This window comes from Peromyscus maniculatus, chromosome 11 (assembly GCF_049852395.1).
Source record: "Peromyscus maniculatus bairdii isolate BWxNUB_F1_BW_parent chromosome 11, HU_Pman_BW_mat_3.1, whole genome shotgun sequence".
NCBI classification, from domain to species: domain Eukaryota; kingdom Metazoa; phylum Chordata; class Mammalia; order Rodentia; family Cricetidae; genus Peromyscus; species Peromyscus maniculatus.
Genome location: NC_134862.1, coordinates 89,962,801 through 90,206,593, shown reverse-complemented (window position 1 = coordinate 90,206,593; position 243,793 = coordinate 89,962,801). Strand labels below are relative to the sequence as shown.

The following is a 243,793-nucleotide window of genomic DNA, read 5'->3' as shown; positions in this document are numbered from 1 at the left end:
AGTCTGGCATGGGTTGGCCCCCCTTACCTGTGGAACTGAAAGTCAATGTTGGGGTTCCCAGTGACAAACCCAGAGCAAGATGACACATGTCTTAAATGCAGAATACAACCTGTGCTCTTTTTCTTATAGTCAGACAGGGCTGCTGCTGAGTTTTATCAGTAATTTTTGCACAGGACTTAACACCACAGTCAAGTCCTGGTGCTTGGGGTTTGGTTGTTTTAACACAGTTCTGAAATATTCCTTAAGGGCAAATGCTGGTCACTTCAGGTACAGGGTTCCACACATGACCTAACCCACCTGCTGATACCTCCACTCTTGGAGAGGGCTTGATCGGTTTTATGGCGCTTAGAAAGTTAGCTCAACTTTGAGGGTCATTTCCCACTTAGCTCTAGGAAAGCAGATTAGCACCCTAAGACTTTCCCGTAAGGGCAGTTGATGGGCAGAATCCCTCGCCCAGAGCCTTTTGACTATCAGGCTGTCTTCACTGCAGGATCCAAACCCACCATCCTGGGTGGGGGCCAATGGCTGTCTCATTATGGTTCACTATGGGCCTGGCATTTAACTGGACTCTTCTCTTTCCTCCTCTTGCTCTGGAATAAACACACATCATCTTGCCACAAAGGTGACGATGCTTTTGTGATGTGACAAGCATTTCTGAAAAGGACAAGGATTTACTGTTCACACTTCTGGTGACATTTGAACAGAGACTTGGGGCTGGCATTTAAGTCTTTCTTGCTGACTTCTCAGGTAGTCAAATTCCAGAGAACATAATCGTGTCTGAGACCATTGTGTCTCCCAATCACAAGGCAGGTGTCTTCCTTGAGGCACCTGGGGGTACAGTGTGGAGCCTGCAAGAAAGGGACTGTGCAAGGAGAGAGAGCAACACCCAGAATCAGTTGAGAAAGAGGAAAGAGAAGTGGTAATGGGGCTTGTTTTATGCACCAAGCACAAGACGGGGTACCTCACAAAGCTCTCTTTCCTCTAGTTTGGACCATCCAGTGAGGTGGGTGGATGCCTATTATGAGTAACTACTGTCCTCCCAGCCAAGGAACTGCCATCTTGGGGAGTTCAGCTGAGCACCCTTGCAAAAGGATTATCCCAGCTGGGCTAGTTGGCTGTTTATATCCCTTCATGGACATTGAGGAGGGTCACGAGACTCTCACCTGCGTATCCAGCTGCTCTCTAACCCCTAACGTATGCAATGCTGCCTTGGGCAGGAACTAGAGTAGAGAGGCTAGTGTAACTGAGATGGGGTGGGGTGGTAGGGGTGGTGTCGGGGGAGGTAAGGTGTGGTGATATTTTATTTGTGCTGGAACAAATACAACTTATCTGGGGATCAGAGAACAGAACAGCCACTAAATTAAACATAGCGGCCAGGCAGTGGTGGCACACACCTTTAATCCTATCACTCGGGAGGCAGAGATCTGTCTGGATCTCTGTGAGTTCAAGGCCACACTGGAAACAGAGCCAGGCATGGTGACATACACCTTTAATCCCAGGAAGTGATGTCAGGAAGCAGAAAGGTATATAAGGCGCCAGGACCAGGAACTAGAGGCTTTTAAGCTTTTAGGCTTAGCAGCAGTTCAGCTGAGATCCATTCAGGTGAGGACTCAGAAGCTTTCAGTCTGAGGATTCATGGAAACAGGATCAGCTGAGGAGTTGGCGAGGTGAGGTTGGCTGTGGCTTGCTCTGCTTCTCTGATCTTTCAGAATTTACCCCAATATCTGGCTCTGGGTTTATTATTATTATTATTATTATTATTATTATTATTATTATTACTATTATTACTATTATTACCATTTAGCAATTTGACTACAGTAAGGGGGGTCCCATTTATGGCTATGGGGAAGCCTTCATCCATGAGGGCTAAAGGCTTTCCAGGTGTGGCATTTTGGGGATGGAGCATCCATACTCCTGAAAGTAACCCCTCACCTATGCTCTGTAAGGAAGCCCAATAAATTCATTGGTTCCCCAGAGTAAACTCTGGTTGGCTCCTAGGAGGAGGGTGGATGCAGTTTACATCTCCCCCTGGGGAGGAACATTACCTAGCAGAATATGAATTCTGTTCACCCCAGGAGGTTCATTCAGGAGTGAATTCTGTTCACTCCGGGAGGAGACATGGGCCCCACCTGCATGGGGACCCTGAAGTGACCTGCCTCCAAAGAAAAACAAAGGCCCCAAGTTGGCAGAGAAAAGTGGAACTAGGGTCTGCGGATTGAAGCACCTTCACGCTTCGCAGGTGGGTGTGGCTGCTCCTAGCTCCGCCCCCGGCCCCCACTCCCTGCAGCGCTGGGCATGCTAAATGGCTGCCCTTCCTGTTACTGAACTTCATTTCTTTTTAAAGGCAGGGTCTCACTGTGTAGCCCAGGTGGTCTCGAACTCATGATTCTCCTACTCCTGCCTCAGAGGGCTAGGATTCTAAGCATGTGCCATCACACCTGATTTGTAGCTTGGGCATTTAGCATCTCCTAAAGGTCCCCAAGGTGACACCACTGGGAAGCGGTAGAACCTTTAGGAAGAGGCTCCGAGACCCCAGCCTCTTCCTGTCTCGGACTTTCCACCACGATGTGCTGCCACAAGCCCAAAGGCATGGATGGGGCTGAATAACCACGGAGCCAAATAAACCCAGGAGACAAAAATAACTTTCTCTTTATAAGCTGTCAAATTCACGGAAAGCTGGGCAATAACCCCCGACAGGATTTCAAGTGGACAACAGTAGCAGTATCACTGGTGTCCCAGCCAGAGTGGATGACAGGCACGGTCATGAAGGTCATGCCACCAGGGGCCCAGACCCCAGACCCACCAGCCACTGCATACCCACTGCTGCATTAAAGATGCAGCAACCGTCGCCTTGGTTACTGGCTCCCGTGATGTGGTCACACAACTGTGCCAGAGTGAAGACCAGGGTGCACTAATAGGAAGTGCTTAATCCGCACTCAGATGGGGCGGGGGGGGGGGGGGGGGGGGGGAGAGAGCAGGACATCTAATATGTGCATTTCCCAAGTTCTGTGGTGTCAACGCTTTCATCATGGGCAATGTCCAGGTACTAATGACGTCAGTGAACTTGAGGCTGGGAAGGCTGAACAGGAGCACACAATCACATGACATCCATATTTCTACCACAAAATTGACAGCCAGCACTTACGGAGCACACGGAATACTAAATGTATGTTAGGAAGTGGGCTTGTAACTACACATCTTTGTCTTCTGCGTAAGTAATCACAGCTTACATAACTTTGGTTTTAACAGTGGCTGCATTTAACAACTGCCAGCAAATTCCCTATAAAACAGAACAGTTGGTTCCTGTAAGCCCTGATGAGCCACATCAAATACACAGCTCCCTGGAAAAGGAGAAAACATGGTTGCCACACAGTAGCCAAGGGCCCAAGTTCAAGACATAGAAAAGCCTCTCTGGGGCACCCAGGAATGTTGGGGAAGAACTGCATGGGGTGTGGGAGGTGTCAGGAATGGCCACATAGCGGTCAATGTCTGGAGGTTGTCTTTTGGTTGTGGCCGTTTCTGGATCATAAGCAGCAACTGAGACCCAACCCCCTAGGTCTGACTCAGGTCTTCCTGTACTAACAGAGCTGTGAGGAATGTGCTGGACATTCTCATCCCATCATATGCAGTTCTCTGTGAGGAAAGAACATCCCTCTTCCCAAACAGGGACCCTACCTTTCCTCGGAAATGCCCACCAGCTTCCTGAAGAAGCTCTGCCTTGCTTAGCTCCATCTCCCAGGAAGAGTCCTGTCATAAGAGCAGTCTGGAATCCCTCCCTCCCTCCTTACCTCCCATGCTTTGCTTTGGGGCTCAAGCTTGGAGCGGACGCAGTGGGGAAGATGGCCGGTTTGGGTCTAAGGACCAGGGGAGGGGAAGGCTCTACAGAGTCACATGCCAGAGCACAATGTGGAACGAAGCAGCCCAAGTCCCCCCCCCCCCAAAAGAAAGGGCTATAAAACGGATCTGCGTGATAACACAGTGTGAGTGCAATTAATTGTTGTCAAAGCATTTTGCTGGCTGCATTCATCTCTTACGTGGGAGAATAAAACTGTCATAATGATGACAATTTTATTCAACATTGGTGCAATTACCAAGCCTAAAAATAGGGCGCAGAGGGGGTATTTTTCTTGAGGCTGAGCTGTTACCCCTGTTGCGTGGCTGGGACTGTCACCACCACCCCCTACCCCCAGCCCCAGGAAGGAGAGAGGACAGGAAGAAAACAGACTCGCTGAGAATTGCTACTATGAGACACATCTAGTTTTGTTTGCTGTTGTTTTTTTTTTTCCCCTATATAATCACAGGCACATCAGAGGGAGGGGCAGTGCAGGGAGGACCAGGAAATGAGATTTTCTGGGACAAGATTGTAGAGACAGGCTCTCTGCTATGAGCTCTCTAGACACAGTTGACTTATCACACCCATGGAGGCGGTATGCACCTTCTGTGACAGACGAGAAAGCAGCGTCTCACAAAAGTTAAGCATCACAAATTCGCCAACTGTCTTTCCGATTGCAGTCCGGCACCCCAGGTTGCTTGCCGTGAGACACGTGAGGCTTACTGCTCAGCTCCTGTCCTGTCCATCATCACTCTCGCTCTATCTTTCACATCCCATCACCCCCCTCCTATACCGTGTCACTCTTTTGAGAATGCAAAAATATCACGGCCCTAGAGGCAAAAAGACGCTGGCTGGCAACTTGGCAAGTATGACTGGCCAGGGTCCTTGACCTCTGTAAGTTTTGTACCAAAGCTTTCAACTATGACTGTGAAGACATTCACAGTTCCTCCTTCATAACATCATTGTGGGGACGGAACGAGATATAGATAGAATGGTTGGCAGGAAGGTGGGGCATTGGGTAGCACGTAGATGCCAGGGCAGAACTTCCCGTATAGAGTACTCACCATTACCAGGCACACCGGACGTGAAGTCACACCATCTTTACAGTAAGCCAGGAGGGAGCCTGGCATTCTTCTCTCCCCTTAGCAAAGGTTGACCTTAAGTGACTCACCACCATCCAGGTCACACAGCACAGCCACACAGGGCTACCGCAGAGAAACGGGGCCCATACTCCAGGCTAGCTCAGGCACAGGCTAAGCCCCTGAAACACCCTGACCTGTGCTTGGTACATGGGTTCTATCTTGCTCAACAAAAACATTTCCTTTGGATTCTTGAGGCTCCGGGAAATTTGAGGCATTTCTCCTGCCTTGTTCTCGCCTTTCTTTCATGGGGCATACAATGAGAGACAAAGTTAGCCGCCCAAGCAAAACTCCGTGGGAAGAAGCCTGCGTGGTTAAAGCCACGCCCCTGACCAGCTGTGCATGTCTGTAAGCAGCTCTTCTCCTTTATGGAGGCACCTGGCACACACCTGCACTCCGTCAATAGCCCATCCACCTTACTTCTACCATCAGGAAAATGAGCTTCTCCTGGGGGACTGGAAATTAGTTGTAACTCCCGTGAGATCACTGGACTTATTTCCCAATCACAACTGACGGCAGGGGAGTTTCCAACGTGTTTCTTTCAGAAAGGTAAGAACTACCATGTTAAAGGCCTAAGGGAAGAATCGCTCACATCCCTGAAAGAGAGCCGTGCCCCCGAGCACTCCTACCAAAGCTCTATGCTTTCAAATCCTTCCCCACAAAAGTCAATGCTAGCCATTGAACTCTGGCAGGACCCCAAGCTAAAGGGACAGAAGGGGCACGTTCTCTTAACCTCAGACTTCAGGTTCAAAAGCAGGTCTTCAAAGTTTCCTCTCTTTAAAACCGAGAAAACAACCGGATTTTGTGGAGGATTCAATGTGCCAGAAAAGTATAAAATGTAAAGCCTTGGCGTGTGAATGTCCTGATTCCACATTAACAATCTTTGATATTGGTGTCTCCTGTCAAAAGCTACTACTTCAGGCCCTTTTGGAAGAAAGTGAACTTTGAAACAGACTCACCCTGAGAGGCACACAGATCCCTTCTTTACCTTCTCCATGTCAGTTGCTTTTTTTTTTTTTTTTTTTTTTGCAAGATGGTGATGGAGTTTGCTTTGCACCTGCCACCCAGACTTCACTGCTTGCTGGCCGTAACTAGCCATCCTGCGAATGGTACCCAGGGGAGGCCATGCAGCCTCAACAGTAGCAAGGGCTCTGGCCAAGGGAAAACCTCCTCCCCCCACCTCCCTGTAAAGGCTATGGTTTTATACTGCTGCTGGGCCCCAGGGAATCTGCATTTTGTAAAGGCTATGGTTTTATACTGCTGCTGGGCCCCAGGGAATCTGCATTTTGTTTTTGTTCTTCCTCGTGAGTTTTATTTTTTCTTTCTCCCTGTTTTGTTTTCTGCAGCATTTTTAGAAACACGGTGTCGTTTTGAAACTGCTTTTTCTACCTGCTAGTTTGCCAACCATCTGGAGACACATCCAGCCCGGGATGGATTGAAAAGAGAGAGCCGGTGAGGTGACTTGCTGAAGTTGTTGCTGCATTTTAAACATAGCACACAATGTGTTACACAAACACCATTCAAAAACCTGAGTCACAGGATTCAGATGGGAGCGTATATAAATAGCGCGCGCGTGTGTGTGTGTGTGTGTGTGTGTGTGTGTGTGTGTGTGTGTGTGTGTGTGTGTGTAACAGTAGAAAAGCAAGGAAGTTTGGGGAATCAGGTCAAAATCATTGTGCCCAATTTAAACATCATAAAAATCTCAGCCTTGTCACTGTTTACACCCCCTCGTACAACTCCCACCCCCCAAAAAGGAGCAAAAGCCAAGTGGAAAATTCAAATCGGCGGATGTCCCCACGTTGAACCGGGCAGCACAAAGGCTGTGCAGCATCGACTGAAGTGATAATTACGGTGTCTCACTTCCCGGCTGCCCATACCCTTGTACACAGCAGCTCTCTGCATCTGGACTTCAAACTGCTTTGAGGTTTGCTTGTTATTTTAGGCTTTGGCTCATGCCAGGCAGATGATTTGGCATGTCACGACTCTGATGGATTTTTGGTGCCGTGGCAGGACACATCTTGGGATGGTGAAGAACTCACACCTGGGACATGTTGCAAACATTTAAAAAAAAATCCATTTTCTCACACTCCCCTCCCCAGTTCGCATTGGGCATAACTTGCTGCCAACAAAATAGAACAAGACTCTTGGGTAGCCCATGGTATCCTTGAGAGTCTCAATCATCTCTGAAGACGTGGCCTTGGCCCCGAGTCTTTCTGTCCCTTGGCTGGTACCTTCTAGCTTCCGGCCTCATTCCCGCCATGCAGGCAGGCACTCCATGTGAACTTGCAAGTTACTGATGCTCAGAGAAGTGGAGGAAAAAAGCAACAACCTCATCTCCAGAGGTTGAGTGTTTCATCAGCTACAAGCTGGCACCCCCGACACTCAGAGGGACTCTGCAATCCATGTGGGATGTGAACAGCAAAGGCAGCAACACACACAGCAACAACAGACACACACGGGTCACATGACCCTGTCTGCTGTGTGACTCCAGCTCCTTCCAATCAGTCTCTGCCAAGCTGGGTGTCTCCATCATCCCCATCTGGCCCTTCCCCAGCCACAGCCGCAGTGGTTCCCAGCCGCAGCCTCTCCATCAGCAGGAGTTAGGAGCTCACCAAGGTGTAGATCATGCTGGATGCAAACAGAAATGGGAAAACAGATGTCAGCAAGAGCCTGCGGCCCTCAACAGTCCCCTTCCAAGGCCGGAGCCCATGCATTCACCTCATTCCTGTCTCTATGGTCTCCGACTCACCTACGGAGGCTTTGCTACACCCCACAATGCAGAAATGTTTGTCTGTTAGGACGGCATCCCGTGACCCCCGTGAAAGGTGTGTTGTCTCCGGATGCCTGTGAGCACACATCACTGGAACGATCACTGTGGCTCATCGCTTTTCTTGCACTTATGAGCCAGGTGCCTGTGGGGTCAGGGCACAGCAGATTCTTCATGCCACCAGCTGCTGTCACATGCTCACATGATGGCTATGTCCAAGGGTCCCCAGGTGATGCTACATAATGTGTCAGTTCCAAGGGTCAGGATGAAGACTGTTGTCACCGATGCAGGTGTGGGTGCATGAACACAGTCCTCGGGGCAAGTAAGTGAATCTTAACTTGGTATAGGTCCCCAAACCTCCTGCTTTAGGGGATGAGTAGTGACCAAGTAGGGGGACCTGCATTCCTGTGGTCGGGCAAGGGCTTCAGGCTGATTCTGCAAGGCGGATGGGTTGACCAGAACTACAGGCTACTACTTTTGTCTATTTAGAGGAGGAAGAAACACAGCTTTTTTTTTTTTAACATTATAGACCCCTCCCCTAACTCTAAGAAGGTGTCTAAGAAGCAAAACCAAATAAAAAGCACCTGAACTATTTTCGTTCTAACCTGCACAGCTAGGGCACCACTGGGCGCCTCTGGAGTCTCGCATCTAGAGCCAGACATGGTTGGGCCTGGAGTTAGACAGATGGCTTCTCACAGCTCATGACAGATCAACCACATTCTAACTCCAAAGCTAGTCCTCTGTCCGTTGTGGACTGAGCCTAATTGTGGATAACCCTGTTTAACTTACCGTGATTCTTTTATCTGGGATTCATGGAACACCTACTACGTACCAAGCACCATTCTCGGCGCAGGGAAATAATAGTGAGCCTGTGGCCTGAACCCTGACCATGAAGGAATATGCAGCCAAGCCATGACAACAAACATCATGGATTTAGTGAATGCCTACTATGTGCTGTGTGCACTGGGCGGCTCTGCATGGACCCCCATCCCTTAACATGGCCCAGGTGAGGGCTCTTGCTCTCTCTGCCCGTTCTGGGTCTGGGGTTGGGAACTCCCCAGGTGGAAGAAACGGGGCCTTCGAGAAAACACGAGAGGCACTTTGATGTCGGGTGCAGTGAGGAATGCAGGCACAGGAGCTGGTGCATGGGCTGCAGGAAGGCAGATGAGTGGCGTGTACAACTGTGCCTGGAAGACAAAGCCGTGGGTGTGCTACAAATGCCATGGCAAACCTCCGCTGAGACTAGAGACAGAAAGTTCAATGGCCTACGAAGGACTTAGTCATAGAATTAGCACTCCCAGCTAAGGGCCCGGAGCCACCAACCTTGTCCACGGAGCCCCATGGCCCAGCAGGCAACAGACAGACAGGAATTCTGGGAATTCCTCTACCTTTGGCTCCAACAGCTCAAACCCCAAATGAAGGGCCCTGCTTCAGTCTCCCAAACTAAGATGGATCTCAGGATAGTGGGCCAGGAGCCAGGGAAGGCCTAGCCACGTTCTCCTTTAAAGAGGGTTGCTGCGATCTGGGGACACGCCGCTCAGCCCATGACTGAAGGTAGCCTGTAGCCTCATGAAGAAAATGAGGCCGAGTTCACACCAGAGAAGAAACTCCACCTGTAAGTGGCCTCTGCCTTCAGACAAGCTTTGTCTACCCTCTGTAGCCTCCCGGAATAGCAGCCAGCTGGAGCTGCTAAAGCCTTTGGCCAAAAGGACTTGGGTGAGCTGCTGGTCACCTCAGCTTCTCCAAGTAGGCTCCTGGGGCCCTCAGGCCTCTATGGTTTGGAGCAGGAAGCATCCAGACTCTTCATGAAGGATAAAACTCTGAGGCTGGAGTAACCCTTGACTTCATGGAGAAAGCACTAGAATAACTCTGTGACCCCCCGCCCCAACTCCTCATAGCTGATGTGAACCATAAGGCTACACCTCCTGGGCCTCTCTATCTGCTGACTCTGGAGACCGAGGGGGGAAGTAGGAACAAGCTAGCCTTCCAGAGTGCCAGGTTCCACTGCAGGCACATGTAGCAGAGTCAAAGTGTAGGAGTCTGGACAGTAGTTCTATTCCTACTGTAAGGCCTGGGAGTCACCAGCTGTGGGATGCCTCATCCCTAACCAGCTTGAGGGTCAGAAGGCCCAAACCAGTAAAAAAGATACTTTCTGAGAGCCAGCCTGGGTCTGCCTGATGGTCTTAGCAACAGCAGCTGAAACATGATCTGGAGATGACCTGGACCATGTCACACCAGCAGATGCATATTCATCAGACCTCCCCCAGGGTGGGGTGGAGGGTATATAAGGCTTGCCTCTTCCTGAATAAACTGAGCTTGTTGTTTTGACATTCTCCCGGTGTCTGTGTGGTTTGACTCTGCGCCTACTTGGCCCCGCCCCCAAAGGGAACAACAGCGAGGACCCTGCTACAACCAGCCAACCACATTGTAATCAGCTTCATGTCTCTATCCCCTGGCCCTCACTTTAATAAAGACTTGTCCAGAGGTTCTGTACTCAGTTTGAAGTTAGCCTTTGAATCATAATTGGTGTGACCATTATCTGTGACCTTGGGAAATGTTTCTACCTTCACAGATCCAGGTTCCTCCTTTTAAATGTGTGGGTAAGAACAGAATGTATCTTATAAATTTGGCAATGCATACAGTGTGGGGTGCCACAGAGGCTCTCTAATAAGGCCTTACTCAAGATCAGAAAGTCTGGGCTTGCTTTGCCCCACAGGGCTGCATAATAGGATGATTTGGCCAACGGCATGGCTACCAGGTGTTTTGAAGGGACTACACTTGTTGATACTTCATACCTCGACCTTGACAGGGGGAGGTCTTTTGCTTCTTCCCTTGCTGATGTATAAAAAGCCCATCATGAATAAACTCGAGGCAACTGGGTATTGACCCAGGGCCCTCCCGAAGCTATCCTGTGTCTCCTTTTTTCTTCATCTACTTTTATATATCTTCCTATTATTTCCCAATTCCTCACTCCCCGTCTCAGGGACCCTTCGATAGGTGGGGGTTGAAACCCATCATTGATCCCCTGACAATACAGGGGACCAATGTTTCTGAATGTTGGGCCGTGTAACTCCCCAGCCTGCTACATCCCATCTGAACCCAGGGGTGGCTGTGAAATTAGCACCCCCACCTTCCTCTGCCTCTGCAGAGACAGCACAGGAGTATTCAGAGACAACTGCAAAGGCAGGGACAAGACAGCAAGGTGGTCAGGAAAAGTCCCCAGAAATGAGTACAAAAGGGAGCGGGAGACGTTTCCAGAACGGGGAGCCTCCGGAGAACAGACCACAGGATGACGGCTCCCGGCGCTCTGCTGAGCCAGGGCGTTCAAGTGATGAGGTGAAGAGAGGGGACCCGGAAGCGGAGCTGCAAAGTCGGCAGGATTTGCTCAATTAGGACGGAGTTATGAAACATAGAAGAATTGCAGCATAAGCACTTAATGACCCAATGTGCCACTCTGCGGGGTGTGACCGCCACTAGAGGGAGGGAGGCCGCTGTTCCAGCACCCGAGAGTCTTCGCAAACAAGCTGAGGGCAAAGGGTAATGAGGCTGGGCCCCTCGGTTCACTGATCCCCCCATGGGCTGAGCTGCTGGGCTCTGAAGGGCAGGAAGCCCTGCTGGGAAGAAGCCCTTGACAGTCCTTCAGTTGCCTGCTAAGGGATGTTATCAGATGTCTCCCTGAGCGGCTAAGGATGTGCACAGAGGCCTCTCCCTTCCCCAGAAACCCTTGCTCCTGAGTCAGGGCTAGACAGCTGGGATCAGATTCAACCGGCCGAGATCTCCTGTCATCATCGGCCACCTCCCGAGAAGCTAGCTCTCCCAGGCCAGCCGGAAGCCCCCTCCTTCCCTCTGCTGCGGAGGCAGAAGCAGCCAGGAGGGCGGGACTCACCAGTACAGGTAGTAGAAGAAGGAGAGGAGGTAGAAGGCTAGTTTACACCAGGCCTCCTTCTGACAGTAGCTCAAGGTGTCGGCGTTCATGACGACTGGTGGGTCGTAGGCCAGTTCCGAGCTGTCTGCCGGACAGTGGAAATACCTGCAGGAAAGAGGACGTGGCAGTGATGTCTCCGAGGCTCAGGGCTCCCCACACTGTCAGGCCAAGGCCCCCTAGCTTCGGACTTTTCCTTGAAAATCTGCCTCCTGCCAAAGTCAGATTCCAAGGATTGCTATAGTGCAACTCGGCCAGAACCTTCTGGCGGGTGTTTAAGTCCTCCAGCAGATCTCTGGTGTCATATAAAAGCGCTCTGGCAGGAGAAAACATGTCGCCCAGTATTATGGTCTGAATGTGAACTCTCCCCCAGGGGCTCATGTGTGGGTACACTTGGTACCAAGCTAAATAGCGCTGTGTGTATGTATGTGGGGAGGGGATATGGAACCTGTAGGAGGTAGGGCTTCACGGGAGGAAGTGGAGAACGTTATAGAACAGTCCCACTTCCGGTCCCAGCTCTCTGATTCATCTTCCAAGATGTAACAAAGAACAGGACAAGTTCCTGCTGTCACAGACGCAGCCCCAGCCACCATGCCTTCTCCACCACGGCAGGCTGTATTCCCTTAAGTTATGAGCCCAAATAATGCCTTCCTGCTTCAGGTTGATTCTGATAACCTGGTATCCCTGGGAAGTACCAAGAGCTCCCTCTGGGTACAGACGGTGTGGAAGAATTGTATCCCCCACCTCCTCAGCATCTATATTCTGCCTTGAGTACTAAGTGTCTTGGGCTTGCCCCTTTCTCAAGCTCTCATCTAAACTCCTAAATACCTTGGAGAGACATTATAGAGTTATCATTAAGGGTATGGGTTCTTTTGTTGTTGTTGTTGTTTGTTTGAAAGAGGGGCCTAGAGGAGCAAATAGAGGATTGACCATCTTTGGGGAAGCTGGGAAAGAGAACTGTAGGTCTAAGAGTCATCATCAAAGGCCACAGCTGCTGACCAAGGCCAGGGGTCATGTAACATCTGGGTCCCTCATCAGTGTCTATGGCTCTTAATTCATGTCCCACCAACATCTTCAGGGCAGATCTTCCCTGTGGAGCCCAAGATCCTAGTGCAGTTGGAATGGCCAAGTGCTGCTCTTTGGCCACTGTGGGAAAGGATCCTGGGAGACAGAGGTCCAGACTGCCTCTCCTGTCAGGCCTGGAATAGCAGCGGTTGGTTCTCCGCCCTGAAGAAGCACCAGGCATGGGCCTGACCTGAATACTGCCATGTGAGCAGACACCTGCAGAGCTGGCGTCTCAAGTCACCTCATCCTCCCCCTTCAGAGAATTGCATCGGCATGATCTGTCACCGACACTATGCTAAGAGGACATCAGAAGCCAGATTCGATGACAGCTGCCAGCTCACAGCCCTTGGGCCACTCACCTCTCCTCTCCTCCAGAGCAGATTTCAAACCTATTTGCTGTCACTGTGGCTTTGTTCCCAGGTGACCTCATTAAGCCGAGGCAGAGCAACAGGGTGACCAAAATGACTTGGTGGAAAGGCCTAAGACTGACTCTTTTGCTTGCTGCTCACCAGGCTGTCCTTCCCTGGGTCAGTCATCAACCCAGCCTGGGCTCAGCCATAAAACGGGGATGAAAATTGTGATGCTGATGTAAGGTGATGTATGCAAGTAGCCTCCCCCAAACAGCCACTGAAAAGTGGTGGCCAGGCAGGTTTGACTGAAGCAGAGTGTGAGGGTAGACTTGTCTGCAAGAGAGACATGGCATTAAAACCTGACAGAAGGGAGGCAGACAGGTCAAGGCTATTAGTTCAGTCTATTACACGCTGCAAGCAGAGGACCTCGGTCCAGGACCCAGAACTCATGGTAATGCTGGGCATGGTGACGTGAGGTTGTAATTTCAGGGCTGGAGATGTCAAGACATATGCTCCTTGGGGCTCACAGGCCAGCCAGCCTAGCCTACTTAAGTGAGTTTCAGGCCACCAAGAGGTTTTGTTCCACTACCCACCACCACCATCCACAGGTAGATGGTACTACATGAGGAACTACATGGGAAGTTGTCATCTGAACTCCATACATGCACATGTACATGTGCCTGTATATACATAAACACATGGGATTGGGGGAGGGGCAGACAGAGAAAAGGAAAAGAGAGGAGGGGGGGTATTCTAGGACTCTAGGTATTTCAGGACTGTGTCTTCAGTCTGTCTGTCTTTTGTGATCTGATAACTTCCTAAGAGTAAGCAGGCTAGGCCACCAGAGATCCAAGAACCAAGACAAGGTCTTTACAGGCAATGAGACCAGGGCTGCTCCTGACCTCCATGTGCGGAGACATTCCAGGTGTGGGGACAATGGCCAGCTCTCCTTTTCCTCCCTTGGGACAAGCGCTAGATCTCAGAATAGAGCACAAATCCAGCGTTCACCAGCTGATTGCCTTTTCTGTATTTTTGTGGGGTTGGAGGTAGAGCCCATGGCTGCATGTACAGTAAGCACATGATTTCCCCCCAGCCACCTCCCCAGCCACGGACCACATTTTGCTAGGCTTCATCGACAGACCATGACTGAAAGACCCTCGGGAGAAATTTCTTTTGGAGGGAGAACATCCAGCCTGGGGCTGGTGTGAGGTGGAGAGGGCACAGATGGGCTCTCACAGGCGAGGTGAACCATCACCATCATGGCCATCTACTTCAGAGGCTTCCTCTCCCTCACCCACAGCCAACCATTGGCCAAAGCCTGTTCAGTTTACTTCCGAAGTTCTGTTCTCTCTCCATGCCAGGACCCATCTCCATTATCTCGTCTCCTTTATTTCTTCACCTGGAGTTTTGTCGTGTTCTTAATTAGATTTTGACTTCAGCACATCTCTGCTGGCCCATCCTTCACACTCTGCCAGAATCACCTTCTAAAGCTCTAAAGCAATTCCATTTTCCTCTAGAACTTCTCATGGCTTTCCAGTCCTCCAGTCCCAAGCTCCCCATCAAATCTTCTTGGACTCTCCATATGAGATTCCCAGCTGCTCATCAACTGCACCCTCCAAGAGCCCCTTCCCAACCATGCAGAAAGATAAAAATTGTTCCCCAAAGATGCCAAGTGTTCTCTCACTTATGGGCATTTGCACATGCTTTTCTGGATTTTTCTACACTCTTCAGACTAACTTAAGTGTTTCTTTCTCTACATTCCTACACATCGTCTTCAGATGTCTGTTAAGAACATAATTCCTTCTGCTTCTAGGATGTACCTAGGATAAAGATTCAGACATATTTTCATCTAGAAATTCCCCCTCAGTGCCTAGAAAGTAGTATATGCTCCATACATTTGCTAGTGACATAGTGGAATGTTCTAGGTGTGGATAATTCAAAGCTATACTTTATGGGAAAGTGGCAAAGATGGACCAACTGGCTTGGGGGCCCAGAGCTCTGGGATTACAGGGTTCGAGGAAGGCAATTGAGCCACACAGTTTCAATCTCCACTTCTCTGGTATTTCCCACATCTGCTCTATATCCGTCCTACATAAAACCCACACCATGTAATCCAAAGCTCAGTCTTAGAGGCGAATAGTTAATATCATAACTGCCCCTAGGGAATTTGTGCAACTGGTAGGTGCTTTTTTTTTTAAAAAGGAAACAATTTAAACATCATAAAGTTTGCCATTTCAAAGTGTATACACAATTCAGTGAGTTTTGGTGTATTTATAAAGTTGTGCATCTATTACCACTATCTAACTTCAGAGCATTTTCATTACTCTTATCCTCAAAAAAAAAAAAATTGCCCCCTGGCAGTCATTTCCTGTTTCCCCTCAGCCTTTAGAATGTACTAGTTTACTTTAAGTCTCTATAGATTTGACTGTTCTGGAACTTTCATATCAATAGACTCATATAATGTGTGACCATTGGGTGTGATATCTTTAACTTCTATTTTCTTTGTGGCGATCCACACTGTAGCACATTTAAGTACTTTCTGTCTTTGTGTCTTTTTAACTCCCTTTACCCATTCATCAGCTAATCGGCATCAATGTTGTTTTCATGTTTTGAATACAGTGAATAATGTTAGAGCTGCTTTTCATATTAACCCTTATGACTGGGGTTGATTAACAGAGTCAAGAGGACTTACTTCCATCTCTGGAGAATAAATTTGTTCTAGGTAGCTTTGTTTGTCAATTTGACACAACTTATAGTCATCTCCCAGGAGACCTTAACTGAGGAACTGCCTAGATCATACTGACCTTTGGGCATGTCTAGGGATTGTCTTGACTGTTGACCGATGTATGAGGGCCCAGCCTATTGTAGGTAAGTGGTACCATTTCCTGGTCAGGTGGTCCTGAGTTATGTAAGAAAGCTAGCTAAACATGAGTCTGTCAGCGAGCCAGCAAGATACAGTCTTCCGTTGTTTCTGCCTTCAAGCTTCTACTTGAATTCCTGCCCCTCAATAATGGGCTGTCACTGATAGCCTGTTCCTTCCCTAAAGTCCCTTGCTCAGAGTTTTGATCACAACAGAATTGTATCTCTAACAAGGTCTCTAAAAGAAAAGAATGAAAGGAAGGCACCTAGTGGCTGATCTATCTGGGCACACTGTCATTGGGTGGGAAACTGAAGGAGGATGGCCCAATCCCAGACAGACAGACAGACAGATAGACAGACAGACAGACAGACAGACAGGCCTACCTCCAGAAGTGATAGAAAAGCAGCGGAACGTTCAGCCCCAGGGTGAGCCACTCCTGAGCACACAGGAACATGATGCAGAAGAGGCTGTGGATAGAGTACTCCGGCAGCACCAGCTGGAGAGGGAGCAGAGACACACACAGGCCTGGTGAGAGGGAGGAAGCACCCCACCCACTCACGGGCTCCCATGCAAAGGTCTACCCTGCAGCATAGCCATTTCCCTGTGACTGAACACTTCAGGAAGATGCTCCGTGTTTCAGACCCAATCCCAAGTAGACACAGGCCCTCTGCACTTGCCTAGGAAAAAGGGAGGTTACCCAGCCTAGGGGCTGCCTGGAAAAACTAGCAGTGTTCTCTGTCACCTGCCACCTGCCTTGCTCTGTGTTTCTGGCTCCTCTGTGCCCTCCTCTAGCTAATAGGTGTGTTTATTCCCAATACAGGAAGGTCTCGGGAGTTCCTAATACAGAAAGGCAATGGCTGGTGATGGGAAGGTCGAGAAGAACCAGAGAGGAATGTCAAGTAGCAATGGTGAAGACAGGCAGCCTCTATGTGAAGGGAGAGAGAGAAGCTCAGGGTCAGGGGGCCAGCTGGAAGAGGGGCACCTCTCCTGGGTGGGCACTTGTGGCATAAATGAACTGTAAGCTAAAGATAACTAGGAGGTGGGAATTCAACCCCTTCCAGTAAGGAAAGCTACAGGTGTGCAAACACACTCACGTAGGCAGAACACACATACACAAGCATGCGTGTTCACGGCCTGTGGAGCTCACTTAGACCTTCACGGATGCTCTGGTCTTCCAACACACTCTCTCTTTCAAGGGCCATCTCAAACTTGTTTCTAAGGGAATCCCTGCCCATCCTCTCCTCTCATCCACATACCTGATCCCTTTTATAAACTTCTATAAAAAAGAAATACTTAAGTTTTAATTCACTGACTAAAAAGAATATTACGTGTGTGTGTGTGTGTGTGTGTGCGTGTGTGTGTGTGCATGCGCGCACGCGCACCCACGTTCTCACATCTGTGCTATAGTACATGTGTGGAGGACAGAAGACAATTTGTGGGAAACAGTTCTCTCCCTCCACCATGTGGGTCCTGGGGAAAGGACTCAGATAATCAGGCTTTGTGGCAAGTATTTTTTTTTTTTACCTGCTGAGCCAACTCACCAAACCTGCCATAGCCATGTTTGCTGACCCACCCATAGAGACCATCCCACAACCTGTCTATATGGGGTTCTTGCCCACGCCTGACACACATGTATATACTCAAGCACTCCATAATCTGACTCAGCCAAGGTCTATCTTATTCCAGTCTCCTTTTGCAATGTGCTTTGCATGTTTCCCAATACATGTGACCAAATGTACTGGGCTGACTAGTCACACATGTCTACAGCATGGGTAGTTGCGGTCTGTGGTCACAGCCCTGGATTTCTATGGATGGGAACAACTGCTTCAGATCAATCTGCTTGGGTACAGAACATAGCTTTAGCCTCTCACTGTAGGCAGATGAGCTGCCTGACCAGTTGGCCCCTGTAGAAGATAATCACACATTAAAAACAAATGCATGGGTTGAGGATTTAGCTCAGTGGTAGAGCACTTGCCTATCAAGCACAAGGCCCTGGGTTCCGTCCTCAGCTCCAGAAAAAAAAAAAAAAAAAAAAAAAAGCACATACAGGCACACATGGGAGAAATGTATTTTGTAACTGGGGGCCATCTTTGTTATCACCATCTGGTGGAAAGCGAACTGCATTAACCTTAAGTTACTCAGTCAGTGAGTAACTTGGACTCAGAGTACAAGTATCATTCCTCCAGGGTCATGAATTCAGGGGTGAACCAGGCACTGTCTGCGTCTATGAATCTCAATTGTGTGGTAGGAGAGGGGGGCATCTGCCACCATTTCTCCTTAGAGGACCTCAAAGCTGTCCTGGCCGGTGTCACCTGTACCCAGCAGGTTATCATTCAGCTGCCTCCCATGCAGGGAGAAAGCCCACATTATTGGAGCTAGCATGCCAGCCTTGCTCTGCCACGTACATCTCTACATTTTGTAACCATCGCTTCCAAGCACTTATGCCAAGTAATTAACATGTTTAGAGACAGCTACTTGGGGCCTGAATCATCCATTACAGCTCTATTCCCGTCTCCAATGCCAATGGCAAACCTCTGAATGATGACAGTTCAGAATTCATGTCCCCCTGTCAATCACACTGCTCCTCTTTCTTTGGGACTTGATTGATAGTGGAAGCTGTGACAAGTGGGGAGAATCTGTCACTATCCCCTGTGTGGAGGAAGCTGCTTAATAGAGGCCAGCTCGCCTTTTAGGGGTGAGAAGAAAAGCTAACAAATCCTTCTGCTATTCTGCATGGCTCTTCCAACTGCCTCTGAGTATCTAAAACACTGAGCAGGCTCCTCCCCTTAGCCCTAGGAGACTTCACGTAGCAGCAATGCCCTTGTGGTATACTTATTGTCCCCCATGTTCCTCTGGGCATCCCTTGTCACACTGATATGGACAACATAAGGACCTTATTCCTCCCAGACCAGATGGAGCTTAGCCAGGCCACCTGCACTGGTCTTGTACCATGGCTCCTCTACACCATCCCCTCCTTTCCACTTCTTGGCCTTTGGAGCGTAAGATATTGTGTCCCAGATCCCAGCAGTTGGGAGGGGCCCCATGGGCTGTGAGTGGAAACTCTATGAGACGCCCGGAACACTTAACAGCCAATGAAAAATGCCCCAAAGTCTTATTTTGTTCTCTCTGACATTGCAAAGCACAGTTACAACAATGGGTATACTCCATCATCCTGACACCATAGGAAGGAGAGAGGCCCCCAGGCAGCCTGTGACGGGGGGGTGAGAACAAGACAGAAACTCTTGTTGTTCTGAGCCACCGAGAGCCCTGCGTTGCTTTTCGCTACGACGCACTTTGCTCCATCTGATGTAGTCAGAGCCCCAGAATGAGAAATCAATGAGAAAAGCAAAGCTGTGTGTGCCTTCCCTCTTCATCCTCCCTGAGCGTCCTCCCAGACCTTTGTTTAACAAGCCACTGAGGATGCTGTGACATGCTCCTGTCACTGGGCATGTTGAGCGCTAGGCGAAAGGCCACCAGGCAGGCATAATGCTTATTCATTCTGGTGGGCGACCAGCTGGGTGGCTCCCTCCCAGCTCAAAGAGAATAATTGCTAGATATGCAATTATTTCCCTGGTAGGTTCAAGATGCCCTACCCTTGAACCTACCAGAGAAAGTACAGAAGAGTTGATTGAAACTCTGACCATAACCCTGGCCGGTGTCATCCCTTAGCACTGGCAGGTAGATACTGTTTTCTATAACAGAGCTGTTGAATAGCACCAATACCCCTGGCCAGTATCATCCCTTAGCATTGGCAGATAGATACTGTTTTCTGTAACAAAGCTGTTGAATGCCACTGATACCTGCGATTCACTGAATGAATTATAAATAGAAACCACTTCATGCAGGCCACAGTCTGCTGAGACCCCAGGTCCTGCTTTCTGTAGTTATAAATAGTGAAAGTGGTCTCACTATAGACATCGTAGGGTTGTTGAAAAGGTGGCAGTTGAAGCCAGGCAGGCTTGCCTGCACACACCTATGATCCCAGGCTAAGGGGGCAGCTATGTAGTGAGATCTGGTCTCAAAAAAAAAAAAATCTAACAAGCAAAAGACAGCAATGAATGCCAACTCAGGAAGGCCAAGGCTTTATGATCAAGGCAGGACCCAACACTGTTGGAAAGGCAGAACAGACCTAACTAGGCATGGAAACCAGACGTCTGCATTCTAGAAGATAGGGCTAGAAAAACCAAAGACAGGGGCTGAGGAGATGGCTCAGACTAGAGCTTGGATCCACAGAAACCCACATGATGTCAGGCGGGCATGGTGGCCCACCTGTAATCCAGCCTCAGAAGGAGGTAAAAAGGGATCTTCAGAGCAAGCTAGCTAACAAGACCAGCCATAAGGGACAAGCTCTGGGCTTGACTGAAAAATCCTGCCTCAATGTCGAAGAAAGAAAAGTGACTGAAGATGATACCCACCATCAACCTTGTATCTCTACATACTCGTGCATACGTGGGCATGTGTACCCACACACACATGTGCCCATACATATGCAAAAACATGTACACATGCATATATACACATATATTCTCTCTCTCTCTCTCTCTCTCTCTCTCTCTCCTCTCTCTCTCTCTCTCTCTTTCTCTCTCTCTCTCTCTCTCTCTCTCTCTCTCTCTCTCTCTCTCTCTCTCTCTCTCTCTCTCTCTCTCACACACACACACACACACACAGAGCATAGGTCAGGCCTGATGCCAGGTTAAGACTGGAGTAGCTGCCCAGCCCGTCCCACTGCTGACTTCCTGTCCAGATTCCAGTAGTAGGTTTCCATTTGCTGGCAAACACTCCCATCTGGATGTTCCTTGGCCACTTTGGACTGAATCCTTACATTGTCCCTGCAAATAGTCTCTCCTGGGCCTCTAGTTTGTCCTCTTTCCCACCCGCCCTCATGGGGACTCTTTCCGAATCTGACATCATCATTTTCTACAGGGGCACTTTGATCTGCCCTTGTTTCTTTCTTTCTTTTTTCTTTTTCTTTTTCTTTCTTTCTTTTCTTTTCTTTCTTTCTTTTTTTTTTTTTTTTAAATTTCTACTGCTCCCTGCATGCCTGGGCATCTGTACCTCCCCCAAAGCTACCACAAGAACCTGGCAGAGTTCTGTCCCAGGGGACTGTGGTGATATATTGTGTACCCTAATAAAGCTTGCCTGGGGATCAGAGGACAGAGCCAGCCACTATATTAAACATAAAGGTCAAGCAATGGTAGCACACGCCTATAATCCTAGCATTCAGGAGGCAGAGATCCATCTGGATCTCTGAGTTCAAGGCCACACTGGGAACAGAGCCAGGTGTGGTGGCACATGCCTTTAATCCCAGCACTAGGAAGGTGGTAAGATGGCAGGGCAGAGAAAGGGATATAAGGTGAGTAAACAGGAACTCACTCTCTTGAGGCTGAGGATTTCACAGAGGTGAGAACTACTGGCTGACTTGTTCTGCTTCTCGTTCAGCTTTCACCTCAATATCTGGCTCCAAGTTTTTTTATTATAAGGCCTTTTAAGATTCGTGTTACAGGGGACAGGATCCCTCTGCCCAGAAAAGCATCCTCAATGTACGGCTTGGCTATAAGCCTTCACATCTTGCTTTCCCAGGAATTTTTTTTTAATTAAATTCATTTTTTGTATGCCAAAATATGTGTAATTTTATTAGTAACTAAAACAAAATATTAAATACTTGGTTTTAGCAATCTCAGATATTTAAAATATATTGTATCAAAATCAATACCAAAACATACTAGAATTGTAATCTGGAATTTAAAATTCTTTGTTGTCTGGGTTGGTTTTTGTTTTTTGTTTGTTTTTCTTGATTAAATTTGTTCTTAGATAATTCATGCATGTACACAGTCTAGATTCTGGAAGGGAAGGAATCATTGTCTCCAGTTAAATTCTTTTAAAAACAAGGTTTATATTTATTTTCATTTGTGATCTAAGTATTTTCTCTCTGTTGCTCCAGCTCTCACTCATTCATTCATCCACCCATTTGTTGCCATGATACAGGTCGTAGGTAACCTCATGTATCTTGGGAGAATAATGCCATGTGACAATTTTGGGGTTCTCTTCCACATCTGGTAGAGAAGGGCAGTGGGTATGGGAGGAGAGACTTGTCTTAGCCTCACAGGAAGAGGAAGTAGAGAGTCCATGGCTGTCTATATCCTATATTGGAATTGCAGGAATGATGTGTTTGCTGTTGGGGGGGCGGTCCCTAAAGCTGGGGAATGGAGCAAATGGTAAGAGGTAGCAATCAACCATGAGTCCCAAGAGGGTAGGATTTCCGGAAGGTGGTGTGTGTGTGTGTGTGTGTGTGTGTGTGTGTGTGTGTGTGTGTGTGTGCAGGTGCATGCACCTGTGTATATGCATGCATGTAGAGGCCAGATGGGGACATTGGTGTCCTCTATCACTCTCCCCTGATGCCTGGAGACAAAGTCTCTCACTGAACCTTCAGCTCACCTCTCTCTTCTTCTTCCAGCGAGGCTGGCAGGCAGTAACCCCCAGCAATCCTCCTGTCTCTGCTCTTACCAGTGCTGGGGTTACAGTTGTGCGCAGCCACCTCCAACTTTTTCTGAAGGCAGGTCCTCATGCTTGCCCAGGAACTCTCATCCACTGAGCCATTTCCCCAGCCTCGAGGACCAGATCTCTAACAGGAACAAACACAGCCCACGGCCATGGAAGGCCCATGGCCACAGACAGTCCACGGCCATAGAGATCTGGGTCTGAGTTTAGTTCAAAGACTGTGGAGGCTGCAAGGCTCATCTCCCCCAGCTCTGAATGCGTCCTGTCAGCTCAGACAACAAGCTTTCCAGCTATAATCACATTGGGCTGAAATGATGAGCATTATGTAAATTCCTCCCGGTTACATAAGGATCAACCACGTGAGATGGAGAACAGCCACTAACCACATCAGGCCCTATTTCCCTTATCTCTAAGGCACCACACCTGCTGGTGAGGGATGCAGGCTGGACTATAAAGGACGGTGCTCTCAGAGGTGAGCCAGCATCGAGCAAAGGAAGATCTTGCTACGGCAACAAGCGTGATCTTCACTTTGTGGCACATTGCCTACTCGGGAAGTAACTTGCCCTTCTTTTCTGAAAGTCGGTGAAACAGCCCACAGCCAGAGTTGGCTTCCCAGTTCTCCATCCAGACGCGTCAGTCCTCTCCGACTGACGCCACCTTCCAACCTCCCCAGCTGCGAAGTCAAACCAACCACGGGCTGCTTAGTGCCCTGCCTCTCAAGCCACACCGAGCTGGCCCTGTCTGCGTCCCCGGCAATCAGTTCCTGTGTCTCCCAGTGCATGGGACCCTAGCCAAACAGAACCAGGTGACAGTCTCTCGCACCTGCAGCGGAGTCCATCCCTCTGTGTCCTCAAATGAGCAACCGTTTGCGGCAGCCCGGGCCTCTTGTTGACTTACCTGAGCAGGGGGACAGCAGGACGATGCTACAGCTTGAATGACCCCCAGAGGACTGTGTGTTAAAGGCCTGATCCCCAGGGCGGCACTATTGGGAGAGGTGGAGCCTAGAGAAAGGTCTTTATACGATTGGAGGCGTGCTCTTGAAGGGATCGTGGAACCTCCACCCTACTCCTTCTGTGATCTCTCTTTTGCTTCCTGGCTATAACACACACACCTGCTGTGACATGCTGCCTCATCCCAGACCCAAACTCAACAGGGACGACCAGTGAAGGACCAGAATCTCTTCGAGCCTGTGGGACAAAATAAACCTCCCTTCCTCATAAACTGACCATTGAAAGTGTTTTGTTACAGGGATGGGAGTACAGCAAGAATGGCTGGCATGGTTAGGAAACTAGAATTTTGCTGACCTGGGATAAAAGTTATCTCTGAGCGTTGTCGGGAAGCTTCACACTGAAGCTGTCTCATCTGCAGAGGCCACTTCTATGTGGTTCCTCTGAGTGACAACGGCCTTCGGGAAGGCGTTTGACCCAGGGAGGGCAGTCCAGCCTTAAGCCCTGTCACCTCAGGGACTAGGATCCCAGCCTCAGACGGCGGCGTGGGGGAATCGGTTGCAGAGACCTGTGCTTGAGTTGACTTGAGTTTTGTCTATTAGAGGCCGCTGCTGACTTGTTGGATGCTTTGACCCCCTGCAATCTGCATGAAGGTTTGCCAACTATTTCTAATGGTAAGCCAGTGTCTCTAAGCAACCCAGCACAGTGCTGCAGTCTAGAATGATAATCGCCAATTTTATCTGCACCCATAGCTTCAGGTGCGGTTCCGGGCCCATCACTTCCAGGAGCTCTCCCGAATGCCCACAACGAGTATTGCTTTGATGCTGACCACCCACAGCCACAGCCAGACCCGCATGGCTGGCCTCTGAAGATGGGAGTCTTCAAGGAAAACAAATAGGTCATACCCCCCCCCCCCCGTCCCTCTGAACCAGGAACATGGCGGGAAATGGGACACAAAGGCAAGGCAAGATGTTGCCGGCCTGAGTGACTCAGGACAGGAAGACAAGAATATTCCTTCTTCTCTGTGGATGCCCAGTGGTCATCACAGGCCTGAAGATTCGGGATGCTCTTTACAGCCTAGAGGGACTTCTTTTCCTGACAGGCTATCTGGGCCTCTATTCCTCCACCACCCAGAGCCCTGGGTGTGGCCCGACCCTTCGGGTGTCCCCTGCTCCTTGACTTCTGCTTCCAGGCTTAGTGGCTCTGACTGACTTGGGCACCTCCAGTCCCACTGCTGTCTCCCTCGGGCCCCTCACCACCTGCTGCTGCCATGCACCGAGCACTGGCCAACTGTCTGCATAAAATGCTCCCCAGGCTGCCCACTGCGGAAGTTCCTCTGTTCTGACCCACGAGAAGAAGCTCACACACCGCCAGGAGGAAGACATTTCCTCCCAGGGGAAGTGGGGGTGGCTTTGTTGCTGGTGGAAGGTAGCCGGGATGAGGGTTGCCTCAGTGTCAGGCATGCCTGATCCTCCCCTGACAAAACGGGTCACATTTCTCTAAGCTTCAGCAGCACTCAATAGTTGCCAGGTTTTACATGTTTCAGAATCATCTGGAGGTTTTGCTAAATGGGGTGGGGGTGGGGGTGGGGGAGTTGCTGGGCTGCCTCCTTCCCCACACACACCTGAGCTTCAGATTCCATAGTTCTGGGGTGGGGTGGGGGGGCGGGGCTGAGCAGATTCCGTAGTTCTGGGGTGGGGTGGGGGACAGGGCTGAGCTCTGATTGACAAGTTCCCACTGCGCCCTGAGGATGCTGCGCCTTCCGTGTATGTTCTCTGGACCAGCACACCCCCCCTGGCACTTGGCAGCTTGTTAGGAACGTAGAATTTGGGTCCTATCCCAGATCTGCTGGAGCAGAACCTGCCTTGGAAGGGCCCCAGGTGGTTTATATGCACATCAAGGTTTGAAAAACATTTCTCGACACTGATTCTCAAAATAGGGTTGAGCCGCGCCGGAATCGCATGCAGACTTGTTAGAAGAGCAGCTCTCTGGGTCCCACCCTAGACCCCAAAACGAGCAGATACCGGACAGGACCTGTAGTTTCAGACACTTCCCACCTGATTCTGTCAGAATATTTAGGCTAAGGTTACACCTCAAAGGTCTTTCTTGCCAGAACCCAAGTCCTCCAGTGGGGTCAAAGGTTCCTCCAGTACTTCACGGGGACAGACTGAGCACCCAGAACCCTCTGGGGTCTGCTGCAGAGGATGTGCAGTCAGGAGCAAGGGAGTGTAGCCCCGAGAGGATCCCAAGGCCCCCCCAGACCAATGTTCCCCCAATCCAAGGCTCCCCCAGCCCCAGGCTCCCCCAGCCCCAGGCTCCCCGAGTCCAAGGCTTCCCCAGCCCAAGGTTGGTGGCATCTGCTTGGTATAGAAGTGCTCTGGGCTTCCTCCTGCCTCCAGAGTTCCCCCCTCAGATTCCCATTGTATTCTTTCTGTGCACTGTTCCCACTCTCTCAAGCAACGTTCATCTGTCTCGGTGTTTCACTGGATTCTTTCTAGGCAAGACAGGTGACTGGTTCCTTTCAGGACCAAACTTTGGACTCCGGCCAGGCTTTGCCCCTCCTTCATGCCTACTGGGTCTGACTTTTTGCATGCAGCGATGAGACACACTTGAAATTCAGTAGTCCTCCTGTCAGGTTCCTCACACACTTGCTGAGGAGACTGGCCCACCTAAGAGCCATGCAGGGGAGGTGAGAGCTGGAACAGTCCCTCACACAGTGCTACATTTCCACAGGAACAGAATTCTCCTACAACTTGCTGGCAATTCCGACAGCTGAAGTTAGCACTTGTAGCTAGCTACCCACTCTTTTTTTTTTCTAAGCTAGGGATGAGGGAAGAGGAATTGTGCCCATACTAGAGCAAACCGCTAGGAAATGATTCTGACTGTGTGAAGGGGAAGGGCAGGAACCAGAGGGAATGATCCAGAATGCAGGGGAGCCAAGGGCTTGACTAGTTCAGTTCTGATGTGGAAGAGTCCAAGCCTGACCTGCTCACACTATGGCATGCCATCAGGGACAGGGCAATATGAAAACAGTATTGTCTACAAATAAGAAAAGTGGAAACCCAGAGACAAACAGGTCGCCCAGAAACAGCATGATGGGAAAGAAAGGCAAAAAACCACTCATCATAGCTGAGAAAGGGAGCAGGACACTGGAGGAGACAGCCTAAGTCAGGGTTACAGGGCTGGCTTGCTTATGGAAGCGAAGGATGCCCTTCCACTGGGATGGGAGAATTACTGGGTCCCCGAGAGGAACTGCCCCATCACACAGGCTGTCACCCACAAATCCTCCATGGTAGAAACTGAAAACCCTTCAGCTGACCTATTTCCAAACACAGAAGACTTCCAGGAAATCATTACAATATTGCATCTGGCCAGGAGGACCCTTGGGGGCAGGACAGAACCACAGGCAGGAAGACACCTCTTCACCTCTGCTTTTCCATCTTCATTTATAAATTATTCCACCGTGTGGACGTGGAGGTCAGAGAACACCTTTGTGGGGTTGCTTCTCCTTTTCCGCCTTTATGTGGACTCTGGGATTGAATTTAGGCTGCCAGGCCTGGACGGCAATAAGCTTTACCCACTGAGCCATCTTGCCAGGCCCCTCTTCCACCTACGTTTACACCACATGGTAGATGGTGGTGAGACTCCCTGGGCTCACCCGCCTGCAGCTTACTAGTGAACTGAGTCACACCCACCACCCACCCCCTTCCTTCCCCTCTTCCCAGATGCCCCTAAGACCCTATCACCACACCCTCCCTGTCCAGCGGTTCCCAGGCTTCCTCCAAATGAGGTTTCTGAAAGAGAGCAATCATCCATCCACGCATGCTTCAAGTATGTGCCTTAACAAAGCCCGCCTTCCATAGCATCATTGCCTTCTAAAGGAGAGCCCTTCCAGGATAAAAGCAGCTGATGATTTCACTTAACAGCTATTAAATGGTGCTAATTACCTGTTAGATTCAGCAGGTTGGTAGGATTTTGCTCAACACACACCAAAGAGGGTGAATCGTATGAAACAGTGAGAAGTGGCATCTGGGAGAGGAGACACATGCAGCTGTCATCCATCAATGAGTGCTTGCTTTGTTTGTCTCGTTGTTTGTTTTCTGCAGTGCCAAAAATCGAGCCCAGGACCTTGATCATGCCAGGTGTCATCTACCATGGAGCCAGCCCCCAGTCCTTCAGTCTTGTTTTTGATACAAGGTTATCACCCAGGCTGTAGCCCAGACTGGCCTCAGACACTCCTGGCTCTAGCTCCCAGGCACTAGAATTTCAGGTAGTGCCAAGATACCCAAGACAACGAATAGTTATGGACTGGCCTAATGGTGCGTGTCCAGGAAAGTGTCCTTACCCCGCCCCCCAAAGTGCAAAGACAAGGTAGATGAGCCCAGTGCCCTCCAGGGCCTGGGTAGAGCAGGTGGTCCAAGCCTGAGCACCTTCCTATGTGTTGACTCAAAACCTGGCCTTGTGCATATAGGTTGGGAGACCCAGCTTTACCAGGAGTCTGACTTGGTAAATTCACATTTTGAGGAAAAGACATAATAAGATTGTAACCGTTGCTTCTGGAATGAGCAGGAGTGGCAGCCTCTTGGTGAAAATGGCAGGGTCCATTTCATAAGAGCATGATGAGTATTTAGAACAAGTGTGTGTGAAACTCTTAAAGCTTCATGTGGCATGCGGACCCTCCAGAAACAACAGCTACTGCCTAGAAGATGAGGCATTTGACCTACACAATCTCCACAGAACTTGTCAGCTGAAGTATTCTAGCCGCTTTGTAAAACATAGCAATTGAACTCCCTTAAAAATTAAACCAATGAATCTTCCCTCGCTAACCTATTTCCGGGGCTTGCAAGTTGGCTACGTGCTCCCCTCCACCACTTCCTGTCCTTAAAAATGCCATGAATTTGGGGGGATCTGGTCGTCTGGGTGTCAGCAATGGCTAGGCTGCTTTGGTCTGAAGACAATTTGTCCCCTTGAATTTCTGCAAGAATTTCATCCCTGGAGTCTTGTTAATGGCGCTCGGAGGGTGGAGCCAAGTCAACCCACTTGACTATTTAGAGTCTTTGGGCATTGATCAGGTCAGAAGGTGATCTGTCTTAGCTACTTTTCTATTGCTGTGACCAAACACTATGACCAAGGAAACTTATAAAAGAAAGTATTTAATTTGGGGCTCACGGTTCCAGAGGGTGAGAGTCCATGACAATCATTACAGGGAGCAGGGGTCTGGCAGGCGGGCAGGCAGGCACCGGAACAGTAGCTGAGAGCCTTTCTTGATCCACAAGCGGAAAACAGAGAGTTATTTAGGCCATTTCCCTAACATACCTCTCATTGTCAAGCCTATTTTTAAGTGTGAAAAATCCTACCAGCCCTTTCAGTAGCCTGAAAACTGAGGCCAACCCAAGACTAAGTTGGTGACTCTTGGGTCCAGTAGGCCTGGTCCTGCTTTAGTGTCTGTCTGTCTGTCCCATGTCCACAGCCTGTTATAGCCTTAGCCTGGCTGGACCTCTACAGGTATGTGCCATTGGGCAAGGAAGAATACAAGTAGATTCAATGAGCTTTGGCTCAAGACTCCAAGCTCTGGGCACCTAAAGCACTGGCTTGGATATAGCAGGAGGCCAGGAACACATGACCCAAGTCCTTACAATAGAGCAGAAGTTTAGCTGAGCACGTGAGTAACATGTCATCCAAAGAAGAATGTGATTGAAGTACAAGACAATAAGTAGAAGAGTAGTCGCTTTGAAGAAGAAAGGCCTAATACCAGCGTTGTCCAGGAAACACATCGTGATGGAGTTAAGTGTGTCCATCCCCAAATCCATGCACTGAAATCCTAACTGCCAGTGGGATAGTATTCAGAGGGGAAGCTCTGGGAAGTAACCACGTCCTGACAATGGAACGAGTGCCCCCAAAGCCTGCATCGCTCCTATGGTATAAACAGCCTCTCCAAAGGGAGTCAGCGGGGACTGTGTTGAGGTATTTCAAGAATGACCTACTCTCCTCCTCTCCCATCCCCTCTTCTCATCCTTCTCACTGGGGCAACAACGGCAAGAGCAGCGGAGGCCTCCCTGGAGACTTCCCCCCGGCTCCACAGCTCATTATGATAGACTCACGCTTAAACTTGACTCTCAGAATCCCCTTCTCCAGTCCTCAGGAAGCTCTTTGAATCCCAAAAGTCATTCGACTGCCCCCACGCCCCTGCAGGCACCTACCCCTGAGAGTTCTCATGCAGCCCTGTCCTCCCCGGTCACCCTGCTGCTAACTCCGAGAAGCCTGTCCTCTCTCTGTCCACCTCGGTCACCAACGACCCTCCATTCTTGGAGCTTGCGACCGTCCTGTCTGTGTGTGGCATATGTCCCAATGTGGAGAGCATGCCTGAAGTGGTGCTATGGGGAAGAAATAGAAGGCTGGGAGGCTGGGGGGCTGGAGGGCTGGGAGGCTGGGGAACTGGGAGGCTGGGGAACTGGGAGGCTGGGAGACTGAAGATCTGGGGAGCTGGGAGACTGTGGATCTGAGAGGCTGGGGGGAGGGCTAGGAGGTTGGCATTCTCTGGAAATGCTGCCCCCCAAATCAAAGCTTAGGAAGATGAATGCTCCGACCTCACTTGTCCTTCACAGCAGTTCAGGCAAGAGATGGCAATGGTCAGGACAGTTAGCCAGACACACACTGTGGAGTTGAAAAACACTTGAGAAGTCTTCTTTGATTATCTGAGAGAAGGAGGAGAGGGAAGGGTGGGAGGAACAGACTGGCACTGAGAGTTGAAATACACTTAAGAAGTCTTCATTGATTATGTGAGAGGAAGAGGCAGGGAGAAGCAGGGAGGAACATTCGGGACCTCACTCAGCATCCTGAAGCCTGCCAGGCTGGAGTAGGTGCCTGGTTGGCTCACTGAAGCTTGGGCAACGTTAGAAGTAAAAGCCCTTTCACAGAAATATGTGCGCTCAGCACAGGCCAGGGTCTGAGGTACATGGAAGACACACAGGGCAGTCGGGTCCTAGACATGCAGAAGCCAGTCCTAGGAGAGAGCTTTGGAGGCTGTGGAGGAGTCATAAAAATGAAGTCTTAGATCTTGGGCTTAGAGCTGATGTCTTGGGGGGGGGGAGCAAGGAGGCTGAGAACAAGCCCAGGGCTATGTCCTCAGTGTGACCAGTACTCGAAAACTAAGGAAGGAAGAAAAGCAGACCGGATGTCAGGAAAAGACCAGCCACACAGACAGCAGGAAAACACAAGTCATGTGTCAGGCCCTGTGCTTAAGACGAAGAAGATATGGCCAGCCAGATCCTGCAGAGGAGGCACAGACCACAGGGAACAAAAATGCCATGTTTTCTGTGACACCAAAGTTGCTGCCACTTCCCACACTGTCTAGAGCAGCGCCGTGACCAAGGCTGGCGGAAGGCAGTAGCTAGAAAGGCACATAGAAATTAGGGATCCCCTCGTTGGCTGCATGCAAGAAGAGCCAGCTGCGTGTGTGAAGGCATTGTATGGGAATACCTGGTCCAATGTCACTGTCTAGGTGACATCGTACTGGGGTGAACATTAGGTCTTCACCTGAAGTGATCCACTTACAGGCAAAATGCTAACAGTGTATTCAGAAGCTAGAGACAGTCTGCGAGTCTCCCATGGCACCCACAGCACTCAGGGTCAATGCTTTCACAGTCAGAGAGCAGGTGTTCAATACATAATCAGTGAAGTGATTCATGGGGTGACCGGGGGTCCGGGTAATCACTTCTCCATGGAATAGCAATCATGCCCAGATCATACTGTCATCTACAAACTCCCCCAAATGTTTTTCAGTTACCAACGGATGTCAGAGTCCTGGGTCAGATGGAATGTATGCTACCTGAGACCACAGCCCTGTAATGTATACAATAAACAGGTAAGTCCTTTGGCACGTATCCCCCATACATACCAGGGCATGAGAAGCAGGCAGCACCCCAGCTCACCCTGGCTTGGGAAGTGTGTGAAGAGAAGCTGCCAGTCCCTGTCCTTGGTTATTTTACCCCCATGATCTCTCATCATGCCTCATATCTTCCCTGGTACCCAAGGAAACCTTTGTCCTAATAAGTTGATTCTCAGGAGTGTAAGGAGTCCAGGTAAGGTATGTGTTTGTGATACTCTTCTGATAAAAAAAAAAAACAAAAAAAACAAAAACAAAAACAAAAAAACTCCAGAAATAGTAAAGATATTGGTTATTAGAGCAGCTTGTGTGATTTCTAAACCAATTTCTAGAGCTTTCACTTCAGGAAGACCAGGTCAGGCTGAGACTTCTTAGATGAGACGTTTCATACAGTCTATATGTTATAGACCAATTTTTTTAAAATTGCATTTAAATTAGAGGAACAAAACTCAGTGAGACCAAAGCAAAAAAACAGACAGATTTCATACTGGTCAGGAAATAGCTAATGCTTGGGCTTTTTGGAGCTCAGTGCCTATGGTGGGACACCTAATGCAGACTTGGTGCAGTGGGGAGGGGCTTGGACCTGCCTCAACTGAATGCACCAGGCTCTGCTGACTCCCCATGGGAGACCTTGCCTTGGAGAAGGTGGGAATGGGGCGGGGGGTGAATTGTGAGGGAAGGCTGGGGGGCAGGAGGAGGGAGGAGAGGGGGATCTGTGGTTGGTGTGTAAAATGAATAGAAAAATTCTTAATAATAAAAACGAAAATTGTTTTAAAAACTTGAAGAAAAAAAAAGGAAATAGCTAACGCTATCAGAAGGCAAATATGAGGCCTGTATAGAGTAAATTCAAGGCCAGCCCAGGGAGGAGATCCAGCTCGTGGTAGAGTATTTGCTTAGCATATGCCAGGCCCTGGGTTCAGTACCCAGGACCGATAAAAAATGCTAAAGTTCTTCTCCTTCCTTTCAATAAAACTGGGTTAAATGCCTATTATGCTGATAACAATAATAGTAATTATATTCGGTGCCTTTCACTGCTGAGTGTTCTTCTGTGTTGTCTCTTCTGTTCCTTGCAATAATTAAGCAGATGCTTTTATACCCCCTTGTCACGTTCTAGGAGAAAGTCGAATGTTGGTTCCCAAGGTCGCATAGCCCACTGACTTGGCCAGGACTGGCTGCTGGGCCTAGAGCCTATGTAGACTGATAGAAATCAACTCTTGGCCTGGCACTTGTCACAGGTACATGGGCAGGGCACCCAACAATCAAGGCAAGGCCAGAGGTGTGACGTCAGCAACAAAAATAGGAACTGTGCGACGATTCGTCTGTGACAATCCAAACTAGACACACTTCCCAAAAGACATGTCTTATTTCCTCTGTTCGGCTTTTCAATAAACCCAGAGACACTTCCTAGAAGTCGTGTGTGTGTGTGTGTGTGTGTGTGTGTGTGTGTGTGTGTGTGTGTGTGACTACAGTTTAAATCAATGACCAGAACAGGGAAGGTCTCCCAGGCAATGTGTATATGATTCCTGGTCCCTCAAAAGATGGTATTTCCCTGAATCTGGATCTCAAACCAGAATGGTCAAGGAAAGCATATGTAACCAGGAAGGCAAAGCATGCTGGGGCTTTTCAGAAAGCATTGTAGGTGTCTTTGCGAGGTGATTAACGTGACTTAACAATGGCAGCCTTTCAATCAGAGCGCAGTTGACAAACAGCACAGCAGTTGGAACCTGAGAAGTTGGGGAACTTGGGCTAAAACTCCAGAGTTTTCAAGGTGGTTGCCAGAGCAACCTCAGGGACCAGTCTCGGGGAAAACTGAAGTGTTCTATTTTAGAAACACCCAGTTGATCACAGGAGCCAGAAGGAAACAACCAAATAATAAGGTACTGAAAATTCTTATAATACCTTATATAAAGATGAGCATTTCCCCAAACTGGAAACAGTTCACTCTAGGAGGAATATTTTGACCCTGGGAGCAAAATGATTTCAGAATGACCCCAGAGAGGTCTGATTATCGCCTGTGTCTTACACAAAAAAGAATTAAAAGCTTCTCTTTCCACATGAACTTCCCCTCAATCTTGGCTATGTTACAGGCTCCTATGATCTTTGGAGCCTCGTCTCCTGAAAAGCCTCCCCTGCATGAATGCATATGTGCGTTCATCTAGTCTACAAACACTTGCTAAATAATTTACCTTATTACTGTATAAGATGTCCTGCTAGTTGAACCCCAATGAAGATGAGCTAATGATACAGCTCTGCCTTTAGGAAAAGTACAAACTAGAGGATGGAGACAGACCATAACCACACAGCATCATGAGACTGCAGCATATGACTGTAGAGTCTCCCAGAGCCATGATCTGTTATGGATGAGGGTCCTGTGGTAGATCATTATCAAAGTGCAGATTTCCAAGCATTACCTCCGTGTCCAGAGAGCGGGGTGCCTGGGGCTATATTTTCAATGCTGAGCCTATGGAGCATGTTAGGAGAGAGAGTTGAAATGGTGGTTAACGATTTCATGCAAGGAGTTGGGATGGGGGCTTTAGAAGAAGCTTTCTCGCCTAGAGAAAGGACAGCCCCTCAAGGGTCTAGCTGGCCTGGATTTATGCTGAGGAGAGGCGGGACCATGCACCACCTGGGAGAGGCTGCTGGAGAAGGCCATGAAGGTCATTGGAGGACCAGAGAGAGACTCCATGCAGTCGTCAGAGCTCCACGAGCCTGGGAATAACACATAAGCAGTCTTTACAAAGGTAATTCAGTAGGACTACGATGGACGCTTGGGCCAAAGTGGGCATCAGAACAAAAAGTCTGTTGTGTACCTGCTGGTTGCAGTTAAAATGGGCAAGCTCATGAAACCCAGAAAAGTGATGATGGTTCTGGTTGATTGCCACTCTGGATACAAAGTTATCTTCATGATGGTGGCACCTCACACCAGCCCTATAGCCATGCTCTGGTGGCTGGAGTTGACCGCTGTCCCTGCAGAATGACCGTCACTACGGACCTCACCGCCGAGAAGTCCAAGACCAAGCCTCCTGTGAAAGTTTGTAACCCCAATCACCTCATGCCCACAAGGTGCTCTGTGGACATCCCCTTCGACAAACGAGGTTGTCTTTAGAGACTCAGCTCTGAAGTGCAAGGTTAGCTGAGATGCCAAGGTCAAGTGTGAGAAGCAATCTAAGTGGGCAAGAACAAAAGGTTCTTCCAGAAGCTCTGGCTTTGGGTGTTTTCTCCCCGTCAATATAAATAAGAAAGAGAAAAAAGAAAAGAAAATTCAATAAGAAAACAACTTGTTCCTAAGAGTAGCATAACTGAAGAAGGAAGATATGAAGAAATATTATCTTAAAAATCTCAAATAGTGCTTTGTTTTAGAGCAGATTTTAGGAGGCTCACAATGTGCAGTTAATTAATTGTGACATATTTGTCCCTGTACAGCTATATTTAGCAAGACCGGGGATCATACTTTATTTATTTGTGCTTTAAAGCATTTGTCTCTGGATTTTCTCAATTCCTACTTCAGAGAAGATGCAGGTTTATGGACAGGCATCTACAAAGCACCTCGTTTGAGCCAGGAATTCACAGCACCGTGGGGAAGCAAGAAGCTGCAGCCTTGGACTTCAAGGAGAATATAGCCAGACACAGGAGATCAAACAGGTAAACAAGACATCATCTTACAGGAAGACTGCTTTAAAAAACCCAGCAGAAGAGAGAGGGCCAGAAGCATTTCTTCAGTGATGGAAGAGAGAAGGTTTGCGCAAGAAGAGACAAACAGCTAAACTCAAATGCAAAGGCTGGCGTGCAGGTCAGTGACACCGCACAGTGACAATATGCACAAGCCTCTGCATCCAAACCCCAGAAGAACTGAACAGTAACGGTTTAGACAAGAACATTCCAGATAATAAAACAGAGTAAGAAGCAAAGAACAGGAATCATAGAGCAGAGACTGCATCCTGTGTGTCTTTCTTGTGCGGCTGGCACACAGCCAGTACTCAATAAATGCGGTGTGAGGAAGTTGAGTGTCTAAAAGCGAGCAAACACCAGCAAGGTTTAAAGATAGATGAGAAGGGAGTCTCAGAAGGCCGCAGAAGTGATGCAGGTCCTTTACCGATGGTCTGTTCTCCAAAGCTGGAATCCAGGGCTCTAGGTAAGATAATCACACACACAAGGTTTGCATGCATCACTCTGACACCACTGAGAGGGAGAATGGAGCAGAAGACAAAGGGGCAGGACCCAAACCCGGGACAAACAAAAAAAACACAGGCAATTACTACAAAAGTCCAGATTTTAAAAAAGGAGAGCCTGAGCCCTTTGGGCAATGGCTTGGAGGGGGGGGGGGGGCTGTCATACACAGAGCACACAGAATCCAGAAGGTTTGGAACTCAACTCGGGCAACATGGAAGATGCCCTCACCCAACCAGTGAGCAAAAGAGCACAGTCTTAAAGCCATGGGGGGAGTTCTGACGTCAGAGCGAAGGGAGAACCCAGGGTCCTCCTTGTCCTCTCTTCACTCTGGTTTCAACCCTCAAAGAAGCAACGGCCACCAACTTTCCCACATCCTGGGGAAATGATAAGGAGGAAGCGTGTGGTCTGGCCTCTCTGGCTTTGGGACCTGCCCTTACTATATACATACATTCTCCTCCACCCCACGGGCAGGTGGTGCATGGGTTTATACAAGAGACAGATATGTCCTTCAGCACGTATCCTCCATACACACCAGGCATGCGAAGCAAGCAGCACCCCACTGCCCCACCCAGCCAGTAGGTGAGCGTGAGGTAAGGGTCCAGAGCCTGCCTCTCTGGCAACACCAGCCTAGAGCGAGTCCTTGACACTCTTCCTCTTGTACTCAGAGATGCCAGGACCCCGCCATCCCCTCCAGGCGGTGAAGTGGATGGGATGCCATATTCCAAACTCTGTCTCTCCTTAATTGGGCTAAAACTCAAGCACGTGGAGTAGTATGATTCACTGGCACCCCTTGCCCTGAGACTGAGTTTGAAGGACAGGAAATAGGGAGGTTAAGATTCTCCATTAACGGTTAAAAACTGAATGCCTGGAGTTGCAGAGAGAACAGAACAGGCAGCAGAGACTTGGGGTACAACCTGGAGATGGTTGTGACTGAAGATCCACAAGTGGATTAATGAGGTCTGGAGCCCAGTGTCATGTAGTTTATTGCACGTCTGCTGAGCAGAGAGTGATATGACAGAGGTGATCGGAAGGACAAATGTCCCATCTCAAGAAGTCGCCCTTTAAGCAACCCCAGATGATTGCTGTCATGGGGAATATGAATCGACTACTGTAAAATCAGCGCTTTTTTTTTTCTCAAAAGAATCTTGAAATTCAAATTTTTCTGTAAAGTTTTCAGTTTTAAAAATATTAAAAGGGTCAAGGAAACAAATTCTCAGGTCACACCTGACTCCAAAGGAAGGAGGAAGGGAGGGAGGGAGGGAGGGAGGGAGGGAGGGAGGGAGGGAGGGAGGGAGGGAGAAAACAAAGTGAAGGAAAATGCACATGAACTATATCTGGGGAGTGAGGCAAAGGACAGAGATGAACGCTAAAAGAACACAAGTCAGAGAGAAAACCAAATTCCCTCACACCTGGGAAGCCAAAATCAACAAGGTGACTAGAGTCATGTCCCAGGAACTCAGAAAAGCATTAAACAAAGACAATGGTCAACTGGATTTGGTGATCAGAACACAGTGGGTGACCTTCAAAGCATCACTTTCAACAGAATGAGAGGGACACCCACTCAGCTGCCGGAGATCCCGAGACGAGTAGGAGAATGAGCAGTGAGGATCGCAAATGACTCTTTCCAGAACTCAGAAGCCCACAACAGAAGGAATGTGGGGGAAGGTAGCATGGGGGTTACCAGGTCAACGAGTTCTCTCTTGTTGAACAGAAAGGTAAGTGGTGTTTGAAGATGAGGGGAAATGTGCTAGGTGCTAGCAAGAAAGAGGAGATGCTCTAGACAGAGGGGGTCGCTTGGCTAGGTCCCTAGGAGAATCAGAATGGCAGTCACTAGAAGGGGATCAAAGGGGCCCTGAGTGTTAATATTCTGATCGGTCCCTTCAAATCCCGCCCCTTGGTGCCACCTTGCGTAAAACCTCATTCTAAGGGAAAACTCCTCACTTCATTTCTTCCACTTTTCCTCCCACGAGGTGTGCACCCTTGATCTCTCTCACACTATCTCTGTTTCTTCTTCTTCTTCTTCTTCTTCTTCTTCTTCTTCTTCTTCTCCTCCTCCTCCTCCTCCTCCTCCTCCTCCTCCTCCTCCTCCTCCTCCTCCTCCTCTTCTTTTGCCTCCTCCTTCTTCTCTCTTTCTCTTTGTCTCTCTCTCTCCTATCTTTCTCTTCATCTCTCTATTATAATAAACTCCCCACATGGATGCAGCATCTGGGGTGTGAATTACTGGCTGCTGCTACCATGACTACATGCATGCATCTGCCCAGCATGTTTCCCTGCACACACAGGATATCCTTGGGGGGGGGGTCCCACCACACCCTCACCCCACACACAATAATTCATAACATTGGTGCCCAACATCACCAGGCAATCCCGCGGCTTTCTCCTGCCCACCGGCAGTCTGAGGAGCTCTGGGATCCTGTACCACCTGCCATTTTTCAGGCTGGAGCACCGCTTGAAGACTCTTCACCCTACCAGACCAGTGAGATTCCTCCCTTCCCTTCTGGATAGTTTCCCACAAGTGAGGATTTGCCTGGTTTCACTCGCTGGTACCACGTGTCTTTCAGGCTCCTAGCCCCTCAGCCCCCGTCCCTATGCAAAGGCCTATGGAGACGGCCTGTGCCCTCTCAAGTCCACGGTCCATAGCCTTTGTGACCACAGTCCATTGGCTATTTTGTGCCGTTATCGTTGAACCTCTGGGATGCAGGAGGTCAGTCCATCCGCTGGGCCTTATATCTCGTTGTGGAAAAATGCGCCTATGGCCCCCTCTGCCCCCACCACTGCCACTGACCCACAGCTTGGGTTTGTTCCCCTGCAGCTGCTCACACCATGTGGCAGCCCGCCCGGGGTGGGGGGGGGGGTTCTCTCCCCCACCCCAGGGCATTGCTACTCCTCTGTCTTTATTTCACAGTCTATTTCCTATGTGTAAATGGAAATGTATGACTGATTTGGCCATCTATATTCCTTTCTGAGTGACTTTTAAATGCTTCAATTTATCTGCTCCTTATCTGCTCAGTTTATTTTGGGGAAAAAAAAAACATGAACACATGGTCAGGTGCCATATTTGATAGAGGCGATCACGTGATCAAGGCGCCATCTTAAATAAGGGCAACCACATGGTTTAGCTGCCATCTTGGCTAAAGTCAAAACAGGCAGGCCATATGACCTCACCACCATTTTTACTAAGGGCAGCATGGGCGGGGCACCTCACACTCAGGCCATCAGTATAGAGGGAGGTTAGGGAATCGCCTCCTGCTGTACATTGTTTGACCATTGTCTTCTGGGCAGAGGAAAAAGTTCTCTGGCCTTGGCCTCTCTCAGGCTCCAGCCGTCTGGGTGGGGCAGAAGTCCAATGATGGCCTGGCATTTGTTCCTAGGCAGCCACTCATGTGGACAGGGCCTGGAAACATATGCACTCCCCTCCGGGGCATCAGCAGAACCACATGCAGGCAGTATCATTATATTAAGATTTTAAATTTCAGATTTTAACGTTAATACAATTCTGATACACTTTGGGTCACAAGCTCAAGATCTGAAATTTTCCTTGGCTACTCAACTCCTGCTTTTCCACAATTTGGATTTCAGTACTGATTGATAACACTAATTTATCTACAACTTTTATTTTCCTCACTTGTCTATTCCTAAGGATGGTATTTTTATTTTTCTCTCTCCTGGTCTTGGGACTCCTGCTCTTCTCAATTACTAAGACCATGGGCCAAAAGGCTCCAAATAAATTCATACATTTTTAACTCCTGTCTCTAGTCTATATTTCAGCAGTCTGGCAGAAACATCAGAGCAGCAGTGTGGACCACAACCTGCAGCGCTTTCCCTGCTACGGATGTCAGCAGAGATTCTTGTCCATGTGATGTGAACCAGCCCAGACAATCCTAATTGTTCCCTGCATCTACAGCCAGGTCAGATGACCACATGCCTGGGTTCCCTCCTTACCTTTAACTAGCCAGCATCCTCCTGACCACCTGCGCCCTGTTTCAGCTTGAAGCAGCTGTGGAGAATACGTCATCCTGTGCTCCCTGTTCCCAGGACAAGCTGGAGGGTTATCTTAGGGATGGAAACCCTGACATAGAGTCCACCAAGAGGGTCCTTTTCCTTTTCTCAGAGGGTCCTTTTCTCAGAGTTGGGCTGCACCCAGACTCACAAGCCCCTTTTCTCCTGTTCCCATTTCACCTTGGGATCTTTCCCGTCACTCTTCTTTGCCTTCTCAGGAGACACCTTAAGAAATAATTATTTCTATATAAGTCATTCAGGATTATAATCTGGCGGTACTCAAAGATCAGAACTACAGCTACGGGAGCTTAAAAATAGTAATAGATTCAGATATCCCTGCCAACAGCTTAAAGAATGTCTCTCCTTACTCAAGGTCTATTCAGGCTTAAGAATGTAAAACCCCTTGTCCTAGTTAACTAACTGGGAAACCTGTATATTCAGATTTAAGTCATGTATATGCTCTCAAAGTTATAAATACATCTAACAAATTTTGTTGTCCCCCCCTTCCCCAGGCCTCAAACACCTGTAGAGACCTGAGAATATGGCATTTAATACAAAAACTTTTTATGATAGAGAGGCACGTCAGCCCCTGGCAGCATCCTGTGTCTCCTCCAAGAAGACAGATGGCTGAGGAAGAGCCTCCACCCGGAAGCTCATGGCAAGGCCGGCCACGCAGAGAGAAGCTGAGATCCTGTCCAGACTGAATAAGTGGAACAACGGAGGACCAATTGTAAAGTCAAGGTGGGTCAGGCTCCCCAAATTTCTACTTCACAGAAAAAAATCTGTCAGCTCTTCTGGGCCTATCAGCTGAACAAGTGCTGCCTCTGGGGCTTGTGTCCCCCCCCCATCGATGACCACAGAGAGACTTGGGATTGCTGTCTAGGTAGTTGGAAAGCTGTCTCACTTCTTCTTAAATTTATCCTTCTCAGATCTGATGATGTTTGATGACTAGGGTATCAGTTTAATAGCCCCAATCCCAAGATCATATATATATGCTCTCCAATTACAGACAGATATGCCTTATTCACAGACTTCATGATATAGGATAGACTGGTTTCAGATATAACTCCAGAGGTTCAAAGTTTTAATACTGATAAATGTAGCTTTGATAAGCTGATAGAGCATTGACTACAAAGAGTTCTCAAGAGTTCTTAAATGGATTTTTAGTCCTTTTGCCATGATGTGAATCCATTCCAGCTCTCTCACAGATACCTACAGGCTCCTGGGAAAAGTTTTGCTACCACATCAATAAATCTGGTCTGATGAAAACTAACAATCTCCAGAATCCATTTCTGACCTCACCTATTTTTCAAGCATATTTTGCAGATTCATTTTTCCCACCTGACCTCCAGAGAAATGGCAATACCATGGCTTCTATACTCCTGATTTGGCATGCCATTCCCCCCCAAGTTCCTGGAACACCACTGCTGTAACTTTCCTCCTCGAGGAATGTTCCTGAGATCTTCCATCATGCGTGACTCCTAGTTCCCCCTCCCCACTTCGCCCCTTGTCGGCTTGAAGTAGCCTCAGGAATTCAGTGCCCCTGTTCCCCCACTTTCTCCCATAACTCACCTCTTTTTATAATAATCAAAATGGAAGAATGTTAATACTCTGATCTGCCCCTTGAAATCCCACGCACCCCTTGGTTCCACCCTGAGTCATGATGTAAAAGCCTCATTCTAAGGAAAAACTCCACCCCATCATTTCTCTCTCTCTCTCTCTCTCTCTCTCTCTCTCTCTCTCTCTCTCTCTTCCACTTTTTCTCCCAACAAGGTGCACACCCTCTCTCTCTCCTTCTCTCTCTTTCTCTCTGTCTCTTTCCCATCTTTCTCTTCATCTCTCTGTTATAATAAACTCACCATGTGGATGCAGTGTCTGGGTTGTGAATTACTGGCTGCAGCCTCCATGACCACGTGGTGTGCATCTGCCCAGCATGTTTCCCTGCACATTCGGGATATCCTCGGGCGTCCCTCCCCGACACAATAATTCATAACACACTGAGAAGGTTTGGAGAGGAGGAACATGCAGTGGCAGGGAAGGAGACAGAGGACTTAGCACCACACCACTTACCAAGCACTCTAGTACCGAGACACCAGGTGGTGGGGAAGGCAGAACCGCTGTGAAGCCTCAGAAGGCAGAGGAAGTCAGCACTGGGAGGTACCGGGACAGCAGTGGCCTGGGGTGGGTCAGAGGACAGCTACATGAAGACCCTGCTCCAGTCAGAGGGTGGAAGCTGGGTGGACTGAGGCACTCTCCTGCAGAGCCTGTGAGCTGGGGTCAACAGGCTGGGCAGCGTGTCAGGAAGGCCAGCTTAACCAGGGCAGCTTGTGCCCTTCGGTGCCGTGGGGGCTCCAGCAAAGGCTGAGGGGCAGGTACAGCCCACAGGCTCCATAACTGACACCACAGTTTGTGGTGGACAGCCATGATGCTCCTACTGTGTCTCACACTATGTACACAGGAAGACCTTAGGAAAGTGACGGCTATGACGCCCTCAGTCTGAGTGAAGCATAAGGGCTGACGTTTCTTTTTGTTGTTGTTGTTTTATTTAAGAATTGTTTTTATTCATTTTTACATACCAACCACAGATCCCCCTCTCATCCCTCCTCCTGCTCTCCCTTATCCTTCCCCCCTCAACCCACCCCTCATCCCCTCCTCCAAAAGGGTAGGGGCTCCTATGGGGAGTCAGCAAAGCCTGGTACATTCAGTTGAGGCAGGACCAAGCCCCTCCCCCCTGCATCAAGGCTGAGCAAGGCATTAGGTAATGGGCTCCAGAAAGCCAGCTCATGCACCAAAGATAGATCCTGATCCCACTGCCAGGGGCCCCTCAAACAGACCATGCTACACAACTGTCTTCAAAAGGGTTGACATTTCTAATAAGCTGTTGGGTGATGGCAAAGTTGCTGGCCATGGACCACTCTAATAAGAGTATTTCCAGGACTCACACTGCTCACCAGCCACAATGCTCACACTAACATGCTTATGAGATCTAGCAAAAGCTGATTATACTTGGGGGGCTATAGTCACTTGAATATGGGTGGTGCTCCCCAAATGTTGGTATCAAAGGTTTACACCCCCAAGCTGGCACTATTAGGAGGTGGTGGAATCTTTTGAGGGTTAGGGGGTGGATTGTGGATGGCCTTTGGATCATTGACGTGCTTTCAAATGGGCCTCTCTTCCTGCTTCCTCCTCATGAGGTAAGCAGTTTGCTCCACAAGTTCCTGTCATGAAGTCCTGGTTTGTCACAGGCCTGAAGCCACAGGAGCACTTGGTCTTAAACTGCCATCTTCAAAACTGTGAGCTAAAATAACCCTGCTCTCTCTGTAAGTGGGTTGCTGTAGGAACAGAGATCTGACTGATACAGGAATCCACGGAGGGATAAAGCCCAAATGAGGGAAGAGGCAAAAGGCATCCCCAACATGATATGCGCTGAGTTTAAAAGAACGAGAAGGTCCAGCCCCAAGTAAAAGTCAGGGAGGAATGACTAAAAAGAGCAAAGAGAAATGATGCACCGTGACTGGAGGAAGTCTCACAGCCTCAAGAAGGGTCACCCTCCTCTGCAGAACCTTCCCGGCACCCACTGCTGCCGCCAAGGGAAATTCAGTTACCACCCTTCCCCCTCCTTCGCTACAGTGAGAGTGTGGGGCTCAATACCTCGCATATCCAGCACAGAACACGCAGGCAGGAACCAGAGATCTCGAGAGAGACAGGGGGATGGGAGGCAAAGGTGCTGAGCCACCGGAAACAAGTATTGATCAGGGTGATTTGAGATTTAACACAACCAGTCATACATGCTACAGAGCTTGGCTGTGTGTGTAAGATGCGTGCAAAGTACGGCTACCCCAAAGTGGCCAGTGACAGGGGATTGAAAGGGCAGGGCTTAGCCCTGTAGCCTGCACCTCTGTCCATGTAAATGTTTACACGGGGAAAACTCAGCATGCCGGCGGCTGCCACCATGTTCCTCAGCCCCGCTGTGCACGGGAATGTCCCTCATTCAGTGACTCTCTAAAGGGGTTAATGCCATTAAAGCAAAGAGTGCACGTACTGCTCTAGATTAAAGGAGACCGTGGAAACATGACAGCTTGATGCCATGTGTGATTCTTGATTGAACCATGGATTAAACAAACTATAAAGAAAATTATTGGGAAAATAGTAGACTTTGAATAAGAGGCGTAATTCAATGACATCTTAACTTCTTCAGTGTGATCATAATACTTCTGTTATCCTGGAGAATGTATGTAGGGATGAAAAACCATCACGAGTACAATGAAATGATCCAACAAAAATAAAAAATAAAAAAAAATGTGTGCTAAACACACAGGATGTCGGGGCAGGGAAGAGCCCACGAAGCAGGTGTGGCTGTTGCTAAGGAACTGTGACTCCTGGTGAGACAGTATCACACTTCATCATTACACGCTTTCAACACTCCCCGATATTGTTCAAAATCAAAAGTTAAGAGAGGCTCTCTGGGGTTCGAGTGCAGACGCTCCTATTGTGCACTGCAGACCTCAGCTCCTGGAGGAAGCCTCTGTCCGCTTTCAGAGTCTTTGCTTTGCCGGGGAGATTGAAAGGAGAATGCTCAGCTCTGTAGCTATACTGTCCTTGACAGAGCGACCCTTCTCCTCCAAGCTGCCACTTCTAGGTAAGATGAGGCTCTTCATTTGCTCCTCTTCGAGGACTCGGAGGAGTGCCAGCTGCATCTTGTGGGTGAATCCAGCTGACTCACCTGTCGTGACTATCAACTGGATTTTGTATCATCTAGAAAACACATTTCTTGATGTGTTTGTGAAGGCATTTCCAGAGGGAATTAATTGAGGGATGACCACCTGTCCTCCACGAGGGTGTCACACTTCCCATGGGTGGCTCAGATTATAAAGAGGTCCACAGTAAAAGTGTGGGCTCCTGTCTTCCCCTCCCTTTTTCTTTCTGAATGAATCCATCTATCACTACTGCCGCCCCCATGCTGACATCAAACTTCAGCCTCTTCCATTGTCTGAATATTGACATATTACCATACCAGAGACTGTCCAAGGAGAATACGGGCTTTCTGCACTGGATCAGGGTTGCTGAGGTGTCCAGCTTCTTGGCCTGAGCAGTGATTAGGTTCTCTGCTTTTCTATCAGGTAGATGGCCATTGTTGAACCACCCAGCACCTATTATCATAAAGCAATCTAATAGAGTGCATGTGCGCGTGCGTGCGCGTGCGTGTGCGTGCGTGTGCGTGTGTGCGCGTGCGCGTGTTTGGTTCAGTTCTAGAGAACTCTAATACACCACCCCAGGCAGCACTGACCATCTACCCTTCCACCTACCACCTTGTCCCTTTTCTACCCTGTGAGTACTCTAGGTGTGGCCCATCCGACTGCCCTCTGAACAGCAGTCCAAGCCCTCAGCCCACTTCAGGTGCACCCTGGAAAGCACAGGAATTGTGGGCATTGGCCAATCCGTTGAAGGTGGCCTCCTCCATGACCTGAGTGGCACTCTTGTCCACCGCCATTCTTTCTTCGCTCTGAGTATGCTGGGGGCTGATGTGGGGAACCCCAGAGCAGCACTCAGGTGAGCTGAGGAGAGCACTCTGCAGGGGCTCCCTCTGTTCTGCTTAAACACTTACTGTGGATGGGGCTGGCTGGTCACAGAGTACTAGGGTCCTACAGAACCAGGGAACGAGTCTATGTATAAAATAATGAGGCTATTTTTTGCCTCCTGAAAAAAAAAAAAAAAAAAAAAAAAAAAAAAAAAAAAAAAAAAAGACAGTAATTTCCGTCTTTCAGGACACAAATTGCTCCAGAAGTGATTCTAAGCTCAAAAACTGGGTAGGAAGAATGAAAATTGGGGAAGGACTGGGTGTGGCTATTGCCAGGCCCACATAGTTACCAACCGTGGTGAGAAACATGAGAGCCAAGGGTTCTCTGGGGTGCTGTTTCGCAAACACTGCTGCACACAGCAATCATTTGGGCAGCTTTAAAAGGACCCATGCTGGGTCCCATCCTCAAAGACTCTGCCTTCGTGGGTTTGGGTAAAATTCTGGCCATCAGGATTTGTTATGCTCCCCCAGGGGACTCTAATACACTACAAGGTTTGAGGCTCTCTGCTAAGCCAGACTCATAATTCACATTCATTAACACCCTTGCTGCCCTGTGGGGTTCATTTGGGCCGCTAGCATGCTTAACCTTGGCTAGTATTTCTCCCCTCCCAAGGGCAGTGCCAAATGGGGTGTGTGGACACCAGACCATTGTCTCATAAAAATCTCCTGCCCCTCTAACAGGCAGAGGCACTGAGCTGGTGCAGTAGGGAGCCCTCAGGTCAGGGGCAGGCTGGGGAGGTGTGTGTATGGGGGGGGCGGGTTCTTCAATTTTGCTATCAGGTTCCTCGGAGCCAGCTGGCTGCTTCACAAAATGCTGTGTTCAGACCTCAGTTTCCAGTTCTGCAAAGGGGTTTGGGAGTGGGAATTAAAAGTCAACCCTGATGGGGTTGTTTCTACAGGCCTAGGACAGTGTGGGAAAAGGCTGCTTCCTGAGAGGAAGTCAAGTTTTCACTGATTTCCAGGGGAGGGAGGGAGTGAGGGAGGGAGGGAGTGAGTGAGTGAGGGAGGGAGGGAGGGAGGGAGGGAGGGAGGGAGGGAGGGAGGGAGGGAGGGAGAAGGACTCAGGTTTGGTGCTGGCACAGTTCCCACCCAGGCAGGCCAAGGAACCCCCTGGGAGGCTTTAGAAAACACTGTTGTCTGAGCTCAGCCTGGACAAATTAATTGCAACTTTTTGGATTTGAGTCATTTGGAGAGGCGGATTTTAAACCCCCGGGGGTTTCCAGTGGGTTGCTGGGGTTGAGAAATGCTGGCCTGCTAGGATACGTTCCTGACTGCTAAACTGTGCATCATCTTCCTGGGAAGTGAATGATGGGTCCCATTGTGACAGGTTGGCCTGAGGGTTGCCAAAGGCCACTGAGTCATAGCAATACTGGCCTGGAGAAACAGATACCCTTCTTGAGGGGGGTGGGTGAGCAGAGTATTGAGACAGGGTATCACTATGTCTCCTGGCTGTCCCAGAACTCACTCTGTAGACCAGGCTGGCCTCAGACTCATAGAGATCCACCTGCCTCTGCCTCCCGAGTGCTGGGGTTAGAGCACTTGCTCAGTTCGGATGGGATTAAATGCCCCCATGTTCAGCTCACAGAGGCCCCATTGCACTGCCAAGTAGGATGCAGAGGGCTTCAACCTTTGGGGGAAAGTAACCTGGCGGATTTATTTTACAAGTACACATCCATATTACCTAGCCTTCCAGGCTCCCTCCTGATAGAGGGAGCACACAAATTATTGTTGAGTTATTCACAAGGGGCCAAATAAAACCAGGAAGAGAATATTCATAAATATGGACATGACTAAAGAGTGTTTACTGTGGGGTATGGTGTGGACTTGGGTGATCCTTTCCTCTTTAGTGAAGAGGAGCCCACACTGACGTCAGAATTGTTGCCTCAGGTTAGACCGTCTAGCTGCACATTGTAGACAATGCCTGCAGACCGGATAACTCCGCGGATGCCACCATAAGAAAAGCTTTAGTTGGGCCACTGTGGCGTGGTGACGGCTTGTCCCCCTTCTCCCCCGGTTCACGTGCTGAAACCACTGCCCCTAAGGCGGTGGTATTAGAAGGTGGGGCTTGGAGAAACATCAGGATTAGCTGATGATGATGAAAGCGGAGGCTTCAGGGCTGGACCAAGAGAGGAGTAACGAACCAGAGCCAGCACGCGTCCTCCACAATGAAGACATGTCAAGATGACAGCTACCCGTGGGCCGTGAAGCCTGCTCCCATCAGGCCGTCAATCTACTGACCCCTTGATCTTGGACTCCCCACCCCCAGAACTGTGAAGGTAAACACCACCCAGGCTGTGGTGTTTTATTAGGGCAGAACCCAGAGGCCAAGACAGCCAGTATGGACTCGTCTTCCACATCTGGGTAACCTCACTTCCTCCAGCAAAAGAAACAACCTTTGCATCCATCATCCCCTGTACTCTAGCCAGAGAACAAGGAGCTCACGCTGGCCTCCCCAGAGCTGGTGCTTGTAACTACCTCTTGGCACAGCCTGCAGAGGACCGTAAGTGGTCTGTCATCCTTATTATCTCCTTCAGCTCCAGAATGGCTCAAGCTGGCTTCCTACCAAGTGGCAGCTTCTGGCCAGGAACATGCCTCGAAGATCTCCTGGGAAGGAATGTTCTATAAACAAAAATGGGGGTAATTACACAACCACAGCCCCCCCCTCAGCAATCTGCCCTTCTGTAGGATGTGAGCGTCATTTATATAGATTTGATGCGGACCCATATCTTCTGGGGAGACAGGAGCGAGAGCTAATTAGAATGATAAATGGCCCATGCTTTACATGACGAGCACTATATTAATAGTTGAGGCTTTGGTGACAGATCTGAACGCTGCTTCCTGTGGGAAGCATGGCTTCTTGAAGGGATGGGGCCAGGTCTCTTTGAGGCATCTCCTTTTGGTCACAAGTTTTCCGCACAATAAATTGACTTTTCATTCAGACAAACATAAGACTACTTCTTTTACCAAATGTCCCCTGTGATTATAGGGAAATGCTAGAAAAGCAAAGCCCAGACACTGGCTGTTCACTTTATCTGCTAGTCACCAAGGGACAGAGTCAACAGTATCCGAATTGTTTTCTCTCTCATCAAGGGTTGGTTGTTTTCATAAGCTCTCTTCCCGGGCATGTGTTATGGGTTGACTATTCACTATCCCTCCCAAACTCATGTTGAGGTCCTAGCTCCCAGGACCTCAGAATGTGACAAGCATTTGGAGACAGGATCTTTAAAGAGGTAATTAAAGTTATGGCATCACTAGCATGGGCCTTAACCCAGTGTGACTGTCATCTTTATAAGAAGAGGGAATAGGACACAGAGCACACAAAGGAGAAGCCATGAGAGGATACAGGAAGTGGGTGCCATCTGCAGGCCCAGGAGAGGGCCCTCGGCAGGAACCAACTTTCAGTTACCTTGGCCTCATGTTTATTGGCTCCAGTACTGAGAGACAGTGTTGTGTGATATTTTGTTTGTGTTCTGACAAATAAAGCTTGTTTGGAGTCAGAGGGCGGAGCTAGTCACTTAGTTAACCATAGAGGTCCAGAGGGCAGTACAGAGAGGAACAGGAAGTAATAAGGTGGGGCGGAGACAGGATCTCGGCCCTTTTGGACTGGAGGAAGGGAAGAGGAAGGAAGCGACTGTGGCTGCTCTCCTGCTTCTCTGATCTTTCAGGTTTTACCCCGACCTCTGACTCCTGGCTTTTATGGATAAGATTAATTAGATTTACGACTCAAGACAGTAAGTGTCTAATGTGTCATGGTAGCCCTGGCTGACTACACTAGTTCCTGAGGGGGCAGCTAATGGTCACGGCACCCTCTGAAGGCTTTCTCCCAAGCCACCAATTTCTCAACAGTCCCTTAGAACTGAAAAGATTCCTTAGTTCCAAATCCCATAACCTACTTTTGACGTTGAGGGCAGGAGTCATGAGGGGAATGGTCTTACCTGGGAGAAACTGAGGCACACAGGCCTGTGGCTAATGGTGTATCCCATGGACACAGAAATGTGAAGAGCTCCAGGCATGCTTTGCAACACTTGAAGGTGTGGAAGTGTCTCCAAATGTAGCGTAATGTCTTTAATGTGTGCGTGTAAATGTAGGGTCTGCTGAGAAGGGCAGGGGTTTGGGAGGCAGTGGCAGATCTAACCAGAGATCCAGAGCTGACTCACAAAAGAGCCCAGAGACGCCTGGGAGGCCTCTGATCCGCATTTCTCAATCTCCACCTCATCCAGCAAAGAGGAAAGGAAACGCTCTCCTGAGGGTCTGGCATTGTCCCCCCGAGTTCATTTCACTCACTCATTCGTGTCACTTGCCGGTCACGTGCTGTATCAGGCAGTGAACACCATACATCTATTTTTCTCACTGACTGTGATGGTTACTTTTGATTTTCATCTCGATTGGACCGAAAGATACCTAAAGGGGTAGTAAAGGAGACTGCTGGGTATGTCTACACGGATGATTCCAGAAGCCGGCGTGTCATGAGGACTCGCATCTAATCACCTAACTATCGATGGATCCAGAATGAGAGGAGACGGTTGGGAGATGAGAGGGCTGTGGAAAGCAAGGCTGGTTAGAGAAAGTGGAGCCACTAAGGGTGTGTCCTTAGAGGTTACACATTACTCTGACCTTTTTCTGTTGGGACTCCCCTCGACTTCTTAGCTACCATGATGAGCTGCTTTCCCATGTCCTCCCTGCCATGAGGGACTGAAGCCTCTGGAGCCATGAACAAGGTAAGTCTTTCCTATGTCGTTTCCGTCAGGTGGTTTCGTCACGACACAACTTCTAACTACAACACTGACACTTCCAGGCGGCTGATGGAAATTTTACGTCTTCTGACCTCCTTCCACACCAAGGCCTGGAATATCCCATTTGAAATCCTCTATCAGCCACTGAAAACAACTTAATGTCCCTTAATTCACTTGGCATTCAGTTAGCAGCATTCTGTGAAGTACCACAAAGGCAGGTATTACAGGATTCCGCAGAGTCTCTCAGATGCCATCTCATCGTGCATCCCACCCTGCTGAGAGGGTTGGAACTGTGTGCCACCCTCAGCAGGAACCTTCCTGACAGGCTCTTTGATTTGGCTCCCACCAGGGCACTGTGGTGCTGGCACTACCTTCTGCTGGGGCGCTGAATCCTAATGGCAGAGATATCACTGCTAAAAGGCTATCACAGTGAAGCTGTTCTTGCTGTGTGTTCCCCGCCGACCTCCCTCCGGTAATCCTGCACATTGTCCAGAATTCCATCGTTGCTTTGACCGCTTGGCAGGTACAGAAAGGAGACGACAGAGTGGGCCTTCTGTCCCCTCATAGTAATGGCATTTGCGTTGGTGTTTCACATTTAACTTATTCGGGGCATTTTCCTAGCCCATTACAGAGTCTTATCCCAATGCAACAAAACTCCTGGGTTGTATAATTGTACTGTGCCATAGAGACAGCTTAGGGACGAGAGCCAGTGAAACTGGGGGCTGGAGGAGGACCAAGGATCCAAATTGCTTCAAGAACCCCAAGCCCCATAGAAGTTGCAAAGGGAGCCAGCAAGGCAGCTCAGAGATGTGGCTTCCCCCGTAGGGAAAGGACACATCTGGAGCAAACCAGTCCGCTTCCTCAAGCTGGGAGCCCATGGGAATTTCCATCTGTAGCCAAGGGCCCTCTGGGGCTCCTGCCCAGGTCTAAACGCTGCTGGGTTTAACTCTGGAGAGAGGCAGAGGATGGACAGTGCTGTCGAGAACAAGAGGCCATTAGATTTGGTAACACTGGCCCACTTTGTGACCTAGAAACATAGCTCATAAATGTTTCCTGCTCCTTCAGCAATTTGGAAAAGGGCTGGAATGAGGGCCTAGAAGGGTGAGCATTTCAGGAGTCGCAAAGCAGACTTTTTAACTCTCGCCACCTCTTGGAAAAGGGGACATCTGCAAACAAAGTTTGTACCAAGAAAAAAAAAAAAAAAACAAGTTGTCCATGGGCTGCTCGAGATGAGTCAACCCTGCAGGGCTGCCATCACTTTGGAAGTGGGGAGCCCAACGCCTCCTAGCTACTTGGGCACCCGTTGGCAAATTATTGCTTTTATTCCAGTGCCATTTAGAAAATTATGGCTCTCTGAATCATGCCCTGGGGACGTGGAGAGTGGAAATGCCTCCCCACCTGCATTACCGAAGTGTGGCTTCCCTCCCAATTCAGCGGCTCACAGCCTGACTGCCCATTAGAGTCACCCAGGGAGCTGCTAACAACCCAAGGTCTGAGCTGGGCTCCGGACCAGCTAAACCAGAAACCATGGGGTGGGACCAGGCAGCCTATTTTTTAAGCTTCCTGGTCGATTTGAATACATAAGCGAGGCTGGAAGCCAGAGTGCTAGCACATCCATTACAATGCTCGCCCACTGGGCAGTGAGAGCCGCTCTCCTGACAAAGCACGGGTCTAACCTGCCCCAGGATCCTTTGGTCTCCTCCACGTGTCTCAATCTCATGCACCGTGGCGAGCTTTTTGCCTCATGAATTATGGAAACCATCATCCACGGCTGTATGTGGTAGCTGCTCAGGGCCACTAATCCATTCACTAATCCATTTAACTAATTAACATAAACAGAATCCCTGCTGGCACTACAGGAGGGACAGAGGAGACCGTGATCCTTGCCTTCAAGAACATGAGTGTGTAAAATACATGTGCAAGGCACCACAATATAAGGTTTTGTGTGGTCAATGCTTGGAGGGACTCTGGGAAGGGACGAAGAGAAAAAGTGAGCTCTCATTTAGCTAGCTTAAACAGGTCTTCACAACAGCACCCCTCCCTTACACACACACACACACACACACACACACACACACACACACACACACACACTTGTGAGGCTCCACATGCACTTATCGACCTCGGTGTACAATTCAGGACCACAAATTGAGTAGACTCTGAATGGATTCCAAGTGGATGGATTAACCCAGCTTGGTGCTCGCTCACTAGCTCCATCAAGACCATGACTGAGCCTCCTTGGCTCCCCCCTCCCACTCCCACCAGGCCCAGATTCCACCTGGCACCATCCAACTGCACTCAACCTGTGGTGCTTCGCTCACCCCACTCATCAGCAGCTGTGGGGGGAAGCCCCCTGAGACTGAGGCCAAAGCTGTCTCCCAATACCCACTCCCCATTTCTGCGGAGAACAGTCTCCCCAAATAAAGACAGATGTGGCCCTTGCATAAAATCTGGCCAACGAGTCAAGGAGAAGCAGAGCGCTGACTTCTGGGTTGTGTCCTTCAAGGAAATAGCCCACACGCTTCTTCCCTCCATCCTGCTGCTTGAACAAGGTTATGGAGTGACACCCCCCCCTCCTGGGCCACGTGGGCAAGTAAACACTGTTGCAGAACCCAAGAGATGGGAGGAATCCGGGTCTCTAGATCCTCTTGAGAGGCAGAGGACTCTGCGGGCCTGAATGGGTTCCCTCCAGAGTGAGCTCCACTATGTCCCAGCCTTGGTTCTATTGGGCCCCATGCAGCCAACCCATGTCTCCATATCCCACATGTCCTGCAATAAATACCCGGAGTTCCTTTCTACACTAATGGAGATGGTAAGAGATTACAAAAACCCAAATTATTTCTAGCAGACTGGCCAGTGATTTAGCGCCCTCACAGCACTAAGAGCGAGTGTCTGTAAATCTTCATGTGGGGCGGGCCAGGCTGTGGGGACCCGTTTCCTCACAAAGGCGACACAGGGCCGGCTGGCTGCCTTCCTGATTATGGCACTTGATTGAGCATCATTATTGCCATTGGTCCCCAAAGCCTGGAACTAGGGTAGCAGCAGGAAGGACCTACAAAGGTTTGGAAAACAACAGTTCCCGTGGATGGACACTCATGAAACAGCAGGTGTGGGGAAGAGCAGGGACTCTGGAGGCCAATGTGCCAACCAGGTGGCTTCGGTGACCTGAGACTTAGCCAACTAATCAGCCCCTCTGAAGATTCGGCATAGATCAAAGCCCTTCAACAAACCTACTGGACCTGACTTGTCAGGATTAGGGAGAGTGCTAGAATTTTCCATGGAAACCTGTGAGGATGTGTGTGTGTGTGTGTGTGTGTGTGTGTGTGTGTGTGTGTGTGTGTGTGTGTGTGTGCTTGTCAGCCTTATTCATAGGTCTGGGATGTTTAAAGAATATTTGGGTCATGGGCTTCAGTCCTCATGAACTGGTACAGAACCTCCAGGCCTGGATTAGTGACCTGGAGAGTAGGTTATAATAAAGCAAGACTGCCCTCTCTCTTCTACGCATGTCTGCTGAGTGCTTGGTTTTCACAGCCTCTAGAACCATGAGCTCAAACACTCCTGTTCTCTATAAAGTATCCAGTCTCCGGCACTCTGTGGTAGCAACAGAAAATAAACTAAGACCCAAAGGAATCAGCTTTTCTCAAGTTTTCCCATTTAAAGGTAAATCCCATCCAAAATCTGGCCTCACAGAAACATCCAGAATCATGTCTGACCACCAACTGGGCACCATGATCTAGTCAAGTTGATACATACAATTAACCATCATGGGTGGAGGGGCAACCTCTCTGTTTAGTAATGTACTCACATTGTTGTAAGACACAGTCAGGGGTTGTGACCACTCTTAATGAGGCAGCCTAAGGTCACTGACCCCAAACCCAGTCCTTGGGGGCTGCTAGACTCCCTCCCTGAGTGAAGCTTACAGTGCAGTCCCATATCTACCTCAAATCCAACTGTCTGTTGAGCCTTGGGTGAGGAAGACATTCTGTCCAGATACAGTCAAGACAGAGCAGGCTTGGAGATGTCTGACCCCAGCTGAGCCCAGGACTCTGTCTCATCCTGGACTGTTTCCACTGGAGGCTGCAGTGAGCCACATCTGCCTGTTGACTATCAGCTTCTCTGGGCTGCTGATGTTCTCTCTTTCCCTTATCCTTCAACTAACTTCACCCCACATGCCTCAAGTACCATGTGGGTGACTGCTTATGAATGACCGGCATCCTCCATTCTAATCACCAGGCATCCCCACCATGCTTCTCTACCCCGGATACCCAGCGGGCCTCTGAAGAGAACGCAGACAGCTGGACCCTCTCAGGACTGAATTAAAACTTTCTGGATACAGTTCATCCAGAAAGATGTGTATCAAAATGTCTCCATGGGGGACATTAGAAACTTCCAGTTCCACTAACAGTGACAACAGATTGGCATTTGTTACTTTCAGATACAATGCCAGCATATGATTTCCACAAAAGGGCACCAAGGGCTCACTGAAGAACACTAACCCTTTGCCCTGTGATTTTGTCCCGCCCAGTCTGTCCCTGACTTGGTCCCAAGATCAGTTCCAGGAACTAGAATGCTCATAGATTTTTATGCAGACCAAACTTTGAAAAAGCACTAAGGCATTGCCATTTCCATCTGACATTATGAGGCTGAACTCCGGTAGGTGTGGGAAGAGATGCGGAACAGAGCCAACCACTCCAGGGTTGCTCCGGTGATGAGGAGCAAATGGCCTGTGGGCTGCCAGAGAGTTAAAGGAGCCTCATGAAGACAAAAATGTTCCCTCCCTGCCATGCCCCACCAAGACCACAGAGCACGGCACATGTCCCACGGATTCAAGAGAGATGCAAATGGCGGGTACAGTATACTGATGTGGTTCTTTATTATGACGGCCGTAGAAAACTGACGGTGTCGGGCAGCTGCCTAGATCCCACTGAAAAGCCAGGGTCTACGCGTTTGTCATGGATATGGGTATCGGGCCCTGGTGTGACCCTGCAGCTCTCTGGGAGAAGTGAGGTAAGGACAGGCCCAGTCCTTGTGCCTCCAGCTTCTGGTTCAGGGACCTCATGACAGCATCACTTACGCGGTGAGTAAAATGTTCTGTCTCTCCTCTGACTCACCAGGAGCTTGCCACGGAGAGTCCTTGAAGATAAATTATTCATGAGACACGATGTCGGCACTACTTGCAAGTTTTGTTCCAGGATATTTTTACTTTTCTTCAAGCGTTCCCTTCAGGGGAAACTATCCCACCACGAAGTTAAATGGTATTAGGTAAGATCCCCCGGGCCCTGTGTGGCTCTCAGGATTCAGGTCTTCCTTTTAAAACAGATGAGCAGTATGACTGTAGAGGTGGCCCTTAGGGGTTACATTTTAAAACAAACTAATGACTTGCCCTACAGTATAGAGATTCAGACTGTGGACTCTGTTCAGATGGACGTGCCTACTGATATCACTTAGGGACTATGAGACCCACGGGCCTCGATTTCTCTATCTGTCCAGTGGGCCCAATAGCACCTAATTCATGGGGTTTGCTCTGGGGACTCAATGAGTTAGTAACTACTGCCATTGGTCCACCTCAGACGTCCCCAAGCAATGGCTATTTCTGGTTGGAAATCTTATTTACATTACAGATGGCCTCTCCGAGGCATTCCACATGATAGCCTCTGAGTTTATGAGTCCCCATTCACCACATTATGTCCTGCAATTAAAATATCTCACCCCCGCCCTGGTGCCCTGCAGGAAAGCAGTGTAGACAGCTAAAAAGACTTGAAGCCAAGTCAGCTCCTGTGGCAGAGAGAGCCTGTGATCGGAAGGGAGGGGTATCCTCACCATTCTCCCAACTAGTCAGGGCACAGCAAATATTATGCACCAAAACAATGTGGATCTTACTCAAGGTTCTGTCTTGTAATTACACCAATTAGGCACTGTCTTTAGTCAGAGAAACTGGACGGACTTTGAAGCCATCTATCTGAAAATTTGTGGAATTAGCAAATGGGGTGAACTCCGGTACAGAAAAGTACTACTTTCAAAAGAAAGGTATTTTTTTAAAAAAGAAATTGGGGAGGGTAAGGTTGCTCAGAGGGTAAAGGACCTTGTCACACAAACCTGATGACCCGAGATCAGCCCCCAGAACAGCATGAAGGAAAGGAAAGGATGAACCTACAACGTTGTCCTCTGGTTGCCATCCATATACATCCGGTGTCCGGATGCTCTCATGGGGACCTTCACTATCCCCCAAGGGCCTGTGTGTCATCTGAGTGGTGCTGTTGGAGGTGGTAGAGCTCTTGGTCACTGTGGATGCTTCCTCAGAGAGAGCTGAGGGACCCCGGCCTCTTCTTCTTCCCCTTTGTTTTGTAGCTCCTGAGGTGAGTGGTTCTCCCTGCCATGTACTCCTGCCATGATGCGCTAACCATGATGCCAGAGGTTACACGAGGCCACCTGACTGGGACCTCCAGAGAGTGTGAACCAAAATAACCCTCACCTCTTTATACGTGAATTGCCTCAGGTATTTTATTAAAGTGACGGAAAGCTGACTAATACAGCTATTGCCGTAACAGTATTATATAATAAATCATTCTAAAATTCGGTGTCTCAAAACAAGAGTAATTTATATTTGGTCGTGCATCTAATGGGTAGGTAGGTGTGTGGGATCTAGTGGGCTTGGCTGAGTGACAGATGGCTCAGGTGACTTCCTTGGGGGTCTCATTCTCCTCACACCACTGGGCAGGCCTTGGAGGCCTCAGAACTACAGAGGGAGTGGGTATTTCCCAGTGATTCTCAAGGCCTCAACACGTGCAGCCATCTAGCCATATCGCCGTGGACAAACCTGGTCCTGTGGAGAAGCCCATCTTCAGTAGAGAGAAGAGAGAGCATGGAGCGAGAGCAGGGACACAGGTGGAACCCACTGCAGGGACATGTGGCCCATGTGATGGCACAGGATGCTGGGCTCAGAAAAGAACCTCTTTGTTTGACTGCTCTGCTATCTGATTCTTGGAATTCTCTCTCTCTCTCTCTCTCTCTCTCTCTCTCTCTCTCTCTCTCTCTCTCTCTCTGTCTCTGTATCTCTCTGTGTCTCTGTATATCTCTCTCTCTGTATCTCTCTGTGTCTCTGTATCTCTCTCTCTCTCTCTCTCTCTCTCTCTCTCTCTCTCTCTCTCTCTCTCTCTCTCTCTCTCTCTCTCCCTAAGCCTCATATTGTCATTTTCCCCTGGACCCCAAAAACCATGAAGCCAGCCCTGGATACAGTGTACAAGGGTTTGTGTACCCGTGTGTGGCAAATTGAGACTACAGAGCCTTCTTGTTTAACAGAAATGACTTCCACTGGGAAAGTGGCTGCTTTTGGAACCACATCATGGAGTTTCTACAATAGATTCAACTGGTACTGGCAGCTTTATCTCATACGTTCAGACTCCTCCCTGTGACAGAGGGAAGCTTGGGCCACGGAGCATGTGGGGGATACCTGTAGTGTTACTGCCTCTGTGGTTGGTCCAGTGTGGAACAAGAGAGCATCCGCCCCCTCCAATCATCCCACTGAGACCAGCTCCACTACCTCCACAAACCTCACCCATTCCTCCACATCTCCATGAGAAGTCTCAAGAGAGTGGAAGCTGTTTGTGCACCGAGCTGATTCCATCCGCTAACACCAGAAAACCTGCCGAGGAACCAGACATACTCTGGGAGAAACTAGGACATGAAGAAAGATCCCAGAGTTGTCAAGCAAGAGAGATGTTCCAAACTAAGCAGTCAAGTCCCCCACCTTGGGCAAGATCAGCCAAACTCTGCAATCATCGTGGCCATAGCTGGTCTAATAGCCAACGGAACCCCAGGACTACCAAATCCGAGGCCTGAGGATGGCTGCCAATAAAGCAGGCCCCTCTTTACACTCTTCCCAATTCTTTGGGCTCCACTTGAGCCCTTCCCTGAGACTGCTTTGAACTCACAGACGCAGCAGGCTGCCCTTCCCCAGTCTGCCTGCCATGAGAAGCCGACGTGTGCCTAGGAGCAGCCGCCAAATCTCCCATGACACGACTCCCAAACAGAGTGTGCTCCCAAACAGAGTAGCCCACGAAGCCTGCTACACACCGGGTGGAGAAAGCTGTGCAAGAAGCCACAAGGCATGAATCATGAGTCCAAGTCGACACTACCACCCTGCCGCTCCGACAATTACCCGAAGAACACACTTTCTGATAATTATAGAGCTAAAAATGGATCCACATTGCAACCCTTTCCTCTTCTCAAGAAGGCCGAGGAGGTGGCTTAGCAGCAATCAGCTGCTGAGACGTATCACATTCTGGGCTGTTTGGGAGGCTGGTTCCAAGAAATTTCTTGGAAGGTACAATTCCCAGAAGGTGGGGATGCTAACTAGATCCACAGGGCTTTCACGCTATCCCTAATGGGAACTCCTAGCTTGGGAATCTGAATGGAGCCCATTTGAAACATAAACAACAGGAGGGAGGGGCCCAGGCTGTGTACCACGTCTGTTTACAACCTTGTCTCCAGAACATCCAATGGTTCTTACCTAAGATGAGGGAAGGATGTCACCAGCCAAAGAATCATCTCAACCTGTGTGCCCATGGGAATGCCATACAGGATTTTAGGAGGAGTGAGGGGCAGGTCACTAACAACGACATTTAGCAGGTGTTAAGTACTTGTGAACTGCATGTGTATATTATCTAATTTTATTCCCAGGATAACACCATGAGGATGAATTGTTTTGTTCTCTCACTTAAGAGTTACCCTGAGGCCTGGGGAAGTGGCTCAATGGTAGATCACTTGCCTTGTATGCGTGAACCCAGTGTTCGATACCCAGTATTACCCTCCTGAGAAAAGGAGGGCCATCCTGAGCCATACTCCACAGGTCACAGAAATGCTAAGGGTAGAAGCAGGATTGGAAGTTGGACTCCTCACCACTGTGGTAGTTTGAATAGAAATCTCCCCACCCCTTAGGCTCATATATTTGAATGCCAGTTACCAGGAAGTGGCACTGTTTGAAAGGATTAGGAGGTGTGCCCCTGTTAGAGGGAGTGTGTTACTGGGGGTTAGCTTTGTGTCTCTCTCTCTGCCTGTGGATCAGGATGTAGCTCTCCGCTACTGCCCCAGCATCTGCCTGCATGCCGCCATGCTCCCTGCCATGATGATAAGGGACTAACCCCCAAGACTGTAAGCCAGCCCCCAGTTAAACGTTTTATTTCATAAGAGTTGCCTTGGTCATGGTGTCTCTTCACAGCAATAGAACAGTGACTAAGATAACCACCATCCTTTAATCCTAAAAAAAAAAAAAAACTGGGATTGGCTGGAAGCAGACATTGAGGGGTGGAGCTAAATACTGATTGCAGAAAGGGCAGAAAATATGAACACAGAGCGAACAAATAGGACCAGAGAAGCTACAAGTTAAAAGTCTTCTGAGTTGAAAATGAGTATGACATGGAGTTGGCTTTTATTTTAAAATGCAAGCAGTCTGGGCACGGAGGCACACACCTGTAGTCCCAGCACTAGCAAAGTGGAAGCAGGAGGATGAGGAGTTCAAGGCCAGCCTTTACTCCATAAGACCCTACCACATACACAGAAAAAAAGACAGATTAAATAAATAAATAAATAAATAAATAAATAAATAAATAAATAAATAAATAAATGCCATCTCTAAGGGGCAAGGTCAGTGCATTGTAGATATTTGGTACTGTCCTGGCAACCCCAAAATGAAGACTACAGCATTGCTTCTAACAAGAGGGACCAAAATAGCTATTATTTACTCACTTAATAACCACAGAGTGAGCATCTTTAATAGGCCACACACTGCTTTCCATTCACTGTCACTGTATCTGATGATCCGCTCAACATCACTGACCTTCCTGAGCCTTCTAGTCGCAGAGACAGGCCTCATGCAGAGCACACTGAAGCATATCTGTAGGAATAGCCTATAGAGTTACCAAGTTAAGCTAAAGAAGATGTGAACTGTAGCAGGTTCCCAATGGCCAGATGCAGAAGTTGTTGACTCAAAATTACACTCAGAAAGAAATGGTGCTCTGCTGACATCAGTGGAAACCGTCTTGGGTACCCAGGATGGCAGACACAAAGGCAAAGAATACATAGCATCTTAAGCCAAAAGCCAGGCTTGGGGCAAGCGCTTGGAGCAGAAGGGAGACTCCTGGGAGGAATAAAGTGGCAGGCACTTGCCTTGTTAGCCCCCCAGTGCTGGCCACTCCATGGAGCCAGAGAACCATGAGGCTGCAGGGGAATGATCTCACACAGCTACTGTGCCTGAGTCAGTCAGCTCAGGGTTCCTGCTCTCTGATGTCTATCTTGGACTGTCTTCCTTGATGTTGCCCACCGCAGTGAGCAGCAACTGTGTCTAACTATCATCGGAGGTAGCAGCCAGAAAGGAAGGGGTAAGGAAAAGGCCCTTGGAACACAACATTTCCTGAGTAAAGCGTTTCTGTCTACTGCTCAGAGGGGCAGATGCAAACCACATGCAGATTTGCATATTGTCAAAGCGAATTCCTGCACAGCTTACTCCACATCCTTGCTCTGACCTTGGAAAAGCCTAGGGCACAAGACTGAAGGCAGCAGGACCTTGAAGGGGCAACCTCCAGCCATCGCCTCCTGTGGCCGGTCTGCGGTCAGGTAACAGAAGGCTAGGTAAGGCTAAGGGGTGTGAATATGGGTGATCACCTGCCCGAGAACACAGGGTGACGCACTCAGGATGGGAAGGCAGCGACTTGGAGGCTGAGAGACAACAGTTTGATTTTGTCTTCCTCGGGCTTATATCACCTAGGCATTATCTTAAAGAACAAACCAGAGAATATGGAATTGATGACCGGAGTGGATTGCCGGTGTCTGTGATATTATCTAGGAAGCATTTTACACATTTTTAATGCAAATGATATGCTATTTTCTTAGTCATTCTTTATTCCTTGGATCACTAATATTATCAAATGCGTGTTCTTATCTGAGCATGCATTCCTGCTGAGACAAATAACATGCGGAATTCTAACAGACCATGTTTCTTAGAAAATATCAAAGGCTAAGTTATTAGCTAGAGAAATGATGGGCTTCTAGATTGGGCTCCCTCCAGTGAAATACAGAAAAGAATTTTAAAACTTTGTAAAAACTCTTTCCCATGTCAGTGTTGATGGGGCCCTTGGTTTTGCAAAAGGCTGTATTTGGGCAATGGTGGTTTTCCTGTGGCCAGTACCCTCCACTCTGTACTGAGGCCAGGAACAGCCTTTGGCTCAAGGCCATGGCCCTTGCTCATTTCACCCGTGAGTCCCTCTTCTCTAGGCTTTGCTGACTTACTTTGCTGGCTGGAGAAGGGCAGAGTCTGAACAGACAACGCCAAACGCCCAGCCTGGGTGGCATGCATGCACACGTACTTCCAGAAGAAACTTGGGGTGGCTGTGGTCTACTGCCCCTCTGTGACAGCACTTTCCTGTCCCACGGCTCCAACACACCCAGTGGTCTTGCCGAAAGGCCAAATTGCAAAGCCGAGTGCCAGGTTCGAACCTCAAGACACCCGGCATCTAGTCAAAAACTTCCTTACATCAGGAGGTGTCATTAAAATCCCGAGCCCAGCACAGACAGGAAGAAAAGCCTGGGAGACGGCAGGAGATGTAAATGCTAACCATCATCGCACAGAAAAGGGACACCCTGCAACTCCAGACAGAGAGCCCGTGGACATAGCCAGTGTCTTGCTGACACCTGACTGGAGGCCGCCTCCTGTAATCAGTCCCTCTTGCCTCTGAAGATTTTCAAAGAACGGAGGCCTGCTCCTACCGTGCCCTCCCTGCTGCCCCTCACCCGATGACCCCTTTCCCTATGACCCTCCCTCCCTCCACCTGCGGGACCCCTCTGACCTTTCTCAGAAGGAAGCAGATGCGTTCGATGTTCCTCAGCCGCTCCCTCTGAGGATGCGCAGGGAAGAAAGGAAACAGGAGGTTAAGGGTGGGCTGGGAGTATGAGACGTGCATAATCACCCCAGCAGAGGAAGCAGAACCCACCAGAGACTCAGTCTAGGCACATGCCGGTGGCTCTTCCCAGTACAGTCTGAGCTTGCTTTCACCTCATCAGAACCACTTGCTTTCTGTTCTTTCATTGTTTTGTTGGGTTTTATTTTTAGAGACAAGGTCTTACTGTGTAGCACAGGCTATCATGGAGTTCATGTGTAACCTAGGTTGGCCTCAGACTCATGAAACTCCTCCTGTGTCAGCCTCCCAAGCGCTGGTTTTACAGGCATGAGCCACCATACCTGGTGGAAATTCACCCTTAAAGGAACTCCGGGGCAGATGGCTCAGGGGGTAAAGTGTTTGCCACTGCAGGCATGAGGACCTGAGTTCAGATCCCAGAACCCATGTAATGAGCCAGCTGCTGTGGCATGCATCCTTCATCTCAGTGCTGGGGAGGCAGAGACTGGAGGATCCCTGGGGCTTGCTCACCAGCTGGTCTAGCCAAATCCAAGACTTCCAGATTCATTGAGAGACCCTGTCTTTTATTATGATGGTGATTTAATTGTGGTGTGTGTGTATGTGTGTGTATGTGTGTGTGTGTGTGTGTGTAAAAGTGTGGGTATGTGCACATGAACATAGGTACCCACAGAGCCTAGAAGAGGGCATCAGATCCCCTGTAGCTAGAGTTACAACTTACGGGGGTGCTAGGAACCAAATTCAGGTCCTCTGTGAGAGCAGTACAGAATGTTAACCACTGAGCCATCTTTCCAGCCCTATAACAGAGCCCACCTTAAAAAGCAGAAACAAAACAAACAAATGAATAAAACTGTGCAGAGAAACTAAGGAAGACATGTAACATCAACCTCTAGCCTCAGCACACATGCGCACACACACATGAGCATGCACACAGATAATGTATCTATTTTTACAAAAGAACACTCCTGGCAAAAGAATGCATTCTTCTTTCACCACCCAGCATTCATTTTCCTATAGTCAAAGTCTCCATGCATTCACAGCAGATGGGCTGGATGCAGCGTGGCCACCATATGCTCACTGCGTATCTCAGGCACAGGACACCTTGCTGGATCCCTAAGAGCAAGAAGCTTGTATCCTTATTAGTGGATACTATGTTGTGTTGCCTTCTCTGTGTGAGTGTACTTGGAGGAAACATGTCCTCCCTGGAGTCAGGCTACCAACTGTGCCCTGGGCTATGGCTTTTCTAGAAGTCAAGTCCATCTGTCTCCAAGGACTGGCTCAGTTCCACGGAAAGATGCTATGAAGCTGAGCAGAGGATGCTGCCCGCAGCAGACGTAAAATGCCCCAGCTTCCTTTCTCTGCTATAACTGTCAAGATTTCTGAGCCACGCTGAACACAGCTGTGGCATCTCTGGTGCTTCATTACCGAAGCAATTTGGTCACTGTAGACATAATGGTGATGAGTTTCCTTGTGGATCAGAAGAGGACAGGTGGGTGGGACACTTCAGTTTCCCTAATTGGATCATAAATACAGTGATCTCTGTGCCGCCCATAAACACAGAGGAAGGAGCCACATCAGGATGAGTTATTGCCCACGCGGCAGGGAAGACAAGTTATACATGTGAGAGAATTCATACAGATGCATACACAAGCAAGAGACACACGTACTCCAGAGAGCCAGAGCCCTGCAGGAAAACACTGTCCCTCCCTGTGACAGAGACTTCCCAGTGGGGGTGGAGAATGGGAAGGGAACCTTCCTGCCCTGGAAGAGGTCCACCAAAACTTCCACCAATACTCAAAGCTTTAGGGCATCTTTAATCTACGGAGCATGGGTCATAGCTCAGTAGCAGAGGGCTTCCCTAGCTTGTCCAAAGATCTGAGTTCTATGCCTACCCTAAGAAAAGGAGGGAAAAAAGAAAAAAAAAATCAAATGGATTTCATGCCCTCATTAAGAAATGCATTGCACAGTCAGCAAGTTCTTGGGACCCAAGTTCCTCTAGAGCCAGAACTGTCAACCAGTGAGGCAAGTGTGTAAGTCTCAGAGCCTGAACGCTGCTCTCTCTGGAGGTTTCAGGAGGCCAGAGGACTGGAGATAGTTACAAGCAGTGGCTGATGCATTTCGTTCCCTGCTGGGACATAATGTCCCCACAACAGGGAAAATCATAACATGTCGACATGCTCGCCTAATTATAGCTTTCAGGATGTTTCAGCTTTGTTTTTAATCCCTCTTCTCCAGGGGCACCTCAGGCTTCGGTCTGTCTGCGTCTGGGCTTCACAGAACTCAGCTCCTTAATTAATCTGATAACTAATTAGAAATGTTGCTGTAATAGGAGTTTACAAAAAAATTAGAGCTGGGACGTAGTTCAGTGGTAAAGCACGTATGTGTGTCCAAAGGCTTGGACTCTACCCCAGCAGCTTAGGAAGAGTAAGGTGTAGAGGTCCACACCTTCATATTTCAGTTTCCATTTCTGTCTCTGGCAAATAGTTCTGGATGCTACCTAGTGACTGCTCTTTCTGCACTATCTTTTTTCCAGAAGAATCTACCTCTATGCTAAAGGGTTGGGGGTATGCAATTCCTAACTTAATGCCTAAATAAAGGACTTGTCCTGATAAGCCAAAAAAAAAAAAAAAAAAAAAAACAGACTCCAGGTTTCACCAGGTGCCTACAAGCTGGCAGGGAACTGGCATGCTAGAAACAAGGGGCCGGACAAACTTCCCCACTTATTCTGCTCAGGAATCCTACCAGTTCATTTGGAAATGAACACGCTTGGCTTCAAGCCACCGTGAGCACCTATGGGTACTGATGAGCAGGTGTGTGCTGTGGGTGCCAAATTCAGTGTCCAGAAAGACATGAGCCCCTGGGCAAACACCATTCAGGCCTGGCAGAGCCAAGCTATCACAGGTGGAGGGTACGACTGGTAGAGGAGAATAAAATTACAACTTTTATGAAATACACTAAGCTTTCAAGTGGTTCTTGGGGGTACTTTGAACTAACGCAGTTTGCTTTTTATAGCTGACTTTGAAATAGTTTGGCTCTACTGTACAGAATCAAAGACTGTCACCCTGAAGCGGGGCTTAGATAGTATAAAGCCAAGTCTTTTCAAGAGCCAGCTTGAACTGATGGTCATAAGATGGGCTTTGGAGATGGGCAGCGCTGGGTTCCAGACCTTACATCCAGAAACGGAACCCAGAGCTCATCAACTAGACCGCACCAGATTCCCTGGTGCACAACAAGCTGACGCCAAGCCACAGGCACCAGAGACGAAAGCCTACCAGATAATGGGGCTGTACCTGGTGCTGCATCCATCTGTCTACCCTCAGAAACGCAGGCATTGACCGCCTCCCGCAGAGCAAGCAGTCCATACACGGTCCTCGCTCACCCTACAGACATGCTGGACAACACAGAGCCTTTGTCTATGGCCACAGATACGGAACCAAACATCACAGGCACCAGGCTTGAGGACTCAGCACCACAATACAGCAGATCCCCGGCCCCTGGGCTACAGGAAATGCCACACTTGACTGGTACCGTATTGCAAGAGCTTAGCCGACCTCAGCAAGGAGGCTCTGTAACAACTACCAGCAAGGAGTAGAGGCAGGACCAGGACAGTGTGTTCTCCTTTATTCTGCTCTTTAAAACCCCCACTGTCCTTCACAAGCCCGGTGACCCATGGGGACACTCCCTGCCCACCACCAGCACCACCACTTACCGCGTGGACAGGGTTGCACTGGTCTATGGGACTCTTAAAGTCCGTCCTTAACTCATCGAAGGCGATTATCTGAAAGAGAACACATACAGTCAGTACTGTGCACATGTGATCTGTGCCGCTACCCAAAACTCCCTGCGGCTCTGTCCCCAGACACCATAGGAGGAGAGGACAAGGTGGAGGCCACACAAAACTGGCCGGGAGCTAGCCACTGCTCAAAATGGCAATGGGCACACGGGTCTGTTGTCTTCTGCCTATGACGTTTGCTTTGAAACTTCCCAAGTAGCATTTTTTTTTTAAAACGTTTTCTGTTCCTTATGCAGCCTGTACAAAGATGTAGGAAAAACTAGTCTAAAGGAGCTAAGCGTGGAAAAGGCATAAAAATGTAACACTTCTAGCATGTTCCCTGACAGGCACTGCAGTTTATTGATTATCTGTTTTGTTTGTTTGTTTGGCAGAAATGCCGACTGTAAGTATAAAGAAGTCAGGGGGAAATGAGGAAAGAAAGGGAAGCTACGTTGTCACAATGAGAAACAATGACAACTCTAAATGTCCCAAGACTAGGTCAGCAGCCCGGGCAGGCCATGCCCACCACTGCATACTCCGAGGCTCAGCTGGAGCTGTGGCTCCCCATTTGTCAGAGGAGGAGGATAGGAAGTGGGAGGGGGGACCTTCTGCCGTCACAGGATGAGGCATGTCCCATCCACATGAGGGCAAAGGCTCTCAAGACCCAGCCACCTGTCTGCTACAGGGGCCTAAATGGCAGAACACAGAGGTGTTTGACCCAGGGACTTTCCTTTCTTGGGCAGGGTGGGGCAGAGGGTGGAGGCTTTAGATATTCTCAGCAAAGTCTCCTCACTGCTATAGTTGGGATCTTGAACGAATCTGAAGGCCCATCCATGTGTTAAGGGGTTGCTGCCCAGCCCGTGACACTCTTGGTTTGGTTTTTGTTAGAGTGTTTGGTTGGGTGGGTGGGTGGATGGGTGGTTTGGTCAGGTGGATTTTTTTTTTTTTTTTTTTTTTTTGAGACAGGGGTCCACGTATCCTGGGCTGGCTTCCAACTTACTATAGATCTGAGGATGACCTTGAACTTCTTATTCTGCTGCCCCCACTTCGTAAATGCTGAGATTACATGTGTGTGCTTCCACATTCGATTCATGCAGTGCTGGGGATGTAACTCAGAGCTCCACCACTCCACGCTAAGTAAGCACTCGGCCCACGGAGCTACATCCCAGCCCATTGCTGTGTTGGGTCGTAAAAACCTTTAGGAATGGGGGCATAGTGAAGCGAAGACCTTTTTAGTCTTACTGGGTTGTCTTTGTTTTGTTTTCCTTCCTGACCACTTGACAGTGCAGAGGTGAATAGGCCTCCTCTACCATGTGGCTCCCTTTCCATGATGTTCTGCCTACCACAGGCCCAAAATCCCAATGCCAATCAACCATGAGCTGAAGCGTTGGATGACATCAGGAGTTAACCCAAACCTTTCTTCCTTATGAGTTATCTCAAGTATTTAGTCACAGTAAGGGAAAGATGTCTACCACACCTACTGAGCATAACCTCCACTAAGGTACATTTAAGGGAGCCCTGAATATGTGGTAAAAAATAATAATAATAATAATAATAATAATAATAATAATAATAATAATAATAATAATGGAGCAAGGAAGCCAGCTTAGCACCCAGAGAGCTCCTAACCCAGCCCCATGTGGCTGAGACGAAGAGCCAAGTGAGCGTGGGCGACTTTACTCTGCAAAGCAGTGTATTTACAGCATCCCCAAGTCTCCTCACTTCAACATGGCTACAGAACTAGAGGAACACACCGCCATAGCTTGTGCCCAGAGGACATTCCCCGTACCACCTTTGATGGACAGTTGGTTATTTAGCCAGGACTGCTCAGGATGCTGCATCTCCCGCTGGCTCTATCAAGCTGAGCATCCTCTTCACTGGACTGACCTATGATTCTCCCTAAAGCATCCACCCACAGCCAAGGCCAGAGCAGTGAGCCACCGCCTGCAGGCCAGGCCAGCCTGACACCCGCTCTCTCATGACCTGTGGGCTAAGAGTGACTCTCACATTTTTTTAAAGAGTTGAAAAATAGCATCAAAAGAAAAATACTGTTTTTGTAACATGTAAAAAAATATGCTAAATTAAAACCTTGGTGTCCATGGATAGAGTTTTGCTGGTGCGTGGTCATGCTCATTTCTCTTTCTGTATATTGCTTTTGAAGACTCTGAGGCAGGGTGAGACAAATATGTCTGCTAACATGTGTTTTAGAGGAAATAGTTGGTCCCTGATCTATTCTTGTATTTGTCCTCCAGAGCCGTGGCTCTCAACCTCCCTAATGCTGCAGCCCTTTAATACAGGTCCTCATGTTGAAGTGACCCCCAGCCATAAAATTATTGTCATTGCTACTTTGTAACATAATTTTGTTACTGTGATGAATTGTAATGTAAATATTTTTGGTGATAGAGGTTTGCCAAAGGGGCGCACCCCACAGGTTAAGAACCACTGCTCTAGAGGGTTGGTATCCCACACAGTGGCACTGACCATGTGGGCTAATACTTCAGTTTAAAATTGTATTGTCTAAAGTTCAATCTGCAATCATTGTTAACTGTAAAAAAAAAAGGGGGGGTGGTCTGGGGAGATGGCTCAGGTGGTAAAGCCACACAAACATGGGGGCCCTGATTTTAATCCCAGAATCCCTGTAGCAGCTGTGGAACATGGTAATACCAGAATGGGGAAGTCAGAAACAGGGGGATTCCTGGGACTGGCTAGCCAACCAGACTGTACAAATCTGTGAGCTCCAAGTTCAGTGAAGGATCTTATCTCATAAACTGAGGTGGAGAGCAGCCAAAAAGATACCTGTACACATGCAGACACAAATGTATATACACATATGATCATGCACCTACACTATACACACACACACACACACACACACACACACACACACACACACACACGCACACACACATCCATGTACACACAGCCACATATGTCTGTTATCTATCACACAGCTCATGTATAACAACAGTTCAATCCCTGCAGGAATTTCTAAAGGGCAGTGCTACATTAGCTATACACAGAATGGGTCCAATCCCCCCCACACACACACAGAGCTTTTAGGGATTGCCTCTATTGTGACCTCAGCACATCTCTACTCCCTAAGCAAAGTCTCTCCAGCCACTGCTTACACAAACCAGTCTAGGTCACCCCATCATCCTAATCATCCGCTGACATGACTGGCTGGACACGTCCACCCGAAAACGTGCCTGTCGGAACTGAACACTAGACCCAAGGTGAGGCTGGCTGCCACAGAACAAGAGCATTGGCTGCCATCTCTGCTCTGCACCACAAGCCTCTGTACATGCATCTTGGCTGTACCAGCCCTGGATCTTCTCCATGTGCTCCAGCTAACCCCAGTCCACCTCATTCTACATGAGTATTGTTGGCTTTGGGCGTCTGAGAGCAGGAAGTGACCTTTATCCCTATTCACTCTTCCTTAATCACCCAGTCCAATCTTTTGAGACATAACCCGTCTCCTAAATGTATGTCCTGATGAATGCAATGTCCTCAGCATCCTCGTCAGTATCCCCCACGAACCATGGGCTCAAAGCAGGACCATGGACAGAGACTTCCAGCTGCCATTCTCCAGCGCCAGGGAGGCTAACTTTAGTGCCTTCTGTGCCCGGTATTTATCTATCAGACAAGATAGATTTTTTTTCTATCAGCTAGAAAGACAGACAAGTCCCCACATTCTGATCCTGTTCCCACCCCAGCCCCATGCCTGAATCTCTGTCCCTGTACAAGAGAGCGCAGGCAGGTGAACCCGGGCTGACTGGGGTAGTGGTGGCTGGTTGTAAAGCAGGACAGAGGAGCTGCTGGGGATCTTGAGACACTCAGTTCCATGCCTGGGCCCCACCCTGGAGGAGGGTAGAGACCGGAAAGCTGTGGGGGCAGCTCGTGCCAGTGAGCTCCACCCCAGTAAGCTATGACCTGGTTGCTTTCTGTGGTGGCCAGGGTCATCAGCATCCCCACTACCCCAATGTCACAGCTGAACTCTGTCCACTTGGTTGACAACTTCAGGAGGCATCTTTTATACTCAGGTCCTGTGCTAGCCACTTGGAGACACTAAACTCCAGAAGACACAGCTCCTGGCCTCATGATGTACCCTGCCTGTGGCAATGGGGGACATGCTCACAAACAGTTCATTGTATTACCAATGTAATAAGGACCAGAACCAAGAAAATCACTATATTCCTCACAGGGTCACTATGTCATGCTGTGGGATGTTAATGTATGTCCTGTGGGAGCCCTTCTTGGGTTCCTTGTGGCGTTACCCAGCAGGTTTGCATAGAGGATGATTAGGACCATGGGCCTGAGTGCAGGTGTCTGAGATGGTCTGCACTTGGCTGTACTGGGGGATGGTCTGTATGTCAAGTTGCTCTGATTGGTCAATAAATAAAACCTGATTGGTCGTGGCTAGGCAGGAAGTATAGGCGGGACTAACAGAGGAGAAATAAAAGAACAGGAAGGCAGAAGGAGACGCTGCCAGCCACTGCCAGGACAAGCAGCATGTGAAGATGCTGGTAAGCCACGAGCCACGTGGCAAGGTATAGATTTGTAGAAATGCGTTACTTTAAGATATAAGAACAGTTAACAAGAAGCCTGCCACGGCCATACAGTTTGTAAGCAATATAAGTCTCTGTGTTTACTTGGTTGGGTCTGAGCGGCTGTGGGACTGGCAGGTGACAGAGATTTGTCCTGACTGTGGGCAAGGCCGGAAAACTCTAGCTACAATGTCAGGTGCTGGGCCATGTACTACACAAACTTGCATCATTTAATCCTTGATTCCCCATGAAAGAGGTTTATTATTGCCCCATTTTAGAGATGGAGAATGATGCTGATGAGGTTGATGACTCTAGTGGCAGATTAGACTCCACGACACTAATCCAGGCAGTACCCACAGGGCTGCTCCACAGAGTATATATGGAGGAGGAAGGGAGGACTCTAAGACACAGTGAAGGATGAGCAATTCCCTGGGGAAACAGCACAGTGTCCCGGGAGAGAGATTTGGGTCATCCTCTGCCTGTCCAGATCGTCCACAGACTCCTCAGCCCTGCCTCCTGCTTGTCTCTGGGAACGGGGCAGCAGGGCAGAGGGCAATCCTCAGGCTCCGAAACCTATGAGTGTGAGAGGCACAAGGACGATGCTGTGATTGAAGGTGGCTAGAAAAATGGCTGTGACTCAGTTGTGCACACTTGAGCCTCCTGTGTGTCCCAATAATCCACTGGACCACATAGCCCAGCACCAAACAGTACTAGGTGAACTTGAACTCCTGACCCAGTGATATAGTCACATCAAACATCACACTCATTTTTTCAAAATCGAATACAGTAAGATCCACCCTTTTAGTGAAAACTCCTTAAATCTCAACAAGCTCGCAATCCTGTGAACACACTGTGATGGTGATACATTGTTTTTATTGCTCCCCCATCCTGTCCTCTTGACTCTGAGAGTCAGCTGCTCTCCTATCCTGCTTCCTGCCTGGCAATCACCGATGTCTGCTTCATCTCTGAAGCTCTACCTTTGTTCAAATATCACAGAAATGGAACCATGAAGCATGTGGGCTTTTCGGGCGGCTGCCTTTCACATGACAATGTGTTCGACATTAGTCACATTGTTGCTTATGTCAACAGCCTGCTCCTTTTTGCTACTAAGCTGTACTCGGGTCTAAAGATACACTAAAGCTCACTTATCCAATTCACCTGCTGGAAGATGCTTGGGCTGTTCCTAAATTTTGATGATTTGTAACCAGAGCCAGTACAAACATTTGCAGAGAGGCATCTGTTTTCCCTGGATGATTTTCCCTGGGAAAAATTGCTAGATGATTCGATAAATGTATGTCTAGGTTTGTCAGGAACTGATAAACTTTTCCAAAGTATCTGTAACATTGTGTCAAACACCATGTGAGATTCCAGACACATCACATCCAGGTCCAAAATTATTAGGGTTGATTTTGCTTAGCTGTTTCAATAGGTGTGGGGATGGAGCCACTGCGGTTTCCATTTGCATTTCTCCAGTGAGTAAGGACACTGGGAATCTTTTCATGGGCTTAGTCGCCATCTGTGTGCCTTCTTTGGGGAAGCATATGTTTGAATCATTGGCCCCTTTTGCACAAATAAAAATAAGAATCTGTTTTCATATTGATGGTTTCTTTTCAACAGCAGGGACTGAGCCCAGGGCCTCTCACATGCCAAGCAGGCACTCTACTACACTAAGGTCCATTCCTAGCCCGCTTTTTCCCTTTCCTTTTTTAAAACATTTGAGATAGGGTTTTTGCTGTGTTCCCCAGGCTGACCTTGAATGACCAGAGCAAAAGCTTTTATTGTGACACTTGACAACTATTCTTTTACGCACCCCACTTTTGGTCCTGGACTTAAGACTTGCATGGCTCTAAAAACCCTTGCCTCTGGGGGAGTTTAAACCTCAAGTTTAATTTCAAAAATATATTTTTGAATTTTTCTGAAATCTCACTCCTATTACGTGAGCTCTGTGCACTTAGTGCTTCAAGGAACTGGCCTGTTCCATCCAAGTTGTTAAATTTAGTCTGTTGAAGCCAACTTCCATTGTTACTACCCAGCCGCCAGCCACCAGCCACCAGCCGCCAGCCACCCCCACTTCTTTCCTCTCCAGACATTTGAGATGGGGATTGGAGTGAGTACAAGAGAAGGCAGGACGGGACCAGAGCAAAGCAGTAGAGAGAGAGGAGGAGGAACAAGTCCCCAAGATCCAAGATGGCCAAGGTGTGCAGGAAACTCTGAGACTGGACCCTGCCTGAGAGCTCAAGACTAAGCAAGGCCCTGGAGTAGGACATCAGAGGCCTCTCGAGAGCTACTGATGAGGGTGGGAGAGAGAAGTAAGTGTTGGGACCTGGTACAGTGCTGAGACAGACACTCTGAAAGAGTCATAGCTGTGGTCCAGGGCAACCACAGAGAAGGAACGGGGGAGGGTACAGCACTGATAAGGAGCTCTTTCTGCAGTGCTGGACCCAGCCCCCACCACCCCTGGCCAGGCTCCCTCTCCTCCTAGTGACCCTAACACACCCATGACAATGGAACAGAGATGGCCGCCAGCCGAAGCCCATGTGAGGAGTCTCCCCCAAACCACAGCGGTATCAGTCCCTGCTTGTGTCCACCCTAAGCTCAGCCGTCCTCTATCCAGTCCAGCCCGAGCATCAGGAGGTAGGCGTCTCAGAATCAGCTTGTGAGGTAGGGAAACACAATCCTTCTTGAATATGCCTCATGAAACAGGCAACCTGCTAAAAATAGTAACTGTGTACTCCCCCAAAACCTTGGAAGGTGAAGAAGTGACCGACATCTCATCCTCCATCAGCTGATGAGTTCCCATGCTGCCCATCAGAGGTTAGCATTAGGAGGATGAGTCTGGAATTGTCTCTTGCCCGTGTTTGTTGTGGTGTCTTATTCTGGCTGAAGCTGCCCTGCTTTGCATTCATACTGTGTTATCTTACTGATATAATTTAATCTGAAGGAAAACTCTGTGGATGTGACAGGGACTTCCTCTGGGACATAGTACAGGAAATATAGGCCCAGTGAGAGTTTTAATGACATTCTTGATGCTACAGGATGAGTGAGGCACAGTTAGCACATGCCTAGACATGAGCTCTGAGCCAGCCAGTACTCTATCCAGCACGCTGTGCCCACTCTGTGACTTGAAAGGGTAAAAGAAAGTGTGGAGTTACTAAAGATGAAAAAAAAAAAAATTCTTGACTGGATGCCCAGGATTCTCTGGCACCATTCTTTAGCTCTGAAAAACAGCCGTGATGAAGAGGATGAGACCCTCTGTCACCACAGAGCTTGTAATCTGGGGCAGGGAGATAATTAAAAAATAGATAAGAAGATATCAGAAAATGGTAGGTTAGGTGACCACAATGAAAGAGTTGATATGAAGAAATCAGAGTGGGGTGGGCGGTCAAGGAGGGTTTCTCTGAGGAAGCATCACTTATGCCAAGAAAGAGAACTGAGCAACCAGGAGGCCAGGCATGGGAAGGGTGTGTCTTCCAGCAGAAGGTAACACAAGCAAGGAAGTGTTTGTTTGGTTCACTGTTACAGCTCGTAATCCATTGTTGTAGGGAAGTCAAGGCAGGAACTCAAAGTCCCACACCCACGGTCAAGAGTAGAGTCTTGTCTGCTCACTGCTTACACAGCTTTCTCCTCTCTAAAGTAGTTCTGGACTCCTGCCTAGGGAATGGCACCACCCACAGTGTTATGGGTCTTCCCACATCAACTAACAATCAAGACTACCCTGAAGACATGACCATAGGCCAACCTGATCTAGATAATCCCTCATAAAGAACCTAGGGTCTAGGTTGTGGGCTGAAGAGATAGCTCTGCCGTGGGATGGTCTGTATGTCAAATTGCTCTGATCAATAAATAAAACACTGATTGGCCAGTGGCCAGGCAGGAAGTAGGCGGGACAAGGAGAGAAGAGAATTCTGGGAAGTGGAAGGCTAAGTGAGGGAGACCTGCCAGCCGCCACCATGACAAGCAGCATGTAAAGATGCCGGTAAGCTATGAGCCACGTGGCAAGGTATAGATTTATGGAAATGGATTAATTTAAGCTATAAGAACAGTTAGCAAGAAGCCTGCCATGGCCATACAGTTTGTAAGCAATATAAGTCTCTGTGTTTACTTGGTTGGGTCTGAGCGACTATGGGACTGGTGGGTGACAAAGATTTGTCCTGACTGTGGGCAAGGCAGGAAAACTCTAGCTACATAGCTCAGCCAGCAAGAGCACTCATGGCTCTTCCAGAGGACCCGGGCTTGAGTCTCAGCACCCATGTGGTGGCTCACAATCATCTGTAACTCCAGTTCCAGGGTATCCAATGCCCTCTTCTGGCCTCTACAAGCACCGGCACACGTGGTATACAGACATACATGCAGGCAAAACATCCATACACATAAAATAAAAATAAATAAATATTTTTTAAAAAACAGCTAAATTTTAAAGACTCTGGGTTGTGTCAAGTCAACAATGAAAACTGACCTGCACAGTTGAGGAAGAATGTTTCAGAGAAGTAAGCTTTGATGTAAGGAGGATAAAGCTTGGCAGTGGGAGACGAAGAAGGGCCAGCACAGAACAAGATGGGCTGTGATAGAGAAATCAAAAACACAGCCTGGTACAGAAACAAACCAGGAAGGGGCTCATTGCAGCCCTCTCATGGACCACTGTGGGATGTGACCCTCGGGTGACTTGCAGGGCTGGTTTACATTGGCTGCTCACACTGCCTCATTCTAACAAGAGCTGCTCAAACAGAGCCTGGGGGAGGGGGCGGGAGGAGCACGTAGGACAGGTCAACAAGAACGAAACCAGGATGGGTAAAAAAATTCATGTCCTCCTGGAGCCTCAGTGTAGGACATTACTTAGTGTCCTTACAGATTTAGGAAAGATGAAGTCATATTCGAGCAGAAGCCCTAAGTCCAATAAGAATATCCTCATAAGAGACAGAAATGGACACACAGAGGCCATATAATCAAAGTGGTACAGATGTCAGCCCAGAGACACCAAGGATGGCTAGGAGTCGCCACTAGCCAAGAAGGGCTCTTCTACAGTGCTATGGCTCTGCACCACCTTGTCTGCATAGATTAAGCTTTCAGAGCCAGGAAGATGCTCTAGTGTCTTAATCTACCCAGTGTGTAAGGAAGTAGTACTTGGTTAGGCAGTGCCAAGGAACTGATGCACCTGTTTTCAAAGTACCAAAAGCTTTGTTCCATAATCTGCTTCTGTGTCCGGGAAAAATGGCTGTGAGTACCACCTGAAAATGTGGGAAGGGAACAAGCCAGGACATCCCTGACCCAAAACACTTCCCCTGGGAAGCGGCTTTCCTCCCGTAAGTCCCCAGACCTGTGCACGGACAGTTCAGACACAGAACACAGTGTCTCGTTTCCTCTCCATGTCTTATTCCTGTAAAAGCATGCTTTCAATAAAATCCTAAACTTTCTGGTCGGTTGGCTACATAGGACCTATGTTTAGTCCTAGTTTTCTGTCTGAAATGAGTGCAGCCTGTGGGCTGTCATCTCTTCCTTCGCTGACTCTAAACTGCTCTGGGGAAGTGTCTCATGCACTCCTGGGTAGAGTGGAGCAGCAGCTGCAGACTCAGACAGCTGTTGGAGGCTGTACGCGGTGCCGAGCATTTTTCCAGGTCCTTGCTCAGCCATCGAGGACCGTGAAGCATCTCAAAGCAGCTGTCTCTCATCCTCGACCGCTGCTCACGCCTTTCCCACTGTCACGGGAAGCTGGTGCCTCGGATCAGCAGGTGGCATCCCCAACAGATGTGGTAGCTTCCTTCCCCCCAACAGATGTGGTACCTTTCCCCCAAATGAAGCACAGAGAAGAGTGAAAGGTCAGTCAGAATTGCCCAGGGCCACCCGATGAAGGGCAGATCTGGAGTCCAGGACTCACCCTCTCCTTCTGTCATCCTTGGCCTTTGCTAGTGGGTCTCACTTTCCATTATAGAGGGGATAAGGAACACTTCATAATACATCCATGAGTACCACCACCAGGCATGACCCAGCAGGATGGGCACCAGCACTCTGCCATCTAAGGATTGCCAATGTGCCTGCTTATCCCTGCATGACGAAAAGCTAATAAGACCAAGGCAGGCAGCTTAAAGCCAACACAGGGAGCTGAGTCTTGTCCTAACTCCACTGGCTCTCATCTAGCGGGGGCCCTTTGGAGAAGCAGAATCAGGAGTTGTGTCTCCTGGGCAGCACACACCCGACAGCTTGTTACTGTCACTGTGCCCAGCACACACCGGACAGCTTGTTACTGTCACCGTGCCCCCATGCACTCTCGTCATGACCAGGGATCCCCGTGCTGTGGCCTGCCAAGAAGATGGGACCCGGCCAATTCCATCGCTGAGTCTAAAGGGGCGGGGCCACTTGGATATGGGAGGAGTGACCCGATGATTAGGAAGGAAATGGAACCCCACCCTTCTATCTGTTGTTCCTCCACATCTGACCCCCTACCAACACCCCACATTCAGCCTCTGGTCCCCTGACCTCCTTATGCTACCATAACAGTATAGATCGTAAATGGCCCCAAAGGGCCCAGTGTTAAAGGCTTGGTCACCAGCCTGTGGTGCTACTGGAAGGTGGTAGATCTTGAGACGTGAGGCCTAGTGGGAGGAAGTTAAGTCATCACGGACATTTTGGTTGGGACTCCAGCCCTTCCTAGTCTCCCTTCCCCCCTCTCTTGCCCTATCCCTCTTCTGTTTCCTGTCTCTCCCACTAGGAGAGCAGTGTTGCTTGAGCACACCCTACAAAGGCCTCCTGCCTCACCACGGGACCCAAAACAATGGAGCCACTGACCACGGACCGAAACTTCCAAACCGCGAGTCAAAACCTCCCTTCCATTAAGCCAATCTTGCCAGGCATTTCACCACAGCAAAAGAAAGCTGCGACAGCCACTGTGGTCCCCTCATCTACCCTTCTCACAGACACCCCCCCCAAATAACCCTCCTGTCATTACAAGCCAAGCCCCCCCTTAGCCCCTGTCTCCATTTTCACAGGCACTGCCGGGATGAAGAAGAGTCCTCCTTCAGTCTCCACCTGCCCATCACTAGCTCCGTGACCTTGAACATACCCTTCACCTCCCCAGACTGTGACTTCTCTGTTTATAAGATAGGAAGACTGATGTTCCTCCCTCAGCTGGCTGTGGGGAGGGTGATGAGGTGGCATAGCCTGAGGCACAGAGGAGAGAAATGAGGACTTGGACTGGGAGCGCAGACTCCCACTGGGTCCACACTGAGGGACAGCTCTGCAGGGAGCTGAGGCACACTGTGTGAGTCACAAGGTCCCTGCTGGGATTCGGTCTCTGCCTCACTGCTTTGTGTGACCGCAGGCAAGTTTTATTAACCTTTCCAAACCTCAGTTACCTCCAATATAAAGAAAGGACAATAACAGTTCCTACTTCAGGACCGTTGTAAGGAGTAAAAGAAACAATGGAGGCCTACAGAGGTGTCTGGGTCAATGACGTGCTTGCCATACTGAAGTGCTCGCCCTGCAAGCCTGAGAGTGCACTTAAAATGTTTCCGCGTGTACCCATGCCCACCCACATATGCACACATATACACATGAACACACACACATGCACACGCGCGCGCGCACACACACACACACACACACACACACACACACACACACACACACACACGGGGAACAAAAGAATTACATAAAGCAAGCGACCCAGGGCCAGTGCTGAGCAGGTAATGATGCCACTCTCTTAACCAGTTACTGTCCCTCAGGTCTTTGTCCCATGCCTCTGACCATGGCTCTTCCCTCTCTGGTCTAGGGCAGAGTCATCAGCTCTGGAATCTGAGTCCAGTAGAAGCTGTCACTGTGGCAAAGGCACAGATGGGACCCAGGGAAAAGCAAGTGACGGAGAGAGACCACAGGGCCCACCCTGTCACGGGGGCAGGGGCGGGGTGCTGGGATCAGCAGACAGACTAGCAAAGGAGGCCTCAGCTGCCCTGTCCTGGATCTCCATGGCGAACATAAACTGAACACAGAACACATAGGCATTTTCATCCATTGTATGGGCCAGAATCTGCAGATGCAGCTAGTTCTAATGCTGTGCACTGGGCTTCTGCTGGTCATCCAGTGACCAGCAGACAATGACAGCTCAGAGCCCTGCATGTCCAGGATGGATGCCAAGGAAGCAGGACCGTGGCCTGTGCCCAGACTGGCTGATTTGCTGACGCTCTGCAGAGCCATCCTGCCTCCAGCCAGTAGCTACCAGGTCAGAGAAAGTCCAGAGAGATGCCAATTATGAGGATGGCTATGCACACTGACTTGTTAATAGAGGTGATGCTGCCACTGAGCCACAGGGGTGGGGTAGAGGGCAGCAGCCTGTAGCACTCTGAGCCTCTCTGTCATGCTACCAGGCTAAGGAGTCCCTCTCCACCCAACCCCAGCACCACAGCCAGAAGTTGGGCTCTGGGTAACTGTCCCCAGCCCAGATGACCCTCTGTCTAATCAGGCTCATGCATTGGCTGGTACCTTGAGCTCTCTCCATGGGACCAGGGTGAAGGATCTGCTCCTCTCCTGGTTCCAGTGGACTCTGCTCTTTGGCTAAGCAAGTCCTTCTCCAACACCCAGGCCTGACATCCATAAAGAACCAGCATTGTTTACTCCTGCAGGTACTTGCTGAGTGGTGACCATGTGCCAAGGCTAGTGCTGGAAGCAAGCAGGTACTTGCTGGGTGGTGACCATGTGCCAAGGCTAGTGTTGGAAGCAAGGTGGACAGAAGCCAGCCTTTACCGATCTTCACTAATCTTTCTGCGGTGACCTGGAGCCACAGTGACCCACTGCTCCAGGCTTCGGTTCATCGCCTGAAGAGGAGTCTTCCATCAACCCTGAAGATGAAGGTGTGATGGAGAGTGATAATGCCTGCTGCGGCCAGGGCTGCCGTCTTCAAGCCTTGGGTGCTGGATTGCTTTGCGCTGGTCTGAGACCCTTGGCGACATGGCATCACTATTGTCCTCTGTGTACGACACATTATCATCATTGATCTGAGCAAGGCTCTCTTACATTCTTTATTCCCTTATGTGGGAACCCATTCACTGCTTTTCATGCCGCTAGCTCTCCCTGACAACCCAGGAAAGCGGTGATTAGCATTCAGCGAGTATCTTTCCGCTCATGGTGTTCTTACAAGCTGTGTGTTTGCGTACATGTCTATTCCTTGCTTGCTTCTCACCCTTTCTTAGCCACTGTACTCAGCAGCAGAGCCACAAAGTACCACAGGAGTGAGTGTTACACTATCCATGCTCCCAACAAGAAAAATACTCAACATTCATCACCCCAAATGCCACCTGAGGGATATGCTGGCAATCTCTTTGGGACTTATACCTAGGAAGGGAACTGTTGGTCTCTGAATCCAAGAACTCCTTAGCTGCCACACGGGGTGGCCAGCTGACTTCTCCACAGGACCCTGTGTTCAAGCCTCTACTGACATGTACCAGTACACACACACACACACACACACACACACACACACACACACACACACACACACACACCCCGCAGTACCTCAGGCCTAGAGTAACCCATCTGCTGCTTTTGTCTATCGCTCCCTGGGGCAGCAGCTAGCCTTTGGGGCTCCTCTCTATGAACTTCCCACTCAGACACTCTGTATCTTTCCAACAGCAAGGCTGTGGTTGCACGAACTCCCTGGGAGTTGTGAACCAATACTTACTTCCCCCAGACAGAGCATCACCAACAGACCACATACCATCCCACCCAGGTTCAACTTGGTGAGCCTATGAGATTACTGGACTTACGGAACACAGGTGAGGGATCACTTACAGGAGTGTGGGATCCCCAAAGCACCTTCACCACTGGAAAGTCTCACCTATGACACCTTTCCCAAAGCTGAACAGATGGTGCGCCCCCCTTCAGTTCACGTACACTACAGCTACACATACTCCAGCATCTCTGGGGACCACAAGACCACACACTTATTACAAAATTATGTAGAACTTGGGGAGGGGATGTGGGAGAGAGTGGTGAGATCTTGGGTGAGGGTCTGATGACCTTCCTATGCCTTCCTTTTGTGAAGGGACATCAACAGGCCCAACCTCAGGGGTCTCTTGGGAGTGGTCACAGCATCTCTGGCAAAGACAGTGCTGGCAGTTACACTAGGAAAACATTCCACAATGGCGCCCTTTTCTTTGTGTTTCAGAGCTGTGTGTTGGGGGTGTGGGTCCACTTTCAGTGTCGGACATTTTAAATGCCTTTCCTCACCTGTCTCCTGTGGCGTCTTTCGCAGAACCAAAGTCAGTCTCATCCACTTGGCCTCATGCTCTATACATGCTGGTTTAGTCTTCCTCTGCCCTGGGTCACGAAGAGACCCTCTTACACACAAGTTTCTCCTTCGCTTTGAGGTTTTAGGACATGACTTAGTCCTCCCTGTCCTCAAGCACAGCAGTCATGCTGTGTGCCACCTCCAGACATCACTTGATCCTCTGCGTGGTTCATGAGCACTTACGATGGGCTGGCTCTATGCTCAGGGTGGCAGGTAAATGATATGACAAGGCTCCTGGGTGATGACGGGAATGGGGCAAGGATTCTGTGTCTGGAGGTAACAGAATTGGGAAGAAGGAGTTGGGAAGGGGCGGCCTGGAGTAGAGGGAATGAAGTTCTCCCTGGGAAGTATCTCAGTAGGCACCAATGATGGTGTAAGCTTTAGGGCAACCCAAGGGCCCAGATATCATCTGGAGGATAAAAAATCCCCCTCCAGTCTAGAATTTGTACAAGGGCTTTGATTTTTGGCTGTAGCATTGAGATCATCGAATCCAAATGTGGAGTAAACACTCAATGCAAAAATCCTTCAGATGTGAAAAGTCTCCCCTCTGGGAGCTCAAGGTCACTGTTCACCACAGCTGAGAATGCACCAGCAGCCTTCCTGACCCTCATGCTTCTCATCATGTTAGGTCAGCAGACAGGAGGGTCTCCTGAGGTTGCCTGCTCCTGGTTTCAGTGCTACTGGGCTGTGGCTTCCAGTATCTGCCCCTCAGAATGAGGCTATGGAGATGACTTCAGGAGATGACTCTCCTCCATACACACACACACACACACACACACACACACACACACACACACACACACCATTTAGTTCTGATAACAGCTCCTTCACCCCGTCACACCTATGAGTGTACATCCGCTAACCCTGATTGTCAGGATGATAGAGTTCAGACGCTGTGATGACTAATATTGTCACTTTGAATCTGAAGTCACCTAGGAGACAAATCTCTAGGCATGCCCATGAAGGAGTTTCTAGATTGGGTTAATCAAGGTGAGAAGATCCATTCTAAGTGAGCAGCACCATCCCACCAGCTAGGATACAGAGCTGAAGAAAAAGGAGAAAGCGAACTAACATCATCTCTCTCTCTGCTTCCTGAATGAATGCAACGTGACAGCTGCCTCAAGCTACTGTGACCTTGACTTCCTCCCACATGGCAGACTGCACACTCAAACTGTGAGCCAAAACAAACCCTCCCTTCCTTAGGTTGCATTTATTGGGCATTTTGTCATAGCAACAAGACAAGTAATGAAAACAGATGCCTAGGGGATTAGAAAGCACACCTCTAGGTGTGTCTATGGCCACCTTTCCAGAGAAGATTAGCTAAGATCCATCCTGAATGTGGGGGGCACCATCCCCTAGGCTTGAGTCCAGAAAGTGCCCAAGGCATGGGCATCCTTTCTCTCTGCTTCCTGGACACTATGATGTGAGATACTCTGTGCCACCATGGTCTCCTTGTGACAATGGATGAAACTCTCTAAAGCTGTGAACAAAAATCCTTCCTCCTTGAGATTATCAGGCATTGTCACAAGAGGAAGGCAAACAGGATGATAACAGCTTCCTCACTCATCTCTAGGCAGTTCATCACTACACAATCCCCAGGTACTCCTTTGTGTGTGGATCCCATTTTCTCCTGGGTCCCTAACTCATACCCAAGCCCATAAGGGACTGAAGACCAGGCTCTAGTTGCCTTCCCTAAGTACTCTGGACACAACCTAGCCCATAAAGAGATGGCTGGTGGATCAAGTCTCAGTGTTTGACTGATCCCAAGAATGCAATTAGCTTGGCCTAGAAAACTTCCAAACAATGTTTTTGTTGCAGCATGGTTGTTTGGCAGAGGTATTAACAATAACAAAATAATCTCAGCAATGCACCTGCAGAATATCTAGGTTTGAACAACACCACTTCCTAATGAATTCTGCAAAATGAATTATCTACCAAGCGTCCCCAAGTGTAACTACAGGAAGTGGCCTGCTGTGCCGTAGAGAATTATTGGATTTAACCAATTAAATTTTGCAGGACATTGGCGGATTCTTGTTTTAGAACCAGGTTTCACACAGTCTAAAATAAGTATCTCTTGAGGCCCCTCTTCATTTAAGATTTTTTTAAAAAGGAGCCCTGTATAGTCAGCATATAGAAAAACCAGCTTATTCAAATCAGACAAAACCAAAATAAACTCTCCCGCAAGGAGGTGTGAGTAGGCATCATCCAAAAGTAATCTGGATTCTGAAAGCTTAGGTTTGAAAGGCAACACCATGGCCTGTCTTCGGTCAAGCAGTGCAGCTGACCCACTAGGGCCAGACTGGCTCTAGGAGGATGGATGGAGAGCATCAGAGAGAGCTGGGTACAGCTCATCAGTGTGAGCCAGGTCCTCGGCAGCAGTCACCGGGAATCCCCACAGCTTATCGAGATCATAGAGCGAAAATGAGAGACTGCAAAGACGTGTGTTTCCTCAATAGATGAGTTCATGACAGGCGTGTAAAGGTGGTCCGCAGATAAAGAGAACGGACTGCAAAGACGTGTGTTTCCTCAAAAGATGTGTTCATGACAGAGGTGTAAAGGTGATCCACAGATACAGAGAACAGCCTGGGAGATGTCTCGGTCACTGGAGCACTAACTACACAAGCATGGTGACCTGAGTTGGATCCCCGGGTACCTACACAAAAACCCAGGAGTGGTGGCAAATGCTCATTATCCCAGCACTGAAGAGGCAGAGGCAGGAAGACCCAGGGGTGTGGGGGTCCAGCCTAGCCTGATCCACGAAACCCAGGTCCTAGTGAGAGACTCAGTATCAAAAAACTATACAGGTGGATCCTGAGGAATGACCCCTAAGGTTGACCTCTAGCAGGTGCACACAGATTCACATAAGAACTTACACACACACACACACATACACACACACACACACACACACACTATACGTGTGTATGTGTGTATACATATGTATGCGTGAGATTTATTGGAGGAATATGGAAACTTCAGGGGAATCCAATTTCTGCCTCATTCCCACTGTCTTGGCCTTCTTAATACCCATATAACAAGGCTGCTGAGACCCTGCCATGCCCACACTGCCTTAGGCACAGTAGAGAAGAGAAGGCTGGACATGCTGGGCAAACCTTCATGTGGACAGGAAGTCTGGTAATAGCCCAACCTCCCTGAGCTTAGACAGAAGACCCTGGGCATGAGGAGGCCCCTCTCTCAGCCACCACACAGTATAGGGCTTGCTTGCTGAAACAAGAGCCTACCTACCAGGGCCAAGCTCCACTCAGCACCTGCCTACCTCTCTCGCACGGGCCTGGCCAAGCTTCTTCCTGCCCCACCTCCCTCCTGCCTACATCAGCTGGCTGGCATTCTCAAGATGCAAAGTGATTGGCTATCTGGAGTGGGGCAACCACGCCCTCAGCAGCTCTACCCTCTGCTGTATCTGCCTCACTCTCATCAGAACTGTTAGATTTGGTGCACAGAACATCCAGGCTGCGGCCAATACCCCCTCTGGTTGATCTGAGTCCAGTGTCTACATCTTCTACTGACTTCCATCTGGTCAGAGTAGCACACAGAGAAGAAGGGTCTGAGAGAGGCCACAGGCCAATTATCTGCTCCCTCACAAAACCCAAGTCACAGGTCAGACTCACAGGCCAATTCTTGCTTTGCAAAAATATTCAATAATGTATGCTAACCTTGCCGATAGGCTAAGGAATGCTAATGAGCTAGCTTTGAGACTTAACACACAGGAGGACAGATTTGATTACAGTAAGTGGCTCTCAGGAAAGCGGGAGAAAAAGAAACCCACTCTGTCGGTGATGGAAATGGGAGGTGATAGAGCCAACAGAGAGCAATCTGATAATGCTCGTTGTTGATGGAAAAAGTCTATGTCCTTAAGCAAGAATTCCCTGCTGAGCATCTGTCCCATTGGGATAAAGACAATGCTAGGTAAGGCTGTATGCTCCAGGCCCGTTTGAGATGAAAAAAAAAAAAAAAAAAAAAAAAAAACCAACAACAACAACAGGAATGTCCACCAATCAGCATACACATGATTGGATAGACAATGATGATCCAAACTGTGGAATATTATGCAGCCCCAAGTCAGATTTATTCAGTTAACTGAGCTATGATTCTACAGGAAAAACAAGGTGTGGAGACACACAAGTCCTGTTTGCATATGATACATGAACTTGAGAAGCATGTGACTGGTACATAACAGACTGCTTTCATGCCCCCTGCCCTGCCCATGAGAGGAACAGTGGTTGGAAGGAGGGCAAGGGTAAGTAACAAAACCACAAACATAGTTTTAAGGTAGTGCTTACAAATAAATATGACCCCTTCTAAGTCTCCTGGTGTGCGCATGTGCACATACATAGGGGCCCCAGCCAGTCCTGTACTGCCTGCAGTTTATTCACACAATCAAGGAAACACGCCCAAAGCTGTCTTACTGTTTTTATAATTCTTATTATTCCACTCATTCCTAAGGCTGTTACCACTCCGAACGCAAGTCCTCAACCGCATTAGCCACAGTAGAGGCGGCTGCCCATGACTCTGGGCTTAATGTTGCTCCCTCCCTTGGATCTGTGTGCACATCCCTCCTTCTCCCCCCCGCCCCAGTCTCCTCCCCATCCTTCTCCTCTCTTTCCCCTTCTCCCCTCCCCCTCCCCGCCTTTTACTCCAGCCCATCTTCTATGGGGAAAGGAGTCTCCTCTACACAGCCACACAGAGCCCTGCAGCTTGCTCTAGAGGACACACCAAGCACCCAATAATGTGTGTGTGTGTGTGTGTGTGTGTGTGTGTGTGTGTGTGTGTGTATGTGTGTGTGTGTGTTGGGGAAGTATGTGTAAGTGTTGTGTTCTGTGCATGATTTAGGTGTGCATGTTGTGTATGTGTTGTATTGTGTGTTTAGTGTGTTACGTGTTATCTATGTGCATTGTGTGTATGTTGTGTATGGTATGGCATGTACATTATTGTGTGTGCATGTTGTATATGGTGTGTTGTGTGTATGTTATGTGTGTTGTGTGTGCCTTTTGTGGGTATTGTGCATGTATATGTTTTGTTTGTTTTGTGTGTTGTTCTGTGTATGTTGTGCTACTTGTGTGTCATTTTGTGTATATTGTGTTATATGTGTGTTATATGTGTTGTGGGTATGTTTTTGTGTTGTTTGTTTGTATGTGTGTGTTTGTTGTATGCTATATACATGTCTGTTTTGTGTGTTTGTGTTGTGGTATATGTTTGTTGTGTGTGATGCTTATTTATATGTGTGTTATGTGTATTTGTTGTGGTGTGTTGTATATATGTTGTGTGTTGTGTATGTGTTGTATGTGTGGTGCATGTGTATTATGTGTTGTATTGTGTGTATGTTGTGTTGTATTATGTGTATACATGCAGAGAACATGCAGGCTCCTTTCCATAACCCAAGGATTCCAGCCTGACCCTGTGCCTCGAGGTGTCGGAACTGCAGCAGCAGCAGTGGGTCCCCAGGGGACCCCAGGGTCATCTCCGTCACCTGCTCTGGAGCTGGGCTCTGATGAACTCGTAACCAATGTCGACCTTTCAGAGACTTTGGAAAGCAGCAGTCCAGTTTGCTAGAACTAGTCAAACTGGAGCAGAACCCCCTTCCTTCCAATGCCCTCCCCACCTCTGTCAACCTGAGTTAACACAACAGTCCAGGGCCCCAGAGTCCCAGAGCCCAGTGCAGGCCAGCAGGGCCAAGGCTGCTGCCCTTCGGCGGGAACAGAGCCAGGTTATTTGGTTATTTCGTTTTCACATTCTTTTACATAAATTTACATGTTGGCCTCAAGAGGACAAACTTAAAGAATTTAAAACCAAATTAGTTTATGCAAAGTCCTGGTGTTATGAACCCCGTTGGCTTGGTCTGAGCACAGGAAGACTGTCTCCTTGTATGACCAGGATCCTCAGCTGGGTTATGAAAACCTAAGGGTTCTCCAAGCTATCCAGTCACACAGGCTCTGGTCTAATAAAAGGATGGATCCGTGATAGATTCCGGACATGGCATTAACAGGAGACTGTGAACGGTAGTGGTGGGGCCTAGATGGAGGAAGTAGGTTATGGGGAAGTGACCCATACCTGAGGCCCGTACCTGGGCCCTGAACTTTCTGCATGCCTTTCTCTCTGCTCTCTGCTCTCTGCCTGCCAGGAAGTGGAGAAGCTCCTCCACCACACACCCCCCACCCTGACGACATGATTGCCTGCCCAAGCACACGAGGCCAAGCAACCATGGACTGAACACTATAAAACTGACAAAAAATAAATAACTCCCAACACATTGTTCTCAGGGGCTTCAGTCTTAGTGAAATGAAAATAACTACTACACCCCGAACAGTACTGGCATGCCCAGTCACACAGTGAGAGTCTTCCTAGTTACCTGGTAACTGGAAGCTGCTCCCCAGCCTAGGAGGTGAGCAGAGGATGTGAGCATACAGCATGAGCAATGTGGCCACATGCCTGGTGGGGGAATTTATCACTTGTAGGACACTCAGGTGGCATGCAAAGCTGAGCTTTGGCTACTGAGCCTGGCACACACCCTGTGCCCAAACAAGGTCTCTTCCATAAATAACTGTGCCTAAGATCTGCCACCAGAGTAAAACCACGGTCTAAATGAAGTCAAGTAGACCAGGTAGACCAGGTAGACCAGATAGACCAGGCAGACCAGACAGACCAGGTAGACCAGATAGACCAGGTAGACCAGGTAGACCAGGTAGACCAGGTAGACCAGGCAGACCAGGCTGACCTCTAGCAGCATTTCAGGGCTTCCCACCTCCGAGGTCAGAGTCAATCAAGCCCTAGACCCATCACTTACCCAGCAAATTATACTGAGCACTTAAACTGGAGCAACCTTTGTGCTTGGAAATAAGGATACACAGTAGCATTCTTTTCCTATTGCTGCTATAATCAATCATTGTGAATTTAATGCCTGAGAGCAATACAGACTGTTCCTACAGTTCTAGATGCCAGAAGTCCAAATAAGTCTCACTTCACTGAAATAGGGTATTACAGGTGTGTTATTTTGCAGAAGAAAGCCTATTTCCTTGTCCTTTTGAGCTCACAGAGACTGCCTGCCTCCCTTGACTTGTGGTCCCCAACAATCTTGTCACCATAACCTCGACTTCAGGTATCATATCTCCTCGACCTCTCCTGTGCCTCCTCCCACTACCACAGACTCCTGGGATTACATTAGCTCTGTCCAGGTAGCCCAGGATCGTTTTTCATCTTAATCTCCTTAAGTTCCTCACGTCTTCCAAGTCTGTTTTGCCATCTGTGTAAGGTAAGACACTCACTGGTCACAGAACTAGGGGGTGGACACCTTGGGGGGAGGCACTATTAAGCCTCTTGTAGATGGTGAGCCTCACAAATATGGAGAGAGCCACCAGTTGTAGGCTGGCTGCAGAGGCTAGGGAATCGGGAAGATGTACCGGGTGTGCGGGGCAGCAACCATTCACAACCCAGGGTAGATCAAGACTTCTGCCCCTCTCGATTCTTTCTGCATCTCGTAGAGGTCACCGTAATTTGTACTGGTGGGATTCGAAGCCTCTCTTTCCTCCCCCACCAAAAAGGAAGGTTCCTAACTGGCCTGCAGAATCTGGGGGCCTTGCTTGCTTACTGAAGGCAGCATCGATGTGCACTAGAATATAAATATGCCCTTGCAGGGGGCGGGGCCTTCCATCTAGATTCCTTCAAGACTGTGTATGGCAGGTGACTGCCCCCCACACCTCTAACTCCAACACCATCTCAGTGTGCCAGCTTCTCCCTGAGCCCCGACACTGCCCTGTATATGTAACTGGCATCTGCTTACCACAGACCCTGGCACCAAGCAGACCTGTCGTGAGAAGAGATTGATGAGAGATGCTCCCTTGGCCCCACGCTCGTTCCTGAACTCATCCCTTCCCACGGATTCAACGCTACCTCTAGCTGATGAGCTCCCAGTGGGCCCCACCTGCTGCCACGTCTAACTCACTGCGTCCACAGCCTCTTCCCAGGTCCTGCGGAGGCTCAATCTCAGACACCCAAGAGCAGAACCCATCAGCAGACTTCCACAAACACCCCCCCACCTGCAGGTACCCAAAGCCTGTTGGCTGTAACCCCATCTCACCCCCATGCGGCTGACCTGTGAAGCCACGTGACCCACCCAGCTCTGGTGTGCCGCTTATTACACAAACATGGAGGCACCAGCAGAAGTTCTGGCACACCGGTGACATGTCCTCTTGTCCCTAGCACCCCGTCTGCTCCCAACCCACTTCCATTTCCACCTCTGTGACACCCAGAACCCAATTCTTGTCCCTGCATCCCTTGCCCCACTCCAGCTCTGTCCTTTGAGTCGGGTCAAACATATTTATGCAAGTCTGTGTTCACTTTCTCAGGCTCAGGCCCAGACAGTTCGCTGTCTTGGCTCTTATCATCATCCCTGGTCTTGGGTAAGAATTTCCTGCCACTGCCTGGGACACGAAGACCCCAGTCCCTACCAGCAACAGCTTTCTCGGTATTCACCCGAGACTGAGTCCCCACGCAGCCCAAGCAGGGGGCTAGCCAGGCACTCAGCAAACCTCCACATTTCCCAAAGTTCCTACTCCACAGACAAGCCTGAGAACCCTGATGGGTGGGACTAAACTTCCCATGCTTTTTCATTTCATTGTACTAAAATGCCCACATCAATGCACCATCTGTAATACCCCAGTCAAATGGGTCCTTGGGGCTGGACATGCAGCTCATTAGTGGTGTGCTTGTATCCCCATCAATGAAAAAAACAAAGGGACCTTGCTTTGAACTTGCACTGCTGGACCCTGCTGTCTTAAGTGTAAGTAGCATCTTCTACTGTAAGACCCCTCAAGATCAGGCCTTCATCTCAGTCTTTATATGCCCTGCAATCCCCGACACAGTGGCTGACAAATGGGTGCTCAGGAAATATAATGCGATTAACCACAGCTTGTTTTCCCAAAAGGGCTGCCTAGCACGGGGTGAGAAGTATCCTGTTCACTGCCGAGGGCGACAGATTATTTGATTTATGAATTAAACATGGACGTGCTTCCTTTCTCATTCTCCCTGGCGCTTCCTGCCCTTTGGCCATTTCGGTCCTGATTCATTCCTTCAGGGAAAGAAGCCACAGAGAGAACTTTCTACAGCCTAGCCTCTTCCACTGGGGCAGGGAAACATGGTGTGGGGGAGTGGGGAAAGTGACTGGATTGGGGACGTGCTTGTCTTCAGACTTCTAGACTACAACAGATGGAAATCCGCACTAACCACAGTGAGAGCTGTGCCTGCCATGCCGCACGCCTTCAAGCCTGTGCCTGCTTCACACGTTACGGCTGGAGTTGGGATCCGGGTGAGTCTCCAAGCCCATCTGTTAGACATTTGGCCCTAGTCTGTGACGTGATGGAAGACACTCGAACCTTTAGGAGGGGGTGTGGCGATCAGGTTGTGGCCTGCTCCAACTGACTCCACATGGTGTAGAACGGCAGTTTGGGGGACGTGCCTGGCTGAAGTGACTCCGTTTCACCCTGCTCCACTCTGCATGCAAACGCTGATGATGACCCACTTTACGTCATGTGTATGGGAGGAAGCGGCCATCCCCCTGTCCATGAGACACAGACTGATCAACAACTTATTTGCATAACAGAAGTTAAATTGGGAACACATGGGCATATCTAAGCTGTATTAGGAAAACCTGACTCATGGACTGATCAAACACACCAGGCTAAGGAAAGAGGCAACGCCCTCACCTGAATTAGGTGTGAGGAGGAACACTCGCATGGGAGCACATCCACCCAGCTGTCATCAGTCCATTGGGTACCAGTGTCATGGGATCAACAGGCCATAAACTCCTGACTGACCCCAGGGGCTCAGCTCAGCAAAGTCCCCTGTTTGACACAGCCTGCTGGAACCGCCATTCACCCAGTCCTGCATTCGACAACTTGGCCCCTGAACAGCTCCCCACCTATGGTTCATAAAACTATCAAATCCCTGTGGAGATCCTTCCCTGTCTAAACCAGATCTCTGCCTGTGCCTTCACGGTAGCCCCTTTGAGTCTGCCTGACCCTTTTAACTCTTCACTGGCTACCCTGTAACCCATACTTATATGTCATTATGTGAAGCTAATGTATGACCTGAGAATAATTAACACTGGGGTAAAAGAACCTGTGACTGACACGGGCCGGGATTACTAAGTAAAATTGGTAGTACTTAGTGAGTTGAAAAGCTTGTGAGTTTATTTTTATTCCATAAAACTGTACCCACACCCACTCCACCCATGTTTCTGTACATCTCACAACAGTGGACTTGGAGAAAGGAAGGTAGGTCAGTGGGGACATACCCTTAGAGGGGATACTGAGACCCCCAGTCCCTTCCCTGTGCCCACCTTTGCTTCTTGTTCCATGAGACACATAGGTGTTGCTGGAGGGCTTCTCTCCAGGTTCCACCAAGCCCCGCAGTCCCACAATCCACGTATAAAATAATCACTCAGACGCTTATATCACTTACAAACTGTGTGGCCGTGGCAGGCTTCTTGCTAACTGTTCTTTTATCTTAAATTAACCCATTTTTATAAATCTATACCTTGCCACGTGGCTGGTGGCTTACTGGCGTCTTTACATGCTGCTTGTCCTGGCAGTGGCTGCAGTGTCTCTCCCCCTTCTTCCTGTTCCCCCAATTCTCCTCTCTCCTTGTCCCACCTATACTTCCTGTCTGGTCACTGGCCATCAGTGTTTTATTTATATAGAGTGATAGCCACAGCACATAGGAACTTCCTCTGCCACATGCCCCCACCATAATGTCCTCAGCCACCCCAAGCCCAAAGGCATGAGGGCCAAGTGGCCATGGACTAAAAGTTCTGAAACCGTGACCCAATAAACCCTCCCTCCTTCAAGCCAGCTGTCCTAGGTACTTTGTCACAGTGAAGGAGAGCCAGCTAAGACACACCCTAAGCTGGAACAGAGCCAAAATCTCATCAGCACCCACACACTGAGGGACACTAAGACCACACCACCCACATCACAGGGGAGCCACACGCCCAGGATGGAGCAGCGGGAAATGCTCGGCACTTCCGGCTTTGAATCTGTCACAGCAGGCTCTGCGGCAGGACTGAGGAGGAGAACGAGCCTCTCTGTCACCTCCCTTTGGGTTGGCCTTCTAGAACTGGGCTGTCTACCTCGGGAGCCCAAGAACCCACTGCGACATCCAGAAATGACCAGATGCCGACCAAGACCCCAACGAACAGCCCAAGAGGAAGCTGGGGGTGAGGGCAAAAGACAGACGGAGTGGGAAAAGAGAAACCAATTTTCTCTGGTGGAGACCTCTCTCCCTCTAACATGTCTGCATTTAAAACTAAAGATTAAACAGGCCCTTCACTGAAAAGAGTAAACGAATGCACGTTTATACGGCCAGCTGCTCCACCAACACCCACAGCCACCCTGCCAAGATCTAACGGGGCTTCCATTGCCCCCATCATCCACTCAGACCTCAGCCACTGTCCACACGGGGTGTGGAAGCAATAGAAACCGTCTTCCTCCCACGCTCCCACTGACACGCACCGATACCATATATATATTGCTTAAGTCAGTTTTCAGAGTCTTCCTTGCTCGGCCTCTTCAGTTCCTGGGAAGACCCATGAACTTGAAGGTGTCCTGTCATTATGCAAAACCTCAGCCCTCTAGTGGCGATGGATGAGCATTACAGCGTGTGAGAGGGGAAAACCGGGTCTCAAAGAGGAAGACGGCTGCCCCAAGAGTACTGTTTGGCAGGATAAAGGACACTCATCACTCACAGCAGTCAGGAGAAACTTAGGAAGAGGCATGAGGGCAAAGCTAGGTGGGCGTTCCTGGCATGTGCTTTTCCTGAAAACAGAAAGGCCCCTCACATACCACATTCTCTGACATTCTGCCGTCCATCTCCATAGCGACCACCTTAAGTGTTAACTCATCCACCAGCGACACTTCAAGTCTCTCCAACATTATTGAATGCCTGCTTCGTGAGCCCTTCAGTCTGAAGGGACACCAGCTCCACTCAGCCTGGACCGTTATTCAGACACCCCAGGAACTTCACCAGAGCCTCCTTCCTGCCTGCGCTGGTCTCTCTCCTAGATTCCAGGGCCACCGTAGGGAGATGCCAGCCTTCACTGTGACAAGCTGTCACTCACCAAGCCACCCTATGTGCTCTACCCACCAGGTCATTCCAGCTAAGCTAACTGGCCTTCAGGGTCCACAGAGGACCAGTGTGGTTCTAGTCAGGTTTGCAATGGGTCTCCTTCAGTTTTCTCAAGTACAACAGACTCCCACAATACTATACTTCATTGAAGAGCTTTAGGGAGCACCCAAATCAGCTATCACCAGGTCACAGTGGTCCACCTTTTCCTTGTGTCTAGATAACTAGTCTATTACATCAGGATGGTGGGGCTTTCCACCCCCAAATAGTGGACCCAGTCATCACAGGCTTCCTTCTGTTGTCAGAGCTACTCTGATATACGTGGCCCAAGACTCCAAGAGATGGAGTCTTGACTACCAAATAGATCCCGGAAAAAGTTCTGTGGATTCTGCACCCATAGAAGGCAGAGCCTGGCAGAGTACGGTAGCCCTGTGGCCGGGGGCCACGCTCTGGTCCACTGCCAGGCATGGGGTCTGGTTCGGCCATGCCCTGCCTGTGCTTCCATTTCCTCATCTGGAAGGTGGGCACACTACTGGAATTGGCATTAGCAGATCAGGCTAAGGTTTGCTGAGTTGCCCTCATTAGAACACAGCTTGCTGGAGTCTGCGATCAGCCGATACCAGCCGTCACTGTGAGGGTGCCAGTCCTCCGTGCCTCCAAAAAGAGCAGCAGTGTGAGCGAAACAGTATTAGCTAGCAACAATCTCCTCATCAAGGCTGTGCCTGCCCAGCCCTTCTAAGCAAGAGATCCAAGCAAGACAGGCCCAGCAATCCCAATGTTGTAAACATCTCTTGGTCATTCTCCACGTGTGCTGAAGTGAGCAAGCATCCAGTCAATGAACGTCCTGTGTGGAGCTTTAAGATACATAAGGAAGAAAACTTCAGCTTTTGCCAGTTTGATGAAGACAACCCAAGCATCTGTTGCTCACCATGGATACCAGCACCAGAAAAGAGGAAACGAATGGAGAGGAGGAGGTCACAGTCTTATCATATGTGATACACAAGGCACTCAGACGTCACACCTTATTTATCCTTCTTGACAAATCAAGCAGTACACCCAAGGGCTGGTCTTTTCATGAACAACCCATTTCTTTCGCTATTAACAGACAATGGAAAAGTTGAGGGGATTTGAGAAGATTCGAGAATGCAGCTTTCATTCCTGTCCAATGACAAGAGATGATAAGGAGCTGGACCTTGATAAAGAACACGAAGAAAAGGATGTGTCATGGGGAAAGCCAGGGAGGGAGGGAGGGGGAGAGTTAGCTGCTTTTCTGTGATGGAAGGCACTTGGTGCTCCACATGGACCCTGGGATGTGCTCAAGCTGTGTGAGCAGAGTCCCTGCCTGTGGAACTTGTGTTCTCAGTAACATGCCCTGCTATGCATCCTGACACTGGTAATGACAGCAGAGGTTGATCCCGGCTTCCTTCAGAGCCTGGGCTGATGGCAAGACTGGGAAGCAAAGGTAGGAAAGAAGACTAGACCTGAGAGCTCACCAGTAGACTAGACCTGAGAGCTCACTGGTAGACTAGACCTGACTCTCTACCGGTGAGCTCTCAGGAGATGCCCAGAATATCGCACCAGGGGGTAGGGGACAGGGGGGCAGTGAGGAAAGCCAGTGGAGAGTCCAGAGGGCCCAGCTGGGGAGATGGGAAGGGCTCCACGCTCTATTAGGCACAGCCAGGTCTAGTCACTACTGCAGGAAACTAACTAGTGGGTCAAGGGATGCACCTCTCATCAGAGTACCCTGCTCTGGGCTCCTGCTTCCTGTGGAGGGGCTGGACCACTTGTCATCCAATGGGCGCACTGCCTGGGGCGCTCAATCCAGCCACCTTCCCTTTATATCTCTGCAATGCACCCCTGGAAGACTAACCACGGCATCTTCACATGCCAATCACACAGAAAACAAGCCTCGGTGTCCTGGAGGATGCCATGGGACCCATTTAGGGAAGCAAATACAGTGCACATGATGTATTTTTAAATAGTCATCTTTGCTGAATGTCAGTTCTCCCCTGGAATTGCAAACACCTTCACTCTTGCTCCTGGTCAAGTGTTCTTTCTCCCCTGGAATTGCAAACACCTTCACTCTTGCTCCTGGTCAAGTGCTCCTTCCTGGTCACCTTCAGATCTGCTGCTTAGGAAAGGACCAGAGACTGCAGTCAGCCAGCTCGAACTGCCCCTGACCCACATCATCCAACTAGTCAGCCACCTGCAGGGTGGCGACACACACAAAGCAATCTCAGCAGATGGTGGCCGAGTGCCCCCCCCCCACCAGCACCACCCAGATCCTTGTGCGGCAGTTCGGCCTTGACCCCAGCCACCAGGTCTCAAGACGGTGGGGTGCCAGAGAATCAACCAGCAAAGGGCTTTTCATTTCCTCCCCTCTTCCTCCCCAGCCCACTCTGGGCACAGCACTAATGAGCAGAGAATAGCTAGAAAGGCAAGTGGGGGGTGCTGAGGGGTAAATAAATTATTCAGTGATCACAGGATCCGAGAGACACAAAGCGTCTAGGAAGCTCTGAGTCACCCTGGAGCGCACGTGGCTTCTCCCGACAAATGACACCAACATCCTTTGAAAAGAAAGGGCTTCTCTCAGCAGCACTCTTCCACCCAGAGCCCCGGGGAAGTCTGGGCTTCTCAGCCCTGCCTTCTGGAAGAGGATGGCCTGGTCTAGACAAGTGCAGGAAGCTGGGCAGGGAGCACACAACTGCTGCAAGTCTAGGGTACGCTCACTCAAGTGCAGCAAGTGCAGATGGAAGGTCCTGGACAGGCCCTGGGCATTGCTGCAGAGGGAAGATGGGGATCCCAGACAGGCCTGAATCTCCACCTCATCATCATCATCCTCTTCCTCCTCTTCCTCCTCTTCCTCATCATCATCATGGAGGAGGCTTAAATGGAACCATCAGGGCAGCAGTTGCCATGTTCCCAAGGAGGACTACTGGAAGGGTCACCCTCAGGAGCCCCCAGCCCCCAGCACTTCTGCTGGGAGAGGGATGCAAAGAGCAATGTAGAAGTCCTCTCCTTAAAGAAGAAAGAATTCACCCATCAGCCAGGGGACTCCATTTCCTAGACAACACAGGAGGGCTCCCTGCCTGCTGAGAGGGGTACACAGCACCTTCAGGGAACCCCAAGACAAACAGGAATCCCAGATGCAAGCAGCAGCAGCAGCATCAGAAACTTCCTGGAGGAAGAAGAGTGGAAATGGAGATTGATTGGTAGTAAAGGAAATAATGGCACGTTGGAGGGCCAGGTGTGGGGGCAAACCGAGAAAGAAGTGACGTGGTGAACTTTACTGGATGTGGGGGTCTTGGAAGGAGAATGGCAAAACAAGACTCAAAGAGACATGGGATGGTAGGGGCTCGTGCTTCCAGAAGCTTCCTAAGTGCTGCATGTCCAACTTTCCTGGGAGCCAGACAGAGTCCTGAACACACCAAAGCCTTCTGAGAAATGACGTCAGGGGCAGGATGATGGTAAGCCACTACTCGCTCCCTCACAGAGCAGGAAACTGAGAGCCAGTGAGATGGGGAAGATGTCGCGAAGTCAGAAAAGACAAATCAGGGGAGGACCAAAACTGGGGACAGGGTTTGTGCCAAAGTCTAACCATGACTTCTGAGCCTGGGAATCTCTGACTGCTCTTAACTCTTGACCAAAATCCTGTGCCTACGCTCTGCAGCATCCCACCTGGGACGTCTCTCAGGGGCCATGTGTCACCTAGACAGACTGTTATGACCCCCAAAGGCTGCTCTGACACTCAGAAGTGTAGACTATCCTTGCCCTCCGCAGGCTGCCCGCATCTTCCCGTGGGCATGTTTCTGCATCTCACACTGTGAGCCTTTTCTCTCCAGTATTGTTACACTGGAAACAAGCTAAGCAGGGTTTCTATCCTGGAGACTGTAAACAGGAAATGCTACTGGCTTAACTTTTTATTTCTTTCTTACTCATCCATCTGAAAAGCAAATCTGAGAGTTCTCTGCAGGCAGCTGCCACTGGCAACGTGGGGAGAGCTGGAGGAACATGGAGGGCAGATGTCAGAATGGCAGAGAGGTGAGGAGGGCCTCAGAGACCACCACACAGCACCACAGTGCTTTGTCCCTATTGGCTGAGACAGTAGTGATGGTAAGCTGACAATGTGAGCAATAAGACCTCAGTTGCCACTTGAGAACACTCTGTCATAACCTGGCTCAGCCTCGTGACCTGTAAGACTATATGGAATCAAATGATACTGCCAAAGACAGAAAAGGTGTGGCTTCTATGATGGTTTATGGGCCAGGGATGACCCACTCCTGAAAACACACAGCCTCCACACCAGGGATGACCCACTCCTGAAACACACAGCCTCCACACCAGGGATGACCCACTCCTGAAACACACAGCCTCCACACCAGGGATGACCCACTCCTGAAACACACAGCCTTCACACCAGGGATGACCCACTCCTGAAACACAGTCTTCACACCAAGAATGACCCACTCTTGAAACAGTCTTCACACCAGGGATGACCCACTCCTGAAACACACAGCCTTCACACCAGGGATGACCCACTCCTGAAAACACACAGCCTTCACACCAGGAATGACCCACTCCTGAAACACACAGCCTCCACACCAGGGATGACCCACTCCTGAAACACACAGTCTTCACACCAGGGATGACTCCTGAAAACACACAGTCTTCACACCAGAGATGACTCCTGAAAACACACAGTCTTCACACCAGGGATGACCCACTCCTGAAACACACAGCCTTCACACCTTACACAAGGACTGTCAAAGCAGAGGAGCAGGTGACAACCAACTCAGAACTTGGGGAACAGAGGCAAGCATCTTGTCTTTGTTGATAATAAAGATACAACGTGCCAGGGAGGAACAGGCTGCTCCTCAGGAGTGGTTCGGAGCTAGGCCCCCAGGTGTGTGCAGCATGACTGGGTTAGGGTTGGTGACCACATGCCTGCCTTTTGAATGGAAGCCTGCTCCTAGGGGGAGAAGATAGCTCTTAAGGACAGATGATAAGTTAGTAGGTGTCTAGGCAGATAGAGAGTGGATAGACAGGTAGACTGATAAAGATAAATGGATGATAGAAAGATGGATAGGTGATATAGTATATAATATAGATTATTAACTGACTGGTTGATAGGTCAAGAGTTGATAGAGGGAGATGATAGATAACATATAAATGAAATATTCAAAACCCTCTAACACCTTCCTTGGGCTATGTGATACCTTAAATATTAGCTTAATATTATATTAGTTATATAATATCTCTTTGTGTGGTTTTTTTTTTGTGTGTGTGTGTCTGTGTCTATGTCTGTGTCTATGTCTGTGTCTGTGTGTGTGTGTCTGTTTAGACTAGAAGTCAGTGTCAGGTGTCATTATCGCTCTCCACCATATTTTTTGACATAGGATCTCTCACTAAATCTGGAGCTCACTGGCTGGCCTGGTAGACTGGCTGCCCAGGAAGCCCTCAGGATCCATCTGTCTCCACCACCAGCCCTGGGATTACAGATGTGCACCACCATACCCGGATTTTCAAATGGATTCTCAGGATCTAAACTCAGTTCCCAATGTCTACACAGCAAGCATTTACCCACAGAGCCGTCTCTCCAGCCTCTCTTGGCTCTGTTTTTCCTTTTTTTGGTTCTGTTTTTGTTTTGGGACAGGGTCTTGCTATGTAGCTCAGGCTAGCCTTGAATTTACCATAATCTCAAGTTCTGGGGTTACAGGCACACACCACTATGTACGTCTTAATTTAATTAACACATTTCTCTTTATCCCATATAGAAAACAACCTAACTCACCAAATCCAGTTGTGAGTTGTGGAGAAGGTATGACTACTTGGCACACACAGCTGAAAGGACCAAAGACACACATCCATATTCTTGATTCAGGTAGTTATAAAGCATGTATGTGTAGCTGGAAGGTTTCTCCAGTCCTGCCTGGCCCTGCGGTCCCACGGCCCACTTATAAAATAATCACTCAGAAGCCTATATTAATTATAACTGCTCGGCCCTTAGCTCAGGCTTATTACTGACTAGCTCTTACACTTAAATTAACCCATAATTCTTATTTATGTTTAGCCACGTGGCTTGGTACCTTTTCTCAGTTCTGCCTTGTCATCTTGCTTCCTCTGTATCTGGCTGGTGACTCCTGACTCAGCACTCCTCTTCCCAGAATTCTCCTCATCTGCTTGCCCCAACTACACTTCCTGCCTGGGTATTGGCCAATCAACGTTTTATTTACCAACCAATCAGAGCAACACATATTCACAGCATACAGAACGATAACCCACAGCATTTATGAAGAAGGAGTATGATTGGTACATAGGGGACTAAGAGCTCCCTGTGGGCTGTTTCTGAATTGGGCTTCGGCCATGCCACCTTGCCACTCTTGTTAAAGGGCTTTCAGTTTCAAATGAGAAGACAAATCCAGATGGTTCTAGGAGTCTAGATTCAGAGCAGCAGAGGAGAAACCCAAGCCACGCAACAGTGCCCGACACAGGACAGGATGATCAGCCAGATGGAGCGCCCTGCAGAGCAGTGTGCACACCCGGTAACAGGGCGGTCACACTGCTCCTGGCTCAGCCCCAACCCCAAGCCTCTCACTACCCTGAGGTTTGGAGGACTGCATGGCTGGTTGTGTTTTTTTTTTTCTCCTTTTGCACAGAGGTGCCGATTAGTGTGTTCATAGACAAAAGGAAAATTTAAATGAGGAAATGGATCAAGAAGCGTCACTCAGCAGCTCAGCTTTTCGGTGGCTTGGGTGGGGCACTCGTGAGTGTGAACAGGCTTGGGTGGGGCACTCATGGGTGTGAATAGGCTTGGGTGGGGCACCCGTGGGTGTGAATAGGCTTGGGTGGGGCACTCCCTGGGTGTGAACAATAGCCAGCTGGCCTGCCCCGTGGCGTCTGGATCAACGTGCATCCCAGCCCCCTACACTCGCTGTCTCCCTTGTGGAACTGACTTCTAATCGGCAGGCTACAGCCAGAGCCATTTCTCTGTGGCTTTAACTTCCTCTGGCTTCTGTGTAACCATCCCAGAATAGTGAGCAGAACTGGTTTTATCAGGAGAGCCAGGCAATGCACAGCTCTGAGACATAATATCACAGCTCCCCTTAAGAGGAAAATGCTGCTGCCTCCCTCCCGTTCACAGAGCAAAGTCACTGGACAATGACAAAAGTTGCTGACTCTGCAATTCTGCAAGCGAGTGGCCTGGCGGAGATGTGGGGGCAGGGGGTCATGGTAAGTGGCACAGCTGGGCCGAGGAAGTCCTTCCTGCCTGGCTGTGTGGAGCAGGGTACTTCTCAGCACATTTCCATGCAGTCATGGCGGACAGGTCAGCAGCAGAGCAAAGGGAAGAGCCCTTCAGGTGTGTGCACAGGAATGTGGAGGACAGAGATCCACCTCAGGGCTCACTGCGCAGGCGCCATCCATGTTTTATTTGAGACAGGGTCTCTCGATAGCCTGAGGCTCACCAAGTAGGCTAGGCTGGCTGACCAGCGAGCCCCAAGGATCTGCCTGCCTCTGCCACCACTGCTCTGGGGTTACAAGCACGTGCCTAACTTTTTTATGTGGGTTGTGGGGATCAATTTCGGGTCCTTATGCTTGAACAGATCTCCCTAAGCCCAGGGACTCCTCTTTCTTACTCTAGATTCACACAGCGGCTGTCCCTTCCATCTAGGTAGCCGCTGCCTCCAAGGCCTCAGAAGTGCTGCTGATGAGAAGCCCTTTGCTAAGGGCTGGCGACCAGTCATCCTGGGGGAGGAACACACCCAGGACTGTCAGCCCAGTGAATCAGTCCTGCTGGCCAGACCACGGCCTCATCAAGCTGAGAATGCAGCTAAATGCTCTTTGCCCCCAGCTCACAGGAAGGCAACACACTCAGGGATCTGTGGAAACAAGACAGCAACCCTTCATTTAGAGAGATGCTTGCTTTTCTCGAGGATGGGCAAGATGGCAGGCTAAAAGACCAACCCTAGGTGAGCAGGCAGAGAATGTTGGCATTTTCTGGTCACTCACGCTTATACCACTTTCCTACAGTCTGAACTCTGCAGAATTCTGGTTCTGCCCCCTTAGCACAGTCCTGGTGGAACAGTGACCCAGGTCCTTCCACTGTGCCAGAGACCCTGTCATACTTACCTAAAGGTAACCATGTTCACAGTGTCCTAGAGAGAGAGTGTGTGTGACTGTGGAGCAGAGAGCAAAAGCTGGTTTTCCAGATTCTTCCTGCATTCAGTGAGCACCAGTTCCTTTCCAGAAATCCCTCTTTAGACTGATTTCCAAGAACTTTAATGATACACACCCTACACAGAACCTGAGGCTGTAAGAGGGACAAGAAAAACTGAACAAGAGAAAAGAAAGGAAGCAGGCAGCCGAGGTGGAAGATCCAGAACTGGATAGGGCTCGGGCTGCTTCCTCTGGGACCTGCACCCCACATACAAGGAAACAGAGACTCGGGATGCGGGGCCTGCCTAAGGTCGGGAGGAGGTTTGCTGAGTGTGCAAGCCTGTCAGCTGCTGGCCCTTTTCTAGGCCACGACTTTGTATGTCTAAAACTGCCAACCAATGGCAGAGAACCGTGTCAAGACCAAACACCAGACTTCTCTCTAGTCGGCACTTACGTGGCGCTGGCCTCTGCTCAATTCCCAACGGGTCTCCAGAACCTCCAAGAAAAAGGAGTCCAGGATCGACCTCAGCCCAGCAATGATGGAGTGGCTTCAAGGGACGCTACATCTGCTTCAAGTCCTGTCCTGTCTTCAGATAATGACTCCATACTCTCTAAGAGACCATCTCTCCCCATCGACCACTCAACACACTCCATCCCAGCAGAGAATTTGTGCCCAAACTGCCAGTGGTGGCCCATGCCATTAATCCTAGGACTTGGGAGGCAGAAGCAGGCAGTTCTCTATGGGTATGAGGCCAGGCTGATCTACATAGCAAGTTCCAGGACAGTCAGTGCTACAATAGAAGGACCTTCTCTAAAAACAAGGAAAGAAAGAGAGACAGAAAGAAAGTAGAAAGATATTGCTCCCAGCCTTACCTCCCACTCCATCTTTGTGAGCCCCAGGCACCAGTTGGTCGCCCTGGCAATCCTGAATCTCCATCAAATGAAGGTCCCCTGCTCCACCCAGTGGCCTACCAATGACCCATGACAATAAGGACAACGAAAGTCCGGTCCAGATTTCAGGCAGCCCAGAGTCACTGTAATAGGATGTGGCCATCGTGATTGTTTCCCAGTGGCCATAGAGCTGGGAAACGGGACCATCTACACATCAGTTCCGAAACTGGTCCTTTTGGGTCCTGGTCTGTCTGTGAACAGTGTGAAGCAGTTTGCAAAGCAGACACAACAACCAGACATGTAGCACAGAGTCCACACACGGGTTCCCATTGGACCTCTCTCCTGCTATCTACAGCTCCCCATGAAATAGAGTAGCGCCCTCAGAACCCACCCCCATATCCTGGCTCTAGACTTCCCAAGTCCCATTTCATCTTACCATTCCAAGGCTCATCACTTAACCCCTTCCCTACCCACACTCCTTCAGAGAAGTTACTAATTCCTTTTCCTGATAAGGTTTGCAGAACACATTTAAATGGTTTTTACCCCAGATACAAATGTCTCTATTACATAGGGGGCCATCTGGGCTGCCACCGCTAGCCAGCCATGTTGCTATCGACTCTTTTTTTAGAGTTCATGAATCAGTTGCCAATAAGGAGGGGGAAAAGGAGCCGATGCCAAGACTCCGTCTCCTCCCCTGCACTTTTCCCCAGCAGGAGAAATGGATCCCAGAGTCCAAATGGACCATGTGAACACAGAAACAGAAAAGATGCCGAAGACTGATGCTCTGGAAATGTCAGCCCACGGTTCTAGACATCATGGAGGTGGGAGGTGGTGGCAGCTTACTTCCCAGCCCTGGAACCCACCAGCTGGGCTAAGTGGCACTGTGCAGCCTCCAGTGGATCTGAGACGCATGCAGAGAAGAAATAAAAGGAGCCCAGGAGCAGTGGAGAAAGGAGCAAGGGGGGGGGGGCAGACAACAAAGAGGAGGGGAGGGGAGGAGGGGAGGAGGGGAGGAGAGGAGGAGGGGAGAAGGGGAGGGAACCAGAGTCCCTAACTCTAGGACCATACAACCACAGACTTCAGCGGTGGGCAGCTGAGTTCTGCCTCATCTGCTGCTGGATACAATGTAAACATTAGAAGTGGGAGCTATACCTGAAAGGAATAGGAATGGAGAGAGGAAGGCATATATAGTGCCTGCCATGGCTTTTCCCTTGGGGTGGGGGGTGGGGAGACAGAGAATGGGAACCAATGGTTCAGTCAAAGCCTGTCTTAAGCACACTACCTAGAGTTTGTTGTTGTTGTTGTTGTTGTTGTTGTTGTTGTTGCTGCTGTTGTTTTTCAGACCTTCAAAGGATAACCAGATGCTCTGGGTCCCTCTGGCCAGACAGTCTTGGGGAAGTGCAGCTCTGGGCTGCTGGCACTCTGGAAGAGAGTGGGTATACAAGGGTGGGAGCCCTTAGCCACAGCCTCAGGATGCTGTTGTTCATACTGGGGCACTCAACCCATACTCTACCAACTACACCAACTAGAGGGTACCCAACCCTCCCCACCTGCTCACCTCACCTCACTCTGCTACAGGAGGAAAGAGAGAACAAACTATCCACACAAGACAGGTGTCTGGGTAAGCATGACCTATGACATTTGTTAGTGGTGGTCAGCAACTAATTTTACCTTTTGCTTTTTTTTTTTCCTTTTTTAATATGAATGGATGTTTTGCCTGAATGTATGTCTGTGCAACACATGAACTCCTGATGCCTACAGGAGCTCAAAGACGGTGTCAGATCCCTGGGAACTGGAATGACAGATGCTGTGAGCAGCCATGTAGGTGCCTACAATTAAACCCAGGTCCCCTGAAAAAGCAGCAAGCGCTCTTACCACTGAGCCATCTCTCCAGGCCCTAATTTTTATCTTTTAATGAATCTGGCAGAAAACACACACACACACACACACACACACACACACACACACACACACACACACACACACACTTTTGTGACTCAAGGTAGGATTCAAACAAACAAACAAAACAAAAGAAAACTAGAAAATAAAGTTAGCCTCCTGATTATCTCCCAATGAGCTGACAGATGTTCCATTTCCACGCCGGCAGCAGTGCCCGACATACAGGCAACCCTGAAGGTTGAATCTTCAGCTCCTTTCCAGGCCAGGTAAGGCTGCCTGACTGGTCCAGCCCTCCCCACCACCCAGCACCACCCAAGGGCATGCTGCACCTCTGCACTGACCTGAGATCAGAATCGCAAATCAGGTTTTAATGAAGTACAATTTTTTTTTTACAAGATACCCTTTTTATCTCGTAATAGCAGATGCTTTTGTCAGTTCACACACAGCCCTGAGCTTTCTCAGCCCTAAAATTATGGGAAACACTGCTAATCTCTTCTGATGGGATCCTCTGGAATAAATGGCTGTGGTCACAGGCAGACTCCTGGAAGAGTGGTCATTGGTTTAGAATTTTAAAACATCTCTGCTTAAGGGCCTTTCATAATTCCTGGTAACTAAAGCTTAATGATAAGATTTAAATAAGGATCTTACAATGGTTTGTAGAATATTGTAGAATAGAAATAATGCAATAAACCTGGCCAGGTTTTTTGTTTTTGTTTTTGGTTTTTTTTTTCTGAGACAGGGTTTCTTGGTGTAGTCCTGGCTGTCTTGGAACATGCTTTGTAGCTGGCCTCGAACTCAGAGATCTGCCTGCCTCTGCCTCTGACTGCTGGCATGTGCCACCACCACCACCAATCACCCCAGGTGTTTCAGTGCACATATCTGGGATATCCCAGAAGTCTGCTATTAGAAGCCTCATCTCCAGTGGTGTTATTCTGGAAAGTTCTGGAAACTCTGGGGCCTCGCTGAAGGAAGTAGGTTATCGGAAACCTCTTCTTATGGGATACGCTCATCTTGGGCCCCTCTCTCTTCTTTTGGTTTCCTGGCTGCCATGATGAAGCAGGACAGAACTAGAGGAAACGTGGGGAGCCAGCCTGAGTCCAGCCATGCACGAGACCAATGAGCTGACAGCTGGACAGAAGACAGCCCAGTTCAGCACACGCTTGATTGGCACCTGCACAAGTTCTGGAGACAGAGGGAGCAGCCAGCCCTGCCCTTCATGTGCCTGTGGGCATCGAGGCCAGGGCCAATCCTTCAGCCACAGCGGCATAGTTGTGTTTTGTTTGCAATTGTTTTCTAGTGCCAAGAGTTGAACTCAGGGCCTGGAAAATGCCGCAGAGACCCTCTACTAAGGCCATACTTTCACGGGTCACTTTATGGTTCAGACGCTCTATCTCCATCCTCAGTCCGACTTACTGTTCTAAGACTCTGGCCTCGGGGCCAGGTGGTTATAAGGTTCTGGCCTGAGAGGCCTGCCATGGCAGACTGTGCCGCACAGCCCACGTTTCAAGGACCCTCAGAGGTGGTCCTGGCTGCCAGAACTGTGGGAGAGAGATTAGAGTTAAGGAAAGAGCCAGGTCAAGAAAGCAGGCAAAGAAGGCCTCACTCGCAGGGCTGTGCCTGACCAGCAGCTACCCTGCACCTCTCCCCTGGAATCCAGCTGCTTTCCCCCTCTTTTACTGCCCTGCTGAGCTGCATGCATGCATGATCTCCTGAGCATGATCTCCACTCTGAGCAGCCGGGAGAATAGGAGTAATTCACCTACAGGCAACGAGCTATAGGGGCAAGCCCGCCGGGCACCTTCCTACCCACCCACGCCTCTTTCACAGGAACATACTTCCTGCCTGGGTTTGTGAAGTAACAAGGCCCTCCTCACCCTGGGCCAAGCCTCCGCCCCTCCCCAGCCTGCGAGGGAGATTATACACTAACTACTGTAAAGAGAGCAACAGTGATGTTGGGAATGTGAACCCTCAGAGCATCCGTAACGCTTATGAGAAGAATAAATGAAATGCCTTTGTAATAGGAGGCGAAAACAAAAACAACTCCAATGGGTGGTGGTGGTGCACACCTTTAATCCCAGCACTCTGGAAGCAGAGGCAGGTGGATCTCTGAGCTTGACATCAGGCTAGCCTGGTCTACATAGCAAGTTCTAGGACAGCCAGGGCTACACAGAGAAACTGTGTCTCAAAACAAAAAACAAAACTCCAAAAGTGCCAAGTCCCGAGGCAGCAAGTATAGCCCCCCCCCCCCCGCATCCCCCCCAGCCTTGGAGAAGCCATTCCCTCAGGCAATGTTATCTAGGCTCCTGAATCTTGTACCAAACAGGCCTTTATACCACACTGGTCCCTCTTTCAGTCACAAAGAAGATGCTGGAACACCCCAGTGTGTGCTGTGCTCAGCACCTGCAGCATGCCACCCAGCAGGGCCAATTGCTAAGGCACTACTTGTCACCACTATCACCAAAGCTACAGACTCCCCCTTCTTCAAATGATGAAATACATAAACTTCTGGTTTCACAGACCAAATGAAGCTGCCAGAGATGACTTATTCCTGTCAACTGTCTGAGAGCCACTACCCACCAGCCATGTGCTCAACCTGCAGTCACCATGTCCCTCAAAAGTCTATGAGTGCTTAAGTAAGACTGTAATCACTCTTACAACCAGCTTTGACATCATTTGAGAAGCCAAGGCACATGTTCACATGCGAAAGTGTGTGAGAACACAGACACATAGGCAATTTTCTGTTCCTCCAACAACTCCCAAATAACCAGCAGCTGCTTCCCAAATTATTGACTCAGAGGCTTAATAGTATTTATAAATGCTCGGCCAGTAGCTCAGGCCTATTACTAACTAGCTCTTACACTTAAATTAACCCATAATTCTTATCTATGTTTTGCCATGTGATTGGTACCTTTTCTCAGTCCAACATTCTCATCTTACTTCCTCTGCATCTGGCTGGTGACTCCTGACTCCATCCTTCCTCTTCCCAGAATTCTCTTGGTCTGGTTGCCCCACCCATACTTCCTGTCTGGCTACTAGCCAATCAGCATTTTATTAAACCAATTCGAGTCACAAATCTTTACAGTGTACAAGAGCATTATCCCACAGCATTCCCCCTTTTATTGTCTAATTAAAAAGGAAGGTTTTAACCTTAATATAGTAAAACTATATACAACAAAAACAGTTAAGTAAGAATTACAGTAACGCTATCAACAATTGTCTATCTTATCTTAGTGAGTCTAAAGTTTTATATCTAATTTACTTTCTATTATAACTAAGGAAAACTAAAAAATTATAACTATTTAGTCTTCAATTCCATCAAAGACCCCAGAAGGGTGAAATGTTATCAGGCCAGATAACCCAAGGTCATGGGCAAAGCGAATTCCCACTACACTGGCACACATATAGAGGTCCAAATGAGCCAGATAGCCCAAGGTCATGGGCAGAGCAAATTCCCACTACACTGGCACACACACACACAGAGGTCCAAATGAGCCAGATAGCCCAAGGTCATGGGCGGAGCAAATTGCCACTACACTGGCACACACATAGAGGTCCACCAAGTTTGTCATGCCATGGGAGCTGGTGACAGGCTGAAGTGAAGAATGACTAAAAATGAGAACAGAGGCACACAGGGGAAAAGAAGATGGAGAATTAAGATTCAGGAGAGATGCTTTTTCCTTGTGGCAAGAGCAATAAACAAACATATCCAGAGGCCAATACAGTCTAACTGTGGTGCTGGGGTCCTGAGATGGTGAGCATGGGAGACTAGATGCAAAGGTAAGCAGATGCCTCCAATGCCCACCACAGGAATCTGAACAACTTCCTACAGCAACTTCATCCACCCTGAGATCCTAAGCTGAGTCTTCAACCCCATGCTCTGCTGCAGGATCATCTAACCAAGCCTGTCAGTTTTTTTTTTGTTTTGTTTTTTTTTTAATGTCTAGGATGCTGTTCTGACTTTCATTTCTGTTGCTGTGATAAAACATCCTGACATAAAGCAACTTGGGGTGGGGGGTGGGGTTGTGTCAGCTTAAAATTCCAGGTGACCATTCATCCTTGTGGGGAAATCAAGGCAGGAATTTCAAACAGCTAGTCACATACTTCCACAGTTGTGAGAAACTGTGTATGTAATGTATGCATGCTCACTTGCTTGCTTACTTACGTGTACTCAGCTCTTAAACAGTTCAGGAAGTTTGCCTAAGGAATAGTGCTGCCCACAATGGGCTGGATCTTCCCACGTTGATTAAGGCATAATTAAGACAATACCTCATAGACATGCCCACAGGCCAACCTGATGTTGACAATGCTTCATTTTAGACTCTCCTCCCAGGTGATTCTGGTTCTGACCAAGTTGACATTTAAAGCTACCCATCCCAGGTACCACACTGTGCACAGAAATGCCAGTGGCCCTATTTCAGTCTGTCGACCTACCCTCGACTTAGATACCTTTTTCATGCATTGTTTTGGCTTTATTTTAGCATATGTAAGAAAGTCTCATGTTTGCGTCTCTTTCTATGCTAAATTAACAATATTTGCCGGCCTCATCATTAAGTTCTACATTGGTATTCAGAGACCAACTCAGGATTTAATTGTGCACTTGGGAGTTTCCATGACCTTTATGGGATTTAATCAGATTCCCAGTGTTATTAAGCATACAAAATCTCGGTCACCCATGAAGATTCAGACATTGGACATAAATGACCCCCCAGCAGCAGCTACCCTAGGCCTCAGATTGGAGGTTGGAACACATAGGCACAGCTTCCCTGTCTGCAGCAGGATTCACTCAGTGCCTCTCCTCTATTCAGCACAATTCAGTTTCCTTTCTGAGGTCCCTTCAGCTACCATAAGTGACCTGAATTGCAAAGACATCAGCTGGAATTTAATATTTGCCTCTTCTGAGCCATAAGGAGACTATCTACATCTGGTCGCCAAGTGGTGAGAGAACAGTGTATTTCACAATTATGACCAAAAATGGGTCTCACTGGGACTGGGGAGATGGCTCAGCAGAAAAAGGCACTTGCCACCAAGCCTGACAGCCTGAGTGTGATCTCCAGGACCCACATGGCAGAAAGAGAGAACAGTGACCCCCACAAGTTGTCCTCTGACCTCCACACATGTACCATAGCTGTGTATATACACACACATATACACACATAATAAGTGTAATAAATTTTTCATGGGTATCACATGGGCTGGTAAGATGTCTCAATGAGTAAGAATGCTTGCTGTGCCCGTATAAGGACCTGAGTTTGAATCCACAGCATGGGCATGCCTAGAACCCCATCATTGTGAAGTAGAAACTGGCAGATCCCAAGAGCTCGCTGACCACCCAGCCTAGCCAAAAATGCAAGCTTTTCATTTACTAAGAGACCCTGTCTCGGGCAGTAAGGTAGAGGACAGTAGAGGAAGACACTTGACCTCCTGCTCTGGGCTCTGCATGCATGCTCAAGGGAACACACAGTCTCACACTCTCATGCACATACCACATGACAGTTCTCATCATACGCATCATATAAACACACACATGGGTGTTGCAGCTACCCAGGGGAACAACTGTCTAACAGCATAAAATCAACCCCTGTGGTGGTACAAAGTTCACTATACAACCCTCCTAGCAGCAACAACACTCTCCTCTGTTATCAGACATGCATATGGGTTGAAGTCACCGTCTCAAAGACCTTTCAAGCAGAGCTTTCTTGCTGAGATCTGTCACTGAACCTCCATCCCTCAGGGTTGCCTCACCTTCCCCCTCCTGGCTTGTCCCTTTGAGAATCTCCCCTCTGCCTAGAGATGCTGGACTAAAGTTCACCACTGTGGTGGTTCGAATAAGAATGGGGCGGGGGGAACCTGGAGAGATGGCTCAGTGGTTAAGAGCACTGGCTGTTCTTGCAGAGGTCCTGAGTTCAATTCCCAGCAACCACATGGTGGCTTCCAACCATCTGTAATGAGATCTGGCACCCTCTTCTGGCATGCAGGTAGAACACTGTATACATGATAAATAAATCTTAAAAAAAAAAATGGGTCCTATAGTGCATATATTTGAATATTTAGTTCCCAGTTGGTAGACTGTTCAGGAAGGATTATGAAGTGTGGCCTTGCTGGAGGAGGTGTGTCCCTAGGGGTGAGGCTTCAAAAGCTCGTGTCAGGCCCAGTCTCATTCTGCCTATGTGTTGTGGATCAGATGTCAGCTCTCAGCTATTGCTCCAGCACCATGCCTGCCTGCTGCCCTTCTTCCTGACATGATGAATATGCACTGAGCCCTGAAACTGTAAGCAAGCCCCCAATTAAATGCCTTCTTTTATGAGTTGCCTTGGTCATGGTGTCTCTTCACAGCAATAGAACAGTAGACAACTTTCCCTCATAGACACAGTCACCAGGTCTGGGATGCTGCAGGCCTCCTGTGGGTCCAGAAATATATAATTTTAGAATTATACATTATAATAGCCCATATGCCTATTGGAAGTCTAGGAAACTATTCATCAAGGAAGAGTTCATCAAGCTTGTCCAGTAAATTAGCTGGATGCTGAATTTACTTATTCTGCAGTAACTGATCTATTCATCATGCCACCATCACTGGCTATTGAAACCACAACAGAGAGTAACAATTCCAGTCCCCAAGAACCAGTAGCCCAGGGCTGTGTGACCAGTGGAACAGTGGGATGTAAGGCAGGAGGCAGGAGCAATGGATAGGATGGGTGGAGGCTTCACAGAGAATGCAAGCCAGCCCAATAAGAAATGGGATGCGTAGACAGCATTCCAGGGAAATGGAAGAGCCCATCTGGGAACTGGCTGGAACACAGAAGATGTCAAATGAGGGGAAATCGTTAACTGGACCAAGTCTTGGAAGCCCTTTAAGCTATGCAGGTAAAAGCCAGAAGGGGTTTGAGTGTGCAGATGACATGCAGAGATCCTTTCCCATGTTGGAACTACCATTCTGGGGAGGGGTTGCAGCAGGTAGATTCACCCAAGTGAGATGAAAAAACCAAGAGGCCAATAATATGGAAGGGATATGATACTCTGAGGAAGAACAAATCAAGCCTGGGCCAAAGAAGGGTTGTGAGGCAGAGAAGAGGGTACAGGTGTGTGTCGTTGTGTTTGGATGGTGCATGTCCCCGGAGGGCACATACTAAAGGCTTAGTCTTGGAGCAACACAAGTGGAGGGAGACAGTGCCTTCAGGAGATGGAGTCTACTAGGAGGTCATTCCGTCACTGGGGGTGTGCCCTTACAGGAGATTACGGGACCCCAATCTCTTCATCCTCTTCTTTTGGCTTTCTGGCTAATGTGATTTATGGCTTTGCTCCACTTCATACTCATGATGGACTACCTCAATAGAGACCCAAAGCCCTCAGGCCACGGGATTATGGACTAGAACCTTCAGATCTATGAGCCCAAGCAAATCTTTTGTGAGTTTATTCTCCCAGTGACAGAAAGATAATACCTAACGGTAACTGAGAAAGGAAGAGTAGAGAGGACCCTAGGACCAGGGTCCATTGAGGCCTTGGGTGACAAAGGCACACAGGTTCAGTGTGGAGCCAAATGGGCACGGGGCAGGTGGTCCACGGAGGGGCAGGTGGTCCACGGAGGGGCAGGTGGTCCACGGAGGCAGATGCAGGCCTGTTCTAAGGGCAGGTCGAAGAGGCAGAAAGAGAACAACCAGAGAGAACTCTGAGAAAGCATCCAGAGGTGCTTAGAGAGAGGAACCCGGGGCAGGGTGCTAGAAACACTTGGGAACAGGGCCACAAGGAGGAGAGGAGCAGCAATGTCAAGACCACAGAGAGGCCTCCGTGAGCACTAACTGAGACCCAGAGATGGCCCAGCAGAGGTCTGCCAGCGTCCTTGGCAAGCACTGAGTGAAGAAGCATGGTGGGCATAGGGCAGGGGTCAGAGACATTGCAGGAATATCATTTAAAACAGGGAAGAAGCACATCTATCTAGTAAAATGCTGATCTTGTCCAGGCCTGGATGACGGATGCAGAGGGCGTGGCTTTATCCATCCCCAGTACACTATGTGTCTGACAGAAGAAGATAAAGAGAAAGGGGGCAGGATTTGGGGATGCAGAGCCTGTCTGCAAAGAGAAGAGACCTGGCCTGTCAGGAGGTCTGGACATGGTTGTGGGGTGAGGCACTGAGGATACAGGGAAACATGTCGAATCAATGTTCACAGGAGAAATCAGCTTCAACAAAAGGGAAGCCATGGCTTGAGTCAGGGAAGAAATGGAGTTATCAGAGCATACATGGAGAAGTTCATGGAGGGCGGGTACTACGGTACCTGATTGTTTCATCAAAAAGCATGTTGAAATTTAATTACAATTGTGATGGTATGAAGACCTTTAAGAGGCAATGAGGTCATGGTATCCCACCTTCATGAATGGATTAAGGCTGTTATCGTAGGAAGATTTAGTTCTAAAAGTGTGGTGTGGGCCCCCCCCCTTCTTCTCCTGAACACATGCTCTCATGCCATGTGATGACTTCCATCATGTTGTGATGCAATAAGAAAGCCCTTGCCAGGTGTAGCCCTTAGATCTGGGACCTGTGAGCACTCAGAACTGTGAGCCAAATAAATTTCTCTTGTTTCTACTACCTGATCCACTATGTTCTGTTATAGCAGCAGAAAAGACCAAGACAGCAGGGTAGTGAGTGCTCCCGATGACGCCCTCTGTCGTATCAGTGTAGGGAGTGAGTGCTCCCGATGACGGCCTCTGTCATATCAGTGCAGAGAGTAAGTGCTCCCGATGACGGCCTCTGTCATATCAGTGTAGGGAGTGAGTGCTCCCGATGACACCCTCTGTCGTATCAGTGCAGGGAGTGAGTGCTCCCGATGACACCCTCTGTCATATCAGTGCAGGGAGTGAGTGCTCCCGATGATGGCCTCTGTCGTATCAGTGAACCTGATGTAAAGACATGAGGGTGGGAGCTCCTGGGACTCTGAGAATGTGACAAGTATGGTGTAAGGTGAAGACTCAGACCCAGACCATGCTAACGGGCTATGGGACTATAAGGGTCAGCCAAGGTCATACTGTGCATTCACCTGAACGACAGAAGCTCTTGGGGATCCTTGGTGAGAGCAGAGGGGTATCGGAGTAGGTTCCTGGCTTGGAGAGCTCCTACCATAAAGGTGACATGGGACATGCACTGATGAGCCAAGGGGCGGATGACGAGCTTGAAGGGATCCACGCCCTGACAGAAAAGGGGCACATCACAAACAAAACAGGGACCATGACAGGGTGCAGGTAAGAGGGCCAGGGCTGCCTGGAATGGCAGGCGTAGATGAGGTCAGGAGGCCACAGATATACATAGGTAGTCTCCAGCATGAGGTCAGCTCAGTGCCTAACACAACACAGGTCAGCGAGAATGTGACCATGACCAGGTCCAAATCCTCAGTGGATCCTACAGGGAGTGGCCCACAGAGGCAACGGACAGTGACGGCAAAGGATGGAGCGGACGCCATCCGGACAGCACGTTGATGGGAAAATTAGGCACCGTCTAGGAAGGAAGTCAGTAGGAGAAAACTGGTCCAGAGAATAAGGTGCAGAGCCACATGAACACAAAGGAGACAGCAGATAGCAGTGGCTGGAGGGGACAGGCGGGAAGGGAAGTCAAGGGTGGTCTCAGGGTGGAAACAGGGTACAGGTAGAAACACCCCCGACAAGGCCACACAGCTTCACCGGCCTTCGTCCAGAGACTGGAGAGTCAGAGGAAAACTGCCTTGGTGCCTCTGCCACATCCCACCTGAGGAAGCCTAGAAACGTCAGCGACCGGTGAGGCTCTGCCAGCCAGCCCTGGCTCGTTTCCAGAGCGTCTGGGTTCCATTCCTCACTCTGTTCTTACAACATGATCGATGGAGAGTCAGTGAAGACAAGACTGGCTTGGGAGACGGCCAGTCAACACTCGACACAAGCTGAGACGAGAAACACGAATCACACCTGACAGGGGGGGCCCTCCGGGTCACCATGCTCCCTACCCTGAGCAGGAGGACTCCTCGCTAGCATCAAGGTCCCTGAGCCTCCTGGAATGGTGGGTCTTCTTTGCATGAGTTGTGGTTCTCCAGGTCCCAAAGCACCATGAAAGTCCAGAAAAGGATGCACATTCCTTGCTACCTAGGGTGTGGTTCCCAGGGGCAGCCAGAAATGGGCCAGGCAGAAGGGCAGGAGAATCTGTCATAAAGTTGATTAAGCTCCTCTGTGCCCCAGGGTCATCCTCAGCTTCGGAGAACAAAGATGGGCAGTAAAGGCCCTTCTCTCCCTGCATGGATGGAGAGAGACCGGGGAGGAGGGGGGGCCGGGGACAGAGTGGACAAGTAGCCGCTGCCGGTGGCTGACCCTGGATGCTGGAGGATGGCTTGATCCAAACAGACCAGCAGTGGAGGCCAGGGAAGGGCTGGCAGGGGCTCATGCCGCCCCTGGCTCAGGCCAAAGAGGGTCTCTGAGAAAAAGGTTACAAGGAGCCCCAAGCATCCTGTTTCACAAAAAAAAAAAAATTGCCCCCTTTCTTTTTATAGATGGATAACTGAAGAAAATGAGATGTGTTCCTAGTGGCTGGGTCTGTGACAGGCTAGAACTGGCTGAAAGGTCTTCAGCCATGAAGACATTCTGTCTAGTAAAACTTGCCCTCAGCAGACTAGTTCTCATTATCACCTGTGAGGTCCACTCAGACTCCAAAGATGAATGCAGCCAAGAGCCCAAAGCCATTTCAAGATGGGGAGATACATCAAGCCTTTCTGGAGAGCAGCACTGAGAACTAATTTTATTTGTTAATTGCCAAAGTTCAGAGGGACTCTAGCTATTAAAAAACCTGGAAAACTGAAAGCCTGAAATCAGCGGTAATGCATCTTTGATCTTTTCAAAAAACAGTTTCATCTGTGTTTATATAACAAGACCGTCTGCAAACAGGCTCGGCCAAGCTGGAGCAGAGGAGATTCTGAATTGTGAGTAAACACCGTTCATCTCAAACTGGCTGGAAACAGACATCGCTCCACATAGCAAACCTTTCAGGACACTTGTGGGATTTTTCCCTTCTAAACATCCACATGCAGTTTTTTTAATGAGCGCGTGCACACACACACACACACACACACACACACACACACACACACACACACACACACAAACTGCCTGATCTTTTCTTGATGGAAAAGTGGGTGGTGACTTTTGTTTAATGGCATATTGTATTTTCAAACTTTTTGGAAATGAGCCTGTATCCTTGTATAAGCAAAAGTCTAATTTTTAAGATGAAATAGAATTTCTTCTTTTAAAGAGGAATCCACAGAGCTGGGTGTAGCCATAAATGCCTATAGTCCTAGCACTTCAGAGGCAGAGGCAGGATGAACATGAGTTCCAGGCCAGCCTGGACTATAAATCAATAATCTGACCAAAAAAAACCCAAATGAAACGAAACAAGGTGGAAGGGAGAGGGAAGAGGAGTCCTGTTTCCAGCCTCGTTCTGCTCCAGCCAGAAAGTCTACTCTAAATATCTTACCGACATAGAAGCTAATGTTTGGGATAGAAACTATTGTTAAATCAATAATTCAGCACCAGTGATCACAGTTGGGGAAAGGCTTGGCCATAAGAGTCGCACAGACTCAGATCAAATCCCAGGCCCAACATACACTAGCTGTACAAGCTTGAGCAAGTTTCAGAACCTTTGAGAACCTCTCGGAGTTACAGTTTCTTCCTGTGTAAAAAAGTCATCTGTGGGGACTAAAGGACGCCCTGGTGTGTAAGAGACAATATCCATGAAGAGCACAAAGCCAGGGTTTAAAACAAACAAAAAACGCATCTCACTTTGCTTCTGCAAAGCACGACAAATGTACTCAGATGCAGTGGCTGATGGGAAATAATCTCATGTGAAAACAATGCAGATAGATTTTCAAGGCAAAAATCAATATTTAAATATGCTTATGCCTAGCCACACCTATCTTTGCTTCTAGACGTGCAGGGGAGGGTGGGGGAGGGAAGATGGGCTAACTGGAGGTACACCTGAGAGGTCTTCTCCAAACTACACAGGACCGAGCGTGGATAAATACATACTGGATAAATAGTAACTTCCATTATTTCTCTTAATTAGGTATGTACATATACAAATAAATAGAAGAAAAAAAACATACTACCTGCATGTCTTTTAGCCCAGGGGGTGCAGGCATTTTAACCGCTGTGTATTAAATGCGGATTCATTGCTTGGGATGCCAATACATACTAAGCAATCAATATGACTCATCAGATCAGGAAATGTATAGAAATATAAGGTGCCGGAAAGAAGGCAAATGCACCATCTACTAACTCTCCTAAGTATTAGGTTGAAGTGATTACCACCATTCAACCAATATCCACAAATGCACAGTGTGCGTATCGGGAAATCAGAGAATATCTGAGCTCCCCTTGAGTGTTCAGGAATCGGATCCCTGGGGTGGGGATCGGATTGCTTGATTCAGAGAGGGAACGGAAAGACTGGGAAACGAGCTGTGCCTGTTGCCACTGTGCCCCTTCCACTCACTGTACCAACAGAACCTGACTTGGGATGCGACCACACTGTACTCCCTCAGACTGGAAGATGAGGGTTGCGGGCAGAAACCAGTGCAGGATCACCAGGACGTGCAACCGTCATTCAGATGTCTCTTGGTCAACTTAGCTGCACAAACCATCCACTTAATCAGCTTGTTCTTGAATTATTTATTGCCCTTCCTATCCCCATCCACATGCACCCTGAGGGAGAGAAGAGAATTCTTCCTGGTGACCCACCCTGCCTCAGGAACCAGTGCAGTGAACAGCAAGTCTGAAGGAGTTTGGGGTGCTGCCACCCTCCAGACAAAGCAAGACCAGGAAGAAACAGCAAATTAAGTATTAGGCTTCGAGGATGTGGCTCCCTCTCCAAATCCGAAGAAGCCACTAAAGTTCCTTTAGAACATGGGAGCAGATCTCTGCTGCATATTTGGGCACTGTCTACCCTGAATCCCTCTTTATCCTAAACCTGGTTTGGTTTCATTTTTTTTCTTAGCAATTGCCAACAGCCTCAAATCCCACTGTCTGTAGTAGAAAAGACCCAGCATTCCAGGGCAGAGAGGACAAAATCCCATCACATCTAACTAGCAGGGCTTTTTATATGAGCCCCCCAAATTCCTACATCAGAATCCATTCCTACTGATAAGTGATTACACAATCTTAGAAAGAGGTTGAAGCTTAGATGTGATCTACAGGGTCTTTTTGGGGTCCAGTGGTTAGAAGCCCCTTCCCCCTCCCCAGACGCTCTCCCTCTGCTCCTTGCCACAGCCCTTAGGAGACGCCGGGTTCTATTTTAAGACAGACCCTCTCACACTAGAAACCACTCAGACAAAACACCGGCATCTCAACTACTCCCCAATCTTCTTCCTTTTGGGTCATCTCCTGTTGTACTCAGGCTCTCCAAAGCTCCCCCAGAGCCTCTGGGAGCTGGTCTCGGGGTCCCTTCCATCACCCCCCACCTCTGCTGGAGGGGTAAGGTTGTTAACAGTGGGTGTCAGGCACTGGGACCTTGGCCTTTCTGACTATTCACCCCGGGGTGAGAATGGGTACCTTAACCAGCCTCAGAAGGAAGCTAAGGGGTTGGTGAAATGTGACACAGTGGATCTGCTCCTCCTGTATCTTCTTCCTTACTCCTCTTCAAGATTCCTCGGCTTAGGGAGTGGGGGGTGTGTGGGGAGGCTGGGGGGCGGGAGGAGGTAAGAGGGGGATCTTTGATTGGTGTGTAAAATGAATGAAAAAAATCTTAATAAAAAAAAAAGAGTCCTCGGCTCCACACCATACCACACCACACTTGACCTAGGACCCATCTGCTCTCCACGCTGGGAGGAAGCTTGTGTCCTGGGGATGATGGGACCTGACCAGGTCTACACCACCTGGAACCTTATTTATCCTGGTCCTCCTCCCCCTCTCTCCTTCACTCCCATCTCCTGGATTTGCCTCCCCTCCTGCCTGGCCTCTCCCTACTTCCTCTCACAAGGCGCCCTGGTTGTGTTTCCACTTAGTCTCCAATTATGTCTAAACGCAACCCACCACAGATGCTGACATTTTAAATGTTTAGTTGTTATAGTTACTTGACTAATTGCCTGGGCCACCGGCAGAGCGTCTTCTCTCCTGCAGGCAGGAGGGGGGCGGGGGGTAGTCAGGCAGATGGGGTTTAAGCCGCTACTCCACTTGGAGCCGGCCCGGGACATCTTGCCACGCCCAGGAGAATGCCCCGCGCGGTAGAGACTCCGCGCGGGCCATAGGCTCCAGCCAGGGCAAGAAGGTGCGCATGGCACCTGTACCGCCCGGTCTCGGGATGCCAAGAACTGTGTCTCCTGCTCCGGGACAAGGGAGATGGACAAGGTCTGCCCAGCAAATGCTTCTATCTGGCCTCACAGTCCGCCTACGCCTGCAATGTATATAAGGCAGGTAAAATGAGGAGAGGGGGTGGGCATGGGGGGCAGAGGGGCTTGGGGGGCAAATGAGAGTTAGAAGCCGGCTGCAGGTTACTCACGTGCCAGATAGCGAAGAAGATGAGCGCAGCGCAGAGCACCAGGGACAGCATGTAGCAAAAAGCAGCGAAGGTGAAGGCCATGGTTGAGGACCCCGATCCCACCACACACAAAACCGCTCCCTGGAGATATGAGTGCCCTCCCAAACGGGGGCCGAAAAGACGGCTTGTCCGCACGATCCCGGAAAAACCAAAGGCTAGGAGCACGCACAACAAGCAGAGACAGAGTTTGAGGGTCAGCGAAGCCGGCAAGACTCGGGCAGCACAGGAGACCCAGGACGTGGAGCGCCCACGGGCACGGAATGTCACTGGCGGCAACTGTTCCCCTAGCCGAGGAAAAAAATCTAACCAGTAGAGAACACCTGCAGACCTGTGTCAACTAGAGAGGTTCTTGAGACCAACAGGCATTGGGGGCTAGGACTCCACAGAGGACCGGACGAGGAGGTCCGTCCCCTGGAAAAGAGCCTTCTCTGTCCGCTCCGGAGTAGAGGAGGTGAGGCGAGCGCGCCACCCAGATACCAGGTGCCCGGACTCCGAGGTCCCCAATCCCACAGCCGCTCTGCCCGGGAGCACAAGTCTTTAGGTGGCGGCCGAGGCGAGCCAGGTCCCGTTAGCCCTGCGCCCTGGGCTGGGGTCTTCCAACGCAGCTGTGCTCACAGAGATGCATCCGGCCCCGGCCCCAACCGCGTCCCCCGGCCGCCGGCTTCCGTAACCCGGTGCCTGGGAAACTGGGTCGGACCGGGGCGGCGTGGGCTCCAGCCTAGCGGGCCAGCTCCCGGCCGGGCGGCTGCGGCGCGGCTTTCCGGCCAAGCGCTGCTCGCTACTGAGCCGGGCTCCACCTGCTGCTGCTGCTGTCGCCCGCGCTCGCCGCGAAGACTGCGGCGCTGGGACCCCTCCCTCGAGACGCCCCACCCTCGCCGGCTCCCGAGCGCGCCCTCCCCTCGGGCGGAGACTGCGGCGATGGGGGCCGGGGAGGCGGTGGCGAGGAGACGCGGTGCGCGCCCGCCTCCCGGAGGAAACTTGCCGCGGCCCCGCGCGCGCGGAGGCGGGAGGGGCAGGGACTCTTTAAGCACGTGCGCCCGGAGCGAGTGGGGAGGCGGAAGGCTATGGCGATGACGCGTCCGCCGCCCCTAGGCTTCCAGCAGTTTCGTGCACATCAGAGCGGGAAGTGAGGGGACTTGGTCGAGGGAGTGGATGGGCTCCTGTTGGTTGGGTCCTGCTTAGGCCGATTTCCCAGACTGTAAGGTACCCCTCATCTGGGAGTGCCTTTTCGGCTTTACCCTGAGCCTTCCCCTGCCCTCCCTGTCTCGCTCCCCCACCCCACCCCACCCCACCCGACCCGCCGCAGAATCCTGCATTAGAGCCCACCCCTGGCATCCTGCATGATTGGGGGTTGAAGGAACCTGGTGCCATGGATAAGGCAGCAGCAAGTGTTTCTGTGTTGCTCTGTGGCATTGTTTAGAGCAGGTGAGGTTGGAGGCAGACTCCCTCCTCCAACTTTCTTAGCCTCAAATAAAACCTGTTTTCTTTATCAGAAAAGTAGCAATGAGTATCTTCAAACCAAACGGGACCTAGCGGGGAGCATTTAGTACCAAGTCAATCCTTAAATGGTAGGAATTGTTTCCTGCACACTCTGCCACAGTGTGTTAGCATCTTAGAAAGTTTGTGTCATAGTCACTCCATGAAAAAGGTTCCAGTCCTGCAGATAGAACTGGGATTTCAGATGAGCCAGTCCAGAAAGCAGGAAGAAATGTCCTGAAGGATGACTTGCAAGTCACTTGGGAGTCTAGATACACACCATAGTTTGGAGTGAATCTCAGAGCATCGGGTTATGTCCAGAAGACAATGTTTCACTCCCATCGACCAACCTCTGGATCTTACAGTTTTTGTCCCCTCTTCTGCCTCCTCTCCAGGATGGCCCCTGAGCCTCAGGGAGAAGGGGTGTGATGTAGCTGTCCCATTTGTGGCTGGCTGAGCATTCCACTGCACATCGACAGCTTGAGTGTTTCTGCATTAGCTGTCCTCTACTGCACAAAGGAACTTTTCTCTTGAGATCTGAGAACTGCCCTTGTCTAGGTATAGAGATACAAAGTTCGAGGGCAATTCGATACTATTTCCAATTAGCAAACTAACTGTAGTACGTTGTCCTCTAGGCATTAACAATTCCCCAACCGTGGATCCGTGGATTCTCAGCCAGATTTACCGTAGCAGGCATGAGTTTCCTCCTGTGGCAGCCCTTAAAACAAAGGAGAAAGCCCCTGGTTATCCCCACCCCTAACATTCACACCACTGTTGCATCCATGGGCATATCTCCACGTATCAGTCATTATTGTAGCTCATTGGGTTCACAGCTGAATAAGACTGTTGATGAGCGACACACACACACACACACAGAGAGAGAGAGAGAGAGAGAGAGAGAGAGAGAGAGAGAGAGAGAGAGAGAGAGAGAGAGAGAGAGAGAGAAGCCTGCATAGCAACTTCTGGTACTATGAAGGACAGACATCAGGGAGGAAGCTCCCTAGTCAGGGCCAACTTGATTTCTCCATGTTCTGTGAACAAAGTTTCTTCAGCAAGAGTCTTATCATCAAGTTCTAGTTGCAATCAGGAGCAAATGACAATATCCTATGTTCTCTGGGATTCTCTGAGACACACCTAAATTCTACAGGCCCTCCAGGTTAGACACATAAATCTGAAGATGCTAGGACCCACTATGAGTGAGAACACGCAATGTTTGTCTTTCTGTGGATGGAAACCCCTTACTTTTAACACTTAATGTACACTAATAAAAAAAGCATTCCCAGATGTTTCTGAAATCTTGGTTACAATGCCAGACTTTTTTTCTAGTAGATGTGAGCACAGTCTCATTGATGTCATTTTTCTGAAGTATGAATAATAAAGTTTAGTCTATTGCCTAAGGTGTTATTCTCAAGTGCACAAGATCAAAAAGGTTTAGATTTTTCATTTTAAATAAATTATTAAAATGCTGTATGTGAAAATTTCCTAGTAAATAAATATTTTAATGTCTTGATTTATAACTTGTCAAATAAGCTGCTTTCTCACTTAAGTAGGTATGTTTTCCAACAAGTGGAACAATGAATTTAGAATGAATGTTTGCTTATATAGACGCTATTACTTTTTAATGTCTATTGAATACTTCATGTTTTAAAATGCTTGATTATGCTTAAGTACATGTTGAGCAGTTTTAACATTTGAAGTCTATTTTCCTAGAATTTTAAATTGTTTTTATCAGCATCATGCTTAATTCAGAAGATTTTTTTCAAATGTATTATTGTATAAAAATGATTTTCTGATTAGTATTCTACCTTTTGACTGATAATTATAATTTAAGAAATTAAACCCTAAGATTTGATATAATGTGATTGACATGTTAATGAATGTGTGTGTGTGAATTATAAGGATTAATAACATTTTTTCAACCGTTGTACATTCTTAGTTTGCAAGAGACCCTTATGACAAGAGAGATTTATAATCAAAGACAAATAGAAGTTTACTAACATGTATATTTCATATACTCGTGGGAGACACACAGAGAATGAGGAGTTCTCGAAAGGGTGGCTTTGAATTCCAGCTTATGTAACATCTTCAAATGACAGTACATTCCTTGAGAAGTCACTAGGCAAAGGAACAGGACTTTGAGTATCCAGGCATGGTGACTTGGGAAGAGCAAATAACAGGCGGAGTGAGGTGAAGGCGGAGCTTGTTTGGGTAGATTGGCTGATAAGGTCCAAAGTTGTAATGTGTGGTCAGCCTAGTCTCCAGGGTAGGAGAACGTGAATTTGTTGGCGTTGCTTGGAGGGAAGTCCTCTTTCTGAGTGTGTCCTGTCTTCAGGCAGGTAGAGGGAGGGCAGAGTTCACCTGCACACGCCCTGTCCTCACTGCTTTCAACCCAGCAATCATTCCTGTGTGGGGGTGATATATTCAGGTCTCCCACACAGCCTTTTAGGAATTAGTTCCAAGTGTCATACATTTATGTCAGTAGCAATGGCGGGAAACCCATGTTTTTGTTAAAATCATGAAATTACTTTCTGTTGAAGACATGAAAAGGGTGTTTTTCATGCCCCGTTCTCTCAGTGTGAAGGGCAGCCCCTCCCAGATGCAGCTAATTAGAAACATCCCTGTGTCCTCCATGGATGCAGATGACTGAGGTGAGTGACTGTTCATAGAACGCTAATAAGTGTATCCACAGTTGGCTGTCTCTCTATTCTGAGATAGTTTTTAATATTTTATTGACGAATTCTTAAACTTGTAAATATTGAAACGCTGCATTTACAATGTATGCAAGAATTGCAATGTGCAAACAATACATCTAAAGTAGCAATTATTAGAATCAGGGGACAATTGTGATTTCAAAACAGTGATAAAACTGAGAGGCACACAGCAGGGGGGTGCTTTGTAATAAATAAGTACATGGGAGGCCCATTTATCAATGGCCCTTGTGACATCCTGTCATGGTTAGCCTGAATTAATGGGTTTAATTTAGAATTTAATTATTAATTGATTTTTTTCTACCGTGGTCTGCAAGGGCCACCATACTGTTTACCAATCAGAACAGAAATCTTTCACTAGTGTAAGGGTTGAGGCAGTTACACTAATGAATGTTGGCTGAATAATGTATAAGGTGGGAAGCCAAGTGGCTTTAAAGACAAAGGCTTTTTCCACCTTGGGAAAAGGCTTGTGTCTCAGAAGACATCTGGGGCATGCCCGAAGTTGGGAGAGGAGACAGAATGCTTCTGCCAACATCCAGAGGGAAGCAAGAAGTGACCAGAGAAGCTGAGGCCAAGGTTTTAGAGAAAAGAGGACGTACATATTACATCATGCCCATGCTGGAGAAGACACGAGAGTGGCTGTGTGATGCCAGGGAGGGGGAGGCCAGGCCCTGAGCCTCCAAGGACCTCCAGCTGGCAAAAAGAAGAAGGCCAGAAGTAAAAAGGACCAAGACAAGGGAAGACCCTGTGTGGACCTGTGACCCTTGGCAGGGGTAGAAGCTTCTGGTTTTGGGGGGTTGTACCACCCCCCTCAGAATCTCTGCCCAAAGTTGTGAGGGTCTTCCAGCACCCCTAATAACAAAGTTCCTTCTAGTCAGGCATCAAAGAGGCTTGGCATTAGTTTTAAACTATTTTAAAGAGAGTTAGGAGGTTATGTGTGCAGTTCATGTGAACCTGCACTTTGTAGACTTTCCACGTGTGAATGGGGACCTGGACAGGTTGAAGAAACAGTATCCAAACCCAGCCAGCACCAGTCTGGCATACGAGGGCAAGCAGAGTTACAGGGGGGTTAGTGGGCTAAAGGTACCAGCTCTGCATGGAGCTGGCGATGGCTGGCTCCCAACTTTAGAAAAGTTATTATTAAATCAACTATATGCAAGGGGAAAAAAGGGTAAAGTGTCCTGCGGAGCATCAAGGGATGAAGGGAAAACCTTTAGATCCTGGTTTTTGGAAAGCAGCTATAAAATGCAATTTGGGGACAACCCGAAAGCAGTCATGGCGAGACGTTACCTGCTGTTGAATCTGATAAGGGTCAGAGGAATGTTTGCAAAACTCTTCGCTGCTGTTTTGCATTGCTTGAGTTTTTATGAACAGTCACTGTAAAAGGGTTCAGTTCTTAAGACACTCCAAACATCTGAATTCACCAGGAGAAAGAAACAGACTTCGGGAAAGTGTCTTACCTAGACAGAGTCTGTGGTTGGGACTCAGGGAATGGTTGGATGGTTGCTGAGAACCAGGAATGGTGGGTGTGGAGAATGTAGTGAGTGGATTTAAGCTGAAGGCTAGAGAGTTCCTTGCCAAGGAAGCAAGGGAAGAACTGAAGGTATCCCAGTCACACCAAAAAGCCTGAGCTAATGCTAGAGAGGACATGCTTGAGTTCTAAAGGAAGTACTAAAGGAAGTATCTGGTCAGGTTTTCCTATGGATGGAATGGGGTTACTAATGGGATGGAAGAAGACTTACACCCCACTGAACTAAGCTGCCCATGAATTCAAAATACTTCCCTTCATGCACTGGTCATTTCCCTGGTGTGTGTGAGCATGGATTGGAAGCAGGAGTGAACTAGAGGCAGGCAGGGGACAGGGTTGGGGTGAGCATGATGATTAGTCACGTCTTAGCTATGTAGGGACAGTCATCACCTTGACCTTTCTCTGCCATCACCTTCGGTGAGGCAGGGAGTTATGACACACGTGGTTAGAAAAGCCAGCAGCCAGGTGTGCTGACACCCACCTCTGATCCCGGCACTTGATGATGGAGACAGGAGGAATTCCAGGCCAGTCTGGGCTACAAAAGGAAACCTTGTCTCAAATCAAAAGGGCAAAACAACTGAGAAGGAGCAGGAACAGGCTGATGTGTCAGAACAGCGTGGATCTACCTGCAGAGAAAGAATTGGAAGTAACTTGCCTGATGTTGCCAGCTTGACTGTGATGCCTTCCTGAGCACCTGCCCCCAGCATCCTCCCCTTTATTTTACATCACTGTTAGCTGGACCAGGGCGCTTGGACAACAGAAAACCAGACCTCGGCAATATAGCAGAAGTGTGGATGGCCGATCAAAAGCCATTCAAAACCCCTCTGCTTTTCTTTCCTATCTTATAAAAGCCAGAATGAGGAAACTCATTTTCTCAGACTGTTTGACTAGGTAGATAGAGGTAGCCATAGATCAGAGTTCCAGCCAGCAAGGTAGGAGATCTTGAGGAAGCCTCCCTTTCCTCCCGCACAAAAATACATGTTTACAAGATGCAAACTTTTGGCTCTTTTCTGTCCTCACACCTGCAATGTGGATATGATGGCTGGAGAAGCCACCTTTTCGTGACCATGAAAATCAAATCACATGCTAAGGGTGGAGAGTAAACGGGAAAGGGTCCAAGACACTAATGGTGTCAGGGAGTTGCCACATTAGGTCTAAGCTGGTGATTCTGATTTTATGTCCTCTCAGAACCCTTCTCCATGCTATCAGTGAAGAACTATGTTCACCTGTCAGCAGCAGAATATTTTATTTCTGTAGGTTCATAAAAAGGAAAGGTTTTGGCCTTGGAGATGGTTCAGTCCATAAAGTGCTCACTGTGTATCCATGAGGACCTGAGTCTGGATTCCCCAGGACCCGTGTAAAAGCTGGGTGTGGTGGCACAAGTTTGTAATCCAGTGGTGGGGAGGTGGAGATAGGTGGATCCCTGGGGCTTGCTGGCCACCCAGTTTAGCCTAATTAATGAGCCCCAAATCCCAGAGAGCGATCCAGTCTCAAAAACAAGATGGACAGCTTCTGAAGAATGACACCCAACACTGACCTCTGACCTACACACACACACACACATGCACCAGCATGCACAAGAACACCAACACACACAAGCTCACTCACATGCACATGTAACACACACACACACACACACACACACACACACATACACAAGAAAGTAAGAAGTTCCATTCTTATTCTACAAGAATTCACAGGATACATATTTAAGAATGAGCAGGGTGGATCACTTATGTGGCCAGTGGTTGTGGGTCCCAAACTCAGTTTTCCCATTCTGGATTATTTATTTATTTGTTCATTTGTTTGTTTACATTGATGTATTTGTGTGTGTGTGTGTGTGTGTGTGTGTGTGTGTGTGTGCGCGCGTGCATGAGAGAGCACAAGCATGTGCATGTGCCACAATATGTATGTTAAGGTCAGAGAACTATTTGTGGGAGTCATTTCTCTTCTTCCACTATGTGAGTCCCAGGGATTGGACTCGGGTCGTCAGGCTTGACAGCAAGGCCCTTTCCTTGGGGAGCTCTCTCCTGCCTGTGAATATCTTTCTCCTTCTAGGCATCATTGCTGTGGGGTATGTGTACACTGCATGAGGCTATGTCATTGTGATTGGTTTACTAAAACGCTGAACAGCCAATAGCTAGGCAGGAGAGGGTGGTGGGACTTCCAGGCACAGAGAGAAACTGAGGGGAATCTAAGCATGTGGATTTCACCAGAGAGAGAGAGTTAGACATACAGAGTTGGATGTATGTCTTTCTGTATGCTGCGAATGTGTTGCACTGATTGATTGATTGATAAGTAAAATGCTGATTAGCTGGTAGCCAGGCAGGAAGTATAGTATAGGAGGGACAAGCAGAGAGGAGAATTCTAGGAAGTGGAAGACTAAGTGAGGAGATGCTGCCAGATGCTGCCATGAGAAGCAAGATGTAAAGTACTGGTAAGCCATGAGCCACGTAGCAACTTATAGATGAATAGAAATGCGTTAAATTTAAGATATAAGAACTAGATAGCAAGAAGCCTGAGCCATTAGGTCAAACAGTTTAAATAACATAAGCATCTGTGTGTTTATTTGGGTCTGAGTGGCTGCGGGCCCAGGCAGAACTGGAGATAACTCCAACTACACAGAGTAGAGGAGAGGTAAAGAGCCACATGGCAGAACATAGATTAATAGAAACAGGTTAATCTATGTTAGAAGAGCTAGTATAACAAGGCTAAGATAAGGCCGAGCTTTCTTAATTAATAAGAAGTCTCCATGTCATTATTTGGAGGCTGGCGATCCAAAGAAAGTCCAACAAGAAAGTCCTACTACACATCATGCTTGCCTTCCAGACAGAGAGCAGTTTGAATCACCAGCTCCACCATGGCACATGGCCAGTCTTGGCAGAGCGGTGGTGAGGGAGAAAATCACACAACCGGGTTTTCATCATTTATGACGGGGAAGGCAAGACAGTTTGGATACTCGATATTCATTCCCAGCCACCTCCCCTGCTTTCCCTCACCATGCCACGGGGTTCTCTCTTTCATCTCTTTTTGGGGAGGAAATGCTCACTTACCACAGAGACTGGAAACTGTGTGGACCCTGGACAATGCCTAGCTAGCATGTATGGATAATAAATACTCCTTTGAATTCAATAAGCAGGAAATGCCTGGGGTTCTAACTTCCTGTGTTTCTATAGTCCCCTTTACGGGCATCATTCTGTCATTGGTAAAACTGGCAAAGCAGGGTCAGGGAAAAGACAAAGAAAACCAAGGCTGTTTTACAGATGGAGGTTTGCAACTGAGAGGTAGAATGATGGGGCCGTTTTACTGTTTAACGTTTTCTTTTGATAACATTTTCTTGTGGTGTAGAGCATCCTAGTTCTGTAGTGCTCAGCTGGAGATTTCAAACTAAGCCCCTCACCAAACATAACTTAGAACACTTGGAAGAAATACAAAAACATATGGAAAATACTGAAGTTCTAAGAAGAAAGTAAGGCATTTCTGAGGCCACATCCCAAGGGACTGGGAAGTCAGAGGAGTTAGCCTGGCACTCGGGGCATTTGCTGTTCAGAGGAGGGTAGCTGAGGGGCTGCATTCCACTGCCAGTCGGTGCCTTGTAGGGTTGAAGGCAAAAGTCTGAACCCCAGAATCACCAGGCTTAGTGCCTGGGAAGTCCCTTCTTTGGCATAAGCTTGACAAGACTGCTCTGAATGAGTCACAGTGAGCCAGAAATAAGCCGGCTCTTAGACCAATGCCATCTGGTCAACCAGAAATCCACTGCTACAGTGTGAGAGAAAAATCCCCCACAGGCTCGTGGTCTAGAATTCACTGTGCTGGTTTTGGAGACTGTGGAACCCTTGAGGTATGGGTCCTAGTTGGAGAAAGTGGGTCGCTATAATTTATAGATACATATATAAATTTAAACTATAACTCTATATCATATACGTATATTTTATATGGAATATAAAATACATTATATGTATGTATAATCATCCATGGGCGTATCTTGTTCATTTTGTAGCTCATCAGGCTCACTGCTGGGTAGGACTATTGATAACTTCCCCCCTGCTACCGTCTATACTACGAAAGCGAGCCAGAAGGCAGAAAGCTTTCTGGTTAGGACCAATTAGATTTCTCCATGTCCTATGACCAAATTGTGTGGTGTCTTCAGCAATAAGGTCTTACCACTATGTTCTGGAGGGCAGCCAGGTGCGACGACAATTGCCTGCATTGGTTAGGGGGTCTCCAGGACACCCTGACCAAAAAGTCAAGGGGAGATATACCACATTTGGCACTGGGCTTTTTATTTAGCAACCTATAGTGTCTGGGAGGAGTATTACCCCCTGCATAAGGTAATCCCAAATAAACTATTTATATAAATATATGGGAGGTTTATAAAGCAGTAGGTATCCCTACAACTTTTCCAAACATGCTTAGGATTAGTTATCCTTCCCTTTCCTCCCATCATTCTTCCTACTTAAACCCCCTTCCCATTGTTAACCCCCGCTCAATGTCACCTCTGTTCTATCCCCTTTCCTTAAAGTCTTTCTTCCATCTCCCTACCAATGGCCCCTTTCTAGTTCCCTAGATTCTACAGTCACTCCAAGTTAAACACACAAATCCAGAGATTCGATGCTAGGATCAACATGTGAGTGAGAACATGTAACACTTGTCTTTCTGGGTCTGGGTCATCTCACTCAGTGTTCTAATTTTCTTTCTGTTGCTATGATGTAAACAGCATGACGGAAAACAACTTGGGGAGGAAAGGGTTTATTTTCTCTTACACTTCCAAGCCGCAATCCGTCACTGAGGGAAGTCGGAGCGGGAACTCAAGCGTGAACTGAAGTAGAAACTATGGAAGAAGGCTGCTCCCTGGTTTGCTCTCCGGCTCATGGTCATCTGTCTTACACAGCCCAGACCCACCTACTCAGGCTGGTGCCACCCACACTGGACTGGACCCTCCCCCATCAATCATCAATCAAGAAGCGATGTGACCACAGGCCAATCAGGAACCAACCAAAGCCCCATTTATCATTCAGACTAACCCGTCCCCTAAATGGTCAAGGCTGCTCTGTCTTGCTTTTCCCCTGCAAACTCCAATAAATGCAGACTGCCCTCCCTCCCGCTCCTTCTGCCCCTGATCTTGGCGTCTTGCCCTATGGCCCTCTGTGACAGGCCTACTGTGTCTAGAGCCCCAGAGTATGATAGCTCATGTCTCAAACCCACTGCCCTGAACTAGGCTGCCCCTGAACTACGATGACTCATCTTCAGTGTGAACTTGATTAGATTTGGAGTCACTTAGGAGACACACCTCCATGTGTGTGTGAGAGGGCATTTATTTCCAGAGAGGGTTAACAGGGGTGGGAATACCCCCCCTAAGTGTAGACAGCACCTGACTGAATAAAAAGGGGAAAGGGTGGAAAGAAAGTCCCTCATTGCTCATACCCTGCAGATGTGCTTCAGTTTTTTTTCCCTTCTCAACTTGTAAAACTTTCTCTCCGTATCTGCTAACTCTTCCTGCTATGGTTTGGATCCAAAATGTGGCCCCAAAGGCCATTGCTAAAGACTTGATTGTCAGCCTGTGGCACTGTTTCCACGGGTGGCAGATATGAGCCAGCTTGGCCTGTGCGGTCAGGATGCCAGGAGGCTGCAAATGAAGAAGACACAGCATTGCCAAGAAATTATGGGGAGACAGCCTCACCACAGAACGGATGATTTCAGAGTCCTCCAGCCTGAGAGTCAGGCAGCGGGAGGGAGCCTGGAGCTGACATTCCCTGCTCATCTGAACGTCGTCTCCTACGAACACCGCTTTCTAAGGAAGCTAGGTGATTTTCCTATGACTGGCACACTAAACAGGCCCTGTACACAGACAGCACACAATAATAAGCCTTTGTCAAAAGCACCCTATTTAGTTCTGAACCCCGGCTCCTTCCATACCTGGCAATGTATAATTTTTTCTTAATGCTGCCTGAGAGGCAACCATTATGCCACTTAGAAATGGGGGCACTTGAGCGGAGGAACTCAATGGCTCATGCTAGAGATGGGAGGCCCCACTCCCTCCCAGCTTCATGCCTGACTCCTAGGTTCTCGACACAACCCTTAGTCCTCTAAAGCACAGGGGGGTCAGGAGCAGTGTTGGCCATGATTATTATCGTGATGATTTTGCATCTTTTGCTAATTGCAATAAGCCTGGAGTCCTGAACTTTTCTATGGGAGATGAAGTATCTTCCTACTCTTCCCAGAGGGGAGCAGTTGGGATCTTCTTCACCAGGCCGAGTGTCCTGTAGAAAACCTGAGGCTACATCCTGTTTAACTACTCAGGTAATGACTGTGACTCACAAGAACCATGTTGAATCTAGTCTTATGCAGTCCAAATGTTACCGCCATGACTGTACCCCAACCACATACTGACTTCAGTGTGTCCTCTCTGAGCTCTGCCCTCCTGGCCCCCCACTCTCCAAGCTCTGCAGAATCTCAGCTTTTCAAAGCTCTGCAGCACACCATTCCACTATCCCAATAGAAGCAAAGCATGCCTGCAACTGTCATGGAGGTCAGAGCACATGTACATGCACACAAACATGCACATTTGAAGTGTCACACAGAAGACAAAGAGTCCTGGAGTCTCCTCTAAGAGAGCAGAGGGTGTCCCTCCAGATGATTACAGCTCACATAGTTATGTGTCCATGAAAATGATTTATAAATAGCTGCTATTAATAGTCAACGCAACAACTTTCTCAGGCTCCAGATGTTGTGACATTTGCTCTGCATCATCTCCACAGATGCTCATAACACATTGTGCCTATTGACAACCACATTTTACCATAAGGAGACAGACTCAGAGAGGCTAGGCACAGCCAGACATCACAGCATGCCTCATAGGCAGCTGGGATTCCTGCCTGATCTGTGGGTTGGATCCTGAGCTCTAACTCTCCCTATCTGGACCTGAAGTTGGCCTCTCAGAGAAGTGGATGGATGCTGAGTCTCTAAGAACAAAACAAGCTACTCCCTAGAATAGTGTCTGCTACCTCCAAAACCAGTATCTCTGAGGCCAGGCTCCACCCCTCATATCCTGATGTGGAGAACAAGGAACAGCTGTCACTGTCAAGATGCCAGGCCTGGTGAGTCTGGTTCTCCTGGTCTTTGACAACGGGCCTCCAAGAAAGCTTCTATGCCCTTCATGCTCACATGACATTTTTAAGGCCCAGAGCTAACCAGAAAATATAGATAACTTTGCCATGAACACCTAGTCAGGAATGAAGGGATCAAGATACAAACCTGAACAGTCCTAAGTCAGAGCTGGACCCAAAGTTTTCCCATTCCAGTATGAAATGTAAATGATTCACAGGGACAAGTGGGGCAGAGGAGAAACGTGACAAAGGAGCTTCCTGGACAACTTAGAAAAGCAGGGGAGGTAATGTCGGTGAACGGGGTGCAGGGCCAGCATGCAGGCTGTTCTCACTGACCACGGAGGCAGCCTGGGCAGGCAGGTTACTCAGCTCTGAGGATGGCCAGGGTTTAATACAAACAAGACCAAGGGAAATTTTCATCTGCCTTCCCAGCTTCCTGACACATCCAGCTCCTGTTTGTGTGACTTTGGAATCTGAGCTGTTTTCTGTGGTATCAGCCTTACGATTCTTTACCGCTTCTATTGCCACGTCCAGGTCTCGAGCTGTTTCCTTCACCTGTTCGTTTTTCTTGGCTTTCTCAGCATTCTTTAAAGGATTACTGATTTCCTCCAATTTTTTGTTTGTCTTTTCCTCAATTTCTTCAAGGGATTTTTTTATTTCCTCTCTGAGGACCTCTGTCATCTTCATAATGTTATTTTTAAGGTTGTTTTCTTGGGCTTCAGCTGTGTTGGAATGTTCAGGTCTTGCTGTCATAGGATAGCTGGGTTCTGATGATGCCATATTGCCCTTTCTGATATTGTTTGTGTTCTTACACTTGTTTAGGCATCTGGATTTGGGGTGATTGTAGGTCTAGATGTTAATTACTGTATTTGTCTTTGTTGGGTGGGTGTTTTGTTCCTTGCTTTCTGTTTCCTTTCTGGTCTTCTGGCCTAAGTGGCCAAGGGTTCTGGTGACTAGCTAGTCTTCAGGCCCAGGGTGTCTCCTTTGGGGTTTGGGGGGCCTGCAAGACCTCTGGGGTGGCAACATTGCCCCTGCAGTTCCAAGTACCTGCATGGCCTCTGGGACTCCTAGTACGGCATGGCCTCCAGTAAAGCCAAAATCTTCTTCCTCTCCAAAATGCATGCTGGAAACCTAGTCATCAGTACAGCAGGGGTGAGAGATGAGGCCCAAAGATCAGAATGTCTGCCTTCAAGAGTGAGCTAATAATACCAATCACAAAGGGGGCTTGAGGATTTGAGTTTCATCTCCTGGCTTTAGTCTTTCTACCTCTGCCGTGTGATGACACACAAGGCCCTTGCCAGAAACCAGTGCTCTTGGATTTCCCAGCCTGCAGTACTGTTCAAACATCAATCTCCATCCTTGAAAAAATTATCCGGGCTCAGGACTCCATCCTGTGTACTGCCATTCTAATTAGAGAGTTGTTCCCCATGCCTGCATCCTAAAGCGTTTCCCCTTAGCAGTTTCAGCATTTCAGACTTTAAATTGAAGTCCTTGGTCCAGTTGGAATTTATTTTCGGTGCAGGGTGAGAGATATGAACCTAATTTCATTCTTCTGTGGGTAGATAACCAGTTTTGCCAGCACCGCGTACTGAACAGGCTATCTTTTCCCCAATGCATGTTTTTGATACTGAAGGGTTCACAACATGCCCCCCCCCCACGGTCGCATTTACCAGGCGGACACTTCCGCCTAGCCAATTCCGGTCAGGCCGGACACCTCCGCCTAGCAAGTTCCGGCCAAGGCATCTCGAGTGGCCAGGTCACGTCACTACTCCACGCATGTGCGTAGATCACATGGTCACGTTGCGCGCTTACATAGCCATGTAACGTCACGGATTCTGGTCACGCGAGATGCCCAGTCAGAATGGCCGCCGTCAAGGAAACAAACAACAACAAAGGCTGGGGAGGATGTGAGGGAAGAGGAACTGTGTCCACTGTTGGTAGAAGAACCAGTGCAGCCACTACGGGCATCAGTATGGAGGCATCTTGTAGGGAGCCGCCATTCTAAGATGGCGCTGGCTTCCTGGTAACCTAGCTGTAAACAACTCCATATTTGGCTATGCTCTCGGGACTACATGTCCTGTGACCTGTGCATGCACGGGTATGGTAATCGACCTTATGTCCTCAGCCTATCCCATGGCTCCCCGTGCTTGCATTCTGGCGGGACCCAATCACAGTACGGCACATTTGCCTGAGTCCTCATATAAGCAGCTGCAATTTAGTTCTCGGGGCCCCTCACCTCCTGCTCTCCCTTAACCAAGAGGCGCTCCAATAAAGTGTGATCTGAGAAGAATCCTCGAGTGGTGGTCGTTCTTCCTCACTGGTCGAGGAGCTCGCCGCAGCATCTCAAGAAGCTGGAACCAGAACCACGTACGACTCCACTGTACCACTCCTGGGCACACCCTAAGGGCTCCGTCTCTTGCCACCGAGATACTAGCACATCCATGTTTACTGATGCTCTTCAGGTAGGAAGGAAACAGAGTCAACATATAATGGAATTATGGTACATGTACATACTGGGATTTTATTCAGCCATAAAGAAAAATGAAATTGTCTTGAGTGAGTAGCCCAGGCTCAGAATAACAAATGCTGCATGTTCTCATCTGTAGACGCTAGATTCTAACTGTCCCATTTGTGTCTGTTGGAGGGTGTGAGTACAGGGCAAAAGACTAGAAAGGGGCTCACAGTGGGGATTCTAGGAAAGAAGTGGAGAGGGTAAAAGAATACAAATGACGTGAAATGGGAAGGAGAGGTATTGGGATGGAAGTGTACAGAAGGATCAGGAAGGCAGGGAGGTGTGAAAGAGATGGGGAGAACCAACCAAACCATGAGCAATAAGGAAAATTAAAACTAAAATTTCAATTCTAATTTTAAAATACACAAATAAATTTCATCACATTTTGTTTGTTTTGTATGTGTACATGCACACATGTACATGTGCCATGGCATACATGTGTGTAGGCCAGAAGACAATGCGTCAGCTCTCTCCTCCTACCAAGGATGGGTTCCAGGGACCCAACATCATCTAGCTTGGTAACAAGTGCCTTTACTGCTGAGCCATCTTGCTGGCCACCAGCAATAAAATTTAAAAATAAAAAATAAATTACCTACTCTCAGGCATTCAGTTACAACAACAACAACAAAAAAAAAAGGATAGCACAAAGCACACAGCAGTGATTAGTGAGAAACAAAAATGTCCAAATGTCATCAAATGACCCAGCAAGCAGCCCTGACCAAAGACCCCAGAAGCTGGCCCTGAAAAGAGGCTGCAGCCTGCAGTTCACGCAGAACAAAACTGATGTTTCCCTGAAGAAAGGTGTGTGGCTTTCCTTCATTTAAGCCCAGATAGTCTAACATCATCCAAGAGATTCAAGTGTTGTTTCAGATCAGACACTTACAATAACGATACCTGTGTTTCTATAAGGGCTTACATCTTCAGCATCATCCCCAAGGAGTTATGGCTTGAATCTGAAATGTCTCCCACAGGCTTATGCTTTGAAGGCCCATTTCCTACTTGGTGCACAACTTGGGGAAGCTGAGGAACTTAAGGGGATGGGGCTGAGCTGGTGGAAGGAAGTCATTCAGTGGGAAGCTTTTGAAGATTAGAATCCAGATCCTTGTCCTGGCCTCACTCTTTCCTCTTCTTGGTCCACTATGATGTGAACAGCCTCCACACACGTTCCTGCTGCCACAGACTGAACCTTCCCTGCCATGGTGGGCTGAAAGTGTGAGCCGAAATAAATATCTCCTTCTTCAAATCGATGGCGTCACCCACTCTGTCACAGCATGCAAATGGAAACTGAGCATGGAGGTACTGGGGTACAGTGAGCTCTCCGTCAGACTGAAGGCAGACTCAAGCTCAGAAAACCAACTCGTACATCTTGGATCTTCTTGACAGCAATAACTACCTAAACTTGGCTCTTAAAATCAGTTCCCCGTGGATTGGGAAGTTATTAGATATTATGGTCCCTAGTAAAATGGATCTAATTATTTAACAAGTCAGGGGCTTACCTTGTGTCTTGGCCCAAGGCTGGATGCTAAGTCACCTTGGAAACTGAGAGCAGGGGTCTCTAGGACTATCCTTCCTCCGGTTATAGGTGTCAAAAGCTCAAGACCTTGGCCATCCAAATCCAGTCATTTTTCAACTCCACAACTCAGCACCATCAAGTCAGAGAAAAGAAGTAAGTGCATGTTGCCTAGTGTTACCACAAACTTAAAACTGCAAAAAACCTGGCTAATTACTCAGGACATGCTGTCAGACACCTCTGTGTCAGATTCCTGGGTGTCTGGATGGTTATTTACAACTGAATTAATTTACACTGTGGGTGTTTGAATTTTTTTTTTTTTTTTTTTTTGTCTTAAAGAGAAGAAAAGATCCCAGCATAAGTTACATTGTTTCCTAAGCATCCTCTCCTCAGTCTCTCCTATCTTCCCAGGCTCAGGAGAATCTGCTGTGGACCCAGAAGACTTGGACTTAGAAAGTTCTTACCTGGGAATTTGCACCAGACTCCTACCTGGGGCCACTGCCATCTCCCAGCTCCCTACAATGAACCTGCTTTTTGCCTACATTTTCACGGTGTGCTAGTCTGAGACAAAAGCCTAAAAAAAAAAAATCCAAGTACTCTATAAAACTTGAAATAAAGATACCCAAGGAAAAAAACAAAAGGTTGCCAGTAGCTCTTTGTCTAGGAGTGGGATCCCAAGAAATTTCTCCCATCCACATCATTGATCTTGCTGTTGTTCAGATCTTCAGCCATTTCTAAGACTTCCTGGCTCGTCAACCTCTCCACCCCCCTTCTGCCATGTTCCCGGAGCCCCGTGTTAACTTGGAAGGAGGAAAACTGCATGAGGTCCTACCCGTAGACAAAGCACCGTAGGCAACTCCTGACCGCCAGGAGAAGGAAAATCAGCCCCTCCGAGGGATGAGTCCTCTTATGGTTGTCCGGTGCAGTGGTCATCCTGGAGACCATATACACAAACAACAACCATGGACTGAGCAGATTCTATTTGTATAGATTTGTGCTAACCCATACACACATATATGTATGTAGACAACAAATACAATTAGAGCAGAAGAGTCTATCAACTTGAGAAGGGGAGCAGGGGAGGGATTCAAGGGAGAGTAACTGGGGGGACTGGAGAGAGGAAAGTAATGTAACTCTATTTCAGCAAAAAATATTTTTAAAATTCATTTATTTTTAGTTCGTGTGCATTTGTGTTTTGCCTGCATAGACATCTGTGTGTGTGAAGGTGTCAGATTCTCTGACGCTGGAGTTACAGACAGCTATGAGCTGCCATGTAGGTACTGAGACTTGAACCCAGCTCCTCTGGAAGAGTAGCCAATGCTCCCAACTACTGAACCATCTCTCCAGCCCACTAAAAAAAAAAACAAAACACAACAACAACAAAAACCACTTTTACAAAAAGAAAAAAACAAAAAATATTAGCTAAACATTTTAGGACTTTCATTCTCCCAGAAAATACTCAGTGAGACCACAGACTGGGTCAGGATCAGCCCCTCAGGTCTTGAGGACACTGGTATCCAAAGAGGTGCTCAAGGTGGATATGGCATCATCCCCATCTTCAGGAAGCCCCCCAGCTGAGCATGGGAAACACTGGGGAGACACACAAAATACGGTAATATTTATGAATGGCATGGAATTTACATAGAACCAAAACAGGCAAAGACTATCGATACTTTTCCGTAACTGTTCTTATCTTGGAAACACACACACACACACGCATACACAAACACACACAGAGCTTACATAGTTTTATTTTTAAAAAACAGGCTCTCCTAGCTGAGACCCACTATTTTCTTCATGTAAATCTCTTACTTTCTCCTTTTTTTTTCAGGCCTTCTTCTTTCTTCAGAGCTGTTGTGGCCACCCCTCTTCCTTCTCAAGATGGTGCCTGCAGCAGGGACCTCCCTATGCTGCTGGCACTAAGCACAAGCCTTGGGAGCCACACGCCATCTTTCTGAGATATTCCTGGTCACATCTGGACCCTGGTGTGTGCTCCCCTTAGTGTCTGCGATGCCGTGTTGGCCCCTAGGGCTGGAGCCCGGGTCTCTGGCCCACCTTCATGGCTTCCCCCGGTTCTGTCCAGTCCCAGACTCTTCTCTGGCACTCATCCCTTCAACATGTACATTCCTGGAAGGGCTGAGTAAACTCTACACACAGTGCCAGGCCTGGGCCACCAAAAGCATGGCCTCTGCTCCCACACCACTTTCCCACGGCAGTGCTGGTAAGCACAGTGCCACTGGACAGATGCCTATTCTCTCGTTGTTCTGGTAGCTAGAAATCCAAAGCCACGGTTAGCAGAGGCACGCTTTCTCCAGGGACTGTAGTGGTGGCCCTTTCCGGGCCTCTTCCTGTTCTCAAAGCTCTTAGCTCTCCTCAGCAGCATCGAGCCAATCTCTGCCACCATCTGCATACGGCCCCTTTCCAGCGTCTCTGTTTCTCTTCCTTTCAAATGAGTCCACTAGTCATTGGGTTTAGGTCTACCCAAAATCCAGGGTGAATGCATCTCAAGATCCTTAACCAGTTGGTAACTGTTCCCAGATAAGACCACACTCAGCGCTCCAGGTGAAGGTGCACTGGGGGTCACTATTTAACCCACGGTACACGCTTGCTGTCACTTGCTTCCAGGGAAGCAGAGAGTACACCCTAACGTTTCCAGCGTCCCCAGCATCTCATTGCCACTGGGCCTTGTGGAGGGTTCAGATGCCACTGAAAAGACAGATCACCCCCGTGAAAGTGCCCCTTCCTGCCTCTTTTCTCCCCCAGCTCTGGGAGAAGGTGGCTCCCCTTCTCCTGTGTCGTTCCAGAGTCAGCTCTGGTACACACGGTAAAAATTCTATAAACTGCGCGGACCCAGCTTTGCTCTAGTTATGTAAGATGCACGTCTCTGGAAAGACTTTGGGTCTTTCCGCGAGCTGGCTTTCAAGACTAAGCTCGCCTGGTTTTTAAAATCTAATCTAGCTCGAATGACCCCTCTGTCCCAGGCCACCTCCGCCTTCCCTATGCAGCTACACAGCTGCAGAGCAACCGAGACCTGGGGCTTCAGAGTGAAGGAATGGGTTGCAGTTAAACACTGCCTGGAACCCTGGTTATGCATGGGCTGTGGAAGGGCATATGTGACCCCTCAGGCCCTGTGTTCTGTCTGTCTGGAGCCACGGCATCAACACGACAGAGTAGCTGTTCATTAATGTGGTCAAATGGCTGGGGGTCTGACAACCTTCATGACAAATCCTTGAAAAATAAATGTCTGGGATTTTGTAAAGGGGCGTGATGGTTTGAATGAGAATGCATTTGCATGTTTAGTCCCCAGATGATATTCTATTTGGAGGAATTAGGAGGCGCATCCTTGTTGGACAAGGTGATAGCTGGGGATGTGCTTTGAGATTTCAAAAACCCAGTGTCTGTCTGTCTGTCTCTCCTCTCCTCTTGTCTTCTCTCTCTCTCTCTCTCTCTCTCTCTCTCTCTCTCTCTCTCTCTCTCTCTCTGCCTGAGGATCGGGATATAAAGCTCTCAGCTACTGCTCCAGCGCCATGCCTGTCTGCCTGATTGCCATACTTCCTATCATGATGATCATGGACTAACCTCTAAAATTATAATCGAGCCCCCAGTTAAATGTTTTCTTTTATGAGTGTTGTCTTTGTCATGGTGTCTCTTCACAGCCACAGAACAGTAACTTAGGGAAGCGGGCAGAACAAGTGTGATTTAAAGTGGGGGAGGTATGGCAGAATGCCAGTCATCCCAGCTCCAGAGCCGTGGGAGCCTGAAGATATAGAGTTTGAGGCCCTCCTGAGCTACATCGTAGGAAGGGGGGGGGGGGAGATGCAAATTTCAAGAACACTAAAGAGTTAAGTGACTGGCAGCAGTGGGAGCAGGGACTGAGGGATCCATCCCTAAAGGGTGTGAGAGATCCTCCACAGAGGCTCTCCATGGAAGAGAAACGGAGCATTGCAATCCAGACTAAAACAAGAAATGCTTCAAGAGTGCTTCACATAAATTCACGCTTCATTGATCTGTCACAACAGAGAAGACAGCATGTCTGGGACTCATGCCTGCCCTCTGGAGGCTAGTGGCAGACTTTGCTGTGCCAGATAAGGAAGCCCCGTCTCTCCCTGAGACAAGGGGGAACCCACCTCTCCCTAAGGCCCTGAGCAGAGAGATGCTAGCATTGTTAGCACACTGTTAAAATCACTCCTGGTGACAAGAATAAGTTCTTTAAATTCTTATCATAAATGTGCCTCTGGTGTTTGTCTGTAAGTAAACATAGAGGGATGGAGGAATTTGACCCCTGTCCGCTGTAGGATTCTCCCTTGGTACTCTGGCTGCCTTGAACAAAAGGATTGTCAGTCGGTGAGCCAATTGGAACCATTCTGAACATTCCATGAGTGTCTTAAGGAAGCTACACAACACTCACAGCTGCTTGCTCTAGCAGCTGAAGATGTAGCCCTAGCCAAGACTGGCAGTTTGTATCAGACCCTTTTCCAAGCTCTAGATGACCACACCGCCATTTCCCCCTAAGCCGGATGAGGAAGGAGTTCTTCTGACAGAGAGGCAGCTGTGGCTCATGCAAAAGGGACAATAGTATGACTGACAGAAACACAAACTTTCCTTTGCATGGGTGTTTTCTAGGATGGGTCCAAAGGCCCCCCCTCCCCTTCTCTGGCTCTATAAGCAGGCTCTTCAGACTGGGACGCACCCTCCTGTGTGGCATTCCTTAGCATTGCAATAATGGACTAAAGCAATGGTTTCTCTGATGAGTTAACAGCAGTTGTGTATGAGAGCTGTAACACCAGAGAGCCACACATGAAAAAAACCCGCAGACGCGGTGGTGCGGCAGCAATACCAGAGCAGTCAGCATGCCTGTGGCGTGGAGCAACCCACGGCTTGACATCTGAAGAAGAGGGAGCATTGAGTGGACAGCGAGCCAAGCCGCCAAAGTGGTACGACAGCCGACTTCATCGCCAGACATAAAAGAGAGCAAGCCACAAGGCCAGCCGCTCAGAAGAGCAGAAACCGCAGCAGCAAAGGAGAGTTGGTAGCAGCTTCCTGACCAAGAGGATAGCCATAGCAACAAGAGACAAGAGGACATTCAGAGAGTGTGCCACGCCAGAACTCGCCGAAGCAGACAGAGGCTGGAGAACTGAGGCTTAGGAGGGCTAGGAAGCCAGAAGGAGCTCAAGGGTCATGGACACCCCACCCGCAAAAGCTGTAACACTGGTGGCCATCAAGTGCTCACCTGGAAGCTGGAACACCATCCTCTGCTGACAGCGGGCGAATCCCCGCTTTCTAGGCCTGGACCTGCGCAGTAGCGTTTGGCGAGTTCAGGGTCCCAGGGCCCTAGGCCAGCCTGTGAGCTGTAACACTAGAGGGCGCCACCTGCTGCGGCTCTTGCCTGCCGGCTGCCACTGCTCTCTGGCATCAAAAGCCAAAGAACACAAACACTTCCAAAGCCGGTCAGTCCCTGAAGAGCTTCCCCTTGTTTACTGATGAGTCTTAGCCTGGTGGAAAATAAGGACACCAGCCATCTGATTGGTAACACTCCCGTTCCTAAACACACCTGTGAGGAACATACTTAAACATCACTTGGTGTAACTCAAAAGCCATCTTATGTGACTTGAAATTACCACCAGGTAGCTCTGATAAGAGCTGGGCCTCAGAAGCAAGCCCCTGGCAGGCCACCTGGCAGCTCAGATAGGCGCCCAGCCAGGACAGGCCTTGATATGCTAATGAGCTAACCCAAAAGCGATACTGATCAGTGAGCCAGCACCAAGCTGTGAAGCCTGATAAGCAAGGCTGCTGCCCTGTGAAATGATACGGAAAAATTGAAACTTTGGGAATGGTCTCTGGGATCACCCTGCGGTGTTCCCAAGACAGGCTTCTCCGGCCTCTGTGTTGATACCCATCTGCAAGAGGACTTGAGGCTCTGTGTGTGGCCCTGGCTTCAGTGACCACTGCACTTCCGGCACAGTGGCTGAGCCCACACAGACCCGCCTGTCAGCACTAGACTAGCTGCTGGTCTAGCACTCAAGGGTCCCCTAGGACCTCCATCAGTACCACCCTCCCAACCAGCCACAGCTCAAGGATTTCACAGTGGATGTTGTTTGAGTCTGAAAACTTCCAAAGTCCTTGCTGGAGAAGACCCCCCCCCCCCCCAGTGGAACCGTGCAGCAGCATTTCTGCCCAGATAACTGTTTCCCCACTTGGTAAGACGGCTGCTTAACTTGTATATTAACACGATATTGTAAGGAATGCTTGTGTGAACAAACCAAGAATAGTCGAAAGACATGTCTTGTGTGGACATCCTAATTGCTGCATACCTTACAGTCCTCAAACTATGTTCTCTGATCTATTCCTTGACCCAATGCAGAGCCAGGCTACATGGCATGTCTGGTCTTACACCGAGTAGGGAAAATGTCCTAGAGTTAATTACGCCATGTGGTGGTTTGAATAAGAATGGTTCCCATGGGCTCATATCTTTGAACGCTTGGTCCCCAGCTGGTGGAACTGTTTGGGAAGGATTAGGAGGTGTGGCCTTGTTGAAGGTGTGTCACTGAGGGTGGGCTTTGAGGTTTCAAAAGCCCAAGCCATTACCAGTTACCCCCCTCCCCTGCTCCCTGCCTTGTGTTTGTGGATCGGATGTAATCCCTCAGACACTTCTCCAGCTCCATGCTTGCCTGCCTGCTGCCATGCTCCCCACCATGATGATCAGGGACTCTAGCCCTGTGAAACTCTAAGTGAGAGGGCCGAGCAGACACCATAACAGGCTGCTCATTCTTCTCTCAAAGATCAGGCCTCAATTTCAGTTTCCTGAGACTGAGCAAGCAGTTTCTGAAAGAACCACCAACAAAAGACAATCAATCTCCAACACCCCCGACAGCAAGGACAAGGAGGCCTGGTACATGCAGTACCAGGCCTGAGCCAGCCCCCACAGTCAGCAGGTACTAGGCTAGCCAGCCTTCACAGTCAATAAGCTCAAGGTAACAACCAAAAAAGGATAAAGCCTGGGATTTGCCAGCCTCTGACCTGCCCTAGCCAATTAGAATATACTAATACGATTGCCACTTGCTTACGTCAATCATATCAGAGATGACCTAACTGCCTTAGGAACTCCCCTTTAGCTATGCTTAAAAGGAGCCCATACATCCCACTCAGGATTACTGACATTTTGCCTTTGTGTAGCATGCTGAAATCTTTCTTGAGATAATAAACATTCTCGTTGATTGCATATGTGGATGGTGGTCTTTAGTGGGACTTCTCTAGGACCCTAACATAAGCAAATCCCCAATTAAATGCTCTGTTTTATAAGTTGTTTTGCTCAAGGTGTTTTGTCACACCACATACTAGGACTATTCTAAAGAAACAACATATTTCACAAGGAAGAAAACTGTTTTCAATTTTTTAAAGAAAATTAGAAATGCTGAGTAATGGGAGTAAAATAAAATACAGCAAATGATAAATATGTTTGTTCATCAAATTTAAGTTTTGTTATCCTGATGACTGCATGTGTGAATATTTCTACAAGTCAGTCTTTGTTCCATGGCAAAAAGAATCAGCTCCCAGGAAAGGAAGGCTTTACATCAGCTCTTTTCTCTGCCTTTAATGAAACATTGTGCTCTGACATAAAGGATCTATGATGGAACCCATTATCTTTTTTCTAGTCTCCAAACAAGACTTAAATGCACTTAAGAAGTACCTAGCTGTCTTAAATATAATCGAGCATAATAATATCGCCGAGTCCCCCATTACTCTAAAGATATTCAAGGACAAGTTAGAGCTGTATTGTTTATAAGTATTGTCTACCTCTACACAACAGAAACTTGAAGATTTTTTTTCCTAATGTCTTTGCTTTGTGTGTTATAACTCTCTCTTAAAGGGGGTAATTCAATACAAATAAAGAGAAGAAATTATAATAGCTTTTATAGCATTACAAATAAATGCAACATCAGCAATAATAATGTGCAGAAAACATCTCTTTTTAAAAACTATTACAAGTTTCTCAAAGAACCATGTAGTGAATGTAATTATTTCCCGGGGTGGAGTGAGAAGTGAAGCCCATGCAGCTGTGAACGAGCTGGACACCCAGCGTGTCCTAATCTGAAGGACACACTAGAGTAGAGAGAGTCCTCTACTGCCTGCTCTTGCTTTACATAATCTCTCTCTCACTTTAACCCTTCTTATCCCAATTCCATTACTTTGAAAGTGAACTATTGCGATGGTCTCCCACTTCTGGGGTGTTTAAGCAATGAAATTAGCTGAAGATTTTTTTTTCCTAAATACAGATCCCTTAGACTCCACACCAGACTCTTGGGCCAGAATCTCCAGGGGTGGAGTCCCAACAAGGGTAGCTTAAAAACGCTCTGATGAGGCATCCCTGGACCAAACGGCCCAGTCTCTAAGCTCAGCCTCCACTGGAGCACAGCATCCTTGGCTCATTCTGTAGTCGCCCTTAGTCCTCTAGTGTGCTTGCTAGTCCACCCTCCAGCCAGGCTTGGGGTCACCCCCTCCCCCGGGACCTCCCCAAACACATCTTCCTCTGCGACGTACACTTGAGATCTTCTAAAATTCAATCCTGTCTCCATAAAGCCTTCTCTGGTCTGTTGTGACTCTGTTCACTCCCAGTAATGTTTCCCAACCTCTGAGTCACCACAGCACTCTGGGTACCTGGGATGGTGTGGTGGTTTGAATGAGAAATGTCCGCTAGAGTCTGCGTGGGATGTTTGGATGGGATAGCCTCTCTGGAGGAAGTACTGTCCCTGGCAGCAGGCTGTGGTAAGATGCCTTGTACCACTTCCAGTCCACCCTCTCTGCCTCACGTTTACCGTTGAGGACGTGAGCTCACAGCTTCCTGCTCCTGCGGCCATGCCTGCAGCTCACCATGATGGACTCTCATCCTCCAGAACCATAAGCCAAAATAAATTCTCTTTTCCATATGTTTCTGGTCAAGGTGTTTTATCACAGCCAAAAAACAATACTGATGGTAAATGTATGACGTGAAGATACAGAGAATGCCTAGATGGACTCACTCAAGTAATTTATGTAACTTTTATAGAGTGTGAAGCTTTTAACACATGGGTTTTGATGCTCTGTAATCTGTTCATAGAGCCCACAAATGCTCCAGGATGTGTCATGTGTGTTCTGAATTCTGTCACCTTTAACACCTCTGAACCCCAGAAACACATCAGCTGAAGTCACACGGCTGTGTGACATCAAGAGAAGACCCACTAGAGATGGATTAAAAACAAGTTGGTAGCTATACTAGGGAGGGAAAAGTGTGTGTGTGTGTGTGTGTGTGTGTGTGTGTGTGTGTGTGTGTATGCATGTGTGTATGTGCATGTATGTGTGTGTATGTGTATGTGCATGTGTGTACATATGTGTGTGCATGTGTGTGTATATGTGTGTGCATATGTGTGTGCACGTGTGTGTGCATATGTGTGTGTGCATATGTGTGTGTGTGCATGTGTGTGCGCATGTGTGTGTCCATGTGTGTGTGTTGTGGTGTTGCTGCTGCTGCCATCATTCTCCATCTTTATACAATGTCTTTGTCATTGACAAACCCTGTGAAAGAAAATCCCAACCATCTGTCTACACATCCTAAGAAAATGTTCGCCGTCAACCCCATTAATACACTGATAGACGTGAAGGCCTGGCCTCCTGCGGCTACCTGTGAACTGTGAACAGCAGTTAAAAGAAGTCATTAAACTCAGGCACAGACAGGAGAGGCACAAAGACAGGACAGAGAGTTCCTCAAGGCTTCAGAATACCAAAGGCAAGCGGCCAAACCGCACTGGCTGTTGGGTGATAAAGAAAAATGCCTGGAAGAAGAGCCACCTTCTCTGGCCTTCCCACAGCTGCTCTGATTTTTTATTTAATGTTTTTGATCACCAATCCTATGGTGCATGTCCGTCCACCAGTTATAGAGGTAAATATCTGATACTGCGGGCACACACCATAGCTGAGTCCAGCCGTGTGAAAAAGGACCCAGGGAAAGCGCCTTCAGCTGTCTGCTTTCAGCTTCCCAGAGTCCTCCTCAACCTATTCAAAACTGGATATAAACATTCTCTGCCGCAAAGTCTACACTTACGGGAGAGCTAAATGTCATCCCTAAAAGCTCTTAGCAAAGCAAATGAACTAACCATGGCCTTACCAAATCATCTCCCAAGAAAAATGGTGTCGCCACCTCTACAAAGCCAGGCAGGCAGTGACAAATACTGAAGACACAAAATGACAGCTCTGCATGACCCAAGCCATGGGCACCACTTTCAAAAGAGCAGTCCAGTTTTCTTCCCTTAGAGGGGGCGCGTGAGTGGGGCTCTTCATAGTCCCTGCTCGAGAGCACTGAGGAGTAGTGTTTGAGTAGTTTGTGGACCAGCCAATTAGTTTAAATATATAGTCAGGCTAATTAGCAGAGCAAGAGACCCGTGGAAGCAGAGAAAAAAGTGGGGGTCGAAGGGAGTGATGATCTGTAGTGTTTTCCCCACAACGAAAAATTTTTTAAGTTTTTTTTTTTTTTTTCAAAAAATCTGGATATGACATGGAAGTAGGAGAGAAGGGAAAGGTATCAAGGGAGCTGGGGGGACAGGAGGGGGTTGGCTAACGGGAGTCAGAGAGGCCAAATATCACATTTTCCCTCACAGGCATGGAGGCAGAAGGAGGACTATTCGGGGCAGAGGGGATCATCAGAAGGGGGAGGAGGGATGAGGAAGAGAGTGGAGGGTAGACATGAGCAAAGTAAAATATATGTATGAAAAATATCATGGGGCTGGAGAGATGGCTCAGAGGTTAAGAACACTGGCTGTTCTTCCAGAGGTCCTGAGTTCAATTCCCAGCACCCATATGGTGGCTCACAACCATCTGTAATGAAATCTGGTGCCCTCTTCTGGCCTGCAGGAATGCATGCAAACAGAACACTGTATACATAATAAAAAATAAATCTTTAAAAAAAAAGAAGAAAGAAAGAAAATGTCACAATGAAACCTATTATTTCATAAGCTACCTTCATTTTTAAAAGGAGAACGAAGGAAATTTGGGGGTACGGTTGAAGGTGACATACTAGTGGTGGTTTATATGTAACCCCAGCGCTGAAGCAGGAGGATTGTGAGCCCCAAACCACCTTTGGATTCACGGAAAGGCCTTGCTTCAAATAATAAACCAACAACAAATAGAACAACAAAAGAGCTCCTTCTATCTCCGTAAGTCCCACAAACCCATAAAAACGACACAGAACGAACAGGACAGAGACCAGAGCAACGTGGAGAGGAAACCGGGAAGCAGGTGGTGACCTAGGAAAGCTGAACCTGAGCACAGGGGCTCAGGGGGAAGCCCGAGCTACAGCCGGATCCCAGTCCTTCCTTCCCTCAGGACCACCCTCCCGCCAGCTCTGCTGAGGGCTGGAGGCTGAGTCTGGGAGGTGGGATGGAGGTGATAGCATATTAAAACATGCATAGCAGGTGTGCTAGGGGGTAATGGGCTAACCTCGAGAACCCATCGCCTTTACTTCCCGGGCCTGCTTCCACTCATTTTGACACACTGTTAGACATTACTCTGTAGACAGGACATGGGGAGCATCTTCCCTGGAGAAGCTTGTCAAAGGGGGCAAATATGATCTAAAAATGCCAACAACAAGAAGGTCCCCCACAGAACTGCTGCCACCAGATCACCTCAGTGAGGCCACCTTCAACAAGCTTTCCCCAACACACATGAATCCCCACTCACTGTAAGGAAACCCCTCCTTGTACATATAAAAAGAGGCCTCGGACCACTGGGTCATGTCAGGGAAAGAAGGGTTAGAACGAACAAGCAGAAAACTGCAACCAAGAAGGAACAGAACTTACGGGAAGATACATTCTAAAACAATCCCATGTGCTTAGGAATTTAAAATGAGATGGCAGACTGGAAATCCCAATAGTAACAAGTTAACACTTAAAAAAAAAAAATCTCTCAGAAATACAGCCAAAGACTTTACAGAAAGCTGGAGAGAGAGAGAACTAAAAAAAAAAAAAAAAAAAAAAAAAAAGACAAGAAAACAAAAACAAGACTGTTCACAAGCTCCACCATCTGAACAGGAAGGCTGAGACTAGTGGGTTGCTCCCTACTCATTTTGTGAAGAAACGAGATCCCTGAGATTTCCCAGGACAGTAGATGTGGGGTTGAGCATTGGGCAAGCCCTGTGAGAACCCAATACAACGGATGAAAATGGAAACATACACTGTGAAATTTTACTCCACTGGGAATAAGGGAGAATTCTACAGACTTTCAGAGAAAAGGGGGGCCTGAAAAGTTTCAACAGAAGTGTGAAAACTCAAGCCGGGTGCTGGTGGCACACGCCTTTAATCCCAGCACTCGGGAGGAAGAGCCAGGTGGATCTCTGTGAGTTCGAGGCCAGCCTGGACTATCAAGTGAGTTCCAGGAAAGGCGCAAAGCTACACAGAGAAACCCTGTCTCGAAAAACCAAAAAAAAAAAAAAAACTCAGAGAAAAGGCAACGTGTGGTGACACCGACCTGTGGCCCCAGAATCTTGAGAGGGTGGGGCTAAAGGACCCCTGGAGTCCAGAAGTCTGGGCTAACCTGGACAACATACAAAACCCTCCCTCTAAACAAACAGAAAGGCATTGGATTTCTCAATTGTGGCACTGGGAACTAGAAAATAATGGAGCACGGAAAATGTTTTGTAATCCAAACTTTATATAGTCAAGCTAAAATAAAGTGTGTGGGTAGAACAAAGACATTTATAGACATGTAAGATCTCAAAACACTTCCTGTGCAACCTCTCTGAAGGCGGTGCTAAGTATTAAAGGATGTGGCCCACCAAAATAAGAGAGCTGGCAGAGAGAACGATTCTGAATCCAGGAGACAGGGAGCCAAGCAAAGAGGGAGGGAGGGACTTGCTGAGGGAGGGTGGGGGAAGCTTACTGGAGTTTAGGTCTAGAATGTTCTTAAAGGCCCACATACATGCCAACGTTTTGCTCCCTGGGTCAGTGCTGTTGGGAGATGGTAGAAGCTCTAAAGAGGTGGGGCCCAGAGAGAGGTCTGCAGGTCATTGGGGGCACGCCCTCATGGTGGGTAACAGGACCCCCTTCCTCCTTCTGTGTTTCACACGTTGACCACGGTGTGAGCTCTGTTGCTCTAGCATGCACTCTCACCAGGGGTCTAGAAACAACGGGTTCACACAAGCATGAACCGGAACCATAAAGACAGGGAGCCCAAGTAAACCTCTTCCCACTAGTGGTTGATTGTCTGGAGTACATGTTAGTGTGATGGAAAGTTGACTAATTCAGTGCCGTGTCTCTTGCCCAGGCTAGAGCTGGTCAGGGCTCCCGGATCATTAAGATAATAAAATTGATAGAAATGTGCAATGTGTTTAGGCACTAAAAGCAGATCAGACAATGTCCTGGTTGACTTTGATCACCTTTGACACAAGCCTAGACGAGTCTGGGAAGAGGGAATCTTAACTGAGAAATAGCTTCTATAAGACTGGCCTGTAGGCAGGTCTATGGGACATTTTCTTGATTAATAATTGATATGGGAGGGCCCAGCTCACTGGTAATGGTGGTGCCACCTCTGGGCAGGTGATTTTTAGATGGTATAAGAAAGAAAGCTGAATAAGCCATGAGGAGCAAGCCGGGAAGCAGTGTCTTCCATAGCTCTGCTTCAGTTCCTGAACCTAGGTTCCTGTCTTGAGTTTTTGTCCTCCCTCAGTAACGGACTAGAACATGTAAACTGAAATAAGCCCTTTCCTCCTCAAATCGTGTTTGGTCAGCGTATTATTACAACAATGAAAACCCAAACCACGACAGGCATTTGAATTAGTAGAAGGCATAACAAAAGCTAATCATAGGGCTGGAGAGATAAGTTCAGTTCCCAGCACCCACATCAGCGGCTCACAGCTGCCTGTAACTCCAGCTCCAGGCAATCTGACGCCCTCTTCTGGATCCTACAAGCACCTACACTCATGAGCCCATACCTACACAGAGACACACATGAATACCTATAATTAATAATAAAAATAAATAAAAGAATAATGTGTTAAAAAGGAAGGAAGGAGCCAGGCGGTGGTGGCGCACACCTTTAATCCCAGCACTCGGGAGGCAGAGCCAGGTGGATCTCTGTGAGTTCGAGGCCAGCCTGGGCTACCAAGTGAGCTCCAGGAAAGGTGCAAAGCTACACAGAGAAACCCTGTCTCAGGAAAAAAAAAAAAAAAGGAAAAAAGGAAGGAAGGAAGGAAGGAAGGAAGGAAGGGAGGGAGGGAGGGAGGGAGGGAGGGAGGGAGGGAGGGAGGGAGGGAGGGAGGGAGGGAAAGCCAGCCAACCAAACAGAATAGGCAAACATTAACTTCAAAGGAAAAAAATTGTGACTAAACTAGGGATCATAATGTCTAATAACCTCCCAGTCAAGTTAGCATAGTTATTGCTGTTAAGAAAGCCCAGGATATGTGAGTTGATTTTCTGAGTTAGCTCCATTCCCAGTTAGCGCTCTCTCTCTCCCCCTCTCCCTCTCCCTCTCCCTCTCCCTCTCCCTCTCTCCTACTTGCAGATAAGTATGTCAGTTCTCAGCTACTGCTCCAGCACCGTGCCTGCCTGCTGCCATGCTCCCTGCCGTGATGACCATGAACACTAACCCTTTGGAACTGCACGCCCCATTAAACTCTTTCTTCTATATGTTGTCTTGGTCATGGTGTCTCTTCACACCAGTAGAAAAGTAACTAAGATTCTCTCTTGATTAGGTGCCTTTTGTATGCACTACTTTAACTAACAAACATGTGCATTCCACAAAGTCACATACCTGCACACTTGTAAAATGATAGAGACAAGACTGGTGGCCGGCTCCACTGTCCCATGTGCTACACAATTATAGAGAGACCCCATAATTTTGCCTCAGTAACTCCTCATACAACTTTATGATATTAAACAGTTTTGTCTTCAAGATACCATTCCAATGAAAAGAACTCCTACCTGATTTGGATTTGAAAAGCCAGGAGATCAGAGATCACTTATTTTCTAAAGAACAAAACAGTGATTCCTTTTGCCATGGTCAGGAACACATAGGCTAGCTGTTCCCAATTTTGAATCCTAGAGAGACTAATAATATAGTCAAATATGCTATTAAAATGTCCCCCCCTCAAGAAAACCCACATAACTTCAGTACATGTCGAGGAGAGGGCACATATAAAATCAGCTACAAAAAGTCCTGTCTGTAATTATTTTTTCGATGGAAACAATCCAGAAATCCACCCACATCAGAATGAATAAATGCACTGAAGTATATTCACATGCTTAAGACCACATCAAGATGAACAGGAATGTTTAACGGTGACACCAATAACTGGATGAATCTCAAGGTCAAATATCTGAGTGGAAAATGCAAGTTACAGACAACATAGACCTTATGATTCTACTTTGCACAGTCCAAAGACACACAAAACCAAGCCACAGATTATTTTGGGAACATAGCCAAAAAAATGATGTTTGGAAAGAGAGTGGACAGTAAACTCAAAATTCAGGAGACTGGCAGCATCTGAGGAAGAAGATGGAGTCCTGAAGGACACAGGGACAGGAAGTAACGCCCAAGGCAGGTCTCCCCTATTTGAAATCTACACCTATTGCATCTTATGACTGTTCTTTATAAATATCTAATCAAAGCAATTAAATGGGATGGTGACTAAGGAAAACACACACGGCGACTGGCAGGCCTCAGCTGCCCATTCTTCTTCTAATTCTTGTTTCACTATAAATATTTTAAAATAAAGTTGAGCAAAAGCGAGTCGTGGTTTTCTTGCAAATCAAATGATAGCTGATAGGCTGGAGAATGTCGCAGGATAGGACTCAAGGTCTATTCAAAGTCAAGGGGAGGCAAGGCCCCACTCCTGGTTCCCACCAGGTTCATTAGATCAAACGCATCTAAAAAGAGACTTCTGGACGTCCTTCCCTTCCTCCAACAGATCACTCCTGGGGTTCTGTCTCTCGCTAGAAAGTTTTGTGAAAACCTTGAGACAAATGGAAGGAAGCCTAAGCAGAAAGGACTAGTGTTGGGGGCGGGGTGACAGGTTTTACAATGTAGCATAGTCTGCCTAGTTCAGGGTTGTGCGTGTAACTCATAAGAGGCTGTGTGACATATAGGCAGGAAAGGAGTGAGAGGACTCTTCTCAGTGTCAGCTCTTAGAGGATGCTCTGGGCCCTATAATACGCAACCCCAACCCAGTTTGAAAGCATCTGTCACGAAAAAGAGCCACAAACCAAAGAGTATCGTGGTAGTGCTGACACCATGGCCATGAGGGTCTGGCTCTGGTCTGTCTGCAGTCTCTCTCTCCCTCTCCCTCTCTCTCTCCCTCTCTCTCTCTCCCTCTCTCTCTCTCCCTCTCTCTTTCCATAACCTTGAAGCTTCTTGGAAGACAGAAGGATAAACGAAACATCCAGAGTTACATTATTTCACCTGAGAAGACTTCAGAAAGTGGCATCCAGTCAAATTTCTAAGTTAATTAAAATTACTTTTTTTTTAAAGGCAGAAGGTTAGGCAAAGACGGAGTCTTCGCTGGCATTCTGGGAAGCTAGTGATCGACAAGAGAAAGGAAAGGTGTCGGCTTGGCCTCAGTGACAGTGGCAGGGGACGGTGAGACACAGCTCAGTCAATGAGCACCTGCTGTGTGCCAGGCATGGGGACATGCATCTTAATGAGGAAAAGCAAAATGCACGGTGCTGCTGCTTGATGTGAGGAAGAAGCAGGAGCTGCCACGAGGGCTCAGGAAAACCTTCCCAGGGAAGCATCGTCTACCCCGGACTCTGAAGGGTTGGCAGCAGGGGAGCAAGTCTAGTCTTAACAAGAGCAGATTCAGAGGATCAGTGCTCACAGTCCTAGGAAGACAGCTAGAACAGAAGGCCTGGCACACAGAATGCAAGGAGAGTCGGTTCTGGGTTCGTATGCTGCCGGACTTAAGGCCCAGTGGACAAACCCAATAAATGTACCCCTTCCTTCCTTTGAAACAAAATTTGAGATGGACCCACCTCGCTCATTTCCATAGAGCATCGCGCCCTTCCAATGACGTTCAGACTGTGAGGTCTGGCACCAATAGGGCAGTGGCCCTGGACGCACAATCAGCCAGTGAAATTTTAAACCCCCATTACAAGATTCTTTACAAGAAGAAATACACCAGGGCAAGATACCCTTCGCATCTCAGCTTTCTACCCCTGGAAACCCACTATTACATATTAAGAAGTACCCCCAGGCATTGCAAACGCTATTTTGGGGAATAGTGACCTGTTTTATTGCCTGTCCATTATGGAGAAAACCTCTGATGAGATGAATCAGCTGGACTTTTTGATTTCCAAACCTGCTCACACAGGGTCTCAGGGTGACATGAGACTAAAGGGACGGGGACCGGGCTGGTGGGGGATGACGGCTGCTGCTCTGGTTCTCTTAAACAGACTCTGTCAGGAGCCAGCTGAGCCGTCTCTATCTAGGTATCGTTATACATTCATTTCAACTATAATTATTCCTTCATACACTCAGAACCCAGTCTGGTGTCAAGCAAAGTGGGACAATCCCACCTAGGCACATGAGCTAAGCAGCTAGTGGGGGTAGAGTGAGGTAACCCCGCCATCTGGCGCTTGAGGCTCACAAAATACCCTCCAACCTTGAATCTGACTTTACCGAGGCAAACCAAATGGTAACGCCTACACAACTCTGTTCAGTGCCTCTGGTCACGTGGGTCCATTGTGTGACTTCTTATTCTCTTCAAGTCGGCCTTAAAGTTCTCCTTCGAACCTGATCTCACCAGGATAAAAATGCTGGGTTGTCGAAGGGAAGCCAAGAGTGGGAAGCCAAGAAAGTGTACAGTGTGATTTGCCTCAAGGTCTGCGCAAGCCCTGGGAGACGGCCTCAGCCTCTCCTATCTGGCCGGGGGCAGTGCTGCAGAAACAATAATGGATTCTCTTCCTCAAAAGACTAGTATCAAAGCTGAAGCTAACTCATTCTCCAATTTTGTCATCTTTAGAAAAGGAAAAAGAGGTCTAGAGAAATGCTCAGGGGATAAGACTCTTCCCATCCAAGCATGAGGACTCGAGCAGAGCTGGACGTCATAGCACAGTCTGCAGTCCCAGCATTCCTGCAGCGATGGGAGGCAGGCAGCGATGGGAGAATCCCTGGAAGGGCATGAGTCAGCCAGTCAGCCAGGCATACTCAGTGGCAAGCAATAAGAGGCCTTGTGTCAGGGTGGAAAACGGGAACTCATATTCATGGTGGTCCTCCGCCCTCCATAAGCTTGCTATGGTATGTGCACACCTACACTCTCACATACAACTATGCATACATGCATGCACATGCACAGAGAGAGAGAGAGAGAGACAGACAGACAGACAGACAGACAGAGACAGAGACAGAGAGAGGAGATTTTTTTAAGATAATAGATGTCATGGGGTACATACTTGTAATTCAAGCACTTGAAAAGCTGAGGCAGGAGGATGGTGACTCTGAGGCCAATCTAGACAATGTGACACTATATCTCAAAAGCAAAAACAATAAAAGATATTGCTATGATTTGGGACCTGGAATGTCCCTTAAAGACCCATGTACTAAGGTTTGATCCCCAGAGTGTCAAGGGGTGGAGTCTTTAAGAGGGAGGGCCCAGTGGGAGGCCTTCAGGTCATTAAGGGCATGCCCTTGAAGAGGATCATGGGAGGGGCCCTAGCCCTTTATCTTCCTCTTTTTTTTTTTTTGTTTTTTTTGGTTTTTTTGTTTTTTTTTGGTACCCTGGCTATGCGGTGAGCAGCTTTGCTCTAAAAAGCATTCTTGGCCACAACATGCTTTATCACCACAGGCCTAAGAGCAAACATGGGTTGAGCCCTCTAAAGCTGTAAGCCAAAATTAACCTTTGCTCTTCATAAACTGGATATTTGTTACAGTCGCAGAAAGACGACTAGCAAAAACATATCCCTAAATGGTTAAACTGTTTCTTCTACCGCACTCTGCCAATTGTACCGGGACACAGAGAGCCTTTGGAAGCCTTGATTGATGGTCAAGCGGAGATGACCATCATCAGAGTTTGCTTATTTAGGAGAGAGAGTTCTGAGAAGTCAAACCCTTAGATGCATAGATCTGGACTGTCCAGTACAAGGCACAGTTCAACACATGAGTGATTGGGGGTCCCATTCTATCAAGTCAAGGGTAAATATGACTACTTTTCTCACACTGGAGCCCACCTGGGAGCCCCCTGCCAGAAGGCACGCAATCACGCCGTAGGCTTCGTTAAAGACTTCGTCCTGTCTGCGGGAAGACACTGGAGATGCCACTCATAGCAGAGATGTGAAGGGAGCAGATGGCTGGTGAAGTGGAGGCTATTCTCAACCCAGGGCAACAGGAAGGCTGGAAGGCAGAGCCCAAATTTAGTTTGAAACCTGGTGCCCGATGGTGCAAATTTAGAAATTCTCTTGAACCATCTGGTTTTTTTTAAAATAAATACCTGTCTGTCCAATCCTAGAATGGGAGGGACTTAAAGTCTTACTCCCCCTCCCCACCAAGTGGGGAGCATCGGGGCCATCCTTGGTGCCTTGCGGCTGAGGAGGGGCTTAGCAAAGGTAAGAACCCACATTAATGACTCCCCAAGATCCCAAAGGCCTTTGCAGCCCGTTTATTCTGACTCCTCTTTTGCTGCCCTCCTTTTCCTCGCCCTGTTTGAGGTCTGAGGACACCCCACGTGTGTGAGTGAGCATGTGCACACGCCATGCACTCCCTCTAAAATGTTCTGCATCTCTTCACTTCCCAGCATCCTCCCTTCTCTTTCTCCGACACTGATAGAATCCATCTGTGATCAATTGTGAAATATCAGCCCTTTGCCCTCTGTAAAGTCACCTCTCTAAGTATTAGGAAATATGGTGTTCCTGTCAAATATATGTGCACCTCAGATTCACAGAAATAATGTCCCCAGTGGTTCTGCCAAATGGGCGCTCCCTCACTGGCACAGCCATTAAGTATAGTCTTGGAGTCACCTCCTGACCCCACCATGCTCAATACAAATGTCTGCTCCTCTCCTTTTAGGACGGCCTCAGTCATTCTCTTCATGGGGTCCCTTATGCCATGTAGTCAGGACAACCCTTTCTCTCTCTCTTATCATAAGACCTGCCCACTCTGTCACTCTGGGTGCCAGATGGCATCAGACATGACCGATGCTCCTTGGGGGCGATGTCATGAAGATATGTGGAAGAGAAGGCAGGGAGAGTCCTCACACCTCACCTGTGTGGCCCCGTGAAAGCAAAGAAGGAATGCTGGGTGGAATGAGCCTGGGGTCGCTCTCCATTCTGGGGCAGTCAGTGGGATGATGGGAAGTGTCCAAACCTGGCTTCACTCTTAGAGAGTCCCACAGCCTGCAGAAATGCATGGCTTTAACGCTCTTGCCACACTCAGTCGGGGACAGGGACAGCCCAGGGGAAGCACAGCCTCCAGAGTATGGAGGAACAGACTTTGCAACATGGACACAGGTCAAAGAGACAGAGGAAGAAATCAAAACTTGGCTCCTGCCCACGTCATTCCCCAAAACCAGTTCCAGCCAGACCAGAGCCTAAAATATGAAAGCCAAAAACTAAAAGTCTTCCAAAAACCCAGGAAAGTTTATGATGGAAAAAGAAACCCTATATTCCATAGAGGAAGACAGGAACACATTGGAATATATTAAAATGAAATTTTATTCAACAATAATAAAGAACCTCTGTTTGGGGACTGGAGAGATGACTGAGTGATTGAGAGTACTTGCTGCTCTTCCAGAGGACCTGAGTTCAGTTCCCTGCACCCACGAGTGGTTTACAGCTGCCTGAAACTCCAGGTTCAGGAGATCTGATGCTCTCTCCTGGACTCTTTGGGAACCAGCATATACAAGACATAGACACACACATACACATAAAGAAAAGTAAAAATAAATATTTTCTTTTAGAAAAACCTGTTTTAATCAGCATAAGAGAGAAAAAAGATAATTAAAAGTTCAAGAGCCAGTTTTAACACATAACTCAGAAGAGGCTCACTACAAGCCCATGTTTGAAAACCCACTGAACACAAATTAAAACTTTGAAACAGCAGAAAATCCAATATCAAAAAAGACAAGAGATCTGAAGAGGGGGTCTGCAGGAGAGTGTACACAAGCGACCACTAAAGATAACTAGGTGCTGAGCATCATCTGTGGCCGGGAGACACACACTCACACTACAGGGAGAGTCCACTGCACACTCCCTGCATGGCTGACATCAAACACCCACGCCACAAAACGTCTCAAGAGTGCAACGGTACTTCCATGTGCAAACGAGGAGTGTGCAAAGAGTCAGGAAACTGCTCACAGTATCAGCTACTAAGCTGAATACCTCCTCCCCACTTGTGAGCCAGAAATCCTCCTCCTAGGTGTAGAAGTACCGAGATACGTACGACATAACCTATCAAGTGCTGTGGATAATTGATTGATAAATAAACACTGATTGGCCAGTAGCCAGGCAGGAAGTATAGGCGGGACAAGAAGAGAGGAGAATTGGGGAAACAGGAAGGTGGAGTCTAGTAGACCCTGCCAGCCACCACTATGAGGAGCAGGATGTAAAGTACCAGTAAGCCACGAGCCACGTGGTAAGGTATAGATTAATAGATATGGGTTAATTTAAGATAGAAGAACTAGATAACAAAAAGCCTGCCACGGCCATACAGTTTGTAAGCAATATAAGTCTCTGTGTGTTTATTTGGTTGGGTCTGAGTGGCTGTGGGACTGGCGGGTGAGAGACATTTGTCCTGATCATGGGCCAGGCAGGACTGGAGAAAACTCCAGCAACAGTCAAGTGCCCAGGAAGGCATCATGCAGGAATGCTGCAGCCCCATTACCCGGCATTGAGAAGTGTCCACCAAGAGGACAGCGAAGAAATACACTGGTACGTTCCTTCCCTGGCACACAAGAGTGACAGTGAGTGAACCAAGGCTGACCTGACAGTGTGGTTGAATTTCACAATACCAAAAAGTACTGTGACCAAAGTTCAAAACCAGATGAAAGCAAAACGTGATGTTTAGGGAGGTGCACTTCAGTGGTGGAGCTCCTAGGGAAAGATCATTAGGATATGATGATCATCTAAGACAGGATGCTTGTGACTTTTAGGGAGGTGGGGTGTCCAGGGGCTCCCGGGATGCTGGCAGAGTCTGGGTGTCTGTGGTGCTAGGGACTGAAGTCAGGGTCTCAGGCACTCCAGGCGTGTGCTCTACCGCTGAGTCCAAGAGTCTGTTTTTCCATCTGGGTGTTTCTCTTATAATAATGTCAAAACCCTTTGTACATTTTTTTTTCAACTGTGATACACTGTACACCTTTAAGTGGGAAAAGGAAGAAAGGAGGGAGAGAGAGAGATGGAGGAAGGGAGGAAAGGAGAGGAGGAAGGAGGGGAGCAAGACAGACAGACTTTTGGCTCCTGGCCCTAAGAGTTCACAAGTTCCAACATAGGAAATAGATGGTCGGTCATAAGCAGGTTATTTTCATGACATGATAAGCCTTGTTTGTCTTTTAAAAAATGAACTAGGCAACAAAATGGATTGTTAGTGGATAGGCTTTGAGGCAGAATTGTCTACCTAGAACTCCAACTTTACCTAAGGGTGACATTGCTGCCCCATTAGGAGAGGTGAAGGCCGCCCCACCCCCACCCCCTGCCTCCTCACCTGCCGGGCGCTGGGGATTGCAAAGAAAGACATCACTGGCACTCCCCCAGGCAGAGGTGACTGATGCCTGATTGTGCGGGGTTCTTAGAGTCTGCCTTCTAAAGGGTGCTTTTAGTATGTTGATAATTACCGGGTAAGCCAGCAGGCACTTTTTCATTCAAAGACATTTATTTCTTAATTAAAACATGCAAATGTTAACACTTATTAATTATTTTACTAGTTCACAGCAATATAATTAACTGACTTTTAACAGCTGAAAACAACACCACCATCCTCGAGAAACGGCAGCCATCAGTGAGTTGTTATAGAAGTCAGAAGAACTGTCGGCATTTCAGTCTGTCTCCCCACATGCCACTGCCATCCCCATGGTGTAGGGTCCCCAGCCCACGTGATAAGAAAAACAAAAACAGAGTTTTCAGCTAACTGTGGAGCTGTGTCCCGTTGCCCCCTTTGAATGCCACTGTTCCCCACTTCTTAAATCGGAGTGGGCCTGTAGGTCACACCAACCAAATCAATGTAAAAGGACAACTGGGGACTTCCAGCCCTAGACGTCGGGGGACTTTGCCCTGGTGCTCTCAGAACCTGAGACCATCACACTGAGAAGCTCGCCCAGCCTCCCGGGAGATAGGAGAGCACACAGAGAGAGCGCCACTGACGGTCAGCAGTCACTATCAGATATGGGTCACCACCAGATGACCTCAGCCATGTGGGTGGCTCTCATTCTAACCCTGCTTCCTTGCAGTGAGGCCATCAACAAATCCTGAGTTCCTTCCCTAAGATACAGAGTCGGGGTCATGGCAGTACATTTCCACGCTGGCTACGGTAACGACTGAGTAGGATTATGGCCACCAATGTCCTGGGGTACAACTGCTCAGATGGAAAGATACCATTGACGGTGGATGCATCCCACTAGAGGACTCCAGGAGACAGCTGAGATTTGGCTGAGAACCCCTAAAAGGGTGAGAAGAGGTTCTGTGGGGAGATTTCCTCAGGGTAAGCACTGCCTGAACCTCGATGGGGCCGAGGGCTGAGGGTGCTCCCTCTCACCTCACATCTTCTGAGCACCAGTGTGTATGCTCCAGGTTGCCCCACACCTCACGGTACCTAAGAAAGCTAGCGCCGCAGCAGGCAGGGATGTGCTGGGACATAAAGCCTCTAAATGAAGCAGAAAGGTGTGAAGATGATGACCGCTGGCCTGGAACTGTTTCAGCTTCTGTCCAGGAAGATCGCCCGGAAGGTGACATCGCTCCCAGGTGGAGAGGGTACTGGAGAGCTGAGGATGGGGGCCTGTGGCAGCTGGAGGTCTGGACAGCTGCTCCACGCCCGGAGATGCTGTCTCTCAAGGCATATCCGAGGGAATTCATAAGAAACAGGTTTAAGTAGCGGTCAGCTCCACGGAGCACAAAGCCAGCTAGCCCAGGCTAGTGCCTGCGAGGTGGATGCTGCTATTATCATTTACAAACCAGAGATGGACCCTTGGGGAGCTTAACTGGTTTGCCTAAAGTCAACATGCAGTAAGTGCCAGAGCTGGGATGAGAATCCCAGCATGTAGAACTCCCAGACGATCCTTCACCCCCAGGCTCTTTCGGAGTGCAGCCTGCATGGTAAAAGACACACATGACTGCATAAGGCAGAGGCCCAATGCCACAGAAGCCAAAATGCCAAAGTATAAACCAGGCAACATAGCTCACACCTGTTACCCCAGCACCCAGGAGGTGGAGGCAGGAGGATTCAGGTTTAAGGTCAGTCTTGGGTATATAACAAGGTACTGTCTAAGGGATAAAAAGAAAGAAAAAATCAAAAACAAACAACAGTGACTAGACATGTCAGAGTCTCCCTCATCCCAGGAAGGAAAGTGACAGGCTGTGAGGACAGGCAATAAACTGAAGCCTCTGAATGGGGGGCGGGGGGCCCTCACCATAGCACCAACACACCCTGCCTACTCCAGCTGATTCCAGTTAAAACCCATAGGAGCCGATGAGTAAAGCCATCTGAGGCAACAGGAGTCTCTCAACCTCCTATCTAGTCAGAGAGTCAATATTCTGCCTGTAAAGAGTCAACTGTAGCGCCATACAGCTCTGGTAATGGCTGGGAACATGGCCTTTTCAGGAAGTCCCAAACAAAGCACAGCCATGGACCACACGTCATACAAGAGGAGGAGAAGGGCTTGAGACTAGGAGAAAGAGAGAGAGACTGTGTGTGCGTCTGTGTGTCTCTGTGTGCATGTCTGGATCAAAACTATAAAAAGAATATGGCAAGTTCATAATCAATAAATGTTTAATTAAATGTCTACAAAGTAGCATGACAACTTCATTTGTTAAATTATTATTCACAGGAATTTCATTACATTTGGAAACAATCTGTATTTTAGGTTTTTGTAATTACTTCACAAGAATTCCAAGTGTGAATGAGAAATCACAGTAAATTGTGAATTAAATAAGTTGTTCGTAGCTAGATCACTGCGAAGGCAAAATTATTTTTAAAAAGTCTCCCAAAATATTTACAGTAAAGAAAGTTATATTTAATGTGGAATTTTTTTTTTACCAGATAGGGTGGAGGCCTTCAAAAAGAACAGTTCCTAGAATCTTGGAACAGGCCGCTAATATTGACTAAGCAAAGGGGAAGGGGTGAAAATCACTGATGTAGCCAAGGTCATGAACAATCCTTTTTAAACATGCTAGAGATGTGGCGTAGGGGTAGAGTACTTGACTAGTATGCTCAAGGCCCTGAGTTTGATCCCTAGGGTACACACACACACACACACACACACACACACACACACACACACACACACACACACATACTCACACTGGAATTTTGGTCATTAACTCTTAACAGCCTGGAGAAGGAAGTGTTTTGTGCCTATGAGCAGGGAACACGGGGTAGAACTAACTCCATTCAAGGCCTATCCTATGCTTAACTGTGTGCTTCTGAAGCAAGTGTCTCAACTTTTCTGAACCTTGTTTTCAGCATCTGTAACAAGAAGACACTAACCGAAGCCACATAAGAAGCTTGAGAGAATTAATCAAGCGGATACATCTAAGGAACATATACTGTGCCTGGCATGGAGTAAGGATTACATTAGCTGTGGAAACAGATCTGCTGAGTGGACATCATCCCACAGCCTCACTATTGGGCCAAGATTACTAACTCCATCTTTCTAAAGTGAGTGTGTGCAAAAGCCGTTCTCTCTGGATCACAGCCAAGGTTCATCTGCTGGGCGGAAAACTCACGAGAAGGGTGTAAAGTGAAAGACAGGCAGGAGTAGGTAGAGAGCTAGACATCCTGGGCATGGGCAAAATGCACAGCCAGAGTGGAGTTCTTATCTGTGTGAATCCTAAAACAGCACTCCAGCACAACTGTCTGTAGACCAGTGGATCTCAACCTGTGGGTCGTGACCCCATTGGGGGTCAAAGGACCCTTTCCTAAGAGTCATATATATCAGATAGCCTGAATATCAGATATTTACATTATGATTCACAACTAGCAAAATTACAGTTATGAAGTAGCAATGAAATAACTTATGGCTGGAGATCCCCACAACATGAGGAACTGTGTCGAAGGGCCGCAGCATTAGGAAGGTTGAGACAGATGACTGATGCCTATAGACACAGACATAGAGAACATTTGTCAAACTGGATGATTAATTCCTCAGCGAACTGAATTGTTAATCTGCGGCGAGTGTACACTTCCTATGAATGAACAAAGTATTTGAATGGAAATCTAGTGTTTCACAGCCTCACTGAGGATGAAGGTCTCTTTATAAAGATCTGTTGGCTGGAGTGTGAGGAGTAAAGGAAGGAAGTGAGTGATGAAAGAAAGAAATTAGACACAAAAAATCTGTAGTAAAAACTCATTTGAATAAAAAAAGTAAGGCAATCCCACCTCTGCTATTACATGTGTAAATATATAAGAAAGTTTAGAAGGTGTGAGTCAAGAGATTGGCACCTGCCTCTGATGGGACAGCAGGTTTTTGTAGGGAGTCAGAGCAGGGCAGTAAAAGGCTGAGGGTGCTAATAGCCTGGAGCAATGCTACAACCAGGGACTGCTCCCCTGGAGGACTCCAAAAGACTCTTCCTCGAGAGTGAGCAGCAAGGAATTCTCACCGGGAAGAAGAAGATGATGGGTCTGCGTCTTACATACTCAGCAGCATCACTAGGCAAAGAGGTCCAGAAACAAGCCAGCTGCTAGAGGCCAAGCCAGCTCCTGAGAGTTCCTGGGCAGCAAACACATGCTTCTCTCCACCTAAGTGGCTGAGGTGACAGAAATGTCAGCCAAGTCTGCACGCCAACCACCTGTGACCTACTGCGTCCCATCTGAGGGCTGGAGAAAGCCCTAGCACCCTGCTACCAAGATAGAGTCCGCTCTGTGCTGTTAGGCAATGAGTCACACCCCACTCCCTGGCCTGGTCATCTGCATATATATATATATATATATATATATATATATATATATATATATGCCATGAGCATTCAGTACATCATGTTTTGTTTGGAGATGCATAGTATCTGCCCTGAGGGGCTCACAGATCCTGGGGGGTGGGGGGCAAAGATGGAAAGACAGTCACTGTTCCAGAGGTTCCAGCCTCCAGCTGAAGGAAGCAGAGCAATACACCACCTGGAGCAGGGGGAATCAAGAGGCGGTCGCTCTCAGCGGAGCTGTGACGCTGAAAAGGATTGAGGAGAGGAACAGCTGAGGCCAGGAGGAGCCCAGATAAACATCCACACACTCAAGGGCCCTGCAGCCAGTGCTCCCGAGGACCATTCTCCGCCATGCATGATGATGGATATTACCTCACAATGCTGTGGTGGCGCAGAATTCTGTGAACAAGCAGGGACTCCGGTGGAAAAGATTCATCTCTGATAGTGGCCTGCCACCCAACTCCCCCAAGAAGCTATAGACAGCCAAATTAACAGGGTTCTGCTGTCTGTGAATCTTCATTTTTTTAGGAAAAATAGTGCTCAGACAGGCTCTAAAACAGCCATCATGTTTAATCCACTCATTAAGCTTGTCCTGATAATGGATTTCTCTCCTTTGGCATCATTCCTTTCCCACTGACCCCCCTTGCTGTGGCTTGAGCCATTCATACTTCCCAATGCTGAGTGGACTCAAAATTCATTCTTCAGTTCATAGATGGCGAAGCGGAGACAGGGCTTTTACTTCTATTTTTTAATTGTTTATTTTCGTGTGTGCACATGTGTATGTGTGTGTGTTGTGTAGACACTGTATGGGCGCTAGGAATCAAAGCCAGGTCCTCAATGAAAGCAACTAGTGTTCTTAACATCGAGCCATCTCTCCAGTGCCAAAACATTGGGACTTTATAAGAAGGCTAGTGGCCTTCAGCTTCCTGATTCTCTCTCTCTCTTTTTTTTTTTAAGAGAGATTTATTTATTTAGAAGAGGGCATCAGATCTCATTACAGATGGTTGTGAACCACCATATGGGTACTGGGAATTGAACCCAAGGCCTCCAAAAGAGCAGCCAGTGCTCTTAACCTCTGAGCCATCTCTCCAGCCCCCCTGATTCTCTGTATGACCTGAACCAAATGTCTCTAGAGATAGTATATTCCTTTAACCATCTCCACATCCCCCTAAGCATCAGGTTTCCATGGGTACCACTCTGACTTTCTCTCTCATTATATTAATAATTATGTTCCATCTGGCTTCTGTTGAGTGCCAGCATCTGGCCCCTACTACTTTGGGGTCCCATCATCTCTTGGCTATAAGAAAACCTAATTCTAAGATAGCACCTACTAACCTCAGCCCAACCTGTGAAGTCACACTGAGCTTCTCGATGACTCCAATGCCCAACTCTCTCGCATACTCTATATTACTTTGTTAAACAGATGTACTGAAGATCTGCCCACCAAACATAATAAGGAGAAAATAGTCATGGATTTGATTACCAAATATATTCACAGACTTGCCACCAAACACAGCCACAGACCTGCCACCAAATATAGCTATGGACCTGCTACCAAATATGACCACAGACCTGCCACCAAATATAGCCCAGACTTGCTACCAAATACGGCCACAGACCTACCACTAACTATAACCACAGACTTGCCACAGATGTAGTCCTTGGTGAGCGTCCCAGCACTGGACAGTGTTCTCACCCTTGCATGCCCAACTTCTCTGGGTGTTTCGATCACTTCTTCCACTGTTAGCTACAGCATTTCTGACATTTCTACCTCACCTAAAATGAGCCACTCTATTTCCACACCTCCAAGAACCATGCACACTGATCCACTTCCCAGCGTCTTTGCCAAGTTGTTAATCCTGTATTGTGAGAAAGTAGTCCCTACTAATAAACTTCAGTTATCCAACTTTATATGTTCTCTTGATCTGGACCCCTCGGAATGCGGGTGTGTGTTCTCTCCCAGCTCCTGTGGCGCAATGTTGATTCTGGCCCCCATATCCCTTTCCTCCTAGAACATCCCCAGCCAGATCACAGTATTACAGCTCAATCCCACTTGCTGGCCCAGTGGCCTTGTCTGAAAGCAAGAGAGGCTACTAGCCTCTATTAGGGAATCTCCAACAGGCCTTTGAGGACTTGGACTGGGAAATTCAAGGCTATTTACTCAAATGATGCCAGCAGTCCAGGAATCTCAGGATTCAATTCTGCCCAGCTCAAGGCCTTGACCCCAAAATAGCAAAGCTTGCCCAAACAGAGAATCAGCCTCCTCTGGGACACAGCTATTCTTGTAATTAAGTTCTGGGTCTGATGCTCCGATCTTCCTGCCATCTGGCTGCAGCTAGACACTTAGCCTTCAATTGGTGATTAATCACCTCTAGCCTTCATCAGCTCCCATCAATGCATTCATTGTCCTTGTCTTAGTTTAAGTTTTTATCACTGTGAAGAGACACCATGGCCACAGCAACTCTTATAAAGAAAACATTTAATTGGGGTGGCTCCCAGTATTACACTTGAAGAGGTCCAGTCCATTATCATCATGATAGGGAGCATGTCGGCATGCAGGCAGACATGGTACTGGAGCTGAGAGGGCTACATTTTGCAGACAACAGAAAGTCAACTGACTCACTGGGCGGTATCCTGAATATAGGAAATCTCAAAGCCCACCCCCACAGTGACACACTTCCTCCAACAAGGCCATACCCACTCCAACAAAGCCACACCTCCTAATAGTGCCACTCCCTATGAGATTATGGGCCCAGTTGCATTCCAACTACCATAGCCCTATCTACAAACATCCGATCTGTTTTCTTTTAAATAACTACCTTCCCCTACACTGGCACAGTGCCCCCCACAGTTCTCTGTACAGATTAGATGAATGGACAGATCTTAGGATAGGTGGGTGGATGGATGGATGGATGGATGGATGGATGGATGGATGGATGGATGGATGGATAGATGATGGATGGATGGATGGATGGATGGATGGATGGATGGATGGATGGATGGACAAACGGATGGATGAAGTTCCACTGAACCCTGCTAAATTATTCTGAGAAAGAACTAAAGGACATCTGGACACCAGTGGCATGTGTTAACGAAGGGGTTTTGCTAGTACAAGAGTGCTAACAATATACACAGGGTGACTGGGGGCTCTAAATAATCAGTAATTAATAAGAGATCAATAGGATCAAAACTGAAAATGACCACGAACAACTAATCTAAATCCTAAAAAGCTTCAGTAGGAATATTCAGCCTAAGGGACCCTCCCTGCCCACTATGCCTGGAACCCTCTGGACTACAGACCTGTTTCACTCTCAGCATCCATTCCTTTAGAATATTTTGCCAAGTTGGATTTATGATAAAGCTAACAGGCGAGGCCAGGGCAAGAGAAGGGAGAGAGCAGAGTTTCTTAACATCAGAAAACGCTGCCATTGCTTCTTGACAAGCCCAGGGTGATGAGGCCCTTTCTGGTCCCCCACCCCCAGTCATTTATCAAACTTCTCCAGGCAGTAGGAAATCTTTCAACCTCAAGACCAATGTCCTTTTGTTCACTTGGAGTCCAGTATGGAGACAACGTGGCAGGCCTGAATGCAGGTGTACCCACTGGGTAGTCCCTGGTCTTCCTGCCACTGCTTCAGACGTTCTCATTAAGTGCTTGAATGTCTCATTTCTCAAATCTGATTGTCACAGGCTTTTTGCTAAAAATACGTTCTCTATCCAGAACCCTGCTGTGCCCTGTACCAGATTTACCTCATCTGTGAGACCCACTGGAGGACAGTGGGCGTTACAGACTCAGACACACGTTATCAGAGTCCAGGCTTCTGCTGATGTGACCTCAGGGAAGATAAATTTCACCTTCCCTGAGGTCAGTCCGCCCCAGCCTTCCAATCACAAGATTGGTCTCTTGGGATTCAAGGGCTTAGTCATCTCATTAGCATAAACTGCAGGGTTGAGGATCACTCGGGAAATTGCAGTAGTTTTACAAACTTCATGCCAGGACCCCAAAACAACAACAACAAAAACCCCAGATTTCTTTATAACGTAGCAGCAAGAGGATTGTTGTAGCTGCTCTATGGAGAGGTGGGCCACAGGAGGACACATGGACGCCACCTGAGGGGCTCCTAGGAAGACACCTTGATTGCCTTCTTGCCTCTTCTCCTCTGGTCCATTTCCCAGATCTGGTCTTCTGCCTTCCCTGAGTCTGGTTTATCTGTTTGATTGTTGTTGTTATTTTGTTTTGTTTTCTTTCTTCTTTCATACAATACATCCTGATCACAGCCTCCCCTCCCTCCACTCTTCCCAGGCCCCCACCATCTCCCCTCTCCCCCAAATCCACTGCTCCTCCATCTCAGAAGAGAGCAGGCCTCCCAGGGATAGCAACCGAACATGGCAGAATAAGATGCAATAAAACTAGACACAAACCCTCATATCAAGGCCGGACCACGTTATTTTGGGTTTTGTTGTTGTTTTGGGTTTTGTTTTATGTTTAAGTTATCTAGAATTGGTTTCTACTGTTTTCTACCAAGAACCCTAACTGGCCTGCTCTCTCATTTCCTTTGTATCCCTTGGTTTCCATAGATTTCCATAAAATGGATTGTGGCTGGACCTGAGTTCCTAAGTGATGTGTTCCTATTCCGGATGCCCACACTGGTTCTCAGTTCCATTTCTGAATTCCTAAGAAAGAAAAATCTCATCTTCCCACTGGGTGCTGCACACCCTCACTCAGACCAACAACATGGATCTGGGACAATGATACTGCACAGTGCAGCGTGGCGGCCAGGACTGCACGTATCTATAATACCTTAAAAATAGAATCCGCACAAGTTTCTCCCCACAAGTGAACAGGGTTGAACAAGCAGGAAGGAAAAACACCAGGATTGCCAAGAAGGTAAACATTAGCTAAGGCGGCACAGAACCTGGGGTGGCTGTGGCGCTTTAGACCCACAGGAAGGGTTCTACCAGCCCCTGGGGAAAAGGTGACGGATTGGCAGGAAGCAGGGGAATGGACTAGGAAGTCCTCAACACAGGAAGGAAGCATCAATGTGTGAAGAAAACTGGGATCCACTGAGCTTTCATTGGTGGGAAGGTCCGACGATCTTTCATTAAACCAAGGCATCAAGTCAGAACAAAGGTGCCGAGCATTTGAGTACATTGGGTGTGAGGTTGGTGATGAAGAGCGAAGGATAGGAAAAACCTAAAAACATTTTCAGAATAGGATGAGCAGTTAGTATGAACATGAAAGAGAGAAAAAAAGTCAAAATTACACTCACAAAATTCAGACTTCTTGATGAGGATGCAGTGAGTCACGAAACCAGAAAGGCCCGGCGGCGGCTTGTGAATCTGTTCTGTGCCACCTGGGGGGGGGGGGGGGCTGTCCGTGTTGGTTGCTCTGCTGCCCCTGCAGTCCGGGCAACTGTGTGGGCTGTGGCCGCAGGGGCCTCTGGGATCTAACCCAGAGCTGTTTCTTCTTTGCAGGCATCGCATTTTTGATGACACAGCGCAGTTTCCAGCCAGTTGTGGCATCTTCGTATGCTGCCTGACCCTTTTAAGGCTTCTTTCCTCTCTTCTCACCTTTGCTCATTTTTTTCCGTCCCTCCTTTGTATCCCTGGTCTCTTCCACGTATAAGCCAAAGCGAAAATGGCCTTAATCATGAATGATAACCACAAAGTAGTTTCAATGACACATCCGTATTAGGAAAGGGATACTACATATTTGGAAATATGATTTAATACTGGTTGTTAAAAAAAAAAAAAAGGAACATATAACAACAAATTAGCAAGCCTTGGAAAGGGCCCAAATTTTTCTTTAAAATCCCTACCACAGCATCCATGTGTGTTTCAGCCTTTAATTCAATCTACTTTTCCATAGACACCATCATTTAGTAAAAATTAAAGCCTTTGTCAATATATTTCAGCAACAGGAGATTAAATTACTTATGTAAATACAAATATGGCATTGGAAATGTTCTCTTGCTATATTTTCTTGCAAATACACAATATGGAATCAATATTATGATGATAATGAATGGCTGTAGTGGGCCAACTCGGGAACCTGGCTACATGACTTTAAAAAAAAAAACACCTTATTTATTTATCTATTTATTGGGGTGGGCTTATGCATGGAGATCAGAGGACAACTTACAGGGATGGGACTCAGGTCATTAGAAAGGCAGGTAACTTTACCTACAAAGGCATCTCTCTAGCCCAATGACACTTTTATGAAAAGCAGCATTATATCTTCAAACAAACAGACTTTGAAGCTGATTTCTGGTAATCTAGTTTTTAAAACCTGAACACTGCTTAACTTGGTGCAATGGCTATTCTTGATTATCAACTTGACTACTTCTGGAACTAAAACCCAAACATAGAGGCCACACCTGTGAGGGATATTTGCTTAATTTGGAATAGGAAGATCTGCTTCTATTCCAGATTTCTGAGGTAGGAAGACACACCTTTAATCCAGATCTTTTGAACTGGGAAAAGACACGCCTTTAATCTAGATCTTGAGGCAAGAAAACACACCTCTAATCTGGGCCAGACCTTATGCTGGAAGCCTACTTAAGGACATGGAAGAAGAAAGCTTTTGCTCTTTGCCTGCTTACCCTCACCTTGCTAGCAAGTCCATTCCTTCACTGGCATTAGAGCCAACTTCTTCAGGATTCCAGTGTGTACTGAAAGCCAGCGGAGACATCCAGCCTTGTAATCTGAGAAACTACTGGATTCTTGAACTTCCCATTCAGAGCCAGCCATTGTTGGACTAGCTGGACCACAGTCTGTAAGCCATTCTAATAAATCCCCTTTCTATATACAGAGAGAGATTTGTTCTATAAGTTCTGCTCCTCTAGAGAACCCTGACTAATACACTTAATAAGAGGATTCCAATAAGAAACTCGAGCATAGTGATGGAGAATTGGAATGCACAAGTTTGATATATATGAATTTCCTTTTACCATTAATCCGTTGGTTTTGGTAAGCAGTCAGTTCTTTGTTTTTCTTAAGCAGTCGTTATGAATTCCGCTAGCTCCCACTGTGGAAAAAAAGACGAGCTAGAGGTACGAGCTTTACCACATGAGTTTTCTGGATGTATTTGTTAACGCTCCCTACCTCTCCTCAGAGCGGGGTGCTTCTGTCAGGGTCCAGCCCTTCTTGCTTAGCTTAGCACTGCTGTCTCCCTCTCATTGTCCACACAGCCAGATGCAGCTGCGTTTATTTACATTTTTTTAAATGAATGAAACTCTTAGCTTGTTGACATATTGGAAAGGCTAAAAATGTCCCATTTAAACTCCTGCTCACAACTGCATCCGCATGGGTGGCAGCTGAATTAGCCCCACTTGGTAGCAGAGTTGATTTTCAAGGGAGATGTTTGCAGGAAAATGAAGGGTTTGGAAAGCCTTATTACTGGGTGACACAGAAGAGGCTATTTCGGTTGTGTTTCAAGTTTCCAAGAGAAATTTCAACTCAAGGCCATGAGACAAAAATCACAGGCACAAAAGGGGAAGGAGAGACACTGTGTTTCTGTTCAGACTTCCCACAGACTGCTTCCCCGGTCACCGGATCACCTTGGTTTGAACTTGTGGCAGTGAAAAAGATCAGACATTCTGGAACTCTTACCACAGACTTCACAGCCAACCTCCAATTACCCACACTGTGGGATCTGAATAGCCTCCACTCATTTGCAGACATCTACCAAGAGGCGACGATGAATGAAAGAAAGTCTGTGTGATGGAGACTGCAAGGCAGGGACATGGGAGTGGACAGAAGCCACTAGTTGCCCCTGTGGAACTTACAGTGTGGAAGGCAATTGACTGGTGTGCTGAGCAGGACGGGAGAACCATTGTAGTAGAGAAGTAAGTAGCGTGGCTGAAGTGGGGGATGAACCAAAGAAGCCGCAAGAGGAGGTGGGTTGAACTGTCCGGGAATTATATTCCTCAGATGGCATCAGCAAAACAGGGAAGTAGAAATGGTGTGGTCAGAGGAGGATGCAGCAAGTGTGTGAGCATGAGAAAGGTGCTTAGGGCTAAGTCCTAGAGAGCCTTAACATCATAACAAGCAAGTGAACCAGATAGGCTGGGCAGAGGCAGGTTTTTGAGAAGGCAAAACTGTCTTGCCCATATCAGATGGGAAGACAGGTCATGTGACAAAGAAAAGACAGTTGGAAATCTGGTATGTCGCCAAGGTGCTGAGATAACCCTGAAGAGCTCATGGGAGCCGCAGCAGCAAAGCACTGAGTGAGAAAGCTCCAAGGAAGAGAGGACACAGTCTGGGGGAGGGAAGCCAGCTGGGTGGCCCCTGGGCTCCCTCCCTCTCTCTCTGCAAGCGAAGGGCCATCTGCCCCCACAGAAGGCACAGGTCCTGGTAGGCAGATGCTGTAGAACGAGGTCCTCTGAACAAAACGGCCACCATCTTCAGCAAATCAGCTGTGCCTGCTTGCAAGAGACTATCAGACCAGGCCTGTGGATTGTTGCTATCACCTTAGAGTAGAACGGGGTGCGGGCCTTCACTGGACCCTTGCCTAGGATTCCAGGGGCCCCCCAGCCATTTGTACGTACCCCAGCCCTAACTGTGCCTGGCCTCTGGAGGCGCTAGGGTGCATAGGCTGGGGAAGATAACCAGAGGGAACGGGGAGACAGATCCCTCCATCCTCGCACTATGAGAAGCCATCATTTCACTCTGGGTGAGACTTCCTAGTGCAGCTGCTTTGGAGTCTGCAGGGAAAAAAAAAAAAAAGTCTGAGCTCACTTCCAGATTTTGAAAACCCACCAGTCCCTGAGCTCAAAATCCCACCAATCCCTGAGTTTACCCCAAGCTCAGGACTTGAAATCCCACCCTGAAAAATGCCACCACCACCCCCCAAAAAAACCCCATATAAGCCTGTCTCCCACTCAGTTCTCTGCTGCTTCTCACCCAAGCAGAGGCAGCCACCTCTGTATCGTTCCCAACAAATCTCTTGTGTGAGGTTTGTTGTACGATGTGACTTTGTGGTATCCCTTGGCTCTCATCTGCCAGGATACCTTTCCCCTCAGCACTTACAGGGTCAACCACACCCACACACTCAACCAAAGTCACTGGTTCGCTATATAAAGCTTTGGTGGAACCACACCTTGGTTTGCCATTGGGGCCTATGAGGGGGGGGGCGGAATAAATGTCTTTTACACATCTGCAGGGAAGGAATTCTGGCAACAGCAGCCACCTCCTGAAGTTACCATAGGCTCTCCAAGCTCTGGGACCCACCACCTGCCTGCTCGGCCTAAAAAGGTAATGGTACCCGAGTGAGTAGTAATGACCTGGTTAGCAGTAGCCACCCCTCTCCTGCCCTTGTCCACGACTGTAGACAAAATACAGAGTTAAGAGCCCAAGAGGTCAGAGCACTAGTGAATAGCCTTTAGCTTACCACTCGCTCCTGTCCTTCCCCAAAGAGCCCTCCTGTGTGACCCGTCTTTTTATTGCCTTTCTGTTCTGCCTTCTCATTGGCTCTAAACCCAACCACATGACTTCCTCGTCACTGCCTGTCTATACAGACCTCCAGGTCTCTATGGTTGGTCCTGGGATTAAAGGTATGGGTCACCGCTTGGCTGTGTCCTTGACCACACAGAGACTCTGTCTGCCATGTGATCGGATTAAGGGTGGGTGCTACCAACTGCCAGACTTCTGCTTAATGCCTTGCTTTTACCTTTGATCTCCAGGCAACTTTATTTATTAAAATACAAATAAAATCACATTTCAGCACAAAAAAAAAATCACCATACACAACTTTGTGGTGTCCCTTCATCAAACTCTCCTCAGATACTGTTGAGTGGCCTCTGGTCCCTCCCCAGCCCATGCAGCTCCCAACAGTCTCATTGTGCCATCATCAGCTATCAGAGCTTGGGGACAGCAGGTCACTAAGGTCACTCAGTGGGGTGCACTAATACAAAAAAATGAAACTTTAAGACAAGTAAACATCCATGAAAGGGACCCTGCCATTGTTTCCAAGAGTAACAAAGTACCACCTAGTAAATAGCTTCCAGCAAAAGAAATTGATTGGCTCACAATTCTGGTGGCCAGAGTCTGAAATCCAAGTGTCAGCAGAGCCGTGTCCCTCGAGAACCTGTAAGGATACGCTCATTTCTAGGTCTGTTGGTAACCTTGAACACTCCTGACTATGGCCAGACTTTACTTTCAGGCTCTGTGATCAAACAGCACTCTCCTGGACATTTCTGCATCACATGGACCCCTCTCTTCTGAGTATATACCCAAGTCTGCCTCTAATGAGAATATCACTCCTATTATGAATTAGGGGGTACCCAATGACTTTATCTTAATTTGATTATATCTGCAAAAACTCTACTTGCCATAAGGCCCTAATCTGACCTGCTGTATGTTAGGAAGGCAATACCTTTTGGAGAAATACAACTTAGCTCGTAACAGGATGCCATATCCATGCTGGAGCTGACAAGGGTTTCTCCGTGCTCCTGAGCCCATGGTCACCACTTCCATAGATTTCAATACAAAACCCAACCATCTCAGCTCTGAGACCTCTGAGACCATAGGCCTTGCCGCTGGGACATATCAGGCTGGCAATAGAACTTTAATAAGACAGAAATTCTAGAGGCATGGATAGACACTGCTTTCTTCTGTATCCAAGCTCTGTCTGGATCACTACATTCTCCTATTTGGAATGCCCTCCTCTGTCCCTTCTATTTGTATGAATCAGCCAAATCTAGCCATTTCCAATGGGCTAAATCTGGCTTCTCTGTTCCTTCACATTCCCTGAATGATTCCAGCCCACATAAACCTCTCCTGAATAGACCAATATATTTATTAGAATGTTCATTCTACAAATGACATCATTTAGCTCCTTTTTCAATTGACTTTTTTTTTTTTTACTCTTAGACTAAAGATAGAAACCCTCATGTCCCCTGAATCACCTAGCCCCAACCATTTCATCAGCACGGTTTCCTCTTTCATTCTTGCTGGGTATCCGGGCCTTTCAGCTCTTCAGAAGTACATGTTCCGTGGGACCTAAAGCTCGCTCGGCTTATTCTCTCACTCCTAACATGGCTCTCTCCAGAAAACAATTCCAGAATCCCCTAGTTTGAATCTGTCCTCTTTAGATGCTCGTGTTGTCTAAAAGTGCACACCGAACCTCATCACTGACGTCAGTAGAGTGAGTCATGTCTCACTGAACACCTATGTGTCTCCCTCCCTTCTGGGCATTGTGACAGCAGGGTCCACTCTATCTCACGGCCCACTGGACCCCAGTGCCTGGCTCCACACTTGACATGCCGCGGGTGTTTGGTAAGCATCTATTAAAAGAGTGAGGAGATCAGTGTGGCTGCAGACAAGGAACACGTGCTCATTTCTCTATCCACACAACCCTGGATCTTGCCCCTTCATGTCTACAAGAAACAATGATAAGAAGGATGTAGAATCTGCGGAGATACTATAAACTCTGTGCTGACTCCATCACTAGAAAGTCTGCCCTATCCGGCTCCCCAGGAAGAAATCATTTCATCCCAAGGAGTAAAAGAAGTGAATTAAAAAAAAAAAAGTAGGGTTAAAATTCCAGATCTAGGGCAGTGTGTTAGTTACTACTCTATTGCTCTGAGGAAATATCATGTCCAAGGAAATTTATAAGAGGGAGCATTTAATTGGGGGCTTGCTTACAGTTTCAGAGGGTTAGTCTATTATCATCATGGCAGGGAGCATGGCAGCATGCAGACAGGCAAGCATGGTGCTAGAGAAGTAGATGAGAGCTCACATTTGATCTGTAAGTTGCAGAGAGAGGAGAGAGAGAGAGAGAGAGAGACTAGGCCTGGTATGGGCTTTTGAAACCTCAAATCTTACCTCCAATGACACAACTCCGCCATCAAGGCCACACCTACTTCAATAAGGCCGTACCTCCTAATCCTTCCCAAACAGTTCCACTAACAAGGGACCAAGCATTCAAACATAGGAGCCTATAGGGCCCATTCTCATTTAAACCACCCCAGGGAAAAAAAGATGGTTCCAGAGGTTAAGAACACTTACTGCTTTTACAGAAGACCTGAGTTTGGCTCTTGGCATCCCCACAACAGCCCACAACTACCCGTAACTCCAGATCTAGGAGATCTGATAACCTCTTCCAGCCTCCAAGGGCCCCTGCATACACATGGGGCACATAGACTCACACAAACATACACATTAAATAAATAAATTGCTATTAATGAAATAAACATTTTTAGAAGTCTAATTCCACAAGAAACAAAATATCTTGTTTTTCTTCTTCCATGGGCAGACTCCAGATTTAGAAAGCACATGTGATGAGAAAGCAAAGGGTGGGGGAAGCAGTAAGGGAGGGACACCAGCCCAGAGCAAGGAGGTACAGGTGAGGACAGTGGGGTGTAAACAGGACAGACATGCTATCACGATGCATGTGTGTAAAAGTGCCCTAATCAACCCCATTGTTTTGTAGGCTGCTGTGGAGTAATCCTCTTAGACACTATAAAGATTTGTCATTCAAATAGGTTTAATAAAACGCTGATTGGCCAGTAGCCAGGCAGGAAGTGTATGCGGGGCAACCAAACAAAGAATGATGGGAAGGAGAAGGGCAGAGTCAGAGGGTCGCCTGCCAGATGCAGGAGATGAACGTGCCACGCTAATACAGGTACCACCATGTGGCAGAGTGTAAATAAGGACTATGGATTAACTTAAAATGTAAGAGCTAGTTAGTAACAAGCCTGAACTATGGGCCAACCATTTATAAGTAATAATCAGCCTCTGTGTGATTATTGGGGACCAGGTGGTCAGGACAGGAAATGTCTTTTAATAGTATACTAAGAAAATTAATTTTAAAATAGAATAAAACCCCAGTTCTGCATCTTGGTGGCTATGTAGCTTTGGATGTGTCTCACCTCATTTTTGTCGCCTGTCCGTGTAGGGAAAATAAATCCTGATCTCACAAATTGCTGTATCATAGTAAGTGTGATTTTTACCTTGAAAGTGTCTCATGAGCACAAAAGCCTGTAACATATGAATACTAATACTGATGACAATATTTATAATAACTACAGTTGAAACTTGACCTGTGAGATCTCGTTTACTCAATAAACATTAAGTAATTGAATAATCACTTCAGAGAAACAAAAATCACATAGAAGCATCACAATCAAAACACACTGTTGCATAATTAAGCTATCCAAAGAAGACCTTCTAACATATCTTCCGGCCCCCTCTGGCCTTGGCCTACAAGTAGCCTTACTCTTGGCTCTGGAGAACTTTGGAGGCTACATTCTCGAGAGGCTCTGCCTCGACTTACCCTTAGCAAAGTGTAACCCTTTCCCACCCCAGAAGACAGACTGCTTTCCATGCCTGTATAGCACAATATGACGCCAATGAATGTCCACTTTGGCTGAAGTGGTCCTGGTTGCCATGCCGACATCATCATCATCTAGGGGTTTAGGATGGCATGCCTCGGTTAGTTTTCCTTGATGCTCTTAAGGGACGAGACATTTGTTTGGGCTCCGGGTTGAGATGATAGAGGCACAATATGGTGCAGAAAGCATGGTGGCTGGAATCACTGAGTCTATAGCAGCAGGAGCTCACAGCAGCAGGTCCTCATATGGCCTCGATCAGGAAATAGACAGCCTGGTCAGGAAGCGGGCCAAGGCTCACCCCCTAAGGCTCACCCCCATGACCTCCCTCCACCAGCTTTGCCTCCCACCCTAGAGGCCCCACAACCTCCACAAACAGCATCACCAGCTGGGACCAGGTGACCAAGCACATGAGGCTGCGGGGGGCACCTCACATTTGCCATAGCAACTTCTAACGTCTCCTGATGCCTCTGCCGTGAAGATAGAGTCCACCATTAGAAAGAACACTCCAGCTTCAGCAGGCGAGGCCTAACTGCAGGGTTCAAAGAACTGTGCGAAGTGTTCCTTTCCCATTTGGTCCCACTGATGTGGCCCTTGAGAAGTGATCTCTCTCCTCTGCTTCCCTCCCACCTGTGCCCTCTAGTGCCCTCTACCATCTCCCAGGAGTTGCACCCTGGCTAGAGGCTATGTGTGGACCTCAGTCTTTCTTGTCCTTCAGGCTGACACATCCCTTGGACAACCTTTGCTTCTTGCTGGTATTTACCCTTTGACCCCACTCTAGCCAGTATGGCGCAATAACATAATGACGCTTCTCTCTGCTTCTCATTCTGGATGCTGCTGCTGTGACCCCCCTTTTTACCCTTTCTTGACAAGACCCCGATAAATAAGCACACTGGTGGGTTGATTCGAATTGCATCAGAAGGAGAGCTTCTCTGCTGGTGTGTGGAGGATTGCAGGGTAACACAAAGGAAGCCAGAACAAAGCAGAACTGCTTGGAACCAAAGCACACTGGTACCCCCAAATCCAGGAGGCCGTCTGACTGCCAGACTCACCTGCCTCCCCCTTCCTCGTGGGCTGGGAGATGTTCCCTGCAGGCCTATCTCCTCCCCCAACACAAGGAGCAGGCCAAGCAATGGGCAACACCAGCAGTCTGCCTGCTGCAGACACATTCACACAGCTCTCTAGAAGAGGGCAGAGACCTTCAAAAGCCATTTTTGTGACATACCCCACAGGTGACATGATCAGATACAGCATTAGGCAGGCACAGTGGCACACTCCTATAATCCTATGGTAAGGCAGGAACAGGAAGAAGTCATTTTAAAGATGATTTCGTCTTTATATTCTGATTATAAGATACAATGACACAGAAACCACTATATCATCGTGGTAGCAAAATGTGAAATGCAAATGAATAAAAACCCCAAGTCATCTACAACTCAATGATCTAAGGGTAGCCAGACTTTTAGTCTTTGTGTAAAGATACAGACACAGACATATGTACATGTTTGCATAAAAATATTTCTATGTGTTGTGTCCTGTTTTTATTTCCTGTCATTGTATCAGTGTCAAGCTTCCATAACTATAAGTCCTTTTAGAAACATTTTGTATGAAATTCTGCATAATGTTTCATCATAGGCTCTTAGCGAAATCCTGTGCTATAAATACAGAGTGGAGCTACTGGTAACAATGTGTTCATTAAACAGAGCCTGGCATGAGCATGTGCCAGCCCATTTCAGGGTTTGCTGCCTCAGTGACAACCCTCAAGCGAAGTTCTCAACTGATCCAACAGCCACTTCTTCGCTGAGGCTTCTGTGAAATGCGGGCGGTCACATGCTCCCGTCGCAAGAGGCATCTTCTCTCTCGTTTGAGATGAACATTTATCTTGGTGCTTCATGCAATTCCTTGAACAGATGGCTGACAAATAAACTTGATTGTTTACAGTGTCATCCAGACACAGGAACGACAGCAGGCTAGTGATATTCAAAGATTTCTCCCTGCTGTGCCTCTCCTGAGCAGCACCATCCTCCAGAGAGATCTGCACAGATTTCGTCTTTCTGTCCATCAGGTACCAACCCCACAAGACTGGTGCCTACAATGAGCATCCAAGTTCACTGAGCCTTTTAGCACTGTCTTGGCCCATTGGTGCTGCTATAACAAAAGACTATAGCCAAAGCTAGCTTACAAACACCAAAAATATATCAGTCACGGCCCTAGAGCCTGGGAAAGCCAATGCCAAGGTGCGAGGAGACATGGTGTCTCATGCGGTAATCCACTTCAAAGATGGCACCTTCTTGAAGCTCCCATTTGACAGAAGGGGGAGCACACTTCCTCCAATCTCTTTAGGACATTAGTCCATTCTCGAGGCTAGAGCTATCTTCTGAAATGACCATCACACTGGGGATTGTTTCAACTTATCAATTTTGAAGACACAAATATCAAAACCATAAGAAGCACCTACTTTGGGTCTATACTGTGACACACGCTTAGGAGTTCTGATACCAAATTTTATGGGAAGATAAAATGTGTATGTGGCGGTGTGAATAAGAACAGCCCCCAGAGGCTCATACACTCAAATCCTTGGTCACCAGGGAGTGGTGCTATTTGAAAGGATCAGAAAAGTGTGGCCTTGTCGGAGGAAGTAGGTCACTAGAGGTAGGCTTTATGGTTTCAAAAGCCCATGCCAAGTCCAGAGTCTCTCTGGTCCTGTGGATCAGGATGTAGCTCTCAGCTACCTCTCCAGCACTATGCCTGCCTGCCTGCTGCCATGCTCCCTGCCGTGATGATAAGGGACTAACCTCTGAAACTGTAATCAAGCCCTCAATTAAATGTTTTCTTTTAAAAGAATTGCCTTGGTCAAAGTGTCTCTTCACAGCAGCAGAAACCCTAACTAAGACAGCATACAATCATCATACAAAACAACAACAACAACAACAAATACAACTATGGTTATGTAAATCTACTGTGCCCACCTTGGTCTCTGGCCCACAACACTGTGTGGTGTCAAACCCAGGCCAAGCTGAAGCAGAAGACAGAGGGAGAATACAGTACTCCCCAGGCATTGGGTGCTGAATTAGTGGCAGAAAGGGCCTTGGGCAACCCTTCAAAATAGCCTTGAACAGTACACACCCCCCTCCCATGGGATGCAACAAGCCTACCCAGGGCCTCCTGCAAGCTTCTGTCTCCTGACTCTTAATTTTACAATTTCTTGTTGATGTTCTGAAATCTTTCCTCTCAGCTTTTGGTTCTTCTCATCACACTCCAAGGAATCCATCCTTCCTTAATTGGTTGTATGTTGGAGTACCACAGAGTATCCAACACCCTCAAAGCACATGGAACCATATTTACATGTCCCACAGGGAACTGTGGCCACAGGGTCCTCAATTTCAAATCTCAGATACTTATAAAGAAAATACGAAATTTTTTGGTTCATGTCACAAACAAGTTCAGGAGTATCATCATCTCCTTAGCTCCGATGAGGTGCCCTGCTCCCCCTCTTTCCATCTCCTGCCCCATTTCCACATCTCTCGGCTAAAGCAGGCAAACACTTCACCTGCGGGTTTTTTCCCCTGCACCAGGAAGGAAGTTCCAGTGATCCTGCCCTCAGGTATCACCACATTAGTGCCATAGAGAACAAAGCTTCTCTCTCCCAAAGGGTTCCAATCCTTCAGGAACTGAATCCCATTACATAGCTCTATGACTTGAGCTGTTTGCCTGCTGTGAACTGACCCTGTGCCCGCAGGAAAGGCATGGCAGAGTCTGAGCTAGTCAGAACATAGCATGGTTGTGATCGTCTTAGCCCAGGATGGAACTCCTCATTGCCTTCCACCCAACCCTGAGTCAGCCAATTCCAGTTTTAGAATCTGTTACTTACAACATTTCCCTACTTGTTTCCGGCTCCGAGCGGGAAGTAAAGATGCCACAGCTGTGCCATATCAGACCACTGAACCAGCTGGGAAGTCTGTCACCACTGCCTTCAGAGCTCCAGGAAGTTAGTTCATCTGGACCCCCGTTCCTCATTCGCTCTCGGTTCCTTCCTTTTTGCTGGTTTCATTTGATCATTTATTCACGCAGGCAGGCCAACTGGTGCATCCAGGCTGGCACATCGCCTCCTCAGACACCATGGGGTGAGGAGAACTTATTCCCAGTATTCAGACAGAAACCCTGAAATTGATCCCATGGGTCTGACTCAGGTCATTTGCCCACCTTGGAATGATAAGAAACAGAGTTCCCTCCATGCCCAAAGGAACATCAGAGTCTACTTCCAAAGAAGGCATGACAGGTGGACAGGTAGAAACCAAAGATGTCCTCAACAGTCACTGATGGCTTAGAAGCATCTCAAAACTTTGCACACCACTCTTTCTGCCCATCCCCTTCTCCTCCCCAGGCTTCCTGATAGAATCTCACTTTGGCGTGCTTAGCTGTTTACCTGGTATCATTGTGAGTCCTTACTTATCTCAACCAGTTATCATACATGCCTTCCCATTCTCCAGATTATTTAATTGGTAGATTCATAACAGGTTCCAGTCAATTAGATGAAGGAGAAATCTGGGGAAGTGATTTTCTTTACCGAAAGAAAGAAATGTGTACAAAGCCTGTCTGCTGTCCTAGACACCTCTGAACTCACTCCCAGTTCTTGCCTCTGGGCTTAGATGTATGAGGATAAGGCTGGAGCTGCTGCAGCCATTTGATGAACAGTGTGAAGAAAGCCAAGATAACTACAAAAACGTTAGCTTAGAATTCCGACAAAATGAAAGAACCAAAGTAGCTCTACAAATACTACCCTGGCTTTTTTGTATAACACTATGGACGTACCTACTGGATTTCTGTCTCTTCCATCTGGACAGACCCTACCTCTTCTACAACCGTCCTCCACAAACACACTTCCCTTCGTGCAGCGCAGCAAGCAAGATACAGTCAGCACTCTATCCATCACCCTTCGCTAAGGCAAAAATATCCCATCCTTCGCCATCCCACAAGACCAAGGAAGGGTACAAGCCTGGATGTACTTCCTGTCCCAGACCTCCTGTCCCCTTTGTCCCTTACCATTGGATTGGGTTGGCCTTATAATCATAGAGGCTGAGAATCCCCACCAGATGCTGCCTACAGTTGGGTAACCGGAGGAGCTGGTGGTGTGGGTCCCTCCCAGTCTGAAGCCCCTCTCTAAAGCACACACCTCTCCATAGCAGCTCGTGTCTGCAAGGGCCGTGGTGGTTCCACCAACCTCCCAACCTCCCTCAGGTCAGGAGAGCAGCATAAGAGACTACGAAACAGAGAAACCAAACACCCTGCAGCCAGGACAGCCTGGCCATCACGACATGCGGGTCCTCGTCTCCAGGACCTCTGAAACATTGCCTTCTTCACTCCCTTAACACTGTGGAAGAAGCGTGCTGGGGGGCAGGGGAGAGCCCCATTCTGCTTTGTACTAATGACTCCTGAAAAGATGAGACAAGGCCCAAGGAGGCCTCGTGACGGCACAGCCTGGAGATGGAGTGTCTGGCAGGGAGGCTGAGGTGGCAGAGCGGAGGGAAACGTACTGCGAAGTTTGCAATCTGCCCCCATCTGCTCTGCGCTGTTCCATCCACGGCAGGCACTGAACGGCTCATCTGCTGTTGCCAACCAGACCCATGTGGAGACCAGGCTGTCTGGACAAGTCTATAGATAGAAGGAGAGCCAGCTCTCACTGTCTGGGGTCTCGCAGAGCTGGCACAGTGCAACCCAAAGGTGGAATGCCCATTGCCCGGCATGCTGACACCTTTACACTGAGATCTCAGGATTCCAGTCTCCAGTCCTGTGCTCTCCAAGTCCATCGTCTCATGGTAAGTCCACATATGTGACCAGATGTAGCTGAATATAAAGTTGGAAAAGTAAACTGAGGCTAGACTGCAAAGGGCCTTGTATACCAAGCCAAAGTGCTTAGGGCATAGCTCTCCATCTGTGGCCTCTGTTTTTATGGTTGATCCAGAAGCATAGGAAGAAAACATTAAAATTTCTGTATTTCTGTGCAACTAAAGGCATAACAAATTAGACAGTTCAGTCTAGGAACTTCCAGGCTGAAATGCAGATTAGAAACTGCTTCCATGTGTTACAGTGAACATAGATTGTTCCTATGTAAGACTGGAAGAACATCAGAGATCACAGAGGAGCTGGTAAGACACCTGGGAAGGGTAGCGGGAGGGAAGGGCGATACAGCAGCAGGAGTGGACAGCGTCGGCCCACGCCATGGCTCCCCAGCAGGGAAAAAGTAAGCCACGAGCCGCTGGTGAACAGAAACTGGCAGTCCTACCCACAGGACAAAGCCATGGTTTTCCCAAGCCTCTAATCCCACGACTGGTCAACACTCCACTCCTGGTGTCTCAGAGGCCTGCCACTGGACAGCATCATTGTTTAACACTGAGATTCTCTGAGGACCTGATCACAGATCTAATCAATCACAAGCCAGGGGCCTAGGAACAAGCTGACATAGGCCCTGGGTGGGAGAGAGCTGCGTGGGCAGTTGTGGAGAGGTAGGCTGGATGCAAGCATGCCAAGAAGTTCATGTAGTGGGTGACACGTAGACAGAAGTATGGTGGTCGGGAACCTCGTCCTTTATAGTTGGGTGACTGTGGAGTCTGATCAACCCAAGCACGAGCTTAGCAGGTGGTCCAGACTCAGAGCCACCACCTACTGTGGGGCTCACTTCCAAAGAGACTGAGAACTGTGAAACTCCCACAGAGTGCTTGACTTCGGCAGCCTCCTTCCCCCCACGGATGCCTAGGGATGCCTAGGACGGGGAAGCATGGCAGTTAGTCCTTCTGTGCAGACCTCAGTACTGTATTTCATTTCCCCAGTCCACCTGAAGCACTTGGAGACACCCCTTGGCCTGGGCCATTAGCCACCCTGGGGTGGATGAACTGGGGGTGGGTGCATGACTCCGGAGTGGGGGGGAAAACACCTCGCCCACAGGACACAAAGCTAAGCATGGCCAGAAGAGGCTCCTGGCTCGAAAAGAATGGAAGAGCCTGAAGGGAAGACAGACAGCCCCTGGGGACATCTGAGACTTCAACAAGCTTGGCTGAGCACCAACCTGAATGGTAGGAAAGACAAGAGACCTCAACTTCAACTGAATTCCACCTCCCATCTCCACCTGGCAGATATTAGAAGACCCAAGAAGATACTGTCTTTTTATTTTCCTTTTTTTTTTTTTTGGGGGGGGGGCTTTTGTGTCTTTCCCTCCCCCCTTTAGTGTACATTTATTGTTAGTTTTATTTGCTTTTTAAAAAGATTTTGCTTTTAGTCTTCTTAAATTTTATCTAATGTTTGTGCATTTTTTTCTTTATTGTACCATCAGAAGTTTTTATCTGTTTGGTGTTACTGTTGTAACCACTGGTTATTTTCTTCTTTCTAACTGGTATTAGGAACTGACCCCCAAGAAAAGCCTGCTCACCCTCTGCATGTACATTCTGGTTGTGTAGCTTGGTGTTCTTGTGGGACTGCTAACAGTGGGAGTGGGGTGTCTCTGACTCTTTTGCCTGCTCCTGGGACTCTTTTCCTCCTCCTGGGTTGCCTCATCCAGCCTGGGTATGAGCGTTTGTGCCTAGTCTTAGTGTAACTTGTTATGCCACGTTTGGTGGCTATCCCTGGAATGCCTGATTTTTTTTTTTAAGGGAAACAGAGGAAGAGTGGATCTGGGGGAGAAGGAAGGTGGGGGAGGGACTGAGAAGAGTGGAGGGAGGGGAAACGGTGATGGGGTGTAATGTATGAGAGAAGAATAAAAAAATTTAATTAAAAAAATTTAACTTAATTCTGAACAAAAAAGAAAAAAAAAGAAAGAAAAACCTGCCCATTGAAAATACTTTCAAATTAGAAAAAAAAAATAACTATACCAACAGATACACAAATCACAAAATAGAAACTGAAGAAAACATGAAAGAGCGAGGCGCCCTAGACCTTCCAAAGCTCAGATCCCCAAACGCTGACTACAGACACATGGAGTGGAGGACGTGCTGAACCAAGAATCCAAAAGACTGCTTTAGAAACCATCAATAACTTTAGGGTTGGAAAGATGGCTCAGTGGTTAAGAGCACTTCTTGCTGGGCATCATGTTGAGATCTAAGCCATCCAGGGATCCACAGAAAGACTGGGTATAAAAGAAATTATTGGGAAAACAAAGACATTTCAAGACAGAACAAACTGAAGGAATTCATGACCACCAAGCCAGCATTTCAGAAGATACTCAGAGGAATCCTACACACAGAGGAGGGAGAAAAGCAGTCTCGATTATGAGAGCACAGGAAAGGGGAAATGTCATGAAAGGGATATGTGAATAAATAAGCGCTAGAAAAGAATCGATGATGTCTAATTCAGTAAATAAGAAAATCCAAAATATGAATGAAAGAGAGAGAAAAGGACCATATAGGAACCAACCAGGAAATAACTAAGCACAGTTAAAGGAATCAGCAAACCCTTGTCAATCACAGCCTTATGTGTAAATAGGGTTAGTGCTCCAGTTAAAAGGTACCAAGTATCTGACTAGATTAAGAAGCAAAATCTACCAGGTGGTATTGGCGCACACCTTTAGAGGCAAAGGTAGGCAGATCTCTATGAGTTCAGGGTCAGCCTGGTCTATAGAGCGAGTTCCAGGACAATCAAGGTTACACAGAGAAACCCTGTCTTGAAAAATAAAAGGAAGCAAAATCTGGGGACTAGCAAGATGGCTCAGTGGTTAAGAGCACTTAGCTGCTCTTGTAGAGGACCCAAGTTTAGTTCCCAGAACCCACATAGCAGCTCACAGTCATCTGTAAATCCAGTTTCAGAGGATCCAACACCCTCTTCTAGCTTCCTCAGGCACTGCATATAGACATATATTCAGGCAAAGCACCCATATGCAAAAAATAAAAGTAATATTTTTTAATGAAAGTAAAAAAAAAAAAAAAAAAAAAAAAAACGCCGCTTCCCGAGAGAGCACCACACCATAGATCAACCTGATCCACCACAGCACATGGTATCAGGGTTCCTCTTCCCAACTTTTACGCCTTTAGAAGGATTTAATTTGTAGCTTCCTAAACATGGAAGGTAGAAAATAAGCCTCAGGTCTGTCAGAAAGAGTTTTATATTAAATTTGCTGCTCATCTTCAGTAACTAATACTAGATCAATAAACTCTACCTTAAGAATAGTAAAAAAATAAACCATGTTCATCAACAGATAGATCATCCAAACCAAAGTATCTACAAGCTTCGGAATTTAACTACAACACAGAACAAACAGACAACAGAAATCTACAAAACATGCCCATCAACAGCCGCACAACACATTCTTCCCAGCAGCCCCAAGGAGCTCTTCTATAAAACAGACTACACCTTGAGCCACAAAATCTCTTTCTGTTCTCCCCTTCTCTCTCCCTCCCTCCCTCCCTCCCTCCCTCCCTCCCTCCCTCCCTCCCTCCCTCCCTCCCTCCGTGTGTGTGTGTGTGTGTGTGTGTGTGTGTGTGTGTGTGTGTACTGCAGATTGGACTCAGGGCCTTACATTTGCTGGACAAGAACTGTAGAACTTGGGCTGGAGAGATGGCTCAGAGGTTAAGAGCACTGACTGCTCTTCCAGAGGTCCTGAGTTCAATTCCCAGCACCCACATGGCTTACAACCATCTGTAATGAGATCTGGCTCCCTCTTCTGTATTCATAATAAATAAATAAATAAATAATTTTTTTTAAGAAAACTGTAGAACTCAGCTATATCCACAGACCTTTCTTTTGTTGGTGGTGTTTTTGTTTTTCGAGACAGAGTTTCTCTGTGTAACAACCCTAGCTGTCCTAGAACTTGTTGTATAGCCCTGGCTGGCCTCAAACTCATAGAAATCCACCTGCCTCTGCCTCCCAAGTGCTGGGATTAAAGGTGTGCACTACCACAGCCTAGCACCACAGAGCATTTTTTACTATTCATTTTAAGACAATTCCTCATTAACTTTCCCAGGTTAGCCTTGAACTTTCCCTGTAGCCCAGGCAGGCCTGTAACTTGCAAGCCTCTTGTCTCAGCCTCCCAAGTACCTAGGACTAATGGCCTGGCCACTAAACCTATCTAGCAAATTTTAACAAATACAGAAGACTCAACATTTTCTCTTTTCTTTTTTGAGACAGGGTCTCACTGTGTAGTTTCAGCCTGAAACTCACTTACATAGACCCAGGCTGTCCTCAGACTCATGAGATCTGCCTGCCTCAGCCTCCCAAGTGTGAGACTAAAGGTGTGGCCATCAAGCCTGACAAAATTATTTCTTGTATCGTGTCATATCACAGTGGGATAAAAACTAACAGCAAAAGAAACTATACAAATCCATAATGTGATGGCTACCTAATGATACTGCTAGTTGTCAACTTGACTGAATCTGCAATCAATATAACACAAGCTATTGGGCACTCCTATAAGAGACTTTCTTGGATCTTTCTATCTTGATCATGTTATTTAGAGTGGGAAGACCCAACCTAAGTGAGGGTAGCACTTTCTCGTGACAGCCACCTAGAGGTCTTCAGTTTGAGATCAGGACTGCTGAGACATCCAGCCTTGTGGACTGAGCAACTACTATGTTCTCAACTTCTCCAGTGTGAGACAGCCATTGCTTGTCTACCCAGACCACCCTGTACAAGTCAGTCTAATAAATCTCCTTTTAATATAAATTCATTCTATTGGTTCTGTTCCTCTAGGTTCTGTCCCTGACTAATAATACATATATAAATTGAACAAACACTCTTAAATGATCAATGGGTCACTGAAGAAGTCAGGGAGGAAATTGAAAATTCCTAGAACCAAATGGAAATGAAAATGTAACTTAGAACCTTTGGAATACAACAGAGGCAGTTCTAAGGAGAAAGTTCATGGCTATGAATACTAACATTGAAAAAAATCAGAGGAAACTCAAATAAATAACTGAATGATGCACCTCAAGGTTTTAGAAAACCAAGAATGAGTCAAACCCAAACTCAGTGGATGTAAAGAAATAATAAAGATCAGGGCAAGAATTAGTTAAACAGAAACTAAAATAATAATACAAAGAAACAAAATAGGTAATTCTTTGTGAAGACACACAGATTAACAAAGTCTTAGCCATACTAACCAAATAAAAGAGAGAAAACCCAACTAGTTGGTGGTGGCACATGCCTTTAATCCCAGCACTCGGGACACAGCCAGGCGGATCTCTGTAAGTTCAAGGCCAGCCTGGTCTACAGAATGAGACCCGGGACAGCCAGAACTACACAGAGAAATCCTGTCTCAAAAAACAAAAAACAAAAAGAGAGAAAGAAAAAATCCAATTTAATAAATTAGGGATTGTATTACAACAAATACCATTGAAATCGAGAGGATCACTGGAGAGTACTTTTTTTAAACCCTGTGTTCTAAAAAGATGAAGATCCAGAGTTCCTCTATACATGACCTACCAAAAGTAAATCAAGAGGACATTAACAACTTAAGACCTACAGCAAGCAACAGAACTGAATCTGCAATAAACAGTCTCCCAGCAAAGAAAAGCCCAGATCACATGGACTTGCTGCCAAATCAGATAGGAAGGGTAAAAACACCACCAACCCCATCTCATGAAGTCAGTATTACCCTGATACCAAAACTGGGGAAAGAATATCACACACACACACACACACACACAAAAAAAAAAAAAAAAAAAAAAAAAAAAAAACTATAAACCAATTCCCCTGATGAACACAGATATAAATAAAAGAAAATAATTGATAAAATACTAGCAAAATGAATTCAGTTATATATGAAAAAGATCATACACCATGGTCAAGTTGGTTTCATTTTAGGAATGCATTTCAGTTCCTACACAATCAATAGATGTATTCTAGCACATAAAAAGACTTGAGCAGAAATCACAAAATCATCTCAATAAACACAGAAAAGGATCTTGACAAAGTTCATTATCTCTTCATGGTGGAAACTAGGGACACAAAGAACATTCCTCAGCATAGTAAGGCTATATGCCAGAAAACTGCAGCCAAATTACACTAGCTGGAGAAAATTCGAAAACATTTCTTCCTGTTTATAAGCTTCCTTTTCTTGATAAATGTAGCTCTCACTGCTCATCAAAAACAAGCTTCTCTTCGCAGCAGAGAGACACCACCTCAGAAAGCCACAACTGGTCAAACACAGAGAAAAACTAATCACAGGGTGTCCACGCCCAACAGGTAGACACACCTACAAAACAACTACTCCTACAACTAAGGGAGCCTCGAGGAAGAGGGGTCAGAAAGACTGTAAGACCCAGAGGACTGAGGAGCCTGCCATACGATGGCGCCTCCTAGAAACGACAGGGAAGCTATGCCCATGACACCATAACAATATGGCCACCTGGACAGGATTCAAACAACGACAGCAATAACAGGCATGTTAACGTGGAAGGGGGAAATCGCAAGGGGCCACCCCTAAACAGAAAAACTACGGGCAACTAATGATTACTGAGAGAAGGAGAATTAGTCTTTCCCAGGGACAAGCCCCTAATATATAACAATAATTAAGAAAAAGAGGACACAAACTTGAAAGGAGGTAAGAGGCAAGATGGGAGAAATTGGAAAGAGAGGACATGAAGGGAGGGAAGAGATAATGATGCAATTCTATGTTAGTTACAACTTTTAAATTATTAAAGAAAAATGAAACTATTTCTTCTAAAACCAGGAATGAGACAATGTGTCCACCCTCTCTGCTTTTATATTGCTTGAAGTCTTAGCTGTATTGGCAAATTAATAGAAAGAAATAAAAGAATACAAATAAAATAAGTCAAATTATCCATATTTTCAAATGATATGCTCCTATACTTAAAAATCCCTAAACATTCCACCAGAAAACTCGTAGATCTGATAGACGCTTTCAAAAAAGTACCAGGGCAACAAAAAATCCACATGCCAAATTCAGTAGGTTTTCTAAACACCAGTAATGAACTTTCCAAGAAAGAACTCAGGAAAAAATCACATTCACTATGCCTTTAAAACAATCAATCTAGGAACGAACCCAATCAAAGAGGTTCAAGAACCCTACATTAAAAACTCCAGGGAAAAATTGAGAAGGCAGCAGACGATGGGAAGACCTTCCATGCTTATAAATTGGCAGAGTTAATATTTTGAAAATGGCTATATTGTCAAAAGCAACCTACAGATTCAATGCAATCTCCATCAAAATTCTAACGACATTCTTCACAGAACTGGCAAAAACAATCTTGAAATCCACACAGAAGGACTGAAGACCCCAAAGAGCCAAAGTAATTCCAAAGAGAAGGAGCATAGAGAACAATGTAGAAAGAGCATAAATCACAATACCTGACTTCAAATTATACCTCTGAGCACAGTATCAAAACCAGCATGGTACTGGTACAAAAATAGACACGTAGACCGATGGAATAGAATAGCAGACCCAGAAATAAACCCACCTTACTTCCAATAAAGGTCCCAAAGAAAAAGAAAAAAGGCCTCCTCTGTAAAAGGTGCCCTGGGAAAAACTTGGTATCTACACATAGAAAAATGAAAATAGATTCTTATCACTCACCCCATAAAAAAAAGTCATTTCAAAATGGATCAAACAACCTCATCTAAGAACTGATACTGAGAAACTGCTGCAGAAAAAAATATTTAAGATGTAGGCATAGGCATGCACTTCCTAAGAAAGGCCCCAATAGCACAAGAGAAGACAAATGGGATTTTGTGAAATCTGGGAGCTTCCTTAGGGGCTGGAGAGATGGCTCTGGGGTTAAGAACACTTACTGCTCTTGCAGATGACCTAGGTTTTTATTCATAGCACCCACAGGCAGCTCACAACTATCTATATCTCCGGTTCCAGGGGACCTGATGCCTCCTCTGACCTCTGCAGGCTCCTGAATGCACATGGGGTACAGACATGTACTCAGGCATACATATACACATAAAAAAATTTATTTAAAAAAAAACTCGGTAGCAAAGGAAACAGTTAATCAAGTAAAAATACAGCTTACAGAATGGGAGAAAATCTTAGTAGCTATGCATTAGTCTTAGCTAGGGTTTCTATTGCTGTGATAAACACCATAACCAAAAGCAACTGGTAGAGGAAAAGATTTGTTTCATCTTACAACTCTCAGGCCACACTCCATTCCTGAGGGAATTCAGGGCAGGCACTCAGGACAGGAACCTAAAGACAGGACTTGAAGTAGGTGTCGTGTGAAATGTTGTTTATTGGCTTGCTCCCCATGCATTGCACACCCCAAGACCACCTGCCCAGGGGTGGCACCACCATAGAGGGCTGGGCTCTCCCACATCAATCAATCGTCTACAGGCCAGGCTCATGGATGTAGCAGGAATCTTAAAGAGTCTTATTAATAAAATAAAACCTGAGCCAGGTATTGGGGAGAACACTGGAAGATCAGAGAGACAGAACAAGCCACAGCTAACCTCACCTGGCCAACTTCTCAGCTGATCCTGTCTCCTCAGACTGGAAGCCTCTGTGTCCTCATATCCGAATGGCTTTCAGCTGAACTGTGCTGCTCGAAAGCCTGAAGCTTAACCAGCTAAAAGCTTCTAGTTTCTGGTCCTCACGCCTTATATACCGTTCTGCTTTCTACCATCACTCCCTGGGATTAAAGGCTCGCTTTCTGGGATTAAAGGGGTGAGTCACCATGCTTGGCTGTATCCTTGAACAGATGGATTTCTGCCTCTGGAATGCTAGGATTAAAGGCATGTGCTACCACTGCCTATTCTAAGTATCTAGTGGCTTTTCTGTTCTCTGACCCCAGATAAGTTTATTAGGGTACAATATTTTGGGGAACACAATACCACCACACATGGAGGCATTGTCTCAATTGTGGTTCCCTCCTCTAAGACAACTCTAGCTTGTGCCAAGTTGACAAAATTAGCCAACACAATATCTTACAGAAAATTAATATCTAGAATGTATAAAGAATTCAAAAACTAAATACCAAAAAAACTGACCCAAACAATAAATGTAATAATGAAATAAACAAAACAATTCTCAAAAGATAAGAACAAATGGACAATAAGTATATTTTAAAATATTCAGTGTCCTTAGCTATCAAGAAAATGCATATCAGGGTCAGCGAGATGGCTCAGTGCATAAAGTGTTTACCATGTGTGCTTGACTAAGTTTAATCCCCAGAACCTTTTAAATGTAGAAGGAAAAAGTAACTCCACAAAATCCTCTGACCTACACACATGCACATACATACACATGCACATACATACACACACACACACACACACACACACACACACACACCATTAAAACAGAAGAAAGACTATGGGGTGCTTATGAGACCAGTGAGAGGGAAAAGCCTCTCTCACTGCTAAAAGAGAGTAGTGGGGTGAATATGAACATGGTACAATGATATACACATATAAAAATGTCATAATGAAACCCATTGCTTTATAAAATAACTAAAAAAAAAAATTCTGGAAACATATCCTACTGTGTGTCCCTGGCTGGCCTAGAACTTGCTCTGTAGACCAGGCTGGCCTTGAACTCACAGAGATCTGCCTGCCTCTGCCTCCCAAGTGCTGGGATTAAAGGCAGTGCCCAACAAACTAAAAATTCTAATAATAAAAATGTTAAGCCAAAAGCAAGAACTATTCTCTAAGGAGCGGTCTTCAAGGCTTCACTTGGACCCAGCGCTGTCATTCATAATCGTCAGGCTCTTGGGGGACTCTGGGACCATAGCTGTGTCACACTGCATGGCAGCAGCCTCCCCTCCTGCTTTTCTCTCCAGTGAGAAACGACCCTCCAGACAACCCGGTGAAGAGGATCTACACAAGGTCTAGTTCTTAAACATCTCAAAATGTGCATGAAGTAGAAGGGTTTTTGTCTTTAAAATAAACCCTGGCTGAAGTAGTAATTACGTGAACAGGAGGGGAGCGCTGGCGAGCCTTTAATCAGCCACATCATGAAGGACAGACAACAGTGGCAAGTCCTCGGGTCTCACGAGTTAACTGAAAAGGGTGTTCGTTACCGAGGCCACTTGAAATACACCTCTGCAGATCAGGAATGAGAAATACAATCCTGAGTACAAATTGTCCTTGAGATACTAGATAATGACAGTCATGACCCAAGACATTATGAAGTACCACTTACATTATCTTCACCACATTTTTAATTGATACTTACACATGCTTTATGATGAGCATAACATATTGGTGCTATAATGAAGGCACAAACTTACCTTAAGTGCACACATTCCTGTCAGGAGGTCACACTCAACGCTGACAGCAGGGGATGGAAGGGACTTGGGAGCCATTTTTTTCTAAGCTTTTCAATGAGCCTCATCCAAACTCTCCCATTCATGCCAAGAGACTTTTTGCATCTTCAGCAACAGGAAGAAAATCATTTAAAAAAGGAGTTTGCAAAGCAACCTTAAGCAGAAAGAATATAGCTAGAGGGATCTTATAACCTGAATTTAAAATGTATTCCTAAGCCACAGTGATCTAAAGAGCCTGATACTAGCATACAGATACAGTATCCAGTGGAATATAAGGAGGACCCAGGAAGAAAGCAGACACAGCCACCTGATGTCTAACGAAGGCATCCAGAGCACACCCTTAGCAACAACACATTTACATAAAGTATACTAGGATGAGACTAGGCCCTACAAAGATACAAAGATACAAAAATCTAACCAATAGGCTGGGAATGCAGCTCAGTGGTAACGCATGCTTAACACGTGCAAAGCCCTGGGTTCAATCCCCAGCATAATAAAGAAGAATTCAAAATGATGTCAAGGCTTAAATGTAAAAACCCCCAAATCATAAAACCAATTTTAAAAAAAGAACAGGGCAAATTCCCTCTTGCAGTAGTCTGGGAAAGTATTTTTGTTAAGCAGGAATTTAAAAGCACAGGCAACAAAACCAAAATAGACGAATGGTATGACATCATCACAGTGAATGGGATGACATCATCACAGTGAATGGGATGACATCACCACAGTGAATGAGATGACATCATCACACACAGTGAAGGCTTCTGCACAACAAAGAGACAATGGACAGAGTGAAGAGGCAACTTATAGAACGGAGCTCTGTAAACTATCCAGCCAGCAAATGGTTAACACCTGAACATGCAAAGATTCAAAAACAGTAACAAATAATGACCAATCAATAAAAGTGGGCCCAAGAGCTGGGAATATAGCTTTTTGGTAGAATGCCTGCCTAACAAGCACAAGGCCCTGGGTTCAATCCCTAATACCACCAAATAAATAAATAGAAAATTATCTGAATGGACATTTCTCAGAAAAAATATGCAAATGACCAAGATATTTTAAAAATATTTATCATTAATCATCACAGAAATACAAATTGGAACTACAATAAGATATCATTTTACCCCACTTAGCATGGGTCTAATCAGGCAACAAAGGTTAGTGAGAACGTGGAGGACAATGAATCAGTACAACCACTATAAAGATATGGAGGTTGCTCAAAGTGTTAAAAGCATCCCAGTAGTTAGGAAGCAGAGGCAGGCATAGCTCTGTGAGTTGGAGACCAACCTGGTTTACATAGGGAGTTACATGTTATCCATGGCTATACAGTGAGGCCCTGTCTCAAAAGAATATTAAGAATAGAAGAACCACATGGTCCAGAATTACCACTGTAGGACTTATAGCTGAGGGATGTGAACTGCTATAAAGAAATACCCGCATTACCGTGTTTACTGTAACTCTATTCACAATAGCAAAGGTATGGAATCAACCCAATTGTTTAATAACAAATGAACGAACAGCATGGCACACATGCACACATTTGCATACACACACAGGAAGTGGTAACTATCCAGCTGTCAAAAGGAATGAATTCCCGTCACCTGGGCAACGTAGATGGACCTGGAGAGCATAATATTCAGTGAACTAAGCTAAGTATGAAAAGATAAATGCTGCATTTTTCATACCTCTAAAAATGCTGAGCTCACAGAAGTAGAAAGTAAATAGTGGTCCAGAGGCTGGGAAGGGACTCTGACACTGAAGGGAGATAAAAAGAGCCTGGCTAGGGGATACAAAGTCTCAGCCCCATAAGAGAAAGGTTCTGGTATCCAATTACACAGGACAATATTTACAGCAGTCTTCTATTGTATAATTCAAAGCAGCTAGAAGATATTTTGAATTTCTTATTACAAAAAAAAAATTGAGATCCTAAGAAACATAAATATCCTGAGAGATCAAATGCTCCCCATAAAGAGGTACAATTATTATCTGTTCAAGCAGTTACTGCCAACACTGCAAAAGGAGGTAAAGTCTGGGCAATGGCTACTTCAGAACTCTTGTCAAAGACCTGCTAGCTTAACTGGAGTTTGATCCTGCTGGAATCATAAGGACCCCAGCCGAATCTCAGCTCTGTGACTCACTGAAATGTGGGGAAACTAAAGATGTATCAGCCCTGTAGAACTGTAGAAGGCGGGGCGGGGAGGGGGAGGGCCTTCTGGGTTGATGTTAAATTCTTTTTTTAAAGATTTGTTTAAATTATGTGTAGACAGGGGTAGGCATGTGCACATGAGTGCAGGTGCCTATGGCAATCAAAGGATTCAGATAACCCCGAAGGTGGAGTTACAGGCAGCTGTGAGCTCCCCTTTGGGTACTGGGTCCTGTGCCAGAGCTCTTAAATACCGGCCCTAAAAACTGAGTCATCTCTTCAGCCCCAATGCTGTCTCCCCACCTCCCCCCCCCCAGACAGGGTTTCTCTGTGTAGTTTTGGTGCCTTTCCTGGATCTCGCTCTGTAGACCAGGCTGGCCTCGAACTCACAGAGATCCTCCTGGCTCTGCCTCCCGAATGCTGGGATTAAAGGCGTGTGCCACCACTGCCCGGCTCTAATTCTTTATCTTAATACATATTTTTCAAAAATATTAATGTCTCATTCCGGGTAGTTGGCTTCTTTACTCAATGTTTGCAAGCCTGGGTATTAAAATACTAAGCAAATGTAATATGGTTGGCGAGTAGATTTGTGTGTCAACTCCTGGACAGATGGAGTGGAAATGTGTTTGGCTAAGGACAGCCTGGACTAGATGGCCCTGAATGCTCAGGGCCAAAACGCTGCAGCTATTCCCAGCTTGTGCACAAATGAAAACATTGCAAAGCCTTTGAAACAACTGCAGGGCTTGGACAAGCACAGCTAGGTTCTGGCGCATCATCCTCCAGGGTCCCGGGCTCTGGCCCTGCCTTAAGAACTAAGATCTAAGATGACCGGACAGTCTGTCTGTGGGATGAAGGCCTCTGCTACTCTGCGGAGGCAAGGGCAAGAGGGCTGTTTGTCTGCCGCGCGCTGTGGGAATCTACCAGAAGTGTCTAGATCTAGATACCGGAAAGAAGGGGTATGCCTCGGAGCCAAGGCACTACCAGGCAGGGTCCGCGGGCCAAACCGTGCGGGTTTGGCGCCCCCTACTGTCCCTTGTCAGATAGACAGCTGCTCCCTGGAGGTTCAGTGCTGGAGGCTGCTGGTTTAGAATAAATCCAGAAAGGCACCTGAACCGGTAGAATCGAGGAATGTAAAGTGAACGGCATGGCTCTGAGTCTCTGCGTCCCATGCCACCACACAATTCACCTGAAGCTAGAAAAGGAGCCGGACCTGGGAAGAAGACTCCAAACCTCGTCTCATGGCAGCGCCTCCTCTCTGGACATCCCAGTGTTCTGGAGGGGCCCCCAGCTTCTGTGTCAAACCTAGGTGAGCCTGAACTGAAGCGCAGAGGCCTCCAGACATTCCTTAAAGAACAGCCACTCAGCCTTGCAGAGACCTGGGGGGACCCCGGGAAGGTTATGAAGGGATACAGACTGGGTCCCTGTTCTCCAGGAACTTTCCATATAGAAAGAGAGATAGAAGGGAAATGCTTTCATTTGTTGGGCCCAGTAATTTACCACTATCTCCAAGAGGAACGGGGTTGTTAAAGGTTCACAGAGACCAGAGGACACAGTTAAAAGCAGAAGCCCCAGTCTCCAGCCCTGGCTAACTGACTCCAGCCCCACACTGTCCACCCACATTGTCCTGTTATACACATGAAGGTGGGCAAAGAGGACACACTTCTACGACAGCGGTCACCCTGAGAGTGAGAGGCTGGTGGGTGGACCAGATGGGTAGCGGGATGGAGTAGGATGGGATGTGCAAATGCTTTATCTCTTTCAAAAACAAACAAGGGTCGGGGCTGAAGACATGGCTCAGCCATTAAGAGTGTTTGCTGTTCTTTCAGAAAGCCAGAGTTGGCTTCTCCCGCACTGGTCGGCTCACAGCCTCCAGCTCCAGGGAATCCCACACTCTCTTTTAACCTCTGCAGGTACCAACACACACACACACACACACACACACACACATAGACATGCACATACACACACATACATACATACACATACACATACATGCACACACACATACATACACACAGACATACACATACACACACATACACATACACACACACATACACACACACATACATATACATACATACACACACATACACAGACATACACACACACACACATACATACACACATACACATACACACACACAGACATACACAGACACACACACATATACACACACAATTAAAATTTAATTGTAAAAATAATTAGTTTTTAGGGTACTGGAGAGATGGCTCAACAGTTAAGAGCACTGGCTGCTTTTTCAGAAGTCCTGAGTTCAATTCCCAGCACCCACACAGTGGCTCAAAACCATCTATAGTGGGATCTGATATCCTCTTCTGGAATAAAGGCATCCATGCAGATAGAGGACTCATACACATAAAATATATAAATCTTTTTTTAAAAAAAAAATAGTTTTTAAGTCCAAATACATTGGTGGATCTTGTTGGAGAACATGCTTTAAGAGCCCGGGGCAGGGCTGGAGAGATGGCTCAGAGGTTAAGAGCACCGACTGTTTTTCCAGAGGTCCTGAGTTCAATTCCCAGCAACCACATGGTGACTCACAACCATCTGTAATGAGATCTGGCGCCCTCTTCTGTATACATAATAAATAAATAAATCTTTAAAAAAAAAAAAAAAAAAAAAAAAAAAAAAGAGCCCGGGGCAGAGCCTCTGCCCAACAGTCATGGCCCTAGGTTTAATCCACAGCTCACTCACTCACTCTCCCCACAACCCGCCCCCCACTTCTCTCTTTCTTTAAAATTCTAGTCAAATGTTACTTGTGAAAGTGTTGATATTTGTTCATTTTGGGCTAAAGGGTCACATGACTGTTCATTTACTCTCTGTATAGCTCTATATTTTAAATTTTTCCTAAATGATATTTCCAGAGAAGAAACTGGGAGAAGATGAGTATCTTCGTGTGAGCACACCCACTCAGCCGTCACAGAACTTCGCTAGTCCAGGCCTCACTCTGAAAGAGCAACCCTTAACTTAGAGTGGCTTTTGTCTGGGGACTTCCGAGCGCCTGACAAACAGGAATTAATTGCACCTCCTGTCACCTCCTAAAAGATGGAAGAGCACTTTATGGATCCGCAGAGAAGGTGCCTGGTCTGACCTCACATCAGCAGAGCTACAGGCTGAGCTGAGAATGCAGCTCAGAGAAGGACGGACGGACGGGCTCCACCCCGAGCAAAGCCGAGGTGGCATCTCCCTGTGTGCTGGGCTGTACCAGCTGTAGGATGCAGCGTGGACAGAGGTCAGCCTCCCCAGCCACACATCATCCGACGATGTCTCCTTCCACAGATAAATGGAGACCTTTTTCAGGAACAAGCATGCCTGCTGTGGGATGTTCTGTATGTCCTGTGGGAGCCCTTCTTGGGTTCTTTGTGGCGTTACCCAGAAGGTCCGCATAGAGGATGATTAGGACCATGGGCCTGAGTGCAGGTGTCTGAGATGGTCTGCACTTGGCTGTGCTGGGGGATGGTCTGTATGTCAAGTTGTTCTGATTGATCAATAAATAAAACCTGATCAGCTGTGGCTAGGCAGGAAGGATAGGCGGGACTAACAGAGAGGAGAAATAAAAGGACAGGAAGGCAGAAGGACTGACTGCAGCCGCCGCCATGACCAGCAGCATGTGAAGATGCCGGTAAGCCACCAGCCACGTGGCAAGGTATAGATTTATGGAAATGGACTAATTTAAGCTATAAGCACAGTTAGCAAGAAGCCTGCCACGGCCATACAGTTTGTAAGCAATATAAGTCTCTGTGTTTACTTGGTTGGGTCTGAGCGGCTGTGGGACTGGCGGGTGACAAAGATTTGTCCTGACTGTGGGCAAGGCGGAAAACTCTAGCAACACATGCCCTCTGGCCTTTTATTTTACATGCCCGGCCAGGCTTATGAAAATGCCGGGCTTAAGGAGGCATAAAACAGTCCTCTCTCCATGGCCACCTCGGGATGAGAAGGGGAAGAGAAGGACACCTATTTGCATGAGGCCACTGCTGGGGATTTGTGGGGAGCCGGGTCCGAGATCCCCTGGTCCACAGTTCCATAGTGTCTGTGAGCTCCGGTTGTGCAGTCCCAGAACCCATTTTCTTATGTCTCTTCTCCACCCACCTGTGACATCAAGGCCAAGGACTAAGTTCCGATTGTCCTCCCTCACCTCAGTTCTCACATCCACAGCTCCTGACAAACCTAATTTCATTATATCCCCCACTGAAATGCCATGCCCTTCCACCCCAACCCCCAGAGCTGAGGGACAAAGTCTAAGGCCTTTTGCATGTGGCAAGAGGTTACTGGTTCAGACCGACCCCTCCTCTCTGCCTTAGTCTGTTTTCTGTTGCTAATGACATGGTGGCACAGGCTGGGTAAGTTACAAAGGAGAGAGGTGAACTTTGGCAGTGGTTGGTCCAAGGTTAAGGGCCACATCTGGTGATGGCCCACTTGCTGCAGGGTTGGGAGGAGGCATGGGGCATCCATAGCAGGAGACGGTTGTGCATCCAGGGAACCCAGGAACGCACAGCCAAGGCAGTCCTTTAAACTGTTGGTTGCATGTGTAGAGTAATTGGCTCCAGAAGTTCCTGCCTCGTGCTACTTTCTAATGCCTTGTGGATTTCATGGTGAAGGAACCGTATTCAAATTATGCTTCATGGGCAATTCCCGATGAAACATCTGCAGACATCGGTAAGGGCACGTCCAGTGCTCCACTGTCGAGTTTAAACAAGGTAGATAAGAAGGTGGGCCAAGTGACAAAGAGAGGGTCCCAAACTGAAAAAAAAAAAATAGACCCCAGAAATGAACCAGGAAAGCCAAGCACAAAAATCCAGAGTCAGCCCTGGAGCTGACTTCCTTTGTTTCCTGGGCTAAGGGCAGCAGGATTCCAGAGAAACTTGCACCTCCTCCGGTCCCTTGCATGGCCTAGTGGGTTTGCATGACCACTGATGCAGAGGATGAGAGGAGATGTCAGTATGGCGCCTTGGGCTGGGTACACCCCAGCAGGCCAAGTCGAGACACTGCCACCATCCAGGGTGAAGGAACACAGGGCACCCAAATCAGAGCAGCACACTGTCCTAGTTAGACCAATGTCAGCACAATGGCTTCACGGTCCCCTGGCCATTACAAGATCCAAGCGGAGTTGGAGGAGGATCCTTCCGGCCACTGTTTGAGACGAAAAGATTACTCAGAAGAGAACAAGAGTCCAGAGCCGCAGTGGGAGCCTGCGCTGGGAAGAAAGACTAAAAGAGGAAGTGTGCGTGGGAGGTGTCTCAGGTGGGGGTGACAATCAGTGAGGCAGAGGAAGAATGGGACAATCAGGAGGGGGGATGCTTATGACCAACGGTGCCTGGGCTTTTGTTCACCATGCGGTTTACTCTACAGTAGACAGTACAGAATCCTTCCTCTACAAGAGAGCACGCTTTGTCTCTGTCTTTTGCTCTAATGACTAATTCCACTAAGAAACTATAAGTTATTCCACAATAAAAAAAATTTATATACTAATTTATATCCAGGTTTTACAAGCTTGTAATCTTAGCAGAAATGTCAGGTAGAGGCCAGCCTGCTCTACATAGCAAGTTCCAGGCCAGCCAAGATTACATAAGGAGACTCTGTCTCAAAAACAAAACAAAACACATACCAGATTTTTAATAAATAAGGCCCCATTGGCTAGAATACAGAAACATATATGACTTGACTAAGCCTAGATGGCAGTGGGAGAAATTGCACCATGTTCTGGAGGACACTGAGGGCAGGGAGTTGTTAGAATTTTGCAGAAAAAAAAAAGAGAGAGAGAAATCTGATCAGAGCCATGCTTAGAAAAACTAAACCGGCTATGAAGTTGGAGTGGATCATGGCTGGGAAGATCTGGAAATGAGATTAGTAAGCAATAGCAAAAAAATCTATTATAAAGGGTTTGGGTACATAGTATAATGGCCCATGACCCTATTCTACAGCCTGGGCCCTTAACTTGAAAATGTACCTCAGAAGCAGGCCAAGGTAGTACATATGTCTTTATCCCAGCACTCAGGAGGCAGAGGCAGGCAAAGCTCTGTGAGTTTTGAGACCAGCCTGATCTACACAGAGAGTTCTTATCAAGCCGGTCTACACACTGAAACTCTATCTCAAAGGAAAAAGAAAAAAGAAAAAAAACAAAAACAAAAACAACAACAAAAAAAAAAAACTTGGGAATTCCAATTAAGACACATGCAAACACAGCATAAAAATCCAACTGTGCCAGCTCAAATACTTTTGTCTTTGCTGGAAGAGCCCACTCTTGCAAATGCCAAGAGCACTCACAGCCCTGCCAGGTTTGAGTCTGAAGAGGCTCACATCTGGCTTTAATGACCATAGTCTGAAAAAACAACATGTCTGCAGAAGCAGAGAGAACGAGAAGTCTCTGCCTGATGGGAAGAGGAGAGGGGTGTGTTTTATCTCCAGCCACGGATCTTCTGTTCAATAAACTTCCTCATTGCCAAGCACACTTCAAGCCTGGATTCACAAAGGACCTAAGGATGGGAGCTGAGGACAGAGATGCCCCTCACTCCCTGCTGGGCGTGGCAGAGGGCCCTTTCCTGGTGGTCAGGGAACGGGCTTTGCTTTCCGAGAGAAAGGCCTTAAAACAAGGAATCATCCCGGATCTGCAGGCATGCTTAACTCCTGGCAGGCAGCATCTAACTCACTGTAGAATATAAACAGCATTCCTGAGCAGGGACTGGTTTGGGCTCAGGTCACCATAGTGTCATGCAGAGTGTAATACTTCTGAGTGGGAACGCTTACAGAATCTGCCTAATGAGAAACCACAACTCATTTTTTGTTCTTTCGTTTGGTGTTGGTTTGGGTTTATTTAGAAATAGAACCTCACTATGAGGCCCGGGCTAGCTTTGAACTCACAACCCTCCTACCTCAGCTTCCTAGAGTGCTGGCATTACAGGTGTATTGTGGGGCATTTACCCACCACCCCCACAGTTCCCCAGAGTTTTCTAGAGTGCAAGCAGCAGGAAATATTAGATAGAAAGATTTATTGTGGAGAATCTTGTGGAGATAAACAGATAGAAAATAAAGGATAGCCTCGAGGGGGCCTGGAACCTATTCCAACGGGCCCCGACTGTCTCTGCCCCAGGGTTTTTATAGAGACGCCAAGGGGTGGAGCAAAAGACCTCCTCCCCCAGCACAGCCAAGTGCAGGCCATCTCAGACACCTGCATGTAGCTTGATTTTTTCGCCTTGCCCACAGTCAGGACAAATCTCTGTCACCCGCCAGTCCCACAGCCGCTCAGACCCAACCAAGTAAACACAGACACTTATGTTGCTTTCAAACCGTATGGCCGTGGCAGGCTTCCTGCTAACTGTCCTTATCTTGCTAACTGTGCTTTTATCTTAAATTGATCCATTTCCATACATCTATACCTTGCCATGTGGCTGGTGGCTTACTGGCGTCTTCACATGCTGCTGGTCATGGCGGCTGCTGCAGCCTCTCTGGTCATGGCGGCTGCTGCAGCGTCTCTGGTCATTGCGGCGGCTGCAGCGTCTCCTTCTGCCTTTGTCCTTTTATTTCTCCTCTCTGTTAGTCCCGCCTATCTTTCCTGCCTAGCCACGGCCGATCAGGTTTTATTTATTAACCAATCAGAGCAACTTGACATACAGACCATCCCCCAGCACAGCCAAGTGCAGACCATCTCAAACACCTGCACTCAGGCCCATGGTCCTAATCATCCTCTATACGGACCTGCTGGGTAACGCCACAAAGAACCTGAGAATGGGCTCCCACAGGACATACAGAACATCCCACAGCACCTGCACTCAGGCCCGTGGTCCTAATCATCTTCTATGCGGATGTGCTGGGTAGAGGAACCCAAGAATGGGCTCCCACAGTGTATATAAGCATGAGGTATAAATATGTAAATTGGTCTCCCTCTGTGGTAATTCTAAGGGGTTTCTGCAGCTCAGCAGGCCCTACCACAGCCTGAGAATGGTAGGTACCCCCTTTTTTGCAGCTGTCCTGTTAATGAACAGGGATGAGGGTGAATTTCTGGGTTGGAGAGGTAGCTCCATAAAGGGCTCACTGCACTGAGGAACTGAGTTCGGAGCTGTGGTACCCATGTGAGAAGCCAGGCCTGGTGGCACCCATCTGTGATCCTGCCACTGGGGAGGCAGAGACAGGAGGACCCCTGCAGCTCACTGCTTAGCCAGTCTAGTCGAAACAATAAGTTCAGGTTCAGTGAGAGACCCTGTCTCAAAAATAAGGTGCAGAGCACCAGGTCCAGCACAGCTTGCTCCTGGAAACCTGACTGGGGCAACGGGAGAATGGAGAAAAGGCAGTCACTGAAGAAAGGACAGAAAAGCTGGGTTCCCTGTGGCTTGTGCTCACTCTGAAGGAGGGCACCTACTGTGCCACGACCCAGAAAATCAAAGAAAGGTTAGCTAGTCCTTGTGGAGGGTCTCTGTAGGGGAGAAGTCTCAGGCTGCAGTCATCAGGGAGGAGGAGGCTGCAAAGGATGCTAATCCCCCCCATCCCCCCCAACCTCCCTACCCCACCCCATACACTGTCAACATCCACACACAGACCAGAGGAGCCTTTGCCAAGTCCCATGGGTCTGAGGTACTGGGGTCTTTGACATGGCCATGCCCAAGTCAACAAACATTCACTTCATCTGGTCCCCATAGGAGAGCAACAGAGGAAGACACCTAATACCAATCTCTGGGCTACACACACAGCACTTAATGTCATGATATATTGATATATGTATTATGTATCAGAGAACTTACTGTGGCCTAGGCACCATTTTAATTGCCTCATAAATATTACCCAGTGTTCATGGCCAACCCCCACTGAGACTCATACCACCCTCACTGGCAATGGAGAAGACTGGAGCACAGACAGAGTGCTTGATTTACCTGAGGTCACCATCATCAAGTGACTTAAGATGTACACCTGATCTGTCTAGCCTCATAGACACATGTGTTTTGGGTTTTGGCTACACCAATTCTCTATTTGACTTGGTGGCAGCATATTTCCTTGTTATATTTTTGATACCTGGCACTTCTCTTGTTTATGTAAAAGGGGACTCCCTATTTAGATAACTAGCTACGTGAGAATTCAGTTGTGGTCATTTTTCACTCGAGTCCACTGATGGGCATAATCTGGTTGGTGAACCCATCTAGAAGTTCAATATAGAAAAGGATCTTACCTTTGTTTAAAAAAAAAAAAAAAAGTCAAGGTCACTTGCTAAGGGTGGCAGCTGGACACGGGCTGCTGATTTTCCTCTGATCTTGGGTCCCCTGAAAGGATTGATCAGAGCTAATCAGGAGCAACGCTCCCTCATGCTCCTTCCATTCCCCACCTGCAAGTGCACCACAGGGTCACACTCAGCACTAACCCCCCACTCCCCAGTGCCGTGGGATAATGCTTTTGTACACCGGTTTAATAAAACACTGACTGGCCAGTAGCCAGGCAGGAAGTATAGGTGGGATAAGCAGACAAGGAGAATTCTGGGAAGAGGAAGGCTGAGTCAGGAGACGCCAGCCTGCCATCCAGGGAGCAGCATGTAATGGCACACAGGTAGAACCATGGAAAATGTGGCAACATATAGATGAACAGAAATGGGCTGAGTTTAAGTGTAAGAGCTGGTCAGTAGGAAGCCTGAGCTAATGGCCAAGCAGTTTTAATTAATATAAGCCTCTGTGTGTTTACTTGTGTCTGAGCGGCTGTGGACCGGGCGGGACACAGGAAAACTTTCAGCTACACCCCACAACAGCAGAGCTGACAGCTCAGGGCATTGCAGAGCATAGGCCCAGTGGCTGGCAAAGCCAGAGCTGGCTGGGTGGCAAAAGTCGGGAGAGGAACAGGGACAGCATTTCTTCCTCACTGCCCTGAGTCTTGAACATAAAGGTGTGACCATATGTACGAGTGAGTACATGTGTGTGGCCCCTGTCTGATGGTCACACCTCACAGACCGTCTTCTGGCTCCCTTTAACACCAGCTGCCTTTGTTATAAAGGAATTCCATCCCCCAAAGATTCACTAGCCCTGAAAGATTCATTCCCAGAAAATCAAAATTTTGTAATCAATTGTCCTTAAAATAAAGAAAACTCCCTGTGGGCCTTTACTACAAACTTAGGGGAGGAGGGAATAAAGGGAAGTGTGCTTTCTAAGTAACAAGTGAGATTAACCCTAAAGCCAGTCATTTCAAAAGAAACAGCCAGACTTCTAGTGCCAAGATCACGGGATCAAGAGCTTACAGTTGAAGCCTCGGCCTCTTCAAAGTGCTTTGTACTTGCAGACTTTTTTTAAAAAAAAATCAATTGTCAGCATATCAACTTTACTGACCAGCCAAGGTCCAGGTGGTATCATTGTAAACAGCAAATCCAATAAAAATTTAAAATCTGTTTTGAAAGGCAAAACAATATAAAATAAAAAGAAGCAAAGTCTTAGAGACAAAATCTTAGAATCTAATTGAGTTAGAATCCCAATTCTTCCCATGCCCATCACCTAAGTTCAGTCTCTTGTGAACTCCAGCTTTCTCATTGATCAAATAGATAATTATGTCTGCCCCAGGGATTTGATTTCCTTAGGAAAGTTAATTGAAATAACAGGGAAAGTGCTTGGCACCTACAAAGTATGCGTTCAGTAAATCTTACCCCTGCATGAATGCGAGAGAATTTGTTTTTGTTAAGTAACCTTCTGCACATTTGCAGAGAAGAAAATCATGGTGAGGGGGAGTGAGGTCACAGTCTTAACAAGCATCCAAGGCATGAGTACCAGGTTAGATGAGAAGGCATCGTTCATTTTAAAGAGCTCACACTCTGCCCAGGGAGGTAGGATGTCCCTAGAGCACCCAGGAGCACACAGACTGTACCTAAGTTCCAGGTGTGCCGCGCCAGGCACCATACCTCCGACACCTCGCCCTTCCTGTCAGCTCTGCAGAAGCAGGGCCCCTCTAATGCTTCTGACGACCCAGTGAGACAGCTACTGCTGCTTCCCATCTTCCAAATGATTAAACTGAGGCTTGGCAAGGTTCTTACCTAACGCCACAAAGCTCTCAGTGGACTTTGATTTTTATTTAGTCTTGCTGTTGTTTGTTTTCCTTTGAGAGAGGGTTTCCCTATGTAGCTCACACATTGGCCTGAAACTCAGATGTAACACAGCCTGGCCTGGCATTCATGATCCTCCCGCCTCTGTTGCCCTGGCACTAGGGACTCCAGGACTGTACCACTTAGCTTCTAATGAGGCTTTGAATTCAAGCAGTGTGACTGGGCACAGAGGACTAGTTACTGCTCTACCATAGGAGAACTCAGAGGAAGTCTAACATAGGATAGGCTGGTGACATCCAACTCCTTGGAAGGATTGAGTTGGGCTCTCTAGGAAAAGCAGGAGTGAGCCTGGTGGGCCAAGCCTGCAATCTTATCTATTTTGAGAGAGGCTGAGGCAGGATTCAAAGGTTAAAGCCTGCCAGAACTACAGAGAGTCCAAGGAAAGAATGTGGACTGATGTGTGCATGTGTGTGTGCATTTATGTGTTTGTGTGTGTGTGTGTGTGTGTGTGAGAGAGAGAGAGAGAGAGAGAGAGAGAGAGAGACAGAGACAGAGACAGAGACAGAGACAGAGACAGAGAGAGAGAAAGTTCAGAAATCACAGGTGGAGCAGCCTCTCTCCCATCCATCCACCCAGAGGTCCCAGAAGTACTGAGAAGGGGGAACTTCCAGGGTGCTGGGGTTGGATTTCCCGTAGAAAATGGGGCAGGGACCCAGAATTTCACCTAGTCTGCACTCAAGTAACCGCCTACATTTCTAAAGAAGACACCACAGTTTACAAATTACTTGCACAAAAAATGTCCCATTTGACTATGACAGCAGGCAACCTGTGTTGGGCAACTTATAAATCCTCACCGAGCTGAGTCCACTGAGGGCCCAATGAGTGTGGTTCTGTTACTGTCCCTCCCAGACTGGAAAATAGAGGCCAAGGTCAGTTGTCATGTGCCAACAGCAGGGTTGGAACCCAGAACTAATTCGGGAAGGACTTGCTTAACCACAGTCCCCAAACAACCTGATAATAAAGAAGCAAGCAAGTTAATTGTTGGAGCTTTGCAGGTGGGGAGGGGGGAAGCAGGGAAGGACGGAGGGACGGAGGGACGGAGAGAGCCTGGCAGGTTCACTTTGCTCATGATTAAACCTGGTGTTCCCACTCCCAGACTGGAGAGGCACAGAGAGCCTGCAGGAGGCGACAGGCTACCGGCCCTGTAGACACACCCGTGGCCCGGGTCTGTCTATCTCCACTCCGCAGCTGCGCTACCCACACGGACAGCCTCGGGGAGGAATACTCCAGACTCTCAGACACAGCCTCGGCTGCCCTGTACAATCATCCGGGTTGTGCAGACACAAGATTAGGGAAGACCCGCCCTGCGCAACACCCTCCGGGTGGTACTGGCTGAGGCTGGTAACACCTCTTCACCCAGGATCTGGGACTAAGGGAGGTGGGATCCAAGCTCCTGGGGTCCAAACCCAAGGAAGGAAATGGAGGGGTGGATGGTGTGGGACAGATGGGAATGCAGAGGGGTGGAAGGCCAAATCCAGCAGCGGGGTGGGGAGGTGGGGGGTGGGGTGGCTCAATGGTGTACATTCTCGATGAGCAGCAAATGTGTGAGGTTGAGCCCCAGACTCTGCCTGGCAAGTGCAGACTGATTGCACAGGTTCAAATACCTTGCAAGGTTAGTACACCATGTCCTAGGTAGAGCGTAGGATTTTAATGCAGAGTAAAAGCCGCCCTCCTTCCTGTCCTCCTCCCTCAGAGGAGGGGTGACTAGGCCCTGGCAGATCTCCTGTCCCCGCCCCGCGCCCTCCCCAGAGCCTCCTGCGGGCTGAGGTCGCCGCCCAGCAGGGCCTGGGCCCTCCTCCTTTGCTTGCGGCAGGTCTCGGCCCATCACCCCAGCCTGGTCCCACCCGCCAAACCACATACTTTCACCATCGTCTCACCCTTTCCTCCACCCTTCCCGTCTCCCTGGCCCTGTCCTCGCCACTCAGATGATTTTTAAGTCCACCGCTTCCTTTCAGTGGCTAGAGACAGAACCAAAGGCTTGCGCTTGCCAGTGTTTAAATTACCTCTGAAAACACCCAGTGGTGAAGACAATAAAAGGGGACAGTTTCTTCGAGTGCTTCTGCAGAGAAGGGGGAGGGGTGGCCCGGTAACCTCCACCCACCAGCCTCACGTCCACCAGCTGTCTTCTGGGTGGAAGGCACCCGGGTCTTACCCCAGTTCCCTCCCCCACCTCCTCTCTGGGCGGGCAGGCTGCCTGGGCCAGCTGGAAGGCTGGTCCATCCCCTCTCTCAGCCAGAAGGCTCGGGAGGGAGGCTAGCCGAGGCTCACAGCTCTCATGCGCCTGCCCAGAGACCAGGACTTTGTACTGGGAGGGCTGCGCTATTGCCTCCTGTCCATGTCCACCACAGACCCTTGCCCGATCAGCTTCGTTCCCACAGGCAACTTCAGCTGCTCTCTCATGACACCTGTGTATGCCAGCAGAGTGTGAGCAAGCCCCTAATTTCCATTTCCTCCAGCAAATAAAAACTGCATGATTCCAGCTTCTGGGGATCCAGGAAGACAAGCGCCTCTGTCCCTGAGGCCATTCTCCGCCGCGCTCCTGGAATCTGTCCACAGCCGGTCACCTAGGGAAGTCCCTTCTTAAGCAACCACCCAGAGCAAGGAGAGAGCTCCGCACTCCTTAACTCGCCCTGCCTGTCCTCAGGAAGACTCAAGCTTCCCCATGCCTCTTCCCTACTTCCTTCCAGTCTTGTGTCTAGAGAATCACCTGTATGTAACAGGACTATCCTCCAGGAAAACATCAGGCTTCTGCAGAAAACATCGCATCCTAGAGTGGAAATGCGTTCAAGCCTCTAAGCTACTGCCCGCTAATGATGTGAGCTTGGGCAAGTCACTTACTAACCTCCAAGTTCCTTGCCTGCAAATTAGACACATTATCTATGCCAGAGTGCTGTCTGCTGCCCATATGAACAGAGTAAATGCAGCTATGTGCATACAGTTCTTCCCTGCTCTCTACTACAGAGGGAGCCCAGGGCATCACACATGCTACCGTGCGTCCCTGGCAGCTGGCCTGACACACGGCTGCCTAAAGCAACCTGAAGAACTCTTCTCAGAGACTGCCACTTGAGTGAATTCTTGATTTTACTGCAGAAAAGAATTTTAGGGCAAGCCAGTATGAAGCAGAGTTGGGCTTTATTAAGAAGACATGCCTGATTTAAGGAAAAGAGGGGCTAGCCGGGCATGGTGGTGCACAGTCTTTAATCCCAGCACTCAGGAGGCAGAGGCAAGCAGATCTCTGTGAGTTCGAAGCCAGCCTGGCCTACAAAGTGAGTTCCAGGACAGCCAGGGCTACATGGAGAAACTCCATTTCAGAAGAAGAAGAGAAGGAGGAGAAGGAGGAGGAGGAGAAAAAGAGGGACTCGGGTCAGAGGTAATGCATACCCAGCTACAGGTGTGTGGGTCTTTCAAGGGGGAGTCTCCCTGAAATGTCTTAGTGGTAGCCATAATGTTCTGGTTTCTCTCAAGTTACATTTCAAATCATTACTAAGAAGCCTTTTTTTCCCCCTTTCTCCCCTTTTTTTGGTAAATGAGGTTATAGTGTGGCTTCAGGGGCTCCTTGGATAGGAAAGATGATAAAACCATGAGCCACGGTTGTGCAAGGGTGTTAAGACATGCCCCTTACTCTAAATGGGGTTTCTGGTGAGATTCCTAGAAAACTGCAGGTTTAAAGCTGGGAAAGGAGAAAGGCCACACCCACTTAGGTCTGAAGCATGGGTCTCCGCCACTAGCATCTCCATATAAAGTGAGTACTGTCTCTCTGTAATAACCTTTTGTCGACATCACACATTTTGTTAACCACGCTGGAACTCTTAGTTCTGAGCTAGCAAGAGACTTCAACCAGACTCTAACATCAAGGAGCCCTTCTCTTCCCTTCCCATGGCCCCTTAATTTTCCATCCTTCTATACTGTCTCAACCACAATCCCAGCCCACAAGGAAAATTCTTTGTTTGAGCCAGGGTCTCGTGTATAACTCATGATGTAGGCAAAAATGACCTTGAACTTCTGATCCTTCTGCCTCCACCTCCCTGGTGCTAGAACTCCATCATGTACCACCACGCCTGGTTTATCCCCAGCTTGAGATTGAGCCCAGGGCTCTATGTGAGCCAAGGAAGTCAGCTAAGGAAGAAGTACTCTACCAACAGAGCTTCGTGCTCAGCCCCCAGGAAGAGTTTTTGTCTTTGGTGGTGTTGGGGGTGGGGGTGGTGTTTTGGTTTTTGTTTGGTTTTTTTGGTGGTAAGTTTTGGGTTTTTAATTGTTGTTTGGGTTTCATTTTGATACAAGGTCTGCACAGGAACAGAGGCCTCCAGAGTACTTAAAGGGATCTGTGCTTTCAGTACTGTTTGAATGTGCTATGTAGATCTGCCTGCCTCTGCCTCCAGAGTCCTAGGATCAAAGGCATGCACCACCATGCCCAGCCCCAAAAAGAGTTCTTAGGAAAGCGCTTTTCACACAGTTGCCTGTGATCATTCATGCAACATTCATGAAATAAACCCCTACAATGAACAAGAATGAATCCCCCTGCCTCAAGAGTCTTCCTGTTCAAAGGCAGAGTTGAGTGTACAAACAACTGGATATGAAGAAAACCAGAATTGGATTGATGATTGTAGTTCGGTGGGAGAATGGAGGCCCTGCGTTCAACCCTAGCACCATCCAAAAAATAAACAAAACAAAACAACAACAAAAAAACAGAATTAATTTGTAGGGCAAAAGACAGTCAATAAGACAAAAAATAGCATACAGAATGGGAAAAGACCTTCACCGACCCATCTGACAGAAGACTGATCTTCAAAGTATATAAAGAACTCAAGAAACCAGACATCAAAATACTGAACAATTCAATTAAGAAATGGGCTAAAGAGCTAAACTGTGGTGTTGTGTTCCCCAAAATATTGTGCACCCTAGTAAACTTTTCTGGGGTCAGAGAACAGAACAGCCCACTAGATACAGAGGCTAGAAATGGTGGCATTCACGCCTTTAATTCCAGAAGCAGAAATCCCTCTGGATCTCTGTGAGTTCAAGACCACATTGGAAACAGCCAGGCATGGTGACACATGCCTTTAATCCCAAGAAGTAAGCCTTTAATCCCAGGGAGTGGTGGTAGAAAGCAGAAAGGTATATAAGGTGTGAGGACCAGAAACTAGAAGCATTTGGCTGGTTAAGCTTTCAGGCTTTCGAGCAGCAGTTCAGCTGAGATTTATTCTGGATGAGGACTCAGAGGCTTCCAGTCTGAGGAAACAGGATCAGCTGAGGAACTGGCAAGGTGAGGTAGCTGTGGCTTGTTCTGCTTCTCTGATCTTCCAGCATTCACCCCAATAACTGGCCTCAGGTTTGATTTTATTAATAAGACCTTCTAAGATTCCTGCTACAGCTAAACAGAGAATTCTCAAAAGAAGAATCACAAATGGCTGAAAGACATTTAAAGAAATGCTCAATATCCTTAATCATCAGAGAAATGCAAATCAAAACGACTCTGAGATACCACCTTACACCTGTCAGAATGGCTAAGATCAAAAACACTAATGACAGTCTATGTTGGAGAGGATGTGGAGCAAAGGGAACACTCCTCCACTGTTGGTGGGAATGCAAACTTGTACAACCACTGTGGAAATCAGTATGGCAGTTTCTCAGAAAATTGGGAATCGATCTACCTCAAGACCTAGCCATACCACTCTTGGGCATATACCCAAGGAATGCTGATTCATACCATAAAGATACATGCTCAGCTATGTTCATAGCAGCACTATTTGTAATAGCCAGAACCTGGAAACAACCTAGATGACCATCAACTGAAGAATGGATTAAGAAAATGTGGTACATATACACAATAGAGTACTACTCAGCAGAGAAAAACAATGACAGCATGAAATTTGGAGGCAAATGGATGGAACTAGAAAATACCATCCTGAGTGAGGTAACCCAAACCCAGAAGGACAAACATGGTATGTGCTCACTCATTAGTGGATTCTAGATATAAAGCAAAGAACAATCAGACGGCAACCCACAGAACCAGGGAGGCTACATAGCAGGGGGGACCCTAGGATGACTGTGGCTTAGAATAAGTTTTGGTTTTACTCAAAAAAAATAAATAAACAAAAAAAGAAACATCATTACAGGTAACAAAAAATTAGGGCAAGCTTTGGAAAGTAAGAGAAAGAAGGCTGATCTTCCCAGCAAATAGAAGGGGCAGAGCAGCTGAACACACACACACCTCGCACACCCTCCAACTCCCCCCTCCCCAACAGAGCTAAAAACCCTAAGTGAAGCAGGAGGGAGGGGCAGGGAGTGAGGTCCAGGAGGCCGGACCCAAGAGCAAAATTAGCATATGAGAAACAGTTGAGCCCCAGACTACTACAGTCTGCACAAGACCTAGGTATCCAGAGTGCTTACAGGGACCTGTGGTTCAGGATATTTCTAAAGTGCACACATCTGGATGGAGACTGTATGTAGACCTACATATAACAGATACAGAGTGCACCAAAAAGCCTGTGCTACAAAAATGACCTTGAAAGCTCATGAAATGTGAAGCAAAAACCACCCCTCCTTTGTGCACGTTGCTTGGGGCCTCTGAACTTTTTCTCTTCTCCATCCCACCTCTACCTGTGGTAATATAATCCTTCTTAAATTCTCTGATTTGTAACTTAGTGCCCACATGTCTCTGTCCAATTTCTTGTACCAGGATATAAAAACCTGGAGTTTATTAAAAATAAAAATTAAAAAAAGCACCTGGAGTCCTCCCCCAAAGAGCCCGCTGAGCCCTGCTTGCCACTGATGTCACCAGCATGGCTTTGATGGAGGAGCAGGTCACTGGCCCCCTTTATCTGTTCTTCTGAATGTGGCCTCATGAAATGGACACCTAGAATGCTGCCTGTCAGTCAGCCACAGGAAGGAAGAGATTACACAGTGAGTCAAGCCTAGATGTAGTTAGGGTTTTTTTTTTTTTTTTTCTTTTACTCTTTCTGTTTGGGGGCCCACCACCCAGCTCCTAAATAATCACACAGAGACTTATTACTACTTATAAATGTCAGGCCTTAGCTTGGCTTGTTTCTTGCCAGCTTTTCTTAAAGTATCTCATCTACCTTTTGCCTCTGAGCTTTTACCTTTCTCGATTTCTGTATATCTTTTCTTTCCTTCTTATTTCATGTTGAGCTGTGTGGCTGGGTGGCTGACCCTTGGCATCCTCCTCTCTTCCTTTTCTCACTCCTCTAGCCTAGATTTCTCCTATTATTTATTCTCTCTATCTCGCAGCACTTCTTATCCTTTCTCCTGCCTAGCTATTGGCTGGCCATTCAGCTCTTTATTAAACCAATCGGGTATTTTAGACAGGCAAAGTAATACAGCTTCACAGAGTAAAACAAATGCAGCATAAAAGAGTGCAACACATCTTTGCATCATTAAGCAAATATTCCACAGCATATAAGAAGCTAACACATCTTTAATTAGTATTCCATAACACCTAGATGCTTCCTCAGTTTCCCACTCTTTCCTGACACCCCAGTGTTCAACTGGGTGTGGTGGTTTGAAAAACAAATGGCCCCAAAAGGGAGTGGCACTATTAGGAGGTGTGGCCTTGTTGAAGGAAGTGTGTCACTGGGCTTTGAGGTCTCTTTTCTCAAGCTTCACTCAGTGTGACATTTAGTCAACTTCCTGATGCCTTCTGGTAAGATGAAGCCATCACCACATCTGCCTGCACGCCACCATGCTCTCTGCAATGATGATAATGGACTGAACCTCTGAAACTATAAACAAGCCCCCCCCATTAAATGTTTCTTTATAAGAGTTGCCATGCTCATGGTGTCTCTTCACAGCAATAAAATAAACCCTAACTAAGACAGAAGTTGGTACCAAGGACTGGGGTATTGCTGTGAAAGGCCTGACCATGCTTTTGTTTGGAGTAATATGGACTTTGGTACTTTGGGTTAGGAAAGCAGTGGAATGCTTTAAGCACTGCTTAATGGGACATACTAGTAGTAGCATGGAAGACAATGGTGCTGATGATGATTTGAAATGTCAGGAGCTAGCTCAAGAGGTTTCAGAGAAGAGTTTTAGTATGTTGCCTAGAAGTTATTCTTGTGATATTTTGGTGAAGGAAGTGGCTGCCTTTTGCCCTTGTCCAAAGAGTCTGCCTGAGGCCAAAATGAAGAGTTTTAGATTAATTCCGTTGGCAGAAGAAATCTCAAAACAGCCTAGTATACACTCTGTCCTGTGCTTTTTAGTGGTAACTCTAATGAAGATTTACAATGAAGAGGAGCAAGCTGAGCAGGGTAAATTACATAATGTAAATTTTAAGGAGAAAAAAAGCACCAGGAAGTGGAATGGAGCTAAGTTCTGTGTTCAAGGAGATAAATGGATTAAGAAATGAAATAAAGGGAGTGAGGGCAAAATCCCACTCAGCTAAGTTGCCAATTTGTGAAAGGAACTAAAGAAAAGCTTAGAGCCAGGTGTGGTGGGGCACACCTTTAATCCCAGCACTGGGAAGGCAGAGACTGGCAGATCTCTGAGTTTGAAGCCAGCCTGGTCTACAGAGCAAGTTCAAGGACAGCCCACCTTAGGCAGTGAAGGAAAATAGAAAGGTAGTGAAGATATCATTAAACAAGGGGCTATGTTCCAGTCCCAGTGAGGAGCAGAACTTGGCAGTTTTGGCCATGTGGTTCTGACTTTAGAATTAAGGACAGAAGAAATGAGCTATAGAATTTACCTTCATGCCTAAAGGAAGCTGCTGAAGCCAGGCATGTGTCAGGGGTGTCCCTGAATGGAGGTCCAGTAGAGAGGCCATTTCTTGAAGCTGTCAAGTTGAAACCTGAATTGTCTTGGAGAACCCAAGATGTTAGAGATGTCAGAGTCGTGGGATACCTGCTGAGGAGAGCTGCTAACAGGAAATGTAACCAGCCTAAGATAAAGGAGTGTGTTACAGTCAACAAATCTGAATGGAATTGAAGACCTGAAGAGTTTGGAGTTTGCCCAGCTGGTTTTTAGTCTTGTTGTGGTCCAGTATTTCCTTACTATGCTCCCTTCCCTGTGTTTTGGAATGATAATGCATATCCTGTGACATTATATGTTGGAAGTATATGATCTACTTTTTTATTTTAATTTTTACAAGTCATTACATGCATCTCTGAAGAGATTTTGGACTTTGGATTTGAAATAAGTTTGAGACTGTTATAGACTATGGGGACTTCTGAAGTTGGATTGAATGTATTTTTTGTATTATGATATCGCTACAAGCCTTTGGGGGCCAGGGAGTGGAATGCAGTGATTTGAAAGAAAAATGGCTCCCAAAGGCAGTGGCACTGTCAGGAGGTATGGCCTTATGGGCTTGGGGGTCTCTTTTCTCAAGCTTCACTCAGTGCGACAGTCAGTCGACTTCCTGCTGCCTTCTGGTCAAGATGTAGGACTCTCACTCCAGCACCACGTCTGCCTGCATGCCTCCACTCTCCCTGTCATGATGATAGTGGACTGAACCTCTGAAACTGTGAGCTGCCCCCCCCAAATTAAAAATGTTTCTTTATAAGAGATGCTGTGGTCATGGTGTCTTTTCACAGCGATAGAAACTCTAAGACACTGTGTATCCCCTCCATCTGGAGAAACTCAAGGGAAAGAAGTCTTGTAGAAGGCAGCCATTTGGTGCTCCTCATTCCACTGGCCACAGGGATCAGTGTACCTGGGGTAGACATGACACATCTATGTAATCAGACTAAAGATGGGCTCGGAATGCAGGGCACAGTCATTCTTTCTTCAGAGACAAAGTAGCTAAATTCCAAGAGCTGTTGGCAACATTTGCAGACCAGAATCCGATACAGAGGGACTTAGTTTTGGGGGAACTGTTAAGCTGATGCATTGAGTTTTGCCTGAAGCCTTATTTGATGCTAGGCTTTTTTTTTCCAAACCAAAATTGAATAAATCCCTATATATTATCCTAAATCAGTCTGAGCTTCAACTTTTCAATTTCTTTTCTTTCTTTCTTTCTTTCTTTCTTTTTTTTCCTTTGGTTTTTCGAGACAGGGTTTCTCCATATAGTTTTGGTGCCGGTCTTGTAGACCAGGCTGGCCTCAAACTCACAGAGATCCACCAGGCTCTGCCTCCCCAGTGCTGAGATTAAAGGCGTGCGCCACCTTCGCCCAGCTCAATTTCTTGATGTTGAAGAAATGACCCAGAATTGGTGTAACAGTGTAACAAGAAATGTGAAGTGTTGCAAGCAACAGTGAGACTAGAGAGCAGTGGGGTTAAATCATCAAAGGTTTTCCTTGCTCCAAGCCAAAACATTGAACATCATGTAGGCGACAGGAAGCCCTGCTCAAAATGGTTGAAGAGAGAAAGTCCCATGACTGAATTTGTGTTAGGAAATTAGCTCTGATAGCCAGAGCATGACAGAGACGAAGGGGACTTGAAGCAAAGAGCTGGTTGTTGATCTGTTTTGTTTGTTTGAGACAAGGTTTCATGGTGGAGCCCTATCTGGCCTGGAACTTGCTATGTAAAGCCGACTGACCTCCAACTCACAAACATCCACCTGCCTCTGCCTCTTTGAGTGCTTCAAGTAAAGGCATGCACCACCATCCCTGGCCAAAAACTTGTTTTGATTAGTCATAAGCCTAGGCATTTTATCAAACAAGCCCAGATGTGGATGGCCAGGAGTCAGCCAGCAGGCAGCTCCCTTAGCAATACCTTATCAGTGCCAAGGGCCTTTCTATCTTCTCCCTGGGGAGCTTGCCATGCACAGCAGAGAGGCCAAACCCCTCGCTGCTGCTCCTCGGAGAGCGGGCACTTAGAAGCTGCTGCTAAAGGCACGGACTGCTCACGTGGGCTCGCAAGGCAGCTGAAAGCAAGATGGGAGCCTGGCATCCCCGCCTTCATTTACAGCCGGCTCCCTCCCTCGAGTCACTCGCTCAGCTCTGCGGCTTGGTGTGCTAGTCACCCCAGAAGGGTCTGTCTAACCTACTGTGCCCCCCTCAAGGCGGAAGGCACAGAGATAAATCACTGTCTGAAACCTACAGTCACCTTGGATGACTCAAAAGAGACCGTCCCCCAAAGAGGACAACTATCCCTCTATCCGAGCTGTGAGGCTGAACCCTGGGGCAGAAGTGATCATCTCGGAGGACCTAGACAGATCCCCACAAGGGAGGACTTCTTCGGACCGCCTTGCAGAACGGGACTGAGACACTAACCAACCAGCCCCTACCCTGACCAGGACTGCTCCATTATGCAGACCACTTGCCCCTGGGGGCAATTCTTCCTCCATTTACCCCAAAGTCACCGGACCCCTGTATCTGTTCTGCTCCACTAAACAAACCTTCTGTCTCTCCATTCTCCTGTTACTGGTCTCTTTCCCTGGTGTACCGGGGACAGGGACAGGTGGCGCCTAGTCTGCAGGGCGGTCGAAGCTCAGACTTCTGCCCTAAAAAACTCCAGTAACACTCAAGATGGGATCCAGTTGTTTAGATGGTTCAAGAAGCAGGAAACTTGCCATTTTAAATTTTAAAACAATTCTTTACAACTTTTTTCTTTTTTCTTTTTCTTTTTTTTTTTTTTTTAGTTTTTATGGTGATTCTCCTATCCTCCTTTATAGGATCAGATAAAATGGCTTCAAATTACTTTGCTTTAAACTCTTGACTCCAGGGCCAGCCTTCCTGCTGCACATCACCACCGCAGCCCTCCCCTGGGCTGACCCTGCTAGTCCTGCAGCATCACCACCACCTACCTCCCCTGGGCTGCTGCAGCCCCACGGCCCCACTCTTCCCAGCCTGACTCATCCCCTCATTCCAGGACAGCCTCCCACCTGCGTGCCAAACTGTCCATTTGCCTAATTCCAGTTGCTTCCCTCCCTGGACTCCAGCTGTAAACTACTATAGGGTATGTTTTCGTTTCATAAGAAACAAGCGCCCTGGCTCCCACCGCTCTCCACCAGGTCACTCTCTCCTCATGGCCGAATATGGGTAAATCAGTCCTTCTGAGGCTTATTTCCCTTTTGGCTTCTAGAAATAGAAGCTTAAAACACACCCAGGGTTTCCAACCCAGAGAGGTTCGTAGCAGCTTCTGGTTTCGCTGGTTACTGGCTTCCGGTCTGAGTCACAGAGAACCAGGCCCAGCAGTGACTCATTTGTGTCATGACACCCTTGCCATTGCTGCCACCATGGATGCTGCTGGGCCGACCTAGTCCCCAGGTTGGCTGGGGCCACCCAGATGGGCAGCAGGGAGCACAGGACACAAGAGGTTGACCTTCAGGGCAAGAGGCCAGACCGGAAGTCAAGAGTTCCAGGGGAACCTCCTCTGTCTGGCCAGAACACCTTCCCCCCCTAACAGACTCTAGTCTTTGCTTAAGACAGTAATAGAAGCCGGGCGGTGGTGGCGCACGCCTTTAATCCCAGCACTCGGGAGGCAGAGTCAGGCGGATCTCTGTGAGTTCGAGGCCAGCCTGGACTACCAAGTGAGTCCCAGGAAAGGCGCAAAGCTACACAGAGAAACCCTGTCTCGAAAATCCAAAAAAAAAAAAAAAAAAAAAAAAAAAAAAAAAAGACAGTAATAGAGTCAGAAGGGCCACACGTGCCCTAGAATGGGGATGTGATGAGCCCATTTGGGAAAATGCTCATCATCTGAGAGGCAGGAGAGGATGAGATGCTAAGGCACAGCCCCAAAGACCACTAGGCCAGAGAAGCAGCCATCCTTTTGCCCAGGCCCAGGTATGGGTGCAGAGTCAGTGGCAAGTCCTTGCCATGAGGTTATCTTAGAGATGTCTTCTAATTCCAAGATCCCTGTGGTGGCCCTGGTGAACAGCAATGCCAGAGCTGCTCTGTAGATGCTTCCGAGGGGTGACAGAGGGGTCCCCAGCCACATCACCATCATGACAAAGAACACTCATGCTTCCCTGCAGCTGTCTCTCACACCAACGATAAGGGTGGAGGAAGCTCTGAGAGAGCAAGTCCTAAGTGAGTGTGTATTTTGTGTGGCCGTGACTTAAGGTGTATTGTTCCTCCTCAGAAGATCTGGATTAAATGTGTATTTTGACATGGGCGTAACCTGACCAAATGGCAAAGACCTTACCCTTATGGACCAGGCTCAAGAGAAATGGCAAGGCCATTTCTTGGCAGTTTGCATTAGTTAAGATTCTCTAGAGAAAGCCAGGCGGTGGTGGCACACGCCTTTAATCCCAGCACTTGGGAGGCAGAGGCAGGCGGATCTCTGTGAGTTCGAGGCCAGGCTGGGCTACCAAGTGAGTTCCAGGAAAGGCGCAAAGCTACATAGAGAGACCCTGTCTGGAAAAAAAAAAAAAAGATTCTCTAGAGAAATAGAACTGATAGAATATAGATAGATAGATAGATAGATAGATAGATAGATAGATAGATAGATAGATAGATAGATAGCTTTATTAGAGTAGCTTACAGGCTGTGGTCCGGCTGGTCTTCAGTAGATGCTGGAATCCCAAAGAAGTAGGCTCTAATGCCAGGGAAGGGATGGACTTGCCAGCAAGAGTGAGAGCAAGCTTCCTTCTTCCTTTATACAGGCTGCCACCATCAAGTGTGGTCCTGATTTAAGATCTTCCCGCCTCAAAAGATGCAGATTAAAGGTGGGTCTTCCCACTTCAAAAGACTTAATTAACAAAAATCCCTCACAGGTGTGTCCAACTGCTTGGGATTTAGTTAATTCCAGATGAAGTTGAGTTGACAACCAAGAGCAGCCATTACCGAGTCTGTGTATCGATTGATTGATCAGTGTGTGCCGATTAGCAACTGCAGCTCCCTCCTCTGGGATGTTTACACGGACACTGCTTGCCTACAGAAGCCTCCTACGGAGACTAGCTATCCCCAGCTGTACCTAATAAATACGCCAAGGTTCCAGGTTGTGGAGGTAGCTGGAGTGGTAGAGAGCCCCACCTGATTCTAGCTTCACTGTACAAGTGTGCGTCCTTCCTTTATGCCCTCACCACCCCTAGCCAGCCACCAGCCCAAACCCACTCCAAGACCCAATCCCTGCAGGACAATGGCAACACATTGTCTTTCTCCAGCAAGCTGTAGCAAGCACAGCTCCCGATTCTGCAGACGGGACCCACAAGGAATTCTGACCCAAGTTTTCCGAGTTAAGAGATTATATTCTATCATAGCATAAGTAATTGCTCGACTTTAAAAATTAAAATATTATTCTCATAACTTGAAAGTCACCACTGTGAAGAAGTTATATTTCAAAGGGAAGCACTGTACCTATGAGCAGTCTTTAATTCCTCCCTCCCCTGACAACCACAAATCTACTTTATGTTTCTGTGGATCTTAAGATCCATCCATGCTGCGGCATGTAACAGTGATTCATTCTTCTTTATGGCTGGATAGTATTCCAGCCTGTGGCTACACTATATTTTATCTGTCATCTGTCAATGCCCATTTGGGTTGCTTCTGCCTTTAGCTTTTGTGAACCTTGTTACAAACAGGTTCATGTTTTTGTGTGGTTGCTATTTTCAGTTTTATTGGCATCTCTATGTTTTTTTTATGTACTTGAAATATAGGCAAATCTATAGAACACAGTATCATTGTTATGACACTGTACTCATTACAGTGTGTTTAGGGCAGGTCTGTTCTCAGGAATACTTGGTGGTCGGTCCCTCATACTGAATCCTGTCCACCTGTACCGTATACTGGGTTGTCTGCATCCACAGATACCCTGAGTGCTCTTTGAGGGCAGGACTGCCACTGATATGGACTAAATTACTATGTCCCCTAAATTACCATGCCGGCAGCTAGATCCCCAGTGTGGAGATGTTAAGATGTGGTAGAAGCTTTAAGGGTCACGGGTCTTGTGTAGGGTTGTTATATGACTCTTCCTGATGAATCTATTTCTAGTCACCCCGGATATGGCAATGACAGATCAAAGAAATCATCACCAGGTCCAGCTTGGTGAGCCAATGAGTTTGTTGGGATTACTCACATGAACGACTCACAAGCAGGTACACCACCGAAGAAGAGCCCCCCCTCCCCACCCTGCAGTTAACCACCCCTGCATCCTCAGCGAGGGGAGAGATCCTACGCACCTTGTGAACCTCACTCCCCTCGGAGCCTTTAATGCCTTCCACCTGGGAATGTTAGGTCCCGTCTCATAGGGGGGCCTCCTGTGAGCAGTCAGAGTTGTGCTAATTCAAGATGGCGATGACCACATCCACCCTGGGAGAAACTGCCACACAAGAGGTGGTCGGGCTACTGAGGGTGTCACCCTCTGCAGAGGTTAGCATAGTTTCCTGGGACTTTAACCAGTTTCCTTAAAAGAAAGCCATTACTTAAGGAAGCGAACCCAAAACAACAATAAGAAACAAAACAAAACCAGCAAACGGAGTTCAGGCCTCCCTAGAGCCAAGCAGGTGACGTTGGGTGCTCTTGGATCCCAACCTCCAAATCTGACCTTTGAGCAAACTTCTTGTCTTTACAAAATACTCACTTTCAAGCATTCTGTCATAGTCCCATACAACGAGTCAACGGGCCCATTCACGGTCACGCAGAGCCCCTCCCGACACGTGCTGTCACGTACTTGTGTGTGCCTCTCTCCTGCGCTCTCACTGCGTGATTGTGTGACTGCAGTGTCTAGATTGACCCCTGCAGGGCAGTAACAGTCAGCGAGCAAATGAGTTCTCTTTTTCTCTGTCCAGAAAGAGACAGAGTCTTTAATTAGGCATAGAGGCTCCTCCCGTGGAGCTTGTAGTTAAAAAAAAAAAAAAAAAAAAAAAAAATTCCAGTTAGATTAAAAAGTCCAAGGTGAATCCTGGTACCCTTTCCTCTGCCGCAGGAAGGATGCTGCTTGGATTGGGTGGAATTGAGCTCAGGATTAGGCCTCTAGGGATTGTGTGAGGTGGTCCCAAGTCCTTATCTGAAGTGAAATTGGTGAGTCCGGTACAAGCCTGAGGAAGGAAGAGACACAGGAGCCACTGGCACCATCCAGCATGTCTAAACGGTGTCTAAGACAAGAATATATGTGTGTCCACAAGAGTGAGTGTGCCTGGCTGTGGATCTGAACTCTGGGGTGGGAAGAAGCACCCGTGGCGCCCCCGACCCTGGGGAAATAGAGCCAGGGACGACTGCAGAAGAAAGCTGGCTGCTCCCTAGACATCAGTTTTGCTCAGACCTTAGATGTCCCCCAAGACCCGTGTATTGAATGCTTGGATCCTAGTTGATAATCCCAGTGATAGTAAAGCTACTAGGAGGCAGGGCCTCATAGGAAGATGCTAGGTTACTGGGGAACATGCTCTTCAAAAGGGGTACAGGTCCTCCCCCTCTTTTCCTGGAACTCACTCTGTAGTCCAGGCTGGCCTCAAACTCACAGAGATCCACCTGCCTCTGTCTCCTGAGTGCTGGAATTAAAGGCGTGTGCCACCACCGCCCGGCTACATATGATAAAATTTTAGAGTGACAATAGCTACGCAAAGGGAACAGAACATAAGTAATTTATATCTCATTTACTTTCCAAACTTTATTAAATGATGGGGCTGGAGAGATAGCCCAGCAGTTAAGAAAGCTTACTGCTCTTTCAGAGGACCCAGGTTCAGTTTGCAGCATCCATGTCAGGCATCTCACAGCCAACTGTAACTACGGATCCAGAGACTCTAAGCCCTCCTCTGGCTTCCTTAGGCAACTGCACATACATGGTGAACATAAATTCACACAGGCACACACACATACACATAATTTTATAGAGTGAGGTTACAGTCTATAAATTAATCTTTAAAGCTAAAATGTAAATTATAATCCTGTAATAAATTCTATTTTAAAAGTTGGACAATTATTGGCTTGGGTCCAGAAATGACAGCAATTCGAATACATCCAGAAAAGAACATGCAAGACAAGTTTCGATAGTATAAGTGGCTTGCAGATTTTTATAAGTTCAACAAATAAAAATATCTCAGAATGTTGATCACATAAATCAGCTGCCTATCTAATTACCTCTTTATTGCTTACCACATCAAATTTATAAACAAAAGCTAACTAAATAACTCAGTAAAATGATTCCTTAAAAAAAAAAAATAAGGAGTCTAGTGTAATAATAATAGTAGCACATCTTTAATCCATCACAGGAGGCAGAGGCAGGTGGATCTCCATGAGTTCAAGTACACACTTGTCTACAGAGCCAAGGCTGCATAAAGAGAACCTGTCTCAAAAAAAAAAAAAAAAAAAAAAAAAAAAAAAAAAAGCCAGATGGTGGTGGCACACATTTTTCATCCCAGCACTCGGGAGGCAGAGGCAGGTGGATCTCTTTGAGGCCAGTCTAGTCTACAGAGTGAGATCCAGGACAGCCAGGGTTACAGAGAGAAACCATGTTTTGAACGCCACCCCCACCCCCCCAAAAAAAAATTAAGGCAGACTGGAGAGTTGAGTCAGTGGTTAAGAGCTCTTGTTGCTCTTTCAGAGGACTGAGGTCCTTTGGGTTCCATTCCCAACATTTGCATGGCGGCTCACAACCATACATACCTCTAGTTCCAGAGGATCCAAAACCCTCTTCTGACCTCCTTGGGAGCCAGGCGTACACATAATATACATATACATTCAGGCAAAAGACACATGTACATAAAAAAGTAAATTAATTCATTTTTAAAATAAAATAAGAATTAAGGACTGGAGATGTGTCTCAGTAACAGGGCACTTGCTTTGCGTGGAGGAGGCCTGGGTTAAATCCCCAGTCATGCCGAAAATAAAAAATTTAAAAGTGGGAAGGTTTTATTTCTAGGCTTAAAATACCCTTGTCAGCTGTTAACAAGTAAACAAGATTTATGAGATGATTAAGGCCTGGGGTCAGTGCCCTCACTCTCCAGGGAAGCCATTAAACTAAAACCCTGTATTATGGGAAAGCCTGGGACCACCCAGAGGCTGAGAAGGGGCCCCACGGGGACCATACCTGTTTTGTGGTTTCACCACAAAGTGAGACAGACACAAATGGAGACCCCGGACTCACGTGCAGTTCCAAGTTAAAAATAGAACAGCTATAAACGTGTTCTACTCGCACAGATGGAGGCAGGAGCCCGCCTCTTGCAGACCTGCTTTCCCACAGGAGTGGGCAGAGAGCCGCCCCACGACGGAGCTCAGGCAAGAGCACACACTCCTGGGCACGGGCTTTCTCTTCTGACGGGAGGCTTCCACCTCACCTGCTCTTTGTCCGCTCGGGGTTTCCTATGAACCACTCGCTACAAGTGTCCTACTAAAACCCTGGCTGTGCTCCCCTGGACTCAAGGACCCGGCTCTGCAGCGATTGGATGGCTCGTGACCATTCTGGCCCTGTTGATTATGATAGTAAAATAGCGGAAGCAGTTCAGTTTCACCGTCAATAGATGTCTGCTTTTCCCACCAGCTTGACCGGAGACTGTAAACCCAGAAGAGAATAGCAACCTTTTAAAGAAAACCCCGAAGAAGCAGGAGAGCCTGGGCAAGTGTGCCTCAGAACGCAGGTCTGCTGTGAGAACTGCTGCCCTATCACACACCGGTCGGTCTTGGGCTGCAACTGGGCGAGGACCCCCAAATCCTAGCAGCACAGGTGATTTCAGGAACACAGATTGCTCAGCCCGAGACTGGTGAAACAGGAGTGAACTTCTGGGAGTGAGGAGACAGGTTTACATGTGACTAACGTTCTATTTCTCGTTGTTTCCTGGGGAAAAGTCCTTTATCTCCCATTATAAATTTTACAGGCTATACTTGCGCAAACGGGAATGAAATATGATTTGTGATAACCACCCCAGCAGCCCTCCTCAGAAATGGAGCAACGGAAGACGTCTTGTGAAAATTCTTAGTATATATTTTAAATTAGGAAACTGAAAAATACTTTCAAGAGATTAATTTCCTGTATTAATAGACTAGCTACAAACTACCCAAAAGCAACTATTAAATGTTATTCAAAGGGATTTCTTTTTGGGGAGGAAGAGACCGTCTCATTGTATAGCCCAGGCTGGGACTTTTCATGAAGCCTGGGTTGGCCTTGAACTTATCACTTTCCTGCCTCTGCCTCCTAAGTGCTAGAATTGCAGGCATGAACCATTGTGCCGAGCAATTCTCCAAGTGCTTTTATGTACTAAATTATTTTTCTTTTTCATAATCATGTACTTACGTAGGCTTAGTAGAAATACATTCTGCTAATAATTCAACTGGAGTAATCAAACTTGTAACAATAACCAAGACACAAACCTTGTTTAATTGAGTAGAACAAGCCACTAGAAGGATCAATGGTCGGGCTTTGCGGGCCGTGGGAAAATGTCTCTCATGGTAAAGATTGGCAATGTGTTTAAGGGTCTCTACCAAGGAACAAAAGATGCCGTTTTGTAGCACATCCCAGTTCCCGTGGTGTAAATACTCCTTTGTGGCCAATTCCAACAGGAACAGCTGGCTGTGGAAGTGGGACGAGGGAAGCAGGATCACACCACCGTGAAGTCTTTCCACCAGAAAGGGACAACCTTTTCAAAAACCCTGGGAGCAGAGGGAAAAGTTAGTTCTGTCCAATACTTGCTAAGTGGTATATGTTGAGGACATACTGCTGTTGTTTTCAATATAATCTATCTAACTGTAAGTTATCAGGTTCAATATTTAATAATGGCCATGTTTAACAAGCAGCTTATAAAATCAGTTCTTGCAAGCCAGCACTCACCAGAAGGCTGCCCTGAAGTCTATTAGTTTAACTGTGTGTGTGTGTGTGTGTGTGTGTGTGTGTGTGTGTGTGTGTGTGTAAGAGAGAGAGAGAGAAACAAAGTATGACACACACACACACACACACACACACACACACACACACACACACACACTGGTGTGGAGGTCAGAGATTACTTGAAGGAGACAGCTCTCTCCTATCATGTGGGTTTAGGGGAATCAAAGTCAAGTCATGAAACCCTATGACAAGCATCTTTACCTGTAAGCCATCTTGCTGACCATTTTGGGGATCTACTCTATGGCTTAATGGATGTCAGCTTTCTAAGTAGCAAACAGGATCCTTGACCTGGGCCTGGTAGCACTCACCTATGATCCCAGCACTTGGGAGGTGGAGGCCAAAGGATCAGAAGTTCAAGGTCACTCTTGGCCAGCTATTGAGTTCAAGGCCAGTCTGAGCTACATAAGACACTGTCAAAAATGAACAAAAAGTAATCCCCTAGTGTGTCAGGAAAGTGATGAACTTGAGGGTATCAGACAAATTGTGTCCTTATGGCAAATGCAGACCGAACCTCACAGGAACGAGCTGGGTGTTTCTTACCTTTCACTGAGCACAAGGCCCAATACACAAAAGTGCATCATGACCGTAGAAGACTTCGAGTTAAGTCTCAAGCCAGAGGCTCTGGTTTTACCAATCTATAACCAGGATGTCTTTGTGTGCTCATTTCTCTTATACACTGTGTAAATAAAAACAGCCAAGTAAGTAAAACCAAAGCACAAACTAGTTATATTGAGTTAGAAAAATCTCAGCATTTATGAAATCAAGTCTGCAAGACAGACAGCACCTGACTGTAACTGTAAGGGAAAACTACCATAAAATGCTGTGGATATCACTCTATATAAATAAAACACTGATGGCCAGTGACCAGACAGGAAGTATAGGCAAGACAAGGAGAGAGGAGAATTGGGGAAACAGGAAGAAGGAGGGAGAGACACTGCAGCCACCGCCAGGACAAGCAGCATGTAAAGATGCCGGTAAGCCACCAGCCACGTGACAAGGTATAGATTTATAGAAATGGGTTAATTTAAGATATAAGAACAGTTAGCAAGAAGCCTGCCACGGCCATACAGTTTGTAAGTAATATAAGTGTCTGAGTGATTATTTTATACGTGGATTGTGGGACTGCGGGGCTTGGTGGAACCTGGAGAGAAGCCCTCCAGCAACAAATGGCGCCCAACGTGGGGCTCGAACCCATGACTCTGAGATTAAGAGTCTCATGTGGATATCGCTCTATATAAATAAAACACTGATGGCCAGTGACCAGACAGGAAGTATAGGCGGGACAAGGAAAGAGGAGAATTGGGGAAACAGGAAGAAGGGGGGAGAGACACTGCAGCTACTGCCAGGACAAGCAACATGTAAAGACACCAGTAAGCCACCAGCCACGTGGCAAGGTATAGATTTATAAAAATGGGTTAATTTAAGATAAAAGAACAGTTAGCAAGAAGCCTGCCACGGCCATACAGTTTATAAGTAATATAAGTGTCTGAGTGATTATTTTATACGTAGATTATGGGACTGCAGGGTTTGGGGAACCTGGAGAGAAGCCCTCCAGCAACAATGAAAACATAACTCACTGAGCTGCGGTTCATCAGTAGTGGGGGATGGGGAGACCATTTCACACGCAAAGGAAACATAAAACAAAAGGTTGATTTTTTTTTTTTCTTTAGAAAAGCAGGTTTGGGGCTGGAGAGATGGCTCCGTGGTTAAGAGCACTGGCTCCTCTTGCAGAAGTCCCAGGGTTGACTCCCAGCACCTACATAGTGACTCACAACCATCTGTAACTCCAGTTCCAGGGGATCTGATGCCTCTTCTGGCCTCTGCAGGCACCAGACACACACATGGTGCACATGTGTACAGGCAGGCAAAACACTCATATGCATAAAATGCAAAAAAAAAAAAAAAAAAAACTTTAAAAAAATAAAAGAGAAGAAGAGAGTCAGTGAACTTAGATGACTAGATTACTTATCTAATCTGAAAAGCATGGAAGAAAAGATTTTTTAAGAGTTAACGATGTTGGTGGACCAACCCTACAGCTGCCCAGGCCCAGAACCAGGGTTATGACTTGACCTGACCCATCATCCACCCATCTATGATCTGCTGGAGCACGTGAAGGGACCTGACCTGAAGACCCAAAGCTGCAGGATCTCCAGGACACAGGGCAACAACAGGATATCCAGGAGGAGTCCCAGTGAGGACCCAGCATCGATAGTGCAGCAGAAACCAGAGGCCTCGGACCAGACCAATGACTCTTTGCAATGAACACTTACAAGCGAAGATCTATGGACCAAAAAGGGGAATTTACTGCGTGACTCACTATGTCACACTGCAGCTTCCATGCCGAGATTTTTCATTTTTTCCTTTTTTTCACTTTTTTCTCTTAAATTTTGTTTTATTTTGCTGGGGGGCACGGTGTGTGTGGGGGTGTGGAGGACAGATGCAAAGGGATGGGGGAATGAATGGGATCAAGATATATGATGCATAGAACAAATAAAAAGTGAAAAACAAATGAACAATGTTGGGGGTAGGAAGACGGGGGCTCCACGGCAGAGAGCACTTGCTGCTCTTGCAGGGTACTGGGGTTCAGCTCCCAGCACCCACAAGGCAGTTTGCAGCTGCCTGTAACTTCGGTTCCAGAGTTCCCAGTGGTCTCTGAGGGAACTTTGTGCACATGGTACACAGATTTACATTCAGGGAAACATACACATAAAATAAAAATAACAAATCTTTTTTAAAAAATTAATAAAATTAAGCTGGACAGTGGTGGCACATGCCTTTAGTCCCAGCACTTGGGAAGCAGAGGCAGGCAGATCTCTGTGAGTTCTAGGCCAGCCTGGTCTAGAGAGCAAGATCCAGGACAGGCTACAAAAGCTACACAGAGAAACCCTGTCTCAACCCCTCCCTCAAAAAATTAATAAAATTAACAATGTTAGATAATAAATTTTTAAAAATTGACAATATTTCAGGAACCTATTCAACCTCATCAAAAGATTTTTATTGATGGGCCTGGTGGCACACTCCTTTAATCTCAGCACACAAGAAGCAGAGGCAGGATTTCTCTGAGTTTGAAGCCAGCTTAATCTATAGTGAGTTCAAGCCATCATAGTGAGACCCTGCCTTAAAAAATTGTTAATTTTAATTATGTATATGTATGCATATCTGTACCTCTGTGTAGATATATGCACATGAGTGTAGGTATTCTCAGAATCTAGAAAAGGGTATCAGATCCTCTAGAGCTGATGGTTACCGATGGTATGAGAGCTGGGAGCTGAACTCTGGTCCTCCAAAAGACCAGCAAGTGCTCTTCACTGCTGAGCCATCGCTCCAGACCCTTGTGAAAAGAGTTGGCCTAAATGCAGTGTCCAAAGAAAAGAACAGGAAGGGATAGCCAAAATGCTTGAGAAAATAATAACCAAACATTTACACAAAACTGCCAGGTTGCCACTAAACTGTAAACACAAGGTAAGCCAGCAATTCTGACTCACGCTTCTGTACTAGCTGGCGAAACAGCCCCAAAAGTTAGAGCACACAGGAGACTGTCAACTAATACCTCTTCACATGTTCCACGTCAAAATCATTACTTACTGAGGACCCGATATGAGGAAGGTCAGTGGGGGTGCCATAGTGCTTTAGTTACAGACAGATGTCTTCATGCTTCTGAGGACAAAATGTACCCAGCAGCCTCTGCTAGATGATGTATCGCTATTTAATTGCACTTGCTTATGGTGGTCCTTAATAAAAAAAAAAAAAAAATGTCAAATTGAGTTCAGAGTATTAAGGGCTCTCACATCAGCAGGCCACAGTCACAGGGACATCTGCCTAGAGGCCCTCCAAATGAAATGGTCCTTTCTCACCCAGCTGTGTTTACTTAAAGCAGAAGGGGAGCCTTCTCTGCATAGCTTTACACAAGTGGTGTGTGTGTGTGTGTGTGTGTGTGTGTGTGTGTGTGTGTGTGTGTGTGTGTATGTGTGTGTGTGTGTGTGCATGCGTGTGCACTACTACATGCATATGTATACACATTTGTGTGCTCCCTGGGTATGCATGTGAAAACAGGAGTTCAATATCAAGTGTCTCTCTCTATTGTTCTCCACCTCATTTTTTCAGACAGACACTCTCACTGAACTTGAAGTTGCCTGTTTTACCTCAACTGGCTGGCCCCCAAAGCCCAAGGGACTGCCTGTCTCCACCCAACCGACTCTCAGCACTGGAGTTGTAGGAGCATTCCACTGTACCCGGCTTCTTTGTAGGCAATGGGGATCTGAACCCAGGCCCCCAGCCCCAGCTTCATTATTGTTGCTTGATATTGCCTTTACCTTTTAGGCAAAACCATGGCTTTCAGACATCTAGAGTTGATAAGCTATAATTTTTAGTAGGTTTTTTGTTTATTTTAAATCTGTGTGTGTATGCATACATGTGTGCATTTTTTGTGTGTGCAACTGTAGGTGCCTCTGTGCAACAGTATATGTGTAGAATTCAGAGGACAATTGTCCTCGTTAGGGTTTCTATTGCTGTGAAGAGACATCATGACCATAGCAACTCTTATAAAGGAAAACATTTAATTGAGGTGGCAATTTACAGTTTCAGAGGTTGAGTCCATGATCATCATGACTAGGAGCATGGTGGCATGCAGGCAGATGTGGTGCTGGAGTAGCAGCCGAGAGTCCTACATTCTGTAGGCAACAAGAAATCAACTGAGACACTGGGTGGTATCCTGCACATAGAAAACCTCGAAGCCCGCCCCCCCACAGTGACACACTTCCTCCAACAAGGCCACATCACTCCAAAAAAGCCATGCCTCCTTATGGTGCCACTCCCTATGAGATTATGGGGGCCAAAAACATTCTAACTTCCACAACAACGTCCAGTGTTGGTTTTCACTTTGTTTGAGACTGGGTCTTTCGTTGTTTACAGGTATGTACAGCAGGCTAGCTGGGCCAAGAGTTTCCTATCTCCGCCTCCAACCTCACCATAGGAACACTGGGATTGCAGACATGGATCTCAGGCATCTGAACTTACCCTCAAGCCTATGCCGCAAGCACTTGACCCACTAAGCCATCATCCCGGTCGTGTGTGTGTGTGTGTGTGTGTGTGTGTGTGTGTGTGTGTGTGTGAGAGAGAGAGAGAGAGAGAGAGAGAGAGAGAGAGAGTCTCATACAGATCAAATTGACCTTCAACTCCTGATCTTCCTGCCTTCACTTCCCAAATGCACTTTTTTTATAAGTCAATAAAACGTGATGGAACACAACAAAGAAAAGCAAGTTCTAGGATATATGGATACCTATGGGGTGGGGGGGGGGCCATAGAGAAAATGGGAATCTAAAGAGACAGAGACGTTCACACCGAAACTCCTAATAGTCCTTTTTCTGTGTAAACCCTTGAGTCATTCACTCAGTCAGTTTCAAAACTGTCCACAAGATGCGATGGTTCTGAAAACACATCTGTCTACAAATAAACTCCACAAAACACCCCCACAGGGATGTGCTGATCTGAAAGGCTTGTTTCAGTGTAAGTACCTGGACTCAGGCACAGAGACTGAGACTCAATGCCTGGTGCTGTGAAAAATCCTTCTGTATGCTGTGTGAATATATGTCACTATGATTGGTTTAATAAACAAGCTGACCAGCCAATTATGCTGTGGAACATTTGTTTAATGATGCAAAGATATGTTACATTCTTTTGCGTTGCATTTGTTTAACTCTGTGAAGCTGTGTTACTGTGCCTGTCTAAAACACCTGATGGTCTAATAAAGAGCTGAACAGCCAACAGCAAGGCAGGAGAAAGGATAAGTGGGGCTGGCAGACAGAATAAACAGAAGGAGAAATCTTGGAGAAAAAGAAGAAAGAGCAAGAGAACAAGGAGAGGAGGACTTCAGGGGCCAGCCACTCAGCCACACAGCAAGAGTAAAAGTGAAAGTAAGATGGGATAATTTAAGTTAAGAAAAACTGGCTAGAAACAAGCCAAGCTAAGGCCAGGCATTTATAAGGAATAATAAGCCTCTGTACATGATTTATTTGGGAGCTGGGTGGTGGGCCCTCCAAAGAGTAAAATGACAAAAACAAAACAAAACAAAACAAAACAAAAAAAAAAAAAAACACTGAACAGGATAAAGTTAGGCAGCAAAGCCAAATTGAGAATGATGGGCGGAGGAAGGGCAGAGTCAGAAGGACGTCAGCCAGCTGCTGAGGAAGCAGGACATGTAGAAAATGAGGTAACAAGTCATGAGCCACATGGCAAAGCACAGATAAGAAATATGGGCTAATTTAAATGTAAGAGTTAAATGTAGGTTAATTTAAATGTAAGAGTTAGTTAATGACAAGCTGAGTTATCAGCCAAGCATTTATAATTTATATTAAGTCTCCAAGTCAGTTATTTGGGGGAGCAGCTGCTGGTTATTTGAGAGCAGGTGGTCAATACAGGAAAACTCCACCTACAAATGGTGCCCAACTTGGGTCATAGATCCACATGAGTCCTAAAAAAGCTTAAAAGGTTCTAAACACACAAAAATAGAGCCAGACACAGCTTCCTAGTCTCACAGTCTCACACCAGCCGCAATGCAGAGATGCATCTCCCAACAGCTGCCTTCAAGATAGAGCCAGGCACCAACCACCAGGACCTAAGCCATGTGGTGGTTCCCAAGGGTTTTTGCTCATGCAGACAAAGAAGGTTACAGATAAGCAGTAAAGACAGATTCAAATGAAAAAAAAAAAAAAACTCAATGGGTTACAGTGTGTTTAAAAATATGTGTAGGCTTGGGAGAGAAAAGAAAATGGGTAGAGAAAGTCCTTAAAAAAGGAATAGAGTAATAAAAAAATATAATAAGCCACATAAAGATGGGAAATACACAGAGCCTGGATCCTGTATGTTATTATGTTGTCTTTGAATTTTTGGTTGGTAAGAGACATTGGATTATAAAAACTTCAGATTCAACCAACCTATATGTAGTCAGAAGTTTTCCTGTGTTCTCTTAGCACCAAGGTCCCACAGCAACTTATAAAATTCCTGTGTCCCACCTGGTCCTGCAACCACTCAGACCCAAGTAAACACACAGAGGTTTATATGAATTAAAACTGCTTGGCTAAAGCCGGGCGGTGGTGGCGCACGCCTTTAATCCCAGCACTCGGGAGGCAGAGCCAGGCGGATCTCTGTGAGTTCGAGGCCAGCCTGGGCTACCAAGTGAGTTCCAGGAAAAGGCGCAAAGCTACACAGAGAAACCCTGTCTCGAAAAAACCAAAAAAAAAAAAAAAAAAAAAAAAAAAAAAAAAAAAACTGCTTGGCTATTAGCTCAGGATTACCACTGACTAGCTCTTACACTTAAACTCAACCCATTTCTGTTAATCTATATGTTGCCACATGTTCTGTGGCTTTACCTGTGTGTCATTACATGCTTCTCCCTGGACAGTGGCTGGCATCTCCTCACTCAGCCCTTCCTCTTCCCAGAATTCTCCTTGTCTGCTTATCCCACATATACTTCCTGCCTGGCTACTGGTCAATCAGCATTTTATTTATCAACCAATCAGAGGAATACATATTCACAGCATACAGAATGACATTCCACAGCACCTCCCCTTTTCTGTCTAATCAAAAAGGAAGGTTTTAACTTTAACAGTAAAATTACATATACTAGAACAGTTATCAAGCAGGAATTACAGTTACAATATCTAGTCTATTTGTATTTGGCAAAATTTAAGAAAATATTCTATCTACCCTATATTTGTGAATCTAAAGTTTCATATCTAATTTATCTTTTATTATAACTAAGCAAAATTATATCTAGTCTTCAACTACATCAAAGACCCCAGAAGGATATAATATTATCTAAGTAAACAGGAAGAGCATTTTTAAGTAACTTCCAAAAATCTAGAATGACAGAGACAGCTGGCTGCCTGGACAGTCACCCAAAGTTCCTCTGTAACTTTGGGGCATCCATCTTCAGCCATATAGGCCTAGAGTCTCTCAGTCTCTTTTCTCTGTGTCCTGTAGAATGTCTGGCAGTTTCTTCTGTGAAGCAGGAACCCGAAGGACCATTTTGCCTTGCAAAGTTCAGTGGTCACCTTCCAATGGGTCCTGCATGTCCAGTCGATACAACATTTTGTCAAGCAGTCTAGGCAAGAATAGTTTCTTGCCCAAATGTCTATTTTTGCCAAGAAGATAAACTCCATATGGAGTGTCTTTGATGCCCATCCTCCTCTCTGAAGTAAATCAGTGCTGCCAGGAGTGGATGTGTCTCATTGTCCAGGAAAGTCTAAGTTTTTAAAATATTTTAAATGCCATATTCTGTCAGTCTTTGAAATGTTTGAAGATTATCTACATAATTGAAATATATCTATGTATGCCTAGAAAACTTAATTAACATGACTATAAGTTTGATTATCATAGATTATTTACTATTAATCTGTATTTCTTAATGATACATTACAATTTTAAATGAGTTGTATAAACATAATACCTTAAACAAGAGTAAAAATAAAGACTTCAAAATTTAAGCCAAAAGATATATTACTTTGGGGGAGAGGTTATGATTTTATTTTCATAGGAATGAGAGGCTGTGGATTCATTCTGGGTTAAAGAAAACCAGATTTGATTGAGGAAGACCCTCTGAAATCCTGACTACAGACATTAAAAAAAAAACAACCTAGAATTACAAGACAAGGGATGTATATTTCACAGGCTGAAACACATAACAAAAATCATCATCTTTGGATGACCTGTATACAATGCATAGTCTATACTTGTATTAATGCAGATATGTATGTTACCTATAAAAGTTTATGTATTTTCAGAACAAGGGAACTAGACACCAATAAAAATGACCCAGGTGATCCAGCACCCAAAACAGCTTTAATGATGCTGAGACGATCCAGCCTCACAACTACTCCAGCCAAGACTTAACAATTATCCAATTTTCTCAAGTTTCCTCAAAAGATGTCAAAACCCCAAAACAATAGGAAGTAGTCTAGAGAACTATGCTCACATTCCCAAAAAATTGGTTATGGATGTTTGTTATAATTTAAGGAGGGTTGGTTACAAGTTGTTATTGGTAATACTCAGGAAAAAAGCTGAACATAGGAGATTAGATTCAAGGATCTCTATCTGAAAAGAATAAGGGGGGATATAGAAATGATAGGATAAAGGGGTAGATTATTAAATCTACTTTTAAACCAAAAAAACAACTACTAGTCTTAAATATTTTACATTGGTATGGATTTTTGTATATTTATACAAATTTAAAGTTAATTTTGTTATATGGCATGTATAAGGTATTATGCTTATGCATATTATTTAAAAATGTAATGTATAATTAAGAAATACAGATTAATAGTCATCTATAATAGTAAAATTTATAGTCATGTAAGGTATGTTTTCAAGGTCATATATATATATATTTAGATAGATAGATGATCTTCAAACACTTTAAAAATGTACAGAATATGACATTTAATATGTTTAATAACCTAAGGTTTTTCATGACAGTGAGATGTCTGCTCCTGGCAGTATCAATCTACTTCAGAGAAGAAGATGGGCATCAAAGAAACTCCATATGGAGTTTGCTTTCTTCATAGCAAAAGATAGCCATGTGGGCAAAGAAACTGTCCTTGCTTTAATTGCTGACAGTTACTGTCCAAACTGGACCAGCAGGACACAAGAAAAGAAACTGCCAAACTTTGCCAAGACAAGGTAGGACAGTCCTTCAAAATTCCCTGCTTTACAGGAAAGTCTATCAGATATTCTAGGCCTCTAGGCCAGAGTTGGATGCTCCAACTTTGCAGAGAAACTTTAGATGACTGTCCAGGCAGCCTGATGTCCCTGTCATTAGGTAACATTTCATCCTTCTGGGGTCTTTGATGGAGTTAAAGACTAAGTAGCTAAACTTATAGTTTTCCTTAGTTATGATAAAAGGTAAATTGAGTATAATAAAACTTTAGACTCGCCGGGCGGTGGTGGCGCACGCCTTTAATCCCAGCACTCGGGAGGCGGAGCCAGGTGGATCTCTGTGAGTTCGAGGCCAGCCTGGGCTACCAAGTGAGTCCCAGGAAAGGCGCAAAGCTACACAGAGAAACCCTGTCTCGAAAAAAACCAAAAAAAAAAAAAAAAAAAAAAAACAAACTTTAGACTCACAAAAATAATATAGAAAATAAAATATTTTCTCTAATTTAATCAAATATGAATGGACTGGATATTGTAACTGTAATTCTTACCTAAAAACTGTTTTTCTTGTATATAATCTTACTATGTTAAAGTTAAAACCTTCCTTTTTAATTAGACAAAAAGGGGGAAATGTTGTAGAATAATCCCTCTGTGCACTGTGTGAATATATGTCGTTATGATTGGTTTAATAAACAAGCTGACTGACTGGTCAATAGCTGAACAGGATAAAGTTAGGTGGGAAAGCCAAACTGAGAATGATGGGATGAGGAAGGGTAGAGTCAGAAGGATGCCAGCCAGTTGCCGAGGAAGCGGGACATGTAGAAAATGAGGTAACAAGCCATAAGCCACATGGCAAATCATAGATAAGAAATATGGGCTAATTTAAATGTAAGAGTTGGGTAATGACAAGCCTGGACTATCAGCTGAGCATTTGTAATTTATATTAAGTCTCCAAGTCAGTTATTTGGGAAGCAGCTGCCATTTTGGGGGGAGCAGGTGGTAAGAACAGGAAAATTCCACCTATAGCCTGAACCATAAATTTTGCCAATCTCCTAAAAATGAGCTACTGGGAATACCTGTTTCTGCTATAAAATAGAATTGACTCATGAAGATACAAGCAGAAATTAGATTTGGGTATGTTTACAGGAGCCTCCGCATCCAGGAAGTAGCATTTATGAGCTTGGCTTTGACTCTGTCACAGGCATTTTAAGTGGCTTCAGTCCCCCTAGTTCATGTGTAATCAGCCCATCTAGGGGTGGCACTCTGCTGTCCACTTCACAGCTCCTTATCCCTAGAATCCTCAGGCTGTCACTTACTGAGTTACTCCTTTGCACTGGGCTCCATCATGCATTGCATCTGCCTGTCCCTAATCCTAGCAGCCACTGAATCTGAGTTTGAGCAGCCACATCAGCTAGTAAGTAATGGAGCAAGGATCTGTCAGCTGCCTCTCACTGACTTAGGCTAGCTTCTAGTCAGTAAGCATAGTTGAGTTATAAAGAGTGTGATAGATGATTGATAGATGATAGAGAGATAGAGATGATAGAGAGATAGAGATGATAGAGATGGATGGTAGAGAGATAGATGATATAGATAATATATATATATATATATATATATGATAGATAGAAGATAGATAGATAGATATGATAGAGTGATGGATGTTAGAGAGATAGATGATATAGACAATAAATAGATGATAGATGATAGATAGATAGATAGATAGATAGATAGATGATAGATAGATAGATGATAGATAGATAGATAGATAGATAGATAGATAGATAGATAGATAGATAGATAGATAGATAGATAGACAGGTGATAGACAGATTTCTGTGTGTGTATAATACAGGAACTGCTTGAGAAAGCAGTTTGCTCGGATCAACCAGAGACTAAACAATACAGAGTGAAAGCTAAAGGCTACACTTCAGGACTATACATAAAACATGAAGAGAGAATTTGAAAGCCATGGTGACCACTGGAAATCCCTGAAGACTCTTAAATTTTCATATTGAATGCATCTTAATGCAAATAATAAATGGCCTCAAAGGGACAGCGATCCTCACATACCCAAGCTGGAAAGGGTTGTGTGTTCCCCTGGACACAATTCCTCTGTGGAAGCATTAGAAAAATGCAGTCTCACAAGTTCTTAATTTCTGGAAGGTACAGAGGAGTGCATTGTAGCAGATGGGTTGGTGCAGGCCTCAAATTTTCCATAATTAAGGGTTTAAACGAAAAGGTAAAGGAAGAAGAAGAATGGGAATGAATCTACCTAAGATAGGGAAGGGTGATATCTAAAAACAAAGGAGAAAGTCTGAAGGAATAATCATGTCAAGAGCAGAAGACGCAGGAAGGTAAGAGGAAGAGCTTTTCTTTACAGCCGAGAGGGAAGCCCAGCATGGTGGTGGTGTAGGCCTGCAAACTCCAGCATTCAGAGGCCGAGACTGGAGAATTGCAAGTTGAGGCCAGCCTGATCTATCAAGAGGGACTCAGTCTCAAACCCACCCTTCCCTAAAAAAATAAATAAATAAATAAACATAAAAAAAATCCAGTAAGGCTTTTAAAAAAATCTTATTCCAAAATTTATATGACAAAGTCATTATCTTTCCACCTAGAAAAATGGCAATATAGAGTTATAACAAATGTGTAAGTAACTATGCGGCAACAACTGCAGCAAACTTAAGGCAAAGGAGGGTGCATCCCTCTGAAGTTATAACATACCAAGTGTAACGTCATTCGAAGGCAGGCTGCATCTCTGAGGTTATAACATACCAAGTGTAGCGTCATTCGAAGGCAGGCTGCATCTCTGAGGTTATAACATACCAAGTGTAGCATCATTCGAAGGCAGGCTGTGATGGGCCAAAGTTGAGACTGCATGTCCTGAAACAGCCACTGAAACCACAAACAAGGCATTACAGCTAACCACCTGATAAGCGACATAAAATGGATACATAAAATACTTTAAAAGAGAGGAAGAAAGAGGACTCTGCTCAAGGCCTCCTTCCTAAGCACCCTCCCCAATGTATTGGAGGACTGGTTCCCAGCATGCCACTGTTGGGGTGAGAAGCTTTAAGAGGTGAGGCCTGTGGCCTGGTGAGAGGTTTTGAAGTGACTGAGAACACCCTCCCCTGCTCCCTTCATCTTCCTCTTTCTATTTCTGGCCATGAAGTGAGTGGTTCTGTTCCATCATGCACTTGTACCGTGATGTGCCGCGTTGCTCAAAGCATCAAGGTCAGCTGACCGTGACCGGAGGCCCCACGTCTCAGGGAAGATTTTTTTCAGTTGGTTGGTTTGCTCTTTTTGTGTTAAAGCAAGGCCTCCATGTGTGGCGCAGCTGACTTCACATTTGAACGTGCAGTTCTTCTGTCTCTGCCTTCCAAGTGTTGGGCTTAGAGGTCTGTGACACCATACCCAGGCTTCTGGTGGGTTTCTGTACAAAAACTGACAAGCTAGTTTTAACATTTACATGATCATTCAAGGAATTTACAGAGTAGCCACAACAGCCTTGAAGAACAACACTGCCTGACTTCCAAATTTATTAAAAAGCTAAAGGAATCAAAACAGTGTTTGGTGGGTTTTTTGTTGTTGTTGTTTGTTTTTGTTTTTTTTTAAAGCCATGTCAATTAAAAAAAAAAAGAACAGAGAAGCAGGGCTGGGGCCTATCTCAAAGTACAGGGCTTGCCTAGCATGTGTGAAGTCTCGGATTCAATCCCTTACCACCGTCCAGAAAGGGAGGGAGGAGGACAACAGGATGGCTTAGCTGGAAAAGGAGTCCCCTGCTGACACTCCTTCCCCAGGACTCACAGGGTGGAAAGAATGTTGTCCTCAGACCTGCACACATGCACGGTGGCACACCCATGCCCTATCTTACACATATATGTGTGTGTGTGTGTGTGTGTGTGTGTGTGTGTGTATGTATGTATGTATGTATGTATGGAAGAAATTATAAAACAAGCCATCAAATCTAAAACTAGCCATGCATGGTAGTACATCCCACATCTGGGAGGCTGAAATGGAAGTTCTAGTCTGACCAGCTTGGGCTGCATAGATACTAAATCAACAAACAAGAGAAAGGAAAAAAAAAAAAAGACACTGCTGACCGAATGAAGGTAACAGACAAGCTGGTTAGCAGCAAATACTTGAGAAAGGGCTTGTAGGTAAAAAACGGGCCAAGGATTTTTAACAAAACCCTTTTTACCATGTACTTCAGACACTTCACCAAAGATATTCCGGTGGCAAATAAGAAAAAATCAGACTGCAATGAGATCACATCACACAACTAACATTAAAAGGTCTCGCTATCCCAAATGTTGTTAAATAATATAGAGGAGGGCTAGCAGTATGGCTCAGTGGCAGAGCACTTATGAAACACACAAAAGGCCTGGGGCTGATCCCCAGAACCTCAAAAAGCAAGCAAGCAAATAAAAAGGAGTGCAGAGGAGCTGGGCTCCCGCACCATTGGCAGGAATGTTAAACACACAGCCACTTCACAAAACAGGGAAGAAGTTTCTTTAAAAGCTAAGCACAGGCTGAGCATGTTGGCATACCCTTTCATCCCAGCACTAGGGAGACTGAAGCAGGCAGATCTCTGTGAGTTTGAGGCCAGCCTGGATCTACACAGCTAGCTTCAGGCCAGCAGGAGTGCATAGTGAGACCCTGTCTCAAAAACAAACAAACAAACAAACAAGTTAACCATAGCATCATAGAGTTTTCAGGGCAGTGAACTATTCTGTATGATACTATAATGACTCTGGAAACACAACATACAAGTCAATATTACACAGACTGAGCAGGTTCTATTTAGGAACACACACACACACACACACACACACACACACACGGTATGTAACTACAATTAAAGAAAAAGAAGTTATGAATTTGAAGGAGAGAAAGGTGGGGGGTATTCAAGGGCTTAGAGGGGAGAAAGAAAACGGGGAAATGATGTAATTATATTATAATCTCAAAAAAATTACAAAAGAAAATGCAACTAAATTCAGCCATAGAGGCCAACCAGCTTATTAGTTGCCAACAGAAGGGTGATGGATTATGAGAGTCTTAAGTAAACTTTGAGGACTAATAGTTATGAACACTTATTGACTGTAGTGATACTTTCCCATATACATAAGGAAAAATATGTCAGATTATCTACATTTAGTATTCACAGTTTACTGTCTGTCAGTTATTCCCCAGTAAAGCTGCTTTTCAAGGATGTCTCCACGATCAAGAAAATGTGAGTGACTGGCACTTCACCTCCTCTTGCCATCCAGTGCTTAGAAAGCTGAACCAAGAGCTTGGTCTCACCCTGCTTCCTCTGAGCTCTGTGCCAGGGCTTTGCAGACTCCAAATGTGCATTTCACAAAGGCCGTCCGAGCAGCCCGTCTCCCCGCTCTGAATCCTTATCACCCCTCCTCATCCTGTCCCCATGTTTAAACAGCTATGAGACGTCATGTTCTTAGGAAAGTCCAGCTTCACCCCACCCCTACCCTGAGAAAGACTTCAAATTCGATAACTGTAAGAAAGCCAGCACAGACAGACCAATTTACAGTGTTTACAGAGCTCTGCCAGGGGGAGGCCCCACCAGAGATTTAAGTCATGTTATTTCTGCTCTTTTGCAAGTGTAGATGAGAACAGGAACACACTTAGCCATCACATTATCTGTTATAATCAGGTTCAGCTGCACTCAATAGAAAAAAAATCTAGTTGTTTACAGACAAGGATTTATTCTCTTCACTTTGCAAAGTCCAGGAGTCAGGCGCTGTTCAGTTGGCTCTTTGAAGTTATCAAGGTCTCTGCCTTCTGTCTTCTCTGGCATGTGACTTCCATCTTCAAGGTCACATGATGGCTGCTGAAGTTCTGTTCTCAGTGGCAGTAAGGAGCTGGGGGTGGGGGGTGGGGTTAAGGGAGGTGCCTGATCACCCTGGGAGACCTAGCCAGGCTGCGGGAAAGGAGGGAGCAGGGCACCATGCCATCAGAAGCGCAGGTGCCTGATGACTGGAGTCTGAGACAGGGCAGACGCAGAACAGGCAGGTTCTGAGACAGCACAGCTCCAGTATGAGGACCCCAGCTTTGAATGCTAAGGCTTCTCTCTCCCTGAAGAGCTGCTGCAGAAAGAGCATCTCTGCCATGCTGTGGGCCAGCCTTCAGGACTGTGGAACTGGCCCTAGAAGCCTGCACTGACACTCAGTCTCAAATGCCTTCACCTTCTCTGTGTGAGCACACAAAGCCACACAAGGTTTCTAATGTGGGGCAGAAACAGAGGGAGAGCTTCTTCTCTATGATCATATGATTTTGTTTTGTTTCCGAAAAAATCCTCACCCCAGCCCAACTCCGGAGCTGAGGACCAAACCCAGGGCCTTGCACTTGCTAGGCAAGCGCTCTACCACTGAGCTAAATCCCCAACCCGTTCATATTCTTAAAAAATGTTAATGGGTCCACTAATTCATGGGGGGGGGGAGCTGTCCTGAAGGGTGATGGTGGAGGAACAGGAATGGGAGTATCTGTTCACTAGTGAAGATTTTCTTGGTTTGGGCTCTCTGGTTCTAGTACTGCCCAAAGCTGCTTTGTCCTGTTCAGCTCTGAGCTCTCCTGCTGCTGTTAGAGAAAGAGACCAGAAGGAATCCAGCCACACTTCATTCCCTTCACACTCCAGAGGCTCCTGAACACAGAATCTGGAAGAGGCAGCCCTAGACGTTGGGCCTGCCCAGGTCCAGCACTTCACTGTAATTACTGGAGTAGCCTGTTGCCTTTGTTTAAAGATGTTAGCGGGGCATGGTGGTGCAGGCCTCTCTCCCCAGCACTCAGGGAGCAGAGGCAGGTGGATCTCTGTCAATTTGAGCCCAGCCTGGTCTACACAGTGAGTTCCAGGACAGCTAGGGCTATGTAAAACTATATATTGTCTCAAAAAAGTAAAAAATGGGGGCTAGAGAGATGGCTCAGCATTTAAGAGCACTGGCTGCCCTTGCAGAGGACCAAGAGTCAATTTCTAGCACTCACATAGTCATTCACAAACATCTGTAACTCCAGGTCCAGGGGATCTGATGCCCTCTTCTATGGGCACCAGGCATGTACATGGTATACATACATACATGTAGACAAAACACCCACCTGCATGAAATAATAATTCTAAAGGGAAATCTTAAAAAACTGTAAAATACATTTTAGAGAGAATATAAATAAATAAAATATAAAGCAAAATAAATCTTTCTCCTTCCCACAGCATTGCTCCCTGGGGATCATCAAGGAATTTCTGGCATATCTTTCCAGAATCTTCTACAAATGTATATTCTGTTGATTGCATTTGCAAGAATATTACTTATAAATGATTCAGTCAGTAACAATAATGAGTGATGATGTATAAGATGCATCTTATTTATATAGAAATTGGAAGCAGAAAACTAAAACAGCTAAAAAAAAAACAGTAAGTGGGCAATTCTTCCAGAGTGCAGTTTTTGAAATGACCACCAGGCGTCAGAACTGCCAGTTGGAATCCCTGCCCGCTGGAAAGTTACAAGAGGGAAAGCGTCCACCGAAAATGTGGGTGACGCCTCCCTAGGCAGCTGCTTTGGCCCTTTGGCCCAGAGTCTCACCCGCTGGCCTCGGGGTGGTCTAGGAAAGGGAAGCTCAGGAAAAACACTGGGCAGTGAGGCCATGCTCTCGCACTCAGCCGGCCTCCCTCTGGTCTCCAGAGACGCCCTTCAAAGCTGTCCAATCGACGTGAGACATGCAAACGTGGTCGGGCGGCCAGCCCTCCTGTCACTGCAAGGCTGCTTGCTGAAGTCAAGACACCTTTCCTGTCCAAAGCTGGGGGACAGGCGGGGACTCACCCGCAGCCGTCCTGTTTCAGTAGGGACATCCAGTTCTGGGTGCACGGAGCTCTGGGTAAGCAGAACAGCAGTTCTTGCCACTTCCTAATTGACTCAGCACAAGTTTCCTGTCCAGGCCCAGGCTGCCATCTCCAGATGCTGGTAGAAAAGTGCCCAGCCCCCACACGGAGCACGGGGCATCCCATTCACAACTCTAACTCTCAGGCTGCTGCTCCAAGGGAGTTATACAGCTGATCCCGACTGACACGCCCCACCCCCACTCTTCCGCCGGTACCCTGCTCTATAGAACTGACACCTTGTTGGGAACAGAGTAACTCCTGGGAGCAAGCTTTCTCCTGCATCTTCCTGGATTGTCAGCATCCAAAGAGGGACAGGGTACAGTTACAGAGGGGCTCCAACATGAGAGACCTCATCCTGGGAAGATACAATGGGTCCTGGGGGAACAATGGAAATGTCTTGAAGAAGCAGGCAATTTTTTTTTTTAATTTTTTTTGGGAGGGGAGGGTTTCGAGACAGGGTTTCACTGTGTGGCCTTGGCTGTCCTGGAACTCGCTCTGTAGACCAGGTTGGTCTCGAACTCACAGAGATCTTCCTGGCTCTGCCTCCGAGTGCTGGGATTAAAGGCGTGGGCCACCACCACCCGGCTAGGCGGGCAAGTTTTTATGTGCTATCCCAGTGAGCATTTGTCTAGGGGGTTCCTTGGACCACATCCCACTTCTGAACCTTAGATTATGGAAAGCATCACATAGAATTCAGACCTACCACATACTGAGGTAGAACAAAACCATATGCCCGTGGAAGGGTCAGGGGCTGGTGGAATGTGAGAGGAGGAAGGAAGAAGAGTCCTGCCCTTCATAGGCAAAGACATTCTAGTTCTACTGGAAATGTGACCTCCATACTTCCTGACAGGCGAGGTAAGGTGACCTTTTTATGTGAGTTGAATGTCTGTATCTGCCTAACTGGCATATCCTATATAGGCCACATGAAGCAACTGTAATTATTTTAGTCACTACACACTTTAAAAGCTATATACATAATTTAAAATGACACATCTGTGATGCCATACACATAGTAAAAATGCTGGTTATTATTAAAACATAGGTCCTATTCACACTCAAATAAGATTACACAGGATGTTTGATGTCCCATACATAATGTACGACCAGTGCTTCATGTAATGATATAAAGGGGATAAACAATGCTTACATCGGGATGGACGTTAACTTACTCTGCAGCGTAATAGCTGTTGCTTTGATGTGGCCTGCAAAGGATTGGCAACAGGACACCCCCATTATCCTAGCACATGTGATGCATGAGGTGTGGGAGAAAGAACCTCGGTAATATCACCCACACGCCAGCCCTGATGAGGGTGCCAAGAATGTGCTCCGTGAGGAGAAGGAGGCTGAGCCAATCCAGCTGTCCCCTTGCTGGCCACTCCTTCAACTGCTTAGTGACCACTGGGTAAAACTGAGCCACCCAGATCCCTGGAAAGCCAAAGAACATCCAGACATCTGAAGAGCCTTGCTTTCAGTCACAAGTGCCACTTCATTGAGCCATTCAAATGACAAGGGTTCCACAGGCCAACAGAGACTTCACAGGTCCACGTGGACCTGAAATTCTTTCCAAAAGGAGCAATGGGTGCCGAGAGGAGAGAGGAAGGGATTCAGCCTCACCCTACTGAAGCAAATACCTGCTTGCTCACCCTCCAAGTTAATCACGCTTTAGGCCTGCGTGAGTCACCCAAGAGGTGGGCGGTCATGTTGAGTTTGCCACGTGTGGCATCCTAACGACAACAGCTTCATCCTCTGCTAATCCTCCTCCTTAAGTGGCTCCACCTCCAAGCCCCATGCTCAGCCAGGCAAAGGCCAGCATCACAACATCCGAAGTTTCAGTCAGGACCATGGGGCGTGCCCCTTCTAGAGAGTGAGTCAGGAAATTGCCGAGGTGAACGTACAAAAACAGCACTTCCTGCTTCAGACGCCAGCCTGGCACACAAGGTCAGGCTAAATGCTCTCAGGCAGGCTCTAGTCACGAGCATCCCTCCCACATGGGCAGGTGGCCTTCCTCATCTACAGTCAAAGAGCTTCTGAGGTGGTGACAAATAGCTGTTGCTGTTGACATGCAGAACAATGCAGAAGGAAACCTTCCTCAGCAGGTCTCAGCTCCAGCTTTCCTGGCAGC

General features: G+C 47.4%; 1 protein-coding gene and 1 long non-coding RNA gene across 2 annotated transcripts; one reads left to right on the top strand and one right to left on the bottom strand.

Annotated features, from left to right (window-relative positions):
- Positions 1-5,999: 5,999 nt before the first annotated feature.
- On the bottom strand, positions 6,000-118,681 carry Cnih3 (cornichon family AMPA receptor auxiliary protein 3). Its single transcript, XM_006974174.4, has 6 exons — positions 117,807-118,681; positions 65,361-65,429; positions 61,586-61,633; positions 16,319-16,431; positions 11,625-11,768; positions 6,000-7,599 (listed from the first exon to the last, which is right to left on the bottom strand). Exons 1-6 carry the CDS (start codon positions 117,885-117,887, stop codon positions 7,572-7,574), a joined length of 483 nt encoding a protein of 160 aa, XP_006974236.1. The 5' UTR covers positions 117,888-118,681; the 3' UTR covers positions 6,000-7,571.
- A 47,769-nt stretch (positions 118,682-166,450) lies between these two features.
- LOC121821372 (uncharacterized) lies at positions 166,451-168,553 on the top strand. Its single transcript, XR_006062167.2, has 2 exons — positions 166,451-166,635; positions 167,223-168,553. It is a non-coding gene; the product is annotated as an uncharacterized LOC121821372 (long non-coding RNA).
- The last annotated feature ends 75,240 nt before the right edge of the window (positions 168,554-243,793 follow it).

Coding starts and splice junctions, on each gene's coding strand:
- Cnih3 (XM_006974174.4), bottom strand. CDS start 117,887: ATGGCCTTCACCTTCGCTGCTTTTTGCTACATGCTGTCCCTGGTGCTC. Junction 61,634..65,360: donor AGTGCAACCCTGTCCACGCG/GTAAGTGGTGGT, acceptor GCGCATCCTCAG/AGGGAGCGGCTGAGGAACAT. Junction 11,769..16,318: donor CTTTTCTATCACTTCTGGAG/GTAGGCCTGTCT, acceptor TCTTTCCTGCAG/GTATTTCCACTGTCCGGCAG.